Source organism: Trachypithecus francoisi, unplaced genomic scaffold (assembly GCF_009764315.1).
Source record: "Trachypithecus francoisi isolate TF-2019V2 unplaced genomic scaffold, Tfra_2.0 Lachesis_group18, whole genome shotgun sequence".
Classification (NCBI taxonomy): Eukaryota; Metazoa; Chordata; class Mammalia; order Primates; family Cercopithecidae; genus Trachypithecus; species Trachypithecus francoisi.
In genome coordinates, this window is record NW_022681463.1 from 71,958,267 (window position 1) to 72,219,850 (window position 261,584).

At 41.2% G+C, this 261,584-nt stretch overlaps 2 protein-coding genes, 1 non-coding gene and 1 pseudogene across 3 annotated transcripts; 3 read left to right on the forward strand and 1 right to left on the reverse strand.

Annotated features, from left to right (window-relative positions):
• Positions 1-1,617: 1,617 nt before the first annotated feature.
• On the reverse strand, positions 1,618-174,514 carry GTF2F2 (general transcription factor IIF subunit 2). The gene is made up of 8 exons (XM_033176976.1): positions 174,226-174,514; positions 157,674-157,747; positions 143,644-143,662; positions 141,290-141,434; positions 83,619-83,700; positions 35,250-35,349; positions 20,311-20,454; positions 1,618-2,743 (listed from the first exon to the last, which is right to left on the reverse strand). The coding sequence occupies exons 1-8, from the start codon at positions 174,289-174,291 to the stop codon at positions 2,624-2,626; spliced, it is 750 nt and encodes a 249-aa protein (XP_033032867.1). The 5' UTR covers positions 174,292-174,514; the 3' UTR covers positions 1,618-2,623.
• KCTD4 (potassium channel tetramerization domain containing 4) lies at positions 89,557-98,297 on the forward strand. Its single transcript, XM_033176973.1, has 2 exons — positions 89,557-90,331; positions 96,396-98,297. Exon 2 carries the CDS (start codon positions 96,583-96,585, stop codon positions 97,360-97,362), a length of 780 nt encoding a protein of 259 aa, XP_033032864.1. The 5' UTR covers positions 89,557-90,331; positions 96,396-96,582; the 3' UTR covers positions 97,363-98,297.
• LOC117063793 lies at positions 156,520-156,621 on the forward strand. Its single transcript, XR_004429078.1, has one exon. It is a non-coding gene; the product is annotated as a U6 spliceosomal RNA (small nuclear RNA).
• On the forward strand, positions 169,648-170,652 carry LOC117063296 (annotated as a pseudogene).
• Positions 174,515-261,584: the final 87,070 nt, after the last annotated feature.

Genomic DNA, 261,584 nt, shown 5'->3' on the forward strand with positions numbered 1-261,584 from the left:
GCACTTTGGGAGGCTGAGGCGGGTGGATCATGAGGTCAGGAGATCAAGACCATCCTCGCTAACACAGTGAAACCCCGTCTTTACTAAAAATACAAAAAATTAGCCAGGCATGGTGGCGGGCGCCTGTAATCCCATACTCTGGAGGCTGAGGCAGGAGAATGGTGTCAACCCAGGAGGCAGAGCTTGCAGTGAGCCGAGATCGCGCCATTGCACTCTAGCCTGGGTGACAGAGTGAGACTCCCTCTCAAAAAAAAAAAAAAAAAAAAAATGGCTTTCCTGTCTTATGATATGACATCTTACCAGAGGTGTGCATCTCCTTTATCTGTTTTCCTCTCACTCTCACAGTTTATAAGGGCTTAGGATTCCTACTTTTTGATTTTTGTCAAAAGTCTGTCAGAGTAAGAGAGTCCTGAAATAAAAGAATAAGGGAACCTGGGTAGAAGGGAAAATCTCCTCCATGGCCAGTAGCCACGTTTTAATGTTAAATAAGAAAGCAATTTAAGCCAGGCATGGTGGCTCACACCTGTAATCCTAGCACTCTGGGAGGCTGAGGTGGGTAGATCACTTGAGATCAGAAGTTCAAGACCAGCCTGGCCAACACGGTGAAACCCCGTCTGTACTAAAAATACAAAATTTAGCCGGCCGTGGTGGCGGGCGCCTGTAATCCCAGCTGCTTGGAAGGCTGAGGCAGAAGAATCGCTTGAACCTGGGAGACGGAGGTGGCAGTGAGCCAAGATCACACCACCGCATTCCAGCCTGGGCAACAGAGAGAGACTACATCTCAACAAAAAGCAATTTAAAAAACTTAATCAGAAACAGCATCAGTCTAGGCCCTAAATTACGTATCCTACTGAAGAGATAAGTGTTCAAGAGACTCAAGCTCATGCAATTAGGTATGCTGAGGTAACACGGTAAAAGAAGCAGAAGAAACCAGTTTACAAAAAAAACCAAAGCACAGCTTCAAATAAGACACAGTCCTGCCCTGGAAACTCTTCTGGCACAGCCACCTCGTTCAATATGGCAGGCACTGTCACAAAACAAAAGACATCATCAGAGGAGACACACGTCTGTTTCAGGGCAGTACCACATATATAAAACGTTTTGGGGAAGATCCATGCTATGAACCAAGCACATGGCAGGTATCCAGAATTCTCAGTTCCATATAGATTTATCAGACCATTATCCATGGGCTTCCTGACACCGAGCTTCCAGTCATCAGGAATGGGCATACCACATTTGGTTCCTGTACATAAGACAATTTGAGGTGGAGTGGGGAATGGGAACACCCTCCTTACTCAGAATTTTATTTTCCAGTGTGTACACAAGAATAAAAATCTTCTTAGTGCTGTAGCAATCTCAGAATTCTAAAGCTTTGCTGCTAAAAGCAAATAATATAAAAATTGTTTTTCTCAATGGATAGATATCTCCTTGCTTTCATTATATAACATTTTCTTCAATTTCTGGCATTTGCTCCTTGCTTATTTTCATTATTTTTTCTCTTTTTTTCCTGCAAACGCTATGGCAACTTAAGCATTTGCTACTTCTTGGTTGCAGCATCCAGAAGCAGCTGACAAAATGAATGAGTGAAAAACCAATTTTTCCCTGTGCTTAGTTTACTTAAGCTTCTTTGTTTTGTTTGATGGTCTTGATGGTATGATTTTGGATTGCTTAATATATAATAATTTGTGCTAGAAAAAACTAACATATACATGTATGGTTTTCATTAAAAAATTAATTGAAGAGAAAGAGAAAACAACATTTTAATGCCCCAGGAATTGAAACTAACCTTTTCTGTTTCGACTGGACCCCTACATCCCTCTTTTGACTTGCTGGTATCATTTGCCATGTATTGGTCAATACATGTCTGCTGGATGAGCAATAAAATTCTGGGGGCAAGCCAGTTTTGAGAAGTTTATAATCTGACTGGGGGAGACATATCTTGAAATTTTGGAAAGATATTTTACTTCTAATTATCTTAAAAGCAAACAAAAGAAACATTAATTGACCATGATTCTGCACATTTCTCATCTCAGTATCACTATGGTAAAATAAGCTAATCATGAACACTGCCATTTCACTACAAACTTAAATGCTCTCCTTTTATTAACGTTGAGTATGAACATGAAACATGATCACCTGTTTAAAAGAAAAACACCACTTTGTTCTTTGACAATTTCAAAATAAGGAACTTTGGCTTTTTATTCCTTTTAAGAGTTTCTGTAGCTGACTGTTCTTTTCTTGCTATACAATTCTCCTTGGATCTGTATTACCTCAGCTCCTCAGATACAGCAAGGGTAGAGAGTCCTCATTTAAAAAACATTTCCTCATTGTACACATTAAAAGCTAACATTTAAGAAAAACCCTCTTAATCCTCCAACCCCTATTCCTATTGTGAGTGATCTGGTTTAATACAAGTTAAGTCTATAAATAAATTTGTTCTTTCTCCTCAAAAAAACAGTTAAGAAACTTTACAAGAATTACAGGTTTAAAAAATTTACAGAGAGAAATGAAAGTATTGTCACTTAACCCCTATTAACATACAGTGTTCAAGCCTTCCAGTATCAGCGCCTTTTGCACAGCATCGCCGCTAGCTGTTTCACTAGCATGCTGACTAGGAGGCTTCTCAGTCACTCTTTTCTTCTCCTTGATAGTGTCTGTACTCTGGCTTCAGCTCCCATGTGTTTTTGTGGATCCCTTTTACATTCTGAACACCAATTTCTTTTAAGATTTCCTTCAGGTACACCTAAAACAAAAACAAAACCCCTAACAAATGAGATTATAAAGGCAGGGAACAAAACCTAAAATAAGGTGATATGCCGAAACACATATGCAAGTCATAAAAAGTATGATCCTAAAAGCTCAGCAAAATTTCTCTATAAGGAGGTTCAATAAACTGCCTTTTGATTCTACATGTGCGATGATAACTGCACTAAATGCACTAAATAACTGCACTAAATATATGATCATGTGCATTAAAGGGGTTGAAAGTCCTAAATGCCAACAACTTAAAAGCTAAAATAAACAACAACGACAACAAAAAACCCCACAAAAAACACTAGATGAAATATACGAAAAAATTACTGGTCCTCACTCAACGTGACACAGTACACCAAGTGTAATCTGCCCTTGAGTTCAATGGACTCAGTTCACAGATTGAAATGAACTCAGTTCACAGTTTCAGGAGCAGTAACATATATAAAAAATGAGTAACATTTTTAAGAATATTCTATCAAGCAAGCATATGACAGGTATTCAGAATTCTCAGTTCTCAGATGAGTTCTCAAATTTGTTATTAGGCCACCCACTTATTTTTTCCTATGTAAGAAGGAGAACCGTTATTTGTATTTACTACTATTTGTACTTTATCCAAGCTTGCCAACACAGATAAGGGAATAAGAAGTGATAATAAGGCTGGGCTTGGTGGCTCATGCCTGTAATCCCAACACTTTGGGAGGCCGAGGTGGGTGGATCACCTAAGGTCAGGAGTTTGGGACCAGCCTGGCCACCATGGTGAAATCTCGTCTCTACTAAAAATACAAAAATTAGCCAGGCATGGTGGTGGGGACCTGTAATCCCAGCTACTAGAGAGGCTGAGGCAGGAGAGTCACTTGAACCCAGAAATTGCAGTGAGCCGAGATTGTGCCATTGCACTCCAGCCTGGGCAATAAGAACGAAACTCTGTCTAAAAAAAAAAGTGGTAAGACATCCCCCAAAACTATCAGGGATGCAGCTTTGTGTTTGGCTTCTCCAAAGAAAAGAGTCTGTAGTATGGTGTTTTAGGTCCCTAAAAATTCAATAAACATTTACTAAGCGATTACTATGGTCATGGAAATGATGGCTATTTAAGTGTAATATGAAACTCCACCTTTGCTTGCTAATGCTGAAGGCCAAAAAGCATTACACAATAAGCTGATCAATATAAATTACAAAATTTCCTTCTCAGAGAAGAAAGATAATAATAATAATTATTATTTTGAGACGGAGTTTTGCTCTTATTGCCCAGGCTGGAGTGCAGTGGCATGATCTCGGCTCAATGCAACCTTTGCCTCCCGTGTTCAAGCGATTCTCCTGCCTCAGCCACCTGAGTAGCTGAGATTACAGGTGCATGCCACCACACCCAGCTAATTTTTTGTATTTTTAGTAGAGATGGGGTTTCACCATGTTGGCCAGGCTGGTCTCGAACTCCTGTCCTCAGGTGATCCAACCACTTCGCCCTCCCAAAGTGCTGGGATTACAGGCCTGAGCTACCGCGCCCAGCCAAGATAATTATTTAAAAGTGACTCTTTTGTTGCTGTTGCAGAACAAAACAATCCAACAATAATTTGTGTGCGTGTGCTTCAAAGAACCAGTTACGGTATGATGATGACTCATCCCATTGATGGAAGATGTAGTTTTTCTTACTGACTGAAATGAGGCATTAATAAGAAAAATGGCTGAGAAGTTCTTGTCCGTATATTTAAGGTAGCACTCTTCTCTAGCATGGTGCTAGACTACCTGCATCAGAACCTTGTGGGGAGCTTGTTAAATATGACCGAGCTTGGGCCTACTGAGTCAAAGGCTCTTGGGTTAGGCCCAGGAATCTGCATTTTAACAAGTGCCTAGGTGACTCATGTAACTATATACTAAAGTTCCACCACATCTAGCTTAAGGTTCTTCCAGTTCTGATACTCTAAGATCTTTGAGTCTTTAATGTGTTGCTTTGTTCTCTGAGTCTCATCATTGCTGGAGATTACGTGTTACCAACATAATCTAATGCCACTTTACACTGACTGATACAATGCTCTAGAGTTCATAAAGTCCTTTCAGTTAGGGGTAGGTTGTCACCTAGAAACATAATAGGTGATTAGTGCTGGAACTACACAGAGGTTCCTTCAGGATGGCTTATAGCTCTCTCTTGGACAGCCTTTCCATTCCAGCAGCTAAGCCCCAGCAGGTGGCAGCAATGAACCAAATGAGCCCTGGGTTCCCCCGAGGCTGGCTTGCTTGCCTCCCACACCTTCTACAGTTGGCTTCACTAGCAGACCTGTGTGAATGAGTAAGCATAAAGGCTTGAGATATCCAGGTAATATAAAATGCAAGTTTGCCACCTGCTATTTCAAATTACATTTAAAAAAACAGGATGCTGTTCATACACTACTTTCTAATTGAACAGGATTTATAAATGGAAAATGATTGGTTAGGCACAAATGATTCTCTGTTTAGGTGCCAAGAATGACATCTTTGTAAAATTCCAAAGAATGGTTTATTATGAGACTGGCTAAGACGATGTTGCACAAACAACCATACAATTGTGGATGTACTGCAATGGGTCAAAAATGAAAAGAACAATTGCCAGGAGCATTTTAGCAGCTCCATAGAAAAGAGGCTCTCCTGACTTCAAGACTAGTGTGCCCATTTATAATCTAGGCCCAGAAAATGAAAAGCCTAAAAAGGGTTAAACAAAAAATATTAAGAAAGTCTTAAGTGTACAGATTAAGTTGCTTTCATGTCCACCCTCATTTTGGCAATCTAGCAGAATATATGGAATTCTTTTTATATACGAAGCTGTCATTCTTTTTTCTTTTTAACAATAAGAGTGGAATAAGATGATCATGGTCTGTTGTCAATTTCTCAAGCAACAAAATGCAACCAGGGTCACAATGTACTGTGATCAGGGGGTAGCAGACACAAACTTCCTGATTTTTAGGATGTTCTAAACTGCAACCTAAGACCATTTTACTCTAATCAAATAAATTAGCTTGGCAGGGAAGTAGGTACAAAACATTAGCAGAGAAAGTAGTCGTGACAATAGGGAAAAATAAGGTCTCTAAAGGGAAAATCTCTAAAGGGAAGACATGGACAGAGAAGAGAGAGAGCACATGTCCTTCCTCTGTCTAAAATATTCCAATGACTTCCCACTCTGGGGCTACACATTAAATTCCAAACGCCTTTGAGGCATCCACTCAGGTCTGCCTTCTCCCTTTAGCCTCATCTTCCAACACTCCCTGTTACACATACTTCCCATTTCTGTATCTGCATGCTTCCGGGTTTTTTCCATGTTGTTTCCCTTCCTTGTTATGTTTGTCTCCTTTCCTCAAATCTGAACCCCTCACTCTTTAAGACTAGGCCCAAACGTTACTTTCTCAGAGAAACTTTCTCTAACAGCCTTACCTTAGATTTACATTTCACACTGCACAATCTTCGATGGTAGCTCTTATTATATCATAATCATTTATACGCCATGCTTTCCTCTTAAATCACATGCTCCCCTTTTTGGTGGGAGGGTAGGGGATGGGGACGGAGTTTCACTCTTGTTGCCCAGGCTGGAGTGCAATGGTACGATCTTGGCTCACCGCAACCTCCGCCTACTGGGTTTAAGCAATTCTCCTGCCTCAGCCTCCCGAGTAGCTGGGATTACAGACATGTGCCACCACACCTGGCTAATTTTGAGTTTTTAGTAGAGATGGGGTTTCTCCATGTTGGCCAGGCTGGTCTTGAACTCCTGACCTCGTGATCCACTCTCCTCGGCCTCCCAAAGTGCTAGGATTACAGGCATGAGCCACCACGTCTGGCCACATGCTCCTGTTACAGTGCCTGCGTGCACATCACAGAGACTCAGCGTACTTATGCAAAGTGAATAGGGTGTGCTTAAGACTGACAAAGCAGCTAAGAGGATCGCTGGGTGGTGGTGGGGGATATCACTAAGAATGTCTACAAAAATAGACTATTCAAATTCTAGTTCATTTTTAGAACTCAAGCCGTGATCTAGTTTGAGAAACAAAAGTTTACTGACTAAACTGTACTATGTGAATTTGAATGTAATTTATTACTAAAATCTGCATTTTAGTGCTAAAATATTGTTGGTGACAAAGCCAACTGAAGAAGAGGTTTTAAAGGTTCTACCAGGATTGAAAATTACTTGGTAATCTTATTTCTCTTTTTAACATTCATATATTCACTCAAATATTTATTCCAGCATCTACAATGTGCCAAATAGAATGGTAGACACTCAGCCTCCTTCTCAGAGTTCACAGCTTAAGTTTAGCATAGAGGATGCGGGTAAAGAAAAAGGCACATTAGGCCGGGCGTGGTGGCTCACGCCTGTAATCCCAGCACCTTGGGAGGCTGAGGCGGGTGGATGACCTGAGGTCAGGAGTTCAAGACCAGCTGGCCAACATGGAGAAACCTTGTCTCTACTAAAAATACAAAAATTAGCTGGGTGTGGTAGCAGGCACCTGTAGTCCCAGCTATTCAGGAGGCTGAGGCAGGAGAATCATTTAAACCCGGGAGATGGGCCGGGCGCGGTGGCTCAAGCCTGTAATCCCTGCACTTTGGGAGGCCGAGACGGGTGGATCACAAGGTCAGGAGATCGAGACCATCCTGGCTAACGCGGTGAAACCCCATCTCTACTAAAAAAATACAAAAAAAAAAAAAAAAAAACTAGCCGGGTGAGGTGGCGGGCGCCTGTAGTCCCGGCTACTTACGGGAGGCTGAGGCAGGAGAATGGCGTAAACCCCGGAGGCGGAGTTTGCAGTGAGCTGAGATCTGGCCACTGCACTCCAGCCTGGGCGACAGAGCGAGACTCCGTCTCAAAAAAAATAAATAAATACAATAAACCCGGGAGGTGGAGGTTGCAGTGAGCTGAGATCGCACCACTATACTCCAGCATGGGCAACACAGCACGGTTCCATCTCAAAAGAAAAAAAAAAAAAGAAAAAGAAAAGAAAAAGGCATATTGGCAGGTAATGAGAAAATACAATAGAGGCATGTGTACAGGGTATTGTGAGACCACTGAGAAGGAGCACCTAACACAGCCCGCACAGAGATGTTACATTCTTTGAGGATATATATTTGATTATCTGACTTGAACAGCAATTGTGTGTAGAGATCTACAGAAAGGAGTTCTCTTCCTCCTACTTATTCTAAACATTGAGTGACTTTCCAATTAAATCTTCTGTCTAACCACCTGTATTTGAAACAAAGTATTCTAGAAGTGAGCAGATCGCCTTTATGTCACATAGGATTGGGGATATGTCTCATTATAGACTATGCACTGAGCTGCAGCACAAGATCTGAAAAAACTGGCTCTGGTCCAGCAATTCTCCTTCAAAAGGATGTGTGGGAGAGAATTTACAGCAAGTCTGAATGCAGAGAAATAAGGGATAGAACATCACAGCTTTCTTGGAAGGAAATGGCAAGGCACATACTTGACCAAAGAGGTCAAGTGATTAGGATATTTGTTTGCATTTGTGGGTCAAGTTAAAACTGCAGTGGGCAAAAAGCCAGAAGTCCATGGATCCACTTCCTAATTGGCCCCCAAGACTGAGACAAACCTATGCAGAGTCATAAGGCACAGTAGCCTATTATTTTAGTCTTTTGCTCCTTCCTTCCCTCCCTCCACCCCCTACAATTTCTCATATCTTCTTTTCCTCTCCTGCTCTGTCAAACAAATGGAGGACTTAATCTGCATTTCATCTTATCAGGCATTTCAGTGATAAGCATAATAATAAATCAATTATATCTAAATTTGTAGATGTTCATTAAAAACATACACCTTTGACAGGGAGATGATTACCAACTATTAATGCTTTAAGTAAGTTAACAATATGACCCTGTTAGGGTTCTAGTCACAAAAGCTTCCCAAAACAGTGAGACTGAATATGCAACAGGCAAACTTAAACTGATGATGGCACTGATTAATGCAGTCGACAAGGGGAAATGCACTATATGCTTTTTATAAAGTGATCCAACCCCAAGAAGGGCATTATCGATTCTGTGATAATTTCAAAGTATCATTTCAGGCCGGGCGCGGTGGCTCAAGCCTGTAATCCCAGCACTTTGGGAGGCCGAGACGGGCGGATCACGAGGTCAGGAGATCGAGACCATCCTGGCTAACACGGTGAAACCCTGTCTCTACTAAAAAATACAAAAAACTACCCGGGCGAGGTGGCGGGCGCCTGTAGTCCCAGCTACTCGGGAGGCTGAGGCAGGAGAATGGCATAAACCCGGGAGGTGGAGCTTGCAGTGAGCTGAGATCCGGCCACTGCACTCCAGCCTGGGCGACACAGCGAGACTCCGTCTCAAAACAAACAAACAAACAAAGTATCATTTCATCTTTACATGATTTTTTTTTTGTGAACGACTACAACTCCTTTAAGAGATATCAACAGAACGAAAACTTACTGATGAAGATGTTAGTGACTTCAAAATTCTTCTGTTAAAATATAAACTACACATTAGGAAGAAACTGTGATCAAATGTGATATGGTTTGGATGTGTGTCCTCACCAAAATCTCATATTGAAATGTAATCCCCAGTGTTGGAGGTGAGGCCTGGTGAGAGGTGATTGGAACAGGGGTTGGAACTCTCATGAATTAGCACCATCCCTCTGGATACTGTCCTCACGATAGTGAGTGAGTTCTCCTGCCATCTAGTTTTTTAAAAGTGTGTAGCATGTCCTGCCTTGCACTCTCACTCCTGCTTTTGCCATGTTACGTACTTCCACCACAACTGAGTTTCCTGTGGCCTCTCCAGAAGCTGAGCAGATGCCAGTATCACACTTCCCGTACAGCCTGCAGAACCATGAGCCAATTAAATATCTTTTCTTTATAAATTATCCAGTCTTGGGTATTTTGTTACAGCAATGCAAGAATGGCCTAATACAGAAAATGCAACAGACATTTCATTCACTGACAGGGAAGGTGATGCTAGGAGACTTCTCTGAAACACAGACCATTTCTGCATTTTTCTTCTCCTTTTCTCCTGGTTTCACTTTCTCTTCCCCACTAGATCCTGCCTCCTATCTTCCACTCAGGGTCCCACTGTCTCCATTCCTCCCTGTAAAAACTCTAAGCAGCACACAGATGGGTGACGAAATGGTCATGATGCAAACCCTGCTCTACTTCCCCCCAGCTGTACTTTACTGCTTAATCCAAATCTTGAAAAAGCAATTACTGCATTAATATTTGTATGCTGGTAAATTATCTCACGTTCGTAACATCTCCTCTGTCTGGCACTGACGAAATGTTTCACGTTTGAATATTGCAGGTAAACAAAATTTACTTTCTTTAGGCCAAAACTTTTAATTTTGTTTAAAGACATGCTTCTAAATTGTATTAGGCTGGGCGTGGTGGCTCATGCCTGTAATCCCAGCACTTTGGGAGGCCAAGGTGGGTGGATCACCTGAGGTCAGGAGTTTGAGACCAGCCTGGCCAACATGGCAAAGTCCCGCCTCTATTAAAAAAAATACAAAAAAATTTGCCAGGTGTGGTGGCGGGCACCTGTAATTCAAGCTACTTGGGAAGATGAGGCAGAAGAATCGCTTGAACTTGGGAGGCAGAGGTTGCAGTGGGCCAAGATCATGGCATTGCACCCCAGGATGGGCGATAAGAGCGAGACTCCGTCTCAAAAAAAAAAAAAAAAATGTCTAGCAGTTCCTCAGAAGGCTAAACAAAGCTACCATGTGACCGAGCAATTCCACTCCCAAGAGATATGAAAACATATATTCACATGAAAATTTGTACACAAATGTTCATAGCACCCTTATTCACAACAGCCCCAAAGTAGAAACAACCCAAACGTCCAACCCAAATGTACCACCAATGAATAAACAAAATACGGTATATACACACTATAATACATATTTGCAAACAAAAAGAAATGAAGTACAGTCAGCCTTCCATATTCTTGGGTTACACATCCATGGATTCAACCAATGGCAGATCAAAAATATTCTGATTCTTTCTTAATGTATCTGTACCGAACATATACAGACATTTTTGGGTCACTATTCCCTAAGCAATATCGTATAACAATTATTTACATAGCATTCACATTGCATTATATATTACAAGTAATCTAAAGATTTAAAGTACACTGGAGGATGCATGCAGGTTATGTATAAAAAAAGATGCTGGAGAGGATGTGGAGAAATAGGAACACTTTTACACTGTTGGTGGGACTGTAAACTAGTTCAACGATTGTGGAAGACAGTGTGGCGATTCCTCAAGGATCCAGAACTAGAAATACCATTTGACCAAGCCATCCCATTACTGGGTATATACCCAAAGGATTATAAATCATGCTGCTATAAAGACACATGCACACATATGTTTACTGCGGCACTATTCACAATAGCAAAGACTTGGAACCAACCCAAATGTCCATCAGTGACAGACTGGATTAAAAAATGTGGCACATATACACCATGGAATACTATGCAGCCATAAAAAAGGATGAGTTCATGTCCTTTGCAGGGACATGGATGAAGCTGGAAACCATCATTCTGAGCAAACTATCACAAGGACAGAAAACCGAACACTGCATGTTCTCACTCATAGGTGGAAACTGAACAATGAGAACACTTGGACACAGGGTGGGGAACATCACACACTGGGGCCTGTCATGGGGTCGGGGGAGAGGGGAGGGATAGCATTGGGAGAAATACCTAATGTAAATGATGAATTAATGGGTGCAGCACACCAACATGGCACATGTGTACATATGTAACAAACCTGCACATTGCGTACATGTACCCTAGAACTTAAAGTATAATAATAATAATAAAAAGAAAAAACACCATTTTATATCCAGAACTTGATCATCCTTGGATTTTAGTATTTGCAGAAGGTCTCAGAGCTAATCTCTCATGAATACTGAGGACAGCTGTACTGGTATGTGCCACAACATGGATAAAACATAAAAATATTATGTCTAAGTTAAAGAAGCCAGGTGTAAGAGATCACATATCCATACACATTAATGTACAGAGAAAAATCTATAGACACAGAAAGTAACATTAGTGGTTTCCTGTGGGGGAGAGAAAGGAAATGGAGAAAGGAAATGGAGAAAAGACAGGAGTGACTAGTAATGGGTATGAAGTTTCTTTTTAGGGTGATGGAACTGTTCTAAAACTGATTATGGTGTTGGTTGCACAACTTCATTAATATACTAAAGTCCACTGAACTATACTTTTTTTTTTTTTTTTTGAGACAGGGTCTCCCTCTCCCAGTCATTCAGGCTAGGGTACACTGGCATGATCTGGGCTCACTGCAACCTCTGCCTCCCAAGTAGCCAGGGACTACAGGCACGCGCCACCACGCCTGGCTAATTTTTTGTTTTTTTTTTGTGGAGACGGGATTTTGCCATGTTGTCCAGGGCTGGTCTCGAACTCCTGGACTCAAGTGATCTGCCTGCTTTAGCTTCCCAAAGTGCTGGGGATTATAGGTATGAGCCAACGCATTTGGCTTGAACTTACACACTTTTAAGAAAGTATAAATTGGCCAGGCGCGGTGGCTCACGCCTGTAATCCCAACACTTCAGGTGATCAAGGCAGGCAGATCATGTGGTCAGGAGATTGAGATCATCCTGGCTAATACGGTGAAACCCCATCTCTACTAAAAATACAAAAAAATTGGCTAGGTGTGGTGGCATGCGCCTGTAATCCCAGGTACTCGGGAGGCTGAGACAGGAGAATCACCTGAACCTGGGAGGCAGAGGTTGCAGTGAGTTGAGAGTGCTGCTGTACTCCAGCCTGGGTGACTGAGTGAGACTCCATCTCAAGGAAAAAAAAAAAAAAAAAAAAATATATATATATATATATATATATATATATATATAATTTGTACTAAAAATAAAAGTTTTTAAATTGAGAGGAAAAAGGGAGGCTGCTTCAGCTTATAACAGCAAATTAAGATGACTATTTTTATTATCCAGTTATCTGGGTAAAGTAATATATCCAATAAACAGTGGCTGGCTCTGTATGTTAATCTATAATTGAATTAGCTGTCTTGGGACATTCCAAAAAGAAGAAATGGTTCTGTAATGCCGCAATACAGAACTGAAGAAGGCCAGTGCTGATACTACAAGGTCCTCTGCCAGTTGGTTTATCCTCTGGTATTTGAATCCACCTGCTCAGACAGAGAAATGGGAGGCTTTGAACACCAATTCAAAACCACAGAATAATGTTTTCTTAAATGCAAAGCCCAACACAAAGAAAATTATTTCTTTCCTGAGGGAAATTATTTCCACAGAGATGGCAAGCCTAAAACCAAGTCTTTATAGTATATTCAGGAACTAAATAAAGAAACCAGTAGCAGACAGTTAATAAGCTTAAAAATTTTAGCCGGGCATGGTGGCGGGCGCCTATAATCCCAGCTACTCAGGAGGCTGAGGCAGGAGAATCACTTGAACCTGGGAAGTGGAGGCTGCAGTGAGCCGAGATTGTGCCATTGCACTCCAGCCTGGGCCACAGAGCAAGACGCTGTCTCAAAAAAAAAAAAAATAAAGCATTTATATATATATATATATATTTTTTTTTACCTCTCTTTAAAATCAAGTGGGACTGGAAGGATGGTATGGTGATTTTATTGGTAAGGGCATTTTTCAGAAAATATAATTTTTGTGGCCTACTGCTTAATTGAAAATTCAGTGTAAATTCTATATATAAATAAATACCAAATTTTGTTTACTGGGTACCTATCCCAGATACTGCTCTTATCCATGTAATACCTTACATAAAATTCTGACTCATTTGTTTGTATTACTAAATTCACCCCAAATTTCACCTCATTCAGGATGAGGTAAAAAGCGAACAAGGGCCAAATGCTGTGGCTCATGCTTGCAATCCCAGCACTTCTGGAGGCTGAGGCAGGAGGACTGCTTGAGGCCAGGAGTTCAAGACCACAGCAAGCAACATAGTAAGACCCTGTCTCCACAAAAAAATTTTAAAAACTTAGCCAGGTGTGGGCCGGGCATGGTGGCTCATGTCTGTAATCCTGGCACTTTGGGAGGCAGAGGTGGGTAGATCACGAGGTCAGGAGTTCAGGACCAGCCTGGCCAAGATGGTGAAACCCCATCTCTACTTAAAAAATAAGAAAATTAGCTAGGCGTGGTGGCAGGTGCCTGTAATTCCAGCTACTCGGGAGGCTGAGGCAGAGAACTGCTTGAACCCGGGAGGCAGAGGCTGCAGTGAGCCGAGATTGCGCCACTGCACTCCAGCCTGGGCAACAGAGCGACACTCTGTCTCAAAAAAAAAAAAAAAAAATTAGCCAGGTGCGGTGGGGCATGCCTGTAGTCCTAACTACTCAAGAGGCTGAGGTGGGAGAACTGCTTGGGCCCAAAGGTTGAAGTGACAGTGAGTTATGATCATGCTATGAGCTATGGAGCTATGAGCACTTCAGCCTGGGTCACAGAGCGAGAACCCTGTCTATTATTTATTTATTTTGAGACAGGGTCTCGCTCTGTCACCCAGGCTGGAGTAGAGTGACACAATCTTGGCGTACTGCAACCTCTGCCTCCTGGGTTCAAGCAATTCTCCCAACCTCAGCCTCCGGAGTAGTTGGGACTACAGGTGTGCACCACCGCTCCCAGCTGATTTTTGTATTTTTTGTAGAGTTGGGGTTTCACTATGTTGTCCAGGCTGGTCTTGAACTCCTGAGCTCAAGCAATCCTCTCACTTCGGCCTCTCAAGGTGCTGGGATTACTCACATGAACCACCTCACCTGTCCAGACCCTGTTTCTGAAAAAAAAAAAAAAAAAAAAAAAAAGCCGGGTGCGGTGGCTCAAGCCTGTAATCCCAGCACTTTGGGAGGCCGAGACGGGTGGATCACGAGGTCAGGAGATCGAGACCATCCTGGCTAACACGGCGAAACCCCGTCTCTACTAAAAATACAAAAACTAGCCGGGCGAGGTGGCAGGCGCCTGTAGTCCCAGCTACTCGGGAGGCTGAGGCAGGAGAATGACGTAAACCCGGGAGGCGGAGCTTGCAGTGAGCTGAGATCTGGCCACTGCACTCCAGTCCCGGCGACAGAGCGAGACTCCGCCTCAAAAAAAAAAAAAAAAAAAGAGCCAAAACAAAACCATGTAAGAAGTTAAAAGGAAAAATGTTACTGTTCCATTTTCCCTTTTAACAAAGGTAGTAGATCATTGATCCTTCTATTAAAATCACTATTCAAAAAGAAAGTATAAAATTTTATAAATGTGATTAAATTTCGCCCACTTATAGTCAACATAGTTGATAGTTTATTTTATATCACATTTCATAGTCTAAAACTTTTAATTAAGGCTCTACTTCATAAATTAGCAAATAATTATTTCTTCAAAGCAGTCTTAAAGAGGGCTGCCATTAATTAATATGCTCTGTTGGGAAATTGATTGTCTTTCTTTAAAATATAAAAAATATATATTTAAAATATAAAAATTTAAAAATAAAAATTTCCAGTTATAGGAAAAATGAAAAGAAGAAAAAAGGAACAAAGTGAATATATGTCAGTGCAAAGTATTATAATAAAAACAGCACTTATTAAGTAGCAGTAAATTTGAGAATAAGCTTCAAACATTAAAAACACCTATTTTTCCTTTTGGAGTAGAAACTGGACTAAGATAAAGCTTAAATTCTACTCTCTACATATTCTACATACCTGGCTTAGGATTAATGATGATGATTCTTAATAATATAGAAATTAGAAAGCAGACTGCCTGATGGGCAGATCACCTGAGGTCAGCAGTTTGAGACCAGCCTGGCTAACACGGTGAAACCCCGTCTCTACTAAAAATACAAATATTAGTCAGGCATGGTGGTGCATGTCTGTAGTCCCAGCTACTCGGGAGGCTGAGGCAGGAGAATGGCGTGAACCCGGGAGGCGGAGCTTGCAGTGAGCTGAGATCCGGCCACTGCACTCCAGCCTGGGCGACAGAGCGAGACTCCGTCTCAAAAAAAAAAAAAAAAAGAAAAAAAAATTAGCTGGGTGTGGTGGTGGGCGCCTGTAATCCCAGCTACTTGGAAGGCTGAGGCAGAAGAATCACTTGAACTGGGGGAGGTGGAGGTTGCAGTGATCCGAGATTGTACCACTGCACTCTAGCCTGGGTGACAGAGCAAGACTGTCTCTAAAATAAAAATAAATAAATAATAAATAAAATAAAATAAAATAAAAATAAGAACAAAAATAAAAATACACTTTTCTGAATCCTGACCTGAAATTGGGTAGGTGGCGCAAAAAGAAATTAAGAGGTTCAGTTATAATCAGGGCTAGTTTTCAATGACACTTTTTAATACAAGTATGCTGTAGAGGAACACTGGTAAATGAATACTGTTAGACAGAAAACAAAGTGTTGAAGCTCAAAGTGGTATTGGCAGTTTGGTGCTTCAAAGGGAGCAATTAGATCAAGTTTTTCATGGTTTGTATCTTCAAAGGAAATGCTGTATATGCTTCTATTTGACAGATAAAACAAAATGTGAAAAAAGCTAGACATAACTTATTCAAGGTTAAAAATCAGAGTACCAGGAGAAATAATAGGCCTCCTGAAATCTTCTATTTTTGAGGGGGAAAAATCCAGAAGTTAAACCATATAAAAATATCTGGTATGGTTTGTATATCTGTCCCTTCTAATACTCATGTTAAACTTAACTCCCAATGTGGCAGTAGTTAAGAATTGGGCTTTTGAGAGGTGACTAGGTCATGGGGGTTCTGCTCATTCATAGATCAATGGGTTATCATGGGAGTGGGATTGGTGGCTTTATAAAAAGAGGAAGAGGAAGAGAGACCTGAGCTGGCACACTCAGCCTCCTCACTATGTGATGTCCTGTGCTGCCTCAGGACTCTGCAGAGAGTCCCCACCAGCAAAAGCCTCTTACCAGATGTAGTCCTTTGACCCCAGACTTCTCAACCTCCAAAATTTTAAGAAACAAATTCTTTTGCTTTAAAATTGCCCAGCTTCAGGTATTCTGTCATAAGTAACAAAAAACAGACTAAGATAGTATCTCTTTAAATGGATACTATGTCCCTGACTTTATATCAGTTACCACAGCTTGGCCTCCTTGATGAGTAACTTCCTTTTTTTTTTTGAGACTGAGTCTCACCTCTGCTACCCAGGCTGGAGTGCAGTGGTGTGATCTTGGCTCACTGCAAGTTCCACCTCCCGGGTTCCCGCCATTCTCCTGCCTCAGCCTCCTGAGTAGCTGGGACTACAGGCGCCCGCCAGCATGCCCAGCTAATTTTTTGTATTTTTAGTAGATACGGGGTTTCACCTTGTTAGCCAGGATGGTCTCGATTTCCTGACCTCGTGATCCGCCCACCTTGGCCTCCCAAATTGCTGCGATTACAGGCGTGAATCACCGTGCCCGGCCCTCGATGAGTAACTTTCACTCTTTCTAGTTGCTTATGTAAGTAAGTCACATACTGGCAAATGAGAGAAAAAGACAGGCCCTAAGCACAGTTTCTCTAGCCAATAATTTTGCTTATAGAAATGAAGGTTTTGGCCAGGAACAGTAGCTCACGGATAATCTCAGCACTTTGGGAGGCTAAGGCATGTAGATCACCTGAGGTCAGGAGTTCAAGACCAGCCTGGCCGACATGGTGAAACCTCATCTCTACTAAAAATACAAAAATTAGCCAGGTGTGGTGGTGGGCGCCTATAATGCCAGCTACTCAGGAGGCTGAGGCAGGAGAATCGCTTGAACCCGGCAGGTGGCGGTTGCAGTGAGCAGAGATTGTGCCATTGTACTCCAGCCTGGGCAACAAGAGCAAAATTCCATCTCAAAAACAAACAAACAACCCCCTCCCCTGCAAAAAAAAATTATAATTTGAATGTACTGGCAAATTTTGTATTATTACATATGTTAAGTGAACTAAATATTAAATATATAAGTAATGTATTAAATATATTTAAGTACTTTGTCCAGGACTATTTGGCTAAATGGTAGAGCCGGGACTTGAATTGAGATCTCATACTCCAAATCCAGGGTTCTTTCTATTATACCAGGACACTCCTTTTCCCGGACCACTGATCTTCATGCTAGAATAGATTCCTCAAGTCTCTTGGGTACTGATGACCATTAGTACAGATTCACTTATGTCCTGGGATCCTTTTAAAGGGGGATAGTTGCCTACTTGGGGGAGAGCTAGGTTTTGGCAATTTTCTTTCCCAGTCAATGGACTAGAATCCATGCTGACCACTTCCTGCCCTCTCCTCTAGGTGGAGGTAACCCTACCTCTGGCCTACATCCAGCCTAGGGAAGGCATTCCACACTTTCTTGGCACTCTTTCCCTCAACGTCACTATAAATGACGTGAGAGGCCTGCCAAAATCCATCTGAAGAAAATATGGTGGGCCCTTAGAGACTGAGGATTTTCTTTTTTCCTATCAATTCATGAGATATTTGCTGAATTTTTACCATATTTTACACTATGGGGTATATGAATATTTAGGGACAGGAATAGCATACAACTCTGCCTTCAAGAATCTTATGCTTATTGAGGCAATTTAGTCTCTAAATAATAGAACTATTAAAAAACTTAGTTTCAGCCGGGCGCGGTGGCTCAAGCCTGTAATCCCAGCACTTTGGGAGGCCGAGATGGGCGGATCACGAGGTCAGGAGATCGAGACCATCCTGGCTAACACGGTGAAACCCTGTCTCTACTAAAAAATACAAAAAAACTAGCCAGGCGAGGTGGCGGGCGCCTGTAGTCCCAGCTACTCCGGAGGCTGAGGCAGGAGAATAGCGTGAACCCGGGAGGCAGAGCTTGCAGTGAGCTGAGATCCTGCCACTGCACTCCAGCCTGGGTGACAGAGCAAGACTTCGTCTCAAAAAAAAAAAAAAACTTAGTTTCAATATCAGTGGCTTCTATGAGAATTTGATACAAACTATGGATGATATGTTCCCCAGAAAAATCCATATATTTTTGCACATATTCAGGATATTCAGGAAGTTAATGGATCCCCTAAAGTCCATCCACTGGTTAGGAATTAAGAAGTTCTGTTGTAAGAGACTCACTGAGTACTACCATATAAAAAATATCTTAACCAAAACCAAAAGACATACTAGTAATCCTTTTTCTTTGATGCAAAATGAATAAACCTTATATCCCATGTGAAGGCAAAGCAACTGTTTTCCCTAGTATCATCTGAATGCCCCTCTACAAGTGATTATTTTCCATATCTAACTTTTTGTGTTTAATTCCACGAGAATCTCTTGTTTTCAGAGTTTCTGGAATGGTCTTTACATACAGATATATATATATACATACACACACACAAAGATAAACTTCATTAAAACCAGAAGAAACACAGCTTAGCTAATGAATTAGTCTATTTCAAAAAATTTTTTTAATCTAGCTTAGAATGCTGTTTCTAAGGCTTTGATGCCAAAGGGAGTGAAGTCATTGGGATGAATTGATAATACTGCACCATGAACACTTTCTTCTGATTAAAAAGTAAATCTTTTGGAATTTAAATTTATTAACAAAAAGTGAAAGGTTGATGTATAATAGTAAAGAAATCTCTGCAGAAGAAACTGTATAATGAACACTAAAATTTCATAAATAATTTCCTAAAGCTTTGTATACATTAAAAAAAATCAAGTTGTTTCACAAATAGGTTATTTGGTTATGTTAAGATGTTTTTTAAAATTGGTTATTTTGTTACATATTCTGAATCAAATAAATGGAGCAGCAAGAATCAACATATTCTTGAGTATACCGGCAGAGTGGACAAAATGGTAAAGGAAATGAGATAAAAGAGTTTCCATTCAATTTTCTTAAATCTATAAGTAAATACTCAATCTGATACTGTGGTAACATACGGTGGAGAAAGTTAAATGGAAAACAATATGACTCAAAGACTAGAGAAAGAATTTGGATTTCTTATTGTTACTATCATTTTAAAGGGATTATTAATGCAAATTACTAGTAAATGCACAAAAGCCTAGAGAAGAGATAAAAATGACTATTTATAAAACAAAGATAAACTTTCTAAAATACCAATTTGTTAAATTTGTCCTTAAAAACGGGGAACAGGCCAACCTAATCACAATCTCTGCAAGCATAATTTGAAAGTGCAGTTCAGCTCAGGTTTAAAAGGACCTACTTAGATTCTAATTAAAAAAAAAAAAAAATCCACAGAGAACAATCCACAAGACAGGGATAAACCCTCCCACAATGACAAAACAGCATAATTCTTTCAAGAATGCGATTCTTCTATGAGGCATATTTTCCAAAAAAAGGGAAGGAGTTAAGCTTTTTCAGAGGAAGATAGGGAAACAAAATAAAGACCAGAAATGCTATCAACAGATTTCAGGCTTAATGTCAAGAATAAATGAACACGAGGACAATTTCTTTTCTTCATAAAGAATTGTTGATATTAAGTGTACTAAAATCTAAAATAAAAATTGACGTTACCAAAAAATGGCTGCATTAAGACATCTTTTCTGAGTGTTGTCGTAAAATTTGTCATTAGCATAGGTAAATATGAACGAAACCATGTATGACACACTTTCAGTAATGTCATGTTAACGAAGGAGGGCATATTCAAAGGATTAGTATGAACATATACATACCACAGGTTGTTTTGTGATGTCCACCAAGTCCTTAAGATTATAGTATTGATGTTTCTCAAAGGCTGAAAATAGCATGTCTAAAACATGTTGTTTATCAGCTCGAGCTCGCTTTCCGTCTTCTTTCTTTTTCCTTTCATATTCAATCTATATGCAAACAGCAAAGGAAATAAAAGCATCAATTCAACATGCTCACTCTGAAACACAGGGCATTCTCTCTCTTTTTTTTTTTTTTTTTTGAGACAGAGTTTTGCTCTTGTTGCCCAGGCGGGAGTGCAGTGGCACGATCTCAGCTCACTGCAACCTCCAACTCCTGGGTTCAAGCGATTCTTTTGCCTCAGCCTCCCAAGTAGCTGGGATTACAGGTGCCTGCCACCATGCCTGGCTGATTTTTTTGTATTTTTTTTTTTTTTTGAGACAGAGTCTCACTCTGTCCCCCAGGCTGGAGGGCAGTGGCACGATCTTGGCTCACTGCAAGCTCCGCCTCTCAGGTTCACGCCATTCTCCTGCCTCAGCCTCCTGAGTAGCTGGGACTACAGGCGCCCGCCACCACGCCCAGTTAATTTTTTGTATTTTTGGTAGACACGGGGTTTCATCATGTTGGCCAGAGTGGCCTAGAACTCCCGACCTCAGGTGATCCACCCACCTCAGCCTCCCAAAGTGTCGGAATATTAGGCGTGAGCCACCGCACTTGCCCAGGCATTCTCTTTTTAGTCATTCATTAACGACTAGATTTTAAGTTTCGAGGCAGCAGGCCTCTGAACAGTAAGTAGTTCAGAACCTGGGACCTGTTACTCCTAGGGGTCCCCATATCTTTAAGGCTCTGAATTAGTAATAATTCCAGTCACTTTCATTATCCCCTCAAATTTTATGTAATGCATAATGTGCCCATTTCCCCCTAAAAAGGTCTTTTGTCAAAATTATATCAATTCAGTGTGGTTAACTGGTTAGCTTGTGTTGATCGAAAACTCTAACTTGTAGTTCTTTTGTTTTTGATTAACAGTAAAACAGTTTATTGAACAGATGCAGTTTCGTAGGTCACATCTTTCAAACGTGGGGTTCTTGGAGGCAGGCAGATCATAGAACAGGTTCTTTACAGAGTGAAAAGTTCGGGAAGCATTGGTAAAAAGGAAAGGACATGGACCTTTTCTCATCCTGACCCTGTGCAACCTCCTTGAACCTGTTTCTCTTCCCATACAATAAAGTTAGTTTAATAAGAGAAAGGAGTAAGTATATACTTATCACCTCAGGCACAAGTAAACCATGTTTCTGAAATTCCCATTTAAAACTTCATGTGACCTCTAAATTCACCTGTATAATACATCTTTATTTTTAACATGGAAATAAAAAACAGAGTATCTCCTGTCCAAATAAAAATGACACGTCAGGACCATGTGTTATGTTTACCCTGCAGTTTTGTGTACCTCCATGCATGCCAGCTTAAAAAGCAGTGGCACTAACACAATGAAGAAGTTCCCTCCTACTGTTACCATCCTGGGACTGTTCATTTGTAAAACATTACTCTTTTTACTAAAAATATGCAAGTTCTGTTCAATTACTTAGTTAACTGAGACATTTGTTTGTTTGTTTTTAGGAACACTTCACTTGTATAAACCATCAGAAACTTGTTGAAGGGGCCAACCTGGTGAAGAAAGCATCAATAGGCTGGGTGGAAACTGCCAGAGAATAATGTCCTGCATGTCAGCTGGAATAATTATAATCTGGGGACTAGCTTCAAAAACAATGAAATACATTTCAAAACTTACAAATAAATTATTCCATAAATTTCAGCCTCAGGTAGTTAGGCTTACTCTATTTTAACAATAAGGATTTGTTATAAAGGATAAAATTTAGTTTCTATTGATTTATTGATATTAAATAAATACTAAGAATGCATCTTATGAGAGACTGTCAAATTAGTGGTAAAAGGTAACTCTGACAACCTTGAGTATCTACTTTTTAGTTAAATAAAGTTAGGATTGAGACAAAGGGAAAGGACTCGATCTTCATTTCTTGACATGTACGAACTGGGAATAAAACTCAAACTCCACTGAGCTTCAGCAGACTAAGCATGACGATATGCTAGGCATTGTGCTGAGATATGGGTGTGCTAAGATATGGAGACAGTAAGACAGCCTTCTCTTTCTAAAATGGCTTTAAATGGATTAAAATAATTAGAGAGGGGAGGGCCTTGAACGTTTTAAATGCAGTAATGGACAAAGAGCCACCTAGGACAAGATCATCACGCTGAAACAAAAATGCAAATGAATGACATAGATTGTATTGTTGGGGAAGACTGAAATCCAGCCAGTTTCAAATGTTTTTTTTTTTTTTTTTTTTGAGATGGAGTCTCGCTCTGTTGCCCAGACTGGAGTGCAGTGGTGCAATCTCGGCTCACCACAACCTCCACCTCCTCAGTTCAAGCCATTCTCCTGCCGCAGCCTCCGGAGTAGCTGGGATTACAGGTGCACCCCACCATGCCTGGCTAATTTTTGCATTTTTAGTAGAGAAGGGGTTTCACTATGTTGGCCAGGCTGGTTTTGAACTCCTAATCTTGTGATCCGCCCGCCTCAGCCTCCCAAAGTACTGGGATTACAGGCACGACCCACCATGCCTGGCCTTAGTCTCAAGTTAAACTCAGGAAATAGCAAAGAGAAGTGATGATATGCTCAGTTTCTACCTTCAGTAGGCTGTTGTGTAAAATCACTGGAGAAGCTAGGAAGTTTAACAAGAAAAATGTTTTCAAATAAGCCCACTGGTAAAGTAAGATGACCTACTTTACACACACATTCTAGTTGGCTGTGGAGAGAAAACTTTTTAAGTGTTGTTGTCAAATTGTCCCAACCCAGAGTCACGTGTCAGATGCAAGAGGACCTGAATCAAAGGTAAAAATTAAGAATAAATTAGAAAAGAACTTTAAAAGCAATACTAGGGATAAGAGTAAGGGTCAGATTAAGTTGTAATTAGTAACGTTAATGAGTAGTAAGAAAATTACTGAATTCTACCCAGATTTTTCAAAAAATCATGGGGCCACAGGCGCGGTGGCTCACTCCTGTAATCCCAGCACTTTGGGAGGACAAAGCAGGCGGATTGTTTGAGGTCAAGAGCTCAAGACCAGCATGGCCAAGTCTCTGCTAAAAATACAAAAAAATTAGCTGGGCGTGGTGGCACACGCCTGTATTCCCAGCTACTAGGGAGGCTGAGGCAGCAGAATCACTTGAACCCAGGAGATGCAGGTTGCAGTAAGCCAAGATTGTGCCACTACACTCCAGTCTCAGCAACAGAGTGACTCTGTCTCAAAAAAAAAAAAAAAAAAAAAAAAAAAATTGGTTTACATGCTTCAATCTCAAATTGAAGTTAATGTTAAAATTAGAAAAACAGACTAAAGGCCGGGCGCGGTGGCTCAAGCCTGTAATCCCAGCACTTTGGGAGGCCGAGACGGGCGGATCGCGAGGTCAGGAGATCGAGACCATCCTGGCTAACACGGTGAAACCCCGTCTCTACTAAAAACTACAAAAAAACTAGCCGGGCGAGGTGGCGGCGCCTGTAGTCCCAGCTACCTGGGAGGCTGAGGCAGGAGAATGGCGTGAACCCGGGAGGCGGAGCTTGCAGTGAGCTGAGAGACGGCCACAGCACTCCAGCCTGGGCGACAGAGCGAGACTCTGTCTCAAAAAAAAAAAAAGAAAAACAGACCAAAAATATATGCTTATCTTTCTGTGCTAACCATGTACATCACTGGTTTAATTCCTGGGGGCACTGCAGCCTACCTCTACACTTGCCTATTACAAAAACTTTTTTTTTTTTTACACTCCAAAATATTTCTTAATTGTTTACTTATCAAGATAAACTCTTTCTCAGCCTACATATTCATGTTTCATAGTTCCCGAACACAAGTCAGTGACAAACTTCAATGTGATTCAATCCAAGCAATTTTTTTTTTTTTTTTTTTTTTTGAGACGGAGTCTCGCTCTGTCGCCCAGACTGGAGTGCAGTGGCCGGATCTCAGCTCACTGCAAGCTCCACCTCCCGGGTTTACGCCATTCTCCTGCCTCAGCCTCCCGAGTAGCTGGGACTACAGGCGCCCGCCACCTCGCCCGGCTAGTTTTTTTGTATTTTTAGTAGAGATGGGGTTTCACCGTGTTAGCCAGGATGGTCTCGAACTCCTGACCTCGTGATCCGCCCGTCTCGGCCTCCCAAAGTGCTGGGATTACAGGCTTGAGCCACCGCGCCCGGCCCGAGCAAATTTTTTATATTCCCAAACCACTTCGCACTCTGAAAGATACCAGCTTTCCTCATCGCCTCAATATCTTTCATGGAATCCTAATTTCTGCAGAAATCTGCATATGCCTTATTTCTTGGTTCACCACAGCAAACTTAGAGAGAGCTGCAATCCCCAGGGATACAATGAATGCTCCAACATAAAACCTCAGATGCAAGGTGTTTGGTGTCAGCAAAGCACTGGAAACCATGGTAGTTACTGTCCTTGACAGGTATACGTCAATCTTAAGTAATGAGATTCAGAAAATAACTATACAGTTTATTCGAGCCCAAAGCTTGAGGATAGTCACGTGGAAGCACAGTTTCAAGGTACCCTGATGATACAATCTGTAGTAAACAAAAAGTCTTAAAAATGTAGTCTGAAGGCCGGGCGCAGTGGCTCAGGCCTGTAATCCCAGCACTTGGGGAGGCCGAGGTGGGTGGATCACGAGGTCAGGAGATCGAGACCATCCTGGCTAACACAGTAAAACCCTGTCTCTACTAAAAATACAAAAAATTAGCCGGGCATGGTGGCGGGCACCTGTAGTCCTAGCTACTTGGGAGGCTAAGGCAGGAGAATGGTGTGAACTCGGGAGGTGGAGCCTGCAGAGAGCCGAGATAGCACCATTGCACTCCAGTCTTGGTGACAGAGCAAGACTCAGTCTCAAAAAAAAAAAAAAAAAAAAAGTAGTCTGAAAACTCAGACATACAAAATAGTGATAGCAATAACAAAACAGAAACATTCTCACTAGAGAAATTTAAGTACTTTAAAATTAATCCCACATTTATTTACATTTATTTAAAAATAAAAACAGGGCCGGGCGCGGTGGCTCAAGCCTGTAATCCCAGCACTTTGGGAGGCCGAGGCAGGCGGATCACGAGGTAGGGAGATCAAGACCATCCTGGCTAACACGGTGAAACCAAAAATTCAAAAAAAATTAGCTGGGCTTGGTGGCAGGTGCCTGTAGTCTCAGCTACTCAGGAGGCTGAGGCAGGAGAATGGCGTGAACCTGGGAGGCGGGGCTTGCAGTGAGCTGAGGTCGCTCCACTGCACTCCAGCCCGGGCAACAGAGCAAGACTCTGTCTCAAAAATAAAAAAAAAAAAAAAAAAAAATAAATAAATAAAAATGGAACATCTCTTTAATGTCCTCAGGGCCTGTTTAACTATGGGATAATTTATAGAAGATTGTTTTAAAACAAAATTTATGGCCACACATGGTGGCTCACACCTATGTAATCCCAGTGCTCTGCCAGGCCAAGATGGGAGGATCACTTGAGACCAAGAGTTTGAGACTAGCCTGGGCAATAAAGTGAGACTCATCTCTACAAAATTAGCCCTGAACAAGCCTGTAGTTCCAGCTACTCAGGAGGCTAAGGCAGGAGGATTACTTGAGCCCACAAAGTTGAGGTTGCAGTGAGCTATGATCATGCCACTCATGCACTCCAGTCTAGGCGACAGAGTAAGATTCTGTCTCTAAGAAAATAAATAAGTAACAAAATAAAGATAAGGCCAGGCGCAGTGGCTCACACCTGTAATCCCAGCACTTTGGGAGGCCAGGGTGGGTGGATCGCTTGAGCTCAGGAGTTCAAGATCAGCCTGGGCAACATGACAAAACTCACCCTCTACAAAAATTACAAAAATTAGCTAGGTGTGGTGGCACTCACCTGTAGTCCCAGCTCTTTGGGAGGCTGAGGTGGGAGGATCACTTGAGCCCAGGAGACAGGAGCTGCAGTGAGCTCAGAATGCACTAATGCATTCCAGTCTGGGCAATGGAGTGAGACCCCGTCTCAAAAATAAAATAAAGATTTAACTAATACTGTACTACAAAAATATTATTGTTTTAATTTAATTAGTTAACTAATTAATTTTAGAGATAGGATCTCACTCTGTCGCCCAGGCTAGAGTGCAGTGGTGTGACCATAGCTCATTGCAGCCTCAACCTCCTGGGATCAAATTATTCTCCTGCCTCAGCCTCCCAAGTAGCTGGAACTACAGGGGCATGACACCAAACTCAGCCAATTTAAAAAATTTTTTTGAAGAGATAGGGTCTGGCTATCCTGCCCAGGCTGGTCTCAAACTCCTGGCCTCAAGTGATCTTCTAACCTTGACATCCTAAAGTGCTAGAATTACAGGCATGACCCACTGCACCCAGCCAGTTAAATTTTTTTTTGATAATGTCTAAGATAGGCTCATAATCCAAATTCTGCTCTGTGGTATCAGACAAGTAGTTTCAGTGTATGTGTAATTATCAAAGGTGATTTAAATGATTTCCATGGCCATTAAGTTATCAATACACTTATAGTTAGGACAAAACCAAGGTCACTGAGGTAATTTTTTAAAAACTAAACAGTGCAGAAATGATAATCTTAATACTATATTCACAACTTGACACCACAAATAAAACTAACTGTACAAATAAACTACCAATGATATGAACTATTCTCTTTAGGAGAAGATTGCAGTTTTGAGATAATGTTATTTCTTCTCTTTTTAGCTCTTTGGCTTTTGGGCATTTTGTTTATCAGTGGAGCTCAGGCACTGTAAGGAAATGATATTAAAGCAGTCAGATATCTAACTTGTTGGCAGCCACTAAAAATCTTATTAAGACTGGAGTAGAAACAGCTTTTATATTGTGTGAATTTTAACTACCAATCTTCTATCCAATGATCACAGACCACTGTGCAACTGACTGTACAGAAATAAATGTCAATTCAGAAAGCACTTTAGTCTTCAGTTACAAATTTTTACCAAAAAATCCATCATATACAATTAATTTCCACAACAGAACACAAATTATTATTATTATTATTATTTTTGAGATGGAGTCTTGCTCTGTCGCCCAGGCTGGAGTGCAGTGGTGCAATCTTGGCTCTCTGCAACCTCAGCCTCCCGGGTTCAAGTGATTCTCCTGTCTCAGCCTCCCAAGTAGCTGGGACTACAGACGCATGCCACCACACCTGTCTAATTTTTTGTATTTTTAGTAGAGAAAGGGTTTCACCATGTTAGCCAGGATGGTCTTGATCTCCTGACCTCATGATCTGCCCACCACGGCTTCCCAAAGTGCTGGGATTATTGGCTTGAGCCACCGCGCCTGGCCCAACCTTTTTTTTTTTTTTTTGAGATGGGGTCTCACTCTACTGCCCAGGCTGGAGTGCAGTGGTGCAATCTAACCTCACCGCAGCCTCCACCTCCCGTGTTCAAGTGATCCTCCTACCTCAGCCTCTTGAATAGCTGAGATTACAGGTGTGTGCAACCATACCTGGCTAATTTTTGTATTTTTATTTGAGACAGGGTTTCACCATGTTGGCCAGGTTGGTTTCAACAGGGACATGCCACCATACCCAGACAATTAAAAAAATTTTTTTGAAGAGATAGGTCTGGCTATACTGCCCAGGCTGGTCTCAAACTCAAGTGATCCACCCGCCTCAGCCTCAGAAAGTGCTGGGATTACAGGCATGAGCCACGACACCCAGTCTATTCTTGACTAAAATGTAACCAAATGTTGAAAATCCTTTGTGGATGTGGTATATAGATGTTCAACCGTCATTACTGAAACTGTAATCACTGACTAAAATTATAAATGCCACCCACTATCAATTAAAATTTATAATACAGTTATCTATAAATTTCTAGATTATTGTTTGCAGAAATACTTTATCAAGGCAGTCTTTGTAAAGGCATTTAACTTTTGAAGTGAGCATGACAGCTTTGAATATCATGGTTCTGCATGTTAAATCCCTATGAAAGATTATTCCCCCTCCCCTCAACTAATGCTTCTATTTCTGCCTAGTGTGTCATTATCTCTTGGGAGGAAATTATTTCTTTAGAATTGGTCAGTCCTTTGTGTGCAAATTCAAATGGACAAAGCATGTAGTATACTTATACTATATATTATAACAGGCAAATATTACTGAAAAGCCCTAATGATACAGTCCTACAAACATCCTTTTTATTCAGGAAAATTCAAATTTATGCATAGAACTTTAAAAGATTAACCACTCAAACCCCAAATCTTAGTTCTGCAGACTAACAGTCGGTTGCCACACTGAAGGAAATAGAGTACATATGCATACAAATGAATTTCCTTTCTAGTTCCTGGGGATTTACCTCAACTTAACAGTTTACTAGGTAAGCTTTTCTTTTTTGTCTCTTACCCATCTGAGCATAGTTAAGGTTTTCAAGTTCTTTCTGGCCAAGAGCTTTTACCAGAAATTAAAAAAAAAAAAAGGAGAGAGAGAGAGAAAACTTATTTTTTCAAACTGTGGGGCAGAAATTCTAACAAAAATAAGAAAATATTAATTCCTTTTAAAAGTTCTAGGTTTGCTAGAAAGAGGTTTCCTCCCAAGTACCATTATTAAACACCCCACCCTAAACAGGAGATGGCAGAACTATAAAAAGTTCTCATCTCTTTGGATCAGTGGCTTTATATTAGAATTACCCAAGAAGTTTAAAAACTTAAGATGGCTGGCCTCCCCATTAGATTAACCAAATCAATTTCTGAGGGTATTTTTTTTTTTTTTTTTTCCTTTTTTTGAGATGGAGTTTCGCTCTTGTCCAGGCTGGAGTGCAGAGGCGTGACCTTGGCTCACTGCAACCTCCGCCTCCTGGGTTCAAGCAATTCTCCTGCCTCAGCCTCCCAAGAAGCTGGGATTACAGGCATGTGCCACCATATCCGGCTAATTTTGTAGTTTTAGTAGAGATGGGGTTTCACCAGGTTGGTCAGGCTGGTTTCAAACTTATGCCCTCAGGTAATCCACCTGCCTCGGCCTCCCAAAGTGCTGGGATTACAGGCATGAGCCACTGCATCTGGCCTATTTTTCTGCTTTAAAAGCTTCCCAGGTGATTCTAGTATATAGCAACATTGAAAATAAATGTCTAGACAACAGAGGACATGATTCCTTATGAGAAGAAAAGGAATTCCTTATGAGAAAGGTTATAAGAGGCCTTGGAATACATAAAAGAATGCTATGAAATTTATATAGGCTATATATGATGTTCACTAAGTCAACCAAAACACACATACAGTGTCAACCTTACTTGGATTCAAAGTTGGAGGGAGTTGCAAAGAACCTTACGCATCAGCTGATTCTATACTTTTGATTATACACCTCTGTGAGCAAAAAACTTAAAGCATGAACTATGCATATATCTCTTTATAAACTGGACAAACGTACGTACTGTATTTATAGATAGATACTATAAGCATACACAAGATAAAATATTTTAAGGGGATGAAAGAATGTACATAATTTTAAGAGTAAGTTTTGTCAAAACTACAAAATACCTTTACGTTTTGCTCTCAAAATACCATGATTTGTCTTCATGTTCTGTGTGCTTAGTTTTTAAATGCATTGCACACTGTGATAGCTTTGTATCAGCAGTAGCTAATATAACAAGGTACAACACCCACAAAGGTCAAGGGTCACTTTGCCAGTTATTTTGCAATAAGTCTTCAGCTCTAGCCTTGGTGTTAAGGGCAGGGCGGCAGGAGATCTGCAGGCTACATTTCCAAGATTCCCTTGCTAGAGGGTTTCCAGCTGGGGTTCTGCCAATAGGAGAATGAAATTGGGAGGGAGGGAGATTTTTCTTCTTTTTTTTTTTTGTATTGCAGGAGCACCTCCGCAGCAGCTTCCTGATCTCTTCTCCCTTCTGCAACTTCAGCCCATCCATTTGGTATTCATAAATCATTTGTAACCAGCTCCCTACATTACATTCTTTTCTGCTTGGAATATCTAGAGTTGTTTTTGATTCCCCCATAGACACTAACTGAGTCATCATTAAAGACAGGGCATGACAAGCCATATTTAAAATGATACTGATAATTTCCTTTTTGGAAGGGCCAAGTTCTTCTCAGATCTGATTACGTCATCCCTGTTTGTCACCTCAAAGATTGGCTGATAAACCATTTTTAGAAGCAAGAGAAGTTCAGTTTTTTCACTTTCTTGTTCACGTTTGGTTTATTAGTATTATCTCTAATTGACAGTTTCTCTGCAGAAATCTTTTAAAGCCATTTGTTCATTTATTCAGACTGAGTTTAGTTAATAATAGATACTATAATCTGTAAATCTCTGAATTGAGCACCAATGCTAAAAAGCTAAAAGCAAATGAAAACATGAAGGCACAACGCTCAACCCCTCTGTCCTGTCCCATTTCCACTCTTCTGCAGAAAAATGACCGATTAGCACATGGGCTGCAAAAAGATGCCAGGGTCAATCTACATAGTATTTCTAAAGCTCAATTTCTTTATTTTATAAGGTGCCAGACAAGATAAATATAAGTTATAATATAATAAATATGTTTTATAATAATATAAATAGTTTCCCCCTCACCCAGTGGGCCCTCTAGTAAACCATTCTTTGACATCTAAATTTTTTCCCACTGTTTTCACTACTTCAAAGAATGGGGGAAATTTGATGTTCAAATGTTTATAAATGCAGGATTAAACAAATTCCTAAAGCCTCCCAATCTTGAGTATATTAAGGTGAAGTGTCAATTTAAGAGGAGGATATAATCAGAAACTACAAGTTCTTTAAACACAGAATCCTTTTTACATGACCTTATCATGTAGTTAATGTTACAAAAAATTTACTGTGGAAAATGCTGACCTACATGAACTGATTCAAATTTCAGACACTTAATGAAGACTTAAGGCACAGGAAATGCCACTTAGGGAAAAAAACTGACATGTCATATCCTAGTAAGAAGATGGTTTTCAGGGGTGCGATTTCAATGGAGTATTCTAAGAGATAAAAATAATCATATAATTCTTTTTGGCTCCGTAGATGGTTTCTGAATGACAAGTATGACAGATATTATACCCAGATAGTTTTGATTTAGTTTGTGAACTAAAAAGATAAATCTGAATTTAATTCTTAGAATAGCTCCAAGAACAAAATTGGATATTTTCTCTACATATATACAAGTAAATTCACCTATGTGCCATAGGTGGGTGAAAAGCTGTGGATAAATGCAAGGTTTCTTTCTGACCAAACGTAGGAGCATCGTTTTGCAAATACACATGCAATTTCCCAGTCCCTCTTTCACTTTTTTGTACAATTTTAAAAAATATTTTTATTCTGAAAGTTGCATTCAAAGAAGCTCAACTGTTAAAATGAAACACTGAGCTTCATGTTTATATAGCTTTATCTGGCAAGACTTTCAAAACATTTCAACATTATATTGAGTTAAAATTTTTTATTAAAAGTCTTCATTATGTTTCCTCTAAATCATTCTTGCTGTGTTCACTTATGTTTCTCAATCTTTAAAAGTCAATGTCCTCTTCTAATAAATAACAAAAATGTTATATTCTTTCTATAGTTGGTATTACACTACAATACTGAATATGTTTTTTAAAGCTATGCAGGTGCCCATCCTGGTTTACTCCCCAAAAAATAATGATTAAACATTCAAATGCAATGTGGTAGATTATAGTCAATCTTTGTATGTAAAAATCTTAAAGACTCATTACTATAATGGCTTATTTTCACTATGACAACCTTAACAAAGGTTGATATCTTTAACTAAAATGTCACTTAATGTTAATTATCTTCATAGACGGTGCTATAGCTTTATACAATAAGGAGTTCACAATGTAACATGTTTCTACTTACTTTATTCACCGGGGGTATGTATCTCAGGCACGAAGCAGATATTTAAAAAGCACTTGTTGTTTAAAGAAGGTAAGTCTTAGACAATCGGTAGCGTACTATCATGGCTAGCTATTCTTCCCTGGCTTTCTTTCCTTTCCAATCTTCCCCTTCCCAATATAACTTTATTGCTTACCAACAATTCAGGCAATATGTGCTCACTGTGACAATTCCAACAATTGGAAAAGATTTTATAAAAAAGAAAATTAGGATAAAATCACTGTAGATCCTACCATCCAAAAATAATGACTTAAAATATTTAATCATTCCCCAGTTTGGGATATTTGTTTCCAATCTTTTCCTATCTTAAACAATAGAGAGAAACATTATTGTATATATATATTTGGGCACTGGTGTCACTATAATAAATTCCTAGACAAAACTGCTAGGTCAAAGGATATATCCTTTTATAGTGCATTTGACATAAACTACCAAACTTCCCTCTAGAAAGGTAATAACTCTTTACAGCCTATGAAAGTGGTCTTTCTTGTATTCACTGTAATAAAAACATACACAAGAGGAGAAACCACAGAGAAGCCTGGCCCATAAAAGGACAAAAAAGCTGAGTCAGGAGCTACAGAAGCAGCACACCAATGAGGAAGAAAGGCAAAAACAACTAAGATCTATACTGTTTTACAAAATAGAACAGAATCTCTATTTACACGTAGCTCCAGAAAACTGTATGTATTCCCATCCAAGAGTGGAAAAGACTAGAATGGAAGAGGACAAAGATGTGGACTTTTATCTATTTGTCTAAGTCAGAAAACAACAGAAAAATACCTCTTCTGGATCATCTGATACCTTACCTGTCCTTTTCTTTAGTTTACTTTCCTCCTAAAGCATAACCAGAGGCTGTAAAATGGAAGCTTGGCTGGATGCAGTTGAACTTTTACCTGATTCGTTTAACTCACATAGTGCAGCAATTTCAAAATGTGAATGTATTTATACAGGTCATGTGCACTCCAGTTCACATAGTCTCTATTATTAACTTTCTTAAATGTCATTGTTCCACTCATTTAAGATATCTACTTAGCCCTAGTGGCATTTGCTACTTTCATATAAAACAATCACTCAAATTTCATAAAGTAGTAGTTTGGTAGATACTATCCTGTGTCACTTAATAAATGTTGATACTAAAGGCTAGTCTTTTTTTTTTTTTGAGACGAAGTCTCACCCTTGTCCCCCAGGCTGGAGTACAGTGGTGTGATCTCAGCTCACTGCAACCTCTGCCTCCTGGGTTCAGGCGATTCTCCTGCCTCAGCCTCCTGAGTGGCTGGAATTACAGGTGCCTGCCATCACTCCCGGCTAATTTTTGTCTTTTTAGTAGAGACGGGGTTTCACTATGTTGGCCAGGCTGGTCTTGAACTCCTGACCCTCAGGTGATTCGCCTGCCTCGGCCTCCCAAAGTGCTGGGATTACAGGTGTGAGCCACCATATCCTGCCAAGGCTAGTCTTAAAGAAAATTTTCTTCCTAAACTCAGTATCAAAGGTAATCTTAACAAAGTGGGACACAAAATTCCAACTGTTAATTGCTATTTGACTTAACTTGGGTATTTTATTTTCAGGAAACCATCACACTTACTACATTACAGATATTTCAAAACCCAAAACCCTTAGCCCTTTTAGCAACTGCTAATCACCAGCAGCAATATACACAGTGGTTAACAGTATGTCTCCTAAGCTAGACTGCCTGAGTTCAACACCTGGACTGATCAATAACTGGCTGCGCCACCTCAAGTAAATCAATCTCTCTGCCTGTTACCTTATCTGTTGTAGTTTCTTCATAGGGTTGGAATGAAAATTAAATGTGATCACTTATGAAGCACTCAGACCAATACCTGGCACAAAGTATACATAATATGTATGCAATAAATGTGTATATTGTATAATACATATAGTATATATAAGATACACAACAATAAAAAATGTCTTGAAATATAAATATACAATACTTTCCCCTTATTGGCAGGAGATACGCTGCAAGACACCTTCCTTCCCCACTTCATGCCTGAAATTGCAGATAGTACCAAACTGTATATATTATGGTTTTTTCTATACATACATATCTATGATAAAGTTTAACTTATAAATTAGGCACAGGAAGAGATTAACAAAAATAATCCATAATAAAATAGAATAGCAAGAACCATATACTGTAGTGACAGTCTGTGAATGTGGTTTCTCTCTCTCACTCTCTCAAAATATCTTGGTGTTTTGTACTCACTCTCCTTCTTTCTTTTTATCATGTGTCGATCGATCTGTTAACCAAGAGGGTTACTAAGTGACTAACGGCTGGGTAGCATATACAATGTGGATATACTGGACAAAGGAATGACTCACATCATGGATGGGATGGAGCAAGATGGTGCTAGGTTTCATCATACTACTCAGAAGGTTGCACAATTTACAACTTATGAATTGCTTATATCTGGAATTTTCCATTCAAAATTTTTGACTGTAGTTGACTGTGGGTCACTGAATCTGCATTAAGTGAAACTGTGGATAAGGGAGTACTACTGTACAGATAGTCCTCACTTCGCATGGTGGTATGAGACCATTAAAATGCCTGTGAAAGCTGAAACTAGGCAAAGTGATCTTAATAATCGATGAGAAAAATTACCACTGTTCCATGACCTTTAAAAATTTTTGTTAACACATTAAAAACTTTCCTATGGTTCATCACAAAGGTATAGAATAATTTTTAAAAATAGTAAAACTAACATTTATTTAGTACATTGTAATTTAAAACATTAGTAACATTGAGAATTGAAGTGTTTTATTTCTTTGTAAAAACTTATCAAGGGTAGTTTGAACAGTGGTTGCCTTCTTTTTGCCATTATATAATTTGCAATGTAGAGTGAATATCTTTTCTATACTTTTAGCAGTTACATTCCTTACTAAGTCCAGATCAGATACTGTATTTCGAGCACCTGATGGCAAGGTGCGTAAATGCTCAGGTTATTTGAAAACCTAAGACTCTATGATACAGAAAAGAATGAAGATATAAAAGAATGAAAAGAGACAAGCAGAAGACTTACATTGTATTGATGATTAGCAACAGGTTTGTAATTGGTTGTTACAACTTTTTCCAGCTGTTGTGATAGCCTCACAGGTTTGGAAGACTCTTCTATCTGCAATCTGAAAAATAATATAAGGCATTATTAACACTCTTGTTTAGCAGAGTGAAATATGAAGAGTTATTATTTCTATAATTCTTCTTATTCAATAACTAATATATAAAAAGGTAACCTCAGAAGATATACTAGCATTAATACTTTAAAAATGCACTGAATATATGTGACTATAATGTAGAAACCAGTACCTAAGCTAAACATACAAACTATTACAATGCCACAATGTACTTTTCACCCGCTTATTATATAGGTAAATCTTAAACCACTGAAACCAAGAAGCTAATCAGCCTTAAATTTCTGGGGGAAAAAAAATCTTCATGTAAAAATAAATCATCTTAGATTACATGGTGTAAAATCAATTAAGTTATTAATTCAAAATGTCTACTCAGCTGATAAAAGATAAAGGCAAATAAAAAGAGAATATATCAACACTCAAGGTTTACTGAACAGCACAGATAGAGAACACTTTTATCATCACAGAAATCTCTACTAGACAGCACTGCTCTAGAACTGCTGCAGGACACCATCTAAATGGATCCTGTCTCTACAAAAAATTAAGAAAAAACAATTAGCCAGGCACAGTGCCTGTAGTCCTAGCTGCTCAGGAGGCTGAGGTGGTAGGATCCACTTGAGCCTGGGAGGTCGAGGCCACAGTGAGCTGTGATTGTGCCACTGCGCTCCAGCCTGGGCAACAGAGTGAGACCATGTCTCAGAAAATAAAATATAACTCAAAACACTGCTTTTGAAAATATATGCCACCATATATAGTATATTATAAAACATAATAGTTGACTAGTACATGTATATTTAAGTAGCAATCTTAGGATATTTTGTTTTATATTAAGTACAGAAAGACTCATAATCATTTACTTATTTAGAAAATTCATTCACTTCGTATATCAACACAGTAAATTTAAAAAACTGTTTTAAGGAAGGAAAAGTACAGCTTTCTAAGCCAACTATTTTTAATGATGCAAAAGTTATCACTGTACCTTTTAAACTCATCAGCAAGATATCAAAATACAAGATTTTAATATATTTAAGAAAACTGCATAACATATCTAGTTAAATTATAATTGAAGAGTAAGTGTAAAACAAGCATTATCGGACAAAAGCTTATGTTTATTATTTATAGATCCTCATTGAGAAACTACTCAAGAATTTATTTCAGTAAGAAGGAAAATGAATCCAACAGGAACCAGTGAGATGCAATGGTTACAGCAAAAAAATTGAAAACCATGTTAGAAAATTGGCTTTAATTAAAAAAAAAGGCAGTTTATTTTTGTTTTTTTTTTTTTTTTAATGGTGAAACTAACATGAAAGATGAGAAGGAAGAGATCAGATTGGATGCATTTTAAGTTTGTTTTCTAAATGTTCTGCAATAAGCATCTATTACTTTTATAACCCGAAGAAGTACACTTTCTTAAAAAGAGAAGAAATACTATAATTTCTTGGATGGTTCATTTGAAAACCACAAAAATGCTGGCTATTAAAAAATAATACGAGTTTAACACTATGTATTATTTTATTTGAATGGGGCTTTAAATTATTTGGATCAATAAAACAGAAACTAAAAACAATTTCCATTTTTAAATTCCTTCAAAAGCAGAATTAAGTACAAAAGGTGCTTGCTTATATAATGTTCCTATTATTTAATTCCTTGGATGAAGATAATTCTGTATTTACTTCCGTTTATTTTCAGGTATATACTATCAAACTGCTGAGAAGATATAAGATATCTACCAGCTGCCTTTTCAATTTGAAATCTAAAAATGTCACAGGTTTTGTTTTTACCATGATCCCCAAATTCAGTGTACTCACTTCTGTATGGAAATGTAAATATTTAAATTATTCCAGTTATTTATAAATCCGTACTTATCCTTTAAATACATAAGATTGACTTACTTTATAAAGTACAAAAAATTCTCTGGAAGTGTCTTTAGAAACTTACTGGATATGTAACCATAAATAATACTTACAATTATACTTTGCTTTTCATGTGCCACATCGAGTTTCTATGAACATGGATTAAATTTTCTTGCTAAGACTGAGAAATCAACTAGCTAGAGTCTAGAAGGGAGATGTGCGACCCAAGGATGGATTTAGATTTATGATTCTTTGATGGCCTCTTACTATTCTCAGGGTGCAGCACAAGTTCTTCATAGGACTTTAAGACTCTCTGGGATCTAGTTCCTGCATATCTCTCCGGTTCTCCCTACCATTATCCTGTATCTGCCTCTGGCTGCAGCTGTGCCACAGCCAGACTCTGGAAGGAGCCTCTTGCTGTCAATTATCCAGCAAGTGTTTACTGGGTACCCACTTCTGCCAGGCACTGGGTTAGAGGTTGGAGACACAGCAGTAAAGACTTGCTCTAGTGGAAGACAAGCATTTAATACTATAATTAACTGCAGTACTGAAGATGACCAAGGGTGATGGAGGGATGACAGGACAACTGACTGCATACTGATAAAAAGAAAATACTAATCCCAACGTGTTCATTTTGAGGGTAAACTGGAGCAGAGCTGCTCATGCTTATAAGAGATAAGGCGGGCTGGTCTTGAACTCCTGACCTCAAGTAATCTGCCTGCCTCCACCTCCCAAATTACAGGTGTGAGGGAGGTGTAATTTGGGAGGTGGAGGCAGGCAGATTACTTGAGGTCAGGAGTTCAAGACCAGCCTGGGCAACATGGTGAAACCCCGTCTCTATTAACAATACAAAAATGAGCTGGACATGGTGGTGCATGCCGGTAATCTCAGCTAGTCAGGAGGCTGAGGCATTAGAATCGCTTGAACCCAGAAGGTGGAGGTGGCAGTGAGCCAACATCGTGCCACTGCACTCCAGCCTGGGCAACAGAGTAAGACCCTGTCTCAAAAAAAGAAAAATAAAAAAGAAGAGATAAGACAAAAAGATTAGGTGGAAATGATTCCTCCGAGGAAAGTTATGTCAAAGCTTCTAAGAGATAACCCTTCAGAGAGAGAAAAATGATTGAAGACAGATACAGGAATGTTTACAAAGTGTCAGGACAGCTAAATGTGTTAACTTGGTTGGGTGTGGAAGTGGTGGGAAATACAGCTAAGTGTCAGTCTGTTTCTGAACATACCTGTGTCCTAATCTTAGCCCCATCTCCCTCTAATGCAATCAGCTCTCAGGGGTCTGGCCTCTCTAAATGGTAATCTGTTATGTTGCCACTAAATTATCTTCCCTGTTTCAGTCATCTCCACGATTTGATCTTACGAGACATTCAAGGAAGGAGGCATGCACTAGCTCCTTCCTTCCATATTAAATGATTGTTCCCATTACTTCACAATTTGAAATTTCCTCAGGGTTTCAGTTTGTTTAGTGAAGTGCTTCTTTATAAACAGTAGCTTATTCTGGTCACACTCTCACACTTGAATTTATTTGTAGCCACTGCATCCAGACTCAGGTTTATGTAGCATACTTTCAATTTTAATTCAACAATTCTAAAAGCCAATTTCATCACTCATACAGTGTCATGTAGTTTTTATCCTCAAAGCATTTAACCTTTTACATAAAGGAAAACACTGATATTAAAAAAAAACTCATTTAAAAATTTAACTGTTCTATTATACATTTAAAAGGAAACCACAAGGGTTTTAATTAAAAGAGGACATCTTATGATTCAAAACTAAAAAGGTTAATGCATGAACTGAAAATATAATAAAGAACGAAATCTTAAAGTACTTTAACTCACTTTGAATCATTTAAAATAAGTTAGCAGGGTTCTCTACTTAACACTAAATAATTCATTTAACACTATCTCATGAATTGTCAAGAACAATTGGCAACTCCATTTCATCACTGAACAGTGTACTAAATTAAACATTACTGACCTCAATATGCTTTCAAAGTCAAGGTAAGGTTTATCTAGGTTTGTACAAAATAATATAATTTGGAAATACGTGGTTTGTAAAGCAGAACAACAAACTACATAGAGAGGTATTAGTCTGACCTGGGAGTATTAGTCTGACCTGGGAGTGAGCTAAAACGCTACCCTGACCATTTTAAAAAATGAGTCTCCACTTTTTCAGAAAATTTAAAAATACAGTGTTGTTTTCAAGAAACAGAAATAGAAAAATAATGGCCGATCACTTAGATACAGCCAGGCTACGTTTTACTTTATTTTGTAAACCATAAAAAAAAATACTTGGTGCTAGCTGGGAGTGATGGTTCACGCCTGTAATCCTAGCACTTTAGGAGGCAGAGACAGGCAGATCACCTGAGGTCAGGAGTTCAAGACCAGCCTGGTCAACATGGTGAAACCCAGTCTTTCCCAAAGATACAAAAAAATGAGCTAGGCGTGGTGGCAGGTGCCTGTAATTCCAGCTACTCAGGAGACTGAGGCAAGAGAATCACTTGAATCCAGGAGGCAGAGGTTGCAGTGAGCTATTGTGCCACTGCACTCCAGCCTGGGCGACAAGAGCAAAATTTCGTCTCAAAAAAAAAAACAAAAAACAAAAAACAAAAAAAACTTGGTGCAAATTCAGAATATAAATACATATTCTTCAAATGCCAGGACTAACCATGTCTTCTGATATTCCCCACAGGCACAGAGAAAGTGCTTGGAAACATATAGTACATTTATAAAATAATTGCTATGCTAGTCATAAATCATGCATATCTATTTGTCACAATGCAAGACTATTAAGTATCAAGTAACAAATTTAGTCAAGCTTGAACTAGAATTCATTCTAATGAAATAAAACTCCATTTATTTAAAAAAATCAGGCCTGGCACAGTGGCTCACGCCTGTAATCCCAGCACTTTGGGAGGCTGAGGTGGGTGGATCATGAGGTCAGGAGTTGGAGACCAGCCTGGCCAACATGATGAAACCCCGTCTTCATTACAAATACAAAAATTAGCTGGGTGTGGTGGTGCGCGCCTGTAATCACAGCTACTCGGGAGGCTGAGGCAGGAGAATCGCTTGAACCCAGGAGGAGGAGGTTGTGGTGAGCTGAGATCTCGCCAATGCACTCATACCTGAGCAATGGAGCGAGACTCCATCTCAAAAACAGACAAACAACAACAACAAAAACTGCAATTTTAATTTTAGGGAACTTTAGAATGGTATTCTTGGAAATTCAAGTTGGTGAAGTATGAAAGTAGTCCCTAAATTATTTGCCTGAGTTATAACATCAAAAACACTAAAATACTTGGGAAAAAATAAAATACAGGATACAGGTGGCCAGGCGCGGTGGCTCATGCCTGTAATCCCAGCACTTTGGGAAGCCGAGGCAGGTGGATCACGAGGTCAGGAGATCAAGACCATCCTGGCTAACATGGTGAAACCCCATCTCCACTAAAAATACAAAAAATTAGCTCGGCGTGGTGGTGGGTGCCTGTAGTCCCAGCTACTTGGGAGGCTTAGGCAGGAGAATTGCTTGAAGCCAGGAGGCGGAGATTGCAGTGAGCTGAGATCACACCACTGCACTTCAGCCTGGGTGACAGAGACTCCATCTCAAAAACAAAACAAACCAACAAAAAAGCCAGGTATCTGTCTAACAGAATAGCTTATATTCAGGAAGCTTAATTTAATTTAATTTGAGATAGGGTCTCTCTCTGTTGCCCAGACTGGAGTGCAGTGGCGTGATACCAGCTCACCACAGCCTCTGCCTCCCAGGTTAAAGCGATTCCTGGGATTACAGGCATGCACTACCACACGTGTTTTTTTTTGTTTTGTTTTGTATTTTTAGTAGAGACAGGGTTTCGCCATGTTCGTCAGGCTGGTCTCGAACTCCTGTCCTCAAGTGATCTGCCCGCCTTAGCCTCCCAAAGAGCTGGGACTACAGGCGTGAGTCAACGTGCCCAGCCAAGAAGGAAAGGGGGGATGAGGCATAAAAGCTTATACATTGGGTACAGTGTACACTATTTGGGTGATGGGTGCATCAGAATCTCACAAAGCACCACTAAGGAAATTACTCACGTAACCAAACACCACCTGTTCCTCAAAAACCTACTAAAAATTAAAAACAAAAATTTTTTTTTTTAAAAAAGAATAACTGGGCTCAGCTTTCTGGCTTCAGCAACTATAACCTAAGCAGGGTAGACAGACTACATCACTGTAAAACTGTTTCCTATGGGGCTCACCATATTTTACTAGAAAATTTGTAAATTACATGCTCCATTTTCAGATGTAGAAAAACTATTCCAGTTGAAAATAAGAGAAGAAAAATTACCACCTTCTATTTTGAATTCTTAATGTTTTACATAAAGATACCAGTTTCTCTTTCCGCCTCACACTTACATTAAAATAGATACAAACATCTGATGTAGTAAGCTTCAAGAGTAACTCTTTCCTCCGGACAAGAAATAAGGACCAGCTGGGCAGAGCGGCTCATGCCTGTAATCCCAGCATTTTGGGAGGCCAAATCACTTGAGGTCAGGAGCTCAAGACCAGCCTGGCCAACATGATGAAACTCCATCTCTACTAAAAATACAAAAAATTAGCCAGGCATGGTGGCTCACATCTGTAATCCCAGCTACTCGGGAGGCTGAGGCAGGAGAATCGCTTGAACCCAGGAGGCAGAGGTTGCAGTGAGACAAGACTGTGCCACTGCACTCTAGCCTGGGCAACAGAGTGAGACTCTGTCTCAAAAAAAGAGAGAGAAATAATGACTAACAATGACTATCATTGTATAACCTTGGTTATATAAAATTAAATAGCTTTGTTACTACTATAAGGAAATAGTCGAGATCAACTTCTGGAATTACTAGTCTCTCTATTATTATTATCTAAAGAATAAGTTTTAGCTCATATTTTTTCCCATCAAAAAAACAAGGTCAAGGGCTACCTAGCATAGAAATACAACACGAATAAAATGACAACTGTAACAAAAATAAGACATTTAAAGAACACTTACTGTGTGCTGGAAACTGTGGTAAGAACTTTTCCTATATCATCTCAATATCATTTTTTCCTCATAGTAAGCAAAAACAAAACAAAATCGGATTTTTCTCTTTTCAATCTAGGGTTCATGCGATTAATCCTAACTCTATATGGTCCCAAAAAGGCCGTGTAACAGAATAAAATCTCTAATTAAAATCTCATGAGGGGTTGGGCGCGGTGGCTCAAGCCTGTAATCCCAGCACTTTGGGAGGCCGAGACGGGTGGATCACGAGGTCAGGAGATCGAGACTATCCTGGCTAACACGGTGAAACCCCGTCTCTACTAAAAAAATACAAAAAAACTAGCCGGGCGATGTGGCGGGCGCCTATAGTCCCAGTTACTCGGAAGGTGGAGGCAGGAGAATGGCGTAAACCCTGGAGGCGGAGCTTGCAGTGAGCTGAGATCCGGCCACTGCACTCCAGCCTGGGCGACAGAGCGAGACTCCGTCTCAAAAAAAAAAAAAAAAAAAAAATCTCATGGAATTTAGTTCAAAGTAATTTCTCCTTGACAGTTATCAGCCTCCCTACAACTAACACAATTCTATATACACACAGAAAGAGCACATTCTCCTTTACAACACTGAAAAAAAGATTCCTAGTAAGTCAATGTCACTAAGTCATTGGGACATAACCATGGTTATAATTACCCTTGTCAAAATTACAGTTGGGCCACTGTATCTGCATATTGGGCACATGCAGATTCAACAAACTGTGGATAGAAAATATTTGTTTTAAAAAAACCCAAAAATGGCTGGGCACAGTGGCTCATGCCTGTAATCCCAGCACTTTGGGAGGCCAAGGCTGGTGGTTCACTTGAGGTCAGGAGTCTAAGACCAGCCTGGCCAACATGGTGAAACTGTGTCTCTATTAAAAATACAAAAATTAGCCAGGTGTGGTGGCAGCTGCCTGTAATCCCAGCTACTCAGGAGGCTGAGGCAGGAGAATCGTTTGAACCCAGGAGGTGGAGGCTGTGCAACTGCACTCCAGTCTGAGTGACAAAGCAAGACTCCGTCTCAAAAAACAAACAAAAACCCCAAAAAACAACAATAAAACAAAATGAATTTTTAAAAAAAACAGTATAACCACTACTTACACAGCATTTACATTGTTAGGTATTGTAAGTAATCAAGAGATTTAATAACATATCGGTCCCCAACCTTTATGGCACCAGGGACTGGTTTTGTGGAAGACAATTTTTCCACCGACAGTGTGGAGGGTGTGGCAGATGGTTTTGGGATGAAACTGTTCCATTCCAGATCATCAGACATTAGTTAGATTCCCATAAGGAGCATGCAACCTAGATCTCTCGCATGTGCAGTTTACAGAAGGGCTCATGCTCCTTTGAGAATCTAACGCCACTGCTGATCAGAACAGAGGCGGAGCTCAGGCAGTAATGCTCGCTTGCCCCTGCTCACTCCTCCTGTGTGGCCTGGTTCCTAACAGGCATGGACCAGTATGCGGCCCAGGCGTTGGGGACCCCTGATTTAAAGTACACAGAAGGATGCAGGTAGGTTATATGCAAATACAATACGATTTTATATAAGGGACTTGAGCATCCGAGAATTTTGGTATCTGAGGGTGTTCTGGAATCAGTCCCCTGGGGATACCAAGAAATAACTGTACTTCATTCTTACATTTTGTGAAAAGTTATGTACTATACTGAGAATTTAATTTGCAAATTACTTCATATATTCTGAAAACATAAAATCCATGTAATAAAAATAATAGTAGCACATACATCCTCCAAATATTTTATAGAATGAACACTGGTAAGACCTAACTAAATGAAAAAATGCCAAACTCTCAACCTAAACTGCTGGCAGATTTGGAAGAGAAATCTGTAAGTTTTAGCCAATAAATCCTCCATTTATCTCATTTGAAAGTATAGCATTTCTCATATAATAGCAACTCCATAAATATTCTTTAAGCAAATGGATAAATGACACCTTTGTTAGACAATTAGATCACAAAGAAAAAGGCCGAGTCCCATATTAACAAATACCATAATTCTGCCTAATTTTATACATGTGGACTATTTTCATGTCCAAGTAAAACCCTAATACTGCCTTGCTAATTTCATTATCAACGGAATTAAACAACCACAAAAACCCTAAACAACAAATGTTTCCACCAGCAACTGTCAATGTAAAAGTCATTTAAAAACATAAATATATCACTTCAGCATTCATCTATCTTTTGTGCATCTGATTGCAATTTGTTATTTTTTAAAGGATAAGTTCTACAAAAGAAAATGTATTTTCTAAACATATGTATTTCATTTTTGAAAGGGGGAGATGGAGGCTGATATTTGCAGGGTGAAAGAAGGAAAAAAGTTTTCATGGCAAGAAGCAGGAAGAGCAGTAGAGTGCTGAGACTGCCCGTGAGTGAGAGCAAACACACTTGGCCCAAAGTCAGTTTAAAAAAAAAAAAAAAGAAGTTCCAGCAGAAGGCGCAGCTTGGAAGAAGGCAGACAGAAGGCTGGGAGAAAGTCCAGGTGAAGTAATAGGGTGAGGGCTGAGCTGATACACGAATATGAAAAAGTTATGGAGAAGCCTAGTTTTAAAACAGCACCTTTATAGGAAGTTTCAGTACTTTGGGAGTAAGATGTTTTTCAGAGGACTGAAATAGTAAGTATATATCAATCTATTAGAATGTGAATCTAAGTGGCAATGAGGAAATTTTAGGGCTTTGAATTAACAAGTAAATGTATTATATCCTTATCTGGCAGGGGTACTGAAGGGATTGCAGATAGTAAATATTAAATGACTTGGGCAAGTATCTCTGGAAATATTGATTAATTATCTGTAAGCTTCATGAAAACAGGGACCATGATCATATGCCTAGGGCCCAAAACAGGCATGTAAAACCCAGTGTGTTGAATAAACAAATAAGGGGGAAAAAAGAAAAGTCTCAGGCTCCATTTCATCAGAGAGGGTTATTTTGTTTTCAAATCATAAGGCTTACAGTAATATAGGTTAACATTTGGATTCAGCATTTAAGAGAATAGATATAAAATGCATTAAGGCTTGCTTTTCACTCTGTAGGAAATAGCCAGTAAAGGAAAATGCTCCACTGTTGACTTGAACTGTCCAATATGGTAGCCACTAGCCATATGTGTCTATTTAAATTAATTAAAAATACGTAAAATTAAGAATTCACCTCCTCAAGGACACTAGCCACCTTTCAAGTGCTTAACTGTCACATGTAGCTAGTGGCTATCATATCGGACAACAAAAATACAACACACTTCTACCACTGCAGAAAGTCTATTGGATGGTGTAAGAGAATCACAAACTCAAACGTCTACAGGGGCCTGTCCAGTGCAGTAGGACGTAAGAGAGAGAGGTTGGGGCTAGAGCAAACCAGATAATAGAGCATATGCTCCACCCCAGGTGGGTAGCAAGTCCTCAGCTCTAGCTGGTTATCACTCTGTAGGAATGTAGGCACAGTATTTATTATCAGATCTGCTAATTATTTAAGAATGCAGATATATATATATATATATATATATATATATATATATATTATATTTATTTACTCTTTTTTAGGCAGGGTCTTGTTCTGTTGCCCAGGTTGGAGAGTGCAGTGGTCTGTGGTATGATCACGGCACACTGCAGCCTCAACCTCCTGGGCTCATTCGATCCTCCTGCCCCAGCTGCCCTAGTGGCTGGGAAAAAAGGTACATGCCACCACGCCTGACTAATTTTTGTAATTTTTTTTTTTCATAATAACAGGGTTTTGCCATGTTGCCCAGGCTGGTCTCAAACTCCTGAGCTCAAGTGATCCGCCCACCTGGGTCTCCCAAAGTTCTGGGATTACCGGCATGAGTCGCCATACTCAGCCAAGAATTTACAATTTTCTTTCCTTTTTTTGAGAGGGAGTTTCCCTCTTGTCACCCAGGCTGGAGTGCAATGGCATGATCTCAGCTCCCTGCAACCTCTACATCCCAGGTTCAAGTGATTCTCCTGCCTCAGCCTCCCGAGTAGCTGGGATTACAGGCACCCACCACCATGTCCGACTAATTTTTGTATTTTTGGTAGAGACAGGGTTTTGCCATGTTGGCCAGGCTGGTCTTGAACTCAGGTGATCCAACCACCTTTGCCTCCCAAAGTGCTGGGAATACAGGTGTGAGCCACTCTGCCCGGTCGGTAATTATAATTTTCTGTGAAATCATTTAACAAACATTGCTAACTAATTCAATTTTTTAAATGAGCAATTCTCCCATACCAAACCAAACCAACAGAAAACCCTTTCAAAACCGAAACACATACACCAGCTATACCAGGTCACTAGTTGGCTGTTCTGATCTATATATATCTATATTCCAGGGGTTTTTCACTTTAAACAAAGCAGCAGCAAAGAGTTATTACTAGAAGCAGCAAAGTCATGACACAAGTGGGAAATAACCACTGGTATCAAGACTACAGTCTTTGAAAGGAACAGCAATTCCCTTTCCCTCCATCCCCGTGCTCCCATCCTAAGGTGAATCCATGAGTTGGCTGATGGGCTCTCCTAGATTGTTCTTAGGACAGTGCATGGCAGTTGGTGTTCAGGCTAAGAATTAAAAACAAAAAAACAAACAAACAAAAACCCTCTACGTAATACAGAAATTGGATCATTTTTGGCATATAAAACCAGCATCTTCACAGGATTCAACCTAATAGCTTCCTCTTGGTGAAAGAGTTAATACTGACTTGAATTCTTCTACACGAGAATATAATTCAAATCCCTAACTAAGTCCCAGCAGAACTGTGACATGCCCATGACCACAAAGCTTGTAAGGGGCAGAGCGGGGGGAAAAATTCAAATTCCTTGTTCTGTGTTCATTACCTGTATCATAATTGCATCTTAGATATAATGAAGCAATGCAGGCATCTTTTTAAGCTTATTAACTATATACTATCCCAATTTAAAATATTTATAGCTATTTAAGAAAATATATAATGTCCACACTATGTCCATTACATGCCATAAAAATATGGCAGCTTACAGTTTTGGGTAATTTCTTACACATCTGATTCAAATGTGTTCCGAAGGGGCCTATGCCCAGTGAGGGAATGATGAGTCACATTGGACTTTGTTTTCTCCAAGATTTCTGTTAGAAACAACAAGCATCCACAAGTTTTTGGTATGTGTTGAGTAAGGTCAAATAGATGACAGACTAATGGAGTCTTTTTGTTCGTGTCTTGTTTTTATTTTTTTAAATTACTGCCTAACTTCTGTTTTTCAAAGAAACACTGTAAGACTGTCAATCCACTGCCTAACTTTCACTTTTCTAGGAAGAGTATATCACCAGCATTCCAGAGTCACTATATTACCTCTGTTAGCTAGACAACACAAGATCTCCACTAAACAGTCCAAAATATAAGCATCTTACCTTATGATCAGAACATTTCGACTATCTTACCTAGCTTCCTTATCTCTTAGATTCTTTCCTTTTGAAATATCTGTATCTGGAACTTGAAGATATGTTCAGGGGATACTTTTACCTTAAGCAGTGGCATTACTTCTAAGTCACCAGCACTCTGGTTGCAAACAAGCACACAGATGCCCAAACTGGGGCGGGCCCGGGGAGGCAGGCAGCTCACCTAACAACTGCTTCTCATGAATCTGTGAGCAACAAGATAACTAAGACTGCACTGCCGGAGATTTTGTCCAAATAATTATACATTTTGGTTACTTTCAATTTATTCACTGCAATATATTTTTTTTCTCCCCCACCCCCACTTTTTTTTTTTTTTTTTTTTTTGAGAATTTCACTCTTGTTGCCCAGACTGGAATACAATGGTGCGATCTCGGCTCACCGCAACCTGTGCCTCCCAGATTCAAGCGATTCTCCCGCCTCAGCCTCCCAAGTAGCTGGGACTAGAGGCATGCACCACCACGCCTGGCTAATTTTGTATTTTTAGTAGAGACGGGGTTTCTCCATGTTGATCAGGCTAGTCTCAAACTCCCAACCTCAGGTGATCTGCCCGCCTCGACCTCCCAAAGTGCTGGGATTACAGGTGTAAGCCACCGCGCCTATTTTTTTTTCTTTACTTCAAGTCAGGCATGAATTATCATGCTACTTAATGAAAGCAAACTGCTTTTCATCTTGGAAAGTTCAGATTCCAAAATAAATGTGTGTGTGTGTGACAGGGAAGAGGAATGAGGGACTGGGAAGAGGGAGGGGAGGCAGAAGGGACAGCACGTGATGGAAGAAACTCTTTACTGCTAATGCTTTTCCTGTTAAGCAGGCACTCTAGACACTATTTTAGTACAGGCATAAAGTAGAAATATATGAGGGAAAAAAACATTGAGCTGATCAGGGACCATTTATTACTCCTCAATACATGACCAAGTGGCTACTCTTTCCATGATAGAAATAAAATCACCTTAAACTCCAACGGATGATAAATGAGAAAATACTTGAGTGTTATTTTTTAAAAACTTTTCAGGCCAGGCGCGGTTTGGGAGGCCAAGGTGGGAGGATTACCTGAGGTTGGGAGTTTAAGACCAGGCTGGCCAACATGGTGAAATCTTGTCTCTACTAAATACACAAAAAATTAGTCAAGTGCAGCAGCGCGCACCTGTAATCCCAGCTACTCTGGAGGCTGAGGCAGGAGAATGGCTTGTACCTGGGAAGCGGAGGCTGCGGTGAGCTGAGATCACGCCACTGCACTCCAGCCTGGGCTACAGAGTGAGACTTCAACTCAAAAACAAACAAACAAAAACCTTTCAAACTCTAACTCCAAATAAAGTGCCTAAATAATTTGATACGGTTCCCAGGAGTGGGGATGAAAGCTTTTCTATTAGAAGAACCAGTAATATTTATAACTCAATATTAAAGAGAGTAAAAATGAAGTATCTTTTGTTTTCAGATCCATGCCAGTAATTTTGCATTAAAAATTAGAGACTAAAGCAAATTTATGGCATACAAAATAGCCTCAAATAATACTTGGAGTAAAAGAATGTACCACGGTATGGCAGGTCTGAAACCAAGCTCTGGTTTTAAGTTCCAGTTCCATCCCTAGGTGTGATCTTGGTCAAGTTATTCAACTTCTTTAGTCCTTTGGTGCTCTCATGGAAAACAATGAGAATTGTAACAGAAATAAGTGAGATAATCTTTATAAAACACTCAGTAAATAGCCTGTCCCATAGTATGTATTCAGTATATTTTAACTATTATTGTACATGTTATTATCATTCCAGTACCCATATTGAACAGAAATGTATGGGAGTTATTTGAATAAGCATAACTTTTAATATTTATTTAGTTTACATATTGGATTTTAGAATCAAAACTTGTAAAATATGTGTTCATCCTTTATGTATTCTGATAGGGGATATTTAGCTATATTAGATCAAAAAGTATTTTATCTCTTCTGATGTTTCAAAGATTAAAAAAATTTCTTCCTACATGTCATTCAGCTGCAGGTAAAACATGTAATGTTCACGGAAGTGCTAATTATAACCAATGATAATTTAACCACAACACCCAAAAACATGAAAATATGGCAGCTTACAGTTTTGGGTAATTCCTTATACATCTGATTTAAATAATTCACTAATCTTTAGGTATATTTTTTAGATTTAATCTTTTAGGGTACTCAAATCAATTTCTCATACGACTTTCAACCAGTAGTGAATAGAATGTCTGAGTTTAACAGAAGTAGAAAAAATAATTTCATTGGAACATCTCCTGAAATTATACAGATTACTCATGATAACCATTTATTTAAACTAGTCTCAAAATTATTTCTCAATATTCCTTGTCATATTAAAATATGACTCAAGGTTATATAATTTTCTTCACAGGAGACAGGGTCACTTTCAGACAAACTGCATAGTGGGTGCAAATGAATAAAAAGCAACTGTTTTATTCCTCTTCTGCTCTTTATCATATCATAATTATCTATTTTACTTAGACTAGTGTCCCTATTTTTCACTTCCTTGACCCTTTTGGTTGATTTTTCTACACAGCTCTAGATTATTTCATATGCACTATTTTACCTCAACAGTCAGAAGGGCTAATGCTTTTAGGGAACACTAAACAATAACACTTAGGCACCTTTCCTCCCATAATCCCAAAAGATTAGATTTTTATACTCCACACTAATCTACACTGAGCCTCATAAACTGTGTGTGTGTGTGTGTGTGTGTGTGTGTGTGTGTGTGTGTGGCGGGGGGTAGGCAATTAGTGAGGAACCAATTTAGAGAGCACTTAGCAATCTTCTTGACACTATCATTTCACTATACACAACTCAGAAGACTTCACTATCCATTTCTTCTCCCAGATTATTTTCATAAATATAAAGTGAGTTATGCCTAAGTACTAATTCTAGGACCTCCTACTGCTTAAACTCTCCCATTTAGATAAGTAAGTAATTCACTTCCACCGTTCGATTCCTTGCCAACTCCCCATCTACAAGAGTCCACAGAGTCCCATGATGGTATGTATGACTCAGGGGAATGAACAGTATAGGGGAACTGCAGGCCATAGACAGTGGGCCAGTTCAGTGTGATGCATGTGGAACTACCAAGCCCTTGAATATTCTCAAGTCACATCATACACATTTTGATTAGAAATACTTGGGAAATGAGCCGGGAGCGGTAGCTCATGCCTGTAATCCCAGCACTTTGGGAGGCTGAGGCGGGCGAATCACGAGGTCAGGAGATCGAGACCATCCTGGCTAACATGGTGAAACCCCGTCTCTATTAAAAACACAAAACATTAGCCGGGCGTGGTGGTGGACGCCTGTAGTCCCAGCTCCTTGTGAGGCTGAGGCAGGAGAATGGCGTGAACCCGGGAGGCAGAGCTTGCAGTGAGCCGAGATTGCGTCACTGCACTCCAGCCTGGACGACAGAGCAAGACTCCGTCTCAAAGAAAAAAAAAAAAAAAAAAAAAAACTTGGGAAATGAATTCTTTCTCTAGAAAACAATTAAATGCAATCTAGATAGTGGCATCAGGCACAAGACTACCACAAAAAGACCTCCTTTCCATCCCTCTTTTCTATTTTTGTAATTGGTTTTTGTACTTTTTCTGCTAAACAGTAAAATCTTACAGCAAAAGCTAATATAGAAAATAAAGCATACAGCCAGGCGCGGTGGTTCACACCTATAATCCCAGCACTTTGGGAAGCTGGGGGGGGCAGATCACCTGAGGTCAGGAGTTTGAGACCAGCATGGTCAACATGGTGAAACCCCGTCTCTACTAAAAATACAATAAATAAATAAATAAAATAAAATAAAATAAAATTAGCCAGATGTGGTGGTGGGTGCCTGTAGTCCCAGCTACTCGGGAGGCTGAGGCAGGAGAATCACTTGAACCCGGGAGGTGGAGGTTGCAATGAGCCAAGATCACGCCACTGCACTGCAGCCTGGGCAACAGAGCGGGACTCTATCTCAGAAAAAAAAAAAGGAAAGAAAGTATATGGACATAATTTCAATTTTTACTTCATCAAATCTCCATTTAATTTGCTAATTTCATTAGCATTTCAAACTGCTAATCAAACATTAGAAACAAAAACAAAGGTAAGTGCCTCCCTCTACATTTGTCCATAAGAAGTCAAGAAGAAAACTCAAGTTAAGCCTATCCTGTGCCAAAATGATGCACCATAATGCATTACTTGTTAGATAACGTAACAGCTTTTCCTTTCCATTAAGAACTGAAATGTATTCATTAAGGACGAGGTTTGGTTTTGAGAATTTAGCCTCACAAACATTAATTTTTAAATAAAATTGTTTAAAAATTAAAAGAGAAACTGCTGGAAATTACCGGTGATATAATAAAATTAATTCAGTTTCATACCAGAAACACTAATGTTTATAAGTTTGCCATATTGACAAAGTGCTGATAATAATTATTACTGTAAGATTTTCTATTTTCACAATGTTGTCAGTTCATGTTATTAGCCTTCTCAATAAACATTCAACAATGACCACTTTTTTGTAAGTTGCCCGAAGTGTGTATTTACTAACTAACATATAGGCTTGTGGTCTGGTATAGTCTGATACAAACATTCAACTATGACCAGTTTTTTTTTTTTTTTTTTGAGACAGTGTCTTGCTCTTGTTGCCCAGGCTGGAGTACAATGGTGCAATCTTGGCTCACCCGCAAGCTCTACCTCCCGGGTTCAAGCAATTCTCCCGCCTCAGCCTCCCGAATAGCTGGGATTATGTAAGGGCATGCACCACCACACCCAGCTAATTTTGTATCTTTAGTAGAGACGGGGTTGCTCCATGTTGGTCAGGCTGGTCTCAAACTCCCGACCTCAAGTGACCCACCTGCCTCGGCCTCCTAAAGTGCTGGAATTACAGGCATGAGCCACCGCACCCAGCATGACTACCTTTTTGTAAGCTGTCCAAAGTGCATATTCACTAACTGATACACATAGGTTTCTGGTCTGGTAAATTCTGATGAGGAATTATGCAACTCTGACATCAAATTTTTCTTTTATATTGAACCCATGGATAGATTTATTAAGAACTTAATACATTATTTTATAACTTTAATAAATATTTTTGTTATTAGTAGGAAAAAAACATTATAAAAACGTTTAAGCCAGTTTTTTTCCTAAATATACAAAATATCTGATTCCATTCCAACAGATTTTGTTAAAAAACTAGTCTTAGTACAAAAGCAATTAAACTTAGCATACAGGAAAAAGATTTATGAACAAGATGCTTGTGAAAATAGTTGATTTATAAATCTAGACCCTGTATATTATTGTATGTGCACTGCTAGCTCTATTTACAAACAGCTTTATATTTCAGTCACTTATTTTATATCCTATAACAACTACAAAATGTAAGGGATATCAGGCTATTCTTCACGTAGCTCTGGTTAGTCACAGAATGACTATTATAGGACCAAAACAAATGTATAAAAATGTTTTCTGCATCCTCAACATGCATGGATGGTAAAAATTATAATACAGGCTATTAAAACCATAATGCATGTTCAATAAGTGATGGACAAGATTCTGTTTTATTTTTCTAAGCTGTTACTAAGATGATCTGGGTTGCTTATGGCCATCTTTGCAAATGTTGCTTTGGTAGACATCTTTATAGTGGGAGATGATGAGGTTGATTCACCAGTAGGAAAGTATAAACTCCTATATTATATTTTTCCAACTGTGGCAATGGTTTTGTTTTTCATTTGTGTTTCTGAGACAGAGACTCGCTCTGTTGCCCAGGCTGGAGTGCAGGGGCATGATCTCAGTTCACTGCAACCTCGGCCTCCTGGGCTCAAGTGATCCTCCCACCTCAGTCTCTTGAGTAGCTAGGACTACAGGTGTACACCACCACACCCAGCTGACTTTTCTATACTTTGTAGAGATGGGGTTTGCCATGTTGCCCAGGCTGGCCTCAAACTCCCAGACTCAAGGGATCTTCCTGCCTTGGCCTCCCAAAGTGCTGGGATTATAGGTGTGTGCCACCATGTCCAGCCAGTAATTGTTTTATACTAAGTTGTATTCTCCCGTTTCCTCTATGACTGACTAAAGATTCGTTCACAGTGTTGCGAGCTGAGGCAAGGGCAAAATCTGTGTCCATGCAATAGTCTACAGTGATATGCTCAAGTGGTAACCAAACCTACAGCCTTGGTTTCCTAGTAATATCCATTCAACAACTGAGTTAGGTAGGAACAAACGAAACATACATAACTGAATGAACGTGTGCCCATGTTTCTTCTGGTTCATTATGAAAATTAATAAGGATTTGAGCCTGCTGTGGTTTTATACAGATCAAAATGAGAAAACAGATGACTAAATGGAAGTGGACTTCTATGGATTTAATTCATTCTTATTAAAAAAAATTTTTTTTTTATATTGTAGAGATGGGGTCTCACGATGCTGCCCAAACTAGAATGCAGTGGCTTTTCGCAGGCACAATCATAGCATATTACTGCCTCAAACTTCTGGGCTCAAGCCTCGGCATCCCCAGTAGATGGGAATACAGGCATGTACCACTGTACTCAGCTTTGTGGATTTAATGCATACACAAGGTAGAGCTTAAAATATGGAGTACGTTTCATAAAAGCAATTTAGATATAAAATGAACTTGGTAGTTTAAAGTGAGCCTTTACAAATTTTGTAAGAGATGGTCAAGTGATTATCTTTACATCATTTAAGATTAGATCAGATTCTTGAAATTGTAAACACTATAACCGGGAACAGGCTACACTATCTTCTCCAAATAATATCTATCAAAGAAAATGTATTTTCTGCAAAGTACACACTTACACTATGTGAAATCTGAAGGAGATACATTTAAAAAGCAAAAATATATTTATGTAACTGTTATGTTTCAGTAACGACTAAAGGAACTTATGGGTGGGTAGAAGGGAATGAGGTAATGTAGTTCAAGAAGCCTGACCTAACAGAAATTATAGAATGAAGACTGGAAAAATTACTGTAATGAGAAATATTTTTCTTTTTCTTTCTTTTTTCTGAGACAGGGTCCTGCTCATCACCCAGGCTGGAGTGCAGTGGCATGATCATAGCTCACCGCAGCCTCAACCTCCTGGACTCAAGCAATCCTCCTGCCTCAGCCTCCTGAGTAACTGGAACTATAGGCACATGCCACCACACTCATCTAATTAAAAATTTTTTTTATTTTTAGTAGAGACAAGATCTCACTGTGTTACCCAGGCTGGTCATGAATTCCTGGGCTCAAGTGATCCTCCTGCCTCAGCCTCCCAAAGCACTGAGATTATAGGCACGAGCAACCATGCCCAGCCAAGAAGTCTTTTCAATTTTCACATTATACTAAAAACTGAAGTCTTATAACCAGAGTTATTTATTTAAAGCTAAGCACCCAAGATTATTAAGCAATCTCAATTTCTAACCCTTTGATCATCAACTTAACTCCGAAAAATGTTTAGGTTAGAAATTCAGTAAGCTGCTTATGATGATGGAGGCCATGTTTCTCCAGCCAGCTACTTTGATATATACAAGTATGAATCATCTTTTTCAAATTAAAATTTCTGTGATCCTATGACTATGTGATAAGTGCCAACGGAATACAACAGTGAGATCAAATAAATTCTATTCAGCAAATTTAAAAATACTATTCTGCAAAATTTGTGTTGCCTCTGAGTAGAAATCAGAATTATTAGCTGCATATCATGTCAAACTGCAGGAAGCTACCCAGGCGTACACTAACCAAGACACTGTTGCTATGGTGACTAAGTAAATATAGCAAATGGCTACTTCATTAGTGACTCCATAAAACTTTAAATGCTAGAAAAATAGATGTGAAATATCTGGCAGTATGTGGCTACCAATGTGAGCTGGGATTCAGAGAAAAATTCTTAAAAGAGAAGGTAGTTTTTAATATGCTGTTTGAAAATTAAGAAGAGGGATTCTTGTGCTAACTAGAGCCAAATCAAGCCAGAAAAAAAGAGAGAAAGAGTGGTCAACCTTTCAAGGAAAAGACCTTCATTTAGGACCAGCTGTGGTACTGATACTGATATTGAAGAGTGAAAGCCATCGGGAGTATCACTTAGGACTGCAAAACAGGAAAGGAGGACTCCCTATTGATTCACTGCTCTGTGGATGTGGTTTCAGGCCATATGGTCTCCCTCTCTCCATTGAGAGGATGAATAGGAGTGAGAGAATTTCTGTACATATTTCAACTTTGAATTCAAGAATGAAAATAGGCCGGGCGCAGAGGCTCCTGCCTGTAATCACAGCACTTTGGGAGGCCGAGGCGGGCGGATCATGAGGTCAGGAGTTCAAGACCAGCCTGACCAATATGGTGAAACTCCATCTCTATTAAAAATACAAAAACTAGCTGGGCATGGTGGCACACACCTGTAGTCCCAACTACTCGGGAGGCTGAGGGAGAAGAATTGCTTGAACCCCGGGAGGCAGAGGCTGCAGTGAGCCAAGATTGTGCCACTGCACTCCAGCATGGACAACAAAGTGAGACTCCGTCTCAAAAATAAAATAAAATAAAAATAAAATAAAATAAATAAAAGAATAAGAATGAAAATGAAAAAATAAAAGCTGGATATGAATTTCTGTGATACAATGACAAACAATTACTACTAGAATTGAAATTATCCTGAAGATAAATTATCTAGCATTCTGCATACTTCTACTTCAAAAAACAAAAGCTGCAAACTAAAAAAAACCCAAACCTAAACACTTCTGTCTTATCCTTATGAATTTACATTGTCACTAAGAACTTTTCACTGACACCATGTAGGAACAAAAGATATTCTTACATATTAGTAGATGGTAGATAGTGGTATTGTGACCTTTTGATGTTACAATGCCACATAAATAAAAACCCTAGTTCAAAGTAAACTTATAATTACATGACATGCAGCTAGTTATGTATAACATATCACTGTAAACAATTATATCTCAAAATGGACAATATATAAGCAGTACTAGTTTTAGTTAGACTTTTCACAAAACTACCAGACTATTTTAAAAAAAGACTGGCAATATACTCAACTTTCTGACTTGTAGTAAACACAAGACAATGCTATGGTGGTTTTTGTCCTTGCTTTTATATGTGTAAACCTTGAGAGGAAAAGCCATGCTTACCAAGTACCTCAATGTATCCTCCCCTATTTCTCCTATTAAAGTCCTTGTAATCCTGTCCTCTTTACCTCAGTAACTTGTGCACACCACCACACAAAAGAGTCTCCTTCCAACCACCCTTTCTAGTACTTTTCAGTACATCCTCTGCCTTCCCAGTACTATCTATCTGAATGGCTTTCTCATCAGCACTGCTTGAGACATACCAGTTAGTACTGGAGGTACCTCTCCTACCATCCCTTTTTTCTTTTTTTTTTTTCTATTTTGAGATGGAGTCTTGCTCTGTTGCCCTGGCTGGAGTGCAGTGGCGTGATCTCGGCTCACTGCAACCTCCGCCTCATGGGTTTAAGTGATTCTCCTTCCTCAGCCTCTGGAGTAGTTGGGATTACAGGTGTGTGCCACCATGTCCGGTTAATTTTTGTATTTTTAGTAGAGATAAGGTTTCACCATTGTTGGCCAGGCTGGTCTCAAACTCCTGACCTCAAGTGATCCACCCACCTCGGCCTCCCAAAGTGCTGGGATTACAGGCGTGAGTCACCACGCGAGGCCTCTCCTACCATACCTAAGCACCCTAACCACACATAGGTTGCCATTATTAAACTTTTTACCCTAATTTTCTATGTATTCTACTTTCTGTGTTAAACTGAAAGTACAGGGGCGGGGGGACAGGAGAAAAGAGGAGGGTGTGACCTGTGTCTATCAGTCCTTCTAAGTGTTCTGAATATTTCTCAAATAAAATGTAAGAGATGAAAAAATGCATCCTTACATCACTACATGTTTTCTTCTGGCCAGGTTTCCTTTCTGTCGACAGCTCGCTAACATCTGGCCTTCACCATCTTTCCTACCTCAACTTTTTTTTCTTCACACTGGATTCTACACAACCTAATTTCTATTAAATATTAATACATATTTATACTATCTTCTCATAAGCCTCCTTCTATCCCCAACAAAAGCCTGTAATTTCAAACTAGTATCACATCTCTACCATCTCCCAACAGCTTAAAGAGATAAGTATAATCACAGTGTGTAGGAAGAGCTGCCATGGAGAGATGAGTGAAGCACATGGGAAGAGGGGCAGCTGCCTGGAGGAGGATAGGGAGGTTTTTCCGGAGGTGATGGCCTTGCTAGGAATTTGCTGTACAAAGAAGGCGGTGGTGGGAAGTACGGGGCAGAAAAAAAGGGTGGTAAATTTCAGGAAGGGTGTGCAATCCACAGAAGCTCAAGAAAAGAGAGAGAGAGAGAAAAAGAGGAAGCGAGGGGAGGGGAAGGGAGTGGGGAAGAAGGGAGATGAGGAGAAGGGAGAGGAGGGGAAGAGCCGGGTGCGGTGGCTCACGCCTGTAATCCCAGCACTTCAGGAGGCTGAGGTGGGCGGACCACCTGAGGTCAGGAGTTTAAGACCAGCCTGGCCAACATGATGAAACCCTGTCTCTACTAAAAACTACAAAATTAGCCAGGGCGTGGTGGAAGGCACCTGTAATCCCAGCTATTCAGGAGGCTGAGGCAGGGTTCATTTAAAAGTGAGGATTGGTCAGGTATGGTGGCTCAATCATGCCTGTAATCCCAACACTTTGGGAGGCCATGGTGGGCAGATCAACTGAGGCTGGAAGTTCAAGGCCAGCCTGACCAACATGGAGAAACCCTGTCTCTACCAAAAATACAAAATTAGCTGGGTGTGGTGGTGCATGCCTGTAATCCGAGCTACTCGGGAGGATGAGGCAGGAGAATTGCTTGAACTCAGGAGGTGGAGGCTGCGGTGAGACGAGATCATGCCATTGCACTCCAGCCTGGGCAACAAGAGCGAAACTCCGTCTCAAAAAAAAAAAAAAAAAGATTAAACTCTGGCAGCAATAAGGAGAATGAGGCAGGATAAGCATAGACTGGTGTTTAGGGAGAACAATACCCAAGAGATGAGAAGAAGCTGTTCAGTGCCCGTGGGTTAAAGGGAAGAACGGTGTGTGAGCATGGTAAGCGGACAGATGCCACTGATATCAACAGGTTTCCGGAGGCCTAATGTAAGTCTGGCCTAGTGTCAGGTACTGCTCCAGAAATGAAAAGGAAAAAGCTACAACCTACTGGAGGGGTGGGCAAGACAGACTAGCAACCAAATCAAAGAGCTTCTGGAACATCAAAGGATTCTTCATTGGTAATTCCTAAGATTTGTTACCTTGTTTTCTAGCCTTCAGTCCCCCTTCTTTGCATGGCAAACTCATCCCTTGGGCCATCACCTGCCCAGAAAAATTTTCCCTTACTCCCGGGGTATTTGCACCATTTCCCCCATGCACTTTACTCATCTCTCTACTGCAGAGGACTCAGGATTCCCACAGCCTCCTAAAAAGTGAGCACCAGCATGGTGTTAAAGAAGGAAAAATAACCCAGTATGTCATTTGATTACATTCCATTTAATACTTTCAGAGTGTCTGTCATCTGTCAGGGACTATGTTAACTACTGATCTATATTCCTTTTAAAATACATTAGCAAAAACTTTAAAATAAATCTTCAATGAAAGCAAATAAAGGCAAGACTATCAGAGAGAAAGCCTAACTCAAGCAAAAGTTTTGTGATATTTGTTTTTTAAAAAAGTTTTGAGGTATAAGTGACATATAAGCTGTAAAGTGTGCAATTTAATGTTTTCACATATGTACATGCCTGTGAAATCATTTGCTGTTTTTAGAAAAATTGTCCAGCCTTATAACCTAGGTTCTTCAATGCTGAATTTTGTTCTCCCTGTGGATAAACTGAACCAGAATATATAAGTTACTATCTATCTCTGATCAATAACCTGGAAATTTAATCTTACATTTTAAATTGAATATGAAAATATATATCATCTAAAACTCAACAACATGCTCTTCTAAATTTCATATGCTAATAAATATCTTTAAAATGTCAACATACTTTTGCAGGCAATATAATTATATACCTTAAAGAAAAAGAAAAAATTGAAAAATGAAATAATGCAAATATACAAAATAATTTTCCTATAATCCAGCTATATAATATTTTTAATTTTTGAGACAAGGTCTCACTCTGTTGCCCAGGCTGGAGTGTAGTGGCATCATCACAGCTCACTGCAGCCTTGACCTTCCAGGTTCAAGAGATCTCCCACCTCAGCCTCCTGTTTCTCCCCAGTAGCTGGGACTATAGGTGTACACCACCATGACCAGCTTATTTTTAAATTTTTTGTAGAGACAGGGTCTTACCATGTTTCCCAGGCTTATATTTTTTAAAGAAACATATTTACAATAGCAACAATACTATAAATACACAACTTGTGCCAGAAAAAGGTTCAACCCTCTTAGAAGAAAACTATATACTGTAACTGAAAGATATAAAAGAAGGCATGAATAGACAGCTGTATTTCTGAATGTGATGATTAAATATTCTAAGTGAATTCTTCCCAATTAACTTTATAGATTTAGAACAAAAAATTTTTACTGGAGATTTTTGAACCTGGGAAAAAAATGTTCTAAAATTTGGACAAGGAAGACCAAACAGGTAAGAAGAATCAAGAAAAACATTTAAAGAGAAGAACAATAGTGGGAACTATAATATTCTAAGGCATTAAAATACATTAAGCTACAATAATCAAAATAGTATGTCTCTGATATAAGATTGGAATGACAGAATGAAAAAAACTGCTTAGAAACAGACCCTATGATGTGTAAGAATGAAATTTTTAAAGTGCCATCTCAAACTTCTAAAGGAAAGGATTATTCAAATAAAGTGCTTACAAGAGGAAAAGGTCCACCCTCCTAGATATGCTGATGGGGAAAGTTACCAAAAAGAAAGGAAAGTTAAGAGATAGCTATACAAATTACTCCCGAGAGCATAAGTTTAAAGCTATAGTTACAACATGATATATCGCCTCAAATTTCCTTTTGGTTAGGTAATACAGTCACATGGTACTGAATTCATATCGTACAAAAGGATACATGATTATAAATAAGTCTCCCCTAGCCACCCAGACCTTCTCTTTGGGGGCAACCACTGACCCAATTTCTGGTGCATACTTCAAGATATATTCCATGACATTTCTTTCTTTTCCTGATATAATCACCATTTATTTTACTATCACAGCCCATAAAAGGAAGAAAACAGATGCGTTTTTCCTAATTCCAACAGAAACTGCCAATTCCTTCATACTTGTTGAGTTAATTACAATAAGATTGGTTATAATGCTGATGAAGAAATTAAAATTGAACTTCCTATAACAAACAATGAGGAAATAAAATTTCTTGAAACAAATAAGTACAACAGGCATCACTGTCTCAATATAACGGTTATATGACAAAAAACCATTGTAGCAAAACATCAAGATATAGCAGGGAAACTTCTTAAATGCATTTGAAGAGATGGTCTATGACATTTCATTTTTAAGCAAGTACTTGGGTGGAAATATTTTGCCTTTGCTCTGGCTCTCTAATCACGGTTGTCTTTGGGAGACAGCTTGTCATAGGCCAATGGTATCTTTTTTTTTTTTTTTTTTTTTTTTTTTTGAGACAGTTTCACTCCTATTGCACAGGCTGGAGTGCAATGGTGCTATATGGGTTCATTACAATCTCCATCTCAAGTGATTCTCCTGCCTGAGCCTCTGAGTAGCTGGGACTACAGGTACGTGCTACCATGATGCCCGGCCAACATTATTCTTATAGGAAAGATGAATTATTGGTAGGGTATTTAAGAAATAAGAAATGATATTTAAAGTCAACCAAAGTATTTAGTCATTTTATCTCAACATGAAGGTCATAAGAGAAAACATTAAGTGACTGATTTCTTTTTTTTTTTTTTTTTTTTTTTGTTGAGACAGAGTCTCGCTCTGTCACCCAGGCTGGAGTGCTGTGGCCGGATCTCAGCTCACTGCAAGCTCCGCCTCCTGGGTTCACGCCATTCTCCTGCCTCAGCCTCCCAGGTAGCTGGGACTACAGGTGCCGCCACCTCGCCCGGCTAGTTTTTTTGTAGTTTTTAGTAGAGACGGGGTTTCACCGTGTTAGCCAGGATGGTCTCGATCTCCTGACCTCACGATCGCCCGTCTCGGCCTCCCAAAGTGCTAGGATTACAGGCTTGAGCCACCGCGCCCGGCCTAAGTGACTGATTTCAAAAACAGGCTTTTGAGATAATTTAAATTACAGATGACATGGCAATCAGGTCGAATATGACATTATACTGTTCTTGTGCCACATACTATCCGAAAGTTGTACCTCCTTGTTAAGAATTCTTTATCTGCCAGACTATAGAATATATGTCTCAAACTATGTTCTAAGGACCACCGACGTCGGAATTGTCAGGTTGCCTACTAGCAATGCTTATTTCTAGTCCCAACTCAGACCTGTTGAATCAAAACCTCTGGGGGCCAGGTCATGGAATCTGCAGTTAGTGAAGGCCTCAGCTGATTTGTATACACAAACATGGAAGTTTGAGAACAACTGGGTACTGTGTCCCATAAATACAGAAATCCTGTTTTTCTTATTCACTGCAGGGACAGTGCCTAGCACAATGCCTGACAAAGAAGATATCTTGTGGGATACCTTCTTTGTCTTCATAAACATACAATGGGATTGACTGCAGAATATCTTGATATGTTGTCAACACTCAACAGATTTTGAAACTGCATGCTTCATCCATGATAGAGATTTGAATAAAAATCAGAAAAACAAGCTTTGGCAATCAACAGCTTAATAGAGTTCATTTACTTGCATGATTCACTTTCACAGCAAAACACTTGGAAAGATGTCAGGAAATTTAATTAGCAACACTTTATTATATATCTGAGTTTCAGATGGATGATACAAGTGTATCACATTAACAACAAAGACCAAGTGACCCAAAGGGAGTGTTCTTCCAACTAAAATGAGATATTCTACATATTTTCTATTTTGTGATTTATTAAATGCAATGACATCTGCCCTAACTAGAATCGGAAAAAAGGGGCATCTCAGCAACGAAAACAGATGTCACGAGGCCAAACATGACAGCTCTGAGCACTTGACTCATAGGCAAGCCCATCAGACCTTCACTCAGAGTCTATTCAGTCTTCTTTTACACACACTATTCACTCTAATGGAATTTTAAAACTGGATTCTTTGCTCACAGGAAATTAAAAACACTAAATCAGAAGGAAGAGAGAGGCTGCAACAGACAGTAACACAATCAACATGACAAAATGAAAGCTGATAAGGGGAGACTGAAGAACTACATGTAACTCTCAAAGAACTTGCAAAGCATAATACTCCGGGGCCATCTTGTAAAGGGGCAAATAATCCTACTCTTCTTGATGGTGTATGAAGGCATCGGCCCCATAATCAAAACATGGGTTTTCATATGAAAAGCTAAGTTATAAAGAAGGCTAAATTATGTTCTCAACAAACTCTGCTTATGAAGTATGGATATAGTTTAATATATAATATAGCTTAGAAAGATTTTCATTCATTAAAGTGAATTAAAATTTTTAAGTTACAAACTTTCAAAGGAGTTTAATAACTATTTTGAAAACTCAATTACTAGAAATAACTTACTCCTCTAGAGTTTTAGGAAGGGAAAATGGTATTAATGTACCAAACCAACGGAGATAATTTTCAAGACAAAACGTCCTTTAAGATTTTTAGTTACTTCTTAACACGCTTAGCAACAGTTCTTATTTTATATATTTGAAGGACTGTATAGTCATTTATTCAACATGTAGAGCTGACATGGGGGATTACTTCTAGAAAAGTCATAGTGCAGTATTCTATCAGTTGTTTTCATCTTGAAGAGTAATTTTTTTAATGAAAAAGGAATATCTAAAGTTCTGTATTAAAAAATGTGCTACTGAAATGTGTTAATGATAACACAAATAGAAGTAGAAACTGCCAGTAATTTAATGAACTACAATAAAACACCATATGGCATTCAATATAATTATGCAATAAGAATTGAAAATTCTGTGAACAATAGCATTTGGCTGTCACCACACCCACTCCCTCCAAAATTGGTGTGCACACCCTACAGCATTGGTAAACAACAGATTTATAAATTCATTTTATATATTTCTTGTTCATATTAGCCTCATAAGGGGTGCGTGCATGTGCGCGTTTGTTTCACCTATACAACTGCATCATTTTGGATTACAAAAATCAACTCTTTTTTTTTTTTTTAATTGAGACAAGGTCTCCCTCTGTTGCCTAGGCTGGAGTGCAGTGGCACCATCTTGGCTCACTGCAACCTCCTGCACCTGCCTCCTGGACTCAAGTGATCGGCCCACCTCAGCCTCAGGGGTGCGTGAGACTATAGGAGTAGCTGAGACTACAGGCGTAGCTGGGACTACAGGCACACGCTACCCTCAGCTGATTTTTTTAAAGGTTTTTATAGAGATGAAGTCTCACTATACTGCCCAGGATGGTCTCGAACGCCTCAGCTCAAGCAATCCTCTCGCTTTGGTCTTCCAAAAGGCTGGAATTATAGGTATGAGCCACCGTATCCAGCCAAAATCAAGTCTTAAAAGCTAAAAGATCTAGCCATAGTTCATGAAGCAGGTTTAGCATTTATCTTTTTGAAACTACACAGGATGTTGCATGCCAAAGAACAAATTATCTACAGTGAACAACTCAATAGCAGGAAAAATGTCTTATTCATCTTTCATTCCTGAGTGTCTGGTATGTAATAGATGTTCAAGGTTTACTGAATGGGTTTACATGCATTTGTGAAGCTTGGGCTGTAAAACCCTTGGTATTACAGGATACAATATTGATTCTGAGGGGAAAAAAGGTGTGCTCATCCTATAGTATTAACCTTAGTTCTAACAGGAAGTGACATCTTTAATTCCTTATCCAAGCTAAAGTACATTTATGTATCATGATATGTTATGCCAACGACATGCCATTTTAAAGAGAAGGGGGCTTCTTTCATTGAGATTCTAAAATTAACTTGGAATACATTAAATAAAAGTCAATTCAATTTTATAAGGACTCAACAAATAAAAAAACTTAACAAGGGCAGGGCCCTGTTAAATTCTCAAATAAATTTAACAAAATCTCAAAGGAATTTTGAAATTCCTTTGGGATTTTGTTAACAGAAAAACACTCTGTTAACTTCAGATAAATCTCCAAAAATGCAACAGGCTAAAAAGGTTATGATAAACATTCATTCATGCAACGAATACTTACTGAGCACTATCATGCATGAGGCACTATGCTAGGTGGTGGAGATACAGTCAATACGTCATAATTAATTAATTAATTAAGGTAGTCACACAGGTATTCTTAAGTGTTAAGAATACAATAAACCTGAGTAATGTCATAGCACATAATTAGGTGGTGGTGGTGGCGGCTGCAGGGAGAAGTCATTACTATTTCACCTAGCAGTGGTCGGGAAAGGTCCATCTGAGGAGGTTCCATATAAACTGAGAGAACTGCATGGTGGGAAGGAGGCTACCAACTGAAGATCTGGTGAAAGATTTGTGTTTAGGCAGAAAGAAGGGCCCTGAGATGGAACTATTCTTGTTCTTTTTGACGGACAAAAGGTGGCAACTATGGCTGCTGTCTAATGAATGAGGTGTGTAGCGGAAGAAGAGGTTGAAAAAGCTTCAGGATCAGATCAAAGTTCTGAAGGCCAGATGATGCAGGATTTGCACATTTTATTTTAACTGCAATAAGCAGGGAAGTGGTATGACTAGATCTACACTAATGAGTCTGACCTGTGAGGGATGGTCCATAGTGGGAAGGAAGGAGCTACTACTTACGAGGTTACTGCAGTAGCGGAGGCAGGGCCAGCTTCATGGACAGGGAGCCTGTGCAGTCATAAAGGGCCCCCACTTGGAAGGGGGCCCTGAGCTTGATTTAATGCTCCACTGTCACTGTTTTGATTTTTATTAAAATTTTAATAGTTTTGGGGGTACATGTGGTTTTTGGTTACGTGGATAAGTTCTTCAGTGGTCTTTTTGAAATTTTTAATAACATATGAACAAGAGGCCTTATATTTTCATTTTGCACTAGGTCCTGCAGATTATATAGTCAGTCCTGAACTTATATTCTGGAGCAAAAATGGCAGCTTAGACTAGTGTAGTAGGATTCAGGGTGTATTGTGTTGGTACAACTAACAGGACTTGGTCATTGACTAGGTGTGTCTTGTCAAGAAAAGAAGAATCATGGATAATTCCCAGGTTTTTTACCTGAGAAACTGCGTAAAAAATGGGTAAGACTGGGGGTGGGGAGGACACTGTATTAGAGGTGGGCTAACAACCAAGGATTCAATTTTATGCATGTGAAGTTAAAACACGTAGGGGACATCCAAGTGGAGCTCTCAAGGGGAATGGTGTATATGAGCATAAAGCTCAGGAGAGAGGTCTACAGGGGTCTAGGCCAGAGATACAAAATCTGGAGTTTCTCTCTCTATATATATATACACACAGACACAAACACATACACACACATTTTAAGTGGATGGGATCACTTAATAAGATAATGTAGGAGGCAAAAACTTCAGACAATAAGTAGGAGCCTACAAGGATGACTAAGGTCAGTAACCAAAGGAGGAGAATGTACCAAGGATAGAGCCCTGAAGGAGACCTAGGAACTCCCCTCAGAGTAAAATACACTCAATCAGTGACTCTTACTAGATCAAATATAGCCTGTTCAGTGTGGCACAAAATACACTACCATCAGCTCAACCGACCAGGCAATTTTATGTATTCCTCTTTCTGTCCATCTCTGCTTTACCAGAATGACCTCTACTAAGGTCACTGCTATTGTTTTATCCCTTTCCTGGTTAGATTGTGCCAGTCCTGCCTGGGAGCCCTCCCTCCACTCTTTATGTAGTCAAAGTCTACTGATACGTATATGGTAGTATAAGTATGGAAAATACTTACATGATGAAGTTTGACTTCTGAAATCTAGTATTTACTGCCTGTGCCAACTTCTCACACAGCATAAAATAATACCCTAAATTATCAGTTACATTAAATTAGTATGATCAATTTTCCAAGAAACATAGATCTGGTTGCTTTTTAAGGTTACACTGCTTAGTACACATTAGATGCTCAGTAAACATCTGTTAAACAAATGCGTAATAAATGGTACTCTGAAGCAATGAAACATAGGGAAGTAGCAAAAGCAGATAAATCAACTTGGCATGCAATATCTTAAAAAAGACTGACTCATTGTGATAAAATCCTGGGCAGCCTGCAGGACACAAATGCATAAAGCCAAATCACATACTTTTCATTCCTTCCTTTACTTAACAAGTATTTATTACGCACCTACTAGGTGACAGGTACTCTTCTCTTCATGAGACACACACCCATAAATGAATCAGACAAAAAAGGTCTTTGCCCTCATGCAGCCGCGTTCTACTGGGAATACTGTTTATTGGCATATTTTGTTTTACATAACCTCACTAAGCCCATATATGTCATCCTTTCCCGTTTTTCTGACATGTACTATTTTTCAGTTTGAAAAGTTTCTGCCTGAAGATTATTAATTCCTTCCTTTGGGATTGTCTCAAATATATAACACATTAAAAGGTTTTAGACATTTTGAGGCTTTCAAGTCATAAAAACAAAAGTGTACAATATATGACAACTGAGATATCTGGGGTACATTAAAGATTAGTAGATCTTCAAAACAGCACAACAACTAGTTCATTAAAACTACCCACAGCATTAGAGATTTCACATAAACTTCAGAAAAGTAAACTTCACAGACTCATAAAATCATTTAATGTTCTACCTCTTCTGCAGAAATACAGAGCTTTGAAATTCAATTCAATCATGCTATCGAAGTTCACTTTTACATTATAAAATCAGAAATTAGATAAAAATTCCAAACTAAAACAATGAGACCACTTTACATCTTATATGAATCTTATATTTATTTTATAATGTAACAGAACCATGGTACTAACAATGTTGGTTTAAGCTGTGGGGCTTTGAAGGTCATTCAATAAGAGGGAGGAGAGACAGAGTACCAGCTGCTCCCTTCTCTTTTCCTACGAATAAGCCAGGCAACCTTTTGAAACTGAAAGCTGAAAGAGGCAGCTTGTCATCTGATTCCCTTGGAATCAATCAGATGTAGGTTCCAATTCCAGCTTTGCCATTTACAAATCATGACCTTGGGCAAATCACAACTTTTCTGTGATTCAATTTTCTTTTTTGTGAGAAAGGAAATGAGGTTTTTTTTGTTTTGTTTTGTTTTTAGGATAGTCACTAAAAAGAGCTTCTAATTCATACAATATGAAGCCATATAAAAGTGAGGGACCCACTATGCAGGCTGAACCATTCTGCCTGAAAGTCATTTTCTTTAAGCAGCTTTAAAAACAAACAAACAAACAAAAACACCCGACATCTTCTCTTTCTCTACTTATAAACTCAAAGATTCCTTAAATAATTCAAGTTTTCTTTACAATACATCTCATGGCAACTGCATTAGAGTCTCAAGCAAGACAGACAGCATGTAACACACTTAGGAGTCAGGTGTTCTGTCCTATACTGTCAGTGACAAACTACTAGGAATATTTAAATCCTGATCATCCCAAAGTCTAAATCAGTTCTTCCTAATAGTAAGCTAAAGACTTGATTAACAGCATTTAACAATCCCAGACCATTTGGCACCCCACCAATTCAATTCCCTAAATGAGACCCTTTTTCTTGAACAAAGAATATGTGGTATCTTTCCTGCATCTCCAAATGTTTCAGAAAAATCAAAGACCAAGAGTTGAAAATTCCAGTGCCTGCAAGGACAGGCAAGTTTATTTAAAATTACTTCAAGTTTAAGTAAATTGGTAAGAAAATAGGACACACTGGCCTGCAGCAAACCAGAGGGTGCAGTCCCTTCCTAGATTGGCCTATTTTAGAGTGCACAATGATGCTGTGTTAAAGGGGCACATTCACATGAGAGACGGCAATCATTGTGTCAATTTTCTGACAGATGGCAGTAATTTCTTAACAAAATCTGTAAATTACAACGATTTTCTGACAGATAAAAATAAACGCACTCGAGGAAGGAGCACCTTTTTCTAATATGTACAAAGATGCCATATGGACTAGTCAGTGACTGTCCTGCTCCTGCCTAAGGGAATCTGGCCACTTCTGGGGTCACCTTCAGCACTCTTTTTAAATGCTCAGAACAGATCTCTAACAAATGCAGCTAGGTCAGATCTGCCCATTTGGTCCACGAAGTAGAGATGGTTGTCCTGGTGACAAACCCTCCAGCAAATTAAAACGATTCCTTAATTTTGTGTCTGGGGCCAATCTATAAATGTTTTAATTTCAGTGAGTTTCTTTCTTTCCCATGGGGGAAAAAAAATCTGCCTACTCAAATTCCTTGAACAGGTAATCTAATGGCTTTATTTCACACTTAGTAATAAAAGGTTTAAAACCAAATACCCAGTTTGACTTATGTCCATTCATTCTTAAAATATATCCAGAATTGACAGGCTAGAAAAGATCAGAACAAGATAAAAAGTAGATGCCTAAAGACAGACATTGCTAAGGGGAAAAAGTGAAAACAAGAGATGCCTGGATAATAAAGACAAACTTTCCATACTTCACAGTTTTGCCTAAGGTTAGCCCTGTTGATTTTCAACTGTGAGTGAACAAAGAGAAACTGTGTGCTGAGGTATTTTTATCCTGCAAAGCTGTAAGGCCTTGTAGAAACACCACTACATGCCAATACTGCTTCTCAGGACTTACAATTTGAATTTTAAACATAGCTAAAAAAGAGTATCAATTCTGGAGATTCATTGACCAAGGTATAATGATAAATCCCTAACTTTAAAATGCTGATCTTTGGTTACTCTACTAGTGTTAACTGAACATAAAGCTGTTAGAATGAAGATGAACAAGATATAGTCCCTGACCTCAAGAAGCTCACAATCTAGCACAGACAGAAACAAAAGTAATAAAAGTAAAATAAAAAGCAAAATGTGATTAATGGTTTATTTTAAAAAGTGTAGCAGGAGTTTGGTGGACATGGTACTTGTTCTGTGTGAAGATGAACGGTCAGGAAGATTTCCCATTTGAGCTGAATCTTTTTTTTTTTTTTTTTTTTTGAGATGGAGTATCGCTCTGTCGCCTAGGCTGGAGTGCAGTGGCGTGTTCTCAGCTCACTGTAACCTCCGCCTCTCAGGTTCAAGCAATTCTCTGCCTCAGCCTCTTGAGTAACTGGGATTACAGGTGCCCACGACCACGCCCAGCTAATTTTTCTATTTTTAGTAGAGACGGGTTTTCACTCTCTTGGCCAGGCTGCTCTTGAACTCCAGACCTCATTATCCAACTGCCTTCGCCTCCCAAAGTGCTGGGATTACAGGTGTGAGCCACCACGTCCGGCCCATTTGAGCTGAATCTTAAAGCAACCAAGAGCACTGAAGACATTTAGGGACATTAAAGTACTTGATGCACTTCAGGAAGAATGAAAATGGCTGGCTTTGACATGGTGCACACTTGAGTTAGAATGGCAGCAGAATAAGATGAGGCCAGACCCCCCCACAAGTAATTTCCTGTTCTATAGCTTTAAAAACAAAAACAAACTTTGGGCTGGCATGGTGGTTCACGCCTGTAATCCCAGTACTTGGGGAGGCCGAAGTGGGTGGATCACTTGAGGTCAGGAGTTCAAGACCAGCCTGGCCAACGTGGAGCAATCCCGTCTCCACTAAAAATGCAAAAAAAAATTAGCCAGGTGTGGTGGTGCATGCTTATAATCCCAGCTACTCTGGAGGCTGAGGCAGGAGAATTGCTTGAATCCAGGGGCACGGAGGTTGCAGTGGGCTGAGATCACACTGTTGCGCTCCAGCCTGGGTGACAGAGCAAGACTCTATCTCAAGACTTTGATTAAAAAAGACTTACAGCCCCACATATTAAAAAGCACACATTTGGGTATGTCAGGAGAGTCACTAACCAATGAACACAAGAGAGCATGCAGAAGAGATGGGGAATTCAAAAAAAAAACAAGAGATGCTCAGGGTGAGACAACACTTAGCTACTGAAAAAACTCCTCCGCTCCCCCATCTTAAAGTGAAAATACCAGACATCACAAGAAGGAAATACACATATATATGTATAACCTTTGAGTTTTAAAAATTATTCCAGTGCTTTTTTTTTTTTCTCTCGTGACAGGGTCTCGCTCTGTCACTCAGGTGGGAGTGCAGTGGTGCAACCTCAGCTCACTGCAACCTTGACCTCCAGGCTTAAGCTATCCTCCCACCTCAGCATGCACCACCATGCTTGGCTAATTTTTGTTGTTGTTGTTGTAGGGATGGGGTTTCTCCATGTTGCCCAGGCTGGTCTCAAACTCCTGGGCTCAAGCCTTGGCCTCCCAAAGTGCCGGGATTATAAACGTGAGCCACTGCACCAGGCCTCATTCTTCATACATATTCCCAAGAGTTTTTACTACCATTTGGAAGTCCTTGTTTCATCACAACAGTAAATCTTCACGGGCAGTCTACAGCTCAGGGCTGTGAAAGAGACAGCTGCTATGGCTCTTCAGAGGAAAGAGGGCGATCTCTACCACTGAGTCTCCCTAAGGAGTCTTTCTTGAAACAAACAGTTTTAGTTTTTTTTTTTTTTTTTTTTTTCTGAGACAGTCTTACTCTGTTACCCAGGTTGGAGTGCAGTGGTGCAATCTTGGCTCACTGCAACCTCTGCCTCCTGGGTTCTAGCGATTCTCGTGCCTCAGCCTCCTGAGTAGCTGGGATTACAGGCACCCGCCACCACATCTGGCTAACTGTATTGTATTTTTAGTAGGGACGGGGTTTCACCATGTTGGCCAGGCTGGTCACGAACTCCTGACCTTAGGTGATCCGTCCGCCTCAGCCTCCCGAAGTCCTGGGATTACTGGCGTGAGCCACCATGCCCGACTCAGTTTTAGTCTTTTAAAAAATTCTGGGCAAAACACCTTGCCTAATTTTCTGTTATAGTTTTATCCCAAAGGTATTTTTATACTTTTATTACAACTACTTATAAAATGTTTTACATTATAAATTAGTGCATTTTTTTTTTTTTTTTGAGACGGAGTCTCGCTCTGTCGCCCAGGCTGGAGTGCAGTGGCCGGATCTCAGCTCACTGCAAGCTCCGCCTCCCGGGTTCACGCCATTCTCCTGCCTCAGCCTCCCTAGTAGCTGGGACTACAGGCGCCCGCCACCTCGCCCGGCTAGTTTTTTGTATTTTTTAGTAGAGACGGGGTTTCACCGTGTTAGCCAGGATGGTCTCGATCTCCTGACCTCGTGATCCGCCCATCTCGGCCTCCCAAAGTGCTGGGATTACAGGCTTGAGCCACCGCGCCCGGCCATAAATTAGTGCATTTTAATGCAGTCATCCAGCTTCTTCGACACAATCCTTCACTTTCAAATAGGTAATTAAAAAGGAACATTTCGACTAAGCATGGTGCCTCACGCCTATAATCCCAGCACTTTGGGAGGCCATGGGTGGGCGGATCCCTTGAGCTCAGGAATTCCAGACCAGCTTGGGCAATATAGTGAAACTCCAGCTCTACAAAAAAATACAAGAATTAGCTGGGCATGGTGGTGAGTGCCTGCAGCCTCGGCTACTTGGGAGGCTGAGGTGGAAGGATCACATGAACCCAGGAGGTCAATGCTGCAGTAAGCTGTGATTGTATCATGCACTCCTGCCTAGGTGACAAAGTAAGACCCTGTTTCAATTTAAAAAAAGAAAAGAAAAGAAAAAGTATTTCAAGGGGAAAGAATGTGAGAACAAGGATGGACTTATGGCAGAGACAGTTGCCTTCTTTACTTGGTTTAGTTCTTCAGAAGGACTTCTTGTTCTCTGAACTTTAAATTTTTTTTTTTTTTTTGAGACGGAGTCTCGCTCTGTCACCCAGGCTGGAGTACAGTGGCGCGATCTTGGCTCACCGCAAGCTCCGCTTCCCGGGTTCACGCCGTTCTCCTGCCTCAGCCTCCTGAGTAGCTGGGACTACAGGCGCCCGCCACCGTGCCCGGCTAATTTTTTTGTATTTTTAGTAGAGACGGGGTTTCACCGTGGTCTCAATCTCCTGACCTTGTGATCCGCCCGCCTCGGCCTCCCAAAGTGCTGGGATTACAGGCGTGAGCCACCGCACCCAGCCAAATTTTTTTATTTAAAAAAAAAAAAGAAAACAAAATAGCTGGCTGTGATGTCTCACACCTGTAATCCCAACACTTTGGGAGGCTGAGTTGGGTGGATCACCTGAGGTCAGGAGTTCCAGACCAGCCTGGCCAACATGGCGAAACCCTATCTCTAAAAATACAAACATTAGCCAGGCATAGTGGCAGTCGCCTGTAATCCCAGCTACTCAGGAGGCTGAGGCAGGAGAATCACTTGAACCCGGGAGATGGAGGTTGCAGTGAGCCGAGATCGTGCCACTGCACTCCAGCCTGGGCGACAAGAGCAAAACTCCATCTAAAAAAAACCAAACAAACAAATAAACAAAAAAACTTGGCCACAATGGCTCACGCCAGTAATCCCCATACTTTGGGAAGTCAAGGCAAAAGGATTGCTTGAGTTCAAGAGTTAGAGACCAGCCTGGGTAATATAGTGAGATCTCGTCTCTACAAAAAATTAAAAAAAAAAAAAAATTAGGTGCACACCTGTAGTCCCAGCTACTCAGGAGGCTGTGGTAAGCAAGACTGCTTAAGCTAGCAGGTTGAGGCTGCAGTGAGCTGGGATTGTGCCACTGCACTCCAGCCTGGGTTACAGAGCAAGACCCTGTCTCAAAAAACAACAACAAAAACTTACAGTCCCACATTTAACAAATTACATATTTGGGTACCTCAGGAGAGCCAAAGTATTACTGCAAGAAAGGATAAGACTATTTCCAAAGACAACTTGGGAGAATTTCAGGATTATCATCCTTTACACTTTCCAGAAAGATTCTGAACATTCAACGGGAGATTTTAAGTAAAACACACGAATTTCTGATATAGACATACATCGATGGTAGCACATCAAGGACTCCTTGAATACAGAGAACAGAGTAGATGAGAAGACTATGAAGAGTGAGTTAACTCTTCCTTGGGTGCAAATGTGGAAAATATCCAGGTCGTTCTAAATTATCCCTTAGGAATTTTGTTTTGAAGAGAGACTTTTTTTTTTTTTTGAGACAGAGTCTTGCTCTATCACCCAAGGCTGGAGTGCAGTGGCACCATCTCTGCTCACTGCAAGCTCTGCCTCCCGGGTTCACGCCATTCTCCTGCCTCAGCCTCCCGAGTAGCTGGAACTACAGGCGCCCGCCACCACACCCGGCTAATTTTTTGTATTTTTAGTAGAGACGGGGTTTCACTGTGTTAGCCAAGATGGTCTCGATCTCCTGACCTCGTGATCCACCCGTCTCAGCCTCCCCAAGTGCTGGGATTACAGGCGTGAGCCACCACGTCCGGCCTTTTTTTTCTTTTTTAAAGGACAGGGTCTCATACTGCCCAGGCTGGAGTGCAGTGGCTATTCACAGGCATGGTCACAGTGCATTATGGCCTCAAACTCCTGGGCTCAAGCAATCCTCCTGCCTTACCCTCCCAGGTGGCTGGGACTACAAATGTAAGCCACTGTGTCTGGCTCTGAAAAGAAGATTATCATGGACTCTCTAACAAAATCTTCAGATTCTTTCCGTCAGCTCTAGTTTTCTTTTAGCTATATTTCTAACTCAAACTTGATTAAACTAATTTACCTACCTCAGGTCAGGGATTTAAAAAAGAATCCTTCTGGTATGTAAGTCTCTTCTATCACGAGAACTAAAACAAATGGGATAGCGGTGGGAATATCCCCAGTGCATTTCAGGACAGGATTTTCTTAGCCAGGTTTCTCTCAGGTTATTTTCAGGACAGCATTTCTTACTCAGGTTATCCTCATAAGACTAATTAGTTAACATTTCTTGAGTATATACTCTCTGTGTCAGACCCAGATGAAATGAATGTTTCCTTTTTTTTTTTGAGATGCAGTCTCACTGTCGCCCGGGCTGGAGTGCAGTGGCATTATCTCAGCTCACCACAACCTCTGCCTACAGGGTTCAAGCGGTTCTCCTGCCTCAGCCTCCCGAGTAGCTGGGACTACAGGCGCATGCCACCACACCTGGCTAATTTTTGTATTTTTTTAGTAGAGATGTGGTTTTGCTATGTTGGCCAGGCTGGTCTCAAACTCATGGCCTCAAGTGATCCGCCTGCCTCAGCCTCCCAAAGTACTGGGATTACAGGAATGAGCCACTGCGCCTGGCCGACTGCTTCCTATCCCTAGGATGCTTTCTGGTAGAATGGGTTTTGCTGCGGGTCTTATGAGTGCCTCCCTAGCATGCACTCCACCCCTGTCCTACCGAGTTGCAGCCATCTGCACTGGATGGGACTGACTCTCCTGCCTACACATTTCCACAGGTGGGCTCTAAGCAGTCCATGTAATACTATCTTCACTGACATTTTATTTATTTATCTTCATTGACAATTTATTGGCTTATTGGTTTAGGTACAGACTCAGAACTCATGCTGACCCACTGAAGGAAGTGAAGAGTTCTGTTTAATGGCTGATTACAGACAAAGGTCATTTAACTTTGGGGAGCCCCATATGAATAAAGAGGCAGGTGGCCGGGCGCGGTGGCTCAAGCCTGTAATCCCAGCACTTTGGGAGGCCGAGACAGGCGGATCACAAGGTCAGGAGATCGAGACCATCCTGGCTAACACGGTGAAACCCCTTCTCTACTAAAAAATACAAAAAACTAGCCGGGCGAGGTGGCAGGCGTCTGTAGTCCCAGCTACTAGGGAGGCTGAGGCAGGAGAATGGCGTAAACCTGGGAGGCGGAGCTTGCAGTGAGCTGAGATCCGGCCACTGCACTCCAGCCCGGGCGACAGAGCGTGACTCCGTCTCAAAAAAAAAAAAAAAAAAAAAAAAAGAGGCAGGAACAACAGGCAGCTATATTACTACTAGGGAAAAGTCAGCCTGAAGACAAGCAAGCTGGAGAAAGACTCGAGGAAATTAGAGCTACAGCACTGACGGCGCTGTCAATTTCTAGATAAAGGCATGGCTAAAGCACACAACAATACTGGATTTCATACTGAGTCAATACATTTCTTGTATTTTTAAACTAGTTTACATTGGGTTTTCTGAAACTTGCAAATGGAAGCATACCAACTGATTCAAGAAAATTAACTATTAACCACAACATTCACTAAAAACTATCTTTAGAATTCTAACTTACTGCTATGACTTCAACTTTTATTAAGGATTTTTAAAATGTTTTTCTTTACAACCATTTTTAGTTTATTCATTTTTACCATTTAATAAATATATAAAAATTCACATGAAAAATTAACACAGCATTATCACATATCCAATTTTGTGGGGCTACTGGGAAGCACACAACAGTTAATACTCACCCAGAGTGTAAACAATAAAGAAAAAGAAAAAAACAAAAAAATTTTAAAAAATTCACCCAGAGTGGTTTGCTTTAATCTAGAATTTCTAGTATGAATTTTCTAACTGCCAGCTCTTTCACTATTCGACTCTTATCTTTTATTTCATGTTTTAGGTTAGTATTTTCATGTACCTGAGCTACTTATATAGCGGGTGACCATATGTCCCAGTTCATCTGGAACTGCTGTCTCAGTGTAGTATCCTCCCTGGTTAGTGCCTGCTTTCATTCTCAAAAGTATCCTGTTTTGAATGATAAATTATATGATCATCCTATTTATAATTATACTTCTTGGAACAGCAACGTTTCTGATTTGGGGATATTTGCATTAAACTGCTAGCAGTTAATGGATAACTATTAAACTTAGCAGTTAAATAGGATATACATCCTATTTATAATTATACTTCTTGGAACAGCAATGTTTCTGATTTGGGGATATTTGCATTAAATTTAGCATCCTTAACATCTGAAATCTGAAATGAGCACTTCTCAAAACATTTCCTCTGAACATTATATCAGTGCTCAAGTAGTTTTGGATTTTGAAATGATTTCAGCTTTTTGGACTTGGGATACTCAACCTGTATCCCATTCAATAGTTGAGCTAGTATTTGAATGTTTTATAATCATATAGGAACCTGTGTTCCTATAGAAGGATTTTCCTAGGTTTTTGGAAAAAATCCACAAACATTGGAATAAAAATAAAAACGTTTAAGACAAGTATTTTCAAATGAGTTAGTGACATAAACATACAGAAGTTAAAAAGCCATATAATTTCCTATTTCTATGATTTTCCTATAAGAAAATATGTTAGGATGATTGCCTTATATTTATGTCCCTTTATACTTAACAAAGTACAATTTGAATTATAAATAGAGTGGGCACATAAGCCACCATTCAAAGACCAGGGAAAAGCTGAAGAGGCTGAAATAAAAGTTACACTTAAAATAATCCAAATTAAATCAGTTTAATACGTCAGATATGATGTGATATTAAGTATACTTCTATTTACCAATTCAAAATAATTTTTCTCCTAATATTCAGATTAATCCAAACTAATGTCAGATAAAGAAAAAGTAAGACAAGTAGCAGAACACTTTTTTCTTCTCAATATGAAAAGTTAGGCTGTTACAATTTTAAGACTAGCAAACAAAATTACTAGGTTTTTATTTAGTCAGTTTTACACTTTCTTGGTGGCTAACTGGATTCTTGTAGGATTTTTTATTGTGCGAGGGGATCTGATGAAAGAAATTTCTTTCTTGGCCTGAATTTCATCGACTGAAGGGTTTACATATTTCTTGGGTTTAGTGTACGTATTTACTAGAATGTAAGTATGTATTTAATTGCCACCTTCATCTGAATGACAGAATCTTACTAACTTACATTTGATGAATATGATTATAATTCTCATAACATCTGGCTAATTTATCAGCCAAAATTTAACAGCACAGAGCTATAAGAATTACTAAAATTAAATTCCCACTAAAATAAGACTAATCATTCTTAAAGATTATTATTTATAAATGTTAAATAAATTTTGTGATACATGTAGTCATTTGTTTCCAAGAATGTAGTTCAGCTGCTAGTTACTAAAATATAATACAGTAAAAACTCACTGATTAAAGAAAAGCGATGCATTGACTTAAGAACAGGTCTTTTTTGATGAAAAGGCTTTCTCTTCTAGTCCTCTATAAATAGAAGATTCATTTCTTTATATTTTGAAAAACAGATTTACTGTTGATGAAATGTTTTATATTTATTTTGAAATCACTTTCTCCTTCTCAAAGCAAGGGACATGTGCACATGTGTGCACAACAATATACATATATACAAAACTGAAAAATAAAGTCCAGGTTTCAAGTAGGCCCAAATAAAAAAATAATAAAGAAGCTGAATGCTGATGATTCCCGTATTTCTGTACTTACCTTTGCCATTTCTATTTCAATCCAATAAATACTTTTGGATATTTATACCAAAAAAAGAAAGGAAGGAAAGGAGACAGGGAGAATAAGAGGGAAAGAAGAACAATAAAACTCATAGTCTCTGTTCTCATGAAGTTCATAATGTTGTAGAGGATACAATTACGAATTCCCAAAACATTAAAGTGGGGAACAGAAACTATAAGGAGGTTTTGCTGAGTGAGTGATGCTGGGTTGGTTTTAAAGGCTCAGAAAGATCTCGGTAGGAGGTAGATAAGAAATCCTAGGTAGAAGCTGGGGCCTCGTGGCTCATACCTGTAATCCCAGCACTTTGAGGGGCTGAGGTGAGCAGATCAGAAGATCAGAAGATCAAGACCATCATGGCTAACAATGGTGAAACCCCGTCTCTACTAAAAATACAAAAAATTAGCCGGGCATGGTGGTGGGTGCCTGTAGTCCCAGCTACTCGGGAGGCTGAGACAGGAGAATGGTGTGAACCCGGGAGGCGGAGCTTGCAGTGAGCTGAGATCTGGCCACTGCACTCCAGCCTGGAAGACAGAGTGAGCCCCTGTCTCAATAACAAAAAAAGAAATTACAAAAATTAGCCAGGCATGCTGGAGGATGCCTGTAGTCCCAGTTACTTGGGAGGCTGAGGCAGGAGAATCGCTTGAACCTGGGACGCAGAGACTGGAGTGAGCGGAGATCGCTCCATTGCACTTCAGCCTGGGAAACAGAGCAAGACTCGTCAAAAAAAAAAGAAAGAGAAAGAGAAAGAGAAGAGAAAAGAAAAGAAAAGAAAAGAAAAGGAATCCTAGGTAGAAGATGCAGCATTTAAGCAGCAAAGGCATAAGATGGGAAAGTGCCAAGCATATCTGGGATAAGAAGTTGTAGTGTGGTATAACTATATAATGTCTATGTAAAAGAGAATAGCTGAAAACGGAGACAAGTAAGACAAGAGCCAGATCATCAAAAAACTTCAATATGACTAAAATCTATGCAGTTGGAAGGAGGCCCTGAAAAACTGTGAGCATGTTTATGAGAAATCTAGGTATAGAATATCTCAGACTTACCAATTCTGTTCTCAAACACTTCTACTTTAATGTTACCTACATCTGAAATCTGCCTTTCCATTTTTACATTCAATAGCACTACCACGTTGCTCTTCCTTTCCTCCACGCCATCGTCTGTGAACAGATCCTTTAGGTAATAGGGTGATTGTGTGTGCGCATGTGCACGTGTGGGGTCCGTGGTGCGTGTGTTTCTTCAGGTTCAAAGACTAGTTCGAGACCAGCCTGACCAACATGGAGAAACCGTCTCTCCTAAAAATACAGAATTAGCCAGGCGTGGTGGCACATGCCTGTAATACCAGCTACTTGGGAGGCTGAGGCAGGAGCATCGCTTGAACCCGGGAGGTGGAAGTTGAAGTGAGCCGAGATTGCACCATTGCACTCCAGCCTGGGCAACAAGAGCAAAACTCTGTCTCTCAAAAAAAAAATATGTATATATTTTTGAGCCTGGCCAGGTATGGTGGCTCATGCCTATAATCCCAGCACTTAGGGAGGCTGAGGTAGGAGGAGAATCACTTGAGCCTAGAGTTTGAGATCAGCCTGGGCAACATAGTGAGATCCTGTCTCTTAAAAAAAAAAAAAAAATATATATATATATATAAATAATTTCAAATTCATGTTGTTCAGTTTTTAAAAATAACAGAAAAAATTTTTTGAGTCTCACCTTAGTGATAATGTCGGGTAATTGTAAATAAAATAATTCATGACTTAAATTAGTTTGCTATTTTGATAATTTATTCCTTGGTACCGTTCTTACAATTTTATGTATTTTCTGCTTCGAGTCTTTTATGTAAAATGCCAAACGGGATTAAATTCTAATGGACACGGGGACTACAAAAACTTCCCTATCCCTCTCCTCTCATCAGTGTAAACTTCCCTTGCAATGCACAGGACAGCAGGGAGTCAATCTGGGATATTCACAGCTAGGCCACAAGAGCCACCACCAACCAGAAGAATCTCCCATTCCACAACCAAAGAAGTCTGAAGTAAGTTCATTAAGTCCTAATGGCTCTACCTCCAGCTATCCTCAAAAGAGATTCTCATCTCCCTTCTGACTAGAACCACCTTGATTAGTCATTCAGACATTTTGAACCTGGAAATTATATCTGCTTCAAGCTTATCTCCCTGCTTCTAATCTTTATACTATGGCCAGAATGATCTATTTAAAATACAAATCCCTTTAGATTCCACCCAGCTTAAAATTTTTCCATACCTCCTTAATAGTCATAGCACACACCGTCCAAATTTCTTACCATAGTATCTAAGACTCTTTAACATTTTAAACCTTATCTTGTGCCATTCATTCACTCACCAAATATTTATTGACTACCCACTATGAAGAATGAACTATTGTAGACAAGTTTGTGTATGTAAATGAGTGAACCAAATAGACATGTACAAAAAATAAAGTCAAAAAAGAAAAAAACCAACTTTGTTTTCATGGGAACTTAAATTGCAGGAAGGAAAATGCGGCAATAAATATAAGTAAATTATAGGAGGTGATGTGTGCTATAAAGAAAATACAAGTATAGAAAGAGGTAGGGTAGTCAAGGTAGGCCTCATGAAAAAGTGGTATTTTGAGAAGTGACATGAAAGAGGTGAGGCGGCAAGCCATGCAGTTATCTGGAGAAAGGATGTTTCAGGCAGAAAAGAATGTCTGTGCAAAGGCTGCGGTGTGGATGTGTGCCTGGAGTGCTCACGGATTGTTAGGAGACAGGTGTGGTTGGAGCAGAATGAGTGAAGGGGAGGGAAGAAAAAGATGAGGATGGCGAGAAGGTATAGACAGTGGTAGGATGATCACATGGGACCCTGTAGACCATTATAAGTAAGGACTTAGATTTTATTCTGAGTAATACAGAAAGCACTGCAAGTGACACTTGAACAGAGAAATGGCATGATCTGACTTAGATTTTAAAAGAACTTCCCTGGCTACTGTGCAGAGAAGAGACTACAGTGGGGCAAGGGTGGAAGCAGGAACTCTGGTAGGAGGCTACTGCAGCAATCCAGGTGAGAAATAATGGCAGTTCATGGGGTCATCAGACTATGGATGCGTAATATTTTGAAGAGACAGTCAACAAGATTCTTCTGACACGTTGGATGTGGGATGTGAGAGGAGTCAAGAACTAAGACTAAACCAAGGTTTAACTAAAAACCAATGTTTTTGGACTGAAAAAATGAGAGGACAGAGTTGGTATTAACTGAGACAAGAAAAATGCTAGTAGAGCAGGTTTTGCCAGAAAAATCTGGAGTTCAGTTTTTTACATATTTGAAATGTCTATTAGACATTCAATCCGGCTTTTGTACGTATGTATGATGTTGAAGAAAGAGATCTGGGCTGGAGCTTCTGCCATCCTCTCAAACAATTCCTGCATTCCAGGCTTAGAGAACCACACACAGGTGCCTAAAGTCTTCCCCATGTCTTTGTGCATTGTCTGTTTTTAATGTTCTTACCCAATCTCTTTCTCCACTTGGTCAAAAAAAGCTGTCTTCAAGACTTATGTCATCTATCATCTACTTCATGAAACTCACATGATCCTCCTGAACCACTTGTTTCTTTTTCTAAGTCACTTAAGTAAAGATTAAAATACAGTCACGCATGGCTTAACAATCGGGGTATCTCATGAGAAATGCATTGTTAGGCAATTTCACTGTTGTGCAAGCATTATAGAGTGTACTTATACAAACCTAGACGGTATACCCCGCTACACATTCCTGTAATGAACACTGTAGGCAACTGTAACACAATTTTAAGTATTTGTGTATCTAAACACAGAAAAGGAACAGAAAAAATACATTACTGTAATCTTATGAGACTACCAAATGTCCTTATATAGTGCATGACTATGTAACAGCTGATCTTTCAGCACACTTGAAAGGCTAAACAATTTTCACTTCTTTTTTGGTACGAAAAAAGCAGCCGTTTTATAAACACAGCAGGTGACCTGCCTGATCTCATCATCAGAAATCTGTAGAACCCTTTAAAAAAAATTAGGGCCACAGAAAAAGATCTTGGTAAGCAGCTTGGTAACCAGGTTTTGCATTTTTCAATTTCAGTAGTTACATGAAGAGATAAATTTTCAAAAAGACTTCAAAAATTTATTACTATACAATAAATTTTATAAGCTAAAAACAATGAAAGAAACATCTTCTGACTGTTTTCCAAAGCTATTTTCTGTTATAAATATTTTTCATTTTGATTGTCATTCTTTTATTTGCCCCAAGGAGGCATTTAAATTAGAGGAATTATTTGACAAGAGAACAAGTCTATGTCATTCTCAGGAGATAGAGTCTAATCTAATCGACATAAGAGGGAAATTTTTAAAGATGATGCAAAATTTCGAGATGATCCAGCTCAGCTGGCCTCTTACATAGATGAGAATGCTGATATCTAAGAGGCCACTACCACTGCTTCAGCAGTGTCTTCTCCACTACCGATTCAGTGTACCTACAATCTGTGACAATGGAAGGTCCACGAAGGCAGAGATTTTTGTCTGCTTTGTTTACTGCTATTTCTCTCACTCCTAAAAAAGCACCTGGCAGATAGTAAGTACTGAATGAATGAACAAAAAAGTATAATTCTAAATCACATGGGGCTAAAACGCATTAAAAATAAACTACGAAACAGGTATAATATATTTCCTCAGGGCTTAAAAAATTGCTGACTCTTTGAATGTCATAAAATTTGGGGTATCAAGAATTTGCAATCAGCATTTTTAAATACTAATTACAAAATGTTAACCACATAAAATACGTCAGGGGTAGGGGAAGATCCTGAAACGAACTCTCTAACAAAGTGTATATGTTTATAAAAATTTCTCTATAGATCAAGACAACAGGATGATATTCTGGCAACTACACTTGCTTTATAGAGTACAACTTTTTTTTTTTGAGGCAAGGTCTCACTGGGTCACCCAGGCTGGAGTGCAGGGGCATGATCTCAGCTCATTGAAGCCTTGACTTCCCAGGCCCAAGCAATCCTCACACCCCAGCCATGCCCGGCTAATCTTTCTATCTTTTTGTAGAGACTGGATATCACCATGTTGCCCAGGTTGGTCTCAAATTCCTGGGCTTGAACGATCCACCTACCTCAGCCTCCCAAAGTGCTGGGATTACAGGCATGTGCCACCATGCCCGGCCCAGTTACAGTATTTTGTATACATATTTATTATGGAAAAATTACAGCCCTGGAAAATAAAAGAGTACAAAGATCTTATTACATGTCTTTAAAGAATCAAAATTTATAAAGACAACTAGAAAATGTAGTTTTAAAACTTTGATTCCAGGATGTATTACCAAAGTAGCTTAAAATACCTCAAACAAACAGCCCAGATACTGAAATTTCTCTAGTGCCAAAGAAACTTACTTGCTTTTAAAGCCAAACAGCTTTTGAAGCAAACGCTCAACAATAACCACAGTTTTAATGCAGTCAATAGGCGACATAACACACGTATCTCAGTCCCCAAAGGGAAATATCAGGTATCATTCTGCAGTTACAAAACACCAACCTTTTTAATCGCATGTAGTTTTCACTGGCAGCTGGTCGGCATTCAGCTCTTTGTACCACTATTCCTTCCAATGACAGCTTATCTTGAATGGGAAAAAAAAAAGTATTCAGAGATAACACTTATCATTTTCAAGACTGTATTTCTAATACACTAAACACAGTAATATGACAATCACATATAATAATAAAAATCAAGAAAAAACAGTTAAGTTTTAGGAATCTCACTGGTCAGAATAGAGAGAAACCTTTTTCTTGGCTTTGTAACAAACTGGGCTCCTGTCAGATTTGTTTATTAGGCTGCTGCAGCGCTTTGCCAGCAACAGCTTTTATACACTTAGCTCCTTCTAAATAAGGTGGCTTAAAAGGGCATAAAATCAAATTAAAGAGTATAAAGGTTATCGTCTTTGACAAAGTAACTTCTGAAAACACAGCTAGTCTAAACCACTAAATCAAAGACCGTGTGTGTGTGTGTGTGCTTGTGTGTGTATGTGCACGAATAAAAATCTCGAGTACCTTGTGACTAGAACAGTCAGCCCAGAAAATACTGTGACACTGGGCAAGTCTACTGTCTGGGTTATACTGTGTACCAGTTCAGCCTACCAGCTGCTCTGACTTCTGTTTTGCTGCAGAATTATAAATCTGGGCATGTCAAAACAGAATCTTTAACTGCTATGAATATTTGTCCAAACAGAAAGGCAATTTCCCCTATCCTTAGTAATTCTTATAGTGACCCTGACATAAAACCTAGGAGAAATCAGAAAAAGGAAAGAAAGGCTAGCATCTATCGTGTGCCTACTGGCCAACAAGCATTGTGGTGTGGTCACTTGACAGACCTTACCTTATTATATAATACACATATAAATGTCTCATAATGGTACCAGCTTTATGATACCCTGGAAATGTATGACTGTGATTAGAAACAGTTAAGGTTCAGTCATATTTCCACAAGAATTCACCTGGGTTTTAAGAAGAGACTCAGGAAATTCCCTGGCTCATGAGTAGTGCATTTATGATTCATCTTTTCAGAGAGAATTACTTCATTCCACTAACATTAGCAAAATGTCTGCTATGCAAAAGGCCCCATCTAGGCATTGAGGAATCAAGATGATTAAGACACAGTACTGTTTTCAAGAAGCATACAGTTCACTGGGGGAGACAAATAAACTGATCAAAATGTAGAATGTATATAGAACCATGCCTACATGATTTACACTAAAAAATATTTTTCTAGTGATCTTTGGATGTCTCCAAAATCTAGGGGACGCTGTACAAACTAATTACGAGCACACTGTATATAATCAATGTATCCAGGGTCCCTTAATGCAACATATGCAACGAATCTCAAGCAGATGCAGAAAAAGCAATGATGAGAAGCATGACTGCCTTATACCAAAATATGGCAGGAAGAAAATAGTTTAAAAGCCATAATTGTTTTATACTAAAGTTTAAATTCTACAAATAATTTCCTCGCATTAATGTCTTTAGTAAAATTAATATTTGAATTTTCTTAAAGCAAAAAGGTTATATTCAAGTTTGGCTCTTACTGAAGCTGAAAGTTCTATCAAGAAAAATTCTTTAGTCGTCACAACAATAGCAAGATTTGGGAAAATCTGATATATCAAATGTCTTAAATGCATGACGAAAGTCCAGTAAAGGAAGACAACTAATCCTTTAAAAAATAAATCTAGGCCAGCCGTGGTGGCTCAGAGCTGTAATCCCAGCACGTTGGAAGGCCGAGGCAGGCGGATCACAAGGTCAGGAGATCAAGACCATCTTGGCCAACATGGTGAAACTCTGTCTCTACTAAAATATAAAAAATTAGCCAGGCATGGTGGCAGGCAGGCATCTGTGGTCCCAGCTACTCAGAAGGCTGAAGCAAGGGAATCGCTTGAACCCGGGAGGCAAAGGTTGCAGTGAGCCAAGATAGTGCCGCCGCACTCCAGCCTGTCAACAGAGCAAGACTCCGTCTCAAAAAACTAAATAATAAATAAAATAAAAAATAAATAAATCTAGATTACTATCTCTGCAAATAATTTAGTCACATATCCATATGTTCATTAATGTTGCAACTAAAAGAGCTACTGATATGGTCTGGCTCTGTGTCTCCAGCCAAATCTCATCTTGAATTACAATCCCCACGTGTCAAGGGAGGGAAGTGACTGGATCATGCGCAGTTTCCCCTATGCTGCTCTGGTGATAATGCGTGATTTTTCACTGGTAGCTTTTTTCTGCGCTCTCACTTCTCCCTCCTGCCACCTTGGTGCCTGCTTCCCCTTTGCTTTCCACCATGAATGTAAGTTTCCTGAGGCCTCCTCAGGTATGCAGAACCATGAGTCAATTAAACCTCTTTCCTTTATAAACTACCCAGTCTCAGGCATTTCTTTATAGCAGTGTGAAAATGGACTAGTATAGCTACCTTTTAATAAGTGAATGCTACCCACTTATTTAGCAGAACCAACTCCAGGTGGACAGGCTGAATTTAATTTTCAGTTAAAGGTTTGTGCTATCAACCTTCTCCATATGACAGCTCAAGGGTAGACATCAGGTCCACAGCAACTGCCCATTTCAACTTGGCCACCACTCTCCTCACTATTCTTCAGTCAAAGTCACTCATATAGAGCAGTAACATTTACTTCCTCAAACCATAATTTTCTATCATACCTTCTTTTCAAACCTAAAATAGCTTTCAAATGCTACTCAAAGTTAACAGAAAAGTCTTCATCAGCAATGAATTTTCCCATCCACTAGATGTTCCTAAGTAACCTGACATCTCTGTTCACTTCCGTTCTCTTCTCTTCTTAAATAAATTTTTAAAAGGCCAGTTTACTCCTGATGCAGCCCCCTAGGCATGATTTGCCTGCTCTCTTTTTAAAGCCTCATAGGAACACATTCTCATATTCTTTCCACTAAACCACACGTCTCGTCTTTTTCAAAATACCGCTTAAGATTTCAAAGGAAAGGTATTAAATTTTATTTTAAAAGTACTTAAAAGCACCCACTTGCATATTACTGCTGTTAATTATAGATCCTATTCATTAATACAGAAACCTTTACTTAAAACTAGTTTGTTGACCCAGTTTAAAAGACCATAAATACTTGAAAAATAATTCATTTTATTCTCATACATGTCTTAACTATTTACTGAGTGCCTACTATGTAAAAGACAATGCAAGAGCACATTGGGAATAACAAATGAAACACAGCTCCTATCCTCAAGGAGCGTAGACTTTCTCAAACGTTCTGTGACATGTATTAGTTAAAAAGTACAGATGTGAATAGCTTGATTTAGCCATTCCACACATACACATATATCAAAACATCAGGCTATATACCATAAATACACACAAATTTTGTCAATTAAAAAATAAATTAAAAAAAACTAAATTTAAATGTTTTTAAAAGGAAAAATGTACAGACCCTCAAAAAACTTCCGTTTGTAAGTTTTAACTGCTGATATCTACCATATTAGAAACTAAAATTAAGACATTTCTAGAGAATGAGAGGGAAAAAATAAAAAAAGCTGTTAGCATTATTATAAAAATGATCTTGACATCATTGATCCCTTGAAAGGTTCTCGGGGACACCTCTGCCCAGGTGTGTTCCCAGACCACATTTCAAGAGCTGCTGGTCTCACAGGATAAGACAGGTATATAAATCATCTTAATACACCAGAAGCACTTTTGATACACCTCTACTTAACTTACCTCTAGATGAACAAAGGCTCTCAATTCCCTGCTATTAAATATAGCGACAGATGCCCACAGCTCACTATACACTAGTGGGTAATAGGTTAATCTCTAGTACTCCCACACACTTCTGCTCAAACTATGCTAGAACTGGTTTATATTAGTTTTAATAATTATGTAATCTGATTATATGTTACAGAAGCCCATTAAATTATGAGTATGGGGGGAGTTTAGGGGGCGTTTCTATGAAAACTATGTAGAATATTTTGGTAAGATGATATAAAGGTAAGTTGTAGTACAATACTGTCAAATTAGGTACCGGTGAGACAACTAGAGACTGGAAGGGAAGCACAGAAGTCTACAAAGAGTCTGCATTTAGACAGTTTCACAGTGTTTGAGTTCTTGCTCCTTTTCAAAGAACCAAAATGGAAAATCTAAACTAAATTATGGGGCTGGGTGTGGTGGCTCATGCCTGTAATCCTAGAAATTTGGGAGGCAGAGGAGGGCAGATCACTTGAGGCCAGGAGTTTGAGACCAGCCCAGGCAACACAGGGAAACCTGGTCTCTACTAAAAATACCGGCCCCCCCAAAAAAAAGAAAAAGAAAAGCTGGGCATGGTGGTGTGTGCCTGTAGTCCTAGCTATCTGGGAGGCTAAGGCATGAGAATTTTTTGAACCTGGTAGGTAGAGGTTGCAATGAGCTGAGATCACACCACTGCACTCCAGCCTGGGCAACAGAGTGAGACTGAAAAACTAAATGATAGATTTAATTTCTGAAAAACAAATAAAGCAGATGATCAGTCAGTATCCTATATTCAAAGCAAAGGCCTTGTTTTACATACACATCAGCAACTAAATGTACATTTATTTTATTTATTTTCTGAGATGATGTCTCACTCTGTCACCCAGGCTGGAGTGCAGTGGTGCATTCTTGCCTCACTGAAACCTCTGTCTCCCAGGTTCAAGCAATTCTCATGCCTCAGTCACCTGAGGTGCTGGGATTACAGGCGTGCGCCACCATGCCCGGCTAATTTTTGTATTTTTTAGTACAGCCGGGGTTTCACCATGGTGACCAGGCAGGTCTTGAACTCCTGACCTCACGTGATCTGCCCACCTCGGCCTCCCAAAGTGCTGGGATTACAGGCGTGAGCCACCATGCCCAGCCAACTAAACATACATTTATAAGTTTTAAGATAAAATGTTTAAGGCAGACAGGAACTGCATATTGACATAATTTTTATGATTTCCCATCTTTTAATGTAACTGACCAATTATTGGTTATTCTACATGTGCTGTAGGATTCTTCTGTCAAGTCGAACAGGTTAAAGGTCATAAAACAGAAACATACAAGAGTACTGGGATTAAACACACACGGATGTGCGCGCGCACACACGCTCAGATTATGTGTAGCTAGAGATCAAAAAGAGTTTTGTTTTTTTTTTCTTTTGAGACAGAGTCTCGCTCTGTCACCCAGGCTGGAGTGCAGTGGTAAGATCTTGGCTCACCGCGACCTCCACCTCCTGGTTCAAGCGATTCTCCTGCCTCTACCTCCTAAGTAGCTCGGATTATAGGTACGCACCACTGTGCCGGGCCAATTTTTGTATTTTTAGTGGAGATGGGGTTTTGCCATGTTGGCCAGGCTGATCTTGAACTCCTGACCTCAGGTGATCCACTCATCTCGGCCTCCCAAAGTGCTAGGATTACAGGTGTGAGCCACTGTGCCAGGCTAAGAAGAGTTTTGAAGAAAAAGCAATGACTGTGCTGGACCTTGAAAAATGGGTAGGATTTAGACTGAGGTGGGTGGGGGTAAGAAGGAAGAGCACTGAAGGTGGTGGGAATGGCCTCTATGTGTGCCTGTGGTTGCTCGCTCTTGTGCTTGAAATGTTCAACAAAGGGGCTCATGCCACAAATTACTAGAAGGACATGGTCTTGCCAGCACTCTGCAGAGAAGCCACACAAACTCATCCTACCAAAGGCTTTGGAATGGCTCAATTCATATCTTTTCCCTGGCCATTTGCTCTTCTTTGGATTCTGGGAAATAGTATGGGATTCTTTCTAAATTCTCCCCTGCACTCCTTTTTTGGCTAGATTGGTTTGTTGACTGGTTTCTACTACTTGCAACTGAAGGAATCTTATTGAGTATGAACACATATCTTTGATGACAGTAATTTATTTATGTATATCCCACCACCTAAAATCAGAAAGAACTCGAGAGAAAATTTTAAAGGTTATGTATATAAAGCACATCCTATAAAAAGAAGTGAAGGCTTCTAGTTATGATTCTGTCACTAAACAGCACTGTTACTTCGGAGAAGTTATTTTACATCTCTGGGCCTCAGCATCTACAATAATGACATTACTAGAATGTCTGAGATCTCTTCTAGGTCTCTTTCACTAAATAAAAATGCTAGCCTTCCTCTCCAACTGGGGATGTTTTAGTATTTCATTAGTGTTCATTTTGCTTGCTCTAGTACTTTCCAAAATACCTAGATATAACTAAATTTTGTTTGAGTAGAAAGAGAACAATCACAAAATGTTAAGAAGCTGCCCAAGGCTTGAAAATATTTAAACTTGTGCTCTACCCTGGATTGTCCTACCCTATAGATGAACTCGGATATACTCTATGTCAAAGAACTGAGGAGAAATGACACTGGCACTTTTTTTTTTTTTTTTTAAGTTAAGGGCATCCCTAGTTTAAACAAGTTAAAGTAATAAGCAAGCAGCAACACTGCTTATTTGCATTGGCATGTAAGTAATGAAATTAGGTATGTTATGAAGTCTTAGGCATCAGGAAGTTACACTCATTCATTTCCACAAGACCTTCTGGATCCAGCTGAATGTGGAGGCATTTAAGAGGACTTCTAGCTCCTGTAAAAACCCAGACCAGAGGACTATGGATCAGCATTTCAGGCTGATCCCCCAGACTGCGAAGTTACTCTCCTGACTCATAATTACATCACATCTGTGTCGACACTCTCTGGGAAAAGACTGAAGAAATAATCTTTTCAAGAAGCATGTACATTTAAAAGGTAAACCATTTTTAATATTCCTAGTGGTCTCCTTTCTTCTCATTTAAAATATGTTCCTAGAAGTTTTTTTGCCTGTGGTTCTCAGGTGAGGTCTACTAATAAAAGGTACTAGCATCTTAACAAACCAGTTAGGCAAACTTTCTATCCCTGTATTATTAAAAAGCTTGTCTTTATTCAAACTTGTGAAGTGATATTCTGATTTCTATTTGATCTTCAGGAATTCTGCTGTGCACAGTGGCTCACGTCTGTAATCCCAACACTCTGGGAGGCTGAGGCAGGAGGACAGCTTGAGCCCAGACTGGGAAACAATAAGACCCAGTCTCCACCAAAAAAAAAAAAAAAAAAAAATCAAAAAGTTAGCCAGGTATAGTGGGGCATGCCTGTGGCCTCAGCTACATGGGAGGCTAAGGCAGGAGGATCACCTGAGCCCAGGGGGTTGAAGCTGCAGTATACTCCAGCCTGGGTGACAGAACAAGACTCTGTATCAAAAAGTAAAATTTAATTTTATAAAAGTTATAAAATAATTTGTTTAGATAATTTTAACATCAAGCAGCCACACTGTTTTGTCTTCCCTCTCTCTCCTATCTCCCTGCAAAATTCTTTCCCTCCTCCCTGTCTGTTAATTTTACTTTCTTGTGATATGGAGGGAAGAGCTCATAGAGCTGCTCAGATACTTCATCAACTATAAGATGCTATCATTTGTAATATCAACCATTATCTTACGTGCCACCAAGACAAAATACTGCCACTAAATTTTGACAAGCTAACGATACTAAGATGTACCTCAGTTATAGAAATGGTAAATACGAAAAAATGTGTGATATGATAGAGTTCTCCATCCCTAATTTACAACTCCTCCCTACTCTGTAAGAAACCACATTTGCTCCCTTGAGCTATCATCTCCCTTGAGCCATCACATTCTGTTCTCCTGTTCAGGTCCTCTTCTCTCTCCTCCACACCACCTCATCACAGAAGACACGAGGGGACGTTAAGTGATGAGAAAAACAGAAGGAACAGTGGCAGGCACTAGCATATGGGAACAGAGACCCTCTTTAGTCACTTACTTCCTAACTGTAGTACCTTTAAAAGAGTTTTCAAACTTATGCCCCTCATTTTGAGATTGTAGGTAATGGTTATTAGCTTAAAATATCTTCTTCCCAAAGAGAAAGTAAAATTGCATTTTGCCAAATAGCACTATAAAAATGAGTTCTGTACAATATTATAATTTTAATGTTCATTTGATGGCTTATATAAGTGCTATGCTCATCTGGTTACAATAGAATTTTCCAGTAAAGAATAATGCACAGGTTATATTAAAAAAAAAAAAAAAAACTTCATTTTAAAAAACTTAAGGTATGACTTCTGCTTACAAAATTACAAAACACAGGTTTCCCTGAAATATTCATTTTCCAAAGTACATGTAAAACATGAATTACTATAATTTATAAATTGTCAAGATTATCTCTGTAGTGAAAATCAAAGAAATGTGGAATGGAATTTCACCTGAACTTCTGAGGTAGTCTGTTGTCTTTATTTGCGCTCCTTTTGACACACGGTGCCTTATTTTTTTCTATACTCCTCAAATGAGGCTAAAACATTTGCCAATGTAGGCAATTTTCCTGGGCTTCCTTGAAGACACAGTTCAACACTGCAAAATATTTACAGCTGTATTCTTTGGACTGCAATGACATGTTCACATGACTTTCTGGCCAGAGGTTATGTCCTGTTAGTCCTAGGAAGGTTCAAGGACTCTGTACAGTTTGTGAGATGCTGTGGTCAATTAGTTACATAAAGTGGCTGCCATAGTACTTTTGTTAGTATAATACCAGTACTAGACAACACTTAGAGCAGATAAATTTTATATTTCGAAACAGAACTAAAATTTGGACATTCAAAAATAATTACATTAACATGGGAAAGTCCTTGATTCTTAAAATACATCAATCATTAGACAGTGTAATTTTTATTTTTAACACACAAAAGAAGCCAACATAAAATATTCATACCTCGAATGTTTCTTATATTCAATGCTATTGACAAGAGGAGATGAAGCAAGTACATGTTAAAAAAAAAAAAAAGAAACTCAGCTTGTGAAAGGCAGAGAAAGGTCAAAACACAGATCAATAAACAAACAAAAAATGTGGGCAAGTCCAAGGCAGAGATAGTGTCAGGTTTAAGTAAAAAATTGACAGCAGTTTCTCTAGCTTTTACTTTCTAAGGTAATGGGAAAGAAATTCTTCTAAAAGACAAGCAGAGAAGCATGCAGCTGACAACAACCAAGATTTGATAGAAGGGGAGAATGTGGAGACAGAAGATTCCTGTTCTTCTCAAAGGCAGCTTCTAAGACCATCCCTTTTCCTTGAAGAGTGTTTGAATTTTATAGAGGAGTGACCTGTTAAGTCTAGCAGAATTATCGTACTTTTTGTATCTTCCAATCGGGAGAGAGAACCTCCTGGTAAGGTTCCACTTCCTTCCATGGCATGGGAATATCTCTGGCATATAAATGGAGCAAGTGTATATATTACAATGATGTCCTGCATCAATTGCGGGATGACAAAGACCTCATTTCCCAAAAGGAATTGGTAGAAAAGATGGGAATTCCTGCTGGAATGAGTTCTGCCTTATGCAGACGGTAGGACATTAGCATTACCTCATAGGGGAAGGTTCTGCCAGAATTTAGTCAGGCACTGGACCCAATTAACTATAGGATATACTCATACTAAGGACCAGTTTAAATTCTCAAAGTTGGTTATGTATGATTAAAGATGTCTAAGACAGAGGTGATCTAACTCTAATAAAGAGTTAAGGTACGGAGTAGGAAACAGGACCCCAATCTTTCAAAATGTTATATGTTTTTGCCTGCAAAGGCAGATAAAATCTTCAAATCTAGTGGCCAAGTGGATCCAGGTAAGCTAATCTGTGACATGTGTGGTTTAAACCCTTCTGCTGAAACCACTACATTGAGCAGTTCCAGTTTGTATCTGCAATGAGGCAGAGAAACATAGTCCCATGATCCAGGGATGTCTCCCTTGGTACAGGTACTGAAACACCATTTTTATGGTTTTAGGGCTGTGGAGACCTTACTGACACTACCTCGGATAAGCAACACCCACTCCCCACCCTCTAGCAAGTAAATATAAATTTAGAATAGCCTAAAAAGAGATAATCTGGCTTTCTCCTAAGGGGCATGTGTACCACCACAGGCAGCAATGATCAATGAACTCCTATAATTTTCATGAATTGCTGTCATCTTGCTTTGTTGGCGGTAATATGGAGTAACAGGGATACAGTGGGGCCTACTGGGTGCCATTTTTATTTTTTATTTTTATTTTTTGAGACAGGGTCTTACTGTGTTGCCCAGACTGGAAGTGCAGTGGCACTATCTCGACTCACTGCAACCTACACCTCCCGGGCTCAGGCAAGTCTCCTGCCTCAGCCTCCCAAGTAGCTGGGACTACAGACATACACCAACACACCCCAGTTAATTTTTTTTTTTTTTAATTTTTGGTAGACAAGGGATTTCCCTATATTGGCCAGGCTGGTCTCAAACTCCTGGTCTCAAGTGATCCACCCCCTCAGCCTCCCAAAGTGCTGGGATTAGAGGCGTGAGCCAACATGCCCAGCCTACATTTTTCTTCCTTAAGTCTGCAAGTTGGGCCAAAGAGGACACGAAAGTCCTATGGATTTGTATCAGCCAGGCACTAAGACAAGGCTTCAGTTACACTGCTGTTGCCAGGCCATGGGTGGCAAAGAAATCACACGTCAACTTGGCAGAAGCCGAGAACACCAAAGAGTGAAGTCTAGAGTGAGAAAAAGCAATCAAGGAGAAGAGGCACAAGATGGAATGGTTTAGTGTCTGTTCAGGCAAGCCTGCAGAAACGAGCACTCATCAGTGGTTTTGAAAACCTGGCAGCAGAAATCAGAAGTGAGTGAGTTAGGAAGTGTAAGGGGGCCCTGGAGTGATGACTGAAGGTCAGCAGTCCCATTTCCAGCTGTCCTGCCTCACTCCTGCCCTCTCATCACCCCATGGAAGCCCATCCTCCAACAGGAACAGCACTGGGGCTTCCCATGAAGGCATCTATAGACAGGCCAAACAGGGTGTCAGGAAGCAGGCCCAGAGTACATAGTATCTATCCACATCACTTTATTTAAACAAGCAAGAACATGCTAGCACAGTCTCCCATTACTATACTACAGTTATGTTGTACTAATTCTGGTACCCTATAAAGCTCAAAAAAAGAGGACTAAACCTATAAATGAAATTGTTATGCCTTTTTGATTTTGCTATTATATAATGCTACTCATGTGCAGTGACTATTTGTAATGGTAAGACAAGAAAATAAACTTCCAAAGTTGTATCCCTTCTCCCTCAAAATCTATTCAGTATTTCTTAAAAACTTGTATTGACAGAAACGACTTAATCTAAAAAAGCAAAATCAAGACAAACATGAGACTGTCAGAATATAAGGGTAAGTCTTATTAAGTGCTGCAGGACTGAAAGGAAGTTTTAGTCAAAATGTTGGCTTTGTTGTAAAGTCCTAGATAAAATACTAACAATTCTCTGGAATGCAATTTTATCTTTGGTGAAACGAGGAAGTTGAATTTCATAGTCTCTAAGTAAAAACACAGCTCTAAAAACATTATGCCTTAGTTTTCTAGTTCAATTTCAATGAACTTTTGATCTCAATAATGCATGAAAGTTAACTTCAAGATCACTATAAGAATATAATTTTTTATACGTGAAAATCTAATATTGTTTAAAGAAAATAAGACGCAAGCATTTTAGAAGAATCTCTTCCAATATTTCTATGTCAACATACAGTTAAGTAATTTTAAAATACTTTTAATGCAAGAGAAATATAAACCAAAGTCTAACTTTTAACAGTGTGGCCCAGGGCAGTGGCTCATGCCTGTAATCCCAGCACTCAGGGAGGCTGAGATGGGCAGATGACCTGAATCCAGGAGTTTGAGACCAGTCTGGGCAACATGGCAAAAACTTGTCTCTACAAAAATAAAAATAAAAAATTGACACAAAAACAAAAAACAATGTAGTTTCCCAGAATAATTTAGCAGATAGGCCAAATAATAGTGTACTGGGGACAATGTTTACATTCCTTATCACTGAGCCTTTAAATGCTAGAAGTGACAGTTCAGAACCCTAAATTGCTTTGGAAGGGAAGTTATAGGGGAAAGAGGAAAAAGATCTGGGAAGTGGAGGGTGACATCATTCACACTGTTCCAGCTCCCAAGTTGAAAAACAAGGTTAGGCTTTGGTGGTTTCTTTTGCCCACTGTGAAACAAACAAACAAACTAACTTACCCATGACACTATTTTGTAGTAGGTATTCTGAATCTATATCTTTCTCCTATCTTCCTAGGCATATATATGCATGCACATACACAGTTACAGTATTTTCTATAATTGTCCAAGTCTTTGTTCAGCACAAAAGCAGGCTCCAAGTGAAACAAGTTCATGAATTTTCCACAGAAAATCTTAACCAAAAAAAGTAAGAGATTACTGTAAAGCCTGTCTATTTGATTTTTTTACTTTTAGGTTAAATAAAATAATAATAAAAAATAAAAAAAATTTCTTAACATCCTTTAACAAAGATCTCCAAATCAGAATCACATGCAAATCCAATTAAAATCAAGTACAGTGTCACAAGTAGCAGGTTAAGTATTCTTATTTGTGTCTCAAAAATGACTACACCACTGTGAAATGTGTGACTTTTTCCGGGAAAGAAAATTGTACACACCTAGAATTTTCACCTTATGTTTACTTTAAAAAGGTGACACTAAATCAATATACATTATTTTCCAAAAGATGACAATATTATTCAATATTAAGCCTACCTGATTAAAAAATAACTCAGGCATTTAGAAATAGCTAAACATTCACATTTGGATGAAGAATTAAATATTTGGATCTGCTTAACTGACAAGAGGAAATTCAATTTATTCTGAGTAACTCTTATTACTTCAAAGGATAGACATGAAAATCCTTTCACAACAAATCCCTTCCCCGATACAGTTAAATGCAAATTCTCTTTTCCGTCTTACTCCAGAAAGCTCCTGCATACATAGGCTGATACGCCACCTACTGCAAAACCGAGCTGACAGCGCAGGCGATGCTGCCAGCGTTTCCATTCCATCACCAGGCTGGGGCTGAATAAAGGCGTGCTTGTGTGATAGTGTTTCTTTTTAAAAAATCTCAAAGCCAAGAAGAACAAGCTGAAATAGCATCTTCAAAACATGGAGCGTAAAATAAACAGAAGAGAAAAAGAAAAAGAGTACGAAGGGAAACACAACAGCCTGGAAGATACTGATCAAGGAAAGAACTGCAAATCTACACTGATGACCCTCAACGTTGGTGGATATTTATACATTACTCAAAAACAAACGCTGACCAAGTACCCAGACACTTTCCTTGAAGGTATAGTAAATGGAAAAATCCTCTGCCCGTTTGATGCTGATGGTCATTATTTCATAGACAGGGATGGGCTCCTCTTCAGGCATGTCCTAAACTTCCTACGAAATGGAGAACTTCTATTGCCAGAAGGGTTTCGAGAAAATCAACTTCTTGCACAAGAAGCAGAATTCTTTCAGCTCAAGGGACTGGCAGAGGAAGTGAAATCCAGGTGGGAGAAAGAACAGCTAACACCCAGAGAGACTACTTTCTTGGAAATAACAGATAACCACGATCGTTCACAAGGACTGAGAATCTTCTGTAATGCTCCTGATTTCATATCAAAAATAAAGTCTCGCATTGTTCTGGTGTCCAAAAGCAGGCTGGATGGATTTCCAGAGGAGTTTTCAATATCGTCAAATATCATCCAATTTAAATACTTCATAAAGTCTGAAAATGGCACTCGACTTGTACTAAAGGAAGACAACACCTTTGTCTGTACCTTGGAAACTCTTAAGTTTGAGGCTATCATGATGGCTTTAAAGTGTGGCTTTAGACTGCTGACCAGCCTGGATTGTTCCAAAGGGTCAATTGTTCACAGCGATGCACTTCATTTTATCAAGTAATTACCTGTGTCACGAACAAAGACAACAAGCATGCAGCCAGCAAGCTTCGGAAAACCACAGCATCAAAGGCATCCCAAATAACATGCCCAGCTAGCTCTATACTACAGAGCCCTGCTACTAATCAATTACTGTGAGCTAACGGTATGTAAATTCTATCGCTAAAGATGTCCTTCCTCTGGGGTGTTCCTGCTGATCAGACTCTTCCACCTAAAATGAAAACAGTAACCTTCATACACTGTAAATAAAGACTGAATGCTTTTGCTATTTATTTGTCCTTAAGCTGTCTTTCAATCAGATTGTCTTGGGTATTTGCACAAAAAACAAAGCATGTACATTATCTATCGTTCATTTCAGTAACTGGTAATAAAATATTTTAAGGGGCTATTAAGATTTAAAATCCTTTCTACTATGGCAAAAATCTACAGAGAAACTGAACTGGTAAAATTAACCACCTGGAGCAAAACAGATGTGCAGATCTAACTAAAACAGAGCTATAGTGAAGCCAAATGAGATTGTAAGAAGACATTAAAGCTATTGATTTGATTTTTCCATAGCAGGCACCAAAAGCTTATATTCACAGTTCCTGTGTTTCATACTAGACTTATAGCTGAATTGGTATTTTGCTGAAAATTCCTAGAAAACTGCTTGATGACAATAAAAAGTAAATAAAAGCACTGCTACCTTCTTTGATTGTATTAATGATTATAATAAAAAGTTACATGTCACTTTAAAAGCAAACAGTACCACTTGATGATTTTGCACAAAATTATGCATTGATGTAGTCAACCGGCAGAATACAGTAACCCTGGCTGGTCCTGGAAGTGACAAAACCCAGCAAATTCAATTCTTTGCAGGCTGAGTTCCCACAAAGCATGGATAACTTGGTCTCAATAGAGTATGTGTTATTAGAATAATAAAGGAGTTCATTTTCAGAATCACTCTAAGTGTTCATTTTTCAAGCTCAAAAATATTAAATGAACATCACTAAACATTATTCTTATGAAAGAACTTTGACTGTTTTCAATACCTTTTTGGATGCTAAATCTCAGACTCAATGAGTTAACATTACTTCATGCCAAACAAAAAGTTATTTTAAAAATTACGTTTTATGTATGGCCGTTTCAATGAAGTAATCTACAAACTTAACTCTAAATGACTGTATTTTCCCCCTGCAAAGGACAGCTAAATCATTTCAACTGTTCTTTAACTTCTAAGAACAAAATATACTTAAATTTGCTCCTTTAAAATTAAACCATTAAATCTGATAACTAAATCTTAACTTTAATAAATCTCAAGAAGACGTCTGAAAATCTTGACTGAGGTTACATAAATTAGCATATATGCCAAAAGTTTGATTACTCATAAAAACTTAGAATAAGTAAAGCTAATATTCATTTCCAGAACTACAACTGACTTCTAGTTATAACATCTAACGTAATGTAAAACCTGGCTGTATATACTAAAAGAAACCTTTTAAAATCTGTTCTACAAAAAAATTCTTCAAAAATCACATTTAAAAACCAAATTTCACATCAGCTACACAATGTTTTTATGTACACTAAGAAAAACAGATTTCTAGTAAAACATTCTTTTACATAGTTTAAAACAGCTTAATCAAGACTGAACAAACTATAAAAACAGGAAAAGAATTGTAAAATTTATTTGAATAGCGACTATAATTGAACTATTTATATGCTTCTCCAACTTAAGAGTTGACTTTTCCTTGGCATTTGGACTTTGGCAATGAAAAAAAGGTAGTGATTTACTGTCAGAGCAAGATTTTCTCTAACAAGATTTCATTACAGATAATAAAAATAACCCTGACATATCTTTTTACAGGAGATATAGCTGAAGAGATCTCCTGAGAAGCATTACAAGTAAGGTTTTTCATCAAATCAAAAGAGGAAAATGTAACTATTTTAACAAAGCTATTATTGATAGAAACTATTAAAAATATCAGATTCATTTTTAAGTAGCATCTTTTAGAACTTGTATCTGGACACATTTAATTCCTCCTCACACTTCTAATAAATCACAATGTTCTAAAACAATTTAGTAATCTAGAAGGAAATCTGACTAGACTGACCACCCTTATAACTTTTTATAAATGTACCTTTTAAAATTCCAAATTACTTGTACTTGGATTTACATATTCAAGTGCCTAAATATTGTGCTCTAAGTATATAGAAAATATCTATATTTTAATGTATTTTCTAAATATATTTAGAAATACTTTCCATTCAAGAAACTCAAGAAATCACACAAAATGTCAATTATAAGTCAGAGTGAAGCTCTCAGAGTATTTCTTTTCCCAGTCACTGAAAAATTTATTTCTCAAATTTTTTCTCATAAATGCTGTTCCAAAAAACAAATCACAAAGTGACTATCTTTCTCAAAAGAAAGGTAATAAAAAAGTAGGTTACTATAGTTGCCATGAGCCAAACATATATTCCCTTATATTTGGAATTACCCCATGCAGTGACTCTAGTACCATCCTTAAAATGTGACAAGATTATGGTTTTTACTATACTTTCAAAATGTATATATGGTGGTATACACAACAAATGAAACATGAGACTTCAAATAATTCAAAGAAGATGACTACCATGCCAGACTGAAGATGATGTTACTGAGTCAGCTTATTCAGTTTTTTTTTTTTTTTTTAAGAAAATTACTTGTATTTCAATTAGCCACAAATGGTGGCATACACTTGTAATCCCAGCTACTCGGGAGGCTGAGGCAAAAGGATTGCTTAAACTGAGAGGTGGAGGTTGTGGTGAGCCGAGATCACACCACTGCACTCCAGCCTAGGTGACAGAGCGAGATTCCGTCTCAAAAAACAAAACCAAAAACAAAACCAACAAAAAAATCCACAAAATTTATACTTCAAACGCTACTTACTTTTAGGGTGATAATAAAAGCTAACATTTATTGAGCATTTTACTATATGCCAGATACCATGTTATAAACATACATTCTCTCAATTAAACCTTAAACAATTCTAAGAAAGGTATTAATTATTCTTCCCTTTTTATTGATGAAGAAATGGAGACTTAGAGAGTTAAGTAATCTGCCCAAGATTACATAGTTATAAAGAGGTGGAACCAAGATTTGAAGCCCAGGTATACCAGTACCAGAGCCAACAGAAACCGTGTCTGATTTTGCAAGCCATTTATATCCCTAACACCTAGAACGTGGCAGAAAACAGGCATTCACAAGGTAGGTGTTGAATACAGAACACCAAAATATAGGTTTGCCTCACTTGATACAATCTTACAATGCAAGTATTCCTAAAACGTTGAGTGAAAAACTGAATTTTAGAAAAGTAATATTTTTAACGTCATGTCATTTAAAAAACAGGTGAATCATACGTCTATTGGCTGCATAAATGTCTTCTTTTGAGAAGTGTGTTCACATCCTTTGCCCACTTTTTTATGGGGATTTTCTTGTAGATTTAAGTTCTTTCTAGATTCTGGATATTAGCCCTTTGTCAGAGGGATAGATTGCAAAAATTTCCTCCCATTCTGTAGGTTGCCTGTTCACTCTGATGGTAGTTTCTTTTGCTGTGCAGAAGCTCTTTAATTAGATCCCATTTGTCTATTTTGGCTTTTGTTGCCATTGCTTTTGGTGTTTTAGTCATTGAAGTCTTTGCCCATGCCTATGTCCTGAATGGCATTGCCTATGGCATAATTTTAAAGTATAAAATTGAGGAAGTCTACTAATTCTTAATTTGCAACCCATTGATTTTTGATTGCAAATCAAAACCACCATGGCCTTTGCCCACGCCTATGTCCTGAATGGTATTGCAAATCAAAACCACCATGGCCTGGCCGGGCGCGGTGGCTCAAGCCTGTAATCCCAGCACGTTGGGAGGCCGAGACGGGTGGATCACGAGGTCAGGAGATCGAGATCATCCTGGCTAACACAGTGAAACCCCGTCTCTACTAAAAAAAAAAAATACAAAAAACTAGCCAGGCGAGGTGGCGGGCGCCTGTAGTCCCAGCTACTTGGGAGGCTGAGGCAGGAGAATGGCGTAAACCCGGGAGGCGGAGCTTGCAGTGAGCTGAGATCCGGCCACTGCACTCCAGCCTGGGCGACAGAGCAAGACTCTGTCTCAACCAAAAAAAAAAAAAAAAAAAACCACCATGGCCTTTGCCCATGCCTATGTCCTGAATGGTATTGCCTATGGTATTACCATTTGCAATACCACCCTGAATGGTACTGCAAATCAAAACCACAATGAGATATACCATCTCATGCCCGTTAGAATGGCGATCATTAAAAAGTCAGGAAGCAACAGATGCTGGAGAGGATGTGAAGAAACAGGAACACTTTTACACTGTTGGAGGGAGTGTAAATTAGTTCAACCATTGTAGAAGACAGGGTGGTAATTTCTCAAGGATCTAGAACTAGAAATATCATTTGACCCAGCGATCCCATTACTGGGTATGTACCCAAATGATTATAAATTATGCTGCTATAAAGACACACGAACATGTATGTTCATTGCGGCACTATTCACAATAGCAAAGACTTGGAACCAACCCAAATGTCAATCAATAACAGAATGGATAAAGACAATGTGGCACATACACACCATGGAATACTATGCAGCCATAAAAAAGGATGAGTTCATGTCCTTTGCAGGGACATGGATGAAGCTGGAAACCATCACTCTCAGCAAAATATCATAAGGACAGAAAAACAAACACCACATGTTCTCACTCACAAGTGGGAGTTGAACAATGAGAACATATGGACACAGGGAGGGGAACATTACACACCGGGGCCTGTTGGGGGGTGGGGGACAGGGGAGGGATAGCATTAAGAGAAATATCTAATGTAAATGATAAGTTGATGGGTGTAGCAAACCAACATGGCACATTTATACCTATGTAACAAACCTGTACGTTGTGCACATGTACCCTATAACTTAAATTAAAAAAAAAAAAAGTGAACCATCCCTCTCACAACAGTAAATAATATCCCAAAGTTGTCTGCTGGTGAATCTAAGATTTTCACATATCAAGTTTGCTCAAAAACAGGTTAACTTTTTATGACTGTATAATCCACAGAACTGACATATTAGGAGAAAACACAAAGCACAGTGAAACACACATGGGCTCTGGAATTAGACTTGGGTTCTAATTCCATTAACTTCCACTAACTTGCTTACATGATTATAAGCAAGATCCTTAACTTTTTAAAATTTCAACATCCTCACAGTAAAATAAGGATAATAACTATTTGATAGGGCTTTTGCAAGGTTTCAATTAAATTCTAAATTGGCTGGGCGCAGTGGCTCAAGCCTGTAATCCCAGCACTTTGGGAGGCCGAGACGGGCGAATCATGAGGTCAGGAGATCGAGACCATCCTGGCTAACATGGTGAAACCCCGTCTCCACTAAAAAATACAAAAAACTAGCCGGTGAGGTGGCGGGCGCCTGTAGTCCCAGCTACACGGGAGGCTGAGGCAGGAGAATGGCGTAAATCCGGGAGGCGGAGCTTGCAGTGAGCTGAGATCTGGCCACTGCACCCCAGCCTGGGTGACAGAACGAGACTCCGTCTCAAAAAAAAAAAAAAAAAAATTAATTATAAATTGTGTGTAAAGTACTTCACCTTCATGAACTTTTGATAAAGTACTAATTATTATCTTGTCCAGTAAAAAGTATTTTCATGGCATAACCATGAACAGGTCTCCCGAAAATGCACATTTACATTAATTAGGCTTTCTACTTAGACATGAACAGAATAGGGAACTTTTAACAAGCACATGTTTAATATGTGCTGAAATACTATAAAACACAAGATTGTACTTTAAACTGCTATAGGCAAACATGGTTTTCATTCTATTCATTTAAAATAGATATAATAGGTTTTTTGGGACTTTTGTTTTCTAGCTTCATGTCAAAATCTACAACAACAAAATAATCATAGCAGCTGTTTTGTCAGCAATGTAAAATCAGTCAGGGCCAGGTGCAGTGGCTCACACCTGTAATCCCACCACTTTGGGAGGCCAAGGCGGGCAGATCACTTGAGGTCAGGAGTTCAAGACCAGCATGACCAACAAGGTGAAACTCTGTCTCTACTAAAACTATAAACATTAGCTGGGCATGGTGGTGCTTGCCTGTAATCTGAGTTACTTGGGAGGCTGAGGCATGAGAATCGCTAGAACCCAGGAGGTGGAGGTTATAGCGAGTTGAGATTGTGCTACTGCACTCTAGCCTGGGCAACAGAGTGAGACTCTTATCTCAAATAAATAAAATCAGTAAGGAGTAATATATGTGATAATGCTATTTTAAACACACACCTATCTAATAAATTATGAATATTTTAAACAGCAATGCATGTTAGTCAAGGTTAAAATTACAGCATTTGAATCATAATTATCCTTGCTAATAAAGCAAATATGTAATACGGAGGACTATCCAAAACAGTATGCAACTCAGAAATCATTTGTATTTAACTTTAAAATATACAATGCTTCTTCTGTAGCTGACTTATTGTCCTAATCATATTTTGCTTGCGATAATATTAAAATTAATTTGTTTCTGTCAACAAACACCAAGGGAGTGCCGGTAAAGGAAAATAGGCTAGACAGAGAGAAACATTTAAGATGAATCTAAAATATGGCTAAAAAAGTTTATGAAGAGGTGGACTGTATTTCTACTTCTTTTCTTTTTTTTTGAGACGGAATCTTGCTCTGTCGCCCAGGCTGGAGCGGCTCACTGCAAGCTCTGCCTCCCGGGTTTATGCCATTCTCCTGCCTCAGCCTCCCCAGTAGCTGGGACTACAGGCGCCCGCCACCACGCCTGGCTAATTTTTTGTATTTTTAGCAGAGATGGGGTTTCATCGTGTTAGTCAGGATGGTCTCGATCTCCTGACCTCGTGATCCGCCTGCCTTGGCCTCCCAAAGTGTTGGGATTACAGGCGTGAGCCACCGCGCCCGGCCTCTACTTCTTTTCTTAACAAAAATACATAATGGTTTAACATTTTCTAACAAACAATCATGAACACATACAAGTTGTTATAAATGACTTATATGTAATAAAACTTTTCTAACAATGCAAAAATGTACATTAAGCATTGTATAATAAAATACAGAAAGTCTAGCTTTATTTCAACCACTAGTTATTTTAGAAAAGATACTGAATTGGATATTTAAAAATGAGACCATTACAACATACCCCTTTTAAAGTTTTAAAATATAAATTCAAAAAATATATATATTTTCATAGAGATGGAGTCTCACTTCGTTGCCCCAGCAGGCTGGTCTCAAACTCCTGGGCTCAAGCAATCCTCCTGCCTTGGTCTCCCAAAGTGCTGGGATTAAAAGCGTGAGTCACCACACCTCACCAACATACCCCTTTGTAAATGTTTTAAAAACCTACTCCATATTATAAAATATAACACATTTAACCTAAAACCATGACAGGTATTTCCAAAACCATGATTCCAGAATATTCAGTTACATTTAAAAGCAAGTTTTAATAGTAATTTTATTTTAAAAACCAGTTAATTTTTGAAAATTCGTTTTTAAAAACAGGCTCAACTTTTCAAAAGTAATTTTGATTATTGTCCTTTAGGATGTTTAGCACATATGTTTTGACGTTATTAAAGTATAAAATCGAGGAAGTCTACTAATTCTTAATTTGCAGCCCACTGATTTTTGCCTCGTTAAAACAGGTATTTATTAACTATTTTTAAGGTTCTTAAAAAATGTTGAATGATACTAATTTTGACTTGATTTATCTTCTATCACTTAATGTTATTTTACAAAGAACTAGACCATTTAGCATTCACATTACGTATCACAACATTTGATAAATTTTTATTTATTTTTTAAAACACTAAAAATAGGCTGGGCGGCCAGGTGGCCGGGCACAGCGCCTCACACCTGTAATCCCAGCACTCCGAGGCGGGCGAATCATGAGGTCAGGAGTTCGAGACCAGCCTGGTCAACATGGTGAAACCCCGTCTCTACTAAAAATACAAAAAATTAGCTGGGCATGGTGGTGGACGCCTGTAATCCCAGCTACTCAGGAGGCTGAGGCAGGAGAATAATTTGAACCTGGGAGGTGGAGGTTGCAGTGAGCTGAGCTCGAGTTATTGCACTCCAGTCTGGGTAACAGGGCCAGACTCTGTCTCAAAAAAAAATTAAAATTAAAAGAAAAAAAAAATAGGTCAGGTGCCAGGGCTCACGCCTGTAATCCTAGCACTTTGGGAGGCCAAGGTGGGCAGATCACTTGAGGTCAGGAGTCCAAGACCAGCCTGGCCAACACGGTGAAACCCCATCTCTACTAAAAAATACAAAACTTAGCTTGGCATGGTGGCCCATGCCTGTAATCCCAGCTACTCAGGAGGCTGAGGCACAAGAATCATTTGAACCCAGGAGGCGGAGGCTGCAGTAAGCCGAGATTGCGCCACTGCACTCCAGCCTGGGCTACAGAATAAGACTCCGTCTCGGGGGGGGGGAAAAAAAACCACGTTAAAAATAAGTATGAATGCAGATACCATAATCCTATATCCTAACAAAACTATTTTGATTTTTGCACATTTTTTTCTATGCAAAGATATTTTAAGAGAAATCCATCTAGAAAGAAAAAAGAAAGACTGTGCATAGTTGTGCATGGAAATAATTACTAATAAAGGTGAGAAAACTGGAGGGAAACACCAAACAGAAGAATCTAAAAGTCATAAATGATTTTTTAGTGCACCGTCTTTCTTAAAAAACTATTTTTAATTGATAAAATTTGTATACATTTATGGTAAACAACATGTTTTGAAGTATGTATATATTATGGAATGGCTAATCAAACTAATTAACATATGTATTACCTTATATACTTAGTTTTGTGGTAAGAACACTTAAAAGTATATAATACATTGTTATTTTATAACAATAAAATAATATTGTACAACATGGTTATATTCACCATGTTGTACAATAGCTAAAAGTCGTGGGTGATGGATTTATAAAACAACAAAACCAAAACTAAAACCAAACACAATCGCAGGCATTTACAACATGTGTAAGTCTACACATGTTTACAATATATACAAGTTTACAACATAATTATAAGTTGGTGTTGTTACACCACAGCCAAAAACTAACACATTGAGATTTAGAACATAAAATTTAGCTACCTTGAAAAGTGGAAGAAGGCTATATTAAAATACATTTTGGTTCTCAGTTATATTTCCCTCTGCTCTTCTTTGTGTCTTAAGGAAAATTTGGATTATTGGGATATCAGACAGATTGTTCTTAATAAGAGACAAGAAAAAGGAGCTTCAAATATATCTCTTGCTGTTATAGAATACAACATAGTTAGGTATATTATAAAATTCACTAGGTGATAGGTATATAGAAAATAATGGGCTAAGCGCGGTGGTGCACCTATAATCTGGGCACTTTCTGGGCACTTTCAAAGGCCAAGGCTGGAGGATCACTTGAGCCCAGGAGTTCAAGACCAGCCTAGGAAACATGGCAAAACTCTGTCTCCACAAAAAATACAAAAAAAAAAAAAAAAATAGGTCAGGTGCCAGGGCTCACGCCTGTAATCCTAGCACTTTGGGAGGCCAAGGTGGGCAGATCACTTGAGGTCAGGAGTCCAAGACCAGCCTGGCCAACACGGTGAAACCCCATCTCTACTAAAAAATACAAAACTTAGCTTGGCATGGTGGCCCATGCCTGTAATCCCAGCTACTCAGGAGGCTGAGGCACAAGAATCATTTGAACCCAGGAGGCGGAGGCTGCAGTAAGCCGAGATTGCGCCACTGCACTCCAGCCTGGGCTACAGAATAAGACTCCGTCTCGGGGGGGGGGAAAAAAAACCACGTTAAAAATAAGTATGAATGCAGATACCATAATCCTATATCCTAACAAAACTATTTTGATTTTTGCACATTTTTTTCTATGCAAAGATATTTTAAGAGAAATCCATCTAGAAAGAAAAAAGAAAGACTGTGCATAGTTGTGCATGGAAATAATTACTAATAAAGGTGAGAAAACTGGAGGGAAACACCAAACAGAAGAATCTAAAAGTCATAAATGATTTTTTAGTGCACCGTCTTTCTTAAAAAACTATTTTTAATTGATAAAATTTGTATACATTTATGGTAAACAACATGTTTTGAAGTATGTATATATTATGGAATGGCTAATCAAACTAATTAACATATGTATTACCTTATATACTTAGTTTTGTGGTAAGAACACTTAAAAGTATATAATACATTGTTATTTTATAACAATAAAATAATATTGTACAACATGGTTATATTCACCATGTTGTACAATAGCTAAAAGTCGTGGGTGATGGATTTATAAAACAACAAAACCAAAACTAAAACCAAACACAATCGCAGGCATTTACAACATGTGTAAGTCTACACATGTTTACAATATATACAAGTTTACAACATAATTATAAGTTGGTGTTGTTACACCACAGCCAAAAACTAACACATTGAGATTTAGAACATAAAATTTAGCTACCTTGAAAAGTGGAAGAAGGCTATATTAAAATACATTTTGGTTCTCAGTTATATTTCCCTCTGCTCTTCTTTGTGTCTTAAGGAAAATTTGGATTATTGGGATATCAGACAGATTGTTCTTAATAAGAGACAAGAAAAAGGAGCTTCAAATATATCTCTTGCTGTTATAGAATACAACATAGTTAGGTATATTATAAAATTCACTAGGTGATAGGTATATAGAAAATAATGGGCTAAGCGCGGTGGTGCACCTATAATCTGGGCACTTTCTGGGCACTTTCAAAGGCCAAGGCTGGAGGATCACTTGAGCCCAGGAGTTCAAGACCAGCCTAGGAAACATGGCAAAACTCTGTCTCCACAAAAAATACAAAAAAAAAAAAAAAAGTCGGGCGTGGTGGCCCACACCTGTAGTTCCAGCTACTTAAGTGGCAGAGGTGGGAAGATAGCTTGAGCACAGGAGATTAGCTGCAGTGAGCTGTGACTGTGCCACTGCACTTCCTTGTCTGGGCGACACAGCGAGACCCTGTCAAAAACAAAGAAAATAACAACCTTGTGCTTGTATAAAACATATACAAATTTCGCAGTTAACACTGAGGTGTTTAGTGAAGCAAAAGGCACCTTAAGTAAAATCTTTCCTAACTTTCCGAAGACTTTCCATTTAACTAAAGGATGTAATAAAAGAAAAAAATTTAGGTAGAATCTTAATTCACTTTATCTTTTTAACAATGAATATGCATCAAACAGTGGTGTTTTGGTTCCAGGCAGCGGAAAAGAAAAGCAGGTGAGGATTTTACAATTAGGGAAAAAAGGCTGGCTACAGTGGCTCACATGGTAATCCCAGCACTTGGGGAGGTCGAGGTGGGAAGACTGCTTGAGCCCAAGAGTTTGAGGCTGCAGTGAGGTAGGATCATGCCACTGTACTCCAGCCTGGGTGACAGAGCAAGATTCTGTCTCAAAAAAAAAGAGGGAAAATAAAGTTAAAAAAGACTTCACCAATCAACTCCAACCATGTTAAGAATTACTAATTAAGTAAAAGGCTAAAACCTCTTCTACAGAAACTAACGGTTTCCCAACAAGGGAACAGCCACCCCCAGCTACCTCTTTCCTGCAAAGAAATCATCTATGGTTGTTTCTATACAGAAACAAGTTTCAGGTATTACAATATTATAAGAAATCACTCTTCTGGGAAAGTATATGAATGAATCAAAAAGAGTAAGAGGCCAGGTGCAGTGGCTCGCTTTGGTAAGTCGAGGCAGGCAGATCACTTGTTGGGAGTTCAAGACCAGCCTGGCCAACATGGTAAAACCCTGTCTCTACTAAAAAAAAAAAAAATACAAAAATTAGCCAGGGGTGGTGGTGCACACTTGTAATCCCAGTTACTCAGGAGGCTGAGGCAGGACAACTGCTTGAGCCTGGGAGGAAGAGGTTGCAGTTAGCCAAGATCGTGCCACTGTACTCTACCCTGGGTGACCAAGAGAGACTCTGTCTCAATAAATAAATAAATAAATAAATAAATAAATAAATAAGAAAAAAGAAGTGGTAAATGTAGATAATCTGAATCTTTAACAGAGGAGATCATAAAAATGTCTGGCATTTGCTGAGGTATTACTTTGCATCAGGCACAGCACTAAGTATTGACAAGCATTATCTGCTTTAAAGCACACAACACATAATGATCTCATGAGGTGATGGGGTAGAGATTGCTAGTTACTTCTCCTGTATCCATTCTCTTCTTTGTCAGAAATGGATCCCTAATTAAGAGTGGCAACTACACCCAAATTAAACCTGCATTTCCCGGTGTTCTATGGCTGCAAGGTGTGGCCAAGTTATCAAGTTCTGACTACTGGAATGTAAGCAAAGTATGACTTTTGGATATGTTCCTGCAAAGAATTAAAAAGTCCCTTTACCTTCCCCATCTTGCCTCCCTTTCGATGCCTGAGAGGTAGATATGACAGTAATAACTCCAGCGTCATTCTGGATCCCCCTGAGGATGGAAGCCACAGTTAAACAATGGCAGAGGCCGGCTGATGACCTTGGAAATGTCACAGCAGACAAGGACTCCTTACATAGTGACTTCCCTTACAAGGGAAAACAATGTGCTTAAGTCACTGATATTTTGTTAGCGGAGTTAATTCTAACAGATAGAGGTAGGTGGTATTAAAACTATTATTTTATAGATGAAGAAACAGGGATCCCCAGAGTTAAGCGATTTGCCTGCAGTCACACACCAAGCAACCTTCGAAGTGCCAAGCTCTTAACCACTGTGTGATAATGCCTTCAGACCAGATCCTGGAACTCAGTAAGAGACTTACTTGACAGACGACATGAACCTTGAAAATGGGCAAAATAATATTAAAGGAAGGGGGTGTCTCTACTCATTCATTAGTCTAGGCCGAGACCTAGTTAAATTAATGGAAGAAGCCACAGTTAACCAGTTAAGAAGGGAACCCAGCCTGCCTGATGAGTATGCTGTAAGAAAAAACTAGTACAGAGAATCCATTTCTGAGACTTGTGGGGCCTCAACCACAGAAAGAAAAGAGGGGACTGGCATGTGAGGGATAACCAAGAAAGAAGCCTCTGTGAGCTAGGCATATTTTCTTCACTCATATACAGAATTATTAACAAATTAAATTTGAAGAATAGCCACCAATGGGGAATAACTAGCAAAATGATTTCTAAAAATGAACTAAAAATTCTTCCACGGGACTATCTAAGAAAAAAGTAGACTAACTTTAAGCAAATGGGAGGAGGGAGACTCTTTTTACATCAAGTAAGCAAAGGAACAACTTCACAGACTTTTGAGATACAGTAAACTCTTGTGCTGCCCTGCTCTGGAGATGGAGGAAGAGTATAAACGTAGAGACAGAAAGGCATAATTCTGTTTCCCCACAGTACCAAGCAATTTTAAAAAACACTTAAGATCACAAAGCATCTTGCATGCTATTTTAGAGTCATCTGGGAAGGAGTGAAGTAAGAACACCGGGAAAGTGGCCGGGCGCAGGGATTCATACCTGTAATCCCAGCACTCTGGGAGGCTGGGGCAGGTGGATCACCTGAGGCCACAAAAGCTGCCGGGCGCAGCAGCGGGCGTCTATAATCCCAGCTACTCAGGAGGCTGGGGCAGGAGAATCACTTGAGCCTGGGAGGAAGAGACTGCAGTGAGCCGAGATTGCACCACTGCACTCCAGCCTGGGCGACAGAGTGAGACTGTCTCAAAAAACAAACAAACGAAAAACACTAGGAAAGTGAAATGTAGTCTAAAAAACTAAACTGTTGGAAGCTGGAAGAAAGACATGGTCAAATTCTTAGAAATGGCAGGGTATGAAGGAAGAAGGGGCTACATAAGGAGCTACCTCCAGAGAGAGGGAGAAGTCTAAAGCTTCAGCCAGCAGGGCAGCCATTTGTTACCTAAGGAGCTAGCACTATTATCTCTAGTTTTCTAAATTAATAAGCTTGTGGTAGACTATTCAAACAATTAGTCATTTTCCCCAATACCACATCAACAGAAGCATCAAGAAAAGCTACCGCTAGCTTTTTGTACACTTAAGCTAACATAATGAGCTCAAGTTCACAAACTGTTTTCCAAAAAACAAAAAACAGATGTAAAGTAACCCAAAAGACAATGCTTTTGGATAAGACATTTTCTCAACCGAAACTCTCCCTCTAGCTTTCAAAAGTGACCCAAAAGACAATGCTAAGTAAGTTTTTCTGGCTTATATAGTCGAAATATGAAGATCACTTAAAAGCAATACTCACTCATCCACAGGCTAATAGATTTATTTTATATTTACTTCTAAATACATACTAATTGTTTTTGTAAGCTTTATAAAAAAATGTAAAGTTGCTTTGTTTAAAACCCAAAATTATCTTTAAGAACATCAGAGAGAAATGTTCATATACAAGTAATTGGCATGCTTAAAATGTTCTTGATTATTCAGTTAAGGATTCCCTAAAGGATCTCTATTGACTAAGTGTTTTACTCTAACTCATTATTTTACAGCAAAAGCAAAGATTCCTTAAAACTACTGTGAAAAATAAAATATATTTTAAGGTACCACTAGTTGAAATATATGACCCTTTCTTTTTCTTAAGGTAGCCAGCAAGAAGAAGAGAGGGAGGTATATGAAGGGAATTGATGCCATGATATCTGGATATCACTTTTGGTTTTTCTGTTTTTTTTTTTTTTTTTTGCTCTTTTGAGACAGGGTCTCCCTCTGTTGCCCAGGCTGGAGTGCAGTGGTGTGATTTCGGCTCACTGCAACCTCCACCTCCTGGGTTCAGGCAATTCTCCTGTCTCAGCCTCCTGTGTAGCTGGAACTACACTACGGGCATGCACCACCATGCCCAGCTAATTTTTGTATTTTTTGGTAGAGACGGGGTTTCACTGTGCTGTCCAGGCTGGTCTCAAACTCCTGGCCTCAAGTTATCCTCCCTCTCCCAAAGTGCTGGGATTACAGGCATGACCCACCACGCCCAGATCACTTTTGTTGTCTGATAACTACATATGACAAAGACCACATCAGAGACTAGCAATTTACCAATATAAAAATATACTTCTTTTAAAGGAAAATCCATGCTTTCTTCAAGTCACTATACCCTTCTAAAGAAAACATTAGGACACCATAAAAAATTAATTAAATAAATTTTTATTGGATAAAAATGTATTAAAGCAACAAAGTAAGGCCACTTAGATGACTGACAAGAAGTATAATAAACATGTAGAAATAAAAGTACAATTTATTTGGCTACAAACACACAGAACTTGAGAAAAACAAAATGAGCAATCTTTTCTTTATACAAGCAGTATGGACCAAATTAGATCAGAGTTTATAATTATGACAAAAATACTCATTTAAACATCTGCTGACCAGTCAAAACTCTGCATTGGGGAAGATATATATACACATGCACATACTGAAAAAAAGAGAAAATTATAAATGTCTAACTAAAACAGACACAAAATACGCATGAGTCTACAGTATACACTAAAATTCTACAATGGACCTGAAAAGAAACTACGTGTATTTTGTAAAGCTCACCTATTGAGTGTTTTTTAAGAAAAGAGATGTAACAGTGAAATCTAGACAATATAGAATAAAAATAAATAATTCAAGAATAAGATGACATGATCAAAAGCCTAGAAAAAAGTACAAATGTATTTATAATGTATACTAGGGTTAAACAGCAGGGAAATTAGTTGTGGAACGCTAGTCTTTACAGCCTTGACGAAGTGATAATACAACTAAGTAAAAATGAGAAGTTATTAAGAGGATTATAATTTTCAAAAATTTCATAAAAGAGAATCAATAGATTGTCAAAAAGTGAAAAACATGGAGTTTTTTAAAAAGATAATATAATGACTCCGATTCTTTAATTCCTCACCCACGTCTACACCTCCACCTCCCAACTTAAAAGAAACTCTTAGGAACTTGTATTTCTTGTGAAAAAGATGCATTTATTTGATGTTAAGAAATTCCTTCAGTTCTTTTTCATCTGTTCTTTCGAGTAAATTAACTATGCTGGTCTATATTGTCTATAATGGTGGGCTTATTTAGATCAAATCTCCCACTGAAAATAATTAAAAAGCTTAATAAAATCTTAAAAGTATCAAAAAGACCACAGGATAATAAGGAATTACAAGCCCCAAATACAGGGAAAACGAGATTCCCTGTGGTCATGAGCCAATGCAAGGAAAATGAGCTCCTTTGTTTAAGACAACCTCCCAAGGCATGGGGGGCATAAATCAAAGTCCAGTGCCTATACAAGGTAGAAAGTCTAACAGGAGTTCATTACCACAAAAAATTAAACCCCAAAGGACTACATACCTTCAGGGCGGTGATAAGAAGGAAATTTTAAAAGCTCCTGATAAACTAACTAGGGTGACCAAGAGTCCTAGTTTGCCAGAGACAGTCTAGTTACCCCCGAAGTACTGGCATGCTTAAAAACAGTGCTCCTTTTTACTCTCAAAAAGATTCCGTCTTATAACCAGGTAAGCTACACGGTCACTGTAATGATCACCTAGTTTCAATCCCTGGACTACCCCATCAAAGACATCTCAAGCCTTGAGCATGGTTAACGTGATCATGGTAGACTGTCTCTGAAGATGACTGAAAACAAACCCTTCCTTCCCTGTACTTGCACACAGCTAGTTTCATCAAGAGGTGGGGTCTATTTTATTTTCCCTCCCTTTGAATCTGAGCGGGTCCTGTGACTTGCTGTGACCAACAGACTGCAGCTGAAGTGATGCTGCACCAGTTCCAAGCCCAGCTCGTAAGAGACCTAGCAGCTTTTGCTTTTGCTTTCTTGGAAAACAGCCACCATGTAAAGAAGCATGGGCTAGACCTACTAAATGATGGGAGCACTAAAGAGAGACCACAAAGGACAGAGCAAAGGTACCCCAACCCACATGCACCAAGTCTCAGGCAATAAGTGAAGCAGTCCTCGACACTGCACCCTAGCCAACCTCCCAGCTGAATGCAGATGCATGAGTAACTCCTGTCAACATCATGTGGAACGGTGGAGCCCCCAGCTTAATCCTGCCAACTCAGAGATTCATGGAAATACATCATTATTGTTTTAAGCCCCCAGTTTGGTGGTGATTTGTTATAAATTACTGAAACAGTGGATCAGAGCTGGTAGTGGTCTGTACTGGTAGTGGTCTGTAGTGCTTGGGTGAGAGTAGGCACATAACTTTCATTTAAAGTCACATGTTTGGTAAACAGAATTTGAGGAAAAAAAGAAAAAAAATTTAAAGAAAGTCGTGTTATTCCTATAAATAAATATAATGCCAAACACGAAGCTTTGAAACTTGACCAAGTACCAGTGAAAGCATCAACGTAAAGGGACTCTAAAAGACTTCAGAGATTGGACTTCTCAGATACACACTATAAAACAACTGGACTGTGATTAAAAAAAAAAAAAAAGACAAACTCAGAAATACCTACAGGGAAAACTGTCACAGATTCAAAAAAGAACCACATAAGACATCTAGAAATAAAATAATAATAATAAGCATAATTTAAACCTCACTGGACAAGTTTAATATCAGACTAGACACAAGTGAAGAAACCATTAGTGAGCTGGTATATAGGAAAAATAAATTTTCCAGAGTGCAGCACAAGCAGAAAAGGGGCAGAAATATCATGAGAGAGACACAGAAGATATAAAGAAACGGTTGGGCATATGTTTAAAATATTTGTTTCATCAGAATCTCAGGAGGAGAGAAAAAAATAAAGGTAACATTTAAAGGGCAGGTGTCTGAAAGTTTTCTACAAATGAAGGAAGACAGCAATCAACAGACACAAGAAGCTCAATGAATCCCAGGCTGCTTAAATAAAGAGAAACCCACATGTAGACATATCACATTGAAATCAAAGATAATCAAAAAAATTTTATATACTCACAGGAAATAAAAAGACATTACCCTTAAAGCATCAGCAATAAAACTAAGATTTCTCCACAGAAAAAACAAGACCGCGGACTCTTTCAGCAATAAAACTAACAGTAGAATACTCCACAGCACAGCAAGACTGTGGACTCTTTTTCCCTTCTTCACAATTTTACGAATGAAAAATTTGTTTTTACTGTAGATATTAGCAACCTCAACATATTTTTGTTCCTTTCCTTATTAAGTTAGGAACTCTTTCTCACTTAGAGAAGGCACTTTAAGGTTTCTCTTTGGCATATCTGAGTTACCAGCATCACTACTCTTATACTTTGGGGCCATTATTAAGTAAAATAAGGCTCATTTGAACACACACAGTGATATTAAGACAGTCTGTCTGATAACTAAGACAGTTACTAAGTGACTCATGGGCAGGTAGCACATACAGCATGGGTATGCTGGACAAAGGGAGGACTCAATCCCGGGCAGGATGAACTCAGATGGCCCGAGAGTTCATCATTCTACCCAGAACAACATACAGTTTAAAACTTTTGTATTATTTCTGGAATTTTCCATTTGTTTTGGACCTCAGTAGACTATGGGTAACTGAAACTGCAGATGGGAGGTGGTAGGGGGACACAACTGTGTAACTTTGATACCAAAATAAGGCTAAATGATATCGACCACTAGAGAAGAGAGTGAGCCTAAAAGCAGACCTGTACTTCAGTAAATAGTTGATTTATGGCAAAGCTGGCACTGTAGAACAGTGAGAAAAAGATGGTTTTTATTTTAAAAAATACATCATTCTCATTCATATGGAAGAAAACCACAATTTGACTCCTATCTCACACCTACAGAAAAAACAATTCCAGGCTGGGCGCAGTGACTCACGCCTATAATCCTAGCACCTTGAGAGGCTGAGGTGGGTGAATCACTTCAGGCCAGGAGTTCAAAACCAGCCTGACCAACGTGGTGAAACCCCATCTCTACTAAAAATACAAAAAAAAAATTAGCTAGGCATGGTGGCGGGCACCTACAATCCCGGCTACTCGGGAGGCTGAGGCAGGAGAATCGCTTGAACCTGGGAGACAGAGGTTGCAGTGAGCCAAGATTGCGCCACTACACTCCAGCCTGGGCGACAGAGTGAGATTGTCTCAAAAAAAAAAAAAAAAAAAAAGAAAAAAGAAAAGAAAAGAGAAAAAACAATTCCAGGTAAACCACAGATCCAAATGTGAAGAAAGACAATACAAAAAAGTTTATGGAAGATGACAGAGGAAAATAACTTTATGATCTCGATTTCTTAAAGAGACACAAAAAGCACAAGCCACAAAGACAAGACTGACAAACTGGACTATTAAAGATAACTTCTGTTCATCAAAAAACACCTTTAAGAGAGTAAAAAGGCAAGTCACTGAATAAAACGTATTTTAAAACCACATAACTAAGGGCTATACCCAGAATATATAAAGAACTACAACTCAAAAAAAAAAAGACAACCAATAAAAAAATGGACAAGAAATCTAAACAAGCATCTCTCAAAATAAGAAACCCAAATGTAAAATAAACACAAAGGCTTAACTTCATTTAAAAAAGAGGGGGGCGCATCAAATCAAACCACAGTGAGAAATCACTACAAATTCACCATAACAATTAACATTTTTTTATAAATATAATATCATTAGAGAGGAGTTGAAACAAAAAGAACTTACATACACTACTGATGGGAAACAGTTGGGCCTTATCAAATAGCATTGAAGATATATGTATCCTATGACCAAACAATACCAGTATTGTTAACAAGCTAAAAATTATAAATGACATAAATATTCACTAACAGTAAAAATGAGTAAACTGCAGTAAACAAATACTCTGGAATGTAGCAAAGAAACGGAATGAACTACTGTTACGTACAACACGGATCAGTCTTAGAAAACAGTGCTCCATGACAACTATAATAAAATATATACGAACAGGAATAATTCAGGCCAAAACAAAATGCTACCAGATAAAATTTGGCAAATGGGCTGGGTGCGGTGGCTCATGCCTGTAATCCAACACTTTGGGAGGCCGAGGCAGGCGGATCACCTGATGTCGGGAGTTCGAGACCAGCCTGACCAACATGGAGAAACCCCATCTCTACTAAAAATACACAATTAGCCAGGTGTGGCGGCGCATGCCTGTAATCCCAGCTACTCTGGAGGCTGAGGCAGGAGAATCACTTGAACCCGAGAGGCAGAGGTTGCGGTGAACCGAGATAGCGCCATTGTACTCCAGCCTGGGCAAAAAGAGCGAAACTCCATCTCAAAAAAAAAAGAATCAGGCAAATCCAGGAAGTAAGGAAGAGAACTAAAGAGTACATACATATTTGGATAAAGATACTGATGCTGTTTAAGACAATAACAAACATGTTTTACAGGACATAAAACATATATAAAAAAGAACACTAAAAAATAGAATGACCATATGATCCAGCAATTCCACTACTGCGTGTATATCCAAGAGAAAGGAAATCAGTATGTTGAAGAGATGTCTGCACTCCTATGTTTATTGTAGCACTATTCACAATAGCCAAGATATGGAATCAACTTACATGTCCAACAGATGAATGAATAAAGAAAATGTGGTATATACACACAACGGAATACTATTCAGCCACAAAAACCAATGAAATCCTGTCAAACAAGGCAACATGTATGACCCTGGAGGATAATTATGTTAGTGAAATAAGCCAGGCATAGAAAGACAAATATCATATGTTCTCACTCATACATGAAAGCTAACAAAGTTGACTTCACAGAAGGAGATAGAACAGTGATTACTAGAGACTGGAAAGTGTGAGGCATGGTAAGAAGGGATTGGCTAATAGATGCAAAATTACAGCTATATAGGAGAAATAAGTTCTATTGTTCTGCACTGCAGGGTGACTATAGTTAACAATATTCCAAGAGCCGTAAGATTTTTAATATTCCCAACACAGAGAAATGATAAAGGTTTGAAGTGATAGATATGTTAATTACTGTGATTTGATTATATACTGTACATATGTATCAAAATCACACTGTACCATAAATGTATACAATTATTAAGTGTTAAAGAAAAATCTCCCAGTGAGAAACCTGTTTGGATAAGGCCCTAGACCTCAATGACGGCATTAACCCACGGATATTTCTCCCTCTCCTTCCCTCTGACATGCTCCCTGACCTCTGTGTATGGCCTCCAGGTATGTCATATATCCAGGACCTGTAAGTAAAAAAACCATTATTTCTTATTTAAAAAAAAAAAAAAAAGTGCTCCATGAAAAACTCATACCAAAAAAATGGTGCATATGGATTCTATTTATGTAACACTAAAAAACAGGTAAAGTAAAATATATTACAGAGGAATAAAGACTTAAACGCTCAAATTATAGAAGAAAAAGTTACTATCATAAATGTCAATGACAGTTTTCTTTTTTGGATGGAGTGAGCTGTGATCAAGGAGGGATACCTGGCAGCTTTTGAGGGGCTTAACATGTTCTATTTCAGCTGTTTCATGTTAATACATCTTTTCTGTATGTGGCAGTGGTCACATTTTCAAGTTTAAAAAAAATTAAAACAGTTTGGTGGTTATGTATTAAATTTAACTTGCAATTACCACATTACCCAGTACATGCACTCTTGGGTATTAATCCCAAAGAAATGAAAACTTGCGCTCACACAAAGATCTATACACAAATGTTCACAACAGCTTTATTTGTATAGCCAAAATCTGTGAACAACCCAGATATTCTTCAATGAGAGACTAGTTAGATGTACTGTGGTACATCCATATCACAGAATACCCAGCAATAGAAAGGAGTCAACGACTGATTCACATAAAACCTTGGATGAATCTCTAGAGAATTTATGCTGCGTGAAAAAAGCATGTATATAGTACTTACTTACATAACAGTTATACCACACTTTTAAAAAACGACAAAGTTACAGAAATGCAGAATAGATCAGTCGGTTCCAGGGGTTAAGACAGGGTTGGGGAAAGGGGCGGGAAGTGGGGGTGGTTAGGAGGAAGGTGGCATGGTTACAAAGGTAATCTGAGGGATTCTTGTGGCGATGGAACTGTTCTGCATCTTTAGCGTGGTGATGGGTATATGAAACCACATGTGATAAAACTGCATGAAACTAAACAATACATACACACACACAAGTAAGTACAAGTATAACTAGGGAAATCTGAAAGGGATCAGTGGACTACATCAATGTCAATATCAATGTCAGTGGTTTGTATAGTACCATGAATTGCAATATTACCACTGAGGAAAACTGAGTAAAGGGTACATCCAATATCTCTGCATTATTTTTTACAACTACATGTGAATCTACAATTACCTCAAAATAAAAAACTTAATTAGAAAATTAGAACACACCTTTTTTCTCTCTTCATACTTTTTTCTATATCTATGTATCTCTATACTGTGTATTTCGTAATGCTGTCCACCACATAATACTGTTAAGATGGCAATATTCTTCAAACTGATGTATAGATTCAATACGATCATTACCAAAATCCCAGCTGGACTTTTTACTTTTTGCAAAAATTAACAAACTGATCTTAAAATTCACATGCAAACTTGAGGGACTCAAAATAGGTCAACAATCATGAAAAAAAAAAAAGAAAGGTGGAGGATTGGAGGGTTCATGTTTCCCAATTCCAAAACTTCCTACAAAGCTATAGTCACGAAGACTGTGTGGTACTGGCATGAGGATAGATACGTGGAGCAATGGAATAGAACTGAGAGTCCATAAATAAGTCCTGATCAACTAATTTTCAACAAAGGTGCCAAGAGAATTCAATGGGGAAAAAATAGCCTTTTCAACAAACAGTGCTGGGAAAACTGGATAGCTGCATGGAAAAGAACAAAGTTCGCTTCCTATTTCATATCATATACAAAATTAACTCAAAATGGATCACAACCTAAATCAAAGAGCTAAGACAATAAAAATTAAAAATAGAAACATTAGATTATATAAGTTTTTTACTACAATGAATACCATCAGAAAAGTGAAAAAGACAACCTACAGAGTGGGAGAAAATATTTGCAAATCATATATCTGATTAAGGGATTTGTGTATATATATCGAACTCTTACAACTCAATCATAAAAAGATAAACAACCTAGTTTAACGATAGGCAAAGGGTCTGGAATAGATATTTGTCCAAATGAGATATACAAATGGCTAACAAGCACATGAAAAGATATTCAACATCGATCATCAGCTGTCATAGAAATACAAGTCAAAACCATGGGAAAATTCAAATGAAAATCACAATGAAATGCCACTGCACACTCACTAGGTTGGCTATAATCAAACGGACAGACAATAACAAGTGTTGGTGGTGATGTGGTGAAACTGGAACTCTCACACTCTACATTTCACTCCTAGGTATATATACAAGAGAAATAAAAACTTAAGTTCCCACAAAAACTTGTACACATATATTCATAGCAGCATCATTCACAATAGCCAAAAAAAAGGAAACAATCTAAATGTCCATGAACTGATGAATGGATAAACCATGAAATATTCAGACGATGGGATACTATCTAGCAATAAAGCAGAATTAAGTACTAATACATGCTACAACATGAATGAGCCCTGGAAACATCATGCTAAGTTTAAAAAAGGAAAAAAAAAAAAAAGATCACAAAAGACCAAGTACTTTAGGATTCCATTTATATAAACTGTCCAGAAGAGATAAATCTATAGAACCAGAAAGTAGACTATGGTATGGGAGTTGCCTATGGTGTGGGAGGTTGGGGTGAGAATAGGTGACTACGAATAGGTGTGGGTTTCTTTTGAGGTGATGAAAATCTAAACTTGTGGTGATGGATGTACTAAAACCATTCACTTGTACACTTTAAATGAGTGAATTGTATGGTACGGGAATTTTCATCTCAATAAAGCTGTCATTTTTTTAAAGCCAATATAATGTAAATACTCCTTTTCATTTAAAATACCACTAAATAATATTAGGTTTACTTCCCTCCAAACTTAAGATAGAAAGGAAACTCTATAGTGTTCCAATAGGGATCCTTCTTACTCATTGCAAAGGTACAAAATGGATATCAGAATGCGTGGCAACATCATGTAGAACCCTCAAATTAGTTAAACCTGTTTCCTTTAAAGTTGAATTAAAGTCAAGATATGGTTTTAGGCCAGGTGCTGCAGCTCATGACTGTAATCCCAGCACTTGGGGAGGCCAAGGTGGGTGGATCACCTGAGGTCATGAGTTCAAGACCAACCTGGCTAACATGGTGAAACTCCATCTCTACTAAAAAATAGAAAAGTTAGCCGGGCCTGGTGGCATGCACCTGTAGTCCCGGCTACTCAGGAGGTTGAGGCAGGAGAATCACTCGAACCTGGGAGGCGGAGGTTGCAGTGAGCTAAGATCAAGTTACTGCACTGTAGCCGGGGTGACAGAGCAAGACTCTGTCTCAAAAACAAAAAAAAAGACAGGGTTTTAGACACTAGCATTTTCACAGCTATGTCACCGCACGCAAGCAACATTGCTTTCTCTCTTCCAAATTGCTGCCTATTTAATTTCTGCTGCTGCCAGAGCCAACTGTCTGTTACCATTCTGACTGACCACCATGATCTTCCTCTACTCTCTCTGCTACCCTCCCAGTATAACAGATCACACTGCTACTACCTTCACTGGGCTTTCATTACAATCTCCCCCCAGTCAGCTGGAAGCCACATCCTTTTCATTCCTACCCTTCTCTTGCATCTGGATTTCTCCAATTCCTCCAGGAGCCATTCTTCTGATCTCATGATGCTTCTCTCAGATACCACCTCTGATCCTTTCTCTGACTGCAGCCCCTAGTCTTTCTTGTACGCAGATTCTCTATATTTTCCAGCTTTCAGGAATAACTACTTCAAATCCACATAACATTTCCATTAGAATACAATTTACTCAGAAAGACAGTTTCAAGGGGAAAATATTCTGTGTACAGAGTACCTCACTAGCTAAAAAAAAAAAAAAGTCATTTGTTGGAGATGATTTCAAGACTGTAAAACTCATGAAAAATAATTCAAATAAATTACCTGCATCACTGATTCAACTGACATTCACTTTCCACAAAAGCTTTTATTTGCTTCTAAGCCTTGTCAGAAAAAAATTTTAAAAGATGTTAAGTGGGAGAAAGAAAAACTAATTGGAGCCTATGTAATGATAAATTTACCAGGCTATGTGTCTTACAAAGATAACCAGTCTCAGCTGGGCACAGTGGCACACACCTATAATCCCAACACTTTGGGAGGCCAAGGCAGGGGAGTTTCAGACCAGCCTGAGCAAGAAAACGAGACCCTGTCTCTGCAAAAAAACTTTTTAAAAAATTAGCTGGGTGTGGTGGTGTATGTCTGTAGTCCCAGCTATTTGGGAGGCTGGGGTGGGAAGATCGCTTGAGCCCACAAGTTAGAGACTGCAGTGAACCGAGATCACAGCACTGCAGTATAGCCTGGGTGACAGAGCAAGACCCTGTCTCTAAATAAATAAATAACCAGTCTCTTATTTAAAAAAAAAAAAAAAAAAAAAAAAAGGAAAGAAAGATAAATGTTGGAACTATAACTTTCTGGTTGGTTTGTGTTAAAAACCTAGTTCTTAAGAAGCTTAATATTCCTAATATTGCAACATTTCTAAACAATACTGGTTGTATCCATGTAAAACTTGTGCTTGAAGATTAAAAAACAGTAATCTACATTTGAAAGGGAGTAAGTTACTGAAGATACGTAAAAAAAAATGAGTCTAGAAAATTTGATACTGGATCTATGAATTCAGAAATCAAAGCATAGCTGACAATGTTCTTTTGTTACCTGGGTGGTGGTTACAGGGATGTGTTCACTTTGTGAGAAATCAACAGTATAAACTTATGATTTGTGCTGTTTTCTTAAATGTAGGTTATGTTTCAATTAAAATTTTAGTAACAAAAAAGCAAAAACACAAGAAGAAAATCAATTTTTCTAAAAATCCATCAACTAGACTTTTTAGTTCAAAAAATTAAACCACAAGTATTAAATCACACTGCATTAGCTTGCTAGGGCTGCCATAACAAATTTCCACAGACTGGGTGGCGTAAGCTACAGGAAGGTATTTTCTCATAGTTCTGGGGGCTGAAGTCCAAGATTGAGGGGCCTATAACTTTGGTTTCTTCTAAGGCTCAGCTCCTGGGCTTGCAGATGGCCACTCACTTGCTGCCTCCTCACACTGTCATTCCTCTGTTCATGTGTACCCCCGGTCTCTCCTGGGTATCCAAATTTCCTTCTCTTATAAGGACACCAGTCAATTGCCACTGCCTCTTTTTAACTTCATCACCTCTTTAAAGGTCTGATCTCCAAATACAGTCACATTCTGAGGTACCTGGGGTTAGGACTTCAACATATGAATTTGGAGGGGGGCGGGCGCAGTGGTTCACGCCTATAATCCCAGCACTTTGGGAGGCCGAGGCGATCGATCACTTGAGGTCAGGAGTTCGACACCAACCTGGCCAACATGGAGAAATCCCAGCCTGGGCAACATGGCGAAACTAAAGAAGGAAGGAGGGAAGGAGGGAGGGGTGGGAGGGAGGGAGGGAGGAAGGAGGAAGGAAGGAAGGAAGGAAGGAAGGCAGGCAGGCAGCCATGTGTGGTGGCACACACTTGCAGCCCCAGTTACTCAGGAGGCTGAGGTGGGGAAATCACTAGAGCCTAAGAGGTCGGGGGTGCCATGAGCTGAAATCGGGCCACTGCACTCCAGCCTGGGCGACAGACTGACACCCTGTCTCAAATAAATAAATAAATAAATAAATAAATAAATAAATAAAGTTAAGGTAGTTTGTCAGAAGACACTGAGGGTTGGAAAAGAGAGAGAGGAAGAAGAAACAAGCCTGTGAAGTGATTAGTGTAGAAAACTAGTACCAGCCAGATACTACTAAGGACAACTATTGCTTAGTATGTGCCTTAATCACCCTATCTGAGGATTAAAAGAGCTGGGTGTTTATCCACCAACTCCTGGCAGACACTGGCTGAACGCCACTCCCAAAGTGAGTGTTAATATCCTGGCATTTCTGGCCTGCCCTCCAGGCAGGCAGAGTAGTTGGCAGCAAGAAAAGCTCTCAGGCAGAGGCAAAGGTGCCGAGAGGTAGAATTTGGCTAGTGTGCACAGTAATGGCAAGGCCTTGAGAAGCTATGGGTAAACACTGACAGCACCTGGGGCATCTATGCCACAGCCCCTAATCTATAGGAGTCTGTCCTGTACTTGTGAATGTAAGACACATCAGCTTTCACCTAGAAGCAGCAGAAAAAGGGTTGAGAAGTGCTCTAAATCAGACTTTTTTCTTTGCTAAATGGTACAGGTGTTTCTCTCAAGAAAAGTCTGGCACATAACACAGTATACGGTAAGGAAAAAAATGTGTCAAATCATCATAGTCATTAAGTTCTGCATGGTTATATGAAAGAAACTGAAGCTGTAAACTACACTGGGTGGTGTACTTTTTTCCCCCTCTATTAACAGAAAATGCCACAACTTTCAACCATAAAATATTCTCAAGAAAGGTTCTTTTAGAGCGGGGGAAAAAAAAGTGAGGCTGGGCGCGGTGGCTCATGCCTGTAATTCCAGCACTTTGAGAGGTTTGGGAGGCCCGAGGTGGGAGGATCACTTGAGGTCAGGAGTTTGAAGCCAGCCTGGCCAACATGGTGAAAGCCCATCGCTACTTAAAATACAAAAGTCAGCTAGGGGGCCAGGCACAGTGGCTCACGCCTGTAATCCCAGCACTTTTGGGAGGCTCACGTGGGCAGATCATGACGTCAAGAGATCAAGACCATCCTGGCCAACATGGTAGAACCCCATCTCTACTAAAAATACAAAAATTAGCTGGGTGGGGTGGTGCATGCCTATAGTCCCAGCTACTTGGGAGGCTTAAGGCAGAAGAATCGCTTGAATCTGGGAGGTGGAGGTTGCAGTGAGCTGAGATCATGCCACTGCACTCTAGCCTGGTGACAGAGCAAGACTCTGTCTCAAAAAAAAAAAAAAAATTAGCTGGGTGTGGTGGCAGGCGCCTGTCGTAATAGTTACTTGGAAGGCTCAGGCAGGAGAATTCCTTGAACCCGGGAGGCGGAGGTCGCAGTGAGCCGAGATTGCGACATTGCACTCCAGCCTGAGCAACAGAGCGAGATTCCATCTTTAAAAAAAAAAAGTAAAAATAGTGTGTATAGTATGTCTCTGTAGGGCTTTTTACTCTTTCTTATTTTGAAATAGCTAATGATACAGTCTGTATAAGCAAGAATTTGTGGGCTGATACACATACATGAAGTTCTTTAAAAAAAAAAAAAAAAGACTTTAGCTGGATTTCTTTCTAAACAGAGCAGTCTTTCAAAGTGTGCTGGCCACTACCAGAGTTTCACCTCTGGGCAGGCCACAGCTGTCTATCTAACAGCTGGTAGGAACATGTAAGACTAAGGTTTTCTTTCAGAACTTGAAACATGTTTAGTTAGTCATTTTTGCATTAAAGATATATAAACGGACCTAACTTTCAAGAGATTTTAAAATCAAGACAAAATTGGTTTCTCAATTATTGATCAATATTCCAGGTAAGAAAGTCATACTCTAAACTGAGGTTTGTATACAAGTTGTATATAATGTCCCTAATATTTATATTGGGATATACCAACACAGTCCCTATTCATACTCACTCCATTACATTAAATAACATTTTTTATTCCATTCATCATATGAATTCTCATACCACCTACTTCTATCTTACTTTAACTTTTATTTTAAAGCCCCCTATTCCCTAAAGTCTGGTCATAGTGGATTGACAAGATTTTCCTTCTAAACTTATCTGCTTATTAACTTCAACTTGATGCAATCTGAAAACAATCCGTATGACGCTCAGTGAACACAGCTTTCGTACTTTCCCTAACACTGTCTCCAGTTTGACATCAGTACCTCAGTACTGTTCTAGAAATAATTTTCTATTCGTCATTTCCTTATAAGCCAAATCCCTCAAACAGTTCTGCAGAAAGACTGAATCATGTCTTCATAGTAATTTGAATGACTTGACGAAGTGTATCTTCTCCAGGGGATGCTATAACCTATACAACTGCAATCCATGGTGACTTCTGATAGAGTTGGACCACAAACCAGAAAACAGAATGTATTTAAAGGGAAAAAGCATCAGAAAACTTTGGAATTTAAGCATCACATAGTTCCCAGTGACTACATCAACCATGATATTTTGGAATTGTTAATTTTTTTAGGTGTCATAATGATACTATGGTTATGCATTTTTCTAAAAAGGAATTTGTTTCTTCAGGGCAAACCAAACAGATAATTTACAAAGGAACTGAGTTCCATAATAAGTGAAGAAACTACATGTCACTTTGATATATCACTTTGATATATTTTGACTTTATCAAGTGATATATAGCCTAATAGAGCCTTAGGAGATAAAATTTACCAAGACTATGGCCAGGCGTGGTGGCTCACGCCTGTAATTCCAGCACTTGGGGAGGCCGAGGTAGGTGGATCACTTGAGGTCAGGAGTTTGAGACCAGCCTGGCCAACATGATGAAACCCCATCTCTACTAAAAATACAAAAAATTAGCCAGGCGTGGCGGCACACACCTGTAATCCTAGCTACTTGGGAGGCTGAGGCAGCACAATCGCTTGAACCCGGGAGGCGGAGGTTGCAGTGAGCCGAGATTGTGCCACTGCACTCCAGCCTAGGTGACAGAGCAGGACTCTGTCACACACACAAAAAATTTTTTTATCAAGACTGATGGCAGAGAAATACAAACATATAGAAGTGAAATTATATCTTTTTACAAAAGTAATTTGCTGCTAATCATTGATAGCAAATTTAAAAATCTACTATAGCAGGGCGCGGTGGCTGCTCACGCCTGTAATCCCAGCACTTTGGGAGGCCAAGGCAGAAGGATCACTAGGTCAAGAGATCGCGACCATCCTGGCCAACATGGTGAAACCCTGTCTGTACTAAAAATACAAAAAATTAGCCGGGTGTGGTGGTGTGCGACTATAGTCTCAGTTACTTGGGAGGCTGAGGCAGGAGAATCACTTGAACCCGGGAGGTGGAGGTTGTAGTGAGCCGAGATCGCGTCATTGCACTCCAGCCTGGTGACAGACTGAAACTCTGACTCAAAAAAAAAAAAAAAAAAAAATCTACTATAAATTCCTAAAGTTGGGTAGGAGTACATAGAATTTGTTATATTATTCTACTTCAGTGTATGTTTGAAATGTTCCAAATAAAAACAAATATTGGCCAGGCGTGGTGGTTCACACTTGTAATCCCAGCACTTCAGGAGGCTGAAGCCAGGAGTTCAAGACCAGCCTGGTCAACACAGCAAAACCCTGTTTCTACTAAAAATACAAAAATTAGCCAGCCATGGTGGTGCATGCCTGTAATTCCAGTTACTCAGGAGGCTGAGGCATGAGAATCACTTGAACTCAGGAGGCAGGGGTTGCAGTGAGCTGAGATCACACTACTGTACTCCAGCCTGGGAGACAGAGCAAGATTTTGTCTCAAAGGAAAAATATATATATATATATATTTTAGATATATATCTAATGGATAATATATATTTATATATATCTTTTTTCATTCTATTTCTCCATTTTTCCATTCTATTCCACATATATATGAATATATAGATATCTATATATATTTTTTCCATTTTTCCATTCTGTTTCTCTTTATTTCTTAATGTTGCCTAGTACCTCACAAATTGATTCTGCATCCACACTGTATAAGTGCTCACCATAGCAAACAAAATAAGCGCTCAACAGGTTACCTATTTCTGTCCACTTAATAAAGCTTAATAAAGCAGCTAGAGCTTAATAAAATCATTGCTTAATAAAGATGTAAACACTGTGTATCTATATGCTGTAATTAAAACTTCCTTCGATTCTTCCAAAACAAATAGTTATGAGAATGTAAAATGGTACTAGGCACTTTGTATCAGAACCAATGTAATCAAGAACATAGTTCAAGTGTAGGTCTCTAATTCATTTTTTGGTAACCCTTCCTATTCTGCTGTGATCCAACTTTTTGTTGTATAGCCTTTTTACCAGCACTGGGTACCCCAAAAGTGGCACTAGTAATGCTGGGGCAGAAGGAGCTACAGTTTGTTTTTTTTTTTTAAACAGGGTCTCACTCTGTCACTGACACTGGAGTGCAGTGGCACAATCACAGCTCACTGTAGCCTCAACATCCCAGGCTCAGGTGATCCTCCCACCTGAGCCTCCAAAACAGCTGAGACTACAGGTGCACGCCACCACACCCAGTTATATTTTGTAGAGATAGGGTTTCACTCTTTTGTCCAGGCTGGTCTGTCTCTAACTTCTGGGCTCAAGCAGTCCACTCCATCTGGCCTCCCAAAGTGCTGGGGTTACAGGCATGAGCCTCTACCTGGCCACTAGGGCTGCTACTTTTTTACTTGAAAACCTTCAGTAAATCGACATGTTTTATTGCTTTTTAAAGAAATAGGTCAGTTTTAAAGTCTTATCTTCTTTTCTTCTTTTTTCCAAGGGAATTACTGTACTAGTGCTATCACCATATCAACAGACTACCTTTCTCTCTTTTTTCTTTTTTTTTTTTTTTTTGAGACTGTCTCACTCTGTTGCCCAGGCTAGAGTGCAGTAGCACAATCCCAGCTCGCTGCAACCTCTGCCTCCCGGGTTCAAATGATTCTCGTGCCTCAGCCTCCCGAGCAGCTGAGATTACAGGTGTCTGTCACCACGCTGGACTGATTTTTGTATTTTTAGTAGGGACGGGGTTTCGCCAAGTTGGCCGGGCTGGTCTTGAACTCCTGGCTGGAATTATAGACGTGCACTAAGTAGCTGGGATTACAGACGCGCACCACCACGCTTGGTTAATTTTTGTATTTTTAGTAGTGATGGGGTTTCGCCAAGTTGGCCAGGCTGGTCTCAAACTCCTGGCCTTAAGTGATCTGCCCACCTTGGCCTCCCAAAGTGCTGAGATTACAGGTGTGAGCCACTGCACCGGACCCTCAACAGACTACATTTCTAAGTGATAAAAATACAAAGGCAACCAAATAACCTGTCTCTGTTTTTATAATGCAATGCTATACTGCAGAGAGAAAAATCAGTTACATGGCATTTTTTACATTTTAAATTTTGATAATGGTACCCTTATGCTCAAAGAACTAGAGAAAAAATCATGCTACTATAATCTTGGATGAGGTTTTTAAAAACAGTGGCAATAACGTTATTTGAAAAAGCCAAAGAAAATGAAATTTTTTAAATTAAAATATTTTAAAATTAAAATTGTTTCAATTACTTAGTTTTAATACCTCAACTAAGTAATTTAATTTTTTTTCTTTTTTTTTCTTTTTGAGACCGAGTCTCACTCTGTTGCCCAGGCTGGAGTGCAGTGACACTATCTCAGCTCACTGCAGCCTCCACCTCCCGGGTTCAAGCGATTCTCCTGCCTCAGCCTCCATAAGAGCTGGGGCTGCAAGTGCATGCCACCATGCCTGGCTAATTTTTTTTGTATTTTTAGCAGAGACGGGGAATCACCATATTGCCCACACTGAAGTAATTTACATTTTAATTGATTTTACTAAGTTAGGTTTAGTTATATAAAGAAACAAGTTCTTCCTAAGATTTTAAGTATACAATGAATCAAAGCAAAGAACCAACTTTATAAACTGGAAGCTACAGAAAATCAAAAGGAAGAAAGAGAAATATGTTGGTACAGCCTGTCATTTTCTCCAGATATGACAAGAATTTCCTAAGTTCTTCCTAATTGTTTTATCAAATATGAAATGGACAGGTGTGATCAAAGCTGACTATCACAAAATTTTAGAAACAGGCAAATACAGCATACAATAAAAGTAAAAACTTGATGATGCTTTCTGGCATTCTCCATAAAAATCATAACAAAGATATACAGAAAACAGAGATCCTAAATAAAGATATTTATTTAGTAGAATCACAATCCAAACTTCAATAAATTCGAGACCATAAAATTTAGGTGGAATTCATGAACACTGGAACTAAAAGTTGAGGTCACACTAATACATTCATAGCAATAAATAAAACTGAAGAAAAAAATAATGTGCCAATATTGTTTGCATAAATTAGAGATCAAGTCTTCTGAGAAAGAATACTCTAAATACTATTCCATATTCAAAACACTGTCAGTGGCCAGGCGCAGTGTTTGACTTCTGTAATGCCAACGCTTTGGGGGGCCCAGGCAGGCAGACCACTTAAGGCCAGGAGTTCGAGACCAGCCTGGACAACATGGTAAAACCTCTACGAAAAATACGAAAATTAGCCAGGCGTGGTGGCACATGCCTGTAATCCCAGCTACAGCTACTTGGGAGGCTGAGGAACGAGAATCACTTGAACCCAGGAGGCAGTGGTTACAGTAAGCCAAGATGGTGCCACCACACTCCAACCTGGGTAACAGAGTGATACCTTGTCTCAAAAACAACAACAAAAACACTGTCAGTGTGATTATTACAATACAGATGAAGAAGAAGAGAAACTACATTACCAAAATAACACATAGGTGTCAAGGTCAAAACAATTTAAACATCTTTTATCCTTATACTCTACTGATCATTCAGTATTTCACTAGAAACCATGGGACTGAATTTTTAAGTTTCACTGGTAATTACTTTTGATCATCTAATTTATGTTAAAATTCCAGAAAAAAAATTTAATTAATGTACTATAAAAATAGAAGAAAAAACGGCTTGTCAAGATAGAACCTACACTAAAAAATCTCTACTCAAGCTCAACACTGGACTTCCACAACTGCTAGAAATTTGGAGTACATTGCCTAACACATCTCCAAGAAATTTGGTTGGTTTCCACCAGTTAAACTATACAGATTTTGTTTTGAGAATTGCAGACTAGTCACAATGAGTCACAATAATACACGCCAACTCCAGGACAATAGTTAACTCTAGCAAGTGAGGTAAGGGTTGGGGGGTCTGGGCAGGGGGAAGAAATCTAAAACGTTTTCTAGCTTTAAAGAAATATGGCAAATGTCAACACTTATGAAATACAGCTGTTAGGCATAGGTTATACTATTCACTACACTTTTCTGTACATTTGAAATATTTCATAATTAAAAAACTGAAGAGTAAACTGTAAGTTTTAATGTTTTTGATTCCAAACCTTAATATTATCCTACATTGCGGTTTTTTCTTTTAATCCTCCTCATCCCATCCTCAGACCATTAAAGCTACCACATATTTATGTATGAATGCCTGAATATGAATAGTACAAACATTGTTTTTAGAAGTCTCTAGCCACTAAATAAAGGAACATCTTCTGCTATTAGGTTTAACTTTTCTGAGAGTAGACCTGGCTCAGGCAGCCGGCAGTAAAATACAAAACTGTAGTCAGCCACAACCTTGGTGGCAGTTCAGGAAATAAACTAGTCTCATATATTTTTGTTCCTGTTTGTTCCCCCTCACAAGTATAAGATTGTCAGAAGCTGGTATGATTCCAAATGTTCAGTGGCAAGGCTGTTACTCAAAGGAGTAAGCAAAAAACAGAGCTTCCTTACTCCTGTAGGGCCTTTACTAGGAGAGTGAGAAAGAACCACTAGCTGCCAAGGTGAACGGGACTTGAAGATGGCTGCCCTGTGAAATGCAGTGACAAAAGAGACAAGCTGGAGTCACCACAGAGCATCTATCCAGGCAGACGTAGCAGGATTTCTATTACCTACTTAAAGAGACTGTTTTAACAATATATTTCTAAATATCAGGAAATAGGGGCTAGTCACACAATCTCTTAGAACTTCTGTCATATCATCTGCAAAATGAAGATTTTTTAAAAGTCCCTCCCTAATGGAGTTGTGAGGAGAATTAAATAAGACAGGAAACACAAAGACAGGTTATCCACCAACGGAAGTGTAATAAATACACACCTAAAAGAAATAGTTTAAAAGTGGTTCAAATCTGGTTTGAAAATATGTACTGTATTCATTTTTTCTTTTTTTTCCTTTTTGAGACAGAGTTTTGCTCTTGTTGCCCAGGCTGGAGTGCGATGGCGCGATCTCGGCTCACTGCAACCTCTGCCTCCTGGGTTCAAGTGATTCTCCTGCCTCAGCCTCCCGAGTAGCTAGGATTACAGGCACCTGCCACCACACCCGGCTAATTTTTTGTATTTTTAGTAGGCATGGGGTTTCACCATGTTGGCCAGGCTGGTCTTGAACTCCTGACCTCAGGTGATCCGCCCACCTCAGCCTCCCAAAGTGCTGGGATTACAGGCCTGAGCCAGAGTGACTGGCCCCTGTATTCTTAAAACCAACAATAAACACTGAAACAGGCATGCAATTCAGTGTTATGGATGAGGTTCCCCTAAGAAGCACTGGGGGGAATGTCTCTATTCGGCAGGCCATCCCAATAAAAAGGGATCAACACTTCACCAGGTATTTTAAAATGGAGCTTGCAATCTTTTCACACTACAACACACTAAATTAGCATTCTTCAAAGTATGGTCTATAAATCCCTGGGGGTCCTCAAGATCATTTGGGTGTCCACAAGGTCAAAATATTTTCTTAAAATATTTAATTACCTTTCATTGCATTGATATTTGCCGATTGTGCAAAAGTAACGGTGGGTAAGGCTACTCACCTTTGAGGCCAAATGGTACCAAAACTGTACCACTGTATTCTTCACCACCTAGCACTTGCAACTTTTTAAAAAGTCTCTTTCACTTCAGAATGTCCTTGATGAACAGTAAAAACTGTTTTTATTAAATTTCAACCCTTGAGTATGCATCCCTTAACATCCTGTGACACCAAACGGCAAATACACAGGAAATGCTTCTGCTGGACACTAATATAAGATGATTGCCTCAAAGAAAAGCACAGTCGCAACTGTTTGAGTTGAGTACTGAGCTGCTACTTTTCTTGTGGAAGATCATTGTTACTTCAAAGAATGAATGACAGACAAAGCATAATTATTCAGACTTGGGTATCTGAAAGATATTTTTTCAAAAATCAATGAAAAAAGCCCATCCTTTAAAAAAAAAAAAAAAGGCTGACAGCATTTGTCATTAATAAAATTCAACTTTTTAAGTGAAAATTAAAGTCGGAAGAACTTGTACCTACCACCATAAACTTAACAGCTCTCCCATACTTAAAGACTTTTCTGATAAAATCAGTAGTGATGCTAATGATGTAAATTTTTGACATTCTATAATGATACGTGTCAGCGTTCAAAAGAACTACATAATTCAGGGAACCAACAGTCTCCAGATGATGGATGTATGATGCTACAAAATCATGTCTGGGTAACAGATTCATTCCAAATACAAGACAGACCAGTGAATTTAATTAAGAGAGTAGAAAAGATTTGCTAATAGAGTTTCAGATTCTATACTGCAAGTGACCTTTAAGAAACTACCACTTGCAGAGTTTTAGTGGAGCAGCAAAAGAAGAATATCTACAACTATCTGAAAATGCTACTAGCTACTCCTCCCCTTCCAACTATGTATTTTTAAGAGGTAGATTTTCTTCAGATACTTCAACCAAAACAGCAGATGGTTATAGACTGAATACCGAAGAGGAGATGAAAATCCAGCTTGTCTTAAGCCAGACATTAATGATACCTGCAAAATGGCACTTTCCCCACTATTTTTTTGGAAAACAGATTTAAAAAAAAAAAAATTGTTAGCATATAATGTATAAAAGAGCTGTGAGACCGAAAAGTTTAAGAAATGCTCCATTAAAATGATAACAATAATTAAATTATGATAGATAAGGTAAATAAAGCCTCAGAAAGTCCCACTGCATATGCATCTGGTGACAATTCAGGAAACAAGAGTGTAATTCGTGTCTTAAATCAGTGACAAGAAACAAACTTCAATGAAAAAGTACTTTGAATGTTTATAAGCATACATACAAAGAAGGTTTAATTCAAACCTCTTAAAATCATATACCTGATGAGATATTCCCCCAAAATTAGGGAAATGCAGCAAATTAATGTTTCCCATAAGCACTCAACAATCCAACTTAAAAATGAAAACATGGCCAGGCATGGTGGCTCACGCCTGTAATCCCAGAACTTGGGAGGCTGAGGCACACAGGTTACCTGAAGTCAGGAGTTTGAGAACAGCCTAGGCAACATGGTACAACTCCATCTCTACTAAAAATACAAAAAATTAGGCAGGCGTGGTGGCGCACGTCTGGAGTCTCTAATTTTTTGTATTTTTAGTAGAGACTGAGTTTTACCATGTTGGCTAGGCTGATCTTGAACTCCCAACCTCAGGTGTATTCTGCTACTTGGAGTATTCTGCTACTCGGAAGGCTGAGGCAGGAGAATCACTTGAACCTGGGAGGCAGAGGTTGCAGTGAGCTGAGATTGCACCACTGCGCTTCAGCCTTGGCAACTCAGTGAGACTCAGTCTCAAAAAACAAAGAAAGAAAGAAAGAAAGAAAACACTTACCTTTATTTTTCATTTACTATACTTGCAGGACAGTACCATACAGGACAGATTACAAAGTGTACAGTTTCAGTTAAGTTTTCAAAAGGACTGGTAATTCAGCATCTTCAAAGAGCATTACCATTTCTATACATTGTTCTCAAATACAAACTAGTATGTTCTTAGTCATATGTGTAATTGGTACATGTTACCAAATTTAAGCTTGAAAGTAAATACCTACCATCAGTGAACTCAGTTGCTACTTTATCTGGGGAATATGTCTCATGACAATATGCAGAGTGGCTAACCAAGTGTCACAGAATATGGTACTGAGCTAATCTGATTAGCCAAGAGAAAGCTTAAAAAATCATCTGTGCCAAAATATAATGAGCAAAAGATAAAGTGAGGAATAAAGGGATTTAATATTCGACTCTGAACCTCAAGTGTCTTAAGAAAAACACTTTGAATCAAGAACATCTGAAGGGAGACTAGCCATCCCGTGAGTAACTAAAACAAGCTATCTCACTGGCAAACCATTCTAAAAAGTACCATTAGAGTACTACTAATTCTTAGGAGGAAATAAATGATTTCAACATGTTTGCTTTAATGAACCTATCACTCTGTGCTCAATCCCAAGCCACAGATGTGCTCAATGCTATACCAGGCACCATGAAGATAAGCATGAGATACGGTCCTTGGGAGAAAACAAGTTAACCTACTGCCATACAAGTCTCAATGAAGGAAGAGTCAACAAAGGCTGGATCAGTAACGGAAGGCTGATTATGACTATAAAAGACAAATCCCTGACAGAGGAAAACAAAGGGGAAAAGCAGAGGCCACTGTGCAGGAAGGTATGGTACAGGTAAGAGATTTCCACAGATGGGGCTGGAAAAGGGCTGGGGATGATGGGTGGAGTTTTCAGAGGGTTGCTTTGGATTCAGTGGTGTATTAGTCTGTTTTCAGACTGCTGATAATGACATACCCAAGACTGGGTAATTTATAAAGAAAAAGAGGTTTAACAGACTCAGTTCCACATGGCTGGGGAGGCCTCACGATCGTGGCGGAAGGCAAAAGGCATGTCTTACATGGTGGCAGACAAGACAGAATGAGAGCCAAGTGAAAGGGGAAACCCCTTATCAACCCACCAGATCTCATGAGACTTATTCACTACCACAAGAGCAGTATGGGGGAGGCTGCCTCCATGATTCAATTATCTCCCACCAGGTCCCTCTCACAACATGTGGGAACTATGGGAGCTAAAATTCAAGATGAGATTTGGGCGGGGACAGAGCCAAACCATATCAAGTGGTATCCAGAAATGTGTATATGTGATTCCTACTACAGAAACGACAAAATGACCAAATATGAGAATAAGAGGAGGCTAGGAATTACTATGGCCAAGACAATAGAAGAATAATGTATTACTGGCAGGAACATGGATATACGGAGAATAAGGAAATGGATAAATGAACTTGATTTTCTATCTCCTGGTTTCAGGTAATAAATCCAAGTAGCAGGCTGGGCACAGTGGCTCCTGCCTATAATGCCAGCAGGTGGACAGCTTTGCACTCAGGAGTTTGAGACCAGCCTGGGCAATGAAACCCTGTCTCTACAAAAAAAAAAAAAAAAAAACCTAGCCAGGCATGGTTGCATGCACCTGTAGTTCCAGCTACTCGGACGGCTGAGGTAGGAGGGCTGCCTGAGCCCAGGAGGCAGAGGTTGTAGTGAGCTGAGATTGCGCCACTGCACTCCTCCAGCCTGGGTGACAGGATGAGACCCATCTCCCCCCACCAAAAAAGGATATCCAAGTGGACTGTCTGTTAAGACAACTAAAGATATAAAGCTGGATATCAGGTGAGTGAGTAGACCTCTGTCACTGCTACCACTCTAATTCAAGCTTCTGTCATGTCTCCCCTGGATTACTATAACAGCCTCCTGGTTCCAGCCCTGCCCCCACTCCATGGTCTCTTCTCAACCTACCAGTCAGAGAAAGTTTTTAAGATGTAAATCAAATTATATCACTATGCTGCTTAAAACTCTCCAGTGACTTCCCACTTCACTAAAAGTAAAATCCAAAATACTTCTCATAGTTTACACATCTTTTCATCATCTGCCAATGCCAACACCCACCCTTCTTCTCTAGCCTAACAGCCCACTACTCTTCCCCCTTGCTCATCTACTTTATCCATACTCACCTCTTGGCCACTCCATGAACATGCCAGGCTTGTTCCCAACTTGGAGCATTAGTCATTACTGTTCTCTGTCTGCCTTAAAAACTCCTAGCTGGCTAACTCACTCCACATGGCTACCCCTTTCGCCTCCTTCAAGACTGTTCAAATTTCACCTTCTCAATGAGGTCCCACCATGATCACACTATTTTAAATTGTAAGTCCTACCCTCAATCTGATACTCCTGAGCCTACTTCCCACTTTATTTCCAGAAAATTTATCAACTTCTAGCCAGCAATATAATTTACTTATGTTTATTGTTGTCTCCGCTTAGTAAAATGTAGGAAACACAAGGGCTGAGCCTTTGCTGGTTAAAGTATCCCAAGCCTAAAAGGGGGTCTGAAAAAAGCAGGCACATATATTAACTTATTGAATTAAATAACTCCTAAAAAGGCGTCAAAGACAATGCAAAATGAAAGCAAAAAAGTCACTGCATTACCAGCTCTAACCCTGCCCATTTCTTTCAATATCTTCTAACTCAGTAATGGTTTCACTATCCCTCCAGATGCTCAAGCCAAAAAAAGCCTAGAGCCAAAAAAGTCTAGAAACCATTCTAGGCTTCTCAATCTTCCAATCCCCTCATAGCTGATTCATCACCAAAAGCTGTCAAAATAACCTCTAATTCTGGTCGACTTATCTGATGGCAAAAAAGATTTTTAAAAAATTACCTCTATTATCCCTGGAATATGATCCATCTTTTCCACTCCCATTGCACCAATTCAAACTTTTTTCATCTCTAACCTAGACTATGACATCCACAACTAAGTTTTTTGCTTTAAAGAATTTTTATTTAATGATTTTTTAGATAGCTATGACAGAGGATGACAGGTAAAAGAATGCCAAGTGAAGAACTGGATCCTTGAAGGCTAGAAAAATGAATTTATCCTTACTATCTTTCATCCTATTCATATACTTCAAGGTCCAGCTCAAATATTATCTCCACTTCCGAAGTCAGTTCCCTCAGGCAAAGTACACATGCTTTTTTTCCTCTTTGTGCATAACTCCATTGGAGCACTTGTATTCACATACCAGTTGCCTCAGTGCACAGGAGGCTAATCTTATTCTAGCACGGGGCTTAGCACCAAAAATATCTATTGAACAGATGAATGAACATTTTTGTCTAGAATTGGCAGTTATAAATAATAATATCTAAGAGCCAGACATGGTGGTGCACGCCTGTAGTCTCAGCTACTCAGGAGGCTGAGGTGGGAGGATCACTTGGGCCCAGAAGTTCAGCCTGGGCAACAGAGTGAGACACTGCCTCTAAAAAAAAAAAAAAAAAGAAGAAAATCTAACTTTGAATAAAAGTAGGAATGCCAAAGAGGATGCCAAAGGCAGAAAAAATAGAAATTATCTATAGTTACCAATAAGTAGTAGATGATAATACTAAAGACCCAAGGCGGGGAAATGTAAGGCCAAACACATGAGGTATTTCCACAGAGATAAGGGTAATGGATAAGAGCGCTCCATGAAAATAACAGAGAACTATTAATAGATCATTTTGACTTTCATAGAGGAAAGCGGAAGTGGAAGAAGGGGTAACCCAAAATAGCCTATAAAAATAAAATATATTCTTTCAGACAGGAACACTGAATTAGAAATACATTGAGTTCATAAAATGTTGATGACATGCAGATTATTTTAATTAAAGAGAAAACACTGTAAAATGTATCATTAGTCCCCTCTAATTCCCTCTCCCTAAAAGATACCCAAACGTGCCAAATTCAATCATTAGGAAAATGGGCTCAAAGGAGGCCTCTCAAAAACCAGCAAAATCACATTAACAGGAATAAAGTTATTAAAACTAAAACTCCTAACATAGTGAACTAAAATGTGATTTCAAGCTTCCTTACAAACTCTACATTTTACATATGTCAATAAATTATCCTCATTTCATAAATGAGAAAATTAAGGCACAGAAAGGTGCAAAGAGAATCAAGGAACAATGACTTGAAACAGAAATAAAGAGGTTAAGAAGTAAAATATTGTTATAGTGTATTATAACTAATAGCAACTTAGAATTGCATTTGTATTATCACAGTTCTACAAAGCAAGAACATACAGTCCAAGCCCCAGAATAAGGATGACAACCTTAATTCTCTTCCATATCCCTGCCAAGATAATCCTCATAAAATCACATTCCCTTTAGAGTACACTGTAGCCAGAAATGTGAACACGAAATGTTGAAAAAGAGCACAACACTAAAGTATTTTTAAAATGTAAAATGGAAGACTAATTTTGAGGCTAACAAATGTTAGCTTTCTAAATCACTGTCTTTGTAGAAGTACCAGAAATAAATCATGCTTTCAAAAAATTAGTCACTTAATAAGATGTAAAAAATCTGAAATAGGGTACTTTTTTCTACAAAAAAAAGTTCAAGTTTCCCTACCTCAAACTTTTAACAAGGCGATGTCTCCTTTTTACTCTCTTGGTGCCATGCCTCTTCCACTCTAGGGACAATCACAAAAGTAGAGAAAACCTCACAGGTTCAATGGATCTTATTAAATCTCATCAATCAAAAGGAATAGAGTTGTTGAAACTAAAACTCTTTAACACTTTTTTTTTTTTTTTTGAGACTGAGTCTCCCTCTATCACCCAGGCTGGAGTACAGTGGTGCAATCTCGGCTCACTTCTACTTCCACTTCCTGGGTTCAAGCGATTCTCCTGCCTCAGCTTCCTGAGTAGCTGGGATTATAGGCACCCGCCACCACACCTGGCCAATTTTTTATTTTTAATAGAGACAGGGTTTCACCATGTTGGCCCGGCTGGTCTTGGACTCCTGGCCTTAGGTGATCTGCCCACTTTGGCCTCCCGAAGTGCTGAGATTACAGGCATGAGCCACCGCGCCCGGCCAAAACTAAAACTCTTAACATACTGAATTCAAATGCACTTTTAATTTCAGACAAATTTCAGATTTTTAGATAGGCCTATACTATGCCCTGAACTATGCAGCATGCAATAAATATTTGTTGAAGGGTTGAATCTTCTCCAGTATAAAATGGATGTACTGAAGAAACTGTTACTTTTCTGCCTCCCATACTACTACACTATTAATTATTAGAGCATCAGAAAACTGCAGTGAAACCAACCTTCCACCTTCAACTACATAACTGAAGAATTATAATTTACCATTTTGTTATACTGTACATCCAAGAAAAAAAGAATAATTTTTAGATCATTTTATGTAACTATTGGTAATCTAAGACACCACAAAAAATTTTATGAGGATGTTCCTTTTTTTAAACAATGGTATTCTTAACATACTATAATTTCTTATGGCTTCCTTTGAAATGTTTGATGAAATACAACAAAATCACAAATGTTTTCTTTTATCAATAAGCTTTTTGAACCAGATAGGAGAAAATTAGCTCCATTAAACTAAGGTGGCCTATTGCTTTAACAGTATTCTAAACTCAGTGAAAGATAAAAACCCCCAAACATGGAAAATATACTCATGCTGAGTGTGTGCCACAAGAAAGTTCCCTCTGTATTTAAATCACAAATGGAAACATTTGCTTCTGATTTATTGAACTGTTAAAATATCTCATTGCAAACACATACAATCTTAAAACTCTACACGGAAACTTCTTGGAAGCCAATATCAATTAAAAGTTATCTCTATGCAATAAAAAGGCCCTCTTGGAATACAAAGCATACAAGATGAAAAATTCAGACTAAAATATTCCCTAATATCAAGCTGTATTTTTTAAGTACAACTTATACTTGCTGAATATCAATTTACTAAAACAATGACCTTATCTTGGCAAAATTCAGAATACTGTTTCTTCAACATCTGAGAAGGCAGCTTGATGAACCACATTCTTCCATCTGCTTTGTTCTATATCTTCATATCCCAAATGGAAATTAAGCCCTTCTCAAGTAATGGCCAAAATTTCATTAATCACAAGAAAGTACACAGAGCAGAGAAGTAGCATAGTATGAATAACAGAGGTAGACAAAATGAGAGATGGAATAGTCTTGGTAATGACCTTAAAAAAGCAAACAGGAGGCCGGGTGCAGTGGCCCACGCCTGTAATCCCAGCACTTTGGGAGGCAGAGGCAGGTGGATCACCTGAGGTCAGGAGTTCGAGCCCAGCCTGACCAACATGGAGAAACCTCGTCTCTACCAAAAATACAAAATTAGTCGGGCATGGTGGTGCATGCCTGCAATCCCAGCTACTCGGGGGGCTGAGGCAGGAGAATCGCTAGAACCCGGGAGGTGGAGGTTGCAGTGAGCTGAGACTGTGCCATTGCACTCCAGCCTAGGCGACAGAGCGAGACTCCGTCTCAAAAAAAAAAAAAGCAAACAGGAGTGTATGTTGAGACAGAAAATCTATACAACAAGTACCGGAATCACATTAAATAATTCCATTCCCACTTACCTGATGAGCTCTCAGTAAACACTGTTAATGTCTGTCCTCCAACACTTTGCAAGACAAATGGATGTTCTCTAGGAGCACTGACTGAAGCTGGTTTTCCACCAATATCATGAATATTTGCAAGATCCTCATTCAAAGTAAATGACACCTAACAGACACATTAACCAGAGATTATAACAGATTTTTGTATTCAAACTACATATAAAAAAATGTTAGTTATAAATCAAATTGTTTTTAAATGTGTTTTCCAGTCATTTCGTTAAACACTTTATTAAAAACTCCTTAATACTTGCTCATAAAAAAAGAATGTAAACTGGACACATTGGTGCACACCTATAATCCCCGCTACTTGGGAAGCTGAGGTAAGAGGATTCCTTGGGCCAGGAGTTCCAGGCTGTAGTTCACTATGAACAGCCATTGCACTCCAACCTTGGCAACACAGCAAGACCCTGTCTCTTAAAAAAAAAATCAAAAGAGACAAAGACAATCTATTCCCGTTTGTCAGAATAATGGGGCTAATAAAAAAATAACAAAATCCTTTGCAGCAATGATGCAGCTGGAAGCCATTATCCTATGTGAATTAGTGCTGGAACAGAAAGCCAAATACCACATGTTCTCACTTACAAGTGGGAGCTAAACATTGGGTAGACATGGACCTAAAGACGGGATCAATAGACATTAGGGACTCCAAAAAGAGAGAGGAGACCAAGAGTTAAAAACTACCTATTGGTAACCCTGTTCACTATCTGCGTGACAGGATAAATATCAGCCCAAATCTCAGCATCATGCAATATACCTATGTAACAAACCTACACATGTACCCCCGAAATAAAATAAAAATTACTAAAACTAGTAAGAAAATAAAAAACAAAAACAAAAAGAATAATGGGGCTAATCTACAATCATAAAAAAAAGACAGTTTTCATGTTTTCTCTAGTCTGTGGCTAAAGAACTCTTTCCAAAACAGGAGTAAGATTATTTTTTTCTGGTTGGGCACAGTGGTGCTGGTAATCCCAGCACCCTGAGAGGCTGAGGTGGGCGGATCACTTGAGGTCAAGAGATTGAGACCAGCCTGGCCAACATGGCAAAACCCTGTCTCTACTAAAAATACAAAAATTAGCCAGGCATGACAGAATGAGACTCCATCTCAAAAAAAAAAAAGGATGATTTTTTTTTCCTAAAAATCTCTGAGGTCTGAGGTCAAGGGATCATGTCTTACTATATTTTATATCCTTAAGATCTAGCAGAGTGCCTGGCATATAGAAGGAAAATAATATTGCTCAATAAGTGAATACTTTAAGAATACTAAGAAAGCAATTGTACTTAGGATGTGGGGGTGTAAACTATTTACTTTGAAAAGTTTAAACACTCCCATAAACAGAGGATGTATTTATTTTGTAGGTCTTTTTTTTTTTTTTTTTTTTTTTTTGAGACGGAGTCTCGCTCTGTCGCCCGGGCTGGAGTGCAGTGGCCGGATCTCAGCTCACTGCAAGCTCCGTCTCCCGGGTTTACGCCATTCTCCTGCCTCAGCCTCCCGAGTAGCTGGGACTACAGGCGCCCGCCACCTCGCCCATCTAGTTTTTTGTATTTTTTAGTAGAGACGGGGTTTCACGGTGTTAGCCAGGATGGTCTCGATCTCCTGACCTCGTGATCCACCCGTCTCGGCCTCCCAAAGTGCTGGGATTACAGGCTTGAGCCACCGCGCCCGGCCTATTTTGTAGGTCTTAATGACAACTATATGAGTACATGGTATTATTTTTGAATGTTTTAACAAATACAACTCAACAGTTACAAAGATAGCTCAATAATAAGGTTTAGAATAAAAAGACATACTAGGTGTTCTTTCAAAATGCTTTTTATCAGATATCAGATCTCCGCCAAAGAACACCACATTTTACACCAGACAGACTTATAAACAAAATTACTCATCTCCCAAGCATGTAGGAAGATCATAAAGTATTTATTAAATATCTCTCTACTACGTGATAAGTACTGTAAATCACAAACTGGACTCAATGGGTCAGAATCTAAAGTTCTCAAAAACTCCATATCAAATGCCTTTGTCGCACTGAAGTAATACTAACGTATTAGTACAGTATTACAGAAGTTTTACTCAGTTTCATGGTACCAAAAGAGGGGAAATGTAGGTCAAAGAAGAAAAATGCTGAGAATGAACAACTAGAAAAGAGTCCATTCATTCACATGAGGGTGGCATTTATACCTTTATGTGTTCCTAACCATCAGCCATGCACTTGATGTGGAGTTTTCCAAAATTCAAACACTCTTTCTTCCCTATTATTAACGAAAAGTAAGATAGTCTCATGTTTTAACTAAAATTTCCATATAAATAATCTTACCTCAGTCCTTCCTTGATTCCTAAAGGAGAGGAAAAGAAATATTTTAAATTATTTAGATTTCATGTTGTTTTCAAATGTGAGTTAAGAGCTTAAAAAAAAAACGCTTCATATTTACATAAAATATTACATTTACAGAGATTAACCAATATTTACCATTGACTCCCCCACAACTATCCTATTTACAATCTTATGGGAAAAACAAACTCACATTAATCACACATTATTTTGGATATTATGAGTTTATGTCACTTAACTCTATTATAACCTCTGCTAGTTCTATTTTGTCTAAATAATGATCTTATTACAATTCTTTTTTCTTTTTTAGATTTTTTTTTTTTTTGAGACAGGGTCTCCTTCTTCTTTTTTTTTTTTTTTTTTTTTCTTTTTGTTTTTGAGACAGGGTCTCCCTCTATCAACCACAGAGGCCCAATCATGACTCGCGGCAGTCTTGACCCCCTAGGCTCAACCGATCCTCCCACCTCAGCCTCCCAAGTAGCTGGGTCTACAGGTGCATGCCATCACACCCAGCTGACTTCTGTATTTTCTTTTGCAGAGACAAGGTCTCACCATGTTGTCCAGGCTGGTCTTGAACTCCTGGTCCCAAACAATCCACCTGCCTCAGCCTCTCAAAGTGCTGGGATTACAGGTGTGGGACACTGCGCCCAGCCTTATTACAATTTTTATCTTTATTTCTGAGCATTTTTGGCATTGAGCAGGATGTTAATACATATATAATACCAGATCTATATAGTACTTCATCAAATTTTACTATTTTATCTAGCTGAAGAGGTTTCATTTACCTAACAAAATCTTAAAGATCAAGTTATTAAATGCAATAATTTAAATTATGAGCAATTTTTCTCTATTATAAAACAATATATGCCCATTATATAAATATTTTTAATACAGACAAGCAAAAAATAAGTTTTAAAATAGCCACAATTCCATTGTTAACTTCCTGGTACGGTATCTTTCCACACTATTTTCTATATATTGTATTTGAATTATGTTTTTAAATTTTAATTTTTTTTACAAAGCAAAATCAATGTACATCCTATATAAGAACTTAATTTTTAAAAAAACATGTATTAAATACCTCCTACATGCAAAGTACTGAGTTAGCCCTGTCCCAGCCAGCAGAAGGTATAAAAGGTATATCCATAAACTATACAATGAGATAAATTTTAATGTTCAATTAAGGGAGCCGCAATGCACCAGGATCATACAGCAAGAAGCCATTTCTTCCATTTGAAGAGTTAAGGAATGGTCCAAAAAAGAGGGAATTCTGAGCTGAGCCTTAAAGCATACTAAGATTGCAATAAGTTCAAGTGGGGAAACACAGTATCAGAAGTGAGAGTTGAACAAAAGTCACGAAAGGGTCTGATCACAAATGAGTGATCAGATTTGGCTAGAAGGGAAAGGCAAAATAAGAAAGGGTAGGAGATCAACTCTAAAGCAGAAGTGGGGCTCAACCATAGAAGCTCTTGAATATCACAGTACAAAGTACAGACTTTATTCTTTGGGCAATGGAAATCAGTAGATACTGTTTGACCAAAAGAATAACAAGTACAAACATTTCCTACAGGAAACTTGCACTAGCACATATATACACAGAATAAACGTGACTAGAGATAGGAAGATCAATTAGAAAACCACTGTCTCCATAACATTCAGTTTAGTTCCCACCTGCCTTCATTCACCAGCTCAGTTAATCACTCATTATGAAGGGTCTACTCTACATCCACTATGCACTGTGCTAGGTATATGGTACAGTATTAAGTGTGGATCCTTGACCTCAAGAAAGTCCCAGTTTAATGAAAATAGACATGTCTAATCCATAAACAACTATAAATAAGACAGTTATATCTTGCCATAACAACAAAAACTTTATGGCAAAGGTATATACCATAAATGTACCTGTCAGGGAAATGCAAACTAGAAAGCCAGGAAAAGAAGTGAGTGAGGGATGAAGTCGAAAACATGGGGGTGCCGGGTGCAGTGGCTCACGCCTGTAATCTCTGCACTTTGGGAGGCCTAGGCGGGTAGATCATCTGCAGTCAGGAGTTCAAGAACAGCCTGGCCAACATGGCGAAATGCCGTCTCTACTAAAAATACAAAAATTAGCTGGGCATAATGGCAGGTGCCTGTAATTCCAGCTACTCAGGAAGCTGAGGTAGAGAGAACTGCTGCTTGAACCTGGGAGGCGGAGGCTGCAGTGAGCTGAGATTGTGCCACTGCACGCCAGCCTGGGCAACAGAGCGAGACTCCATCTCAAAAAACAAACAAACAAACAAACAAAAAACATGGGGAATTCCAGGCTAAGGGAATAGCCCAAATGAAAAAATAAAATATCTAGCACATTCTTTCTGACATTAGTGAATGGCAGCCTGGAGTCAAATGGTAAAGAATCACTTAGGACAGACTAAGGATTCCAGATTTTTCCACAGATTTGTTTGCTGTAGAACTTCTCAGTCTTTTATATATTAAAATGCAATGTCAATCTCTTTTTTTGTTGAGGAAGTATCTTAAAATGAGGTGAGAAAATTTTAAGATTTCACATAAAAATATGATTTTCCAGCTTCTCTTACAAGAATTAGAGATATGGCAAAGATTGGCCCCCAATTCAGCACGACAACAATATCCTCAACATGCATTTTGAGGCAGGCACTAAATTCACCACAGTCCCTTCTCTAGCACTCCTGAATTTAGCTTCTAGAGCTCAATGTAACGTAACTACCGTTTATTTAACTACCTGTGTAAAGCAGAGGTGCTGCAGACAAGCAAAGAAAAAGATGCAGAAGACACTTCCATAACATTTACACAATTATACTGAGGCTAAGGCAAACACCCACATAGAAAGTAAAGAAAGCGTGAAGCAGCTAGTGGTAGAATGTAAGGAAGAGATACACAGCAGGTCATTAAATTGTTAAAACCGAGAGAAGAGGAAATGACTGGAAGTGGGCAGCATAGGAAAAAAGATGAATTAAAGATCATGTTGACATTTTCAGTCTTGGTAACTAGATGCAATTAGGGAACACAGGAGGAGACGACAACTTCATTTTCACACATATATAATTATAACAGCATCTTAATTGGAATGATAGATTGATGAGCTCTAGATGAGTTAATATTCTCTAGAAAAAAGCTAATCCTTGAAGACTTAAAACTTATTTAAAAAGAATGACATTCTCTTGTCTTGCTGTGTGAATGCATGAAGTACACACAACCTTTTGCTATTCTGCATTACAACTATAATATACCCTTTGTATGATGACCTATGCACAAAATTTTAAATGCTAATTATTGTACAATATAGTGCTATCTTCAGAAATTAATGAAGTAAACATCTGGCCACCCTTTCACTAAATTTCTCAGAATGCTAGGCATTTTCTCCTTTACTACTCTGATTCTATTTCTCAATACCCCACAGCTACTTTTTTAGATTCCGGTCTCATTCCTTTTGCCTTTCTTAATTTGTATTAACCATATCTTTCCTTTTTCTTACACTTTTAAAATACTTCTTAGATTTGGTACCAATGGGGCCTGGCTTTTCACTATCACTAACAGCCAATAAGCAACACCTTTTCCAGGTTAAGAAAACCAATAAAATAATATCAGTATTCAACTGTTGGCTCTTGTTGGTTTTATTTTGTTTTCTTTTTGTGACAGGGTCTTGACCCAGGCTAGAGTGCAGTGGCATGATGACGGCTCACTGCAGCCTTGACCTCCTGGGCTGAAGTGATCCTCCCACCTCAGCCTCTGGAGTAGCTGGGACCACAGGTGCCCATTACCATATCTAGCTAACATTTATTTTTATTTTTGTAGAGACAGGGTCTCACTATGTTGTCCCAGTTGGTTTCCAACACCTAGACTCAAGTGATCTTCCTGCCTTGGCCTTGCAAAGTGCTCAGATTACAGATATAAGGCACCGCACCAGGCCTTCTTTTAATTCCTATTCATACTTCCCCTAACTGAAAAACTGAGCTCAAAAACCATTAGATGAAGCCAAACAACACAGATATCTTCTTCAGAGTAGGTTGGATAGGATGGTCATGTCCAAATGGGGTGAAGAGGATGTCACTGGAGTGAAGCAGGCAAGCAGGGGCAAGGTATCAGTGCCCCATCAGGTAAGGAGGGCATCGCTATAAAGGAGTGGCTCAGTAAGAAGTGTGTCAGAGCCTAACAGGTGAGAGCATCCACATATAGGAGGACAACCTGAAACAGGATGCTGGACCCTTAGTGGGGTAAGGAGGCATTCCTATGGAGGAGGGGAGAAGCCTCAGAACCAGAATGGAAGCCTGAACAGGGTGAGAAGGGTGTCCCAGTGCAGGACAGCGAAAGTGGCAGTACACTGAGGGGAGCTACAGCCCAAGCAGAGTGAGTAGGGCGTTTGCACAAGGAGTGGGGAACAGATTGAACAAGTAAGAACAGAGGCCCAAACAAATAAGTAAATATATTAAGGACAACAGGAACCAGGTTTCTCACTTTTGGAAAAGAAGTACCAGTAAGAAAAGGAAGAAAACTGGAACAAAGCATGTGGTATTTTACTGGAACTGGAGATATTAGTGCAAACTCATTTCAATAAATGTAAATATAGAAATATAGATGTAAAGAGGGATGTGTGTGGGGTGCGTGTGTATGTACATATGCTCCCTAGCTCGGTTCACTGAGAAGGCCTTGAAAGCAGCAATAAGCATTTGGGGTATCCAGATCTTAGTTTCTAAATATCATTCTCCCCTAAAAGGAACCATGGCCAACTCCTTGGAGAAATGGCTAACTCCAGGGCTTAGGCAGAAATGTACAAGATGAGTCTAAAGCATCTCTCTATGTCAAAAAATAACAAGTGCTCAAAGAATGATGAAGACATGTCAAAAGCGCACAAATATTTTATCATTAATTTATCCTCACATATTAATCTTTCCATCACTCACTTATTACTTCCATGGGATAAGTTCCTAGCAGTTGATGGAATTAAAGAAACAAAGAGAAATTTATGGAATTGCTGGGTGAAAGGCATGAATATTTTGTTATTAATTTTTCTAGTTTTCTCATTATCCCAGTCCCACTCTAATAGATGAGCTTATTTGTCTGTCTCTCTAGATAATGGCAGCATCAAGAACTGAACAAAATGCTTGAGCTGTGAGCTAACTGGCAGAGAAAATAGTGGGATTATTAGTCTATGTTGTTTAGAGCAGGAATATATGTGTATGTTGTACAAGTTATACCCACACATATATATGTTGCCAGACTGCCTTTCAGAAAGTTTATAACAAATTGAACTCCCGTCATCATTTAACAGTGTAACACTGCTCTAAACTTAGTCAATTTTATAACAGAAAAAAATGTCTCATTAATTTTTCGTTTCCATACTTTTTATTATTAGTGGGTCCCCACATGACCCAGAATGTTAAATGTGTTTAGAAATAAAGCTACAAATTAAGTCTCTGGGAGAAGCCATATCATCAGTACAGGCTACGTGATTATCAGTAAGATACAACGTATATCAAACATTTGGAAAACTGAAGTATTCTGAGGCAGGATGGTGATGTAGAAAGAAGGCTGCCTTTAAAATTAAACAAGCTAAAGCAAAACTTTAATTTTTTTTTTGAGACGGAATTTTGCGCTTCTTGCCCAAGCTGAAGTGCAATGGTGCGATCTCTGCTCACTGCAACTTCTGCCCACCCCCTACCCCTACCACTGGTTCAAGCGACTCTCCTGCCTCAGCCTCCCGAGGAGCTGGGATTATAGGTACTCACCAACACATCTGGCTAATTTTTGTGTTTTTAGTAGAGATGGGGCTTCACCATGTTGGCCAGGCTGCTCTCGAACTCCTGACCTCAGGTGATCCACCTGCTTTGGCCTCCCAAAGCATTAGGATTGCCGGTGTGAGCCACCGTGCCCAGCCCAGCAAAACTATAAACTATATTAAAATGTAGCACACATCAAATGTCCAAAAATACAAAAATAATCCAGGTACATTGATTTAGAAATGTCATATAAATTGCTTGATAAAAATGGTCCAAATGTTACCAACTGTCAGAACAAGCTGTTACTCTCAGCTTATTCACAACTGGACTCTCCTTTTTTTGATTATTAAGACAGAACCAAATTCAGGAAGAGCTGCATTCCAAGCTGCACGTCTTTTCCCTCCTCTCTGCCTCTCCCAATCTCTCCACCCACAGCCCTGTCTTCTGGAATGAGTAGCCACGCTATACCGATCTCCCAGTTTCTGGCCTGCGCCACACAGCAAGCTGCTGCTGAGCTTCGGAAGATGTGGTAGGGAGGGGAGGTCCTCCCACACCACATTACACACAATGCAGTATCTACTATCTGGACCGTGTACTATGCGTGGTTACGACAGCAAGAGAACTCTTATTAACTACATATTCTACATGCATTTGAACCTATGAGGTATTAATACCATCTCCTCAGATGAGGAAACAGACTAAACAATTTACACAAAGTCACATAGCTAGTAAGTGACAGGGTAAGGACTAAATCTCAGGCTAATTCACAGGTCCATACTCATAACCAGTATGTTATGCTGCCTTTCTAAAATCTTAGTTGTTTTCGTTTCACCCAAATATACGTTTTTTGTTGTTGTTGTTTTGTTTTTGTTTTTTTGAGACAGTCTTGCCCTGTCGCCCAGGCTGGAGTGCAGTGGTGCGATCCTGGCTCACTGCAAGCTCTGCCTCCTGGGTTCACGCCATTCTCCTGCCTCAGCCTCCTGAGTAGCTGGGACTATAGGCGCCTGCCACCACGCCTGGCTAAGTTTTGTATTTTTTTTTTTTAGAGACGGGGTTTCACCACTGTTAGCCAGGAAGGTCTCGATCTCTTGACCTCGTGATCTGCCCGCCTCAGCCTCCCAAAGTGCTGGGATTACAGGCATGAGCCACCACGCCCAGCCTTCAAATATACGTATTTTTTTAATCACAGGTAATCTAATACCTATAAACCTGCAAACTTAGAGGTTAACCTGTCTCTAGGAATCAGTAGTTGATTCTACATTTAAAATATGTGAGTACAGTTTACCTGGTTTGCCCTACATCTTCTCTTAACAGCCTTAGACTTTCAAATGTTCCTTATAAGACATTAATTTTTTTTTTTAACTTTCTGATTATCCTAGTCTCACTCCACTGAATGATCTTATTCATCCATGTCTCTCTTTAAGTGCAGCACTAAGAACTGAACATAATGTTTTCACTGTGAGCTGACTGGCAAAGAAAGGAGTAGGATTATCATTCCACTTCATTCTAAACAACAAACATCTATTAATGGAGCCTTTTGTTTATAGGCTCATAAATTTGATGACTCATATTAAGCTCAAAATCAACTAAAGTCCTGATAACCTGGTCACATGCACTGCAGGCCATTCCTCACCCATCCTACACTTGTTTAATAGGGAATTTAGTTAATTCAGTAACAGCAATGAAAACTAAATAAATTAGGAAAGTAAACAAGACAGCCTGGAGAATACAGCCAGGAGACCAACTAGGGAACAAGCTGTTTTCAAGCATTTTCATGGCAGTCTTAGTGTTCTAATTACTATAAGTCTGTTCTCATCACTAAAAGCATCTAGATCTTCTATAAGACTGTGTTACGTTAGGTAGAAAATCTGCTAGACCTGTTGCCTACATATAAAACACACAAACACACACAACCTGCTCCTTGTCTCTGATATTGGTATAGATAGAAACCACTAGATTCCCTTTTAAGAAATTCTGAGGGCCAGGCATGGTAGCTCACGCCTGTAATCCTAGCACTCTGTGAGGCTGAGGCAGGTGGATCACTTGAGGTCAGGAGTTCAAGACCAGCCTGACCAACATGGTGAAACCCCATCTCTACTAAAAAAAAAAAAAAATTTAGCCAGGCATGGTGGCAGGTGCCTGTAATCCCAGCTACTCAGGAGGCTGAGGCACGAGAATTGCTTGAACTCAGGAGGTAGAGGTTGCAGTGAGCCGAGATCATGCCACTGTACTCCAGCCTGGGCGACAGAGTGAGACCATCTCAAAAAAGAAAATACAGTGGGCTTACTTTTTCTTCCACTGTGGTTGAGGAAACTGATTTGAATAAAAGAATTTCAACTCACTTCTACTGAGGTTTTACTTTCAAAAGGATTCAGAGACTAAAATGAGAAAAACAAGGAATATAAGTACCGGCCATGTACCCTAGGGAAGAGATCAAGATGCAACAAAGTAAACCAAAGCCTTAGAACTACACAGAAGAGAGAACAACAAAGAAAGCAAAATCAGACTTCTGCGCTATGTTCTGAAGTTAGCAAAACTAAGCCTAAAGGGGTTAGAAAAATACTTCGCTCTGGTTAGTGGATTTAAAACATAACAATGTTTTAAAACTTTGTCTGTATTAAACACCCAAAATGATTTGTATGGAGAGTAATCTGGAGGGTTACATACCAAGCAGTTACCCATGGCCACCTCTGACGCATGTGAATGGGGAAAACAGAGACCTTTTCATTTTGTAAAAATTTAAAAGGAAAAAAAACAAGGAAGTATTACTTATACACTAAAACACACACATAGTATTTCTTTTTTTTTTTTTTTTTGAGACGGTGTCTGGCTCTGTCGCCCAGGCTGGAGTGCAGTGGCCGGATCTCAGCTCACTGCAAGCTCCGCCTCCTGGGTTTACGCCATTCTCCTGCCTCAGCCTCCGGAGTAGCTGGGACTACAGGCGCCCGCCACCTCGCCCGGCTAGTTTTTTGTATTTTTTTTTTTAAGTAGAGACGGAGTTTCACCGTGTTAGCCAGGATGGTCTCGATCTCCTGACCTCGTGATCCACCCGTCTCAGCCTCCCAAAGTGCTGGGATTACAGACTTGAGCCACCGCGCCCGGCCTCACACATAGTATTTCTAAGGAACTTTGGTTGGATCCCTAGAGAAATCAAACAATGCCAGCTCATAAATCAGCCTGGTAATGCATAGAACCACCACCCACCGTCCTCACCCCTACCCCTACACACACATCTGCTAACATTTAGGACAACTATATTATCAAAACCAGGACATCCTGGAGAGTGGAAAGGGGGGCATTATTAATAATTGCATAGGGAAACACATAAACTGGGAGGGTTCCAGGCAAACCCAGAGGTTTAGCCACCCTATGTGAATTAGATGCAACTATGCGGACCATCTGCTTTAAACTAAGAAAGAAAAAGACCTTGAGATTTTCTACCAAGCAAGGACTGATAAGGAAAAATTGCAGCATGCCCATTATTGCTTATTTAGCATGCTATCTTTAATTTACTTTAGTGATCAAAGTGGTACTTGAGATTTACATGGGTTTCTCTCAGCCTTGTTTCCTTTTACTCTTCCTGTAATCTTTTCCCCCTCCTCCCAAAAAGAGGTATTATATTTCTCAACCCGGTATTTTCTTTATATAGAGGTTTTCAGGAATATAATATTCATGGTAGGACATGAATATTACATGGAAGAAGAACATTTGAGTTTACAAATATTTTAACAAATGCTAAGCTATTTTGTTTGTTTTATAAACATCCTATGGGTTGGGAAGGCATTATTATCCACATTTTACAAACAAGAAGTGTAAGACTCAAAGCCAAACAACTATCAACAGCCATTCAGGACTAGAAGCCAGGTCTTGAGCTCCATAGTGAAGGCATTCCACAATACCATGAGGTTCATCATCTAAGGACTTTCCCCTTTAGCCTGCCTTTCTTCAGTGACATACATTCTTGAGATTTTATCTTGGTTGTGGCTCCCATTTCAGTAAAACCTAACATGAAAAACTCTGAAGTTCATTACAGAACAGTAGCTAACAGTCTGCACACTAAAAAGAACTTCACATTGAGGAAAAAAAAAACCCGTAGATTTCAATATTATTTTTCTCTTCAATAAAAGTATAACAACTCAAAAAAACGTGATACATCTACAACTTTCCAGGAATACATTCATCTTATAAACTTAAATATACAAATAAATAATAACTATTTCCATATTATCTTAATGGATTATTAATATAAAAGCCCTGCAAAAAGGCAACTTTTAGGATAAGAAATCTAAAGTCAGAAGATTCAGTGACTTATACAAAGTCTCACTTACAGTAAATGATTGAGCTACAACTAGGACCTGCTGGAGTTTTCTGACCAATAAAAGGCCAGAATACAAGCCTGACTCCACTATGAATGTATACTCAATCATTCCTTGAGAAAATGAGATATTACAGTTGGCCCCCTATATCTGAGTGTTCAATATTTGTGGAGTCAACCAACTGCAAACTGAAAATATTTTAAAAATCAGCTGGGCATGGTGGTTCACACCTGCAATGCCCACACTCTGGGGGCTGAGGAGGGAGGATCCCTTAAGCCCAGGAGTTTGAGACCAACCTAGGCAACACAGGGAGACCCTGTCTCTATGGGGGGGGAAAATTAGCTGGGCGTTGCAGTGCTTGCCTGTATTCCTGGGCAACAGAGTGAGACCCTGTTTCAAAAAAAGAGAGAAAACAAAATAGTAACAACTATTTACACAGTTTTTACACTGTATTAGTTATAAGTAGTCTAGAGATGCTTTAAAGTACACAGAAGGATGTGTGTAGGTCATACGTAAATACTGTGCCATTTTATATAAAGGACTTGAGCATGGTAGATTTTGGTGTAGGGGATGGGGCATGCCAGATACCAATCTCCTGCAGGTACTAAGGGATGTGTACTTGTCCCCACCTAACTTTAGAACACAGTGTCTACTATGCTAAGCACTGTTCTAGACAATGGAGATATAGTAATCATCAAGACAAAAATCCTGACCTGGTAGAGTTTATACTTTAGTAGGTGATACAAACAACACACAAACAAATATATACGGTATGTCAGATGGGTACAGAAGGAGAATAAATAACAACACCACAAAAGAATGGTGAATAATAAGAGGGTAATGGAGGTAGAGCCTACAGGATGCTATTTTACATATGGGGGCCAGAAAATTTCAATGAGCTAAAATTGTGAACAGAGACCAAAAAGAAATGTGGGAGTAAGCCATGGGGATTACCTAAAGGGAGAGTGTTCCAGAGAGAAAAAACAGAAGAACAGCAATTATTAAGTTTGAGATGCTTCTGCAACATCCAAGGACAGAGTCCAAACATCAATGATACAGTCAAAATCATGAATGTGGAGAGACAGAGAGGTGTGTAAATATATTTTTTGAATTTTACTTATTTTCAGTTGAAATGAACATTTATTGAGTCCATATTAAATAACACAGAGCTAAGAAATGCCCCTGCCCCATCCATGCACAATTCACATCACCCAACCCAGGATCGACGTCTTGCTGTTTCTCCTCAGCTAGGTACATCCTACATTTCACTAGCTTTCCTACCATTATGCAATCTCCTATAGTGGAGTGACAGGCTTGTCTTAAAGCTCAGAATCTTCTTAGAAAGTAGTAGATAACAGAGTGATAGTCACAGCTAACGAAAAATTTGCTTTATTTATTTATTTATTTATTTATTTTTTTTTTGAGACGGAGTCTCGCTCTGCCGCCCAGGCTGGAGTGCAGTGGCCGGATCTCAGCTCACTGCAAGCTCTGCCTCCTGGGTTTACGCCATTCTCCTGCCTCAGCCTCCCGAGTAGCTGGGACTACAGGCGCCCGCCACGTCGCCCGGCTAGTTTTTTTTTTTGTATTTTTTAGTAGAGACGGGGTTTCACCGTGTTAGCCAGGATGGTCTCGATCTCCTGACCTCGTGATCCGCCCGTCTCGGCCTCCCAAAGTGCTGGGATTACAGGCTTGAGCCACCGCGCCCGGCCAAAATTTGCTTTATTTAAACATGTGCTGAGATGGACTCATTGCTTCCTGTGAATCTGCTAAGCTTGTCTGTCACTCTAATCATGGGCTCTTTGGAATAAACAGCATTCATAATAATCTTCACTCGTGGCCGGGCGCAGTGGCTCCCGCCTGTAATCCCAGCACTTTAGGAGGCCAAAGTGGGCGGCTCACTTGAGGTCAGGAGTTCAAGACGAGCCTGGCCAACACGGTGAAACCCCGTCTCTACTAAAAATACAAAAATTTGCCAGGTATGGTGGTGTACATCTGTAATTCCAGCTACTCAGGAGACTGAGGCAGGAGAAACACTTGAACCCAGGAGGTGGAGGACACAGTGAGCCGAGATCATGCCACTGCACTCCAGCCTAGGCGACAGAGTGAGACACTGTCTCGAAATAATAATAATACTAATCTTCACTCATGTCATAATTGTCACTTACAAGCTCTCTGAAATGGATTATAATCGGCTATGGCCTCAGCAGCTTCTTCCACAAAGCTAGAGTTGGCTGACTCCACATCAGTAGAGAATTCCAAAGCCTGCGTGTTCTGTGGTTGGCTCTAGGTCCGTGGTCAAGTCTATAACAGTTAAATCTTGGTCTGCGGTTAACTCTAGATCAGTGGTCAATTCTAGTAGGTCAGTGGTTGATTCTGGGAGTAGTGTGGAGAAAGTCATAGCCAGGGCACGGAACACAAAGAAAATCAGGACCTTCCTGAGCATGGTGCCTCCAGGGAGGGCAGAAGCATCTTGAACTATATATTTAAATATCACCTGGTACTTAAAGCCATGAGACCAAATGAGACCACCCAGGAAGTGAAAACAGAGAAAAGGAAAGAACTAAGGACTGAGTCCTGGGGTCACACAACATTTAGAGACAGAAGATGAGAAGGGGCTTTAGCAAGAAACTAAGAAGGAACAGCCAATGAGGGGAGAGGAGAAGAGATGTGTCCTAGAGTAAAGTGGGAAAAAAAAGTTTCAGGAAAAAAGTGATCAACTATGTCAAATTCCACTGAAGTTCAAGTAAGAGAGCTGCTAGTTGACTCTTGGATTTAGGAATGTGGATGTGGCAGACTACAGAAAAGGAACATGTGCTCGCCTCAGCAGCAAATAATAAAATTGGAACAATACAGAGAGGATGAGCATGGCCCCTACACAAGGATGACATGCGAATTCAGAAGTATTCCATATTTTGAAATAAATATATAAGGAACACAAATTTTTCTTGCAGCAGCTTCCATCAACAGGTGGAGTCTTGTTTTCCCACAACTGAATCTGGCTTGGCCGTGTGAGCTGCTTTGGTCAAAAGGACTTTAAGCAAACGTGACACAAGCACAGGCTTTCAACGTGCTTGTGCACTGGGGCTTCGTTTCTCTTTTGCTACTAGAACTCTTTCACCATCATGTGAATGAGCTTGCTAGAGGTGAAATAAACAGTCGGTGCCCCCTGCTGACGTCAAATCAACCACCACACACAAATGAGGTCACTCTCGCCAGGAAGGCCACCCAGGCCAGCCCCAACCAGAACTGATCCACAGAATTATGAGTAAATAAAATGGCTTTTGTTCTAAACCACTAAGTTTTGGGATGGTTTGTTATGAAGCAAAAACTAATTGATAAAGAGGAAGATACCAGTAACAGACAAGAGCTGTTTCAATGGAATCATGGGCATAGGAATCTGACTGGAGTTGGTTAAGAATGAATGGATGGAAAGAATAGAATACAAGGCCTCCAGCTGACACTAGCTGAGCTTTAGAGGCTTTCCTTTCTAACAGGGCTATTTCCTCAACCAGAAAACTATGTCGTTACACTGTTTTCTACATACTCCCTACCCACTTCCAAAGCACCTATAAGTAGGCCCAGTGGTACAGTGGCAAAGTCCTACTGCAAGCACTTTCCCTGGTGCATCCAGTTATACCCAACCCAAGCACACCTGCTCATGGAGGCAGACAGGTTGGAGGGGTGAAAGAACTACATACTCTGCCGCTTCACCACCATTAAAGTAAACCAATAAACTTGATATTATATTTATACCACCTGTCACTAGGAGTGTGGGTGTGGGGATGTGTGTATTGCACGGATGTCTCCTTACAGGGTACCTAACCATCTCCTGACAAGCCTTGACATGTTCATTACTTGTCATTTTCCAAGTAAATTCTCTGATCAGAAATTATAATCACATTTAAAAGCATTTATAAAAATTTCAAAAATAGCTTTTCAAAATGTCAAGAATATCTAAATAACTTACTTGGCAATCCGCAGTTTTCCAACTTCACCTCTTCCAGGGGCTTTAGCCCATTGCTGGGACAAATATTTGGGAACCTAAAACAAAGTAAAACACTAATAAGACTATTTTAGATGATAACAGATCTTTTCAAACATAAAACAATATACTGCTTTTATTTTTATTTTCTGCCTCTAATAAGGGATCATTATCAAGTTATCACTGTATGTTTTATACTACATGAAATACGAAGACACATAAAAAATGATTTTAGTGCCGGGCGCGGTGGCTCACGCCTGTAATCCCAGCACTTTGGGAGGCCGAGGCGGGCGGATCACAAGGTCAGGAGATTGAGACCATCCAGGCTAACACGGTGAAACCCCATCTCTACTAAAAACACAAAAAACTAGCTGGGCGCAGTGGCGGGCGCCTGTGGTCCCAGCTACTCGGGAGGCTGAGGCAGGAGAATGGCGTGAACCCGGGAGGCAGGGCTTGCAGTGAGCCGAGATCTGGCCACTGCACTCCAGCCTGGGCGACTGAGCGAGACTCTGTCTCAAAAAAAAAAAAAAGATTTTAGCTCTCAAAAGAGCTTAATCAAGGTGGCAACACAAAACTAACATAGGTCAAATAATCTAATAATAATAAAGCACTAACTTATCTTCCCAAGTCAGTCCAGTTAAAGGTCACAGAAGAGAAAAGGTTACCAGAAAAGGCTTCTCAGAAGAGAACAGCACTGACTACAGTAATAGCATGATTTAGAAACACCACTGGGCTTAAGATTATTTCAAAAGTCAAGTTTTATTATGTAGAAAATTGTAACTTTGACTACTGTGAAGAAGAAGCTGCTAATATAAAAGGGTTATCAAACAGCATAGCTAACATTTATATAATCCTGCCTTCCTGACACTATTGTAAGCACTTTATACAGATTGACACATTTGATCCTCACATCTCTATGGAACAGTTCTATTACCCCCATTTTACAGATGATGAATGTGAGGCACTGAGGGACTATACAATTTACTCAAGGTTATATAATTAGTAAAGATGGAGCCAGGATTCTAACCCAGGCAGTCTGCCTCCAGGGACTGTGTTTTTAACCAATACACCATATTGTGTCTGTAACTGGATACATGCAATCAAAAGGACTTTAATTCTCAAAAAGGAGAAGTGGATGATATATGCCGAATCCCTATCATATAACTTATCTATCTCATTTCTTCTAAAAAGTAATTTGGACTCGTATCAGTGCATACCTTGAAAGCTATCCTATTATTAGGAGTAAATGAGATACACCAAGTATGAAGCATAATGCCTTACACAAAGCAAGTACTCAGTGTCAGGTGTCATTATTTTTTCATGATAAATTTGGAATGATACTCCAGCTGCCAAAGCTGAGAAGGAAAGAAATTCTACCTAGCAAGACAAAAAAACACCGCTTGACCACTAGTCAAATAAATTGCAGTACCTTGGAACAGCAAAAATTCAGGAATTGAAGGGTGAAAAGAAGCCCCCAATGGTATTTGTTCACTTACGTACGCACTCCTCACACTAAAAGTTACTGAACAGGGCTGGGCGTGGTGGTTCACGCCTGTAATCCCAGCACTTTGGGAGGCCGAGACGGGCAGATCACAAGGTCAAGAGTTTGAGGCCAGCCTGGCCAACATGGTGAAACCTCACCTCTAATAAGAATACAAAAATTAGGCCGGGCGCGGTGGCTCAAGCCTGTAATCCCAGCACTTTGGGAGGCCGAGACGGGTGGATCACGAGGTCAGGAGATCGAGACCATCCTGGCTAACACAGTGAAACCCCGTCTCTACTAAAAATACAAAAAAAACTAGCCGGGCGAGGTGGCGGGCGCCTGTAGTCCCAGCTACTCGGGAGGCTGAGGCAGGAGAATGGCGTGAACCCAGGAGGCGGAGCTTGCAGTGAGCTGAGATCCGGCCACTGCACTCCAGTCCGGGCGACAGAGCGAGACTCCGCCTCAAAAAAAAAAAAAAAAAAAAAAAAGAATACAAAAATTAGATCATGCCAGAGCAAGACTCCATCTAGAAAAAACAAATAAATAAACAAAGTTACTGAACAACTGTTAAATATTATGGGTTCACCGGGCGTGGTGGCTCACTCCTGTAATCCCAGCACTTTGGGAGACCGAGGAGAGCAGATTACTTGAGGTCAGGAGTTCGAGACCAGCCTGGCCATCGTGGCAAAACCCTGTCTCTACTAAAAATACAAAAATTAGCAAGACGCAGTGGCACATGCCTGTGGTCCCAGCTACGTGGAAGACTGAGGCACAAGAATCGCTTGAACCCAGGAGGTGGTGGTAGCAATGAGCTGAGACTACTCCACTGCACTCAAGCCTGGGTGACAGAGAGAGACTCTGTCTCAAAAAAAAAAAAGAGTTAGACAATATACCTGAGTCAGTCAGGTACCATGCTAAACATCCATTATCCTGCTTCATCCTTCCAATCACCCTGCAAAATCACATTCTCCTCACCCTACAGATGAGAAAACTGAGGTTCAGAGGGTTGAAATAACTCAGGTAGCCAGGATCAGATTCAAGACTCAACTCCAGACAGGTCTTTTGCTTTCTTCACTAGACCATACTACCTCTCAGGAGGGTATATGTGCTAAAGAAGAGTATGTAATAGATCTAAGGGAAAGAGGATTTTGAAGATTCCATATCTCAACAGAACTTCCGCTACACTGTACTCCATTCATCCAAACAAGCTAAGAGGATCTGGCAAACTCCTTATGAGAACTGTATCTACCCACTCCGTCTCCTTTGATTACAGGTGACAGAAAACCCACTTAAAAGAAGATTTAATGTGACAAATAACAAAAAATTCCAGAGGTAGCTTTAAGGTGGCTTCATTAAGGGCTCAAACAATGTCCCCAGGACTCTTTCACTATTTTTTATCTATCACCTCAGGTAGCAAGATGGCAGAGGCAGCTCCTGAAGAGCACAAGTCTCCTTCCCAGAAGTCCCTAGCGAAAATTTGTCTTTCATGAAGCTGACAAGGGTGTGTGCCCTTCCTTCGACCTATCACTGTTCCCAGAGATGAGATACTTCACTGGTCAGGCTGAGTCAATGACATCTTTGGGGAAGGGTAGTCAACACCACTAAAATCACACAGATTGAAAAGGGGAAGCACTGGTTTCCACAAGCACAGTCAAGATTCTGCAACAATGTCAAAGTAAATGGATACTGGTTAAAGAGGCAAATGTCCACAACATTATCTGTTGGACAGCCTACGAATTTCTCATTATCAACAACAGTATCCCTTTCACAATCTGTATTTCAAGCAGCCATTCTGAGCACCATCTCCTAAATTCCTAGCTCTCTCCTTAGTACTTTTGTTGTGAATCAGGCGAACCAGGGAGAGACCTTTGGGTGAATACAGGAGGATATCTTTATTGAGTGCACTCAGACCCAATGGACTTAACATCCAAAGACCGGGCCCAGAACAAAGACAGCACTTGACTTCTATACACACCTTAAAAAGGTGTGGGCCAGCTTGAAGCAGGCTTACAGCGGCACGAATGCAGGGATACAGAGGCAGGACAAAGACAGTTAATCAAATTGTAACAGGTTCATAACTCAGGATTACACATGACGGCAGCTATGCAGCCCAGATGTCCACTATCTAGGTTTGCCTAGTGCCTAGCACAGCTTATTCCATGGCTTTCACTATGGCGCCCAGGTGGCCTGCTCAGATGGTTTATGAACTTCACCCCACTGATTAGATAAAACAGAAGACTTGAAGTCACCAGTTACAGAGAACAGGAATTTACAAACTGATACCATAAAACAAAGGAAAATTTGTTTTTCTTCTCCCTATGTTGAGGGAGTGCTGGGAGAGTCTCCAGAGCACATTCTTTTGTGTCCTGGCTTCTTAGATAGTATTATCAAGACTTTTCCTGGGTCTGGGCTGTGCCCGCTGCTCCCTCTGGGACAAGTCAGCCTAATACAGGAAAGCTTATTTCTCTTTTTATTTTTCTTTCTTTAATTTCCCGCCTCACTTTGACTCCCAACAATTCTTCTAACCCTTCAATTCGCTGACTCTAATTAACATCTTCTCACTGTCCCCCATCTGCTATGTCCTCATTTCTCTCTTTAATGAAACTAGATTCCATGGTCCATCACTATAATCATTCCCTTGCCTCTATCTTCCTCCGTCATACTGGCCTGGCAGAACCTTAATCCTGATTAAAGCCACTCTCTCCTTTTCTTTATTAATTTATAATTTATTCCAAGGTTTTATTTTATTGTGTTATTCCACTTCTCTGCCACACTTGCACCTGAGCAGCTGAAGGGAAGCTCACGATCATGCTAGCTGGTCTCACATTAAGTATATGACTACAAACATCAAGTAAGCCCTTAGTGACACCTGGCAAGTTAACTGCATCTCCCTAGTCAATTCAGTTCCTCACTCCTGATTATTCAAATGTTCTCTTTTCACTTCTCGAACCTACACCTCTTCCTTCCTCCTCCCTCTGTGCTGACCTGACTTCCTCTTCCACTGAGAAAAAGCAAACCATCAAATCTAAGCTTCTATATCTACCACCTAGCCACAGTTGGATTCTTTTACTCGCTTTACCCTCTTTAAACAATGGATAAACTATGGCCAATCCCTCCACTTGTGCACTGAATTTCTTTCCCCGTTATGTAACTAACCAAGGACATCTTTCCTTCAAGTATATCCTTTCTCTCCTCTATTGCCTTCTTTGCTTCATCATTCCCATCAGCACAATAATGGTCATAATAGCAGCTAAGACAAAGTGCTCACTAAATGTAGCAGGAGATTTCTAAGATGGTTCCCAATGATCCCACCTGCTATCAACCCCGTCCACTTACTGGTATAATCTCCTCTCCCTCAGTGTGAGCAGTATCTGTGACTCAGGGCAAAAGTGACAGGACTTCACTTCTGTTACTGGGTTACATAAGATTATGACTTCTGTCTTCTCTCATTGCTTTCTCAGTCTGCACACTCTGATTTAGAAATCTGCCATATTGAAGAGGCCCACGTGGCAAAACAAAAAACAAACAAACAAAAAAAACCACTAATGACCGGCTTTAGCCAAGAGTCAGCTAGGAACTTGGACTCTTAAGTCCAATAACCCTGGAGGAACTGAATTCTACCAACCACATGAGCTTGGAAACAATAACTCCCCAGTCAAGACTTCAGATGAGAATCCAACCCTGGCTGATACCTTGACTATCGCCAGTGAGAGACTCTGAGGCAAAGGAGCCAACGAAGCCATGCCAGAGTACAGCCCATAGAAACTGTGAAATAATAAATGTGTGTTGTTTTAAACTACTAAGTTCGCTGTAATAGGTTATATACCAATAGATAATTAATACATTAAGCAACAAGCACTCTTCTAAATGCTGTAAATATATTAACCATCTACTTCTCACACTGTCTTCATTTTACAGATGAGGAAACTAAGGCACAGGGAGGCTTACAAATTTGTTCAAGATCATGCACCTTGGTAAGGGCAAACTTAATAATCCTTTCCACCCAGTGTTTCATTTCTCTGCCTTTTCTTTTCTTTTCTTTTTTTTGAGACAGGGTCTCATTCTGTCACCCAGGCTGGATTCACAATTTTGACTCACTGCAGCCTCCACCTCCTGGGCTCCAATGATCCTCCCACCTCAGCCTCCCAAATAGCTGAACTACAGGTTTGCACTACAATGCCCAGCTAAGTTTTGTTTTTTTGGTGGAGACGAGGTCTCATCACATTGCCCAGGCTGGTCTCGAACTTCTGGGCTCAAGGGATTATCTCACCTGAGCCTCCCAAGGTGCTGGGATTACAGGCATGAGCCATCATGCCTGGTCCTCTGCCTCTCTTTATGGCAGAACTCCTTGAGAGAGTTCTCTATATCAGCTGTCTACACGGACTCCTCTGCCACTTTGTTTTGAACTTACTCCAGATAGGCTTTCCTCCCTACCACTCCACTGAACCTGATACAGGGTTATTAAGATCTCCAAATTGCCAAGTCAAAGTTTAGTCCTCATCTCTCATACTTATCAACAATATTTGAGAACTAATCATTTCCTATTCCTTCAAACATTTTATTCACTTGGCATCTGCATAATCACAGTCTTTCGATTTCTCCCTCTACTTCTCTGGACTCTTCCTTTTCGGTCTCCACATCTAGATGCTCATCTTTCTGGCCTCTTAACTTCAATGGGCACTGGATTCAGTCCTTGGATCCCCGCTCTTCTCTGTATACTTTCTTTTTTTTTTTTTTTTTTTTTTGAGACGGAGTTTTGCTCTTGTCGCCCAGGCTGGAGTGCAATGGCACGATCTTGGCTCACCGCAACTTCCACCTCCTGGGTTCAAGCAATTATCCTGCCGCAGCTAATTTTGTATTTTTTAGGAGAGATGGGGTTTCTCCATGTTGGTCAGGCTGGTCTTGAACTCCTGACCTCAGGCGATCCACCTGCCTTGGCCTCCTGAAGTGCTGAGATTACAGGCGTGAGCCACCACGTCCGGCCCTGTATACTCTCAATCTTATGTAACTTCATCCAGTCTCATGGCTTTAAATACCATTTGTATAATGACAACTCTCAAACTTACAACAAGCTCAGGTTCTCCCCCAAAGTCTCAATTTATATATCTAACTGCCTACTCAAACTCTCCATCTTAATATTCAGTAAGCATTTCAAAGTTAAAATCTCCATACCAGAACTCATTTCTCCCTCATAAAACTTGCTCCCGCTGCAATTTTCCATATCTTAGTAAAAGGGAACTCCATTCTTCCAAGCACTCAGGCTGAAACCTTGGAGTCATCCTGAATATCCTTTTTCTTATACCCCAAATCCAATCAACTGATACATCCTGTAAACATCTTCAGATTATATCCAGACTCCAGCCTTTTCTCACCAACCCTAGCCCAAGTTACCATCATCTCTTGAATAATTATTGTTAACAGACTCCTGAATTCCTTGCTTCCACTTTTGTCCATGTACTTATTCTCAATAAAGCAGCCAGAATTGTCATCTTAAAACCCAAGTCAGATGATACTGTTCTGCTCAAAACCTTTCCATGTATTTAACAGACATCTACATAGTGCTTACTATGTTTACCAGATACTTTTCTAAACAGTTTACAAATATTATTTCATTTAATCCTTATAACAGTCCCATCATCATTCTATTTTGCAACTGCAGAAACTGAAGCACCAAAAAGCTATTATTTGTTCAAAGTCTCACAATTACTAGTGATGAAGCTAGGATTCTAACCTAAGCATGTCGACTCCATAGTCCACGATTTTAGTCACCATACCATGCTGCCTCTCCATGGCTGCTGGCTTTCCATCTCACTCAGAAGAAAAATCCTATAATGTCTTAGGTGACCCAGTCCCCTGGATGATCCTATCCCGTATCTTCATCTCCTACTCTCCCTCTCATCTTACTCAAACCACACAGACCTGTCAACATTTGCAGTGACATCCCATCTAAAGACCCATTTGCTGTTATTTCTGTCCGGAACACTCTTCCCATCGGTATCTGCAAGGGCAAGCCCATAAATTCCTTTACATCTCTGCTCAAAGACCATCTTATCAGTGAGGTCCTTTCCCGCCCTATTGAAAATAGTATCACGTTACATCACGTTACGTTCCAGATCCTTGACCTTGTTTTATTTTGTAACTTTTGTTTACTGTCATATATCTAGCACCTAGAATAACAGAAGAATAGTTATCATTTTAATGACTGGATATTGTTGAAGAAACACTAATGTAATGGCAATGATAATTAACACTGGAATATACCTAGGATATGTAATTTACTACACTTCATTTCATTCTCAGAAGGAAGTCTCAGTTCAGAGATCCACCTTAAAATAAGGGGAAGGGCTGGGCATGGTGGCTCATACCTGTAATCCCAGCACTTTGGGAGGCTGAGGTGGGTGGATCATTTGAGCACAGGAGTTCAAGACCAGCCTGGACAACGTTGCAAAACCCCATCTCTACAAAAAATACAAAAACTAGCCAGGCGTGGTGGTGTGTGCCTGTAGTCCCAGCTACTCAGGAGGCTGAGATGGGAGGATCACCTTAGTCCGGGGAGATCGAGGCTGCAGTGAACCATGATTGTGCCACTGCACTCCAGCCTGGGTGACAGTGTAAGACTCTGTCTCAAATAAATAAATAACTAGGAAGAGGACAAAATGCAAAGAGTGGAGTAGGGCATTTTCTAACCTACTACTTTGCCCTCACTGCTATACCCTGAAATGCTCTCAAAGAGAACACAAGAACGTTTGGGAGTTTGGGAACTCTTAAATGAGATCATACTTCTTCAACATATTAACCAGATCAGGATTTTCTGTGATCAAATTACCGGAGACTATAATTCAGGCCTTCAAACAAGAAAACAGTTCAAGGGAAAATAACTATCATACATTAAAGCAAATTTCAGAATCAAATTCAGCACAACAAACTGTACCTAATACAAGCAATGACCAGCTTAAAAACAGTGTGTTGGGCATGGTGGCTCATACCTATAAACCCAGCACTTTGGGAGGCTGACGTGGGAGGATCACTTGAGCCCAGGAGTTAGAGACCACCATGGGCAACATACAGAGACCCCATCTCTACAAAAAATCTAAAAATTAACTAGGCATGGTAGTGCACACTTGTGATTCAAGGTATTCAGGAGGTTGAGGCAGAAGGATCGTTTAAGCCCAGGAGTTTGAGGCTACAGTGGGCCATGATCACATGCCACTGCACTCCAGCCTGGGCGACAGAGTGAGGCTCTTTCTCAAAAAATAAAATAAAATAAATTTTTTTTCTTTTGAGACGGAGTCTCGCTCTATCACCCAGGCTGGAGTGCACTGGCGCAATATCAGCTCACTGCAACCTCGGCCCCAGGTGCAAGTGATTCTCCTGCCTCAGCCTCCCAAGTAGCTAGGATTACAGGTGCCCACCACTACACCTGGCTAATTTTTATATTTTCAGTAGAGATGGGGTTTCACCATGTTGGTCAGGCTGGTCTTGAACTCCTGACCTCAGGTAATCCATCCGCCTCAGCCTCCCAAAGTGCTGCAATTACCACAATGCCTGGCCACAAAAATAATTTTTTTAAAAGGCCAGGGATGCCAGGCGCGGTGGCTCACACCTGTAATCCCAGCACTTTGGGAGGCTGAGGCAGGTGGATTACAAGGTCAGGAGTTCGAGTCCAGCCTGGCCAACATGGCAAAACCCCATCTCTACCAAAAATACAAAAATTAGCTGGGCGTGGTGGCGGGCGCCTGTAATCCCAGCTACTCGGTAGACTGAGAAAAGAGAATCACTTGAACCCGGGAGGCGGAGGTTGTAGTGAGCCGAGATCGTGCCATTGCACTCCAGCCTGGACGACAAGAGCAAGATTCCACCCTCCCCCCAGAAAAAGGCCAGGGGTGGCGGCTCACGCCATAATCCCAACACTCTAGCACTTTGGAAGGCCAAGGCAGGTGGACTGCTTGTGTCCAGGAATTTGAGATCAGCCTGGGAAACATGGTGAAACCCTGTCTCTACAAAAAAAAAAAAAAAAAAAATTAGCTAGGCATAGTGACACATGCCTATAGTCCCAGCTACTCAGAAGGCTGATGCAGGAGGATCACTGCAGCCCAGGAGGCAGAGGTTGCAGTGAGCCATTCACAGCACTTCACTCCAGCCTGGGAGACAGAGTGAGACCCTGTCTCAAAAAGAAAGAAAAAAAAAATTGATTGTGTTCCAGAAGTTAAAGGACAAAAACAAGTTTGCAGCTCATATTGCACTGTCTTCATTATTATAATAAAACCGTAGGTTCCCAGGTAAGCTCACCAGCTTATTTAATTCAAAGGTTCCTCAAATACTATACCCTTGCAGTAAAAATAATAATAATAAGAGCATATTAATTATATATAGCTCTTTACACCAAGAACTTACAGAAATTGGCTTCCCAGAAGTCCCAGCCTATTAAGTTGGCCGCAGTGAGCCAAAATTGCACCACTGCACTCCAGTCTGGCAACAGAACGAGACTCGACTCCGTCTCAAAAAAAAAAGGGAGACACAAGAAGGAAAAAAAATTTTTTTCTATTGCAAAGCTTCTAGCCTAACAAATCTGAATCACTATTTCCATACTTAGGCAAGATAATTAACCTCCCTAACCTTAAATTTTATCATCTGAAATATATAATTAGTACCTGCTTCATAGGTTTGCTTTGCAAAATACCTGCTACACAAGAAATGTTAAGTTCCTTTTTCTCCTACTAGCTGCAAGGCTTTAGGGTATTACCCACTCCAGTTTCATCTCTCCCTCGTATATAACTCTCTTTGGCCAATAATGTCCAAGTGCTTGCCTATCTGTGAAAAAATATAAGTTAGCCAGGAACGGTGGCTCACGCCCGTAATTCCAGCACTTTGGGAAGCTGAGGCAGGTGGATCACAAGGTCAGGTGTTCGAGACCAACATGGTGAAACCCCATCTCTACTAAAGATACAAAAAATTAGCCAAGCATGGTGGTGCATGCCTGTAATCCCAGCTATTATGGAGGCTGAAGCAGGAGAATAGCTTGAACCTGGGAGGCAAAGGTTGCAGTGAGCCGAGATTGCGCCACTGCACTCCAGCCTGGGTGACAGTGTGAGACTCCGTCCCAAAAAAAAAAAAAAAAAAAAAAAGAAAGAAAAAGAAACTCCATCTCTACTAAACACACAAAAATTAGCCAGGCGTGGTGGTGGATGCCTGTAATCCCAGCTACTTAGGCTGAGGCAGGAGAACTGTTTAAATCCAGGAGGCGGAGGTTGCACTGAGCCAAGACTGCGCCACCTGCACTCCAGCCTGGGTGACAGAGCAAGACTCCATCTCAAAAAATAAATAAATAAATAAATAAAAGAAGAACACAACATTCATAGGGCACGATGTCCATCCTTCCAATCCTGATCCTCTCCTCCAACAAACATTAGCCACAGTGCTTACAGGAAGAAAGTTTACTGGGCTAGAAAAATATCTTTCTGTTGCCTAGAAAGCCGTTGGTTAGACCTGGTGCACCTCTCCACTTCTCCCTCCAAAAAAAGACTGTACTTCTTATCATTCAAGCCCCAATGATATTCGCAACTTTAAAAATCCCACTCCTAACAACCTTGCCAACCGTATCTCCTCTTCCCCATCATATACCTTACCCTCCAGGGAACCATAACTAGAGAAAATGGTTTTCCAGAAATCTAAATATTAGAGGCCAAAAAACCATGCTAAAATCAGCCAGGCGCAGTGGCTCACGCCTGTAAGGGAGGACTGCTTGAGAAAAGGAGTTTGAGACCAGCCTGATCAACATGGCGAGACCCCATCTGTATTCTTTAAAACAACATTTAAAAATTTAAGAAAGAAGAACTCTGCTAAAATATTTTTAAACATCAGAGTCTCACTCTATTGCCCAGGCTAGTGTGCAATGGTGCGATCTCAACTCACAGCAACCTCTGCCTCCCAGGTCCAAGCAATTCTCCTGCCTCAGCCTCCAGAGTAGCTGGGATTACACAGGTGCCCGCCACCACACCCAGCTAATTTTTGTATTTTCAGTAGAGATGGGGTTTCACTATATTGGCCAGACTGGTCTTGCACTCTTGACCTCAAGTGATCCACCTGCCTCAGCCTCCGAAAATGTTGGGATTACAGGCGTGAGCCACTGTGCCCAGCACATCATCCAATTTTTAAATCATTACTTGGTATAGGGGGCACAGCAGTGGTGTGCCCAGTAGGTAACCTAACAATAGCATAAATTGAGCAATATAAACAGGGTAGTACAAACTACAAAAGACTAGCTGTATGACAAGGTAAAAATTATAGCTAATTACATGTTTTGGCAGGTGACAGCTATTGTAAAGTGTTAAATTCAATCATGTTTAATGCCTATCAAAATGTGTTTGGATCATCTTTCTTTTGTAGATTTAAGACATTCAAAATTGGCTATCTGCTCTCCCATTTGACAGACAGTCGCATCTTCTCTCACATCACCAGCCGCATCCCTCAGGCACCATGGTGAAGGTGAAGGTAGGAGTCTACGGATTGGGTCACATTGGGCGCCTGGTCACGAGGGCTGCTTTTAACTTTGGTAAAGTGGATATTGTCGCCATCAATGATCCCTTCATTGACCTCAACTACATGGTCTACATGTTGCCGTATGATTCCACCCATAGCAAATCCCATGGCACCAGCAAGGCTGAGAACAGGAAGCCTGTCATCAATGGAAATCCCATCACCATCTTCCAGGGGCAAGATCCTTCCAAAATCAAGTGGGGCGATGCTGGCGCTGAGTACACTGTGGAGTCCACTGGTGTCTTCACCCCCACGGAGAAGGCTGGGGCTCACTTGCAGGAAGGAGTCAAAAGGGTTATCATCTCTGCCCCCTCTGCTGACGCCCCCATGTTTGTGACGGGCGTGAACCATGAGAAGTACGACAACAGCCTCAAGATCGTCAGCAATGCCTCCTGCACTAACTGCTTACTGCCCCTGGTCAAGGTCATCCATGACAACTTCGGTATCGTGGAAGGACTCATGACCACAGTACACGCCATCACTGTCACCCAGAAGACTGTGCATGGCCCCTTCAGAAACTGTGGCGTGACAGCTGCAGGGCTCTCCAGAACTTCATCCCTGGCTCTACTGGCGCTGCCGAGGCTGTGAGCAAGGTCATCCCTGAGCTGAATGGGAAGCTCACTGGCATGGCCTTCCATGTCCCCACTGCCAACGTGTCAGTCGTGGACCTGACCTGCCATCTGGAAAAATCTGCCAGATATGATGACATCAAGAAGGTGCGAAGTAGGCATTGGAGGGGGCCCCCTCAAGGGCATCCTGAGCTACTCTGAGCACCACGTGGTTTCCTCTGACTTCAACAGCAACACTCACTCTTCCACCTTCAATGCTGGGGCTGGCACTGCCCTCAATGACCACTCTGTCAAGCTCATTTCCTGGTATGACAATGAATCTGGCTACAGCAACAGGGTGATGGACTTCATGGCCCACATGGCCTCTAAGGAGTAAGACCCCGGACCACCAGCCCCAGTGAGATAACAAGAGGAAAAGAGAGGCCCTCAATGCTGGGGAGTCCCTGCCATACTCAGTCCCCAACCACACTGAGAATCTCCCCTCCTCAGTTTCCATGCAGACCCCCTGAAGAGGGAGGGGCCTAGGGAGCTCTGCCTTGTCCTGTGCCATCAATAAAGTCCCCTGTGCTCAGCCAAAAAAAAAAAAGATTCTCAAAATTCCAGAAATAGCACTTCATTAGGCCAGAACAGTACAGGTCCCGGATATTTTGTTATTTTCATAAACAATCTACTACTATATTTGTTTTTCCCTAAACACACTATTTATCCCCAGTCCTGGTGGTAAGATTTTTTTTTTTCCTTTTCAGATAGGGTTTCACTCTGTCGCCAAGCCTAGAGTACAAGGGGTGTGATCTTAGCTCACTACAGCCTCAACCTCCTGGGCTCAAGTGATCCTCCCACCTCAGTCTCCCAAGTAGCTGGGACTACAAGCGTATGCCACCATGCCCGGCTAACTTTTTGTAGTTTTTGTAGATAAAAGGTTTTGCTATATTGCCCAGGCTGGTCTCAAATTTCTGGGCTTAGGCAATTCACCCGCCTCGTCCTCCCAAAGTGCTGGGATTACAGGCATGAGCCACTGCACCCGGCCTTCCATAAGCTCTTCTTGAAAGCTTGTTTGGAGGTTCCAGCAGGGGAGTACAGCCACACATATACCCTTGACTGAAGACCAGTCCTCCTCTATCGGGATGGTCATCCTCTTTGATCAAGGGTGCAGCTTCAGGAGGGACATACATGGAGTGGAGTGGGAGGAAGGGGACACCCACCTAGCCAGCCAGATTAGCCAAATCAACCCTGGTGATCAATGGGGAGACAGATGTTCCAGCCAGATCACACTCACATCCATTTTTTTTTTTTTTTTTGAGACAGGGTGTCACTCTAGTTGCCCAGGCAGGAGTGCAGTGGCACAATCTTGACTCACTGCAACCTCCAAATAGGCTCTTCTTAAACATCACCTTTTCTATGATGTCTTTCCAGTTCTGGTGAGGCATTAATTTTTTTCCTGCTCAAAACTCTAAGAGATCTTTGAGCAGGATACTTGCAGTAAGTATGTATAGTCCTTACTGCATTTACAGAGTTCTGTAACTGTCTGGTGATAGAATTAAATATGTACAAGATGACCTCGATATATTCTAGGAAGAAACATTATTTAGCAACAAAGATCAGAACTCAAGGTATTATTTTTAATAGGAAATACTAATGTAAGGAGAAAACACTTGAAATCAATATGCAGTTTAATTAAAATTCTGATTAGATGAGAATGAAGATACACTTACTAAGCAACAAGTTACTATTTCTTTTTTTTTTTTTTTTTTTTTTTTGGAGATGGAGTTTTTGCTCTGTTGCCCAGGCTGAAGTGCAATGGAGCAATCTCGGCTCACTGCAACCTCCGCCTCCCAGTTTCAAGCAATTCTTCTGCCTTAGCCTCCTGAGTAGCTGAGAATACAGGAGCATGCCACCACAACCAGCTAATTTTTGTATTTTTAGTAGAGATGGGGTTTCACCATATTGGCCAGGCTAGTCTCAAACTATTGACCTCGTGATCCACTCGCCTCGGCCTCTCAAAGTGTTGGGATTACAGGCGTGAGCCACCGTGCCCTGCCCAATCCTGTGATAATTTTCTAAATATGACTCTGGTTACTTACCCTCCCCTCTAATTCGTACCGCACACTGCCAAACATTTTTTTTTTTCTGAATAAATATCTGGCATCTCTACCTCACTCAAATCTTCCAAAAAGTTTGTTACTTCCTTGTAAACTAAAGTTAGAACATCTCCGTTTCATGATATCACAATCTGAGTATATGGTCCCAACCTTTATCTACACAGACCTTCTGCTCTAGGTTCTCTCTGTTTTCCACGACACGCCATGCTGATTATGTATTTTGAGTCTTGCATTTCTGTTCCATTCCCCATGGTATACACCATGTCCACCCATCCAAATCCTGTAAGGCATAAACACTGAGCATTTACCATGCTCCTAGAACAATGGCACCATCTCAAGTCACACCATTTTTTCAAGCTTTTTCCTTCAGTCTGCAAGGGCCATCTCCTCCTTAGTGACTCTCCTCCAATTAACACGCTGCTGGAGAGAGAAATGCCTATTTAATCCATCCTTTTAAGTCACACTGAGCTTGCAAATAAGTCAAATGAGTGCCACAGATTAAGGCGAGGGTTAAAGAATGAGAGGTCATGCATTTATTCATCACCTTTTTGTTGAGTAATTACCATGTGCCAAACACTATTCTGGGTATGACAGCCAAAGATCCTGCCTCATGGAACGTGATTTTGTGTGTTGGAAAGACGGAGGTAACCAACTTTGAACATATGAACACAAAATCACTCTACACTGTGAAAACTGCTTTGAAGAATGTAACGGCCGGGTGCGGTGGCTCACGCCTGTAATCCCAGCACTTTGGGAGGCCAAGGCGGGCGGATCACGAGGTCAGGATATCGAGACCATCCTGGCTAACACGGTGAAACCCTATCTCTACTAAAAATACAAAAAATTAGCCGGGCGTGGGGGCGAGTGCCTGTAGTCCCAGTTACTCGGGAGGCTGAGAGAGGAGAATGGCGTGAACCCGGGAGGCGGAGCTTGCAGTGAGCCGAGATCGCGCCACTGCACTCCAGACTGGGCGACAGAGCAAGACTCCGATTCAAAAAAAGAAAAGAAAAGAGAGAATATAATACAGATCTGTCGTGTTAGCAAATGATCATAAGGGAGCTATTTTTAAGAAGGCCGACAAGAAAGACCTCTTGGATTTAATTGACGAGAACTCAGCCATGTGATAAATCAGTTAAAGCATTAAGAAACCGAAAGTCCTTACATTTTAAGTCTCAACGACTTTCAGGATCACATTTTGAATTTGCTTAAGTATTATGAAACTCCCCTAGGAGAAAACACTCCCCAACGTGAAACAGTAAAGCACAAATAGTGCCCGCTGTGAGCTAACCAAAATTGCTGTCTTTACATAAAACATTTATTGACGGCCAGTTTCACGAGACCCAAATTGTGCTCTGAAAGAACACTCCAGTCCAATGACCTCTCCTGACCTCTCCCTCTGTGAGTTCAGGGCTCTCTCGCCTCTTTTGAGAGCTTCATTAAGGACCATCAACCTAAGAGAACACTTTAAGAGTACGCCGAAAAAACTGTACAGAAAGCAGACACTCCACTACCTCACACAGGCTCACAGCTAAAACCAGTTTCACCAAGGGAGGATACAAGGAATTCTTCGGTCTGGGAACATCGAGACAGGGCTCCAGGAAAGCCGTGAGAAAGAGATCTAGTCCAGGCTGATTCAGACCAGTAACTGGCTGAAAGACACTTTGCGTCCCTAAACTAATCTCCTCATCTGCAAACAGATACAACAATGACTCCTGCCTCTCAAAATATGTGAAGCTCTAACGAGATAGCCGTAAAAGAACTTTAAGAGGCGCACGGAGCGGAATGGGCTCAAGTTACTTAAATTAGACTCGTGTTAGGAGGAGCACAAGTGGGAGACTCGTGAACATTACCTTGACTAGCCACACTCCTGTGTTCTGTTTGGCGCCGGTCAGGTCGAGTTCCCCGCGCTCGGCCATGGGTCTGTCGCCGGTGGACGCGTGCGGGCTACAGCAGCGACACCAGGAGCCGGAGGGCTGAGAAGCGGGCGTCCGGAGCAAGGGGCAAGCCGCGCTGAGAGGTGAAGAGGCGGCGTTCCTTACCTGCCAGGACACTGGAAACAGCAGAGTAAGAGGAACACGCCGCCGGGAGCCAAGACTGCGCCTGCGCACTGTACGTCCGTACGGCGCGCCGTTGCAGACAAACTTTCTGTTTCGGAAATTCCTTGGGTGGGCGTGGCTGTCAGTGTAGTGTGTATCTGAGGAATTAAAACATAGGATGAGATGAGCCAAAACGTTAGCAACGTATTTAAAGACATGGCCAGCATAACTGAAGAAAAAGATTATCAGAACGGAAAAACGGGGTTCAAAGAGACAAAAGTTGTCAGAACGTGTCCAACCCTAGCCAAAGAGAGAGAGAAAATATTTGAAGGACAGGCTTAGGTTAGTAAATTGGCATCCCCCCGGCCAATGTCATTAGCACAAGTGGGCACTGGGATCAGACTTGGTAGCCCTGGGTATATTGAAAACATGCCGTTTCTAGACCTGAAAAGAAAGCTGTGTTTCAGCTCAGTGGCTGCCCGAGCTCCTCTGATTAAGCAAGGAGAGCGCCTCAGATTCCAAAACCCGGAGGTCTATGACGAAACGAACAAGTAAGAGACAAACCTGATCGTTTCTTCCCCTGCTTAAACAGTTCTCTCTTTCTCTTCTTGCCTCTAGAATAAAATTCAATCCTCCTGCTTCAACTGGGCCCTCTAAATTTCATCCGTTTGCACCTCCCACCATCACTCCACCATGCACCGAACCACACCAAACCCAGGAGACTTCCCGGAACACGTCAGAATCTTCCTCGGTCATTTCACAGCCTCTGCACACTGGATTCCCTTCCTCGGAAGCCCTATTTTACCCCTGCCCTCACTCCCACTCCTTCCTCTGGTTGGCAAACTGCTACTTATGGTTCAAGACGAATGGAAATGTCACTTCCTATGAGATCTTTTATCAACTTCCCCAGAAGAAATTAGTTTTTCTTCGCATCACAGTGTGATACTTAGCACTCTGCACTATAATACATATGTTTACATATCTGCCTTTGCTTTCCAGACAATGAACTCCTCCTAGGCAGAAAGAGCTTTATTGCGGTATAATTTACAAATAAAAAATAGTGCTTTGTTCATTTTATATCCACAATATATAGCACAGTGTTTGACACATTGTCAGGTTTCAGCAGGCTTTGGGTGAAAGAATATTCGCTGAAGAGAAACAAACGTTAAGGTATTGTTAAGAAGGGCAAGTAATGTATTGAATCACACATCAGAGCCTTGCACAAAATTGAGGAAATTTTATGTGTGTTCAGCACAGGGCCACAAAAGGCTGTCAGAACTCTGCGATTAGCTAGCAAAATTAACAGGAAACATGGGAAGAGACCCGGAGTGTGTCGAAAATGAAAGTTTCAGTGGCTCAACCCTGTAACTCCACCTTTGGGAGGCTGAGGTGGGAGGATTGTGTGTGCCCAGGAGTTCAAGGCTACAGGGAGTTATGATCGTGCCATGCACTCCAGCCTGGGTGACAGAGCAAGGCCCTGTCTCTAAAAAATAAATACTAAAAACAAAATTTTTTTTGGTCAGGCGCAGTGGCTCACGCCTGTAATCCCAACACTTTGGGAGACGGAGATGGGAAGATCACTTGAGGGTAGGAGTTCAAGACCAGCCTGGTTAACATAGCGAGACTCCCATTTCTAAAAAGAAGAAAAAGAAAAAAAAAATTTTTTTAAGCAGAAAATGAAGGTTTCTTCTTGTGCAACAACTTGGAAAAGGGCCTAAAACATATAAAGGGTAAGCAGATGAAGGGAACTGCTCTAAACTTTACTCAAGTAGAAGGAATAAATTGAAATATGAGACCATGGGAGAAGAGAAGCAAAGTCTAGAGCACCCCAGAAATAAACTTTAAAGATTGGAGCCTTGGACTTGGTCTCTGGGTCATGGGAGGCCTTAAAATGTGTATGTGGTGTGTGTATGTGTGTGTGCACAGAGATTGGGAGAGAAAAAATGGTTGATGAAAAGGCTAGAGAAGAAAGGAAGAGTGGAGATTTAAAAATGATTATATAGAAGAAAGAAAAAACAACTTATTGAGCACCTCTTCCTCATACACTGTTGAACAAAGAGCAAGCTTCCCCTACTGTCCTTTTCAAACAGCTTGAAGAGGGATGTTTACAGAACCGTGAGAGAAAAGGAGGGCATGGCCTCTGTGAACTACATTTACTGTGGAGGCCCTTAGGGTGATAGATATTACAGCCAGATCCCTCACCTTCCTAAACACTCATTATATGCCAGATACTTGGTTATTTTTTGTATTATCCCATTTAATCCTTATAACAATTTGCCAGAGTAGATATTATTTTTCCTCAATATAGCCCTATATGTCATTAAACATATCAACATCCAAGAGCTGAGACCACATCCCCGGATGGGGCTCACAGAGCATAGGATGCAGAGGCCAGTGCCCCAAAAAAGGTAACACCAGAATTTTTTACTCCCTCAGATGATTAGTCAAGTTGTTATCAAAATTTTTAAGGCACAAATGCAATTCTAGGAAGGAGGGCCCAAGAACTCATTGCTGGCTACAATTTTTCCAAAAAGTCTAGTAGTGCTTAGGCCAACTTGAAGCTCCATCCTTATCTAGGGCTTAGATTCTAGGTCAGACCTCAAGGCCACCAAACCTTCTTTGCTGCTTTGTTTTTGTTTTTGTTTTTAGACAGTCTTGCTCTGTCACCCAGGCTGGCATGTGCAATGGCATGATCACAGCCCCACTACAGCCTCGACCTTTCAGGCTCAAGCTGTCCTCCCACCTCAGCCTTCCAAGTAGCTGGGAATACAGGTGCACCCGCCATCACACCTAGCTAATTTTTGTCTTTTTTGTAGAGATGGGGTTTCACTGTGTTGCCCAGGCTGGTCTTGAATTCCTGGGCTCAAGCAATCCACCCACCTCAGCCTCCCAAAATGCTGGGATTACAAGCATGAGCCACCGTGCCCAGCCCCAACCTGCTTAATAGGCAGAACTACATTCTTTTTTGTGGGTCTTCTAGACTAGGTGCAGCAGGAAAAACCCCTAACACCACACCCTCCACCAAACATGCTTCAATCTAGATGAGTGTTCTCAGCCTCTGGTTCCTGTACAAGTTGCATTAGAATTCCCTGGGGGAAATGTGTTTTAAAATGAAGACACCTGAGCCCCAATCCAGGCAAACAAAATTAGACTTTCTGGAGGTGTGTCTAGAAATTGACATTTTTAGCAAGCTCCCAGAATGTTTCCTAGGAACACCAAAATCTGAGAATCGTTGTTCTAAATGATAGAGTTCTAACAGATAGAATTCTAATTGATATTTTTCTGATCAATATAGGTCATTAGAACTGGGCCAGTTTCCAAAGTCTGAGACGTGTGAAAAAGGTTACCAGAAATTCTAGCTAGAATTCCCTCATGCCTTGTTAATTCAGAACGCCACAATTCTATCAGGTAGCCATTAAGCAGCAAAACCATTAGGCGAGATGTTACAAGTGAATTGAGGGAATTAGAATGACTTTAACAGATAGCAGAGCTCACTTTCAGATTTTGTCCTTGTCTATCATGCACAAGCCTAGTTTCTCCAGGCCAGAGATTTTCTTTGTTCACATTCACTCAGAAACATTCTAGCAAGAGAAAGTATGATCTCCAGGGGAGTTCATATAGGCAAAAAATGCTACGACCAAGACTTTCTTTCTTTTTTTTTTTTTTTTTTTTTTTTTTGAGGCGGAGTCTCGCTCTGTGGCCCAGGCTGGAGTGCAGTGGCCGGATCTCGGCTCACTGCAAGCTCCGCCTCCCGGGTTTACGCCATTCTCCTGCCTCAGCCTCCTGAGTAGCTGGGACTACAGGCGCCCGCCACCTCGCCCGGCTAGTTTTTTTTTATTTTTAGTAGAGACGGGTTAGGATAAACCAGACTCATTACCTATTGGTTACTAACATAAACATTGTCATTCAAAAATTACAAATGAATATGGCATTGTGGTAATTCATTCAATTTCCCTGACATTAGTGATGTAGTAGGTTGATAATTTTGCTTCAATATGACACCAAGGCTATAAAACTCCTTCTCTGAATTCTCCCTGCCTAAATTCCTGGGAGATCCCTTGTCTCTCTAGTTATTCACAAGCAAAAAGAAATACTTCTGGCCGGGCGCGGTGGCTCAAGCCTGTAATCCCAGCACGTTGGGAGGCCGAGTCGGGTGGATCACGAGGTCAGGAGATCGAGACCATCCTGGCTAACACGGTGAAACCCCGTCTCTACTAAAAAATACAAAAAACTAGCCGGGCGAGGTGGTGGGCGCCTGTAGTCCCAGCTACTCGGGAGGCTGAGGCAGGAGAATGGCGTGAACCCGGGAGGCGGAGCTTGCAGTGAGCCGAGATCCGGCCACAGCACTCCAGCCTGGGCGACAGAGCGAGACTCCGTCTCAAAAAAAAAAAAAAAAAAGAAATACTTCCTAAAATAGTTTCCAAATTGTTTAGTATAGAAAGAGAGCATGAGCTTTGGAGTCAAACTTTTTACTTTTTTTTTTTTCTTTTTTTTGCTTTGTCACCCAGGCTGGAGTGTAGTGGCACTATCTTGGCTCACTGTAACCTCCGCCTCCCGGGTTCCAGTGATTCTCGTGCCTCAGCCTCTGAAGTAGCTGGAACTACAAGCACATACCACCATGCCTGGCTAACTTTTGTATTTTTAGTAGAGATGGAATTTTACCATGTTGGCCAGGCTGGTCTCGAACTCCTGACCTCAGGTGATCTGCCCACCTCTGCTTCCCAAAGTGCTGGGATTACAGGCGTGAGCCACTGTGCCTGGCCAGTCAAACATATTTCAAGTGATACCTCTGCTGTGTACCAGCCTAATTATGTTTATCTCTCTGCACCTGTTTCCTTGCTTATATAATGGAATTATTATACTCACTTTGTAGAGTTATGATGTGACTAAACGAGAAAGCATATTAAAAGAATTTAACAGCCGGGCGTGGTGGCTCAAGCCTGTAATCCCAGCACTTTGAGAGGCCGAGACGGGTGGATCATGAGGTCAGGAGATCGAGACCATCCTGGCTAACACGGTGAAACCCCGTCTCTACTAAAAACTACAAAAAAATAGCCGGGCGAGGTGGCGGCGCCTGTAGTCCCAGTTACCCGGGAGGCTGAGGCAGGAGAATGGCGTGAACCTGGGAGGCGGAGCTTGCAGTGAGCTGAGATCCCGCCACAGCACTCCAGCCTGGGTGACAGAGCGAGACTCCGTCTCAAAAAATAATAATAATAATAATTTAACATTATGATGTGGAAATTATTTTGTAACTGCATTAATTATATTGCAATTATATATATTGCAATAAATATAAATAATTGAAAGGAAACACAAAAGTTTTATTATAGGCAGCAGTATACTGGCAAATGTTTAACAGCTGGGCTCCCTAAACGCCCCTACCCCCAGGAAAGCCCTGATTTGTAGTGTTTACCAATTTCCATGGTGCCAGTACTTCTACAATAGCTGATTTCAAGCTGCCAAGAAGAGATCACTGAAGGCAAAGTTGGAAGAGATGCACTGTACATTGTATAGTATATAACCTCTATAGGCCGGGCACAGTGGCTGAGGCCTATAATTCCAGCACTTTGGGAGACCAAGGCGGGTGGATCACTTGAGTCCAGGAGTTTGAGACCAGCCCTGCCAAAATGAAGAAACCCCGTCTCTACTAAAAATACAAAAATTGGCTGGGCGTGGTAGTACACCCCTGTAATACCAGCTACTCAGGAGGCTGAGACACAAGAATCGCTTGAACCCAGGAGGTAGAGGTTGCAATGAGCCAAGATCGTGTCACTGCACTCCAGCTTGGGTGACAGGGCGAGACTAAGTTTCAATAAATAAATAAATATACTGTATAGTATTGTAATACATTGTGTAGTATTTTCAGTAGATAGATACTTAAATATAACTTTAAGAGCATGGATAATAATAAAATACAGAAAAATAATTAGGAAGTGATGAGTATTAAGTTTTTATTACCTTTATGTTTAATATTATTTATTTCTTCAGCAGTGTTTTAGAAAAAAGAAGTAGCATCTGCAAACCCTGAGGAGGGAAGCCTGTGGTATGTTGGTATCTGTGGGAGACAGAGGATGCCAGTGGGCAGGATATAGTGAAACTGTAGCAGTGCCATTGGCTGAAGAGGGAGGGAGTGGCTAGACCATGCAAGGCCTTGGAGACCTTGTACAAAGCAAATGTAAACTGGAAGGAAAATTTTTTTTTTTTTTTTGACACGGAGTGTCACTGTCGCCCAGGCTGGAGTGCAGTGGCACGATCTTGGCTCACTGCAACCTCCACCTCCCAGGTTCAAGCAATTCTCCTGCCTGGATTACAGGTGCGTGCCACCACACCTGGCTAATTTTTTATATTTTCAGTAGAGACAGAATTTTACCATGTTGGTCAGGCTGGTCTCGAACTTTTGACCTTGTGATTCACCCGCCTCAGCCTCCCAAAGTGCTGGGATTACAGGCATGAGCCACCATGCCTGGCCAACTGGAAGGTTAATTTAAGCTTGAATATAAAATAATTATATTTACTTTTTCAAAAGATCCCTGTAGTTGCTGTGGAAAAAATGGATTGGAGGAGACCAGAATGAAAAACCAAGAGACCAGTTGAGACACTATTGTACTAATCCAAATGGAAAAGGATAGTGGTTTTGATTAGGAAAGTGGTGGTGAAGATAAAGGAAGTGGATCAATTTGAAATACATCAGAGATAGGTTTAGGAGGCAGAATTGACAAGGCTTTGTAATTCTTTGCTGTATAGCAAAATAGGAACAGGACCATCTACCAAGTGATAACTCAGAATAAGAAAACAAAACATACACACACAGCACTGCTCCTTCTGGGAGATCAGACAACACTCTGCATGTATTTCGCCTGATGGATGACAGGATTCCGTTGAACTGCGTCTGTTCAGTGCCTTATGTCTGATGTGACATATGGCTGCTGTGGCCTGCAAGAAGCCTTCACTCTCAGTAAGTCACTTTAATTGCTCATGAGGTATTGCTGTGGGAATAAAGTGTTAAAGCATGAGAAAATTTAATTTATCATTACTGTAATGAAATCCAATTACAGTATGAAAATATGTAATTTACCAAAACATTTATATCATATTTTATACATTAAATAAAATTACAGTGTAGGAAACAGCACTGAAATACTTGATCAAAGTACCCAAATGAAAACCACAAATAAGAATAAGCCCTAAAATACCATATTAAACAGACAGATTCTCACTAGTGTTCAGATTTCAAAGCCAGAGAAGCCATGTGTGCTCAATATCAATGAGCAATTGTGTCCACATTCCGCTAAGAGCAAATCTTGGGGCTTCCTTTTTGATGGATTTCCTCCCCAAATACACAAGTATCAGGGGAAGACAGTTTTCACATCCAGGGGTAGGTGAAAATATTAGATAAATATCAGTGGGTGGAGTCAAGGAATGTTCAGTTTAAGGACCCTTTCTATAGGTCAAGCTCTTGCCGTAGTTTTGTCAACGTAATTCACTTCCCTAGTGTGTAAACAACTGAGGCGACATGGTGGCTCTGCTGCATATAAAGCTGTTGGGGACTAGGGTCCTTCCATTTCATAATTTTACCATCCCTGTGTAGTGTCCTTTTCTGCATAGGGGACCATAATGTCTGCATTTTTCAGCCAAAAGGAAAAGGGAAAGGGTAAAAAGAGTGTACATGACTTTGGCCTTTTTTTTCTTTTCTTTTTTTCTGTGTGTGTGTGTTTTTTTTTTTTTTTTTTTTTAACAGTGTGTTTAGACTAGAAACCAAATAAGGTCCATACATTGTGGTTGGTTTTGATGTCTCTTAGTCCTCACCTCTCCTTTCTCCTTGCCTTCCCTCTGTTCCCCTTCTCTCTCCTCCTCTCTCTGTTTCATATACCACTCTCTGTCATTGTTGTGGATGAATAATTAATTTACTTGTCCCACACAGTTTGTTGTTGTTGTTGTTGTTGTTGTTGCTGTTTGAGACAGAGTCTCACTCTGTCACCAGGCTGGAGTGCAGTGGCACGATCTTGGCAACCTCCACCTCCTGGATTCAAGCAATTCTCTTGCCTCAGCCTCCCCAGTAGCTGGGACTACAGGCACGTGCCACCACGCCCAGCTAATTTTTGTATTTTTAATAGAGACGGGGTTTCACCATGTTGGCCAGGATGCTCTTGATCCCTTGACCTCATGATCTGCCTGCCTCAGCCTCCCAAAGTGCTGGGATTACAGGCGTGAGCCACCACACCCGGCCCTCCTATACAGTTCTCTACATTCTAGAGTTTTCTGATTGCATCTCCAAGGTCTCACATATGACGTTACTTCTTCCCTTGTTTTTTTTTTTTTTTTTTTTTTTGAGACGGAGTCTCACTCTGTCACCAGGCTGGAGTGCAGGGGCATGATCTCAGCTCACTTCAACCTCCGCCTCCCAGCTTCAAGCACTTCTCCTGCCTCAGCCTCCTGAGAAGCTGGGACTGTAGGCACGCGCCACCACACCCAGCTAATTTTTGTATTTTTAGTAGAGATGGAGTTTCACCATGTTGGCCAGGCTGGTCTCAAACACCTGACCTCAGGTGATCTGCCTGCCGTGGCCTCCCAAAGTGCTGGAATTACAGGTGTGAGCCACCACACCTGGCCTTTTTTTTTTTTTTTTTTGAAACAGAGTCTCTCACTCTGTCGCCCAGGCTGAAGTGCGGTAGTGCGGTCTCAACTCACTGCAATCTTTGCCTCCTAGATTCAAGTGTTTCTCATGCCTCAGCCTCCCAAGTAGCTGGGACTACAGGCGCGCACCACAAGCCCGGCTAATTTTTGTATTTTTATTAGAGACTGGGGTTTTGTGATGTTGGCCAGACTGGTCTTGAACTCCTGACCTCAAGTAATCCATCCACCCACCTTGGCCTCCCAAAGTGCTGGGATTATAGGTGTGAGTCTCTGCACCTGGCCTTCCCTTGGGTATTTTCTAAACATGGTAGTTAGATTTCAAGGTATGATCAGACTCAGGTAGAATTTTGGTGGCGGGGAAGACTATTTAAGTGGTCTTGTGCACTTCTAGCATGAAATATATAATGTCTGGTTTTCTTTCTTTCTATGATGTTAGCAGCCATTGATGAATGTTGTCTAGACCCAGTAATTCATTAGGGATTGCAAAATTGTTATATTCTAATTCTGTCATTCCTTCTTTGTAGAAACTTCATTTTCTCTATTAAATATAGCATTAAAAGTTGATTCTGGCACAGACCTGAGCAAAGGTAGTGTGAAGTTTTCATACTGTGAATGTGAAATAGTTGGTCAACAAGTACTTGGATTCAAAAATGCATCCTTTCTCATTTTATGTTAAGGAGAAAAAAAGAAAAAAAAATGTACCCTGAGCAGTGTAGGAGTACCCCGACACATCAGCGCTCAATCCTCTACAATACTAATTTCCATGCTCACAATCCTCTTTATCAACCTCCACTCCAAAGCCATTGCCTTTTGAGACGGAGTCTCACTCTCTCACCCAGGCTGGAGTACAGTGGTGCTATCCTGGCTCGCTACAACCTCTGCCTCCTGGGTTCCAGTGATTCTCCTGCCTCAGCCTCTTGAGTAACTGGGATTACAGGCATGTGCTACCACACCCAGCTAATTCAAAGCCATTGTGTTTTTTATTTTATTTTTTTCCACAACATCTTTTGATCACTCATCAAGAAAATCCTTTATAGCCCATTAAAATGGAAGCCCCGAAATTCACAGTTGCAGTGAGCCGAGATTGCGCCACTGCACTCCAGCCTGGGCAAGTGCAGTGAGACTCTTGTTTCAAAAAAAAAAAAAAATCAGAATTTGCCCATTTCCTGAATCCAGACAGCATTATGTGAATCACTTTTTAAAACTGATTATTGATCTTTTACAGTTCCTTCAGCTTTCAGAGACCTTGAGCAATAAATACTATTTTGTGAAAGGGATGTTAATTGCTTCCCTGGGGTCAGACATCCTCTTTGTAAATCACAGATCCAATAGCCACAAAGAACCCAGACAAAAAAATTGACCATTAGTCTTATGAGAATTATAATTGAGCCTTTTAAATTTAATTCTAATGCAAAATTTTTTTCAGTATTTTTTTTTCTTCTAGCATCTTTAACATGAAATAATTACTGTGACTCTTTAGACTCAGCTTATTCATTATTTTAGTTAACGCTATGAGGCTTCCTTCCAAGAATCTCTTCCTTCTGTGATGAAAACATCTCTCACTCTTCTATTTTTTTTTTTTTTTTTGCATAAAGCATGTGTCTCTGATGATTTTCCAATGTGTGCACCTAACATCCCTGATTTTCTGTATTGGTTGTGGCAGTGGGATTGCCAAATGGCAGAGAGACAAATACTAGGATAAAAATTCCTCTCTATATCCAGACAGATTTAACCAATATCTTCTTGTGTGAGGCGGCAGACTAGAGTAAATATGTTGCACCTGCCATAGTACTATTTGAATTTAGATGAACACTATATTATTTTAATTCCTCCAAGCAAGAAAAATGAGGACAATAGTACTTATGCTGAGAGAATGCTAGAACAAGCTGCTATTGGACCTGCGTTACTGCCTATCTTCCTGGGCAACTCCTTCTACTGCCGTTGGATATGACCATCAGGTGGTTTTAAAATATGTCCCAATACATCTGACACTCCTTTCTTGAAAACGTGAAGCCTAGTACACTCCCTCATGATGTGGGCCAGACTCCTGGTGATTCACTTCAAAGAAATAGAATGTGGTGAAAGTGATGTTACAGGATTTCCACAGCTAGATCATAAGGATAGCTTGTGCTCGCTCGTGCGCTCTCTCTCTCTCTCTCTCTCTCTCTCTCTCTCTCTCTCTCTAAGGATATGATCATTTTTTTCGGGCTATTGCACTCCAGAATGTCACGGTGGTTTTACCTTAGACTTTTTTTTTTTTTCCCCAGTGGGGCAACAAGTTACAGATGGGGTGACTTTTATGGTTTGGGTTCTTTTGCAAGTAGGGAAAGTCTCAGTAATCTGAAGAGGAGAGGGTATTCTCTATGGTTAGCTGGTTTCAGGGGGACAAACAGTTCTAAGCTTAACTAATCAACTGTAAACCAGAAAGTATTGAGATGAGTTTCAATCAATTTAGAAGTTTATTTTGCCAAGGTTAAGGACATGCCTATTGCACAGCCTCAGGAGGTCCTAACAACATGTACCCAAAGTGATCAGGCTACAGCTTGGTTTTATACATTTTAGAGAGACATAGACATCAGTCAATATGAGACAGCCGTGTGGGAGGGGTCCCTGGCAAAACTCCAACCTGCATGGGCACTGGGGTGGAGCTACAGAAGTTCACACCGTTGGCAGTGGGGAGGAGCCTGGCCCCTCCTCTTCCTGTGTGAAACCTAGGATTCAAACTACGAGGCAGGAAGCACACTAGAGTAACTCTGGCCTTGTGGAGAGTCCCTGTTCCCCCTTTTATTCCTTTTCACCCAATAATACCCTGTTTTACTCACCCTTCAAACCATCTACAAGCCTAAACTTTCGCGGCTGTGGGACAAGGAACCCCGTCTTTAGCTGAACCAAGGAAAGGTCCTGCAACAAATCGGTGTAAGATATACATTGGTTTGGTCTAGAAAGGTGGGATAACTAGAAGTGGGGGCTTCTGGGTCATAGGCGGACTCAAAGATTTTCTGATTGGCAATTGGTTGAAAGAGTTATTATCTAAATAGCTGGAATCAGTAGAAAGGAATATCTGGGGCCAGGTGTGGTGGCTCATGCCTGTAATCCCAGCATTTTGGGAGGCTGAGGCAAGAAGATTGCTTCAGCCAGAAGTTCTAGATCAGCCTGGGCAACATAAGCAAGACCTAGTCTCTACAAATAAAAAAATTATTAGCTACTTGGGAAGCTGAAGTGAGAGGATCACTTGAGCCCAGGAGGCTGAGGCCGCCATGAGCCATGATCTTGCTGCTACCGTCTCAAAAAAAAAAGAAAAAAGAAAAAGAAAAGAACAACAACAAAAAAAGATAAGAGGTTATGGAGACCAAGATTTTCTCTTTTTTTGGGATGGAGTCTTGCTTTGTCACCCTGGCTGGAATATAGTGGCCCAATCTCAGTTCACTGCAACCTCCGCCTCCCAGGTTCAAGCAATTCTCCTGCCTCAGTCTCCTGAGTAGCTGGGCTGCTTGAGTGTCATATGGTGTTCAGAAGAATCACTCCTCCAGAATGAGTGAGGAGACATGGACAAACACAGACCCTTTCCTTTTTGCTTGAACCCACTGAACACATGCTCTAACATGGTCTTCCAACTTCCGGTTTTTTTGTCTCATGATAGTGTAAACCAAAAATAAAATTCTATGCACCTCAACCTACTGATGCCCGCCCCCTGCCTCAGCCAAAGGCATTCCAAAGCAAACCTGAAAATTTAGTTCAGGTCATGATTGGAAGGGGATTGTCTGACATCCCTCATTTTACTTTCCTCCCTTTGAAATTCAGGCATAGCTGGGCAGTTTGAACATTACAGTAGAAATCTTAAGATTGAAGAAACAGACTTTTGGTAGCAATAAGACACCAAATTCCAGGCTGACTTTGGTATAACATCACATGACAGATAGCAGGCCCTGAAAGAAATAAAAATATTTTACTCCAAAATGTATTTCTTTGACACGTTTTGAAATGACCCTGCAAAGCTGCCTCTTGCGGGGAAAATCTACATTTTGTTTAAAACAAACAAACAAAAAAGTCCCTGTTCCTTTCCAAGTCTTTTCCCTGATCTAGGAGAGAATTCACTAAGAGGTTGGCACCTTTTCAGGTCTGATAAGAACTCTGAAGCTTGCTACAGGGAGGCTTAATCTGCATGATAAAACCTTGGTCCTTGGTCTAGGGCTGGATGAGGTGGCTCATGCCTGTAATCCCAGCACTTTGGGACACTGAGGTGGGCGGATCATTTGAGGTCAGGAGTTCAAGACCAGCCTAGCCAAAATGGTGAAACCTCATCTCTAATAAAAATATAAAAGTTAGCTGGGTGTGTTGGTGCGTGCCTGTAATCCCATGTACTTGGGTGACTGAGACATGAGAATCTCTTGAACCCAGGAGGCAGAGGTTGTAGTGAGCTAAGATCCTGCCACTGCACTCCAGCCTGGGCAACAAAGCAAGATTCTGTTTCAAAAAAAAAAAAATTCTCCTTTTAACCATACCCCTTGGATAGAGGCAAGAGGCAGAGAAATTCTAGGCAGACAGGTGGGTCCCTGGCAAAACCCTACCTTTGAGCCAAAAAGCCTGAAACCTGCATCCAAAGTGAGAACGCCTATCCCCGTTTGCTGGCTCTCTTCCGGTGGGTTCTTTCTGAATAATGTCTTTTTACTGATCGAATGTTGCCTTTTCCGAAACTACCTATGGCCCACCCCATGCCCCTATCCTGTGCCTATAAAGACCCCAGACTCGGTCAGTGGAGGGAGAGAAGTGGCTTGACTAGAGGGCAACTTGACTTCAGAGACACAGATGGGCTTCAGAGCGGAGATGGCTTAATTTCAGAGAGACAGCTTGACGACAAGGAAGAGCTGGCTGGAGACAACCGGATTTCATGGGAAGATTACCTGCCTGTCCTGTCCCCTCTCCGGTTCCCCTCTCTGCTGAGAGCCATTTCCCATTGCCTAATACAATTCTCCACCTTTACCATCCTTCAAGTGTCTGGGATGCCATCCTTCAAGTATCTCATTCATCTTGGATGCCAGACAAGAGCTCAGGAGCCACTGAAGGTGGGTACCCAAAAAAGGCTGTCACACTGGTCCTTCGGTCACACTGGCAGAGCGCAGCCACCCCACATGATGAGGCAAGGGGCTCATGGAGCTGGTAACACACAGCTGTCCATAGACGGCAGAGCTAAAAGAGCACTGTAACATGCCCTCTGGGGCTTCAGGGGTTGGGGGCATCCCAACCTGGGCACTGCTCCCGGGTCTGTACACAGCCTGCTCCTGGCAGCACCCAGAGCAGCCATCCAGATCCCGCACTTGCTCACTCATGTGCTCCCTCCTGCAAGGGGTTGAATGTGGCAGGCTGAGTAAATGGGGTACCCCCATCACAAGTCTGACAAAGGGGTTGAAAAAAATCCTGCATCACTTTGGCAACTGGATAAGTCAGTTCATTTGGTTTACAATCTCCACATACTCATTTGTGATGCAACAAGGGCTGATTGTAACATAATCCAGTTTTAAAATCTCAAGTTTAATGAGTAAAACAAAATATACAACTGGTAAAGCCAGTTGTATTTTTTTTTAAAACATGGCAATACTTATGAGAAGTTTGAGCTAGGGACGGTGGTTCATGCCGGTAATTCCAGCGCTTTGGGAGGCTGAGGCGGGTGGATCATTTGAGGTCAGGAGTTCAAGACCAGCCTGGCCAATGTGGTGAAACTCCATCTCTACTAAAAATATAAAAAATTAGCTGGGCATGGTGGCACATGCCTGTAGTCCCAGCTGCTTGGAAGGCTGAGGCAGAAGAAACACTTGAACCTGGGAGATGGAGGTTGCTGTGAGCTGAGATAGCACCATTGCACTCCAGCCTGAGTGACAAAGTGAGACTCCATCTCAAAAAATTAAATAAATAAAAATAAATAAAAATAATAGTAAAAAGAAGTTTGAAATGTGTGATTAGAACCTTGCTATTCAAAGTGTGGTGCCTGTGGCCGAGCATGGTGGCTCACATCTGTAATCTGAGAACTTTGGAAGGCTGAGGCAGGAGGATCACTTGAGCCCAGGGATTCAACACCAGCCTTGGCAACATGGCTAGAGCCTGTCTCTACAAAAAATTAAAAAATTAGCCAGGCGTACTGGCACATACCTGTGGTCCCAGCTTCTTGGGAGGCTGAGGTGGGAGGATCCTTGAGCCCAGGAAGTCAAGGCTATAGTGAGCCATGATGGCACCCCTGCACCCCAGCCTGGACAATAGAGCAAGACCCTGTCTCAAAACAAACAAACAAACCCCAAAACAAAGTGTAGTCCCAAGACTAACAGTATTAAATTATCTCAGTGTTTTATTAGAAATGTAGAAATGTAGAATTTAGAGAATTCTATTAGAAATGTAGAATTTTATTAGAAATGTAGAATTTAGAGGCCCATCTCCAACCTACTGAAGCAGAATCTACATTTTAACAATATCCCCAGGTGATTGCTGTGCGTGTGAAAGTCTGAGAAGCCTGATTTGGAATTCTGGCTCCCCCAGTTTCCTGTGAAACTGTAGGCACATCATTCATCACTGTGACTCCAGATTTCCCGTCTGTAAAATGGGAAAGACTGCTGCTTCACTCATGTACACATTCGGTAATTACTGACTGAATATTCATTGCTCTGGGGATAGAACTGTGAACAAGACAAGTAATTTTTCAGTCCTCTTCCAGCCCTAAAGTTGTACAGCTCTTTAATCTGATTCCTTGATAGAATTATTTTTCCCTAGCCTTTCACTCCCTGCCCCACCTCCCGATCTCATGAGAGTACTTACAGCATCACGCAATTTTGCATAAGAAGGCAGGTGCCAGAGAAAATGGGAGAAAACAACTCCCTCAAGATCAGAAACCCACTTAAAATTGGAGAGAATGAACACATACATTAAACGCCCACCGCTGCTGCCAGCTTGCTACAAATTCCCTCCATAAGGAGTCTGAAGTTCCCTGACTTGACTTTCAAAATTGCTCCACAAATCACGGGAAATTTCACAGTATTTTACAAACAGCGTGATTCTGACATCATGTCAGACATCTACTGTTGTGTCTTCCTAGTTGTATCTCTAACAACAAACCCACAGGGCGTGCTAGAAAAAGTGGCAGAGGAGGGTCAGCTGTAATTATAAAGCCCAAACTTGCTGATATTTGCCACCAGCCAAGGGTCTTGAAACCTGTTTAAGTTCTATTAATAGGCGATTAGGCAGAACAAAAGAAAATGGGGAGGAGAATAAAAAGAAAATGGCCAGCCTGGCCAACATAGTGAAACCCCGCCTCTACTGAAAATACAAAAATTAGCTGGGTGTGGTGGTGCACGCCTGTAGTCCCAGTTACTCGGGAGGCTGAGGCAGAAGAATCGCTTGAACCCAGGGGGTGGAGGTTGCAGTGAGCCAAGATTTCGCCACTACACCCCAGCGTGGGTGACAGAGCTAGACTCCATCTCAAAAAAAAAAAAAGAAAGAAAGAAAAAGAAAATGGAAGATAAAGCAAAAAGAAAGAACTGTGATACCATCAGGACTAAGCTCCATTCCTATTCAGTGTCGTCAGGTACCTTGGACCTTTGGTCTGTTGCCTTCATTTAGCAGCACCAGCTCTTTACAGCTCATTTAGAGCTGTAAAGGAAAAGCCACAGTTATCATTTTAAAATGTCACTCCTTTCCCTTCAGAGGTTAGATGTTCAAAGTGACTCTTTTCAAAAGCTTAAGGAAAAATTGATTTGTAAGACAAGACACTTGATTTTACAAAATTGCTCCTTTGTTAACCCTTGAAAACAGTGTGACTCTTCTTTATGCATATGAGAAACAGGGCGCTATCCTGCCAGTAACATCTCTAGTCCTCGATATTTGCAGAAACCGGATGAAACAACGTGGTTCAGAGTATTTGTTGGTAGAGAAATTTTGTTAATTAGTTATACCACTGTGTATCTGTACTTTTAAGTCTTAATGAGTGCCCGACACATATTAATGTCAAAAATGTATCAATAAATATTTGTTAAATCAATAAATAAAATAGTAGTGTTCTGAAAGGCGACAGAAAATATAATTCAGACCCGCAACTGTCAAGGACTCAGCAGTTAGTTATATGACCCGTCACCACCTGCTTCTTCAGCAAGCCTGTTTTAATGAAAAAAAAAAAAAAGCCATTGATTTATATCCTTTAGTTCCAGGTTGACCCCAGGACTGCTCAGTATTATGGTCTTTTAGGAGGCAAGCTCATTAAAAAGCAATGCGGGATGAGGCAAACACATCACAGTCAAATGGCTATGTGACTGCAAAATCCCCCTGAACCAAACATTCACCTAATGAGCTCAGTTTGTGAGTTTTGAATTATAATGAAGAACAGGCAGCATCTGAGGCCCTAAAAAGCATGTGTGTGTGTGTGTGTGTGTGTGTGGTGTGTCCATGTATGTAAGCAATAGCTTCTGAAGCACACTTTACAAAAGTATGTGCTTTGAAGAAGTCAGCTGAAGGTTTTATGTTCACTGCATGCTCATTAGTAACTGGTCTCATTTCTGCTGTTTACTTCTTTTTTTTTTTTTAAAGAAATCATAAGGATGCAATTACAATCCCAGTGACTGGTGGTTTCTGCCAGAGAGATAAACAGTACCTGACCCCCTGTGATCTGTTGCATGAATAGATCAGGCTTTCATCTTCTAGCAACTTGATTTTGGATGGTTGCTAAGGAGACTATTGGCACCTCTGTGTCCTAGGTGCCCCATTGCTTGGAGAGAATTACAGCAGCTTTTGCCTGTTATTTTCCCAGAGAGAAAACCTGAAAACTCATTAGGGCAGTCAACATTTTAAGATTTTGTTGGTCTCTTTAATGTTTTGAGTGTTTCTGGCCTTGAAGCGTAACTGGTGAACATGTTGGCATCTAAATGTGTATGCTTTCAGAAATGACAGTGCAGCTTTGTTATAGAAAAGAGGCGTAAGTAGTCAGCGTCTTCATATCAAATTCTATGGCCCAGCTCGTGGCACAGGCCTGTATTTGTTTTTGTTTTTGTTTTTTTTTTTTTGAGACAGAGTCCTACTCTGTTGCCCAGGCTGGAATGTGGTGGAGCAATCTCAGCTCACTGCAACCTCCGCCTCCTGAGTTCAAGCGATTCTCTTGCCTCAGCCTCCTGAGTAGCTGGGATTACAGGCACGCACCACCACACCCAGCTAATTTTTGGTAGAGATGGGGTTTCACCATGCTGGCCAGACTGGTCTTGAACTCCTGGCTCAAGTGATCTACTCACCTCAGCCTACCAAAGAGCTGAGATTACAGGCGTGAGCCACTGCACAGGGCCCCAGCTTTTTTTCTAACAAGCTATATGGCCCTGGGCAAATATCCTCCTGACACTCAGTTTTCTTATCCTAAAAGCAGAAAAATAGTTAATGCCTCACAGTGTTGTTTGTGAGGATTAAAGATAATAGTGAGAACATGTCAAAAGCTACTCATAAATTACAAACAGCTGTCAGTTACTGTCCCAAATGTGGTTCCCCTAGGGCACAGACTTTCAGGAATTTACCCTCCAGCATATTTATTAGGGAGTCCTAGGATCAGTGCTCCTGGAAGGAAAAAGATGGAAGCAGGATAAGTAGAGGGAGAAGCTGAAAGGTGAATAAATGCAGGCCTAACAAGAGACTCCTCTAACCCTACTGGTGAGCTCTGACGATAGAATGCCCTTCAGCATTTTCTTTTTTTTTTTTTTTTTTGAGACGGAGTCTCGCTCTGTCGCCCAGGCTGGAGTGCAGTGGCCGGATCTCAGCTCACTGCAAGCTCCGCCTCCCGGGTTTACGCGATTCTCCTGCCTCAGCCTCCCGAGTGGCTGGGACTACAGGCGCCCGCCACCTTGCCCGGCTGGTTTTTTGTATTTTTTAGTAGAGACGGCGTTTCACCATGTTAGCCAGGATGGTCTCGATCTGCTGACCTCGTGGTCCGCCCGTCTCGGCCTCCCAACGTGCTGGGATTACAGGCTTGAGCCACCGCGCCCGGCAGCATTTTCTTGAATAGAACAAACCTTTTTTCCTCCCTGCAACCCTACCCCCATTCATATGCTGAAGTCCTAATTCCCACTGTAATAGTATTTGAAGATGGGGTCTTTGGGAGGTAATTAGGTTTAGATGAGGTGGTGACGGTGGAACCTCCATGATAGGATTGGTGTCCGTATAGAAGAGGAAGAGACAAGAGCCCTCTATTTCCACCATGTGAAGTCACAGTGAGAAGGCAGCTGTCTGCACACCAGGACCCCAACCATCCTGGCACCCTGATCTTGGACTTGCAATTTGTTAAAAACCTGTGGCCAAGCCAGTGCACACCTGTGCAGATTTTCTCCAACACCTGTCTTGCCAGGTTAACTTTGTACCTTCCCTTGCTTTTTGGAGGTAGAAATTATTTTCCAGAAAAATCGAAAGGGGAGAGGCTCTGAATCAGGGGCTACAGGGCTCTTCAGAGGGCAGGAGTAAAGATCCAGACTGAAAGGAAGGCGTTTGCATGTGGAGCAGTGGCACGCTAGGGAGACTGCCCAGCTTCTCGCATGCCAGCAGCCACGTATAACATCCAGGCAGGAGCCCCGAGTTTCCCTTCCCGAAAACAGAGAACAGACTTCCTGATACTGGTTGCACTGTCATTTTTATAAGTCTTAAGAGCTGATGAAAAAGAAAAGTTGTCATTTTAGTGAAACAACTTGACTAAGATTTTAGCAAACCAAATCAGGTCCCAGTTGCAAAATAGGCTGTTTAGGATGTGCTGAAGAGAAGGTGTTCAGGACAAATACTCTGAGGAAAAAAGACTAGAGTTGAAGAAATTATACCCTTTCTGTTTGGTCAGGGCCAATCATTGTAAATTTCCTGATGTAACAGCCTATAGTAAGGGACCTAACTGACTGGCTGATAGATTAGAGAATCACCGTGCAAGGGCCCCTCAGGCACCCTGTCCTCAGTCCTGAGATGTCAATGGTCAACCTGAATCCACAACCTTGGCCTGTCTAAAAATAAACACTCCTTCTCTGGGTTAAATAATTAAAACTGTATCCTTAGGGAGAAATAAAAACTAAAATTACGCTGTAGATATGGAGAAGGATAAATAAATGTAGATGAAGGCCAGGCACAGTGGCTCACATCTGTAATCCCAGCACTTTGGGAGGCCAAGGTGGGCAGATCACTTGAGCCCAGGAGTTAAAGAGTAGCCTAGGCAACATGGCGAAACCCCATCTCTACAAAAAAATATAGAAAATTAGCTGGGCATGGTGACACGGGCCTGTCGTCCAGCTACTCTGGAGGCTGAGACGGGAGAATCACCTGAGCCTGGGAAGTTGAGGCTGCAGTGAGCTGTGATCAAGCCATTGCACTCCAGCCTGGGCAACAGAGCAATCTTGGCTCACTACAACCTCTGCCTACTGGGTTCAAGCGATTCTCCTGCCTCAGCCTCCCAACTAGCTAGGATTACAGGCGCCTGCCATCATGCCCTGCTAGTTTTGTATTTTTGGTATAAACGGGGTTTCACCATGTTGGCCAGACTGGTCTCAAACTCCTGACCTCAGGTGATCCATCCGCCTTGGCCTCCCATAGTTCTGGGAGTACAGGCATGAGTCACCATGCCTGGCCTCTGATCAGTTTTATAATCATTGAAATATCTAAATGTTTCGCTTACTTTCAAAGTAATTACTACATTTAAAGAACATTTAAAGAAATCTAAGATATTAGACTTGCAAAAAAATTTAATTGACAATTTGCAATTAGTGTTTGCTTGGAGACTCATTTGTAAAATTATGACTTTGATTAATTAGTGCCTAAGTAGTTTGTAAATAGAGGAACACTAATTGTTTAAATGTTAATAAATTCAGGATTAGACAAAGTACAAGTAGCAGTGAATATTCCTTTCTAAAAGGAAGATCCCCAGACAGTCCAACAAAGTAAGGCTTTGAATAAATTTGTACACACAGAGTACCCAATCAACCTTTTTGTTTTTTTGAAACAGAGTCTCACTATGTCACCCAGGCTGGAGTGCAGTGGCACAATCTCAGCCCACTGCAACCTCCACCTCCCAGGTTCAAGTGATTCTCCCGCCTCAACCTCCCAAGTAGCTGTGACTACAGGCGCGCGCCCCTGCACCTGGCTAAGTTTTGCATTTTTAGTAGAGACAGGGGTCTCACTATATTGGCCAGGCTGGTCTTGAACTCCTGGCCTCAGGTGATCTGCCCACCTCGGCCTCCCAAAGTGCTAGGATTACAGGCGTAAGCCACCGTGCCTGGCCCCAATCAACCTTTTTTTTTTTTTTTTTTTACAGCTTTACTGAGGTATAAGTAACGTACAATAAGTTGTACACATTTAAATTGTATAATTTTTTTTTTTTTTGAGACAGAGTCTTGCTCTGTCGCCCAGGCTGAAGTTCAGTGGCCGGATCTTGGCTCACTGCAAGCTCCGTCTCCCGGGTTTACGTCATTCTCCTGCCTCAGCCTCCCGAGTAACTGGGACTACAGGCACCCGCCACCTCGCCCAGCTAGTTTTTTGTATTTTTTTTTTTAGTAGAGACGGGGTTTCACCGTGTTAGCCAGGATGGTCTCGATCTCCTGACCTCGTGATCCACCCGTCTCGGCCTCCCAAAGTGCTGGGATTACAGGCTTGAGCCACCGCGCCCTGCCTTAAATTGTATAATTTAATTAGTTTTTGCGTATTTAAATACTTGTAAAACCAGCTATCGAGATAATGAACGTTTTGGCTTAGGCTCAAATGATTCCCCTTGCTCCTTTGTGATCCAATACTTCCTCCCTAATACCCCATCCCAGGGCCCAGACAAAATTGGCCTGCTTCTGTCCCTATACATTAATTGTATTTTCTAGATTTTGCATGAATGGAATCACACAGTGCATACTCTTTTTGTCTTGCTTCTTTTAACTACTATAATTATTCTGAGATTCATCCATGTTGCTGCATATACAATTCTTTTTTTTTTTTTTTTTTTTTGAGGAGTCAGGATCTCCCTCTGTTGCCAAAGCTGGAGTGCAGTGGTGCGATCACGGCTCACTGCAGCCTTGACCTCCCTGGGCTCAGGTGATCCTCCTTCCTCCTCAGCCTCCCAAGTAACTAATTTTTTTTTTTTTTCTTTTTTTGTAGAGATGGGTTTCGTCATGTTGCCCATGATCTGGAACTCCTGGGCTGGAATTCCTGGGCTCAAGCTGTCTGCCTGCCTTGGCCTCCCAAAGTCTGGGATTACAGATACAAGCTGCCGCAGTTGGCCCGTTCTTTTCTATTGCTGGGTAGTGTTCCATTATATGGATGTGCCTCAATTTGTTTAACCATTCACCAGTTGATGGACACTTGGGATATTAGATATAAAGTGCTAATAACATTTATGTACAAGTCTTTGGGTGAACATATGCATTCATTTCTCTTGAATACTTAAGGATTGGAATGGCTGTGTCATAGGGTATGTATACGTATAACTTTTAAGAAAGTGTCGGCCGGGCGCGGTGGCTCAAGCCTGTAATCCCAGCACTTTGGGAGGCCGAGACGGGCGGATCATGAGGTCAGCAGATCGAGACCATCCTGGCTAACACAGTGAAACCTCGTCTCTACTAAAAAATACAGAAATCTAGCCGGGCGAGGTGGCGGGCGCCTGTAGTCCCAGCTACTCGGGAGGCTGAGACAGGAGAATGGCATAAACCCGGGAGGCGGAGCTTGCAGTTAGCTAATATCCGGCCACTGCACTCCAGCCCGGGCGACAGAGGGAGAGTCCGTCTCAAAAAAAAAAAAAAAAAAAAAAAGGAAGTGTCAAGCTGTTTTCCAAGTGGTTGTTTCATTTTACATTCCTACCAACATAGTAAAAGAGTTTCAATTGCTCTATAGCCTTGCAACACTTGGTATAATCAGTCTGTTTCCTGCAAATTATTCTAGTGGGTGTTTAATTCTATTTCATTGTGGTTTTAATTTGCATTTTCCTAATGACTAATGATGTTGAACATTTTTTTGTGTGTACTTATTTGCCATCCATATATCTCTTGTGAAGTGCTTGTTCAAATATTTTGCCAATTTTTTATTGGATTGTTTGTCTTGCATTAATGAGTTGTAAGAGTTCCTGGTATATTTCAGTTACAAATCCTTCCTCAGGTATGTGTTTTGTGACTATTATCTCTCAGTCTGTAGTTTTCGTTTTCATTTTCTTTTCTTTCTTTCTTTCTTTTTTCTTTTTCTTTTTTTTTTTTTTGAGACAGAGTCTTGCTCTGTTGCCTAGGCTGGAGTGCAATGGTGCGATCTTGGCTCACTGCAAACTCTGCCTCCCGGGTTCAAGCGATTCTCCTGCCTCAGCCTCCTAGGCACCTGCCACCATGCCTGGCTAATTTTTTTGTATTTTTAGTAGAGATGGAGTTTCACCATGTTGGCCAGGCTGGTCTCGAACTCCTGACCTCGTGATCTGCCCACCTCAGCCTTCCAAGGGATTACAGGCTTAAGCCACTGCGCCTGGCCTTGCATTTTCATTTGCTTAACAGTGTCTTTTGAAGAGCAAGTTTTAAATTTTCATAAAGTCAAATTTATCAAAACTTTATCTTATAATTCATGCTTTGTCTCTTCTTCAAGAAATATTTGTCTGCACAGTATCATTAAAATTTTCTGGCAGGGTGTGGTGTCTCACACCTGTAATCCTAGCACTTAGTGAGGCAAAGGAAGGAGGATTGCTTGAGCCTAGGAGTTTGAGACCAGCCTGGAAACACAGGGAGACCTCCTCCAACTAAAATATAATTTAAAAATTAGCCAGTTGTGGCTAATTACATTGTTACTTGATAGGCTAAGGTGGGAGCATTGCTTGAGCCTGGGAGGTCAAGGCTGCAGTGAGCTGTGATCATGCCACTGCATTTCAGCCTGGGTGATAGAGTGTGACCCTGTCTCAAGAAAAAAAAAAATTTAAAAATGTTTTTCTTATGTGTGTGTGTGTGTGTGTGTGTGTGTGTGTGTGTGAGCTTTATAGTTTTAACCCCTACATTAGGTACATGATTAAATTTTCTCCATTTTTTTTTCTTTGAGACAGAGTCTTGCTCTGTCACCCAGGCTGGAGTGCAATGGTGCAATCTGCGCTCACCACAACCTCCCCCTTCCAGGTTCAAGTGATTCTCCTGCCTCAGCCTCCTGAGTTGCTGGGATCACAGGTGTGTGCCAACACGCCTGGCTAATTTTTGCATGTGTGAGTGTTTTTAGTAGAGACAGGGTTTCACCATGTTGGCCAGGCTGGTCTCAAACTCCTGACCTCAGGTGATCCACCCACCTCGGCCTCCCAGAGTGCTGGGATTACAGGTGTGAGCCGCCATGCCCAGCCAAATTTTGTCAATTTTTATTTATGGTGTTAGGTAAGGGTAAAGGTTCATTGTTTTTTGTTTGTTGAGTTGGTTGGTTTTTTGCATATGGCAAGTCTTTTGTTTCAGCATCATTAATTGAAAAGATTGTCTATTCTGCAATTGAATTGTCTTGATACTTTTATCAAAAATAAATTGACCAGGCTGGATATGGTGGCTCACGCCTGTAATCCCAGCACTTTGGGAGGCCGAGGTGGGAGGATCACTTCAGCCCAGTCAAGACCAACCTAAATAACATAGTGAGACTTTGATTCTACAAAATATCAAAGAGTTAGGCATGGTGGCACACACCTGTGGTCCCAGCTACCCTCTAGGGAGGCTGAGGTGGGAGGATCACTTGAACTTGGGAGATCCAAGCTACAGTGAGATGTGATCATGACACTGTACTCCAGCCTGGCTGGGCAACAGAGCAAAACCATGTCTCAAAAGAAAAAAAAAAAAGGCTGGCTGAGGTGACTCATGCCATGGTGGCTCACGCAGGTAATCCCAGCACTTTGAAAGTCTGAGGCGGGAGGATCGCTTGAGCTCAGGAGCTCGAGACCAGCTTGGGCAACAACCTGTCTACAAAAAATACAAAACTTAGATGCCTGTAGTCCCAGCTACTCAAGAGGTTGAGGTGGGAGGATCATTTGAGACAGGGGCCGTTGTGAGCTGTGATCATGCCACTGCACTCCAGCCTCGGTGCTAGAGCGAGATCCTGTCTCCAAAAAAATAAAAATAAAAAGACACAGGATCTCTATGCTGTCCATGCTGGTTTTGAACTCCTGGGGTTGAGCGATCCTCCCACCTCAGCCTCCAAAGTAGCTCAGACTACAGATGTGCACCACTGCACCTGGTAAGGCTTGTCACTTGGGAGGTATTCATTTTCAAGTGCATGCTCGGCACCTCAGGATTTCCCCCCAGTGGCTGGGTATGTGGGTATGTGACCATCTATCATTCCTCTGTCTTCTCACTGTCTTTTTTTTTTTTTTTTTTTTTGAGACAAAGTCTTGCTCTGTTGCTCAGGCTGGAGGCAATGGCACAATCTTGACTCACTATGGCCTCTGCCTCCCAGGTTCAAGTGATGCTCGTACCTCAGCCTCCTGAGTAGCTAGGATTATAGGCATGCACCACCACGCCCGGCTAATTTTTGTGTTTTTAGTAGATATGGGGTTTCACCATGTTGTCCAGGCTGGTCTTGAACTCCTGACCTCAAGTGATCCACCTGCCTCAGCCTCCCAAGTGCTGGGATTACAGGCATGAACCACCGCGCCAAGCCTTTTTTTTTTCCTGAGACACGGTCTGGCTCTGTCATCCAGGCTGGAGTGCCGTGGCGCAATCATAGCTCACTACAGCCTGGAACTCACTATATGCGATTTTCCTGCCTCAGCCTTCCGAGTAGCTGGGATTACAGGCGTGGGCCACTGCCTCACCCTTCTCATGGTCTTTATTCCTGCTTTCTCATGTTCTTCTCCTATGATGAGCTGAGGCATAGTGGGAGGCAAATGTGTTTCTTTTATAATTTACATTTTTTTTTGTTTTTAATTAAGTTTAGGGCATGGGTTTATCTTTTAAAGTTCTAATAGAGATTTCTTTATGTTTTTGTGAGGCCAAATTTTAATTTTAAAGTACAATATCAACTCCGTCACTTCAGAATTTTTTACAAGCAAGAAAACCTCCAGAGTCACATGGAGCATGACAATCATTTATGATCCATGCGTAATAAAGAACAGAAAAAGCATAAAGAAGAGAAGAAAGTGGTGGAAAAAATGAAGTATTCAAAACACATTTTATCCTTACAAGTTCAATGAAGTATACCCTTCACTGAAAAAAATTTCTGTTTCCAAAGTTTAAGGACAGTGTTTTCTCAAGCAATTGTGTGAGGTTGTATGTGCATACTAAAATATTAGAAACAGAAGAGCAAAAATCCCCACGACTGTCTCAAGTCTGCTTCTGAAAGTATGCGGAAGCATTTTCAAGCGGTTCACAGAGCTTCTATTTGCGAGATCGCTTCAGTGAAATTGCATTATCACAATCTGCTTATCTCCAAGGCCAGGAGTTGAAAATAAGTCCTTACTTTAGTCAATTCTGATTAGAGCAGAAGTAAACTTCATACTGCAGTGGTAACATCTCCATCAGCCAAAGACTCTATTGGCTGTGCTAGGAAAAAAGTCTCACTACTCTTCCAACTTCATAGGAAATTGGCCATTTAATAACATTCATGTGCAGTGTGGTGATGACAGACACAATCCAGGGGCTAACAATGTTCTTTATATATCAACTTTTAACATAGACCACCAAAATCTATCATAATAAATTTGTAACAATTATTGAGACATTTTGAAAAAATGCCAGCTTTATTCCTATATTTTAGAAATTCACTCTGTTAGTAATACTTAGTCTTGATCTTGCTTTTGTCAAATAATTGATTTTAGCCAAGCATGATGTCTCAAACCTGAAATCCCAACACTTTGGGAGGCCCAGGCGGGTGGATCAGTTGAGATCAGGAGTTCAAAAACAACCTGACCAATATGGTGAAACCCCAACTTTACTAAAAATATACAGAAATTAGCTGGGTGTGGTACTGGGCACCTGTGGTACCAGCTACTTGGAAGGCTGAAGCAGGAGAATCGCTTGAACCTGGGAGGTAGAGGTTGTAGTGAGCTGAGATCGCTCCACTGCACTCCAGCCTGGGTGACAGAGCGAGACTGTTTCAAAAAAAAAAAGGAAAAGAAAAAAGAATTGATATTAACATTAACACTTGGCCACTAAGCATTCAGCCAATATCTGTACCTATTAACTCTATTAGTAATATATTTTTTATGTTTTAACATGAGTTTTCCTCTTTCCACCCCCACTCCCTTTTCCTTTACCATTTTGTATGTGTTGGTTTGGTTAATTTTCAATTTAGTCCACAGGTTACAGTATATCAAGATGAAATTTGACTAATCTAGAAGAATTAAAAATCTCCCAGAGGACTCCCAGGAAGTCCTGTGACTCTGGGCTTCCCATTTTAAAGAGAAGGAGAGACCTTTTGATTATACAGAAGATAGTTGCTTTATGCAAAGCAGGTGTTTTGCTGTACAAAAATTTAAGTATATGGCTGGGCGCGGTGGCTCATGCCTGTAATCCCAGCACTTTGGGAGGCTGGGAAAATTTTTTTTCTTTTTCTTTTGAGACAGAGTCTCACTCTGTTGCCTAGGCTGGAGTGCAGTGGTACAACCTTGGTTCACTGCAACCTCCACCTCCCAGGTTCAGTGATTCTCCTGCCTCAGCCTCCCGAGTAGCTGGGATTACAGGCATGTGCCACCATGCCCAACTGCTGTTTTGTGTTTTTAGTAGAGATGGGGTTTTAGCATGTTGGTCGGGCTGGTCTCGACCTCCTGACTTCAGGTGATTCACCCGCCTCAGCCTCCCAAAGTTGCTGGGATTACAGGCGTGAGCCACCATGCCCGGACAAAAAAAGAAATTTAAATATAGGAAGAAGCCTCCCAGGTTGAGTAGCTACAGTTGTGAACTCTTGCAGATACCGACTGTCTCCATGTCTATTGCAACCACCTGCTGGCATGGCTTTCTGCATGGCAAAGCCTGGAAAACTAAAAACGACATTCCCAGGATCCTCTGCAGCTCGGGGATAGAAGTATTTTAGGCTTCCCTGATTAGATAAACTCACATGAAGTTTTAATTTGCAATGAAAATTCTGGAGAAAGAGGCAGGCTATGAATCATCTCTTGGCTGGCATGGATGATGGCAAAGACGGCATAGTCAGACAGCAGCTGTGGTTGTGGTTTCCGTAGTCCTTATTTCCTAGTTGTGGCAGGGGTAGCAGCTCTCTTGGCAGGCTAGTTTTTTAATTGGTGTGATTTTGTTCTGTGAGTCCAGGTTTTTCCCCTCGCAAAAGTTCTGTGAGCTCTTCAGTCCCCTCCATCAATGCCTTTATACTTAAATTAATGAGAGAGGATTCCCTTTTCAACTATTTGTGACTTGACCAATTCAACGTGCCTTGTGACATGCCAAGCCCTTTCGCTACATTAATTTAGTAACCACAAGACCAAGAGATCATTACTATTGTTTCTTTATTCTTCTTCTTCTTCTTCTTCTTTTTTTTTTTGAGATAGAGTTTTGCTCTTATTGCCCAGGCTGGAGTGCAATGGCGCAATCTCCGGCTCACCGCAACCTCCGCCTCTCAGGTTCAAGTGATTCTCCTGCCTCAGCCTCCCAAGTAGCTGAGATTACAGGCGTGTGCCACCACACCCAGCTAATTTTGTATTTTTAGTAGAGATGGGGTTTCTCCATGTTGGTCAGGCTGGTCTCAAACTCCCAACCTCAGATGATCCGCCTGCCTTGACCTCCCAAAGTGCTGGGATTACAGGCATGAGACACCATGCCCGGCAAGAAAGAGAGAGAGAGAGAGAGGGGGAGAGAGGGAGAGAGGGAGAGAGGGAGAGAGAGAGAGAGAGAGAGAGAGAGAGAGGAAAGAAAAGAAAGAAAAGAAAGAAAAGAAAAGAAAAAGAAAAGAAAGAAAGAAAGAAAGAAAACAAAGTCTCGCTCTGTTGGCCAGGTTGGAGTGCAGTGGTGCCATCATGGCTCACGGCAACCTCTGCCTCCTTGGCTCAAACAATCCTCCCATTGCAGCCTCCACTCATGTGGAGACTGAGACTACAGGCACATGCCACTATGCTCAGCTAATTTTTGATTTTTGGGGAGAGAGATGGGGTCTTACTATATTTCCCAGGCTGGTCTCAAACCTGGGTTCAGATGATCCTCCTGTCTGTTTCCCAAAGTGTTGGGATTACAGGCATGAGCCACCATGCCCAGCCTTTATTTCTATTTTGCAGATGAGGAAACAACTTTTTGATTCTCTTCAAAAGATAGAGAAGGGATGTTGGAGGGTAACTTTTTATTGTAGAAACTTGCCAGAGGCCAGGCGTGGTGGCTCACACCAGTAATCCTAGCACTTTGGGAGGCTGAGGCAGGAGGATCGCTTGAGCTCAGGAGTTTGAAACCAGCCTGGGCAACATAGTGAGACCCTTTTTCTACAAAAAATTTTAAAAATTAACCAGATGTGGTGGCACACACCTGTAGTCCCAGCTACTTAAGTGACTGAGGTGGGAGGATCACCTGAGCCTGGGAGGTCGAGGCTGCAGTGAGCTATGATCATGCCACTGCACTCCAGCCTGAGTGACAGGGTGAGATCCTGTCTCAGAAAAAAAAAAAAAAGAAAATTGCAAGAATAGTAGAAAGAACTTTTCACTTATGTTCCCCCGTTGTAAATATTTTACCACATTGCTTTTTTCCTTCCCATTTTTTACTCACATTTTCTCTGTCTCTTTCTCATAATACTCATGAGTACATATTATCTCCCAGATATACATTGTATTTTGTATATATTTTGTATGTAAACAAAATATGCATTACAGACATGATGCAGACATGATGCCCTTTGCCCTTAAATATTTCAGGGTATGTTTTTCCTAAGAATGAGGATATTCACTTACATGACTATAGTATAATAATCAATATCATTAACTTGGCATTGATACGATACTATCTTCTAATCTACAGACTTTATATTTTGCCAATAATGTCCTTTGTAGCAAGATGTTTGAATATTTTTTTTTTCGGTCCAGGATATAATCCAGACTTGTCCATCGTATTGTCAAGCTAATTTAGTCTCCCTTAATTGAAACAGTTCCTCGTCTCAGTCTTCCATGACCTTATCATTTTGAAGTAGAAAAGCCAGTTATTTTATTTTATAGAATGTCTCTTAATCTGGGTAATCTGGGTTTGTCTGGTGTTTCTTGAATAGATAGTTAAATACATATATTTTCACCTGTGTGTAAAGTAGAAAGTAAAAATGTCCTCTTCTCCATCTCCCTCACCATAAATCACTGTTTGGTAACAATTTTACTTTTAGAACATTTTAGAGCCTGGGTGCAGTGGCTCACGCCTGTAATCCCAGCACTTTGGGAGGCTGAGGTGGGAGGATCACTTGAGTTAGGAGTTTGAGACCAGCCTGGGCAATACAATGAGGCCCTGTCTCTACAAAACAAAAAAAAATTTTAGAATTTCAAAATGTTGCTTAAAAATGCATTTTTTGGGCTGCTCCGCCTATGGAGTAGCCATTCTTTATTTCTTTACTTTCTTAATAAACTTGCTTTCACTTTAAAATAAATAAATAAATACATCCCAGCACTTTGGGATGCTGAGGCAGGCAGATCACTTGAGGTCAGGAGTTGGAGACAACTTTGGCCAACATGGCAAAACCCCGCCTCTACTAAAAATACAAACATTAGCCTGGCGTGGTGGTGAGCGCCTGTAGTCCCAGCTACTCCGGGGGCTGAGGCATGAGAATCACTTGATCCCAGGAGGCAGAGGTTGCAGTGAGCTGAGATTGTGCCACTGCACTCCAGCCTGGGTGACAGAGTGAGACTTTATCCCCAAAAATAAATAAATAATTGTTCGTTTGTATAGCTGAAAGTTTAAGAACATGGCTGAAACAACGTATCACCTTAAAATTGATCACAATCCTTGTTTTTTTTTTGAGACGGAATTTCATTCTTATTGCCTAGGCTGGAGTGCAATGGTGCGATCTCGGCTCACCGTAACCTCTGCCTTCCGGGTTCAAGAGATGATCTTGCCTCAGCCTCTCGAGTAGCTGGGATTACAGGCAGGTGCCACCATGCCTGGCTAATTTTGTATTTTTTTTTTTAAGTGGAGACAAGGTTTCTCCATGTTGGTCAAGCTGGTCTCGAACTCTTCCTTCCTTACTCTTGCTTCCTTCCTTACTGTTTCTCACTGTTCAACATAGATTCTGGGACAGAAGAGGTTTAGAGGACATAGCAATCAGTTACAAATGTCCAACTGTGGATTGAATCCTGGTTTGGACAAATGAACCATAGAAGACATTTCTGGAACAATGGAAAGAAATTGAATGTGGACTGAGGTATTAGATAATATTAAAGAACTGTGGCCGGGTGCCGTGGCTCACACCTGTAATCCCACCAATTTGGGAGGCCAAGGTGGGTGGATCACTTGAGGTCAGCCTGGCCAACATGGCGAAACCTCATCTCTACCAAAAATACAAAAATTAGCCGGGCGTGTTGGTGTGATCTGTAATCCCAGCTACTTGGGAGGCTGAGGGAGGAGAGCTGCATGAACCTGAGAGGCAGAGGTTGCAGTAAGCTGAGATCGTGCCACTGTACTCTAGCCTGGGCAGCAGACTGAGACTCCATCTCAAATAAATGAAGAAGAAGAAGAAGAAGATGAAGGAGAAGGAGAAGGAGAAGGAGAAGGAGGAGGGGTGGAGGAGGAGGAGAGGAAGAAGAGGAGGAAAGAGGAAGGAAGAAGGAAGAAGAAGAAATAGAAATGTTTGGCTGAGGTTCCAAGGTTCCAGAAGTCATTCTCATGCCAGGAGTGAGAGCCCTCACCACTGTAGATCAGGACAGGATTTCAGTTGAATCAGAACCTGGCTCTCTGAGCAATTCTCTGTGGCCTTGTCTAGTTACCCTAGGTCCTCAGCTTCTGCCTCATGAACTATAGCCAAGACTCAACTCTCTGAGCTCTGGTTTTCTTTTTGCAATGCCAATAAGAAAGTACCTAGCCCCAGCAGTTTCTAAGACAAAGCTCATCATGGCCAGGTACATTGGCTCAGGCCTATAATCCCAGCCTTTTCAGAGGCTGAGGCAGGATGATCGCTTGAGCCTAGGAGTTTGAGACCAGTCTGGGCAACATAGCAAGACCCCGTCTCTACAAAAATGTTTTGAAAAACTTAGCTGGGGCTGGGTGCAGTGGCCCACACCTGTAATCCCAGCACTTTGGGAGGCCGAGGTTGGTAGATCACCTGAGGTCAGGAGTTCGAGACCAGCCTGGCCAACATGGTGAAACCTCATTTCTACTAAAAATACAAAATATTATCCGGACATGGTGGTGGGTACCCAATGTCAGCTACTTGGGAGGAGGTATGAGAATTGCTTGAACCTGGGAGTTGGAGGTTGCAGTGAGCTGAGATCATGCCATTGCACTCCAGCCTAGGTGACAGAGCAAGACTCTTTCTCAATAAATGAATAAAAAGCTGGATGTGGGGGTACCTGTGGCCTGAGCTACTTGAGAGGCTGAGGTGGGAGGATTGCTTAAGCCCGGCAGGCTGAGGCTGCAGTGAGCTGTGTTCCACCACTACACTCCAGTCTGGATGAAAGATCCTATCTCAAAAAAAGAAAAAATGAAAGAAAGAAAAGAAAATGCTCATCATTTATCATATATAATGTATTAATACAAATATACTTGCCATAAAAAAATGTCGAAAAGCAAACAAGAAGAAAAATTCAAGCCACAAGGAATTGCATAATGAATGCTCTATTCACACAAAGAAAGACAAGTCTGTAGTCTGAAGATGTTTTGATTTGTTTTTCAATTTTTTTCTTTCAATGTTTTCTATATAAATGGCAGTAAGAAGGTGAGAATTCATTAAATTAGATACTTTAACTGGAAGCAATGGAATAACATTATATTTATAGATCTGAGTGGAGTGGGAATGAATCTCCAGCTATGATACAGGAAAACAAACACTAAACAATATTGCATAAACATTAGCTACGGTCTGAATCTTTGTGGCCCCTTCCTATCTTGAAGCCTAATCCCCAGTGCAGTGGTGTTGGGAGGTTGGGTCTATGGGTGGCAGAGCTCTCATGACTGAGATTAGTGCACTTATACAACAGGCCTGAAGGAGCTTGTTCACCTTTTCTCCCATGTGAGGATGAAGGAAGCGGGCATTGTCCTTGAGGTAGAGGGCAAGCCCTCACCAGACCCCAAATATACTGGTGCTTCGATCTTGAACTTCCCCGCCTCCAGAACTTTTTTTTTTTTTTTTTTGGAGATGGAGTCTTGATTTATTGCCCAGGCTGGAGTGCAGTGGCACGATCTCGGCTCACTGCAACCTCTGCCTCCCAGGTTCAAGTGATTCTTCTGCCTCAGCCTCCTGAGTAGCTGGGATTACAGGCGCGTGCCACCACACCTGGATAATTTTTGTTTTTGTTTTTGTTTTTAGTAGAGACAGGGTTTCACCATGTTGGTCAGGCTGGTCTCGAATTCCTGACGTCGTGATCCGCCTGCCTCGGCCTTCAAAAGTGCTGGGATTACAGGTGAGAGCCACCGAATCTGGCCAATTTTTGCATTTTTAGTAGAGACGCAATTTCACCATGTTGGCCAGGCTGGTCTTGAACTCTTGTCCTCAACTGATCCACCCATCTTGGCCTCTCAAAGTGCTGGGATTACAGGTGTGAACCACTATGCCTTGCCAGAAATATATTTCTATTGTTTATAAATTACCCAGTCTAAAGTATTCTGTTATAGCAGCCCAAATGGATGAACACAGCATTCTTTCATGCCAGTAAAATGCCCTGGCTATTACTTCTAAAAAGTTCAGCCGGGCGTGGTGGCTCAGCCTGTAATCTGGTGCTTAGGGAGGCTGAGGCGGGTGACGGATTGGTTGAGGTCAGGAGTTCAAGACCAGCCTGGCCCACATGGTGAAACCTCGTCTCTACAAAAAATACAAAAATTAGCTGGGCGTGATGGTGCATGTTTGTAATCCCAGCTACTTGGGAGGCTGAGGCAGGAGAACCACTTGAACCCAGGAGGTGGTGAGTGCGTGTTATTAACAAGTATGTTAATAAGCCTATCAATAAGTTGTATTTAACGGTAACTAATGAACATTTGTACTGGGTCAAATAGCATCCCTCCAAAATTCATGTTTACCCTAAACCTCAGAATGTGACCTTACTTGGAAATAAGATCTTTACCGATGTAACTAGTTAAGTTAAAGTGAGGTCATACTGGATGAGGATGGGTCCTAATCCAATGAATGATGTCTTTGTAAGAAGAGGGAAATCTGGACACAGACACGTTGGGAGAAGGCTGTGTGCTGATGGAGGCAGAGACTGGAATGAGGCATCTTCAAGTCGAGGAATGCCAGGGGTTGCCAGTAACCACAAGAAGTTAGGAAGAGGCAAGGAAACACCCTCCCTTAGAGCCTTCGGAGAAGCACAGCCCTGTTGACACTTTTTTTTTTTTTTTGAGGCTGATTCTCACTCTGTTGCCCAGGCTGGAGTGCAGTGGCGCGATCTCAGCTCACTGCAACCTCCACCTCCCAGGTTCAAGTAATTCTCGTGCCTCAGCCTCTTGAGTAGCTGGGACTACAGGCACATGCCAACACATCTGGCTAATTTTTGTATTTTTAGTAGAAACGGGGTTTCACCATATTGGCCAGGCTGGTCTCAAACTCCTGACCTCGTAATCCACCCGCCTTGGCCTCCCAGAGTTCTGGGATTACACATGTGAGCCACCGTGCCTGGCCCTGCTGCTGACCCCTTGACTGGAATTTCTGGCCTCCAGAACTGTGAAGAAATACATTTCTATTGTTTTAAGCCATACGAGTTTATGATGATTTGTTACAGTGGCCCTGGAAACTGAAAAAACATTGCAATGTCACATGCAACTGAGCTTTGGGGAACTGACTCATTGTAACCAGAACTCTCCAGCTGCTTTATAATCTTGAATTCAGTTTATTAATCTACAGTGGGAAATAGCTGGCAGGATAATAGGCATTCCCTCGGCGAACACCAACCTGGTTGACAGGCCTAAATTATAAATGAGAAGGAAGGAGGAACTAGTATTTATCAAACATCTGATATATTTCAAGTACCGTATGTGTCAAAAGTTACAAATTACAACTGTTATAAGAGATTTGAAGCGAGATATATTGTGGCATATAATCGAGGGAAATTGGAATGTCAAGGAGATAAAGGATGAGGACTGTGGGGAATGGATTTGGAAGAATAACAGAAATTAAGAAAATGAATGGGACACCGTGTGGGAGCAGGTGGCGGACGGCAGGTCCAAAAGCCATACACATCCAAGGAACTGAAAGAAGGGGCCAGGTGCATCAAGGAACGGGGTGAGGTTGTACCAGGTGAGGGAGGAGAGAAAGTTAGGGTAACAGATGCAAGGCCTCCTAGATGGTGTTAAGGTTTGTGTCTTTCTCCTATGGACAGTTAGGAGGCGTTAAATTTTACTCTACAAAGGAGTGACATGATTAGATTTGCAGTTTTGTTTCTTTTTATTTATTTACTGTTTTGAGACAGAGTCTCATTCTGTTGCCCAGGCTAGAGTGCAGTGGTTTGGTCTCGGCTCACTGCAACCTCCAACCCCCAGGTTCAAGCGATTCTCCTGCCTCAGCCTCCCAAGTCGCTGGGACTACAAGAGTGCACCACCATGCCTGGCTAAATTGTTTGTATTTTTAGAAGGGACAGGGTTTCACCATGCTGGTCAGGCTGGTCTTGAACTCCTGACCTGAAGTGATCCACTTGCCTCGGCCTACTAAAATGCTGGGATTACAGGCGTGAGTCACTGCACGCGGCCTAGATTTGCAGTTTTGAAAGCATCACTCTGGCTGCAATGCAGACTACAAATTGAAGGGAGAGGGAGAGTCTGATGCCAGCCGAAGGCCCAGGGATTATGAGTGAATACACCACACCCCAGGAGACACTGCTATCCCCTATCACCTGCAACAGCCAGCTGGAGGCCAAGCTCCCTTTTCCCAGTGCCAGGAGGTCCTCCAAGCCACATCCCTCACCATAGACCCAGACCTCTTCTTTGAGAGAACTAGAGCTGAATATTTGCCTGAAATAGCCAAGCAGAGAAAGAGTAACTAAAATGGTCATTGGATTGGTTTAAGATTGTGATATTGGACTAACTTTACTCTGGCTTCCGCCTCAAAAGATGAGAGTTCATAAGATGCAATCTGTAATAGGATATAATGGAGTAAGATTCTATTTATACACCTGAGTACAGTGTGAGGGGTGTATAATAAACACTCAACAATGTATTATAAACATGCTTTCAGGTCAGAATATACTCACTTAAGGCATTCTTTGAAATGGCTGCAGTTCTCCTTGCACTCATGTCCTATTATTTAACTATTTTCTTTTTAATTGGTAAGCAGTCTGTCTCTGGTATTTTGCTAGATTACACCAGCACATTGCATATATATCCATGTACACTTCTGAATGTATGTTTAGGAATAGAGTCTCAAAAAAATTTTTTTTGAGACAGAGCCTTGCTCTGTTGCCCAGACAGTGAGTGCAGTGGTGTGGTCACAGCTCACTACAGCCTCAACCTCCTTGGCTCAAGTGATCCTCCCATCTCAGCCTCCCAAGTAGCAGGGACCACAGGTGGATGCCATCACGCCCGGCTAATTTTTTATTTTTTTGTAGAGACAGGGTCTTACTCTGTTGCCCAGGCTGGTTTTAAACTCCTGGCTTCAAGCGATCCTCCTTCCTTCGCCTCCCAAAGTGCCAGAATTACAGGTATGAGCCACTGTGCCTGGCCAGAATGGAGTCTCTTTTTTTTTTTTTTTTGATACGGAGTCTCACTCTGTTGCCCAGGCTGGAGTGCAGTGGCGCAATCTCTGCTCACGGCAAGCTCTGCTGCCTTCTGGGTTCACACCATTCTCCTGCCTCAGCCTCCTGAGTGGCTGGGACTACAGGCGTCCGCCACCACGCCTGGTTAATTCTTTTGTATTTTTAGTAGAGACGGGGTTTCACCGTGTTAGCTAGGATGGTCTTGATCTCCTGACCTCGTGATCCGCCCACCTTGGCCTCCCAAAGTGCTAGGATTACAGGCATGAACCACCGCGCCTGGCCAGAATGGAGTCTTAATAGGAGGATTTCCAGGTCTAAGAGAAAGCATATTTAAACACTGACAGATGCTGGCAAATCAACTTCCTAAAAGATTCTTCTGATATGTAACTATATCAATAGTCAGGCTGTATATTAACAAAACTTGTTTCTGTCTGGGTATGGTACACATGAGATAACATATCACATATTATTTAATTTTTTAAAGTTTATTTTTCTGATTATAAAAGCTATATGTTTCGGGAAATGGGGAAAATTTATTTCCCTTGGCCTATCAAGGAAAGCACCGTAGGAGTTTGAATGAAATACCTAGAGAAGCTGCTGGTGGTGAGAGAATTCTTACCTGGGAATGTTTCAGTGAATAGCTCTCCAAGGAGAATGGGCTTCTTGCCTTGCTGAGCTTGCATTTCAGGATAAGCCCGAGACACAACCGAATCTCCCCCATTACAGAGGGGAAAATTTGAAGTTGGCAGGTGGGGTGAGGTCTCTGAGAAGAGGGGCTCCAGAAGCCTGTGTCACTGAACCTGGGAAGGGAAAGGACCGAGAGGTAAATCCTAGACACAGAGGAATAGAAAGGGATTTTTTTTTCTTTTTCTTTTTTTTTTTGAGATGGAGTCTTGCTCTGTCACCGAGGCTGGAGTGCAGTGGCATGATCTCAGCTCACTGCGACCTCCACCTCCTGGGTTCAAGTGATTCTCCTGCCTCAGCCTCCCAAGTAGCTGGGATTACAGGCTTGCACCATCACGACCGGCTAAATTTTGTATTTCTAGTAGAGACAGGGTTTTACTATGTTGGCCAGGCTAGTCTCGAACTCCTGACCTCAGGTGATCCGCCAGCCTCAGGCTCCCAAAGTGCTGGGATTACAGGTGTGAGTCACCACGCCCGGCCTAGAAAGAGATTTTGGAAGCCAACACACCAGTTCCTAGAGTTCATTTTTAAATTCCATTCTTTTTGTGTCAATTATGCCTCAAATATGTATTTAACCTTTTATTAGAGATTATGTGAGATGATTAATTCTGGCCTTCCTCCCAGGAAGGCAGCTGTACGGCTTTCATGAGTTGTTTCAACAGAGCGAGAAGAAGCCAGGAGAGCCAATTTCTGACAGCAAGTGTTGAAGAAGGTAAGGAGAGGTTGCTGCTGACGAATAATGCTGCGTGTCCGAAGACTTGCTCTAGGTACTGTTTTAGGTAACAAATCTCTAAGTCTGTTTTTACCCTCCTGTCAAAGTTCAAGGGAGCAAGTGTAAGGGGGAGGAGGATCCCTCAGATGTGAGGCTGAGTCACAACTTTTAGCCACACCTTTGGGAAGGGACCTGGGAATCCTTGAAGACAGTCCCTGCAGGGCTTAGGCATTGGGCCAAAGAGAAGACCAAGGGCAGGTGGGTGTCACCAGAAAATGAAACAAGAACAATGGGAGAAACCACATGGCAAGTAAGAACCACTGCAAAAGACCCTGGGCAAGTTGAGAGCAAGAAGGGCCCCGCTCTGCCTGAGGTGATGAGGGGGTCCTCAGGGAGAACGTAACACCTGAGCGAAGACTGAAAGATGAATAGCAGATCACTGGGAGGACAGAGTGTGGGAGGGTGGATTGGTTTCCTACGGCTGCAGTAACAAACTGGGTGGGTCACAGCAGCAGAAACTTATTCTCTTACTGTTCTGGAGGCTTTAAGTCAAAATCGTGGCAGGGCCACAGTCCCTCTAGAAGAGACTCCATTCCTTGCCTGGTTCAGCTTCCAGTGGTTGCTGGCTTCCGCGGCTGTGGCCCCCTCTGCCTCCATCTTCACACGGCCTTCTCCTCTTCTCCTCTATGTCTGTTTTCTCCTTCTTCTTCTTTTTTTTTTTTTTTTTTTTGAGACGGAGTCTTGCTCAGTTGCCAAGGCTGGAGCGCAATGGTGCGATCTCAGCTCACTGCAACTTCTGCCTCCCGGGATCAAGCCATTCTCCCACCTCAGGCTCCCAAGTAGCTGGGATTACAGGCACCCGCCGTCACGCCTAGCTACTTTTTGTATTTTTGTAGAGACGGGGTTTCACCGTGGTGGCTAGGCTGGTCTTGAACTCCTGAACTCAGGTGATCCACCCGCCTTGGCCTGCCAAAGTACTGGGATTACAGGTGTGAGCCATGTGCCTGGCCTGAACCACTGCGCCTGGCTGTCTTTCTCTCTCTCTCTCTCTCTCTTTTTTTTTTTTCAGATGGAGTCTTGCTCTGTTGCCCAGGCTGGAGTGTGAAGGTGCTATCTCAGCTCGCTGCAACCTCCACCTCCTGGGTTCAAGCAATTCTCCTTTCTCAGCCTCCAGAGAAGCTGAGATTACAGGTGCCTGCCACCATGCCTGGCAAATTTTTTGTATTTTTAGTAGAGACTGGACTTCACCATGTTGGCCAGGCTGGTCTTCGACTCCTGACCTCAGGTGATTCACCGGTCTCGGCCTCCCAAAGTGCTGAGATTACAGGCATGAGCCACTGCATCTGGCCTTGTCTTCTCTTCTGTCTCTTTAATGACATCTGTCATTGGATTTAGGGTCTGCCTAGGTAACTCAGGACGATCTCATGTCAAGACCCTTAAATTAATTCCACCAGGGAAGATCTGCTTTCCAAATAGTCACATTCACAGGTTGCAGGGGTTGGGGTGTGAACACATCTTCTGGGTGATCACCATTCCATCTGCTACAGAAGGTGCTCCATCCTGAGGGTCTTTGGGACAGAACCCACTCTTCTTAACAAAAGGCCTTTGATGAACAGGTCTTTGATGATCACTGTCTTCCAAATCCCATCATCCCCATCTTCTCTGACTTCAAGGTGTGATTAATTCTTTTCTTTCTACAAATGAAAGGTTTTTTTGTTTTTTGTTTTTTGTTTTTGTTTTCATGTCTGTATGCTTCCATGCAGTTCCCCTTTCAGTTTTAGTTAATCCAGTCAGATGCTGGCAGGGAAATCAACAGGATGGAGGGGTTGTTGGGAGCAGGTTTGCAGAATGGGAACAGACTTTCTGGTTCCAAATGTTCATATCTCAACAACAAAAGCTTCTTTTGGGCAATTTATCTAAGCTCTGGAGGTCCTTTCACTATTTTGCCTGACTTGAAGTAAGTAGCAGTTAGAGGGTTTATTTGTGTGACATGTGAAAAGTTCGTCTCTGAAATTTGATTTCCTGTTTACTCATGAATAGCAGCTGCTCTCAAAAGTTGTTCACTTTTTGAGTAAATGAGAAGTTTGCCTCTGAGCACATAAATATCCTAAAGGTTTATTTCATTTTGTGTCTCAAGAGAAGGAAGAGGAACAAAATGAGCTGGATATTCATGAGGTTGCGGATAACTTGTTTTGGATGCTCTCAGTAGACTGAGGAGCAGCAGTTGATGAAGAGAGATGCTTGAATTTCAATGGGAGTAGTCAACATGAAGTGAATGACAAAGAGTCAGCCACAGATTAATGTATTCATATCCCTCTGTTATTGCCTCATTGCAATTAAAGCCTAAAGTAGATTATGAAAATATACAAACAAGTATCTTCCACTGTGGATTTTCTCCTGGCATGCTATGAAGTTGTGGTGGGATATGATTAACATTATATAGATTTTACTATAATGGAGGGACTGTAATATGTAATGGAGTGTCCACATGATAAAAATGTAAGTCTGTCAACACAAAGGCAGACATAAAGATTATTGTTTATTAAAGATCTTAAGCAAATCTGGGTGTGGTGGCTCACACCTATAAAATCCCAGCGCTTTGGGAGGCAGAGGTGGGAAGATTGCTTGAGCCCAGGAGTTAGAAAACATCTTGGGAAACACAGCAAGACCCCATCTCTGCAAAAAACAAAACACTAATAGACTAGGAGAAATTAAGGGGTAGGGAAGAAATAGAAGCCGTCATGTGCCGTGCCAGACACATAGAAGATGTAGAATATCCAGTGCATAATCAAAGGGACGTGGTGAAGGAGTGACTGGGAAGCAGATCAAAGGAGGACCCTAGTCTGTCGCTCTTCTCTCACAAGTTCTATTTTTACGTGTGTAAAACTCTCTCATTGCTGTCCAACCTGGCTCCAGACCTTCTCCCAGGGCTTCCCAGGATGCCTGCCTTTCTGTAGTCTAGGGACCATTGTCCACCCCCATTCCCACTAGCAAGGGCCCCACGTATGAAGCATCTGAAGGGCAGGAGGAGCACAGAGAAGAAATGGCGCACCAGCTTTCTCTTCTCCACCCGGAGAGAGAACCGACAGGTGCCAACTGGTCTCGAGATGGGCTGTCAGGCAAAACCTCGGGGCAGGGACAAGCTGATCCTTGTCCTCCCTCAGTGTCCAGAAGCCCTGGTGTGCCCTGAACTGGCCTCTGGGGTTTGTGGGGCAGCCTGGTGCCTGGGGTTTCATCTGTGGGAGGACGAAAAGTGATCCGACCCTGTAGCTCTAGCCTGGTGAGTGGGAGGAAAGAGGCTGAACCAGCTTGTGTCGGGGCTCTGGCCTGAGACAGCCTGGCAGGCATGAGGTTCCAGAGGGAACATTTCACTGGATAAAGGGCTAAGGACTCAGACAGACTTCAGTCTGGAGGCTTGTCCTATAATTTCTACTTCTTTGAACAAAGACAAATCATTTTCTGCTCTCTCAAATCAAATATGTTTTTCTGTAAGTTAAGATAATACTACTTACTCTCAGAGTGTGAAGACAAATAGGACACGTGCCTTCACTCCTTCTTTCAGCCAAGACATTTTTTGGGGTCCTGTGCCAGGCAGATCTCTAAGATGACCTCCCAGTGACCCAGGCCCTTGTATGGTTTCCTTCCTTTGAAGACAAGCAGGACCTACCAATATGATGGGTGCCATTCCTGTGATTAGGGTTTGTATTATGGAAAAGGTTAAGGGCTGTTTTTTTTTTTTTTTTTTGAGATGGAGTCTCTCTGTTGTCCAGCCTAGGGTGCAATGGCGCAATCTCGGCTCACTGCAACATCCTCCTCCTGGGTTCAAGGGATTCTCCTGCCTCAGCCTCCCAAGTAGCTGGAACTACAGGTGCCTGTCACCATGCCTGACTAATTTTTGTATTTTTAGCAGAGATAGGGTTTCAGCATGTTGGTCAGGCTGGTCTGGAACTCCTGACCTCAAGTGATCCACCCGCCTCAGCCTCCCAAAGTGCTGGGATTACAGGTGTGAGCCACTGTATCCAGGTTAAGGGAGTTTGCTAATCAGTCAATTTTGAGTTGATCAAAAAGGAAATTATCCTGGGTGGGTCTAAATCAGATGAAAGTCTTAGAAGTATCAGAAAGAGTCTCCTGCTGGCCTTGAGTTCTGGACAGATCATGAGTTCTGTAACTGCAAGGAAGTGAAGTTGGCCAACAACCTTAAAAGGGGACCTTGAGTCTCAGATGAGACACTATCTTATAGTGGCTGATATCTGATTGTGATATCAACTTTGTGAGACTGAGCCAAGGACTCAGTTACACCATGCTTGGACTCCTGATCCGTGGAAACTGTGGGATAATAAACATGTTCTTCTAAGCCACTACCCTCCTGGTAATTTGTTACATAGCATTATGCTAAGAGCTGGGGGTACAATGGTTCTCATGGCAAGCACAATCCTGCCCCACTAGGTCCACAGACAAGGAAGTAGATGACTAAATATTGTCTGATCAATGTGTCAAGAAATAGTACTTTTGAATTAACTGTTCTTCAATGAGCCTTTCACTGCAGCCCTTCTGCCATAATGGCTGCACCTAAGGGGAACAGAGAATGCCATTTCTAGAAAAGGATGAGGATGTGGCATTAGGAGAAATCCCTTCTAGGCAGGCAGAGAAGGAGAAACAGAGCCCATCTGGTTCTAAGAAGAGAGGCAGAGGAGGAAGAGGACAGAGGAGGTAACCCACTTGGACATGTCTTCTACCTTCTTCCTCCTCAAATTTGGGGGAGTGGGGATGTTTTAATAACCAGAAAAGTTTTGGGGAGATCTCAGAATAGAGGATATTTGTCTTCTCTTCTTTGGGTAAATACTAGGAAAATCCCAAGAATCTTTAGAGAGGAGCTGAATCCAATACGCCCCTGCTTGGGTAGTAAGCTACAAATGGATCTAGACAGAGAGAAGGCCAGAATGAAAGTCCCCTTGTTGCCCCCGCCCTAACTGCCCAGACCTTTAATCAAGAACCCTATGCATGTCCAGCTCATTCTGTCCCACTTCAGAGACACAAAACAAAACAAACCTTTAGGATATTGATGTACTCAGAGGCAAACTTATTACTTACTCTGGAATGCATAAGTTTTGAGAGCAGCTACTATTCATGAGTACATATGAAATCAAATTTCAGAGAGGAGTTTTTCACATTTCACACACACACAAAATTTAAAGCAGAAAAGAACATGGTACTTCTAATTAGCAAGACAAAGTATTTTTTCTCACCAGTAGGATGGCAGCTTTGTGGCTTGAAAGCAAGATCAGATGACTACTACAAACAAACGAAGAACACTGCATTTTAAATTTTTTAAATTTTATTTTAATTTTTAATTTTTATTTTTTGAGACAGAGTCTCACTCTGTCGCCCAGGCTGGAGTGCAGTGGCATGATCTCGGCTCACCACAACCTCCACCTCCCAGGTTCAAGCAATTCTCCCGACTCAGCCTCTCGAGTAGCTGGGACTACAGGCGCCTGCCACCACACTGGCTAATTTTTGTATTTTTAGTAGAGACAGGGTTTCACCTTGTTAGCCTGGCTGGTCTCAAACTCCTGACCTCACGTGATCCGCCTGCCTCAGCACCCCAAAGTTCTGGGATTACAGGCATGAACCACCGCGCCCGGCCATGCATTTTTATTTATTCATTTTTTAAACATCTGAACATAGCTGAATTACAGTTGACCCTAATATAAGCAGTACTTAAGTGTAGTGATTCTCAGCGGGCACAATTTTGCTTCCCAGAGGACGCTGGCAATGTCTGGAGACATATTTGTTTGTCACAACTGGAGCGGTGTGCTGTTGGCACCTAGTGGGTAGAAGTCATTGATACTGCTGAACACCCTACAGTGCACAGGACAACCCTCCACAAAAAACAAACAAAAAACTGTCATGCCCAACATGTTAGTGGTGCTGCTGTTGAGAGATTCTGCCTTAGAGCAAAACACAAGTTACCCAGCAGGCATTTCGGAGGAACATCCAGCTAGAGGCGGGTGAATGGGAGGAACAGGGAAGAAAGGGTGTAGACAGAGGGAATGGACCTGAGCCCATGGGGGTACCCAGGGCCTGTGAAGGGCACTGGATGGGTGCAGCCTAGGGTGGGATGTGCCTGAGAGAAAGATGTCTGCAGAGGCAAGTCCAGGTAGGAAGAATCTTTAAGGCATGGACTCTGGACTTCGTTCCCAGGTCCTATGGGAGACATCAGCGGGCTTTAGGTAAGGCTGTGACAGCAGCACGTTTTCCCTTTACAGCTTGCAAAGGAATCTCAAATGCTTCTCATCAGATCTTCATAATAGGAAGGAAGGAAGGCTGTTATTATTTCCATTCTAAAAATACATTCTCGACCAGGTGTGGTGGCTCACACCTGTAATCCTAGCACTTCGGGAGGCTGAGGCGGGTGGATCACCTGAGGTCAGGAGTTCGAGACCAGCCTGGCCAACATGGTGAACTCGTGTCTCTACTAAAAATATGAAAAATTAGCTGTGTGTGGTGGCGGGTGCCTGTAATCCTAGCTACTCAGGAGGCTGAGGCAGGAGAATGGCTTGAACCCAGGAGGCAGAGGTTGCAGTGAGCCGAGATCACACGATTGCACTCCAGCCTGGGCTACAAGAGCACAACTCTGTCACAAAAACGTAAAAATAAATAAATAAAATAAAAATAAATTTTGTATTTCTTGACTTTCCTCATTACATAAGGGGACAAAAACTGCCCTTCTGCCAGGAGGAAATCCCAGCGGAAAAAGAAATGAAGAGATGCTTTCTGGCCTTCTATGTGCAGAAGGGACAAAGCTCTGCGTGAAGGATCTTAATTGCCTTATGCTCCTGCCTACCACCAATGTATCGCTCTTGCTCTGTTATTTTCCCTTTTATGAACCTTGATTATGCCTCAGCTACTTAGAACTGCATAATGAAATAAAATTCTCCTCCAGCAACTGTCTGCACATGAACTGCTGTGGTATTAGTTTAAACAAAGATGGACTATAAGAAGAGTTCACAAATGCATAGGTGCTATTATCACCATAGGGATATTACTGGCTAGTCAAAAGTAATGGGCTGTGAAACTTAATTGAAACCAGATGTTGGTAAATTACCTAAGTTTGGAAAAATGAGCACATACAGAGAACATGGTACCTTCATAAGTGGATTAGAATGAAATGCCGGTATTCATATAGAAGTACAGCACATTGAGAGCATCTTGCTTAAAGTATGGCTTGTTCGTGTCACTTACTTTCAGAGCGTCTCCTACTCAAGGTCCATAAACAGACTGCATGGTATTGGCAATGTGCTAACTTTTCCCACGGGGCATGATGAAGCTTCTTCGTGGACTCTTTGTTTATAGTGTTCTCCAACTAAGCTGGGGTGAAGGTGCATGCTCTCCTTCTGTTCTGCAGGTGGTGAAGAGGAGGATTCTGTGAATAAACTACATATTTACTGGCCAAGGGCAATGACTGCTTAACAACTTCTCTCATTTGTCTGGGAGATATTTGCCAATAAATACAAACTAAGTTGCAGACTAGATTAAATCCAAGAAATAATTTTCATCAGTGGAGATTATAGGTTTTAGTCATTTAACATTGGTGGTTACACTAATGCTTTGTCCTCCACATTGCTGTTGGATTTATTTCTGAAAACTGTACATGATATCAGGACATATCTATGCTCCAGAAGCTTCGCTTTTCAAACCTTTCCTATTTTTCAAACTGAAGTTCAAAATGGCTGACATACAAACTCTTTCACAATCTGACTCTATCAAATCTGCATTTCTTTCCTCCATTTGGGATCCCAATATGGAATCTGTGCAGTAGTCACAACAGGGGTCCAGCCATTCCTATTTTTGTTTTTATTTTATTTTTTTTCGCCCAGGCTGGAGTGCAGTGGTCAGCTCACTGCAATCTCAGCCTCTTGGATTCAAGTGATTCTCCTGCCTCAGCCTCCTGAGTAGCTGGGACTAGAGGGGTGCACCACCATGCCCAGCTAATTTTTTTGTATTTTTAGTAGAGATAGGGTTTCACCATGTTGGGCAAGCTGGCCTCGAACTCCTGACCTCAAGTGGGAGGCCCACCTCGGCCTCCCAAAGTGCTGGGGATTATAGGCGTGAGCCACTGTGCTCGGTCCAGCCACTCCTGTTTTGATGCACATTTTTTTCTTCCTTGTTTCTAACTGTGGTGCTTCCTCTGTCTAGACTGCCCTGCCACTTCACGTGGATCACTCTCCTGGGCCTTTTAAGAATCATTCCAAATGACAAGTAGGTTGGGGGTGTAGAAAAAAATGACTGCACTTGGAATCCCAGATTTAGGGCGTGAGTCAAGATCCTTGTCCTTTGATCTGTACATGAGTGTCAGTTTGATACTTGCATGGGTCATTTGCAAATAGGTACCTGACCAGCTATCAGGATTCCCTCTTTTGAGAGTTGCCACCTGGATCCATAGGTTACAGGAGTAGACCTCTGGCAGCTGCATTTGTTCCGTATGATCCACAGTTTGGGGGGCAACTGCCTGACACTCTGTAGAATTCTTTTTTCTGGAAATTTTAAACTGGGGCCTAGGAAGAATTAGGTCATACTCATTACATGGTTAGAACCACACTTAACACATTTAACAAGTGTGAAGCAGTTGTCCTGACTGTGAACCTGCAGAAGATACAGAGGAAATAAGTTTATGGAGAGAGAAAAGTGTAACAAATTCATATGGAGAAGTAGAGATGAGAGATGGAGAAAGAGACCTAGAAGCTTCCTAGATGTGTTAACTTTAGTTCCTTGGCTACATCACTGTCTTTGGAGTCTATGAAATAACAATATATCCTTATGATAAATCCTTGTCTTTGAATTTTTTTCCTTCTCACTTGCAGAGTATAGTATACTATCTCATTTGACATGCAAATCACTTCTCTTGGTTTTAACAAATTTTTCACTTTCATCTTTTACCTTTTCTTTTTTTTTTTTTTCTGAGACAGTGTTTTTGCTCTGTTGCCCAGGCTGGAGTGCAATGGTGCAATCACAGCTCACTGCAACCTCCACCTCCTGGGTTCAAGCGAGTCTCCTGCCTCAGCCTCTCGAGTATCTGGGATTACAGATGCCCAGCACCGTGCCCGGCTAATTTTTTTGTAGTTGTAGTAGAGACGGGTTTCACCATGTTGGCCAGGATGGTCTTGATCTCTTGACCTCGTGATCCGTCCGCCTCCGCCTTCCAAAGTGCTGTGATTACAGGCGTGAGCCACTGTGCCTGGCCCCATTTTATTTTTTCATTGTTATGTTAAACTCTGTTGTGCTTGTGTAGTATTTATTTTTCCATTTTGTGATTTGGTGACTTCTGGTCTGCTGTTTTCTTTATTAGTTTTGTCAGTTCTTTTTTATAAAACAGCTTTAATTTTGTTGATGTTCTCTATTGTGTAATTGTTTTGGGTCCCTTTAATTTCTGCCTTTATTTTTATGAATTTTTTTCTTCTGTTTATTTGGGTGTGACTTGTTCTTTCCGATTTATTTACTTTTTCCTTTTCTTTTTTTTTGACATGGAGTCTCACTCTATTGTCTGGCTGGAGTGCAATGGTGTGATCTCGGCTCACTGCAATCTCTGCCTCTCAGGTTCAAACAATTCTCCTGCCTCAGCCTCCTGAGTAGCTGGGATTACAGGTGCGCACCACCATGCTAAGCTAATTTTTGTATTTTTGGTAGAGATGAGTTTCACCATGTTGGCCAGGCTGGTCTCGAACTCCTAACCTCGTGATCTGCCCGCCTCAGCCTCCCAAAGTGTTGGGATTACAGGCGTGAGCCACCGCGCCTGGCCTTGTTTTCTGATTTCTTATGTTCATTTGTTTTCAGGATTTGGTTTTTGCTTGTTTCTTTGTGTTCTTATTTTTCTGCTTGGAATCACTGTCCTCCAGGCAGCTTCACAAATGTTCTTTCCCTCCTTCCAGATGCCATTTGAATGACACCCTCTCAGCCCTGCCTTCCCTGCCCGCTCTATTTAAACTTGCCCCTCCTCCTCCCTCTCCATGCCCCTTCCCTGGGTTATTTTCTCTATAGCATTTGTGTGTGCATTTTACTTACTATTTATTGTCTATTTCCTCCCAGTAGAATGCAAGTTCTTTTAATTTCAGTAAATTTATGGAATTGTTCAATCATGATCGTGTCTAGAACATTTTCATCACCCCAAACACTTTCCTGTGTCCCTTTACCATTAATTTCTGTTCTACTCCAGTCCTAGGCAACCACAGATCTGCATCTGTCTCTATAAATTTGGGAGATAGGAATTTTGACAGCTTTGTTCACTTCTGTACGCCCAATATCTAGAATGTATCTGGCACATAATATGTAATCAATAAATATTTAAGTGATTACTTCAAATAATCTTTTTTTTTTTCTTTTTTTGCCTGTGTGATCTATTGGTTTCTAAAGATGTGTTAAACATATTTCTTTACCTGCCAGGCTCCATGGCTCATGCCTGTAATCCCAGCACTTTGGGAGGCCTGCGGGGGTGGATCATAAGGCAAGGTCAGCCGGGCTAACATAGTGAAACTCCATCTCTAGTAAAAATACAAAAAATTAGCTGGGCATGGTGGCAGGCGCCTGTAATCCCAGCTACTCAGGAGGCTGAGGCAGGAGAATTGCTTGAACCTGGGAGGCAGAGGTTGCAGTGAGCCAAGATCACGCCATTGCACTCCAGCCTGGGCAACAAGAGCAAAACTCTGTCTCAGGAAAAAAAAAAAAAAAAATTACCCATCTGTTTATCTTTGTGATTCTGCACATGGATGCTTTATATATTTTGGAGCTGTTGTTGCTGATATGGTTTGGATCGGTGCCCCTGCCTAAATTTCATGTTGAATTGTAATCCCCAGTGTTGGAAGTGGGGCCTGCTGGGAGGTGATTGGATCATGGGGGTGGTTTCTAATGGTTTACCCCCATTCCCCTAGTGCTGACTTGTGACAGAGTTCTCACAAGATCTGGTTGTTTAAAAGTGTGTGGCACCTCCCCGCCCCCCATTTCCTCCTGCTCCAGCCATGTAAGATGTGCCTGCTTCCCCTTCACCTTCCATCATGATTGTAAGTTTCCTGAGGCCTCCCCAGCCATGCTTCCTGTACAGCCTGCAGAACCTCTTTTCTTTATAAATTACTCAGTCTTAGGTATTTATAGCAGTGCAAGAACTAATACAGTTGCTATATGTAATATATTCATGATCTTGAAATCTTCCTGATGTACTGTTCCGTTTTTCAATATTTAATGTCCTCTTTATGATACTTGAACTTTGAATCCTATTTTTTCCAATATTGAAGTTGTGGTCTGTGTTATCTTGGCGTTTCTATGCCTTCATCTTTTTCTACCTTTTTATGTTTCACCTGTCTATATCCTTTTTGTTTTAAGTGTGTCTATTGTTATGTAGTTTACACGTTACTAGATCTTATTCATTTTAAAAAACTATGGGCCGGGCGCGGTGGCTCAAGCCTGTAATCCCAGCACTTTGGGAGGCCGAGACGGGCGGATCACGAGGTCAGAAGATCGCGACCATCCTGGCTAACATGGTGAAACCCCATCTCTACTAAAAATACCAAAAAACTAGCCGGGCGACGTGGCGGGCGCCTGTAGTCCCAGCTACTCGGGAGGCTGAGGCAGGAGAATGGCGTGAACCGGGAGGCGGAGCTTGCAGTGAGCTGAGATCCGGCCACTGCACTCCAGCCTGGGCGCAGAGCGAGACTCCGTCTCAAAAAAAAAAAAAAAAAAAAAAAAAAAAATAAAAAAAAAAAAAATAAAAAACTATGAAAGTCTTTATCTTCAGATGATGAATTCAACTTTTATTTCTCTCTGTTTTGCCACTCATTTTTGCCACTTATCTTATATATTTGTGTGTGTGTGTATATATATACATATATATATATATTTTTTTGAGGTGAAGTCTGGCTGTGTTGTATAGGCTGGAGTGCAGTGGCATGATGTTGGCTCACTTCAACCTCCGCCTCCCAGGTTCAAGTGATTCTCCTGTCTCAGCCTCCTGAATAGCTGGGACTACAGGCGCATGCCACCACACCTGGCAAATTTTTGTAATTTTAGTAGAGATGGGGTTTCGCCTTGTTGGCCAGGCTGGCCTCGAACTCCTGACCTCAGGTGATCCACCCGCCTTGGCCTCTCAAAGTGCTGGGATTACAGGTGTGAGCCACTGGCCTTGCCTTATTTTATGTTTTTTATACTCGAATTTTTTGGATTTATCTCTTCCTTCCAGCTTTCCCTGGATAGATTGAATTAGGACCTTTAATTTTGTTTATTTTTCCCTATCACTTTCTTAAATGGATTAAAATATTTATCTTCTCTGCATATATGACAAATCTAATAGCATTCCCTCTGTCTCCAACCAACCCTGCTTCCCTTCCCCAACATGCTGGTACCATCTAACTTTAGTTCTGAATTGTAATCATCTGGAGACAGAACAGCACCCTCCCCCAGCCTGTCCCCAGCACCAAATTCCAACCACTCTCTCTTTCTCCCTTGGAGGAAGGGGAGAAGAATTCTTGCAGCCTTTGTAGTCTCCTAGGTCCATACACTTTTCCTCTGTAGCATTTATTACCGTCAGCCATAGTATATATTTTATTTATTTATTATCTATATTTCCCTACTAGAACATAGGTGTTAAAAATATATAGAATTGTTCAATCATAATCCAGTTTTCCCGGGGCAGGGCTGGGCTGGGAGAGGGGAGCCAGCAGCCGTTGCTAGTTTGCCAACTTCTAAAGTTCCATCTTTCTGCTTGGGCTATTGTTATGGTCTGCATGTTTACGTTTCCCCCAAATTCATACTTCAAAACTCTAATCCCTAACACAATGGTATTTGGAGATGGAGCCTGTGGGAGGTGATTAGGTCATGAGGGTGGAGCCCTTGTGATAGGATCAGTGCCCTTAAAAGAAGAGATGTAAGAGGCTGAAATGGTGGCTCGCTCCTATATTCTCCTATAATCACAGCACTTTCAGAGGCCAAGGTGAGAGAATTGCTTAAGCCCAGGAGTTTGAGAACAGCCTGGGCAATGTAGCGGTAGCTCATCTCTACTGAAAAAAAAAAAAAGCCAGTTATGGTGCCAAGTGCCTGTGGTCTCAGTTCCTCGGGAGATTGAGCCCGAGAAGTTGAGGCTGCAGGGAGCCATGATGTCACCATTGCACTCCAGGCTGGGTGACAGAGTGAGACCCTGTCTCAAAAAAAAAAAAAAAAAATTTAGATGTTATACTCACATCCAGGAATATAAAAAACAAACAAACAAACAAATAATAATGATGATGAAGAGGCTGGGCACGGTGGCTCATGCCTGTGATCCCAGCACTTTGGGAGGCCTAGGCAGGTGGATCACCTGAGTTCAAGAATTCAAGACCAGCCTGGCCAACAGGGCAAAACCCCACCTCTACTAAAAATACAAAAAGTTAGCCAGGCATGATGGCGGCCACGTGTAATCCCAGCTACTCTGGAGACTGAGGCAGGAGAATCGCTTGAACCCAGGAGGCAGAGGTTGCAGTGAGCTGAGATGGCACCATTGCGCTCCAGCCTGGGCAACAAGAGCAAAACTCCATCTCAGGAAAAAAAAAAAAAGACACAAAAGAGCTTGCTTGTCTTTCTCTGCTCTCCACTGTGTAAGGACACAGCAAGAGGACAGCCATCTGCAGATCAGGAGGCAAACCCTCACCAGATACTGGACCTGCCACAACCTTCATCTTTGGCTTCTCTGCCTCCAGACCTATGAGAATTAAATGCTGTTTAAGCCATCCAGCCTGTGGTATTTTTGTTATAGCAGCCTGAACTAAGATAGCTAGCTTGAGTTGGTTCTTGCTAATTTGATTTCATTTATTTATTTTTAAGACTGAGTCTCACTCTATCACCCAGGTTGGAGTGCAGGAGTGTGATCTCGGCTCACTGCAACCTCTGCCTCTCGGGTTCAAGTGATTCTCCTGCCTCAGCCTCCTGAGTAGCTGGGACTAAAGGCACCCACCACCACTCTCAGCTAATGTTTGTATTTTTAGTAGAGATGGGGTTTCACCATGTTGGCCAGGTTTCTTGGGGCCCGTGCCGGGGGTGGTGGAGAATGAACAGACTCAAGAGACAAAGACAAACAGAGAACATGGCGGCCGCACCTAGAGCCTCCGCCTCACTTTATTTATACTCCATAAATCCCACCTCAGCAAAAATAACACAATGCAAAACAAACTTTCTGCACCCAGATATAACCTTCTGCTTAGTTCTTTGTCTCTAAGTTCTTTCTTATTTTGTCTGCCTTCTTGGCGCCTACTAGAGTTCATTAAAAGTTCAACTAGAGATAGTATCCTTGACTACTGGAGTTCATTAAAAGTGCAACTAGCTAGAGATACTGTCCTTGACTACTGGAGTTCATTAAAAGTGCAACTAGCTAGAGATACTGTCCTTGAGCCTTATCCATTCTTAGCATATTGTTTTCAATGGTCCCTGCATTTCCCCCTTTTTTGTTTTGCCTCAATCTAAGAAAGGCAGCCCATACTTGTTCCTGTTTTTTCCTTTGTTTTTGGATGCGACGGAGGGAGCATCGGATTACCAGGAGAAGTAGACTCAATCCAAGTGCCCAAAGCAATATACTTCCAGAGATTGTAGAAATCCATGTTTTCATCTGGGTCCATGGATTAAGAGCAGCAAGGCGTTGACCCAGCTCCTGCATAGTAGCTGCTGCGGACAATACATGTAATTGTTGTTGAAATGCTTCAGAAATGTTTTGAGTGAGTTCTTGGATGTCCAAACTAATATTTTTATGGCCTATTAATAATCTTCGGATTTCGGTCCAATTCTGAGAAACATTAAAAGGCACAGGTGTTACGCAAAATTGAGTGGCGTTCCAATCACATTGCAATGTTATTCGAGTACTGAGGACAGTGAGCTGATCTCCAAGCCACGTTAAGGCTTGTTCCACGTTGTCCAATCTTTCAGCAAGTTGGGAGTCAATGTTCCATTGTTGCAGCCACAACCAGTGAGATTGTTCGTGCCATTGCTGTACAAATTCAGCATTTTGTATGCTTTGATGTAGCGCGAGCCCTGCCACAGCTGCAGTGGAGGCAATGGCAACAAGGCTCATCACCAAGGCAATTATAAGTCCAAGGGCACGACGGGTCCGCTGAAGGGAAGTCCAAATATAAGTCTCAAGAGGTGATGCCCCCCACGGTCGCGTAAGGTTGACAGGTAGCCAAATTTCCTTACAAGCCCTGAGGATATAAATATCCCCCGTAAAACTGCGCCACCAGGAATGATTGAGGCAAGACAAAAATGTACACGTATCTTTACAATTAACAATCCCCGTATCATTATCCCATGTTAAATTCCCTGCTAACAATAGGTAAGGCTTTCGGACACAAGCAACTTGCCAAGAATCAGAAGTGGCAAGAAGATAAGTAATCTGACTATGAGTAAATTGAGAAATAATGAAGGAAGGATTTCCTCCCCAGAGTTGTCGACAGCGATGTCGTCCTTTGATGATTAATTTAGCTAAATGATCAATATAAGTAGTCAAGCGTTTAGATGTTTTGTTGGACAAAAAGATCCATTCTAACGGCCGATTTGTTTGATGAATCATTCCTGTGGGATAACGTAAAGTATGAAATAAACAAAAGGAAAGGGGAACGTCGGGAAGGATATAATGTAAATGGGCTTTTTGAAGCTGCTCTTCCACCAGCTGGAGTTCCTGTAAAGCCAAAGGAGTTAAATGACGTGGGCTGTCCAAGTGACTGTTTCCTTCTAGAATAGAAAAAAGATGTTGTAATTGATACGTTGGTATTCCTAAAACAGGACACATCCAATTAATGTCTCCTAAAAGCTTTTGAAAGTCATTTAATGTTTTTAAATGATCACATCGAATTTGAATCTTTTGGGTCGAATATTTTGTGGTCCCAAGGCATAACCTAAATATTGAATAGGAAAATCCACTTGAATTTTTTCTGGGGCTATATTAAGTGAGTATAAAGAAAGCTGAGTTTGTAAAGATGCAAAAGCACCTTGCTGCTTTTCTTTAGTAGGCGCAGCAAGAAGAATGTCATCCATATAATGATATAAAAGAACAGAAGGGTGACACTTTCGAACAGGATCCAGAGCCTGATGGACAAATTCTTGACACAAGGTAGGGCTGTTTAACATACCTTGAGGTAAAACCTTCCACTGATATCGAGAAAGTGGTTGAAAATTATTAAAAACAGGGACAGAGAAGGCAAAACGCTCACAATCCTTTTGATCCAAAGGAATAAAGAAAAAACAATCCTTTAAATTAATAACCATGAGTAACCAATCTTGAGGAATCATAAAAGGGTTAGGAAGGTCAGGTTATAAGGATCCCATGGGTTGAATACATGCATTAATAGCACGAAGATCTGTCAATAGTCTCCATTTACCGTTTCTTTTTTTTGTTTGTTTGTTTGTTCGTTTTTTTGTTAATCACAAAGACAGGGGAATTCCATGGAGAAGTACTAGGTTCTATATGACCTAGGGATAATTGTTCCTGAACCAAGTTTTCCAAGGCCTCCAGCTTCTCACGTGTTAAAGGCCACTGTTCAACCCATACAGGAATATTAGTTTTCCATGTCAAGGGAAGGGCTTGAGGCTGCTGAACAGTGGCTACATGTTTAAAGATTTTTCAAGGGGATTGTAGCCCATGCAGAACATCATATTCTTGGCAGAATTAGAGACATGAGGAATAGAAACAAAAGCTCCAAATTGTTGCAATAAATCTCGCCCCCATAAATTTAGGGCAATAGGAACAATATAAAACTGAACTTGGGCCACTTGACCATCTGGCCCTCGACAATTTAAGGATTGAGAACTTTGATACACCTCAGAGGCGGAACCTAATCCTGTAAGAGAAACAGAAACAGGCTGTTTAGGCCACTGCAAAGGCCATTGATCAGAGGCAATAATGGAAACGTCAGCTCCAGTGTCGACCAAGCCCTGAAAAATTTGTCCCTCTACTTCGAGGGGAAACAAGGGTTTTTGTTGAGTTACTAAAGTTTCCCAAAAAATATGTTTACCCCTGCTTCCAAAACCTCCGGTTCTTTCTTGCCTCCGTGAAGGAAACTGAAAATAGGGTAGTACAAGGAGTTGTGCAATTCGCTGCCCCTCTTTCAGGGATATAGGTTTATGAGCCTGAGCCATAATTTGAATTTCCCCTTTATAATCAGAATCTATAACACCCAAATGAACTTGTAAACCCTGTAAAATGCTACTACTGCGTCCTATAAGCAATCCAACAGTATGTGGAGGTAATGGCCCAAAAACACCTGTAGCCAATTTAACAATCCCCATTTCTGAGGTGAGTTCGATGGCCTGCAAAGTCACAACATCAGCAGCAGCGCTACCAGAAGTAGCAGAAAAAAGCTGAGCTACTAAAAATTGGGAGTTAACATTGATTGAATGGCTTGCTGATGCTGGACCCCCGAGCTGACTGGAAATTGCAAATAAAGAGGGCTTGTATTGTTGTTGTTGCCCCAAGCTGAAGGGCCCCTTTGCAAGTTTCCTGATCCGGAGGTGAGAGAATTACCGTTTTTGTCCACATTAGAGTGACATTCATTAGTCCAGTGTCGCCCTTTGCCGCAACGACTACAGGGCTCAGTAGGAAGCTTTTTAAATTCTACTTTGGAGGAGTCACTCCTATTAGATAACTTACGGCACTCCTTTTTTAAAATGACGGGTCTTTCCACATTGGAAGCAAACTCCCTTTTTTCCCATGAATGCCTTAGATAAAGCTCCAGCAAACAACTGAGTGTTGTAGGCAGCCCCTCCCACTCCTGCACAGGCTCTAATAAAATCTTCTATTTGTAAGTTTCCAGCAGCTTTTAGAGGACGCAACAACCTCTGACATTCCTGATTAGCATTCTCAAAAGCTAGTGTGGTTACCAGGATTTTGCCTGCTGCCCCGTTACCCACAGTCTTTATTACAGCATCTTGGAGCCGAGCAACAAAATCAAGATGAAGTTTATTGGCACTTTGCAAAACCTTAACAAAAGACAAGGCAGCTTTCCCCGATGATTCTACTTTACACCAACCCTTTAAAAACAGTCCTTTAACTTGTGATAATGCCATATCATCGAGTCCAGATTGAGCCGCTACGGTAGCAAACTGACCAGTATCTGTTAATTGCTCCTCTGTTGGCCCTGGAGGATTTTTAGCAGCAATACGGCGGGCCTGTTCTTTGGCATCTTCCAGCCACCAACTGCATAGCTGAAGCCACTGAGAGCAGTCCAAAACAGTCTTCCCCAAAGTCTCCCAATCAAGAGGCAAAAACAAATTCTCAGAGGAGAAAGAATCTAGAAGCCCCACGACAAAAGGAGATTGAGGGCCATAATTAGCAACAGCTGCCTTCATTTCTTTAAGAAATTTAAATCGAAGAACATTATACTGCACCTTTATACCCCTTGAGGAAATTGGTCATTAGGACCAAAAGATTGCCTAATAATGGGGAACAATTGTAGAGGATCCTCATCCTCTTGAGAATCCAATACCTTAATTACAGCTTTGGCAGTAGAAGCGGGAACAGCAAACACCGTGCCTAAAGGAGGCAGCATTTCCACCGGTGGTGGCGGTGGCGGTGGGGGAAAACTGTCCTCCTCCTCCGCCTTAGGTACTGATGGGGGTGGATGAACCACGGAAAAAGTGAAAACAGGAGTGGGTGGAGGAGAAGGCTGAGGGGGAGATAACTGCAATTGTAAAATTTGTTGTAACAATTGAACAACCGACTGAAGCTCCTTTTGAATTTCTGATTCCTTTTCATGAGACACATTATCACACAAAGGACCTTCTCCTTCAGTTACAGAATTATCTAAAGGAGGGGAAACGGCTATCGGAGACTTCAAAAACTCCTCATCCCTGCCTTCTCCCTTTTCAGAGTCTGTCTCTAAGAGCTCCAAAGCCTGAGTAATAGAGGCACAAAGGGCCCACAAAGGTGCTGACATTACATCGCCACGCTAATGCGCTTGACGAAGGGTCTTAACAACCTGTTGCCACTCTCGCTTATTTAATTGTACTTCAGTTTGATATTGAAACCAAGAGCAATGTTGTTCCACATGAGCAAACAATTTCCTCAAAGTTCTCTCTTTTACATCAACCCCAATCGAAAGTAGAAGCCCTTGTAATAATCTTAAATATTCTGAGGCCAAGGAACTGGAATTCCCCATAATGAAAGCTTAAGAAGGTTCCCCTTAACAATTCCCGGGTTTTACCCGCTCCTAGGGGGTTCCCCTTCTTGTTCCCCACTACTCACCCTGTGCACCCTGCTCGCTGCGCCACTTCTTGGGGCCCGTGCCGGGGGTGGTGGAGAATGAACAGACACGAGAGACAAAGACAAACAGAGAACATGGCGGCTGCGCCTAGAGCCTCCGCCTCACTTTATTTATACTCCATAAATCCCACGTCGGCAAAAATAACACAATGCAAAACAAACTTTCTGCACCCAGATATAACCTTCTGCTTAGTTCCTTGTCTCTAAGTTCTTTCTTATTTTGTCTGCCTTCTTGGCGCCTACTAGAGTTCATTAAAAGTTCAACTAGAGATACTGTCCTTGACTACTGGAGTTCATTAAAAGTGCAACTAGCTAGAGATACTGTCCTTGAGCCTTATCCATTCTTAGCATATTGTTTTCAATGGTCCCTGCAAGGTTGGTCTCGAACACCTGATCTCAAGTGATCCACGTGCCTTGGTCTCCCAAAGTGCTGGGATTATAGGCATGTGTCACCACACCTTGCCTGTTCTTGCTATTTCGTTGTTGGGAGGCCGAGATGGGTGGATCACGAGGTCAGGAGATCGAGACCATCCTGGCTAACCCGGTGAAACCCTGTCTCTACTAAAAAAAAAATACAAAAAACTAGCCGGGCAAGGTGGCAGGTGCTTGTAGTCCCAGCTACTCGGGAGGCTGAGGCAGGAGAATGGCGTGAACCCGGGAGGCGGAGCTTGCAGTGAGCTGAGATCCGGCCACTGCACTCCAGCCCAGGCGACAGAGCAAGACTCCGTCTCAAAAAAAAAAAAAAAGAATTACTAAAATTATAGTAACTGAAAAAAATCACTAGTGGGTATTAAGAAGTTAATAACCAAATTTTGTGCCTCTTCTAACCAGGGGAAAAATATCTGAGTGTCTTTAATTTAGTCTTTTAGATAGGGGTCTCACTATGCTGCCCAGGCTGGTATTGAACTCCTGGCCTCAAGCGATCCTCTCCCATCAGCCTCCTGAGTCTCTCAGATTACAGGCATAAGCCATCATGCCCAGCTTAATTTAGTCTTATTTCCCTGAAAAAGAACAAAGCATATTCTAGTGATTAATGTTCTTACACCTCCTGGGAATCCCAGCTGGCAGCCATAATAGCTGTTCTAAAGCCAAAGAGGAAAAGCATTTGCTTAAAAGTGGAGTAATTAATGATGTGGGAAAATAGTTTTCCTTCATTTGCTACTCAACACGGTAGATTTGTATGGCAAAAGATGGAGTATTACGGTTCCATATGAATACTATGAGGGGAAAATATGTGAGTTGATATGCCTGAGTTGCATGAAAACGTTTAGATGTGTCACAGATATGCTGCAAAAATCAAGATGGCATCTTAAAACATCTGGAGAATTCTCAACATAGGCTAGGCGCGGTGACTCATGCCTGTAATCCCAGCACTTATGGAGGCTGAGGCTGGAGAATCACTTGAGTCCAGGGGTTCGAGACCAGCCTAGGCAGCAATGTGAGACCTTGTCTCTGCAAAAAATACAAAAACATATCCAGGTGTGGTTGTGAGCACCTGAGGTCCCAGCTACTTGAGGGGCTGAGGTGAGAGGATCATTTGAGCCTTGGGATGTCAAGGCTGCAGTGAGCTGAAATGCACCACTGCACTCCAGCCTAGGTGACAGAGCGAGATCCTGACTCAAAATAAATAAATAAAAGAATAAAACAAATAAATAATATAGAAGAAAGAAAAATTTCCATTTAAAACTCTTAGAAAATGATAACATCCATAAGACGCTTTGGCATCTAAGAATCGAGAAACTAAGGCTATTGAAAGGAGATGTGGCTGGACAAGTTTTCCTGGTAACAAAGTAATGGTGGGAATATTTTTGGTGGGGGGAAAGGATATGAGAATGTTGGAGCTGAAAGCAGTGGAGATGAGACATAACTGCTTGGACAACATCCTTTGTCAAGTTACTTCATATTCATTTTTGAGATCTGAGCTCAAATTCAAGGAAGCCTAACCCAATCGCCTGCTGCCCCCTTTTCTCCCAACAAGATCAGATGCCCATTATAGGCTCTCATGAACCCCAGTCCTTCTTTCACAGAGCATAATGCCATTGTAATAGACTCATTAACTGTGTGTAGGAGTAGGGATTTCAGTTCACCTCAGGTGAGCAAGAAATAGAACTTAATTTATACTTTGAGATCCCATTCAACCATGGTGATAGAAAGAGAATTTCAGTCAATCTGGGCGTCCCAAGGGTTTTTTTTTTTTTTTTTTGAGACAGAGTCTCACTCTGTCACCCAGGCTAGAGTTCAGTGGCATGATCTCTGCTCACTGCAACCTCCACCTCCCGGGTTCAAGCGATTCTCACCTCAGCCTCCCGAGTAGCTGGGAATACAGGTGCGTGCCACCACACCCGAATAACTTTTGTATTTTTAGTAGAGATGGGGTTTCACCATGTTGGCCAGGCTGGTTTTGAACTCCTGACCTCAAGGGATATGCCTACCTCAGCCTCTCAAAGTGCTGGGATGACAGGCATGAGCCACCCTGCCTAGCCCCAAAAGGTTCTATAGCTACATAGGACTAAGCCTCTATAGTTGGAGTGAAGAGAAGAAAGGAAGGTGTTGGGGGTGCCCCCCTTATCTTCAGTGTTACTTGTCTATGAAGCTGTCTGTTAAGATAATTTAAAGTCCTATATGGTTCTACTTAAGTACCTGGCTATTGGACGCCACAGCCAGAGAGACCATTGGAAAAGGCTTTTTGCTGCTAACACCTCCTCTGAGCAGTGAACACAGCCTCGCTTTTTTTTTTTTGAGACAGACTCGCTGTGTGGCATAGGCTGGAGTGCAGTGGCATGATGTTGGCTCACTGTGACCTCCACCTCCAGGTTCCAGTGATCCTCCCATCTCAGTCTCCCTTCTAGCCAGGACCACAGGTGTATGCCACCATGCCTAGCTAATTTTTCATATTTTTTGTAGAGACAGGGTTTTGCATGTTGCCCAAGCTGTTTTTTGGTAAGAGATAAGAGTCTCGCTATGTGGCCCAGGCTGGTCTCAAACTCCTGGGCTCAAGTGAGCTTCCTGCCTCGGCCTCCCAAATTGCTGCAATTACAGGTGTGAGCCACTGTGCCTGGCCAGCCTCGCTATTTAAATAGGGAGAACACAGGGAGAGGAAGGAAATAGCTAGAGAGAAAAAACAGTGGTTAATATTTTAAAAATAGTAGTTCAAATATATATTTACTTTGTCTGGGAATGTGTAGTTAAAGTTATGTGAGAGGAATAATTTCCCAGTGTTTACTGGTTCTATAAATCTAGTGTGGAAACTCAAACCTCTTTTTAAAAATTTTTTAAATATCTCTTTCTCTTGTGAGACAAGGTCTCACTCTGTTTCCCAGGCTGGAGTGCAGTGACACAATCATGGCTTGCTCGACCTCTCTGGGCTCAGGCTCCCACCTCAGCCTCCCAAGCTGCTAATTTTTTTTTCCTATTTTTTGAGAGCTTGAATGGAGGTTCTAGCAGGGGAGTGCAGTTACTTGTATACGCTTGACCGAAGACCAGTCCTCCTCTGTCGGGAATGGTCGTCCTCTTTGACCAAGCGCACAGCTTTGGGAGGGACGCACATGGAGTGGTGAGGGAGGAAGGGGACACCCTCCTAGCCAACCCTGGCGATCAGTGGGGTGACAGATGTTGCAGCCAGATAGCCCTTACATCCTTTTTTTTTTTTTTTTGTATTTTTTGTAGAGATTGGGCCAGCTAATTTATTTTTGGTATTTTTTGTAGAGACGGGGTCTCCATATGTTGCCAAGCTCGTCTCAAACTCCTGCACTCAAGAGATCCGCCCACCTCAGCCTCTCAACGTACTGGGATTACAGCTGTGAGCCACCGTGCCCTGCCAAAAATAGCTTTAAGATATTATCCAAAAAGTAGAGGTGACCCAAGTATCCATTGACAGTTGAATGGATAGACAAAGTATGGTGTATACCTACAATGGGATTTTATTCAGCCTTCTAGAGGAAAGTTATCGTGACACACATGAACGAACCTTGAGGACATTATGCTAGGTGACATAACACAAGAAGGCAAATACTGTGACTCCACTTGTATGAGGTACCTAGAGTAGTCAGGTTCATAGGGATGGGAAAGACTGGTGATTATTAGCAGGTGGAGGGAGAGGGCAGTGAATTATTTAGTGGGTACAGAGTTTCAGTTTTGCTAGATGAAAAGAGCTCTGCAGACGGATGGTGGTGACGGCTGTACAACAGTGTGAACGTGCTTAATACCTCTGAACTGTACACCTACAAATGATTAAGATGGTATATTTTATGTGTATTTTACCCTAACTAAATAATATTATCCAAAAGCATGCGTAATTCGTTGTTCACTATTTTTTCCTTCTACTAGGCGTTCTGTGAGAATGGGATCTTGTCCACCTTATTCCCTGGTATGTGCCCCACATCTAGTACAGTGCCTAGCACATAGCAATAGCTCAATAGATATTTGCCAAATGAATAAATCATCCTAGGAGTGGGATTTGGGGGCAGAGGATGCTCCAGAAAAACAATATCTCACATAATTAATTACCTTGGAAACTTTGGCAGGGGAATAATTTGCTACTGATAATATTCAGTTACCATAGAGTTTGAGAATTTGTGAACACGTATTTTGATTAATTACAGAAAGAGAGGAAAAATAGGTATCATATTACAAACCTGTAGTCACATTGGTAATTAATTGGTCTCATGCAGAAAAGGGCTTCTTTCTTTTTTTTTTTTTTTTTTTTTTTTTTTTTTGAGACGGAGTCTTGCTCTGTCGCCCGGGCTGGAGTGCAGTGGCCGGATCTCAGCTCACTGCAAGCTCCGCCTCCCGGGTTTTACGCCATTCTCCTGCCTCAGCCTCTGGAGTAGCTGGGACTACAGGCGCCCGCCATCTCGCCCGGCTAGTTTTTTGTATTTTTAGTAGAGACGGGGTTTCACCGTGTTAGCCAGGATGGTCTCGATCTCCTGACCTCGTGATCTGCCCGTCTCGGCCTCCCAAAGTGCTGGGATTACAGGCTTGAGCCACCGCGCCCGGCCAAGGGGGCTTCTTTCTTTAAGCCTTTTAAAACAATGGGGATTTCTTTATTATATAATATTTATTGTATTTTTATATAGTAGCACAAATATCTTACATTTTAGCCTGTAAGTTGACGTAAAATAAAACATTTCAGCCTTTTAATTCAATTATGGAAAATAGAAGCAAGAAAGGATGTAGCAAGGAAGAGGGGAAAATGGAGAATTGTAGGAAGCTAGGGAGAAAAAAAGGATGATGTGAGGGAATCAAGCCATTGCAATTGAAGATAACGTTGATTAAAATTAAACATTCATATTGCTTTTGACTCAGCAAGCTCGTGCTTGGGAATCTATCCCACAGAGATAAAACCACTAGTTCATAAAGACATATGGACATGGATGCTATTGCAGCATTATTTGTTGTGACAAAAAGCACAAAACAAAGCCCATGGCTGAATAATTTATGGCATATCAATATAATGAATTATTATTCAGCCATTAAAAATAACGAAATAAATCTAAACCAATGGATTTAAACAGATGTTCATGAGGTACAGTTGAATGAGAAAAGGAAGATGCAGAAAACTGTATATATTATGTTCTCACTTTTTTTTTTTTTAAATGGAGTTCACTCTGATGCCCAGGATGGAGTGCAGTGGCACAAACTTTGCTCACTGCAACATCCGCCTTCTGGGTTCATGCAATTCTTCTGCCCCAGCCTCCCAAGTAGCTGGGATTACAGGCATGCACCACCACGTCTGGCTAATTTTTTGTACTTTTAGTAGAGACAGGGTTTCACCATGTCGGCCAGGCTGGTCTTGAACTCCTAACCTCAAGTGATCCACCCATCTCGGCCTTCCAAAGTGCTGGGATTACGGGTGTGAGCCACCGTACCCAGCCACGTTCTCACTTTTATAAAGAAGAAAATGTCCAAACTCCCAATTTCTTTTTTTTTTTTTGAGACGGAGTCTTGCTCTGCCACCCAGGCTGGAGTGCAGTGGCCGGATCTCAGCTCACTGCAGTCTCCGCCTCCCGGTTTATGCCATTCTCCTGCCTCAGCCTCCCGAGTAGCTGGGACTACAGGCGCCCGCCTCGTCGCCCGGCTAGTTTTTTGTATTTTTAAGTAGAGACAGGGTTTCACCGTATTAGCCAGGATGGTCTCGATCTCCTGACCTCGTGATCCGCCCGTCTCGGCCTCCCAAAGTGCTGGGATTACAGGCTTGAGCCACCGCACCCGGCCAAACTCCCAATTTCTACACAAGATTTTGTAAGCATGGAGAAAAATACAGGAGTGTGCATACTTGGTTGGTGATCTGGCTTGTTGTGTGTGTTAGTGGAGCAATGGCTGGTGCTGGAGGTGAGAAAGGAGAAGTAGAAGAGAAGGGGGAAATCAAGCAGGAAAAAAAAAAAGAGAGAAAGCATTGAGCCCAAATAGCCAATGATGTGCATCTATGTAAAATTATATGTGGCCAGGCGTGGTGGTTCACACATGTAATCCCAGCACTTTGGGAGGCCGAAGCAGGTGGATCACTTAAGGTCAGGAGTTTGATACCAGCCTGGCCAACATGGCAAAACCCCATCTCCATTAAAAATACAAGAATTAGCCGGGCGTGGTGGTGCATGCTTGTATTCCCAGCTACGCGGGAGGCTGAGGCAGGAGAATTACTTGAACCCAGGAGGTGGAGGTTGCAGTGAACCGGGATCACGCCACTGCACTCCAGCCTGGGTGATAGAGCGAGATTCTGTCTCAAAAAAACAAAACAAAACAAAAAACAAATAAAATTATATGTGAAACAGAAAAAGAAAAAAGTATGCAGAAAAAGCTAACTACTTGCTTCCTGATATCAGGAGGCTTCTCTTTAGCTTTGGTTCCACCATTTGTAGAACTTACAGCAGCGGGGTGGAACAGCCTTGAGTGATGCTGGCCTCCAAGAGAGATCAGGACTCTCTATCATGGTCAGCTTTCCTTTCTCCTGGGTGTGATGGGGTAGGGGTGAGGGCGTACTGGGAACCAAGTTACTTATTAATAATAATAGAAACAAAGGTGGTCCTGAGGACCTTATCAGAGGCTCTCAGGGCTAAAAACATAGATGGAAATTGAGTGAGAAGGAAAAAGTACGGCAAACAACTTTTGGAGGGCGCCATATTCACTCTGGAATCTAGGACAGATCCAGGAAGTGAGCCCACCTTCATCAAAGGGGTCTGCGACATGATCTGCGAAATGTAAGATGTTTATGTAACATGTATAATAGAGAAGAGGCCCATGGTGTGGAAAACATCCTGTGGTGGTCATTCCGAGCTTGGATTCTGAGATCAAGTGGCTCTGGGTTCCAATCTGCATTTGCTAGATATAGGCTACTTTCATGAGACTCAGTACGGTGGCTTAAACAGGAAAGTCATGGCCAGGCATGGTGGCTCACGCCTGTAATCCCAGCATTTTGGGATGCTGAGGCAGGTGGATCACTTGAGACCAGGAGTTTGAGAGCAGCCTGGCCAACATGGCAAAACCCTGTCTCTACTAGAAATACAAAACTTAGGCCGGGTGCGGTGGCTCACGCCTGTAATCCCAGAACTTTGGGAGGCCGAGGTGGGTGGATTGCCTGAGGTCAGGAGTTCAAGACCAGCTTGGCCAACATGGTAAAACCCCGTCTCTACTAAAAATATGAAAAATTAGCCTGTGTGGTGGCAGGTGCCTGTAATCCCAGCTACTCAGGAGGCTGAGGCAGGAGAATCATTTGAACCCAGGAGGTGGAGGTTGCAGTGAATCGAGATCATGCCATTGCACTCCAGCCTGGGTGATGAGAAACTCCATTTCAAAAAACAAAACTTAGTCTGGCATGGTGGCACGCGCCTGTAATCCCAGCTACTTGGGAGGCTGAGGCAGGAGAATCACTTGAATCCGGGAGGCAGAGGTTGCAGTGAGCCGAGATCACACCACTGCACTGCAGCCTAGGCAACAGAGACTCCATCTTCAAACAACCACCACCACCACCACCAAACCAGGAAAGTCGTGCAGTTCGCAGGTTCACAATCCAGACAGTGAGTGGAGCTGTTCTGGTGGCTTGATGGTGATGGACACCCAGGCTCCCTTTTTCCCTCTGCTCTCCTGTCCCTTAGCAGTTCACCATTACATTTGCCTTCAGGCTGTTGAAGGGAGAAACAGAAAAGAGGAGGCTCCCCTCCTTTCCTCCTAACTGCTACACTCAGAAGTCGAATGCATGTCATTGGCCAGATACCAGTCACAAGGCCACACCTAGCTGCAAAGAAGGCTGGGGGATGGGGTTTCGGACAAGCAGCCACCCAGCCAAAACTTCCATGACTGAGTAAGACAGGAGATAGGACTTAATCCCAAAATCACACCACAATAGCCTTATAAGCCTAAGAAGGAGTGGCAACATGAACTCTGAAAGCATGTAACAGGGAGCGCTGATTCAGCCATAGGGGTGGGGGTGAGGAGGTTTGGGGAACTGACTTTTTCCAGAGGAAATGATTTTGAGCGGAGATCTGATGGAGGTCACTGAATGAAGCAAAGAAGAGGGTTCCAGAAGGAGGAACACTGCACAAAGACCCCAAAATGGGAAAGACAGGGCGTGTTTGAGGAATTGAAAAAAGGTTTAATTTAAGAAGAAGCATAGATGGGGTTTCTTCCCAAGGAATGGCTAGTGAAAGATATTCCAGCGTGAGCACCAGCTCTCACAGATACCATTTGTTTTCTGTGGCTTGGAAACATCCCACGGTGGTTTGTCTGGCAGCCCAGAGAAAGCTGACATTGGTTTGAGAAGGTCTAATTATTCCTCATGTAAGACTTGGGTAAATGAGTAAAGTCTTTGTGTGGGTTGCTTTAGAAAAATTTGGCAAAGTTGTGTGCCTTGTTTGTGTTATTTATAATTTTAAGAAAGCTTAGAAACAGTCTTAGCATCTTGTCTATAATATATTGAAATGCAGCGGTTTTGAAAATCATTTGCCTTTTTGAATTAAAGGAACAGATCGGCAATTGAGTAATGGATCCACCCTGGGACGTGGGAGGTGACAGCAAAAGTAGTTGTTGACTCATCTCCATGTATTTGTGGTAACACACGAAAATCAGTTTCATTACTTTATAGCTTCACCTCCTATTAAAACCCTGTAAAGTGTGAGTCACAGGAAACTTGAGGTACTAGAATTTGAGAGCCCAGTATAAAAACTCATGAAATCTTTCTGCAACACTTACTCTACCTTTACTTATTGCAACTGGGTAATTGTTTTTTTAAATTTTAATGTGCTTCTCCTTCGCTTTCCCAAGGATACAACCTCTACTTTAGCTGGCTCCAGGCATCTGTCTGATTGGAGAAGATGAATATCTGTTATGGGAGGAAAGCCGAGAGAAAGACTGGGTAATTTCGAATTTTTGGCACTCAAAACCAGGATCAGGCAGCTGGCTTTCATCTTGAAGGTGGATTTTGCACTTCAGCATCTTTATCACACCCAGAAACCAGGGCCTGGCTCAGTTTAGGAAAGGGCAGTGCAGCGTAGAGAAGATACTCCTAAGGCGAGCTGCCAGAGAAGATGCAGAATGCCCAGTTAGATGTGAATTTTAGATAAACAATGAATAATTTGTTAGAATAAATATGTTCCAAATATTGCATGGAACATAATTACACTAAAAAATTTGCTGTTTATTTAAATATAACTGGGCATCTTTTTTTTTTTTGATAGAGAGTCTCACTCTGTCACCGAGGCTGGAGTGCGGTGGCGTGATCTCAGCTCACTGCAACTTCCACCTCCTGGGTTCAAGCAATTCTCATGCCTTAGCCTCCCAAGTAGCTGGGACCACAGGTGTGTGCCACCACGCCTGGCTAATTTTTTGTATTTTTAGTAGAGATGGGGTTTCACCACATTGGCCAGGTTTGTCTTGAACTCCTGAGCTCAAGGAACCTGCCTGCCTTGGCCTCCCAAAGTGCTGGGATTACAGACATGAGCCACTGTGCCCAACCTGTATTTTTATTTGTAAACCTGGCAATCCCACCCCTAAGGTGTAGGACAGCTAGATAGGTACCACTCTATCTATAGTGGGAAAATAAACCAGGAGGGAAGAGTAGAGTGTGCTAGTCACACTGGCAGGCCAGCCTTGAAAGCCCCTTTCTCTATTTGAGCAGAACCCATTCCCACTAGAGAATCAGAAAGTACCAGATCTTGCTTTTCCAGCTCCTTGAGCACAACTGAAGGTACATGTCAGTCAGGGACATCTTCCCTAACCCTGATTGATAAGAAATCAGGGGTTTGAAGAAGCAGGTGCAGTGCAGAGCAGAATACGGCAGTGACCGTAGCCGCATTATTCGTCACGCGTTGTCAGTGGTGGAACCTGTGGGGTCCAGCACCCGTAGCAACAGAAGTGTTTCTAAATCCTTCTCGTGGGCAATTGTTCCTGGCTGCAGAGCCTCAGTGCCTGGCTCTGGGTGTCTCAGGTTCTCTGCAAACCATCCAATATCCTTTGGATAAATTCCTTTGCTCCTTAAGTCCAGCAGTGTTGGTTCTGTTCCTTGCACCTAAAAACTGAGTGATAAATGAAATAAAAGCCTTTTGAGGAGTGAGGAACTGTGGAGATAACAAGAGGAGTGAGATGGGAGCACAGAGTGGGCAGAAAAGTGCCTGGAGAGCAGGTGGTATACAGTAAATCAGGGGAGGATGGGGCCTTCTTATAGGACGCCCCTGTACCATTCTTCACTCACAGAGCCACTTGGGGAGGTTGCAGCCACTTTTGATTCATAAGGACCAGTTTCCATGCTGATTGTATGGTGCTTGTACTTTACTGGATTTTAAGTATTTCGAATGACTCCTGGGTGCACACATTTCATCTTGGAGAGTCTCTGAGAGTTAGTTGTCTAAAGCCTCCCTTGATGCCAGTATGTTACAGATAAAATCTAGAGTTTAGCTTGAGGAGTTTGACATGGTGGAGGAGAGGTAGTTCCACAGCAAAGAACGGTGCAGTGAACAGCACTCCAGCCAGGCTTGAATGGGAAACACAGACAGACTTCACTGTGGTAGGGGGCCCTGTAAGGGTTCATAGTCCAGGCAGCACCCCTGGGCCGGGTCAAGCTAAGTTAGACTAGGATAGCCATGGACTTTCAGCCTCAAATGCCAGCATGGCCAGCATTACTCTGGAGGAAAGAGATGCTGCCTATGTTCCTGAAGTCCCCAGTTCTTTTTGGCCATCATGAAGTTTTAAAAACCATAATCTTCCATGATCCCTTAGGGAGAGAAGCAGAGGGCAAGGTGGGTGTAAGACACATACATGGACGTAGGTGACCTACATGGATGGCCAAATTATTGTATTAGATATTTAGTCACTTCTGTGGCCCATGCCTGTAATCTCAATACTTTGGGAGGGTGAAGTGGGAGGATTTCTTGAGGCTAGGAGTTCAAGACCAGCCTAGGTCACATAATGAGACCTCTGTCTCTACAAAAAATTCAAAACTAATTAGTTGGGTGTGGTGGCACATGCTTGTGGTGCAGCTGTTTGGGACGCTGAAGTGGGAGGATCCATTAAGCCCAGCAGTTTGAGGCTGCAGTGAGCTATGATCAAAACACTACACTCCAGCCCAGGTGACAGAGCAAGACCCTGTCTCAAAAAAAGAAAAGAAAAAAAAAAGTTTTCTTTTTGCACACCTGAATAATGACATGTATTAACCTTGGTAACCCTGCTTTCTCCACTTGCGAACCCATATCTTTTGTCCCAGCCATCATTCTCCAGACCCTGAACACGTCGCCTGTAGGTCTCACGAAGCCGATGTTCTCGTGGAATTTGGGATAGTGGCTCAGCTGCTGCTGCTTGTGACCTGGGAAAATCAATGGTTTCCAAGGTGCCCTCAGCATCGGAGCCTATGTCCTCCTTTTCATTCTGTTGCCTCGCTGTGGAACTCTCTCTTCTACACTTGAAAAAAACCCATTAGTCCCTCAAGAGCCAGACCGAATGTCACGACTGAGAAATTTCTTAAGACCTGCGTTCCCTTTCTAGACAGAATTAATTGCAGCCCTCTTTCCTTGCCCTTTGCATTTGAAGGCTGGGTGGCTGTCTGCCTTGCTGGGCCAGGAGCATACGGAGGGCAGAGACCACATGGTTTTCATTGTTCCACCCAGCTTCCGACATAGGCAGCAAAGAGCTGGTCCCTGACAAATGTCAGCTGAACTAATTGAATGAGTACTCTCCTTTGTCTTCTCCTATTTACCTACACAGTCTCATATTGAAATGGCCTTTAATTGTATTTGTCTTTGATCTAAATATTGGTAAGTGTTCGTTCCTATCCATTTATTACAGCATTTAGCGCAATAGGTTGTGCGTCATAAGTGTGCACATGGTGGTTGATTTAATTGGATGTCTTGGTTTAATGCCTTCATTCACAGGATGTGGCTTTGAAGAGACCTTAGAAGTCATCTAGTACTAGCCGGGCACTGTGGCTCATGCCTGTAATCCCAGCACTTTGGGAGGCCGAGGTGGGTGGTTCACCTGAGGTCAGGAGTTCAAGACCAGCCTGGCCACCATGTGAAACCCCATCTCTCCTAAAAATACAAAAATCACCTGGGCATGGTGGTATGCACCTGTAATCCCAGCGACTCAGGAGGCTGTACCAATGAGTGTACATCACACACCTGGGGATACTATCTCTACTAACTTGGTCTAAGTTACGACATGGTCAGGTCTCTGTTCAGTTACACAGGCATTTGGTGTGTGCTTTCTGATGTTGATGGTGGTGATGATGATGGAAGGTGTTAGCTGCCAAGGCAGTTTCACTCTTGTCTCCTTGATAACAATATTAATATATAATATTTATTAAACGTCTACTGTTGTCAAGAAATTTTGTGGGGTACTGACGGGACAAAAAATACAAGGACAACAAAGTAGTACTTGTCCTTGAAGAACTAGTAAGTCTAAGAAGGAAAATAGATGAGTCCAACAATTATAGTACAAGCAGAGAATTGTTGGGTGAGAGTTTGTAAAAGGCACAAGGAAAGCCAGGCCTGTGAGGGAATGGGCAGTGGCAAAGAGGAAGTAGAGAATACGGGGGAGGAGTCTGCTGGATGAACACCCTAGGGAAATAGTTCCAGAGAGAAGGAATGGATGTGCCAAGTGGGGAGGTGTGAGAGACATGCTTGGGGCCATTCCATCTGGCCCGGTACTGTAGCCACAGTGCTAGAAAGGCAGGGGTTGGGGAGGTGGCCAGACAACTGGTGAGGCTGGAGAGAGAGGTGGGAGTCAGGTCATATGCAAAGGAATTGGTTTCCATTATATTGGCATTAGGGATCTCTGGCAATTTTGTGGAATGGATTGAGATGTATATTAGAAAGACCTCGGCCGGGCGCGGTGGCTCAAGCCTGTAATCCCAGCACTTTGGGAGGCCGAGACGGGCGGATCACGAGGTCAGGAGATCGAGACCATCCTGGCTAATACGGTGAAACCCTGTCTCTACTTAAAAATACAAAAAAAAAACTAGCCGGGCGACGAGGCGGGCGCCTGTAGTCCCAGCTACTTGGGAGGCTGACGCAGGAGAATGGCGTGAACCCGGGAGGCGGAGCTTGCAGTGAGCTGAGATCCGGCCACTGCACTCCAGCCTGGGTGGCAGAGCAAGACTCCGTCTCAAAAAAAAAAAAAAGAAAGAAAGACCTCACTGGTATCCTTATGGTTGAGGCTTAAGGAGAAGGGAGACTGGTAAGGAGGTGATTTTAATATTTTAGGAGAGAAAGTGTGACTAAGGCAGTGGTGGGGGGGTCTGGAGATGCCTGTCAGAGGGACGAAGGGCTGGAGAATGACTTGACTTCAGGTATTATGACTTGGGCTTCTGGGTAGATGCAGTGTTGAGCTGAGAATGGGGAGCTCACAGATCATCCAGCTGAGATAAGTCAATTGCCATTTTTATCTATTGATGTGAATTCAGAATGGAGGTTTAGCTGAAGATACAGACATGATACTGACAGTGCCCAGAGAGAGGAAGAGCAGGTTAAGGGTCCAGAAGGTTACCCCAAGGTAATGATACGCCATGAGGGAGGAGCCAGTAAAGGAGACAGAGAAGGAAAATCCAGAGTGGAAGCACAGAAGAAGGTCAGGCCAAGGGAGGTGAAAGTTTTAAAGGGGAGAAAGTGATTAATAGAGTTAAATGCTACAGAAAGTAGTGGGACTGAGACTTTTAAAAAGCCGTTTATTTTAGCAACTTTGGGGGCCACCGGGAGAGCAACTGCAGTAAAGTGAGGAAGCCAGACCTCAGAGGGTGCAGCACCCATGGGAGATGAATGGGTGGAGACAAGCATAGACAACTTGAGCCAGGAGCTTGGCTGGGGAGAGGAGAGAGGATAACAAGCAGAGAGATTCAAGTGGTGTTGAAAAAAGTAAGGTAGGCGCTGGGTGTGGTGGCTCACACCTGTAATCCCAGAACTTCGGGAGGCCGAGGTGGGCAGATCACTTGAGGTCAGGTGTTCAAGACCAGGTTTCACATGGTGAAACCCCGTCTCTTCTAAAAATACAAAAATTAGCCGTCATGGTGGCAGGTGTCTGTAATCCTAGCTACTTGGGAGAGGCTGAGGCACGAGAATCGCTTGAACCCGGGAAGCGGAAGTTGTAGTGAGCTGCACTCTAGCCTGAGCAACAGAGTGAGACTCTGTCTCAAAATAAATAAATGAATAAATAAAATACATAAATAAAATAAAATTTAAAAAGTAAGACAGGACATTTCAGCCAAGTTCAAGAATGGGGAAAAAATATACAAGGCAGGATGGGCTTGCACCTGCTGACATACTGAGAGGAAGGTGTCAAGTGAGAGGAAGGATTGGGGATCAGAAACAAAGGGGTAACTGAGGGAGCAAGGAACTTGAAGTTGACGTGGGAGGATTAGAGGAAGGCTGTTTTTCTCTTCTGAAACATGGACTAGGGGCTGATGAAGATGCTGGTTAGTGCAGGCAGATGTTGACGTTGAACAGGAGACATCTGACGGAGTTCTTTCATACCCGTTGGACTCTTTATTCACAGTGAACAATATCACTGGAGAAAGCCTGACTATTGAACAGTGGCTCAAAGGGCAGACTTTGGAGGCATTACTAGGGTTCAAATACTTTTTCTGCCATTCGGCAGCTTATGACCTTGGGAAATTTCCCTAAACACCATGTGCCTCAGTTTTCTCATCTGTAAAATGGAGATGACAATAATCCTCAATGGACTGTGGTAAGAATTAAGTGAGTTAAAATATGTGAGGTGCTTAGAACAGTGTCTAGTATAAAATAGGCCTCATATAACAACTGTGGTTGTCATCATTGTCTGCATCATTTTCTGCTGAGACAGATGGTTGTTTGTTTTGTTGTCTTTTTGAGATAGGATCTTGCTCTGTCACCCAGGCTGGAGTGCAGAGGTGCAATCTTGGCTCACTGCAACCTCCACCTCCCAGGCTCAAGTGCTCCTCCCACCTCAGCCTCCTGAGTAGCTGGGATTACAGGCATACTCAGCTAATTTTAAAATTTGTTTTGTAGAGATGGGTTCTCAGTAGGTCTCACCCAGGCCATTCTCAAATTCCTAGGCTTGAGTGATCCTCCCACCTTGGCCGCCCAAAGTGCTGGGATTACACCCATGAGCCGCCATGCTCAGCTGGTTTTGAATGCATTGTTGGAGGCTGTACACATTTAGACCACCTGTTGAGTAAACTAGGAGAAAGGGCTAAGAACACGGAAGACTGCTGAGAGATATTGGGAAGTAAAGATAAAACCAGAAGATAAAACTCTGTAGCAGTCTAAAGTTTCACAGTTGTGTGAAGTTGTCACTGAATAACCTAAAGAGATTGGTTTTATTTCTCCTTTATAGATGAGAAAACTTGAGGCTTAAGAAGATTTAATAGCTTGTTTAGGGTAACACACGGTTCAGTGGCAGGCACAGGTGATTTGACACTGCACTCTACCTTTTCACCACACTGGTGTTCAAAACACACAACGCAGCAGTTCCCCCGACAAACTGTCATCAAGGCCTTTGAACCTGTGGTTGCTGGAGGAGTGATGGGGTTGTAATGCACACAGGGAAAGAAGAAAATAAGTGGGACAGAGAGAATGGTCAGACTTTGTGAAGGACTTCTATGACATTGGAATAACGAACATTTCCTTCAGAATGAAAGAAGTCTAGTTCTCATCTCACTTACTGAAACCACAAACCCAAATTCTGACAGATTCTGGTAAAGAAGACTTGTGATAAATGGACCCTTTTATTCAGGATTTGCCTGAGCATTAAAGCTGCTAGGACAGACAATGTATATGAACTGGGCTATATGCAGACAAAGTATATATCTGTATACACCATATTATATAATGTAAGTGATAGGATCCAGTAGAGCCCAGCACATCAAGGTGATTACAAGGTAATTAGCATGTGTCTGCTGAATGAGTGACTGATTAAGTCATGACTCTGGAGGTGTGGTAAGAGGGTTGGGGAGAAAGATGTGGAGGATCCTTCAGAAATTAGTCTGACATAGGAAGCCCTATGAAAAGGCTTCTCTCGAACATTTTAAAGCATTGGCAGTACCCAGAAATTACTTAAATGTCTGTACCCAGAAATTACTTAAATGTCTGTAAAACACTCACCTAAACAATTGACATCACTTGACCATATTAACTAGGGCTAACAGTCCTTCTAATTGCCACAGCCCCAACCAGCTTCTAGATGGTAATGGCCCAGCCAGTTTCAATGGGTCTCCATGGTTACACTCATGCTCTGGTTTCCATGGTTACATTTCCCGGTCTCTCACAGGAGTTAGATATGTGTTTGAAATTTAAAAGGATTTTTTTCTTTCTTGTCAGCCTACACAGAAATCTAGGGTTCAGAGGTCCAGGATGAAAGTTTCAGTGACCTTTTGGGAGGTTACCAAGGAGGAAATGGTAATAATAATATTTGTGACAGCTGTGATCTGTCACGGAATGAGCACTCAACTGGGAAATACTGTGGAGCTAGAATGATAACCCAGTATTTTATGAGCCTTAGTGTTTAGCTTAATTAGAGGAGGTGGAAAAACTGGGCTGAGAAAACAATATCCTATTGTTTGGATGGGTGGCTCCCAGCGCTAGGAGTAGGATGCTGTGCAGAGGTGGGGCTGGGGGGCTCTCTATTGAAGTCCCTTTAAAATGATCATTTCTTTACCATAACAGTGTTGTGGCGTCCCTGCCTTCATTCCTCCCTCCGTCCTCATTTCAAATAATCTTTCTTGGCTTACTCGGCTAAAGCAGGCATCTGTTAAAAGGTATCAGCCGAGGCAAGACTTAGTTGGCTCCGGCTGTTCTTGGCGGAGGGAGACAGGTGGAACTCTAGTGCCTCCTTGTGGAATCTCTAACATTTCCAAGTCTACCTCACTTAGAAAAGAACTCAAGTTTGTACTCGTAAGATTTTAAGAAGTCTTTCTCCATTTCTTTTAATGTATCCATCCCTTCCTCCCTCCTACAAACTTCACTAAGTATCTATTATATTTCAGCTAGGCCCTAGAAATAATACTAATAAAAAAGATAGAATATTGCCTTCACACAGTCCGTAATCCGTTGCAAAACAAGTAAACAGCTCATAACAGTCCCAAGAGCTAATGGAAGAATGACAGTGGGGTGACCTACTGGCTGGGAAAGCTGTGTAAGCTATCGAGCTAGAGGACATTTTTTTTTTTTTCCTGAGACGGAGTCTCGCTCTGTCCCCCAGGCTGGAGTGCAGTGTCACGATCTCGGCTCACTGCAAGCTCCGCCTCCCGGGTTCACGCCATTCTCCTGCCTCGGCCTCCCGAGTAGCTGGGACTACAGGTGCCCGCCACCTCGCCCGGCTAGTTTTTTTGTATTTTTAGTAGAGACGGGATTTCACCATGTTAGCCGGGATGGTCTCGATCTCCTGACCTCGTGATCCTCCCGCCTCGGCCTCCCAAGGTGCTAGGATTACAGGCGTGAGCCACCGCACCCGGCGCTAGAGGACATTTTTGAGCTGGGTGTTCAAGGATTCTGTCCCTCAAGGTTGAAAGATGAAATAATGCAATGTTTTATCAGTAGGGGGACTTCGTCATCAAATAAACCAGAGGATAACATGTAGTAATTCCTGTCTCTATTTGGGTTCATATGCTTGCTACCTTTCAAACAGCTCTTCAGGCAGAAGCAGGTACACAGACAGTGCTGGTGGAAAAACCTGAGAAGCACCTTTCAGTATTAGACCACATACGAAAGCCTCTTCGGGACGTTTGCTAGCATCCAGAGCAGAGATGGTAGGCACCTCCTTGCAGGAACAGGCTCTCCACTGGTCAGGGGGAGGGAGGGAAGGAGTGTGAGGAGGGGGGCAGAAATCAATGACTTTAAATAGGGGAGTAATGTCATCAAATCTGAATTTTACGGATTTGTTTCTATGGCGTTACATTCATAACCAAATTCCAGAATGACTCTCCGGCCCTGGATTGGGCGACTTCCTTGTCTGTGCTTCTGATTCATAGAAAGAGGGAATATTAGGGGAAGAGGTTGTAACATGACAGTTATACTTACTGGTTTATTGTGCCTTCTTCCAGAGATATTCTTTGCTTCTATAGGCAGATTTTGATTTAAAGCAAATATTGAAATTTCCTTTGTTCCTGTTGTGTGTGTTTCAAGTGCTTGTGGATCATCCAAGTGGAGAGAGCGGCAGCAAGTAGGCCCTCTTTACCTTTATTTTTGGAAACACATGATTCTACACTTCAGTATTCTTACTATGTCTTGGAGATGGATATACAGAACTGACTCATTCTTTTAAATAGCAGTGTAGAATAGAGGTAGAATGGAGGTAACAATGTATTTAACCAGGCCCCTTTTAATGGGCTTTAAAAGGCCACACTGCAGGACGCGGTGGCTCATGCCTGTAATCCTAGCACTTTGGGAGGACAGGTAGATCACGAGGTCAGGAGTTCGAGACCAGCCTGGCCAGTGTGGTGAAACCCCGTGTCTACTAAAAATACAAAAATTAGCTGGGTGTGGCGGCACATGCCTGTATTCCCAGCTATATATTTATATATGTATTTATATATTTTTTATATATAAAATACAAAAACTAATTCTCCTGTGTTTTCTATCAGACTTTTATGGTTTTGCTTGCTGCATTTATAAATGTTTAATCTCTCCACTTGCGGTGGCTCCGCAAACCCAGCGCTTTGGGAGGCCAATGCAGGTGAATCACTTGAGGTCAGGAGTTTGAGACCAGCCTGGGCAACATGGTGAAACTCTGTCTCTACTAAAAATACAAACATTAGCCAGGTGTGGTGGTGTGCACCTGTAATTCCACTACTGGGGAGGCTGAAGTAGGAGAATCACTTGAACGCGGGAGGCAGCGGTTGCAGTGAGTTGATATGGCGCCACTGTACTCTAGCCTAGGAGACAGCGAGACTCTGTCCCAGGGAAAAAAGGTTTAATCTATCTGGAGCTTATTTTGATTTACAGAGATCTAATGTATTTTCCCCCCACATGTCTACCCAGTAGTCTCAACACCATTTATTTGAAATGCTGTCTTTATATGTGTGTCTGTTTCAGAGTTTTCTATGGAAGATGAGTTTTTTTCTTCGGACAAAGTTTCGCTCTTTTTGCCCAGGCTGGAGTGCAATGGCATGATCTTGGCTCACTGCAACCTCTGCCTCCTGGATTCAAGTGATTCTCGTGCCTCAGCCTCCTGAATAGCTGGGATACAGGCTCCCGCCACCACCCCCGGCTAATTTTATATTTTTAGTAGAGATGGGGTTTCACCATGTTGGTCAGGCTGGTCTTGAACTCCTGACCTTAGGTGATCTGCCCGCTTCTGCCTCCCAAAGTACTGGGATTACAGGCATGAGCTACTGCGCCTGACCAGCAGATGAGCTTTAATTCCATCTCACCTTGTCCTTGAAGCAAGGTTCATTGTTTCTGCTGTTTTGTTTTTGATGTGGGAAAGCCTTGAGCATGTTTGTATGTGGAGGGAGAAGAGCAGGTGGTCGGGGAGAGGTGCAGAGGAGATCCGGATGTGACCATGAAGGGAAGATGGCTTATGACAATTAGTGACAGATCCAAAGAGCTGACGGGTGTGCCCACCTCAGCAAGGGAGGAAGTGCTCCGCATTTTTCCAGGAGTTTTTGGTATAATGTGAGGTAGCACCCCTTCCAGCGAACAAAGCCCTCTCTCCCAGTTTGTCAGTCCCCTCCTGGGCTCTCTTCTTCCCTACCTGCTCTGGAATTCATGTTAATTACTTCAATCTTTCCTAATGGGTATTCTGCTATCTTAAGTTCCCAGCCTGGATCAATGCTGCCATTCACCTTGGCACGGTTGTGCAGACAGACATGTCACACCACTGTTTCTAACCCAGGCCAAGAACTTTAGCTCTGCCGTCCGCTTCTCTTTGTTTTGGTCCTCTCACTTGGGCTGCAGTGTTTATTCCAAATCTTTAAGCACCCTCTGTCCTCCCAAAACCTTACTCTCAGCAAATGACCTGTCTTACCTGGGTAGAATGCAGCCTCTCCACCTGGTGTCTGTGGTTGGGGTTCAGCAGGTTGAGAAACTAAAATTATATGTTAAAATTGGGTAATGTGCCTTTTTTTTTTTTTTTTTTCCTGAGATGGGATCTTGCTCTGTTGTCCAGACTGGAGTGCAGTAGCGTGATCTTGGCTCACTGCAGCCTCTGCTTCTAGGTCTCAAGTGATCCTTTCACCTCAGCTTCCCAAGTACCTGGAACCACAGGCCTGTGCCACTACCCTCAGCTAGTTTTATTTTATTTTATTTTTTTGTACAGACGAGGGCTCACTATATTGCCCAGGCTGATCTTGAACTCCCAGGCTCAAGCAATCCTCCTGTCTTGGCCTCCCAAAGTGCTGGGATTATAGGCGTGAGCCATGGTTCCCGGCTTAATGTGCCTTTTTGAGAGAAACGTGTAGTTTTCATCAGATTCTCAACATCTGGAAAGGCTAAAAATCTCTACTCCGACAAATTGAATATGCCAGGTCTGATCTCCCTTAACTTTCTGGTCCTCTGCCTCCAAGCTTATCACTGCCCATAACCATCTTTATCTGCTCTTCTCTGGGTTTGGAGGAGGTTGGGCCCCTCTCCCTGTTTATTCTGGGCCAACCCATTATATATCATGCCGTAACTCTAGCCTTCCTGCTGGATCTGTTTTCTCTTAGTTACTCCAGCTCTCGCCTTCCATTGCTTCTTCTTTTCAAACTGGCTTCTCTCACTCCTAAATGTACACATAACAATAGCAGAAACAACACCCACAGGTCCCTTTGTATTCCTCTCTCGTTCTGTCTGTTTTCAGCTCATCCCTAGCCATTCCTGGTGCCTCCTCTCTGTGACCTCAATCAGTGTCCTGTGCATATCTCTATTCTCTGCTCACCACATTGCATAATTAGAGCTATTTCTGTGTCTCTGTCTCTCCCATTAGACTGTGAAGCTGAAGACCACGTCTTTTTTATCTTCAGACCGGTCTCACACATTGTGGAAGCTCGATAAATATTTGTAGACAAGAACTACTAATCAATTTAGTTGTTCTTCTCTAGATCTTCTTTTCTTACCATGTTTTTTCTTGAGGTATCAAAACTAGAATAAGAAACAGGTTTTTGTTTTTGTTTTTTGAGATGGCTTCTCATTCTGTCGCCCAGGCTGGAGTGCAATGATGTGATCTCAGCTCACTGCAACCTCTGCCTCCTGGGTTCAAGTGAATCTCATGCTTCAGCCTCCTGAGTAGCTGGAATTTCAGGTGTGAGCCACCACGCCCAGCTAATTTTGTATTTTAGTAGCGATGAGGGTTTCACCATGTTGGCCAGGCTGGTCTCAAACTCCTGACCTCAGGTGATCCACCCACCTTGGCCTCCCAAGGTGCTGGGATTATAGGCGTGAGCCACTGCACCAGGCCAAGAAACAGTTTTCTAGATAGACCCACCATAGGTTCAAAGTTCACACTCTAATAGGTATAATTTGTATTATTATTATTATTAGTTTTGAGACGGAGCCTCGCTCTGTCACCCAGGCTGCAGTGCAGTGGAGCCATCTCAGCTCACTGCAAGCTCCGCCTCCCGGGTTCACACCATTCTCCTGCCTCAGCCTCCCAATTAGCTGGGACTACAGGTGCCCACCACCACGCCCAGCTAATTTGTTTGTATTTTTAGTAGAGATGGGGTTTCACTGTGTTAGCCAGGATGGTCTTGCTCTCCTGACCTCGTGATCCACCTGCCTCAGCCCCCCAAAGTGCGGGGATTACAGGTGTGCGCCACTGCGCCCAGCTATAATTTGTATTATTAAATGCCTTAAATTAATGTCATTATTGCTCACACTGAAGTTCAACTGCTTACTAGGCAGTATAAACAAAGCTCATTTAGGAATATTTACCTATGTAAGAAAAAAATACTTCCTTTTTTTTTTTTTTGAGACAGAGTCTTGTTCTGTCACCCAGGCTGGAGTGCAGTGGCATGATCTTGGCTCACTGCAACCTCCACCTCCCGGGTTCAAGTGATCCTCCTGCCTCAGTCTCCTGAGTAGCTGGGACTACAGGCACGTGTCACCATGTTCGGTTAATTTTTGTAATTTTGGTAGAGATGGGGTTTTGCCTGTTGGGCAGGCTGGTCTTGAACTCCTGGCCTCAAGTGATCCTCCCGCCTCTGTCTCCCAAAGTGCTGGGATTACAGCTGGGAGCCACCACACCTGCCCTTCTATTCTCTTTAGAATAATACATTTACAAGTTATCTAATGGCCATGCATGAGAGGCCAGCAGGATTACAGCATCATATTTGATTGTTAATTATATGATAAACAACCATTTATTAAATACCTACCTCTCTATAATGCTTTAAGAAATCCTTTTCAAACTACTCTATGTCAGGCTTTTTACTGATTGTAGTTTCCTTTTTCTTCTTTATGTTTTGCCTACCCAGAATACATTATCTTCTTTTGGTAACAATACCTCCAGTTTCCTTTAGGGAAACATTATGGTGCACACAGGGTAGAGAACCGCTGAGCAAGCTGAGGAATCCAGTGGCCTACCAGTGGCCTCAACCAATGATAATGGTTAGCTGGGAGTTGCTAACTCTAGGCCCCTTGGGCTTGAAGTGATGGCGAATCTGGTTTCGACTTTGGCTAACCTCTCTCCAAGCCTCTTGTCATTGGACATCTCATATCCAAGAGACACGATTAATTGGCAGAGTCAGGCAGACTTACTTGCTATTGATTGGGATGGAGCTGGTCATCCTTCATATTTTTTGCATTTCCCTGTCTTCTTCTTCTTTTTTTGGATTGAAAGGCTAAATAAATCATTTTGAATTGTACTGTGATTTATAAATTGCAGCAGAAAGTGGTGAATAAACTGTGACAGCTCATTTCTCATCTACCTTGTTTGTGATAAATGTACTTCTTGATGTCAGAGGATGTGATGGAAGCAAATCAAGAGGGAGGAGCAGGCATTTTAGAAACAGTGCCATCTTACTGCGCAGCACCTACCCTGGCTGAGTCATCTCTGAAGCATGTCGATGTGTGCATGGGCCCCATCCCCTCTGCACACGAAAATTCATAACCATGAGCCAGGATTAGCAGATATCGAATGAAAAGGGAGTTCACAATGGCCAGATGCTAACACTGGTAAACCTGAGATGAATGGACAGGTTAGGAGGGTGAGACCCCAATTTGGTAAACACAATGTCGGCATTCTCATTAGAAAACTGGTGAGAATCAAAGGTTGAGACGGAGCCATAGCATCAGATGTTTTTATCTTTATAGTATGTGTAATCTTTGTTTCCAATGACAACATTTCCACTTTCTTTTAGGGAACTACCTTACCAAGTTTTTGTTCTAGGTGGTTTAGATAGAGTTTAACCCAGCCTTTGGCTCCACGGGTGGAGACAGGAACTAGCCTGGGCTACTGGGTGTTTTATCTCCTGTCCATGTGGTTGATTTAGGGTGAACAAGCGAGCCGATCAGCATCAGTTCTTGGATTTGGCAGGAACTACTGGGAAAGAGCAGCTTTCTTTTCACTGGTTGGTTAAACTGGCAGAACATCACTTTAGACATGCTGCTATCCAGCTTGTCACTGTCTAGGAAGCCCACCTGAGGATGAAGTCCACACAAAGGAAGGCAGGCCAAGGAAGAGAGACTCCTGTGACGCATTTTGGGCACCCAGATCCAGTTGTACCTAAAGCCAGGGCTACAGTCTGGACTTTTCATTACATGAGTGAATAAATCTTTATCTTATTTTTTCTTCCTTTTTTTGTTTCTTTTTTTTTTCCTTTAGTTTTTGTTTTTTACTATTTTTATTTTTAAAAAATCTTTTATTTTTAATTAGTTTTTTGAGAAGGGGTCTCACTCTGTTGCCCAGGCTGGAGTCCAGTAGTGTGAACATGGCTCATTGCCGCCTCAACCTCCCATCTCAGTCTCCCAAGTAGCTGAGATTACAGGCACACACCACCATGCCCAGCTAATTTTTGTTTTCTTTTTGGTTTTTTTTTTTGAGACAGAGTCTTGCTCTGTCACCCAGGCTGGAGTGCAGTGGCACAATCTTGGCTCACTGCAACCTCCATCTCCCAGGTTCAAGTGGTTCTCCTGCCTCAGCCTCCCAAGTAGCTGGGACTACAGGCGCCCGCCACCACTCCTGGCTAATTTTTTTGTATTTTTAGTAGAGACGGGGTTTCACCATGTTAGCCAGATGGTCTTGATCTCCTGACCTTGTGATCTGCCCGCCTCTGCCTCCCAAAGTGTTGGGATTACAGGCGTGAGCCACCACACCCAGCGCCCAGCTAATTTTTAAAATTTTTTGTACAGACGTGTTCTCCTATGTTGCTAAGGCTGGTCTTGAACTCCTGGCCTCAAGCAGTCCTCCTGACTTGGCCTCCCAAAGTGCCGGAATTTTAGGTGTGAGCCACTGTGCCTGGTCCCATGAGTGAATAAACTATGTTTTTTTTGATTAAGCCAATTTGAGTTGAGTTGCTATCACTCGCTGCCAAGAGTCCCAATACAGGAATCTTCTGAGGTCATAAGAAATAAGTGAGCCGGTTTACCAAAGTTGTCTGAGTGCATCTATTAGCCAGGGGGCTACAATAACAGCAACCATCATTTATGCTGGATTTTGTGCTGTTTAAATATGTCATCTCATGTAATCCTGGTAACATCTTGTGAGTTATTATTGCCCCACTTAAGAGACAAAGAAATTACAGTTGAAATAGGTTAAGAAACTTTCTCAGGTTTACCTAGCTAGTGTTTCCATAGGAGGTGACTGCAGGCTGCTGTCTCCAAAGTTTATATACCATGGTTAACTGGCATGGTATAACTTCGATATGTTAGTCAGGGCTTAGTTGCAAACAAAGGAGTATACTCCAATTAGTTTAAGCCGACCCAGAAATTATATAAGCAGGAATGTGTCCACCCACACTGCAATGCTCCTCTAGAGAAGCCGGTCTCACAGTCACAGCAGCTGACACCACTGATGCTTGGGACTGGGTGCCAGACATGCCACCTCTGTTGCTGTTGAAGATCTGTCCATGTCCACTAACATGCCCATCAGAAGATGATTCTGGGAATGCCAGCTTCTTCCCCTTTCTCCCTTGGAATACCAATTGCACATGGGTGCATCTGATTGGCAGAGGCCAGGCCACATACTTGTGCTCTAGCAGCAAGGGAGCCTAGGAAAATGAGTTTTACCTTCTGTCTTTTGAATCAAGAGGCTCAGTGGCCACAGTCTGACAACCATCTAACATCTTTGATTCTAGAAATCTTAACCTCGATTCTATTCATCTTAATGTGAGACTCTAAACTGTGGTTTGACTGCAAACATTTTAAACTTTAAGAACCTCTAGCAATGTCATGTTCAGACCAAAACAAGTTGGATTCTCATACTTCAGGGTACACAGAATCACCTGGGCAGCTTGCCCAAAATACATGGCCCAACCATCTATTGGGTCCAACCCCAAACCTATAGATGGAATCAAAACTTCTGATTGGCTGGGCACGGTGGCTCACACCTATAATCCCAGCACTTTGGGAGGTGGGCCGATCACTTAGGACCAGGAGTTTGAGACCAGCCTGGCCAACATGGTGAAACCCCTGTCTTTTTTTTTTTTTTTGAGGCGGAGTCTCGCTCTGTTGCCCGGACTGGAGTGCAGTGGCCGGATCTCAGCTCACTGCAAGCTCTGCCTCCCGGGTTTACGCCATTCTCCTGCCTCAGCCTCCCGAGTAGCTGGGACTACAGGCGCCCGCCATCTCGCCCGGCTAGTTTTTGTATTTTTAGTAGAGACGGGGTTTCACCGTGTTAGCCAGGATGGTCTCGATCTCCTGACCTCGCGATCCGCCCGTCTCGGCCTCCCAAAGTGCTGGGATTACAGGCTTGAGCCACCGCGCCCGGCCTGAAACCCCTGTCTTTACTAAAAATACAAACAACAGCCTGGTGTGGTGGTGGACGCCTGTAATCCCAGCTACCCAGGAGGCTGAGGCATGAGAATCGCTTGAGCCTGGGAGGTAGAGGTTGCAGTGAGCCAAGATGTGCACCACTGCACTCCGGTCGGGGCAACAGAGCGAGACTCTGTCTCCAAAAAAACAAAACAGAACAACAACAAAAAACAAACAAAAAAACCCTCTGGTAAGGTTAGGGCATCTATGCTTGTAATAAGCTCCCATGGGATTCTGATGAATATCAAAGTTGGAAAGACATCCGTTTTGCTGACTAAATTGGGCATCATTTTTGTTCAACTATCACTTTCCATTCGCCTAAGCCTAGATATTGCTCATTTCTGGTAAACACTCAATAAAGATGCAGCTCCACTGTGTGTTCACATATGCTCACTGGAAAGACTATAAATGTGATTTTAAAAAGCTCTTTATGATTTGCTGGTAGAAAGAAATACTCTGAAACTATCTTTTCATGTCATTTTCTTAGAGGCAACACAGGAGAATGGATTGATTAACATCCTACAAACTGACAGGTTAAAAGATAGTTTTAAATCTTTATTGATAAACTGTCATTTGACTGCAAACATTTTAAACTTTAAGAACCTCTGTTTTCAAATATGACAGTTTTATTAGGCAATATACAAGGCTTTTAGGGAAAAATACTAATTTAAATTCAGTTAAAATGAAGACTAAAGAATAACCACAATTTCTAGATTTATTTGCTGGACAATATTAAATTAATTATAGCTGTATCTGTTATAAAAATGAGCAATCTTAGGCTGATGATAAATTGCTTTTGTTAAGTGTGTAGTGTGAATTAGGTATTACAGTATTATTTATCCTTAGGTGAGCAAAATGTGTTGCTTTCAGCCATCACCTAAAAAGACAACAATCATCATGTTATATACATCAGCAACTTCATTTGTTCTTTTGTACCTAGTGATAAAAAAGGAACAAGTTTATTTTCATCTCAGAGCTCTGATTACATGAAGACAAAACTAGGACTAAATACCTTATTATATAGCCTGTTTGGCTAACATACCCCATCATAAAGAAAACAAATGGAAGTGCTTTAAAGGGCAGGACCGTGGTAAGTAATCAGAGATATGAAAATGAACTTTGAAATGCTTTTCAATGTTCTTGAATAGGTTCTCGAAATTTGTCCAGATCTCAAAACAATGATGCACCCTTATAACTTTCATTATTTGTCTTTCATACCTAGTTCTGCAGAAGTTTGTTGCTTTTTTTTTTTCTTTTTTAGAGACGGAGTCGGTCTCCCTGACTGGAGTGCAGTGGCACGTTCATAGATCACTGCAGCCTTGAACTCTTGGACCCAAGTGATCCTCCTGCCTCAGTTTCCTGAGTAGCTGGGACTAGAGATGTATGCCATGCCACCATGCCCAGATAATTAAAAAAATTTTTTTTTGTAGAGACAAGGTCATGCCATGTTGCCCAGTTTGGTCTCGAACTTCTGGCCCTCAAGTGATCCTCCTGCCTTGGCCTCTTGAAGTGCTGGGATTACAGACGTGAGCCTCTGTGCCTGGCCTTTTGTTTCTTTTTAACATTCTTTTACCTACTGTTGTCTTTTGTCAGCAAATACAGAAACTGGTATCTAAAAGTAAACTCAGTTGCTTCTGAAGTTAATACCTTAGCTGCCAAAGCACAGTTCTCTAAGACCTCAAAGTAACATTAACTGGTTAATTCCCCCAAGGAAAACAGTCATAAGGTAGAGATCACTCTTTGCAGATTATCTATAGCTTACCAGTGCTCCCTTTTTGTGCTCTCTGCCTTTTCAATATTCTGCATTTCTGAGGCATTCAGTCATCAGGCATCCCTGGCCTCAAGTCAGCCAGGGACAAGGACCTTATAATCTGACTGTTCCTCTTAGGGACTTACCTATTTTAAAAGGTGCTGAAGAGAAGGTAAAGTGCAATGAAAGTGAATTATCATTGGCAGTAGAATGTTGAGCACTGTAGCAGCTGGTTGGTAGATGTTTGAAGGGTGAATGCTTTTAGGCATTCACTCAACAGAAGTGACAATCCATTCTTCAAGCGGCAAGTATTGCTGGTGTTTGTTGCTATGCAATGTAAAGTGATTATGTATTTAGGAATATATAATGGGAAAACAGAACATGTAACAAGGGAGAGGGGATTGCTTTTAGGAACACATGTAAGTGCAGTGGTTCTTTTTTTTAAATTTAATTTCTTTTTAGAGACAGGGTTTCACCATATTGGCCAGGGTAGCCCTAAACTCCTGGCCTCAAGCAATCCTCCCGCCTTGGCCTTCCAAAGTGCTGAGATTACAGGCGTGAACTACCTTGTCTGCGCTTAAGTGCAGTGATTCTTAAACTTGAATTTACAAAGAATGGCCTGGAATAATTGTTAAAAATGAAGATTCTCTGATTCTAACCCCAAAGATTCCTATTCAATAGATGTGGGCCTGGAGATCTGCATTTAAATGAACTCCTAGGTGATTCTGTTAGAAATAGTTTAAGGATTACAAATTAAGAGATAGACTGATCTACTGTATTTTTCAGTCCCTAAATAAAAACATCCTGCTATGTCCAGAATTCTAAAGACTTGAGTAATAATTGTTGAATTCATCTGGTGCTATTCAGTTCTTTTTTTTTTTTTTTTTTTTTTTTGAGACGGAGTCTCGCTGTCGCCCAGGCTGGAGTGCAGTGGCTGGATCTCAGCTCACTGCAAGCTCCGCCTCCCGGGTTTACGCCATTCTCCTGCCTCAGCCTCCCAAGTAGCTGGGACTACAGGCGCCCGCCAACTCGCCCAGCTAGTTTTTTGTATTTTTTAGTAGAGACGGGGTTTCACCGTGTTAGCCAGGATGGTCTCGATCTCCTGACCTCGCGATTCACCCGTCTCGGCCTCCCAAAGTGCTGGGATTACAGGCTTGAGCCACCGCGCCCGGCCTATTCAGTTCTTAAAAAGAATATAAATAACCCTCAATAACCAGGCCCAGGAGGAAACAAGTAGTTTACAACTTCTGAAAAAAAAAATTCTTAAATATTTATAGTTTTGATGATAAAGTATAGGTTCACTGTTCAGTTCAATGTATTAATGTTCTGATAACTAATGACAGTTATTAGTAGAGTTACATACAGGGTGTTTGCAGAGCAAGGGCCTAAGAGTGAATTCAGACACATTTGGGGAATTCTGGAAGGCCAGCAAGGTAGACCTTTGGTGTAAGAACCATCTGGTCAATTCCAGTGTCATGTTTATAACTTGGTTAAGAAGTATTCTCCATTGGAGGCCGGGGCGGTGGCTCACGCCTGTAATCCCAGCACTTTGGGAGGCCGAGGCGGGTGGATCACCTGAGGTCAGAAGCTCAAGACCAGCCTGGCCAACATGGTGAAACCCCGTCTCTACTAAAAATACAGAAATTAGCCAGGTGTGGTGGCGGGCACCCGTAATCCCAGCTATCAAGAGGCTGAGGCAGGAGAATCACTTGGACCTGGAAGGTGAGGGTGCAGTGAGCTGAGATCACGCCATTACCCTCCAGTCTGGGCGACAGAGCGAGACTCTGTCTCAAAAAAAAAAAAAAAGTATTATCCATTAGGAAGCTTCCTTTCACCTCCCAGGACTGGGTTAGATGCTCCTATATAGGCTTCACAGTATCACTAGATACTATGAAGACCCAACCCTGAGCCATCATATTTCCCACAATATACCCACTACACTGGTGCAGTTCTTCCAACACCAAAGAACTAAAGCTTCAGGGCATTTGCATATGTGGTCAGTCACTTTTCACACTGCTAGCTTTTCATTTGTTTAGGCTTCAGCTTAAATGACA

Bases quoted from the DNA above. Each gene is read 5' to 3' on its own strand.
- KCTD4 (XM_033176973.1), top strand. From the start codon at position 96,583: ATGGAGCGTAAAATAAACAGAAGAGAAAAAGAAAAAGAGTACGAAGGG.
- GTF2F2 (XM_033176976.1), bottom strand. From the start codon at position 174,291: ATGGCCGAGCGCGGGGAACTCGACCTGACCGGCGCCAAACAGAACACA. The intron at 83,701-141,289 runs GTAAGTGGGAAT...TTCCCATTCAAG, and splicing joins GTTTACTGAGAGCTCATCAG to ATAAGCTGTCATTGGAAGGA. The intron at 20,455-35,249 runs GTAAGTCTTCTG...GTTTGCATATAG, and splicing joins TTGCTAATCATCAATACAAT to ATTGAATATGAAAGGAAAAA.